Source organism: Neofelis nebulosa, chromosome 17, assembly GCF_028018385.1.
Source record: "Neofelis nebulosa isolate mNeoNeb1 chromosome 17, mNeoNeb1.pri, whole genome shotgun sequence".
Lineage (NCBI taxonomy): Eukaryota > Metazoa > Chordata > Mammalia > Carnivora > Felidae > Neofelis > Neofelis nebulosa.
Window position 1 is genome coordinate 30,506,764 of NC_080798.1, and position 288,358 is coordinate 30,795,121.

The window sequence follows — 288,358 nt, forward strand, 5'->3', positions numbered from 1 at the left end:
CTCCCCAACTTCCCCAACAAAAGACAGATTAACAAGAGAATTCATGTGCTTTCATAAGGAAATGAGACCTGAATAGTTAAACTTCAGTGTTTTTATGTTAGTTTTGATGAAGAGTAGAGACTTGTAGGATAAAAGTTAGAAGACAAAAAAAAAAAAAAAAAAAGGATATAAACTTAGAGTAGTAAGCTCAGGAAAATTTAGCAAGGTCTGTTCCTTCAGATTCCTCTCGGTGTCCCTCTGCCTCCAGAGATAAGGATGCTCTTTCCTCCAGGTCTAGGGGGAGTACCTCTCACATGAGGATCTTTTGACCTGCTTCAGGGGAAGGTCAGGCAGTCATTTCTCAACACCCGTGAGCTTCAAATATTCATGTGTCTCTGTGCCATATCTTGGGGTAGCATGCCAACCCATTCCTCCTTCACTTTATTTTTTTTTTACTGTGTATTTATTTTTGAGAGAGAGAGTGCGTGAACGTGGGCGCATGCACGAGCAGGGGAGGGGCAGAGAAAGAAAGGGAGACAGAGAATCCCAAGCAGGCTCCAAGCGGTCGGTGTAGAACCCGACTTGGGGCTCGAACTCAGGAACCCTGAGATCATGACTTGGGTCGAAATCAAGAGTCAGACGCTTAACCGACAGAGCTACCCAGGTGCCTCCCCCTCCTTCACTCTATGTATATAACCTCCAGGGACCCCCTAGGGGAAAGGGCCAAAAAGAAGGTATCTTCAGGAAGACCTGAATTTGCAGGATGTGTAAGAAGGCTGCAGGAGGAGGGGGGAGGTTGGGGTTTTCACCACCTCCGCTTTTCACAACCGGGGCCTCCTCTGATCCAAGCCCATGCCTTGTGGCTCAGAACTTGTTCACAGCTGAGATCTACCAACGCAGGCAACTGTGTCAGCTTCCCCCAGTCCCTCTGAGCCTGCGAGGGGGACTGGAGCCCTCTGACTTCTTTCTGAAGCCCGAGCCTTTGACAGCAGGCCAGCCGGCAAGCCTCAGTTCTGCAAAGTTTGCCCTGAGCCCGGCAGTCCTCCTGTTTTATTAATACCGCACATAACGAGAAGAACCAGCCTGAGTGGCAGCTACAAAGACACTCGTCTCCTAAAATGTGATATTTGATCACAGAAGGATTTTGTGGTGGGATAGCTTATAATCCTAAATTTAAATCCTTCCTGACTTTCCGAGGTTCCAGTATCAAAATCCTTTTAGGATTTTTCAAAGTGTGTAATCTGTTTAGAATAAAAAAAAAAAAAAAAAAAAAAAAAAAAACCCTCTCTAGCCCATTCTTTCTCCAAAAATAGGCTTGCTACATTTTTAACTTCCTTTAAAAGAAAGAAGGAAAGAAATGCCTTTAAAAAAAAAAAAATTATTTTTGTTATTTATTTGACTTAAGGGGCAACCGTTTCTAAGACATCCAGTGAAATATTCCTACTAAAACAAAGTGAAACTTCGTTCACTGACTGCAAATAAACGCAGAAGAAACATTTATTTTAAAAGGGATTAAGGAGAGAGAGAAAAACCAGGAGCTGTGTTAGGGAGAAGAAGCTAAAAGCATACAAGAAAGAAAGTGCCAAACTCTCTTCCTCTTTCCTGGACACCTCAGGCTAGCAGAGGAGGGAGCAGGCTGGGTTGCCTTATTATAATTTAAATTAGAGGGTGGAGAACAAGTGTCCCCTGAATGGAAGGGAGGGCAGGGAGGTGTGGGGAGAGCTAAGAACCGGCTGAAGGGAGGGGCAACTGAATGGAGACCAGAAGGGCCAGTCCCTGCTCAGCTGCCTGGGCAAACCTCACACTCTTGGGGGGGGGGGGGGGGGGGTGACCCTGGGACCTCTTCAAGGGTTGAATAAAGGTTGGAATCAGAAAAGTTGTCCCCAAAGACAGTCCACAGGTAGAGATTTCCTCAGAATGGCTGAACCTCATGGACAAATTTTTCCATGTGATTTTCATTCCATTTTCCTCATCTGTTATAACATAAAATTTCATCAACTGTAAATGTCAGTTCTTCCCTTTATTACTTGCTAATGTCATAAAAATCTGAATTGTTTGCTTTGTTAAAGGGCTTGCTGGGCATTGACTTTTCCTTATTTGTACTTTACTACCCCAAATGTGTGGGGCTTATTTATTTATTTTTTTTTAAATAACATCCCTTTTGAAATGGGATTTAAATAACAGAGCAAGGTTTGCCATTATCATAAATGTATAAAGTGCTTTGTGAGTAATAAAATGGATCATGGATTCAGGATAATTCAAACTGAAATGTTATGTTCAGTATCAAGATTAGATTACGTTAATGCAGTTCATTTTAAATGGTTTAAAGGCCATCAGATGCATGTGAAAAGAATCTGTATCATAACTTAGAATAAATAGACTGAGACATTTGTTTATAATGTCAGTGCTAAACAAATCTATTACTACATTTCTGCATGTAGCGTTATATTACCACTGCTATTAAATAAACAGAGCATGAAGATAAATTATAGCTTTAATTATAAACATTACCTTTGCGTACTTATTAATTTAAAATGGAACAATGTTCAATAACCTTAGGTTATTTATATCAGCTAACATTTTAATTAACTTTGTTGTATTTATGCGTCTTGGTAATTGTTGCTACCAGGCACATGGAGCTCCTTGAATAATGGAAGCAATCTAACCTATCCCTGCGCATATTACCCATTAATGGGATGGTAACGTTGTAACTCCTGCCAGAGAATCAGACTGTGCTGCGCAGGCTCCCTGGGTGAAGAGCCTAAGACTCTAAAATTTGCCTTTCTCCTTGGAAACCACCAATGGGAGCACCTGAAATTTCTGGATAAACTATGAGGCAAGGTGACAGTGGGACCAGGAATTACTCTGTGAATTAAAAAAAAAAAATAGGCATTAGTCAAAAAGGTTGGGCTAGAGAACCATCATAGTGGTAAAGCATGTGGCCAGAGGCTGTGGCTCTTCCTCAATAGCGCTCCAATCAAACACACTGATCACAGGCTTGAAGCTGTCATAAGACTCAGGCAATAACTATCACAAATCTTTATTTTTCCTTATTCAACTTAATTTTTCCTTTAAGCCTCCAATGCAAGAGGTTCATGGGCAATCCTTTCTCTGTCTTTGTTGGAGTTGTAGAACAAAAGACGGGGAAGACTTCTAGACCCCAGCCCACCATGTTTTCTACTGGCAATCTCTTGGCTTTTCCATTGGTCTCTTGGAGTCTTGTTGCTACTCATTTCCATGCCATGAGAAGTCTGTGACAGAGGCACAGTGCCTGAGAGCCCTTCCCTCCTTCCTCAGACTATGGGAGTCTACCCTATGAAGCCTGGCCATCTCTTTAGAGAGTTGGCCCAAGCTTCCCTTGGGTCAAGCTTCTCAGTATATCCATAGGTCTCTCTTCCTGTCCAAAGCCAAGGGAATGGCCACTACTATCCTCCCACGTCCCCATAGCTTTCCACCTTTTTGCTAAAACACCCCTTCTTTTTGTCCCTTTCATGAGAGACTTTGTTAGTCCATTAAGCCTAAAGATCAAAATATTCAAAACACAAACATAGATTCCACTATTTCTTGGGGATGGAGAGGGCGTAATTTTCATATGCTACCTCAAATTTCAAGAAATTAGAAGGAAAAAGAAAGTATGGCTACATTGGGTTGGGGGAAAGAATCTGGAAGACAAGGATCTCTCCAAACCTTGTCCCCATGTCTGTGTCCCCATCACATCCTTTACTCTCCAAAGCCAGGCAGCCAACAGTCTATCTGATGGGCTTCTCTTTTTATTTTGGGGAGGAACTCTTTCGTCTTCACTAGAGTATCTCTAGAATTCACACACAGCCAGGCCTATAGAAAACACACAATATGCATCTGTTGAAAAAAACCAAACAGATAAAAAGTAATGCTCTCCACAACAGGTATCAGCCAACCTTGACAGTATAACATGATCTGCAGCCAGGCACTATCTCCACCTTCAAAAAACAAGAAAGTCAGTCTTGAAGGTCAGCATATCCTATTGACCTGTATGGGCTATCACTATAGACCCAGTACTGCAGTAATATCAGGGCTGAATTCCCACGACAAGATCATGAGGGGATCAAAACGGGAACGGTTTTAAGAGATGTACACAAAACAACTTTCAATAAGTATTCTTCTTTACGTACTTATTTTTAAAGACTATTTCCCTCATTCTTATAAAAAATGTAGCCAACTCTAAGTATTCTTCTTTACGTACTTATTTTTAAAGACTATTTCCCTCATTCTTATAAAAAATGTAGCCAACTCATGGGAATATGTGTGCATGCACACGCACACACACACAAACACACACACTCAGTTTTCATATCCACCCTCCCACACTCCCTATAGACCAACTTTACCATCATTTCCATCTAGAAAAGGTCTGGATTCCATTTTCATCTACCACTGATCACTTAGTAAGCCTTGAACATCTCCAGATCTCTGACCCTGCTTATCCATCTGTGGAATAAATTCAATAATTTCATCCTTACCCACCTTACCAGAACGATCAGTGTATCCAGTGACATGACAAATATGAAGACATCTGGGTGGAAATAATATCTCATCTGAATGAAAAGAATTATTTTACTAAAACATTACTTGGGAATCCTCCTACGCAGAGCATATTTAGCAACAGGGTCGTGTATGGGTTCAAAAGTGCTTCATCACATTGTTCGTGGTACTAAGGAGCTGGATGGCCTCTGAATATCCATAGTTTGGTAGGGAGATGGATAAAGTATGGGACTGGATGATGGACTACAACACAGTGGTCTGAAATAACAAACACTCTAGTGACACGGACAGACTTCAGAATCCTTGTGTTGAGTAAACCAGGTTAGAAGTAGAATAAGGTTCATCAGATAATATGATGAGGCAAATTTAAGACAAACACACAGAAGACAACACCACTGTATTTCAAGGATGCACTCTGCCTATGCATAAACGAATGAGAGGTGAATTGGAAGTATGTGTATTTAAGACATTAGCACAGGGGCGCCTGGGTGGCTCAGTCGGTTAGGTGGCCGACTTCGGCTCAGGTCATGATCTCGCGGTCCGTGAGTTCAAGCCCCGCATCGGGCTCTGTGCTGACAGCTCAGAGCCTGGAGCCTGTTTCAAATTCTGTGTCTCCCTCTCTCTCTGACCCTCCCCCATTCATGCTGTCTCTCCCTGTCTCAAAAATAAATAAACGTTAAAAAAAAAAATTATTAAGACATTAGCACAGACATCTATAGAGAAAAGGGGCATGAGACAGGAAATGCAAGAGGATGCAGAAAATAATAAAAAGTACAGTAAAAATAAAACTATTTTTCCAACAGTACAGGTGATAGTATGCCACAAACTGAGGAGTAAGCGTGAATCTGTCCTTGATGTACAAACACTAGTTTTTTCAGGAAGGAAAGAAAACTACTTGTATTAGTTGGCCAGGACCGCCATAACAAAAGGCCACAAGCTGAGTGGTTGAAACAACAGAAATTTATTGTCTCACAGTTCTGGAGGGTAGCAGTCTGAAGTCAAAATGAAGGCAGGGTTGGTTCCTTCTGAGGGCCATGAGGGAAGGATCTGATCTATTCCAGGTCTCTCTCCTTGGCCTGAAGGTAGTCATCTTAGAAAGTTCACATGCTTTCTTCTGGTATGCCCATCTGTCTCCAAATTTCTGCTTTTTATAAGAACATCAGTCATATTGGATTAGGGCCCACCCTAATGACCTAATTTTAATTTGATGACCTCTATAAAGACCCCATCTCCAAATAAGGTCCCATTCTGAGGTAGCTGGGGGGTAAGGATTTCAACATATGAATTTGGGCAGCAAACACAGTTTGGCCACTAATGGTGCTCTATCTGAAACAACATAGAAGCAAGGATGATGGTCTAAAAATTATTTGAGACACCTCAGACTATGGTTATACAGATGATAAAACATGGACGTGAAGATTGAGTGAAGAGTTAGAATACACATATCTTGAAAGATGAGTACAAAACACAATATTTCTAAGTAGTATTATTTTATGAATTCATGATTTTAAATATGCATGTCTAGCTAGACTAATAAAATGAATATAACAAAGCATTTGGCTATTTTCTTTTTGCATTTGGCTATTTCTAAATAATTCTAAAAATTTGTAAATCTCAGTTTGTGAGATCGAGCCCTGCATTAGGCTCAGCGCTGGCAGGGCCTGCTTGGAATTCTCTCTCCCTTTCTTTCTTCTTCTCATTTTCTCTTTCTCCGTGTCAAAATAAATAAATAAAAACATTTTAAAAAATAAAAATATTAAAAGAACAAGAACCAAAAACTTTTTTAATCTCCTCACCAGGAAACTGAAGAATTATCCCATTGTTGGCTTGCTTTGTATTCAAATATGCATGTATGGTCCTAAGCGAGAAATATGCATATTTACCCTCTTTCAGTTTGATTAATCGGGTATCTTCTCTCTGAAGGGCCTCTCACTCACTAGCCTACTAAGAATTAATTACTCTCAGGGTACCTGGTGGCTCAGTCCATTGAGCATTGGACTCTCGATTTGGGCTCAGGTCATGATCCCAGGGCCATGGGATGGAGCCCCGTGCGAGGCCTGCTTGGTATTCTCTCTCTCCCTCTGTGCCTCTCCCCTGCTCGCATATCATCTCTCTCTCTAAAAATAATAAAAATAAAAAATAATAATAATAATAATAATAATAAAAGTAAATTAATCACTCTTTCTTCCGGATAATACTTTCTTCGTTTATTCTATTGTTGTCTGCTACAATTGTTAAAATGAAACAAAATAAAAAACATGTTTGCCTTCAGCATTAGAATGTGACTTCCTTAAGGGCAGGATTTGTGTTTCATTCACCCCTGCAGCACACCTGGCCCATTTTCTCTAGACAATTAATAAATACCGTGGAGCACCACTCAGCTATGATTGCCTTTGTTTCAAGTTTTTATCTTCCTTTCTTTAATTAAATAGGTAATACATGTTTCTTATAGAAAATGTAAGCAATGTAGATTTATTTTAGGTTGTCTGGAGGAATGCTTTCTAACAAAATGTTGACCATATAATGCAATGTTTGTTCTTCTCAATGATATATCTTGTAAAATAAATATTTTTCTTCATTATCATGTTTAATGGCTATACCATGTCCCATTGAGTGGATACCATAATTTACGTAACCTAAATGCCCAACTCTAAGGAAGAGCTTACTTTCACATTTTCCTTGCTAGAGATGCAAGCAGAAATAGGTAGAAACCAATAATAAAAGACTTTAACAGATCAATCCCAGTGGTCAAGCAGACATAGAATAAGTTACAATCGAAGAGATTTGAACAGCATGAGCATAAGGAAGATCAGATCTTGAAGGTAAACATTGAGATGTACACCCCAATAAGAGAGACTTTTTCTTTCCTTTCAAGCACACAATGAATCATTCATGACAACTGAAGATACACTATTTCACAGAAGAAACCACAATAGAGTCTATAAAATAAAAAGATACAAATAAGATTCTCAGATCTTTTTGCAATAAACAAGAAATTCACAATAAAGCAAAAATAAGTCCTTCTCTCTGAAATTTAAAAACACCCCTCTTAACATTCCCAGGTAAAAGGTGAAAGGTAAACGAAAATTTCCTCCTAAAAGAAAATTACAGAAAATACCTCATGTCAGAATCTCTAGGTGCACAGCGACAGTGGCGATCAGAGGAAAATTCAGAGCCTTGGATATTTGTAAACACACGGTGATGCCATGAAAACAAAGTCCCAGCTCAAAAAAGTAGGGACACATCTAAATGAAAAGAAACAGAAGAATAGAAATGATAATTGGAACAAAACGGTCCAGCAGATGGGGGAATGAGGAGGATGCAAAGATGTAAATACATAAAATAAGAAATGACAAGTGGGAGATAATGAGTTAGTCTCTCTAATGGGACCTTGAAATATTTGGGCAGATCCAGATGGACGCATCCAGTAAATGGTGGACAAGTGGGTCTAAAGCTCGGTAAGAGAGGTCCAGGCTGGAAAAGGGGAGTCACCTGCCTACAGAAGTGAATAAGAGTCCCCGCCCCCCCAGGTGGGGACACTACTGGTGGGGACTTCCCGTTCAGTCTCAGGTCCAGTCTCCGTGCCTCCTTGCTAGTTATACCGTATTTCCCAGGTGTCATTGGCCACTGGCTCTCGCCCGGCTTCACCTAGTGGAAGACCCTGAAGGAGACAGGAGGGCAGAGAAAGGAAAGCCAGGGTATTTGCCGCTTCTGCTTGTTTTAATGACTTCTCCAGCACTGGTTGCATGTCCAGCTGTGGCCCCCACTTCCATGAGTGGTCTTGGCTTTGGGGGCTTAGGAACCACCACATGCTCCCATGATTACTCCCACCCTAGGAGTGGTGCAAGTTTTCTACTGTTGCTGCTCTCTGCGCTGCCTCAACTTCCTCTCTTTGGCTCCCAACCCTCTTGTAACCGGTTGCCCTTACGAGCATCCTCTGTTGGACTATGTGGCATTGCTTTTATTTTCTGAGTGGAGCTCGAGTGTCCACTTCTCGCTGCTGAACAAGAAAGGGGGAGTTAATGCAAACTGGGGAGCCCCTACGTTCAAGATTTAGACAGAAGAGTTTTTGAAGGAAATGGAAAAGGAGCCATCAACGAGGCAGGAAGAAAGAGAGCAAACTCCATGCACTCGTTCCTGTGATTCTTCCTCCGTCCCCCGTAACAAATGTATATTTTAATTGGTGTCTCCAGGAAACATCATGCTGAGAGCCAACGTAGCAAATGGCAGGGAGAAATTTCGGGGGAATGCCTCTCAAACTCCAGAAACGCTCATGTCTGCCAGCACCCAAGGCACTAGCTAACTGTCTCTTGGAAAAGGGACCCTCAGCCAAGACATACTTTATTCAGTGGCTGGGCTGGGCCCTGTTTATAATCTTAATAACACCCCAGCTTAATCAAGTCAGCCCTCCTACCTTAGCTATCATTTAATTGCCTGTGGTTTATATCTTGCATATTCAGTGGTTATGTGATTGAAAAGGTAACGACTGAGCCACTTAAAGAAGAAAAATAAAAGACAAATATTAACACACATTGCATGAGAAACTCAGATTAAATGGAGTAATTTTACATTTCATCAGACTTCCTTTTTCCAAACTACTGAGTAAAGCTTGGGCATACACACTGGGGGAGAATTCTTTCCAAGGAGAGCTTAACTGTGCTTTTCTTTCTTCCCATCAATAGATCTGCATAGCAGTGCTTATGAAATCATCTAACTAAATGTGCCTCATTAACCTATATTTATCTATATTGAGTACCTGGTGATCCCTGATGTTTCTGGAATTGATTATCTCCCTCCAGGTGAGTCTCAAAGAACCCTGAGCTGAGGAGACTTTAATGGATCTGTTGACATTTTCAAAAGATTTTAAATTTCAATCCCTCTTCCCTGACCCCCCTGGTCCTTGACCATTTCGCTTGTTCCTATGAGTTTCAAATCCTTTTATCTTTGCCCTCAAGCAGAAACTCTGACCTAACGCGACCTGTGACCTCCTCAGAGCTGCCCCAGACCCTCTGCAGCCCATCAAAGCAGTACGGTGGTCTCAGTAACAGATGACACTTACTGCAGTCAGGAAGTGAGTAAAACTTAATTGTGCTTTCCACAAGTGTGCAGTCTGGTCACTGAAGGATGAGGAGCCGGCCCATTAAAGGGAGAGCCCACGGGACACTCAGTGGCTCTGTTCGCAGCTGCCAAAGCTTCCTGGGCAGTGCACGCAGCTGACTTAGCAGGTGGGTGCCCCGCAAAGGCAAGGAGAAGCACTCTGCTCCTGTGCTTCCAGACCCCGGTCCGTAGTACGTGCTCAAAAATTATTTATTAAGTAACCCAATTAATGAATGTTGAGCAGCACAAATTTAACATAGTTAGAATGGCAAACACAGATACAACCTTCCAAATCTGAGGAGACTTGGAAATCCTCTGGGCACCTGCCTTTGCCCGTTGGGGGCAAATGCAGCGTCAAAGCCAGGTTCTGGTATCAGATAGGCGCTCCACACGTAAAAAGTATGACTCTGAGTGAGAGAGTAAAGTCCAGTCCGCTCAGACTCAGTTTCTCATCTGTGAAGTGGGAATGATAATGGTAGGTACAGGTGACTGGGGGTGGGGGGGGGGTGGGCAGATGGGTGAAATAGGTGAAGGGGATTAAGAGGGCACTTATCATGATGAGTGCTGAGTAATGCATAGAACTGCTGAATCTTGTACACCTGTAACTAATATAATACTGAATGTTAATTATACTTGAATTAAAAAAATAATAGTAGGGACTTTATAGGGTTATTGTAAGAGTTAGATGATATAATACCTGGAAGAGTAGCCATCCCTCAGTATATGTTAACTATTATTACTTAGGTCAGGGAATTTGGCTTTGCTTCGATATTTTGTTTATTTATTTATTTATTTATTTAGGGAGTAAGAGAGCGAGCTGGGGAGGGGCAGAGAGGGAGAGAGAGAGAGAGAGAATGAGAGAGACTCTTAAACAGGCTCCACGCTGTCAGCACAGAGCCCAATGCGGGGCTCAAACCCATGAACTATGAGATCATGACCTGAGCCAAAATCAAGAGTCGAATGTTTAACTGACTGAGCACCCAGGCGCCCCTCGATTAAAACAAAAACAAAAACATGCAACTTTTTTTTCCCCCAGACAAAATCTTGATAGTGGCCTCATGAATATAAAGCAGATTGAAGCAGAATTACCTTGGTAGACACTGGTGGGGGTGGGGAGCCCTGGAACTCTAGTCTGTCTCCTTCTGTCCCATGATGTGGGAAAACCCAAAACCTCCACAGAAAACTAAGTTTCTGGAGAAAACTCTGATACTGCATTTACCTGGATCACTCCTTTCATTCCATGCACAATGACACTGATGCTCAGAGAGGGGACGTGACCAATAAGGATCACACAGCAAGTTCCTGACCCAAGTGTCCTGCTTTCTCATTGCCTCCAAGATCTCAGACTGGCAGGGCCCTTGAGAGTGAAGTGACCTAGTCCTTTCCCTCTGTAGTATCTCTTGGTGGTGTTGGACTGGCTGACTTAGATGTCTCCATTAGCATTAGGAATTGTAATGCTGGAAAATTCTGGGCAAAATTTGCCTGCCTGCAACGTCCACTTACATTTGGTTATTATTATGAGTGTAGTATATCAGATAAGCTGAGAGCATAAAGACAAGTTAATACCACTCACTGGCATTGAGGATCCATCCAGGTCCTCCAGATCGTGATGTGTGCCCCCACAGAGGTGGAGCTAGAGAGGAAAATGGATCCCTCGCCCATCTTCATGAAAGAGCTCCAGGCCCCAAATGTCCCCGCCATCATTCACCACTACCTGCCAGACAAGACTGGGGACTAGCCAAGTTCGGCATCACTGACTGAGCTGGAATCATCTTCCCGATGGTGCCTCATCCCCAGTTTCTCTTCTCATGTTCTTCATACATGTCAATAATCAACTCTTCAACTTTCAGCCTGTCTTTGTAGTTATGAAAATAAACTAGAATGTGAGGGTTGCCACTCTCCTCCCCTCCCCCACCCCGTGTCCCCTTCCCGATCCCCACGACTGTACTGCACAATAAGGAAAAAATGCCACAACAAATCACCTCATCTTCTCTCTGTGACAGTGATGGCAGGTTGGATGAGATGGCTAATGAGCCCCATATTCTGGCCACTGTGCCTTGCACCACGTCAGGAGCCCATGAGAAATGGCGAGCGGAAGGAGCCCAATCCACTACTAAATTATCAGAAGGAGTGTGCCAGGGCCACAAATTCTCCCAAAGAAAGCAGTGGTGCTTCTCCATTCTCCCTCAGTACATAATGTTTGTTGTCATTCCTGGACACATGATTCTGCAGGGGCCAGAACGGCATCAACGGGTTGCCCATTTCTCAGTGGTTACCATGCTGTGGCCACTTCTCCAGGAAGACCACCAGGACCCAACCCCCATTGAGCTTCTCTAGAAGAACATAGTATAAGTAGGCCACCTCCCTTCCCTCTGAGTCTAAAGTACTGTTCAAAGAGCTTTTAGAATCTAACCTCTTCCAAGAAGCCTTTCTGGATTCATCAAAGATAAGAGAAGGCAATCTAATGGCCATTTAAATTGCTCCTTAGCCCAAGGTGCAGTAACATTTCATTTAAGTTGAATAAAAAAAAGTTGTGCTGTATCCAGGGATAAAACATGAATAAGACAAAATTTCTGCCCTTATGGAGGCAAGTTAGAAGGAGAAGCGGTAAATAACTGATTTCCAGATAAGAAATTTTAAACTAAACAAGGATGCTAGGAGAACCAAGGAAGTAGAAAATGGTTACACTGCCTTTGAAGAGAGATTAATGATGGGACATCCCAATCCTATCATATTGGCTCAGTGGTGATCACAGAGTGGGACTTTAGTCAATACTTGTCTATTATTTATTCTGCTTTTTTTTTAAATGCTTATTTATTTTGAGAAAGAGAGAACATGAACAGGGGAGGGACCGAGAGAGAAGGAAAGAGAGAACCCTAAGCAGGCTCAGTGCTGTCAGCACACAGCCCAATGCGGGGTTCAGTTCCTTGAACTGCGAGATCACGGCTTGAGCTGAAATCAAGGGTGGGATGCTTAACTGAATGAGCCACCCAGGCACCCCTCTGCTATATTTTAAGTAATTCTGGTATCTGCTAGATTTTGTCCTCCTCTTAATTAGGCTTCCTTTTCAAACATTTAAAGGGCTGCTTTTGCATGTTTACTCTTCCCAATAATGTGTAACATCAACCTGAATTTCCCCTCCCGCAGAAGATACCCACAAAAACAATAAATTGCATATATTAAAAAAAAGAGAGAGAAGATACCCACAAAAAGATCTTATTGGCATTTTCATTGAAATTGTAGTCACTGTATGGATTGATGTGGAGGAAATTGAACTACATCAATTCTTCTCATTATGGAGTTAGTTATGATATTCCGTTCATTCATGTTATTTCTAAACTATAAAGTTGCTATGCTATGAAATTGTACAGTTTTCCTAGACAGAGCTTGCATTTTTTGGACAGTGGTTTAAAAAATTCTTTACTGAAATGTGTAAAAAATTGGTGTTCAAGAATAATTTTCTCAGCTTGAATTGTTTTGCTTTTCCATCTACAAACAATACAAAATTATTGGCACCCACACACGTATACACTTAAAACTATAGTAACATTCTTTTCACAGAACCACATTAGATGGAGTTTAAATTGCTGAAAACTCAAGATGATTTCAAAAAGTGTTGCAGGGATGATTTTTTTATTTTCTAAAAAGCTGACTGACAGTAAAACAATTCAGATAAAATTATTTTCTGTGGTTGTCAAAAGTTTCATGAAGGTCACATTTCAACCAAAATCACTATTATATTTACTTTTGGTGTTTATATTCTTGTTAATGGGGATTATTGTTGTTTTAAATGATTACTTCTGGAATTTAAAAAGCACAATTTTGTACTAGTCTGATATTCTTATTGAACTCAATTACGGTCTTGGTAGTTTTTCATTTGATTTATTTCTGACACTTTATATGTAGACAATCAAATCATATAAAAATGATGACTATATTCTTTCCAATTTTATGTCTCATTTTTTAGTTCACATCTTATTTTACTGGTTAAGACCTCAAAATATTAAATAATAGTAGTGATTGCCAACGTCTTTATCTTACTCACAATTTTACTGGTATTATCTAGTATTTTATTGTTTAATCTGTTGTCTAGTATTTGTTTCTAATAAATATACTTACATTATCAGGTTAAAATGGTGGATTTAAAAGTTTTCTATCCACTTGAATATATATATATATGTGTGTGTGTGTGTGTATATATATATATATATATATATATATATATAACTCAACTGTTTAAAAAAATGATGTATAGAATATAGACAACCCTATACAACCCCAGGTTCTCTACAGGGAACATAAGTTAGGGTGTTTCCTTGGACTTGTTAAAATGAATGAAGTAACATATACTCTTCAGCAAACTTTTCAACAACAAAGGTTAAAATGCAAAAGGATTTTTTTTCAAATGAGCCTTACCTAATTCAGAAATTAAAAGTATACAGAATTAGCCAATTGCTAATACTGCCAAAGAGGGAAGAAAATTGTGTCCGTAAGCAAATGATCTGAACCATAATATGTTCACAATTGAAAATTAGGACGATTACCATCTCCCATGACTGTTTTAAGACGAAATGAGACATAAGACATCTGATATAATTCCTGGCACATGCCAAGCGCTCAGTATGTCTTAGTTGTTTTCACTTCCTTTAGCCAAATGCCAAATACGTAATAATCACTCTATGAACAAGTAGAGAACAAAATAGAATTTACCATTCAATACATTTCAATACATTTACCCCTTATCTGGATAGCGTCTAACTACCCACCATCCTTTTTTTTTCTTCTCTACAAGAGACTCCGCTTCCAGCACTTGCTTTGTGAGCAGCTGTTACACTCCAAGCACCGTGCTACACAATTTTACATGTGTTCTTCTGCCAAACTACAATGGTAGATTTTAGATTATACAATTAGAAAGGTCTACATGGTCTTTTTTGTACCTTTTTCAGCACTGCCCCATTTGCAGTTAAGAACTCAAACTCAAGAATGTACTTTGGATGATAATGATGATGTGGAGGGCTCAGAGAATCTCAGCATGGGAAGGGATCAAGAAAAAACTGGGGGGGGGGGGGAGGGGGAGGGGAGTTGCCATCCCTATTTATCATGATCCATGTGAATGTTAGTAAAAGTGCGCTTTTTCATTCAAGTAACATTTATTAATGGGGCGCGTCAGCTCAGTCAGTTCAGCATCTGACTCTTGATTTTGGCTCAGGTCATGATCTCATGGCTTGTGAGATTGAGATCCACGTCAAGCTCTGCACTGACAGCATGGAACCTGCTTGGGGTTCTCTCTGCCCCTCCCCTGCTCATGCTCTCTCTCACTCTTTCTTTAAATAAATAAATAAATAAATAAATAAATACTTAAAAACTTATGAAACACTTGGCAATGTCTGGGTGCTGGGCATGTGGAACTAATCAAGAATGACAAGGTTCTACTTTTTGCACCTACTGTTCCTGACACTTGAAAATCCCTTCTCTCAGACCCCTGCATGGCTCCCTCTTTTGCCTCCTTAGGTCTCTACCTACATGCCATGGTGTCAAAGAGATTTTCCCCATTAGCTTACCTAGTGGCCCGTATCTTTTGGTCTGGTCCTAGTCATGGGTGTAAATTTCTCTAACACACTATTGGTACACATTAAACTTATGGTCAACCAGTGTCATTTTTCATAGGAAGGACTTACCTAGTCAGTTAACAGTCCTCCACTCTTGAGGTGGAGGGCTGAAAATAAAGTGAATGCACATCCCTGTCATCTTGAGTCAGGCCTGCCTATTACCATTTTTTACATCTTCATTCTTTCATCCAGAATACTGTGCTTTTCCCCAAGCAGACTACTGACCACAAATGTGATCAGAACGAGTCCTCTTCTCTCTCCCGGTTATTAAATGCACATGTGGATAGAATGTGGGTAGAACAGTGGCAGAATCCCGGGTTAATCCATACCCTTCAGAGACAGATTTGCCAATGGACGATGAAATCACCAACTTTAAATACCATCTATTTGCCAAAGAGTCCCAAATCTACATCAAATCTTGGCCTCCCCTGGAGATTCCAGATTTGTTTATCAAGCTGTTTTATATCTCCACTTGGACATTCAAGAGGCATTTCACACTTAACATGTTCATGAACCTCCCAGTCTTCTCCATCTGGTACTCCTGTCATTTTCTCAGGCAGGAAAACTAGAAGTCACCCTTGATTCTTCTCTTTGCCTAATCTAATCCCTTAGTAAATCCTGGGAGGTTTGGCTCCCAACGTGTATCACAAATTCAACTGCTCTAGCATCTTTTTTTTTTTTGCTTGGAGTAGTAACCTCCTGGTATCTCTTCTGTTTGGCCCACTCCAATCCATTCTCAACAGAGCTACCAGTGCGATTAAAACAAAACATGACAAAGAAACAAAAATCAGATGATCATGTCACTTCTTTGCCTAAAAACCTTCAATGGCTTTCCATTTGCAATTAGATTAAAATGCAAATCCTTGGGGCGCCTGGGTGGCGCAGTCGGTTAAGCGTCCGACTTCAGCCAGGTCACGATCTCGCGGTCCGTGAGTTCGAGCCCCGCGTCAGGCTCTGGGCTGATGACTCGGAGCCTGGAGCCTGTTTCCCATTCTGTGTCTCCCTCTCTCTCTGCCCCTCCCCGTTCATGCTCTGTCTCTCTCTGTCCCAAAAATAAATTTAAAAATGTTGAAAAAAAAAATTTAAAAAAAAAAAATGCAAATCCTTACCTTGACTTCACAGCCTAACCTAACCTAAAACCTGCCTCCTTCCCTGCCTTCCTTTTTTCCAGTCCACACTTTGTTCCTTACCCCACACTTTCCTTGATTTACATGCTGTTCCTCAAGCCCACTCTGCTCATTACCTACTTAATGGCCTTTGCACCACCCAGGCCCGCAACATAGATTTTTTTTCCCCCTGGTTTCCACCTGGATGATTCTTCTTAGCTTTCAGATCTCAGCCTAAGAGTCATTCTTTTCTTTTCAGACTTTTGTTGACCACCCAGTAGCCAATGCGTTGCTCTCCATGTCATTCTCTACTTTAATCTCTTCAGAGGAGATACTGTATTGATGCGTAATTGTTCATTTATATAGTAACTGTCCCTCTGATTAGAATGGAAGATCGTTGGGGACAGAGATCTTGTCTCACTTGTTTAGTGCTATAGCCCAGATCCTAGAAGAGTGCCTGCTATATTAACAGGTTCTCAGCAAACACTGATGGATGACCAAACAGTCCTCAGCCTTCAGGTCTTGAACTTGTCCAAAAGGGCATCACAAGAAGCCAGGTTAAGGGATGTTAAGATACATTAGGCTATTGCATTCCCTTAAACTATGAGTCTAATAATCATATTTTTTAAAAAGACGAAGGAAGAAATGAAATTAGTTCTGCATAGCTTGTTAGCTCCTGGATCATTGCTTTCTTTACTCAATGTTCACAAACTAGCTGTTTAAGAATATGTTTTTTCCTTTATTGGTTTTCTTCAATTACAAAAGCAGTGCATGCTCATTGAGAGAAATTCTAATAACATAGGAGTGTATAAAGAATAAGAAACACCATCTCTCCTCTATTCCCTTTCTCCCTTTCCAGTGGTTACTAGTTTGATCAATACCCTTCTTTTTTCCATGCACATACACATAGGGAGATATACATATGTAGCTTTAATGCAAACATAGGATATGTGTGTATGTATATGTATTTCTTTTTACTTACCATATGGTAGACATTTTCCTATATCCATACAGATTGATCTACTATATATTTAATTGTTGCACAGAATTCCATTGCATTCATTACTTTACTTAATCAAAATACACTTATTTTATGAGCAAAGAAATAAAAATGTGGGATTATAGATAAATAAGAATGGCAAGATGTTGACAATTGTACAGCCGGGTGATGGCACATGAAGCTTATAATACTATTCTTTGACGTAGATTTGAAAGCTTCCATAATGGTTAAATTTAAAACATTTTTTTAAATGTTTATTTATCTTTAAGAGAGAGACACATAGTGAGAGCAGGGGAGGGGCAGAAAGAGAGGGAGACACAGAATCCGAAGCAGGTTCCACACTCTGAGCTGTCAGCACAGAGCTCAACTCTGGGCTTGAACACATGAACTGTGAGATCATGACCTAAGCCAAAATCAGACGCTTAACCGACTGAGCCACCCAGGTGTCCCTTTAATCATTAAATGTAAAAAGAAATACTGGGCACCTGGATGGCTCAGTCGGTTAAGTGTCTGATTCTTGATTTTCGCTCAGGTCAAGATCTCATGGCTTGTGAGTTTGAGCCCTGGGTAGAGCTTTGAGCTGACAGCACGGAGCCTGCTTGGCATTCTCTCTTCTGTCTCTCTGCTCCTCTCCCCCTGCTCACGCTCTGTCTCTCTCAACGTAAATAAGTAAATAAGAATTTAAAAATAAATAAAAAGAGATACTTAAGAGACCTCATTCTTATGGTGAATTACCAAATACTTTCCTCTGAGATTGTAAACAAAATAGGATGCCCTATACTACTTCTACTGATCATTGTAATGAGGGTCTTGGGCACCATAATAAGTCAAGAAAATAAAAGGGATAAGAAATAAAAAAATAAGAAATAAAGGAGCCATTATTCATAGATGACATAATTTCACATAAAGAAAATCCAAAAGAATCTACAAAGTATTAGAATTAATTAGTGAATTTGGCAAGGTCTTCGTTTACAAGGTTGATACACAACTCAATTGTATTACTATTTACCATCAACAAAGAAAAAGATAAATTTTTAAAAATCTACTGAAAACATCAAGTACTTCAGAATAAATTTACTGAGAGATATGTAAGCCTTCTTTGTCGACAACGACATGACATTGAGGAAAATTAAAGATAATCGAAAACAACTACCTAACGAATACTTTTATATTCTATGCCATACGCTCTGGCAGGCTGAGGATAGAGCATTAAGTAAAAATAAGACACAGTCCCTGTGTTCTCGAACTTGCAGTCTGGTGGGGTGACCAATACCCGTTGGCGAGCCATGCAAATTAAATGTAATATTGCAAATGTGGGAAGGGTTACAGGGAAAGGTTCATAGCATCGTGAGAGCTTTAGAGATAAGATTTGACCTGATCATAAAACCAGGGAAGGGGTCTTCAACTGCATTGCGAACAAAACAAACAATATATTCAAAGACTTTATGTAAACAACAGATATGAACCCTAATTGAGTCAACCATTCTTGGTATGGACGGCTAGTTAGGTCATGTGGTAGACTTTCTGCTGAAGAGGCTGCAAAGTCTCCCTTCCCTTGGGTAGTTCCCTACTGTATGGACTCTGGGGTAGGCCATGTGGCTTACTTTGGTCAATGCAATTATAGCAAATGTTGATTCAAGTGGACACTTAAAAATACTGTACCCTGGGGCCTTCTCTCTCTTGCTGCACTTAGAACCCTGGGAACACCATGTGAACGAGTTCAGGCTAACCTGCCAGGGGAAAAAGAGACACGCGGAGCAGAGACCAGCAGTCCCAGCTGACCGTTCAGCCTGCTGACAACCAGACATGTGAGGGGACCATTCTAGACCATCAGCTGCAGGCTGAACATTGGCACACGTCAGAGAGCCAAACAGAGATCAGCCAAGTCAGCTGAGACCGGAAAAGCGATCTGGCCAACTCAGAATCATGAGCTAAACAGAATGGTTATTGTTTTATGCCACCACGTTTTGGAGTAGGTGTTAGGCAGCAAAAGCTAATGGATACAGGTTAACTGCAGTTTTCTGGTCTTATGAATGGTGCTTTAGGAAATGCCTTTGCATTTACATCTTGGTGCACCTGGCACATAGCAAGGTCCTCGTAATTGGTACTTTTACTATTATCAAGATGATTTAGGGGGCTCCTGGTGATTCAGTTGGTTAAGCATCTGACTCTTGATTTCAGCTCAGGTCATGATCTCATGGTTTGTGAGATCGAGCCCCAAGTCAGGTTCTGTGATGACAGTATGGTGCCTGCTTGGGATTCTCTCTCTCTCTCTCTCTCTGCCCCTTCTGTCACCTGTTCTCTCATCCTCTCTCTCTCTGTCTGCTCCCCCCTCTCTCTCTCAAAATAAATAATTAAACATAAAAATAAAGGTGAATTTGGGGCATCTGTGTAGCTCAGTTAGTTATGCGTCTGACTCTTGATTTCAGCTAAGGTCTTGATCTCACACTTCATGAGTTCAAGTCCCATGTTGGACGCGCACTGACAGTGCACAGCATGCTTGGGATTCTCTGTCTCCCTCTCTCTGCCCCTCCCTCACTTGTGCACTCTTTCTCTCTCTTAAAAATAAATAAACATAAAAAAAAATGTAAAAAAAAAAAAAAAAAAGGTGAATTAGGAAGTTGCCCAGATGAGGAAACCGAAATACCAAACTTTTGTATGGGGAAGGAGATATTTGGGATTAGTAGCCAGGCCTTCAAATCCCAACTCAACACTCATTCAAATCCATCACTGTCTTATCTTGCTAGTGAAGAAAAGCAGCACATATTTCAGTCAAAAATCAAAGAAGTTCAAATTCAGTTTGTGGGGTGACAACCAGTCTACACTTTTAAAATACCTGTACCTTTTAATTCTGGCAAGCTCAGATTGGTTGAGCTTGTCAGGTTTTAAGGAAGAGTGTTCCAACAAGAAAGACCACTGGGAGGGCTGATTCCGCTTTGAACAGAAAAATACTGCTGACCCCTGGGAAGGAAATATAGCAGACAAACATTTTCCCTGACCTGATTGGTCTGAGAGTAGCCACAAATCACGAAGGGTTAAACAAAGATTGTAAACTTTTGTCAGCGGGGAGTGGTAAAGTTTATTTTTTTTAATCCAGTCTGGAGAATTACAAAAATATTATTTTCCTGGAACTTGGAAGAAGAGTTCAGCAGACAATATGAATTTCAGGAAAATATTTTCTCCATTAATTATGTCATAAGCAAAAGAGTAAAATAAACTGTTTATTATCACATATAAAATGCTTTTGATCAGTCAACTGAAAAACTAATTTCATTTTCTCATTACCCTGCCTCAGGCATTCTTTAACATCAATTTTTATTATAGCAAAGGCAAGGAAATTAAAATGATCAGTTATGGTGCAGAGAGAAACATTTGCTTCACAATTTTTAAAAGTAAAAATAATAGAGCACTGAACCTCTTTATCATTCGTAATAATCACAACTCATCTGGTAAGGGAAGAATTCTACTTCAGGGGTATCATCACCACCACAACCCTCACCTCGAGTCCTGAGAACCGTTAGGGTTGATCAGCACTGGGAGAGATGCTGGAACCCGATTCACGTATCTAGTAGAGACTGGGTTGAATTTCCAGCCCAAATGGCTCAAAGTTCCACAGATGGAATAGGCAAGAGGGGGCTCTGTTTCCACCCAGAGAAGCTAAAAAAGAAAGTTATGAGGAGGATTAAGGAAGTATGAGCTCCATCTTTTGGTCCAAAAGTTGGTATTATGGAAACAGAAATGATCTTATAAAACCACACAGTTAAGGGGTGCCTGGGTGGCTCCAGTTGGTTAAACGTCCAAGTTCAGTTCAGGTCACGATCTCACAGTTCATGAGTTAGAGCCCTGCGTCGGGCTCTGTGCTGACAACTCTGAGCCTGGAGCATCCTGTGTCTCCTTCTCTCTGTCCCTCCCCCTCTCACATTCTGTCTTTCTCTCTCAAAAATAAATAAACATTAAAAAAAAATTTTTAAACACAAATAGGAGACATGTTTTCTGGGTTTTTTTCTAAGTTTATTTATTTATTTTTGAGAGAAAGAGAGAGAGAGTATGTGTGTATGAGTGGGGGAGGGGCAGATGGAGAAGGAGCCAGAGAATCCCAAGCAGGTTCCATTTTCCCAAGCACAGTGCCAAGTGGAGCTCAATCCCAAGAACCATGAAATCATGACCTGAGCTGAAATCAAGAGTCAGATGCTCAACGAACTGATCCACCCAGGTGCCACAGGGAGACATCTTTCCTAAACTTGGTCCTGTCCCTCATAAACTGAGCACAGCATTATAAAGCATTGAAAAGGCTATGCATGTGAGGAGGAGCCACGATGGTGGAAGAGCATGGAAGTTTTTTTGCGCCTCGCATCCATGAAATACAGCCAGACCAACACTAAACCATCCTGCACACCTAGAAAACTGACGTGAGGATTAACAGAAAAATCTGCACAACCTGAACCACAGGACTCAGCAGGTACACGGCGCAGAGGTAAACTGGGGGAAGAGAGAAGGCACAGAGGGCAGGGAGCTGTTTTTGCGCCCAGAGAGAGGATGGACGGAGATGGGGTGGGGGGAGAATATGGGAAAAGCGCCCCCCCAAAAGCAGCTGGAGAGAAAGTGGAAAAGTGGAAACAGCTGCCGGGACTGAACTAAAAAGGGAGAAAAGAGAGGGGTTAAATTCCATTAAGACTATAAACAGGGGGAGCACAGAGGCTGAAACTCTGCAGCTCAATACCTGGTGATGCTCTGGTGGGAAGGGCGAATCCCCAGGAGCAGAGTGGAGTCCAGGGTTCTTCAGGTCACATGGGGAGAGGCAGTTCACCTGCTGGGAGGACACCTGGTAGAGGCTGTGTGGGTCTCCCAAAGGCAAGGCCCCAATGGACCCAGGAGAACGACCACATTCGCTGGTGCTGGAACAAGGTCATTAAGGGTGATGCCTGGAGTCAGATGTGTGTTGTGATTTTCCATAATCCTTGAAAAGCTGCTGCTACACTACCTCGCGAACTTTTTCTGGAGCAGGCTGGCACCCTGTCACAGTCTCTGGGCTTCAGCAGCAGCAGGGACCCGCAAACGTTCCTGGGTGCGGCCAGCACCTGGCCATTGCTTGGCAAGACCCTCGGCAGAGGGGTAGGACGGGTCAAAGCCGATGTCCTTCAGAAGTAAGAGGTCGGGAAAAACAGCCGTATCGGAGACAAAACTCAGGAGGGAGGTGCTACCTGAGACTTGGTCACGGACTGTGTAAAAGCAGGAAGTGGGTGGAAGCCGAAGACAAAGGACGGGTGCACGACCGCTGATCGGGGAGAACAGAGTTCCGGATACTAGAGACCCAGTAGATGGGTGACGCCATCTTAACTGATCCCGCGCATGCGCAGACGCACCTACAAGTGCGGCGACAATCCACCCCAGTAGGCTAGCAGCGCCATCTAGTGGAGAGCAGAGCCGCTACACTAAGCCCCGCCGAACGAGGCCAACCTCGCTCTTCAGGAACACAAGTCTCTCCACCTGCTTAGTTTATGGACTATAAAGCGCTTCATAGTTTGACTTCTAGGGGAAAACAAAGTAATTTCAGTCATATTTCAGTCTATTCGCCAGTCCATCTATTCCATTTTCTTTCTTTCTTTCTTTTACTTTTTTCTTTCATCTCTTTTTCATTTCTTTTCTTTTTCTTGAATACAGAAAGAGAAAAAATTCATTTTTATTTTTAATTTTTATTAAAAATTTTTTTCTACTATGTTTTTTACTTTTGTATAAATTTTTTCAAATTCTATTTTACTTCCATCATTTCATTTGAGTCTACTTCAGTGTATTCATTTTTTCAAATTTTCAAGTGATTTCCTTTTTCTTTTTTTTTCTTTCCCCTTTTTTCTTTACTCTATCAAGCCCCTTCCAACACCCAGACCAAAACACACCTAGGATCTAGCATCACTTATTCAATTTTTTTGTGTGTGTTTGTTTTTAATTTTTTAATTTTAATATTTTTTAGTTTTAATATTTTTTAATTTTAATTTTTTTAACCTCATTAATTCCTTTTCTCCCTTCAAAATGACAAAATGAAAGAATCACCCCAAAAGAAAGAGCAGGAAGAAACAACAGCCAGGGACTTAACCAACACAGATACAAGCAAGATGTCTGAACCAGTATGTAGAATCATGATAATAAGAATACTAGGTGGAGTCAAAAATAGATTAGAATCCCTTTCTGCAGAGATAAAAGAAGTAAAAGCTAGTCAGGATGAAATAAAAAATGCTATAACTGAGCTGCAATCTCAAAGGGATGCCACGCTGGCAAGGATGGATGAGGCAGAACAGAGAATAAGCAATATAGAGGACAAACTTATGGAGACTAATGAAGCAGAAAAGAAAGGAGAGATTAAGGTAAAAGAGCACGATTTAAGATTTGGAGAAATCAGTGACTCATTAAAAAGGAACAATATCAGAATCATAGGGTCCCAGAAGAGGAAGAGAGAGAAATAAGGGTAGAAGGGTTATGTGAGCAAATCATAGCAGAAAACTTTCCTAACCTGGGGAAAGATATAGACATCAAAATTCAGGAAGCACAGAAGACTCCCAATAGATTCAACAAAAACCAACCATCAACAAGGCATATCATAGTCAAATTCACAAAATACTCAAGCAAGGAAGGAATCCTGAAAGCAGCAAGGGAAAAAAAGTCCTTAACCTACAATGGAAGACAGATCAGGTTTGCAGCAGACCTATCCACAGAAACTTGGCAGGCCAGGAGTGGTGGGATATATTCAATGTGCTGAATCAGAAAAATGTGCAGCCAAGAATTCTTTATCCAGCAAGGCTGTCATTCAAAATAGAAGGAGAGATAAAAAGTTTTCCAGAAAAACAAAAATTAGAGGAGTATGTGACCACTAAACCAGCCCTGCAAGAAATTTTAAGGGGGACTCTCTTAGGGGAGAAAAGATATAAATAAATAGATAAATAAATACCCAAAGTGACAAAGACTAGAACAGACCAGAGAACACCACCAGAAACTCCAACTCTACAAGTAACATAATGGCAATAAATTCATATCTTTCAGTACTCAATCTAAATGTCAATGGACTAAATGCTCCAATCAAAAGACACAGGGTAACAGAATGGATAAGAAAACAAGATCCATCTATATGCTGTTTACAAGAGACCTACTTAAAAAAATTTTTTAGTGTTTATTTATTTTTGACAGAGAGAGAGAGAGACAGAGCATGAGTGGGGGAGGGGCAGAGAGAGAGGGAGACACAGAATCTGAAACAGGCTCCAGGCTCAAACTGTCAGCACAGAGCCCAATGCGGAGCTCGAACTCACAGACGGCGAGATCATGACCTGAGCCGAAGTCAGATGCTCAACCGACTGAGCCACCCAGGCGCACCACAAGAGACCCACTTTAGACCTAAAGACACCTTCAGATTGAAAGCAAGGGGATGGAGAACCATCTATCATGCTAATGGTCACCAAATGAAAGCCAGAGTAGCCATACATATATCAGACAATCTAGACTTTAAAATAAAGACTGTATCAAGAGATGAAGAAAGGCATTATATCATAATTAAGGGGTCTATACACCAAGAAGACCTAACAATTATAAACATTTATGTACCAAATGTGGAAGAACCCAAATATATAAATCAATTAACCACAAACATAAAGAAACTCATTAGTAGTAATACCATAATAGTGGGGGACTTCAATATCCCAGTCACAGCAATGGACAGATAATCTAATCAAAAAATAAACAAGGAAACAATGGCTTTGAATGACACAATGGACAAAATGGACTTAACAGATATATTCAGAACATTTCATCCTCAAGCAGTGGAATATACATTCTTCTCCAGGGCACATGGAACGTTCTCCAGAATAGATCACATACTGGGATGCAAATCAGCCCTCAACAAGTACAAAAAAATCAAGATCATACCGTGCATATTTTCAGATCACAACGCTATGAAATTCAAAATCAACCACAAGAACTAATTTGGAAGGTTAACAAATAGTTGGAGACTAAAGAACATCCTACTGAAGAATGAATGGGCTAACCAAGAAGTTAAAGAGGAAATTAAAAAGTTCGTGAAAGCCAATGAAAATGATAACAACACAACCCAAAACCTCTGGGACGCAGGGAAGGCAGTGATAAGAGGAAAGTATATAGCAATTCAGGCCTTCCTAAAGAAGGAAGAAAGATCTCAGATACACAACCTAACCTTATGCCTTAAAGAGCTGGAAAAAGAACAGCAAATAAAACCCCAAACCAGCAGAAGATAAGAAATAATAAAGCTTAGAGCAGAAATTAATGCTATCGAAACCAAAAAAAGAAAAAGAAAAAAACAGTAGAACAGATCAATGAAACCACAAGCTGGTTCTTTGAAAGAATTAACAAAATTGACAAACCACTAGCCAGTTTGATCAAAAAGAAAAAGGAAAAGACCGAAATAAATAAAATCAAGAATGAAAGAGGAGAGATCACAACCAACACAGCAGAAATAAAAGCAATAATAAGAGAATATTATGAGCAATTATACACCAATAAAATGAGCAATCTGGAAGAAATGGACAAATTCCTAGAAACATATACATTACTGAAACTGAAACAGAAAGAAATAGAAAATTTGAACAGACCCATAAACAGTAAAGAAATCGAATTAGTAATCAAAAATCTCCCAAGAAACGAGAGTCCAGGGCCAGATGGCTTTCCAGGGGAATCCTACCAAACATTTAAGGAAGAGTTAACACCTATTCTCTTGAAGCTCTTCCAAAAAATAGAAATGGAAGGAAACCTTCAAAACTCTTTCTATGAAGCCAGCATTACCTTGATTCCAAAACCAGACAGAGACCCCACTAAAAAGAAGTACTACAGGCCAATTTCCCTGATGAACATGAATGCAAAAATCCTCAACAAGATATTAACCAACGGGATCCAAGAATACATTAAAAAAATTATTCACCACGACCAAGTGGGATTTATACCTGGGATGCAGGGCTGGTTCAATATACACAAAACAATCAATGTGATTCATCACATCAATAAAAGAAAGGATAAGAAACATATGATCCTCTCAATAGATGCCGAGAAAGCATTTGACAAAATACAGCATCCTTTCTTGATAAAAAAAAACCCTCAAGAAAGTAGGGATAGAAGGATCATACCTCAAGATCATTAAAGCCATATACAAAAGACCCAACGCTAATATCACCCTCAATGGGGAAAAACTGAGAGCTTTCTCCCTAAGGTCAGGAACAAGACAGGGATGTCCGCTCTCACCACTGTTATTCAACATAGTATTGGAAGTCTTCACCTCTGCAATCAAACACAAAGAAATAAAAGGCATCCAAATAGGCCAGGAGGAGGTCAAACTTTCACTCTTCGCAGATGACATGATACTCTATATGGAAAACCCAAAAGATTCCACCAAAAAACTGTTAGAACTGATTCATGAATTCTGCAAAGTTGCAGGATATAAAATCAATGCACAGGAATCGGTTGCATTCCTATACACCAACAATGAAGCAACAGAAAGAGAAATCAAGGAATCGATCCCATTTACAATTGCACCAAAAAACATAAAATCCCTAGGAATAAATCTAAGCAAAGAGGTGAAAAATCTATACACTGAAAACTATAGAAAGCTTATGAAAGAAATTGAAGAAGACACAAAAAATGGAAATAGATTCCATGTTCTTGGATAGGAAGAACAAATATTGTTAAACTGTCGTTACTACCCAAAGCAATCTACATATTCAATGCAATCCCTATCAAAATAACACTAGCATTCTTCACAGAGTTAGAACAAATAATCCTAAAATTTGTGTGGAACCAGAAAAGACCCCGAATAGCCAAAGCAATCTTGAAAAAGTAAACCAAAGCAGGAGGCATCACAGTCCCAGACTTCAAGCTGTATTACAAAGCTGGAATCATCAAGACAGTATGGTACTGGCATAAAAACAGACACTCAGAGCAATGGAACAGAATAGAGAACCCAGAAATGGACCCACAAAGTTATGGCCAACTAATCTTTGACAAAGCAGGAAAGAATATCCAATGGAATAAAGACAGTCTCTTCAGCAAGTGGTGCTGGGAAAACTGGACTGTGACATGCAGAAGAATGAACCTGGACCACTCTCTTACACCAGACACAAAAATAAACTCAAAATGGATGAAAGACTTAAATGTAAGACAGGAAGCCATCAAAATTCTCGAGGAGAAAGCAGGCAAAAATGTCTTTGACCTTGGCCGCAGCAACTTCTTACTCAATACGTCTCCAGAGGCAAGGGAAACAAAAGCAAAAATGAACTACTGGGACCTCATCAAAATAAAAAATCTTCTCTACAGTGAAGGAAACAATCAGCAAAACTAAAAAGCAACCAGTGGAGTGGGAGAAGATATTTGCAAACAACATATCAGATAAAGGGTTAGTATCCAAAATCTATAAAGAACTTATCAAACTCAACACCCAAAAAACAAATAATCCCATGAAGAAATGGGCAAAAGACATGAAAAGACACTTCTCCAAAGAAGACATCCAGATGGCCAACAGACACATGAAAACATGCTCAACATCACTCATCATCAGGGAAATACAAATCAAAACCACAATGAGATACCACCCTACACCTGTCAGAATGGCCAGCATTAACAACTCGGGCAACAAAAGATGTTGGCAAGGATGCAGAGAAAGAGGATCTCTTTTGCATTGCTGGTGGGAATGCAAACTGGTGCAGCCTCTCTGGAAAACAGTATGGAGGTTCCTCAAAAAATTAAAAATAGCACTACCCTACGAGCCAGCAATTGCACTACTAGGTATTTATCCAAGGGATACCGGTATGCTGTTTCGAAGGACATATGCACCCCAATGTTTATAGCGGCACTATCAACAATAGCCGAAGTATGGAAAGAGCCCAAGTGTCCATCGATGGATGAATGGATGAAGATGTAGTATATATATACAACGGAGTATTGCTCGGCAATCAAAAAGAATGAAATCTTGTCATTTGCAACTACATGGATGGAGCTGGAGGGTATTATGCTAAGTGAAATTAGCCAGTCAGAGAAAGACAAATATCATATGACTCCACTCATATGAGGACTTTAAGACATAGAACAGATGAACATAAGGGAAGGGAAGCAAAAATAATATAAAAACAGGGAGGGGGACAAAACAGAAGAGACTTTTAAGTATGGAGAACAAACAGAGGGTTACTGGAGGGGTTGTGGGAGGGGGAATGGGCTAAATGGGTAAGGGTATTAAGGAATCTACTCCTGAAATCATTGTTGCACTATATGCTAACTAATTTGGATGTAAATTAAAAAAATAAAATTAAAAAAAATAGTGAGTGTATCTAAAGTGTTGAATGAGTTGGCAGCTGGCATCCATAGGAAACATTATTTGTTCGTTTTGGATTGCTGGCTTGAGCGACTGTCTAGAAATTAGAAACTTTCTCTACTCATTTATTTATTTACTAATAAATATTAATTGTGTACAGTCAAGTACATACCCATCTTCCAGATGTGATAGTGGTTTAACATTTTATCATGTTTACTGCAGAGTAATTTTTTTAAGAACCAAAATCTTAAAATTATAAAGCTCCCTTTGTATTCAGCCTAATTACATTTCTCTCTCCCTCTCTCTCTCTCTCTCTCTCAAAAAAAATTGTATACTTTTTCTATGTACACATTAAGTCATAAACATTTAGATTGCATTGCTTTGTGTGTTTTTAAAACTTAAATAAATAGTGGGGCGCCTGGGTGGCGCAGTCGGTTAAGCGTCCGACTTCAGCCAGGTCACGATCTCGCGGTCTGTGAGTTCGAGCCCCGCGTCAGGCTCTGGGCTGTTGGCTCGGAGCCTGGAGCCTGTTTCCGATTCTGTGTCTCCCTCTCTCTCTGCCCCTCCCCCGTTCATGCTCTGTCTCTCTCTGTCCCAAAAATAAATAAAAAACGTTGAAAAAAAAAATTAAAAAAAAAAACTTAAATAAATAGTATCTATTGTATATATTTTTAAAAAGGCTATGCATGTGAAAGCACTTTGTAAAATAATAATCAATGTCCATTTTACAATGGCTGTTAAACTAACAATGTCCTAGCCAGGGGGAACCTAGCACTTGGTTGCTTCATCTGGAGGATCACTGGCTATGAACAGACCTCTTGTTTTTTGGCCATAGGAAGAGGAAGTGATTCAAGGGTGTTGATAGGAAGAGGAGAAATAAGGCTTGATGATAGAGTGATGTCAGAACCTCTGACCTCTTGTCAGCCTGAATGATCTGACCGAAGTTCCCGTGGAAAAAGAAAGGGGGGAGAAACTGAAAGATCATGACTCCACCACTCTTGGGTGAATGTCCTGGTCCAGAGCCTAGAGCCCAAGGTTGTCAAAGAGCCCTGTCCTCTCTGACCCACGTCTCCACACACCCAGTGTAGCACTGGCAGTCTAACGAGGCTACATTTTATGACACAGAGGTGTTGATGTAACCCTTGACAAGATGGAAAAGGCGGAAGGAAGTAGACCTGCTCTTCGGGACACATACCCTTCCCTGCTCCCCACCTTCAAGCCAGGAATGCCCTAAGAAGCTTAGGCAGAGTTCCCTCAAAGACAGAAGAGTCTTTGCTGTAGCCAAACGACCTGTCCACTCTGGCTCACACACGGGCCCCACGGGGAAGTCACTATCCTCTGAGAGTTGAATACACATCCCCATGCCTCTGGTTGTCCCAACAGAGATAAATCTTGAGCCTGTATTCTTTTTATTTTTTTTTTAACATTTATATATTATTGAGAGACAGAGAGACACAGAGCATGAGCAGGGGAGGGGCTGAGAGATGGAGAGACACAGTATCTGAAGCAGGCTCCAGGCTCCGAGCTGTCAGCACAGAGCCCGACGTGGGGCTCGAACTCACAAACTGCGAGATCATGACCTGAGCCAAAGTCAGACGCTTAACCGACTGAGCCACCCAGGCACCCCGAGCCTGTATTCTTTTTAAAACAATTTTTTAATGTTTATTTTATTTATTTTGAGAGAGAAAGAGAGAGAGAGATAAAGCATAAGCAGGGGAGGGGCAGAGAGAGAGAGACAGAGAATCCCAAGTCGGCTCTGTGCCATCGGCATAGAGCCCAGGGCAGGGCTCGAACCCATGAACGGTGATATCATGACCTGAGCTGAAATCAAGAGTCAGACACTTGACTGACTGAGCCTCCCAGGTGCCCTTTGAGCCTGTACTCTTTAGGCGCTCTGTATGCCATGTCGGGGACAAAACAAATCCCCCAGAGACCGTGCCCTCTAGGATAAGTCAATCCACTAGAGAGTCAAAACTCAGACATGAAATGACGTCAAGAGCAAACAGCAAACAGCCTATGAAAACCTCCAGTTGGGAGGGATGGGCAATGTGGAGTGGGGGAGGTGGTCTTCTCAGAGGAGGATAGCACATCCCAGTAGATGAGGCTTGTTATTGATGACAATCTCCTCTATTTCAGTTTTCTCACTTGCCTCAAAAATGGGTGTTGGCTGTGTTCTTGCTGTGAACAAGGAGGGACCTGCCGATGGGTGGCTACATCCAGATGTCAAACAATAAAGTCGATTAGGTGTCCTTACCTCTTGGCTTCACTTCCTCAGCACCAGCCCTGTGGTCAGGCATATTCTCCCACGTGCCTGCTACCAGGAGCTCCAATGTTGCATCCCTCTGGCATCAACAGCAAGAGGGCTTCTCTCTTCTGATAGTGCAGACACAAGTTCTGGAATGGAGTCTCTTTGATCCCGGATAGCCTGCCTTGAGTGAAGTGCCCCTAAGAGGCAGAACAATACAATAATTCCGACTGGCCGCGCTTGGGTCACATGACCTTTCCTGGAGCTGCGAGAGGGTGGTTCTTCAAGGAAAAAGGTAGCACAGAAGGAAAATTCAGCAGAATGCTCTGTAAGCACCAAGACCAGGCTCACCTTTTCCAAGCTTTCACTAGGGCTTGGTTGGGAGCAGAAGGATGATTTGAGGGCAGATTCTAGATCCCCCCATGCCTGTGGCGATCGACAGGCACACGCAGGTACGGGGCAAGTACAGGGCAACCCTGTTTTTCTCCAGCCAAGATCACCCAGCCTGATGAAAAGGGCAATTAATCTAGCTGCCTCTTAGTAATCCACCGGCCCATTTGGTAACCATCTGTACTCATTCCACAAGGCAGCCCAAATTAAAGAGGCCTGTATTTGTTTTTTTGGAAAATGTTATGATTTTTCAAGTAAACAATAGAAACTTTACAAAGCCAGGAGATTTGTTGAAACTGCCAAGCTGTCTGGACTGGATCAAACTGGTTTGTGCTGGTTTAAATGTGTGCTCCATTCTCTCCATTTTATTATCACAAACAACAATTTCTATTTATTTGTACAGGACCAGAACTTCTCTGTACATTTCTCACATATTATTTCATTGGATCCCCCCCAAATCCATGCATGGAATGAGGGTAAGTGCTATTCTCGGGTCTGTTTTATGGAGGGGGCCCTGGCAACCTAAGCGATTAAGGGTTTCCAGAACTCAACTTGGTGCAGACTCGTGAGGTTTGGAGTCCCACTCTTTGGACTAAAAATCATGTTTGTTCTGATGTAGCTTATTGTACCTTGACTCAGCTTACAACTGTAACGTCACTCACACACCCTCTGACCTCATTCTGTGCTAGCCCGACTATTAAAAAGAAGAAAAAATAAACAGAAGAAGCCTGATTATCCATACTTGAGATGTGTGCTATTTCTGACCTAGACAGCCAAGGCCATTATATTCCATTATATTTGATCAGCAGACTTATTGCTTCTATGGAAAAAAGCACTGTCCTAAACACCCTGGTAAGAGATGCAGGTAAGAGGAATATTACTCATCCTTAAAAAGCTTGCTGCCTAGTTGTGGATTCAGGACAAACTGGAGAAAAAAATAATATGTGTTTTTGCAAATTTTATAAAAATTATAATTCTATAATACTTTTTTTAAAGTTTGTTTGTCTGCTTGTTTATGTATGTATGTATATATGTATTCTCTCCACCCAATGTGGGGCTCAAACTCATGACCCTGGGATCAAGAGTCACATGCCCTCCCAACTGAGCCAGCCAGGCACCCCAATTAGAAATTGTATAAAAATTTAGATAGAATGATAGATAGATATACAGATAAAAGAACTGAGACAAAATAAATGAGAAGATGACTGTCATAATCTGTGGTAAAGTACCACACAAGTTGCACAAAGGACAAAAGGGTTCAAAGAAAAGATGGCATCTTTAAAAACCCTCCTTGCCAAATTACGCCTGTTGAATGACAGCAAATCACTTGAAGTTCAGGGGTTTTCTAAGACCAGGTCAAGATTTGGATCCTACCAAAAGCATCACACTAACTCTACTCTTTAAGCTGTTTGTGAACAATTGGACTTTTGTGTTGTTTTTTTTTTTTTGGTAGCAATTAGTTAATGATGTAGTGGAATTGTTCTCAAATTTGGAAGTGCATGGGCTTGTCCTGTCTTTATTAGTTAATCGTACGCCTCCGGAGGACATAGAATTTGTTTTCTACCTTTTCTTCCCCTCGTCACTCCTCTTGCCTAGCAAGAGTTTGTATCCAGAGCAAAAGCTAGGTCCTATAAAACCAGTATCAAAATAAATCTAATTTAGCTAATGAGCTCTAAGTCGCCAGCTGCTTTAACCATGCAGTGTTGAGGAAAAACATTCCCTGAGAGGCTGGCATAACTTAGAAGTAGATGGGGCCCTTAGAGTAACTGGGGACACAAGACCCCATAAATCCAGGCTACCACAAATAGCAGACGTTCATGTGTTCTCACTTGGGTTTTCCACCCAGCACAACATGAATCACCTCAAAAGACTGGGAGAGGTGAGTAACTTGTTGACCAGTTAAGGTTGGGGATACCTCTCAGTGGACTCCCCCCCCCCCCCGCGGCCAGTGACCTTTCCTTCATGGTCATTTGAACCAAGAAGGGACCTAGTTTCCATGGACAGGCAATTCAAGACAGAACCGAACACCAAAGAATATGGAAAGATGTGCCTGAGTGGAAATTAGCACACGGGATAAAGGAAATCTTTGGAATCATTTTATTAAATCCATGCTTTAAACCTTTAGTTTTCTCTCCTCCTCTACCCTGTTAAAATGCTTCCACTGGTGCTTGTATGATCTGTACCGAAACTGCCTTAATAAATTATTTCTCTTCCGAGCAATGAGTGGATCCAGCCTTGTTTGGTACATCTGTTATAACACATCACAGCCTCCCATAATTGCTCTTTTATTCAATTCTACACATTCTGATTAGCTGTGTCTGTTCCAGAGCACGAGGAATATGCTGAGTGTCCTTCATTCAAAAAGAGTTCTTCAGAACAGTATGAAGTGAAATTAAAGTAATTATTAAGTCATAGAAACTAAACACAGTTCCATAATCAGCAGAAGCGTTGGCAAATAGCTAGCACGCCGCAGTAAGGGTTCAAAGCTTCTTGCTGAAAATAATTCCTAGGATCTGGTTCTTGGTAATGGCACGCCCTGAGCAAAGTGGGAGGGAGCAGAGCTGGGGCCTGCTTTCAGATGTGGAAGGACGCCCCCCCTCCCAAACACTAGGAAGAAGGAAATGGAGACTCCCTTTAATGACCTTAAATTCCATCCGCGAGCATCTGGCACCACAGAACATTCTTTGGAGGAATACATTTTGGGGTGGTACTACATGGGCCAGCTGAATGAATAATGTCTTTCTTTTTTTTTTTTTTAATTTTTTTTTTTCAACGTTTTTTATTTATTTTTGGGACAGAGAGAGACAGAGCATGAACGGGGAAGGGGCAGAGAGAGAGGGAGACACACAGAATTGGAAACAGGCTCCAGGCTCCGAGCCATCAGCCCAGAGCCTGACGCGGGGCTCGAACTCACAGACCGCGAGATCGTGACCTGGCTGAAGTCGGACGCTTAACCGACTGCGCCACCCAGGCGCCCCTGAATAATGTCTTTCGATAAGCATTTTTTCAATAAACTTTTTTATTTTAAGGTAATTGTAGATTAACAAGCAATTGTAAGAAATACCAGAGGGATCATGTGTATCTTTTTTTTAAATGTTTATTTGTTTTTCAGAGGGAGAGAGGACAGAGTGTGAGAGGGGGAGGGGCAAAGAGAGAGAGGGAGCCACAGAATCTGAAGCAGGCTCCTGGCTCTGAGCTGTCAGCACAGAGTTTGTGGTGGGGGCTCAAACCCACAAATCCCGAGATCATGACCTGAGCTGAAGTCGGAGGCTTAATTGATTGAGCCACCCAGGCACCCCTGGAAAGCATGTATACCTTTTATCCAGTGTTTTTCAATGATAATATCTTATAAAACTGTAGCATACTTTCGCAACTAGGATGTCATGGATGGAATAGATCAGATTTTTTTTATGCTGAAATCTACTTGGACAAGGAAAATGTTCCTCCTAACATCAATAAAGTTTTGTAGATCAAAACAACAACAACAACAACAACAAAAACAAAGAACCAAAAACAACCACGAGGAACTAGGAAAGAAGCAATCTCAGAGAAGGGCTGCCTGTGATCCTGTGGCTGGAGAGGCTTGCCCTCTTTAGCTCATCTATTTAGCCCTCATGAATATTCCGTGAGCCGAGAAGCTTTTAGTGGAGAAAAGACAATTAAATTCAAGCTTTTCCACCATTGTATCTCTTGCACCAGAGTGAGTAATAGGGCATAGGGCAATAGACTGAAATTAGATTGTAGCAGAACATGCGTACTGACCTTTTCTCAGAGCAGATCTATTTACTTTATGTTGCAGTTCAGCTTGTAGGAACTGATGTACTCCTCGCTGGAGGAAAGGTTAAAAAATACGTGCATCTTAATTCATCTGGATTTCTACCCTGCTCGAGTCTTCTGCTTACTATCCACACCGGCATGCATTGGCTTCAAGAACACTGGGGAGGTAAACTCGTGAGAAGTTAGTCATACATTGGCTCTTCCATCATTGAGCGCACTGGTCCGCCAAGTGTGGTCTTGGGCTGCAGTGTTAGTGTGACCTGGGATCTTGTTTGAGAAATGCACGTTGTGGGGCTGTCTGCCAAACCTCGTGAGTCAGAAGCTGGGTAGTCCAACAAGCCCTACGAGTGAACCTGAGGCACACGAATGTTTGAGAACCGTGTGCGTGCACCCGCGCCCGCGAACCCACCTCCGGCTGCTTTTAATATGCAGCCGCTGATGTAGTTCATTGTTTCCTAAAACGTGGAATGCAACAGATAGCACGGGTGACGCACAGATATTAAAGTGGTAGATGACTCACTTTGGGTGGTCTGGGGAATGTGATTTTAAATGGCACTGGAATGCGATTTTAAATCATCCTGAATCTGTTTAGGGAGGATGTTAATCCTTTTCAACCCTTCTCACTACTCAAGAAGGTTCAGGTTAGTACTAATAGACTTCTACCATCCCTCTACCACGTGATAATCTCCTTTTTAAATAAAGACCGATCAGGAGCCAAGCTTAGAACCTTTAGCATTCAACAGCAGCAAGATCGAACATGATTAGTATCATTACATTTTATCTGGGTTTTCCTTATAGGTTGCTTTGTATTTATCTGAAGTGATACCAGTTTTCATCCTATGACGTGCTATAAATTTTCTTTTTAATTATTTTTTTCTGAAAAGAAAGTAAACCAATTTAAAAAGAAATATGAAGTAAATCATTCAAATAATCAAGTACATGATGGGCTGGGAGGAGGGCACTTGGGATGAGCACTGGGTGCTGTATGGAAACCAATTTGACAATAGATTATATTTTAAACACAAAAAAACAAATAATAGAGTACAAATGAGTCCCAGGAACTCACTTACAGGCCGGGGTGGGAAGGCAATTTCCAGGGCAGTACTCAGTCAGTATAGATTAAGCTTAATTTCCAACACCACCAGCTCACTCTGTATCTGCAAGCCTTGGCCTTCAGGAAAATGACCCGAAGCCTGAAACATCTGCCATCAGTAAAGAAAAATTCCATTCTGGTTACTACACAAAGTAGAAAAGTGACTCATACATTTCAGAATGATTTCTAATCACAACATTTGAAATCAAAAGTGATCTGAATTACTCAAAAATTAAAATATCAAAAATAGTCCCTTACTCAAAATTCAGATTAATTGAATTTGGGTTGGTTGTGGGGGAAAAAAACCTTACATTTCCTAATTTTTATAAAAGTAACAAGTTTTCTATTATAACATTTGAGGGAAAAAAAAAAAAACAGAAAGAAAAAAAATTCACACCATCCATACTTGTGTCCCTAAAAGGGACTTATTAAGACTTTGGTTAATTTCCTTCTAATCTTTTTTCTCCATGAGATTGTGGTACCAATATATATACAATCCTGTGTGTTATAGTGAAGCTTTTTCTTTTGTATCTTAAGGAGGATTTTATTGTGTGGATAATAGAGGAATAAATAAATGACTTATAATTAGGGTTTCTATGTCTATATTTTCAGTATAAAAGTGGATCTTAGGTTGCTGCTTGCTGCAAATAACAGAAAACCCAACTCGAATTGGCCAAGATAATAAAGATATTTATCATGCCGCACAACAGAAAGCCCAAAGTAGAGTATACTGCAGAATTTTGGCCAGCATGACAATTACATCAAACATCTAGGTTCTTCCATCATCCTGGAATGGGCTTCATCCTCTTCCTTTCCAGGAAAAAAGAACATTTTCTGCATAAATTCCTCCAACAGATGTTTCACCTCTCAGGAGATGAGTTGGATCCCATGCCCACCTCTGACCCAGTCCCTGGACAAGGAAAAGGGCTTACCCTTGCTGGCTTACACCAAGATTCTCGAGAAGAAGGTGTGTTGGTGAGCCAACTGCCTTTCTCTCCAAAAAAAGAAAACAGGTAGGGAGGTCTTTTTAGTAGGCTGACTTAGCAAGAGGTGTGTGCAATGTTTATAGAAGACATTTAACATCTCTCAATGGCTAGTTGCTTTCATGTACTGTATGAAATCTAGCTCTAGATAACTTCTAGTCCCTCTATGTTGTGGTCCACTCTGCTGCTCTAGCTTTATTTACAGACCATTGCCAAGATAATGTTACATTCTAATCAGTCTGTATTCTCCCTTCTTCCATGAACACGGTATTTTCCCATCTGATTATGTCCTTGTTTTTTTTTCTTTTTAGCTTATTTATTTATTTATGAGAGAGAGGGAGAGGGAGGGAGGGAGGGAGGGGCAGAGAGAGGCAAAGAGAGGATCCCAAGCAGGCTCTGCTCTGTCAGAAACAGAGCCTGATATGGGGCTTGATCTCTCTAACTGTGAAAACATGACCTGAGCCAAAATCAAGAGTTGACTCAACCGACTGAGCCACCCAGGGGCCCCTGATGATGTCCTATTAACCAGGGTTTACCTCAACTCCCACTCCATAACCAACCTCTATATTTTTTCATAATTATAGAACATTCTTTGAACAGCATTTCCTCCCTGTACCTGTTGGTTTACCTCTTAACAGCCATGTCTTACATTTGTCTATCTAGCACCTATTCCTCCAGACATCTTGCTTATGGCACCCCAAATTTCAATGAAGAAATACCCCTCCCACTTGCCATCCACATTCCCCTAAGTTCTGGTTAACAAGACCAGACAGCCACAATGACTATTTCAGGGATGGACATATGACCCAATCACAGTCCATTGGGCTCAATTCTAGAACTTCCTGCCAAACAGGAAGAATTTGGTTTTTGTTGGATTGCTGATGAGATTTAAATCTGAAAATCCTGGCAGACATCTTGCTACCAAAGACACAGCCTTCCTGGGAATGAAGCCAACATAACGTAAAGCAGAGACAAACCAAGAGACAGAGCAGGTAAGACCAAACTCAGAGAATACCACTAGACCACCTAGACCACCACTGGAAATCCGGCTATGCCTAAACACAGTGCCACCTCTGCCCCTTTGCGGTGTGAACAAAGGCATTCCCTTTTTCATTTACACCAGTTCGAATTTGATTTGGTCACTTGCAACCAAGAGAATCATGGCTAATACGGCTCCTTTATTATTCTAATTCTGTTTCTTCTTAAAGGCTCAGTGTCATCTCTTCCAAGAAGTCTTCTCCATCCGCCATAGTCTTCACTTTTTTGTCTCTTTTTAGAAGAGACAAGTAGCATTCAGGGGCACCTGGCTGGCTCAGTCAGTTGAGTGACAGATGCTTGACTTTGGCTCAGGTTGTGATCTCACGGTTCATGGGATTGAGCCCCATGTCAGCACAGAGCCTGCTTGGGATTCTCTCTCCCTCTCTCTCTCTCTCTCTCTTCCCCCCTCCCCCATTCATTCTCTCTCTCTCTCTCTTAAAATAAATAAACTTAAAAAAAAACTGAACACAGAGTATTTAAACCATAGCAATTTCATCTGCTTGTGGCCTACTGTGCCTTTTTGAAAAATGAGTTTTATAAAGTAAATGACTGTACAAAGTACAATATTGTAGGAAAAGGCTACATTTCATGGATCTTTTGTATTCACATCAAGACCTAAAACAGAGCTTAGCACATAGTAGGGACTCCTTAATTTATTGTATGACATTTCTCAAAAAAAAACAAAAAACAAAAGGAGAGAGGTTTATTATGCAGAGGGTACCTAAGTAGGTCCCAAGATGCTATTGCGCTTTTTCAAAGATACTGTGAGTTTCTGTCCTTTTCCTGCTGTGACCCAAAAGGACACGCCTATATCAGTCTCTGAGGGAGGTCCTTGAAAATAGAGCCCCCCCAACCACTGCTGGCTTCTATGTAATTTGAAGAAACAGAGAAAAAAGATAATGGTCACAACCTAGTTACTAAATTAATAGGAACCAAGGTGGAAGGTGAGCCATTAGCCACATACATTTACTAATACATCAAAAAGAGTGAATTATCTAGTCTTGTCAGCACTAGACCAGAGAGGTTTCCACCAGAGTGAAAGCAGAGAGATCATGCTCCTTGTGGACGGCTATTTACAAATATGTCATCCTAACTCCCCGAGGAAAGGATGAAGAGAAGAAAACCAGAGTGCCACATGCTTCCACCCTGAAGGAAACATCAAGCGCAAGGAAGAAGCATTCCCATCCCTCAAATGTGCCCGTAGGCACTTACCTTGGTCAGACCTTAGGAGCATGTGACTGGTGGCTGCCATCAGTCTCCTCTGATACTCTTAATGATGGGAAAGAGTTCCCAAAGAGATTTTGTGGAAATGGCCTGAGAGACTGGGTGATACCGTTGAGAAGTGGACACAATGTCACTTCACATGCAAAATTTTTCTTTCTTCTTTTTATTATCTCAGCCCTTGCTTTTTCTCCTTCAAAGTTTGCTTCCTAAATCTTTCTTTCCAATGTTTTTGGGACTATGCTGAAGTGGAATTTTATGCTTCAAGAAGAGAGTTGATGAATCATGGAAAGTGTAATTGACAAAGAATTGGCATGTTTTTCGTTCTTCTTTTTTTTCTGCATCAACTGAATAAGATTAGTGTCTTACATGGATTATTTTTTCAATAATAGAGAAGGCTATGTTGGCAACAAAAATTGCAAAACAGCAACATCATAAGCTTGCCTAACCATCCAGTGGAAGAGAATTTTCAACTTGAAAAATACTCTTGGTCCAGCAAACCAAGGACCTGAGTGACAATTACAACTGAAATCATTAAACATTCACTTTTCCTCCTACTGAGAAATTGGATCTTCTAGGATTCTTAGAGGGAGAAGGCAGAAACATTAGGGGAAGACCTTACATAATAACCTTTCTGTAAAGCTTGGATGGCACAAATGATTTTGTGAGACATTCAAGTCACATGTCATTAATCAGAAATGACAGTCTTTATTCACATATATTTGACTGAAGCTGCATAATTTTAGACTCCAATAGGTCTAGATAAATGACCCTAAGTATTGTACTTTTTCAAATTGACAATGATTGATGATGGAGGGAAAGAAATGAATGCTGAAAAGGGACCCCGAAGTAAACACTGAAAATCAGTTGCACTACTTTGGGGGAAGAAAAGAGTTTGGGGATATTTTTTCTTCAAGACTTTCCTCTTTCTGAGCGTCCCTAGCTCTTTAATTTTCATTTTAATCATCAGGGCATTGCGAAACTCTGTGTTACGCTCAAATCTCAATGAAAAATGGAGACTGATTGAGTTATGCTTGTTCAAATAGTCAGAAAGGGAAGATAATGACTAATTACAATTCATCCACTCCATAAATATTTCCTGGGCCTATTATGTGCCAGGTGCCATTCTACATACTTGGGCTTCAGCAGAAACTAAAATGAATATAGTTTAAGTTTTTTGGGGAGCCCACATTTTAGTGGACAGAGACAGGCAATATCCAAGTGAACAAGTAAATAAATGGGATCATTTCAGAGAGTGCTAAGTTGCATGAAGAAAATAAAATAGAGTGATTTAATAGAAAGTGATGTGGGATGGGGATTTCATTTGATAGGTCAAAGAAGGCCTCTCTAAGGAGATGACATTTTAGCTGAACACGAGCCAGTTTTTCAAAGAGCACAACGCACAGACAGTAGTAAGTGCAAAGGCCCTGAGGCAGGGATAAGCTTAGCATGCGGGAAGAATAAAAAGTAGGCCAACATGGCCCCTTTAGTGAGTAAGAAGAAAGTGGCGGTAAATCAGAACAGAGAGGTAGTCAGTGGCCAGATTATATACAGCCTTTTAGGTCATTGTAAGGAATTGGGAGTGTTAGGCTATACAAGGTTTTAACAAAGCTGAAGGAACACTCAATCTCATTAAAATAATGAGACCAAGACCCATGGGACCCTTATGAGCAAAGCCTTGTGCCTGATACACTGCATTTCCATTATTGTCCAATCTCCTCGCAGAGAAAAGATTATCATTGTCTTTTAAAGATAAGGACATAACACGCTCTGAGCAAGATCACAGACCTAGTAAATAACGAAGGCAAGGTTTAGATTCTAACTTCAGTGTATTTCGTTCCAGAGTCAGAAACTGCCCGCTACCCTATACCGAGTCCTATCATCTGCATTTTCTTATTTTCCCAGAAATATTAAAGGGACTAATATGAACATATACCATATTGCTGCCTTCAATGAATACATAACAATGCTTATCAGTGGTGGATATAGTGGATAGTGGGGCAATTCATAAAGTCTATGTCAAATGTTTGTGTGCAATTTTATCTTTTTTTTTTTGCTTAATAATTGCTTGAAGCTACTTCTTACTACTCCTCCCTGGGAACAGCTTTCCTAGATGATCTGAGTGAGAACCTCTGATGAGCAGGTATTATCAAACAGGTATTTACTTTAAAAGATTTTTTTTAACGTTTATTTATTTTTGAGAGACAGAGAGACAGGGTGCAAGCAGGGAAGGGGCAGAGAGAGAGGGAGACACAGAATCCGAAGCAGGCTCCAGGCTCTGAGCTGTCAGCACAGAGCCTGACGTGGGGCTCAAACTCACAAACTGTGAGATCATGACCTGAGCTGAAGTCAGATGCTTAACTGACTGAGCCACCCAGGCACCCCAGGTATTTACTTTTTTATCCAAAGATTTATTGAGTGGTCACTATGGTAGTTGATACTAGGGAAACGATGGTGGGTAGAACGCCAAAAATTGCTCCTTATATGAAGCAATTCTATAATTCTCCTTACATTCTAATGGGGTCATTATCTATCTGTGTGTCATAATATAACCCAAATGACTTCTCCCCAAAGCTTTCCATGGTGCTTATGACCCTCCTTTGTTACCATTGTTATGAAAAAGTAAATATATCTGCTAAATATCGCAGGCAAGAAATAATAATAGGAACACCTGGGTGTCTCAGTTGGTTACGGGTCTGACTCTTGATTTTGGCTCAGGTAGGGACCTCACGGTTTCTGGGATCAAGCCCCGCATTGGGCTCCATGCTGTCAGCACAGAACCTGCTTGGGATTCTCTCTCCCTCTCTCTCTCTGCCCCTCCCCTGCTCATGCACTCTCTCTCTCTCAAAATAAATAAATAAACTTTAAAGAAGAAGAAGAATACAACTTTTAAAGAACACAAGTAAATTAAAGTGAAACACAGTACCAAAAATCCTTACCCGGTAGAGGCAGAATATTCGTAATACATAGCCAGACTAATTTATAAATTTTCCAACACGGACCCGGTGACTATTTGTGAAAAGTAATAATGTGAATAATACCTGGGTAGTAAATGGAGAATAAGGAGTTTTGTGGAATGCTTCAAATAGTGAGAACATTAAGAGCCTCACACGCATAAAAATGAAGAGATTGGTGTAACACGTAAATGAGAGAAGACAGTAAAACTTCTTTTACCAGATCATTTTTCCCATTGTTGCCTCTAACTCTATTACTCATACCAGCTAAATATTACTAGCGTAATGTTTCCATGACAGAAAAATAAGAAACAAGCAAAGAAAACAATTTCCTAAGGAATAAGAAACCGGCGAGTAGGACCTACAGTTTGCTTATCCAGCACATCTTGCTTAGAGTGGAAATACTGTAAATAACAGAAATGTAGAAATGCACAACTTCCAGTAATTCCACTGCTGGGTATTTACCCAAAGAAAATGAAAACACTAATTTGAAAATATGTATGCACCCTTATGTCCATTGCAGCATTATCTTATTTTATTTTTTTTAATGTTTATTTGTGTTTGAGAAAGGGAGAGAGAGAGACAGAGTATGGGTGGGGGAGGGGCAGACGGAGAGGGAGACACAGAATCCCAAGCAGACTCCAGGCTCTGAGCTGACAGCACAGAGCCTGACGCGGGCTCGAACTCACGAACCGTGAGATCATGACCTGAGCTGAAGTAGGACACTTAACCAACTGAGCCACCCAGGCACCCCATTGCAGCATTCTTTACAAGAACTAAGACATGGAAGCAAACTAAGTGTCCATCGATAGAGGAATGGATACAGTGTGCGTGTGTGTGTGTGTGTGTGTGTGTGTGTGTGTGTGATGGCATATTAGCCACAAAAAAGAATGAAAACTTGCCATTCACGACTATATGAATGGTTCTAAAGTGTATCACGCTAGGTGAAATAAGTCAGGCAGAGAAAGACAGATACCACATGATTTCACTTATATGTGGAATTTAAGAAAACAAAATGAAAAAAGAAAACAAACAAACAAAAACAGACTCATAACTACAGAGAACAAACTGGCAATTGCCAGGGAAGGGGAACAGGTGAAATAGGCAATGGGAACTAAGAGGTACAAACTTCCACTTATAAAATAAATAAGTTATGGCGATGAAAAGTACAGTATAGGGAATATAGTCAATAATATTGTAATAACTTTGTATGGGGACAGATGGTAACTACACATATCATGACAAGCACTGTGTAACATATAGAATTGTCAAATCACTATTCTGTACACCTGAAACTAATACAACATTGTAGGTCAACTATACTTTAATGGAAAAGAAGTGCACACTAAAAACATTCGTTCATTCACTCAGTGAATGTTTAATGAGCCTCCACTCTAGTGGACACCATAGGTTGCCTTTTAACAGGTGTTGCCTTCCCTCCTTTCCCCCACAACCCCACTTCCCAGGACAGAACCACAAATGCCCAGTCCCTATTTTCCCAGGTTCCCCAGCAGTTGGGCATGATCATGTGATCCAGATCTGATATGAGAGACATTAATTTTCCCTCCTTTCCTTATTTGGATATTCTCATGTGAAGACTTGAACCTTAGGTTATAATAGTCATCTTGTGAATTTCAGGTGACAAGTCTGAGTGTGAAAACCAAGTGGGGGTGGGGGCACTTGGGTGGCTCAGTGGGTTAAGTGCCTGACTCTTGTTATCAGCTCAGGCCATGATCCCATGGTCATGGGATTGAGCCCTGCAGAGCCTGCTTGGGATTCTCTCTCTCTCTCTCTCTCTCTCTCTGCCCCACCTCCAAATAGATAAATAAATAAATAAATAAATAAATAAATATTAAAAAAAGAAAACGAAGAGGCTGTGGATGATGGAATAGATTCTATACGTTTTACATGCATTGTTAAATAGCTAAGCTAACATGGAACTATGGATCTCTAGACTTCTATTACATGAGAGAAGTAAATATCTTCATTTTTAAATCCGGTGTGATGGAATTTTCACCCAGTTTCAGCTGTGATCGTTCAGACACTGTCAAGACCACCAAGATGTCAAGTCAGTCAGCTATGCCCACGACTGCCCTTGAACAGGGGGCTAAGGAACGTATACGAATAACAATGCCATTTAAATAAAGATTTTTAAAAGTTAATCATAGATAATAAGAAATGAAATGTCCAGCTGGGTAAGTCTTGGAAGTCTTAGTAGAATAAATAGCATTTAAGCTAGAATTCTTGTTGACGCTCTGACATAATTCATGCAAGGTAAACTGTAGTAAGAGCCTTAAAGAAATGTAGCTAACTCAGTGTCAAGTTGGAAAAGAAGACAAGATATATAAGGCACTCTTCAAGGCACCGTGAGACCCAGAGAGAAAAACAATAAGACACGTTCACTGCCTTCAGGCAACTTAAAATATTTAGTGGTAGTTGTCAATGCACATCTGAAATAAGGATTAAAACATGTCAGTTTTCAAAGTAAGATTGTAAAGGGTTCTTTCCCTCGGACAGAAGATCTGAGGTGCAAGTTCAAGACTACCTGCTGGGCACCTTCCAGGAAAGGTTTGTTGGCATCTCAGTGGGTGGTTTCCTGCTTGCAGCCTTGGGCTGTGGAGCCTCAGTGAACTCTCTTTCATCCAGTGGGCTGAGCTGTACCCCGCACAGTGAGGTATGAATCTCGGTCCTGGGGGAGCCCTCTCCCAAATTTACTCCTTCCTGTATTCTTTAGAATAGCCAGTCCTCTGGTTCCAGTTAATAATTGTTTCACATTAAACCTTGCTGGGTTGAATGACTATACGAGTTCTGTCTCCTGACTAGACCCTGACTGGCACTTTTATTTTATATCCACATCCCCCATATCCTGCCTGGAGTGTCCTCTTGTTCTTGAGTGTGATAAAGGCTCCAGGAAGCACCAACTGTCAATTTTGTTCAACTAACTTTCCCAGGTTTATTTGACCATGAGACCTGTTTATAGACGAGCACCTGTTACTCAGGTATCTTAAAGTACACCAGTATTCCATAGATCAGTTTGGGAAATGCTGTTTTGGGGACTCATCACTAATCTAGTGAATGTTTCCTAAGAAGGTAAAAGTGCTCACATCCTCCAAAGGAACGAGTTTCAAGTCCATCCTTCACTGAATAAAGTGTTCGGGACACAGTATCACCAGACAGCTTCTAATAAGTGGAGACGTCTATGTGAATTGTGAACATGCAAAATCCCATAGGGAATTTTAGGTGGAAAGAAAAGAGACAAGGGAGCGATTCATTTTGACTAGGGTGAGTATCAGGAAATCAGTTTCGGAAGCAGGGACCTATGAATTCAATCTGAGAGGACGAAGGGATTTTGGCAGAGTTGCATCTAATGGAGTGGGAACAGGAAGGCAAAGCAGATGTATGAAATAGGATTAAAAGAGGTAAGAGTGTTGGTCGGGACTCATGCTACTCGGTGGCTTACGTAGAAATGGGATTTTATTGGCGTGAATAATTGTTGCAGGAACAAGTGGGTCCAGAAACCTAAACCATCTCACCAGACTCAGGTTTATTCTTTTTCTTTCTTTCTTTCTTTCTTTCTTTCTTTCTTTCGAGAGAGACAGTATGATTGAGGGAGGGGCAGAGAGAGGGAGACAGAGAATTCCAAGCAGACTCTATACTGTCAGTGCAGAGCCTGATGCAGGGCTTGAACTCACGAAACCATGAGATGGTGACCTGAGCAGAAACCAAGAGTCGGATCCTCAACCAACTGAGCCCCCCAGGCACCCTGACTCAGGTTTATTCTTGCATCTCTTGACTTTACCTTCCTCTGTCGGATGCCATTTTCACCGACGGGAGGGTCTCTCGTAGTTACTTGTGATAACGTTATGTTTGGTTCTGAGCAGGCTACGGAACAAATGGAGATTTTTCCCTTCCCTGGAGATCTAGGCTGTGACTGGGTCCCACGCTTGTCTTGAAATCTATTCCCATGGCTCATGAGATGTGATGCTCTAACCGGCCAGGCCTGGTCCACATGTCCAACTTTGGGCCAAGAATGGAACTGGCCAGTACCCATGCCTCACAGACAAGGGAGAACCAGGATTCAGGTGCCAAAAGAAGAGGCACAGATACCAGGCAAGCAAACAACTCTACAGATTGTACCTCACTCTGAATGTGGGGAGAGTAGAAGATGGACCCCGAAATTCAGGCAAGCCCGGTCCACAGGTGAAATCATTACTTAACACATGAGACATAGGTAAGTCTTAATGAACTCTAAGGCACACGTCAACCTTGTCAAACCAGCAGCCAAACCGGGGGAAGCCTCAAGCATGGATCGAAAAGGCGATCTCACTATGCGTCGAGAAGTTTTGAAGCTTTTCAGAATTCCTGGTGTTAATTCCACTCTGGTATTTTGTGAGCAACTTCCCTGATGACACTTTTATGGGGAGTCGGGTAGGGACTCAAAATAAGATAGCACTTCTCCCTGACAGTGGGGTCCTACAGCTGATCCTAGATACCCGAAGCGCAATGCCAAAATGCGAACGCCAAACATGGCTCCCCTAGAATGTTCTTCCTCAATTCCTCATTACCCGGGAGACAATATTAGACGAGCAAACGGAGGCTGCCACAATGCTGATGGACGCCGGTGGGGAACCGCGAACAAGATGGGAACACGCTTAATAAAACGACCAACTCTTGCTGATATATAGCCAACTAATTACCTGCCAAATATCCAGGCTGTGTTCTCCCGGCTGGAATTGATAGCAGGCTGTCAGTGTGAGAGGGGACAAAAAGCCAGTTCAGGATTGAGAAATAAGAAGAAAGGTTTGATATACAATAGTGGACACTGTCACTCTGTATCAAATTATCTTGGGCTGCCCAGAGTACACTGTCAGACGGCCCAAACCGGCACTTTTGGGGAAATCTAGAGTGACTTAGAATCCCATCCACATACCAGATATTGGGGAATGGGTGGTGAAAGCGATTTGTAAGGCTTGGCTCTCAGCAACAGAGAAAAGAGAGAGTAGGCTAGTATGGTAGAACTCAAGAAATAGATGTCTTTTTTGCACTTATCTCTTGCTCTGGGGCCCTAACATACACATATGTACCTCCCTCATAAAGAGAGAGAGAGAGCACGCACGTGGGGAAGGGGGTGGGGCAGAGACGATCTGAAGCAGGCTCCATGCTGACCGCAGAGGGCCAGATGCGGGGCTCAAACTCACGAACCGTGAGATCACGACCTGAGCCGAAGTCAGACGCTTAACTGACTAAGCCACCCAGGCGTCCCAAAAGAGATTCCTTCTTATGAAGAACATCCCTTTTGGAAACCCTCTGTTTGTTGCATTGGTGTTAATTCGGAGAGCATGGGGTTGTAAATCTCCTTGTGCTTAAGACTAAAGTTGAGCTAGAGATCTCTAAGTAAAAAACTGGTGAGGGGCGCCTGGGTGGCTCAGTCGGTTAAGCGTCCGACTTCAGCCAGGTCACGATCTCGCGGTCCGTGAGTTCAAGCCCCGCGTCGGGCTCTGGGCTGACGGCTCGGAGCCTGGAGCCTGTTTCCGATTCTGTGTCTCCCTCTCTCTCTGCCCCTCCCCCGTTCATGCTCTGTCTCTCTCTGTCCCAAAAATAAATTAGAAACGTTGAAAAAAAAAAAAAAACTGGTGAAGTAACATGACCCCTAGAGTTTGATCCTTTGGCCAGAACATCCAGGTGCATTTGATAGACTCATCTCGCTTAAGCAGGAAGAAGCTGCCGACCAGTGCCTGGGAATTAAGAGACTTTGAATGAAACTAGAACTCACTAACTACATGCTCAAGGAAAAAGCCTTTGGCCTACTGGTAGGCTGGTCCAATTTTTGTCACAGCTGTCAAGCGGGGGATCATGGTGCTGTCCCAATGTAGCCACAGGTTTATCTCATATGTCAATGTTACATCCAAAGATGAACACTTAATTCTCACACAAAAGGGGGTATTGACCAAGAGAGCCCGGGGTGTTGGCACTTTCTGAACATAAAATGAGAGAGAGAGCAAAATAAGGCATCAGACCTGTACTAAGAGATCGCATAGTCTCTGAAAGCAAGAGCTACAATTCGTTCATTTGCTCAAAGGGTCGGAGTCCCTCATTTACTATGCTTTTTTTCTCTTTCCCAGGACAACTGAATGTAGGGCATACCATAGTATGGAATCTTCTTCAAAGCTAGCGGATTTGTTTCATTCGCTCATCTACTTCTCCCACATTCATCTGTAGCTCCTTCCCTTTTCTGCCTTCAACACGCGATGCCCTTTGGCCGGTCTCTCAAGACATGGGATATTTCCAAATTAGTAATCTTTCACTGCAAGCAATAGAAACTAAGTCTGGTCAATTTGAGACAAAAGAGAATGTGTTATTTGTAGAATCAAGGGTTGCACACTCGTAAGAACTTGGAAAGGAAGAACCAACCTACCATGGAGAACTCAGAGTGGAAATTCCTAGACTTCCAAGTATTTTCCAAATCAACTTGATGAGAGGAAATCACCTAGGAGTGCTTGCGAAGACTGATTCCTGATTCAAGTCCAAATTTACCGAATCAAAATTTTTCAGGGAGTAACCCAGAATCTGCACACTTACCAGAAAAAACTGAGAAACACTGCAAAGGGCTAACATTAATTCCACTCCATTGGCCCTCAGGCTCTGCTCCAATTGGCAAGTTCCAGGAAAGGATAATCTGATTGGCTCACCCAAGGACAGGTGTCCCTGGTCCATCAGCTATGGCCAAAAGGGCTGTGTCAGAGGACCATATCCAATGAATCAGAGGAGGAGAAATCACCAAGAGCAGGGAACCACCACAAAGTGGTGCCTATTACCAACACAATAAGCCAAAGCTGTGTAGAATTCATGATCAGATCTTTACAATTCATTTAGAGTTCTGAAATATTATATCAGCAGTTATTAAAATTATGAAACATAGCTGTACTGGAAAATTAGAGGGAATATCCCCCTGGCAAATCCAATCTGGATCAGGAGTTTGCACGAAGTGGCAAGAAGTCAAGACACAGAGCCTTACAGAGACAAGTGCGACATCTGGGACATCGCTTAGGCTGCAGAAGGCCAGTGCCTCTTCCCAACTCCTGGGCCCACACCTTGAAATGTCCTCAACCTGGAGCCCATCCCAGCTGTGCTCTATGGAAAGCATCAAGACAGTGTACGAGTTTGGGAAATCCCCAACACCCCATTCTTGGCTGGTGTTGGGGTGTCACCTACCACGTCTTCTGCTCTTCTTCCCCCAGCAGGCCCCGCAGGGAGTGATTTTGCCAAATGATGGCAGCTTCACAGTCTTCTTTGTCCACAAGGTCTTAGTCACAGTGAACATTCAATAGATGGTTTTGCTGCAGGCGTACTTTCAAATGCCAGAAAAAGCATCTGACAGTGTTGGATGTTTGCAGGGCTATTGTTGGGAAGATAAGCGCCGTCCCATGTTCAATCATTTATTCAACAGTCACCCAGGGAAACTAAAGAGAGGAGGCAAGTGGGCTTGGATGTTTTGGTGGGTTTTGCAGAGAAGAATTTCTCTCTTTATTTTATATACGTCAAACCACAGACAGGGAATCTGAACAATAGCCAGGTCACATGGCCTCACTTTAAGGGATGAACTATAAGAGTTTACTCTAGGCAATGTCCTCACTTAAAAGGCAGGCTGAGAGCAACAGAGAACAAAGCCACAAAAATAATTATGTTGGCACACACCAAAGGCAAGTTTACCCTTTTCCCAGACTCCATTAGATGCTTTGTAACGCTCTGAGAGGACTTTCCTAGGCAGAAAGTATGTTACATGCACTGTTGATGCCCCCTAGAATCCATGCACTCTTCTTCTGGTAACAATTCTCTAATTTTCCATAGGCGAACAACCTGTTCCTGGTCTTACTCCGTGTACTTCTAGTGGAACTTAATCCATCCTCTCCGGAGATGAACAGGTGACTTGAGCTCAGCCAATCAGAGTAGTACATTATCATAGTCCACCGTGATTGGTTATGCTTGAACACAAGACCCAATCAGAACCAACTGAACGCAATGAGATTTTCTGCGTTGGTGGGAGAGTACATTCTCTTTTCTGCTGGGAAGGCCAGCAGAAAGGGTATTGTAAACCAGTACTTCCAGGATTCTATGAGTGGAACCAGAAGATAAAGATAACACTGTAGACAGAAGAGAAAATGAGCCTAATGACTTGTCTGTGCTCTTGGCACCAGCTGTGCCTGAAGCCAGTTCTGTCCCTGGACTTTTCAGTTATATGAGCAAATAAATTCCCTTATTTCCCCTAAGCCAATTTGATTCGGGTTTTTAATCTCCCACAATTGAGAGTCCTAATTAAAACAGGAATGAACACAATAATGCATTTCGTTAGTTCTATTTCTTTAAAAACTATCTATTGAGCACCTGCTGTGGGGCTTCTAAAGAAGTAGAAGGCATTGTTCTTCCACCAAAAGTTGCTTAGTTGCTCAAGGAAGAGGCAATGTTCATACATGCATAAGATACAGAATCACTTCTACTTAAAACAGTAAGAAGATTTAAGCCTTGTGTATCAAATGATATAGGAGAGGGTTGAGGTGATACAAAGAGAAAGATCAACGTAGTAGAAGGCAGAAGTTGGGTTTTCTCGGAGGTGAGATCAGCTGGCTCAATGTCAAGTTTGGCATTTCTTCCCTCTTAGACAGACGTGCCTGGGCCAAAGGATTTAAGCTTGAGACAACACTAAGAGTCATGGTCAACTCTGCGATCTTCTTAGGTGCCGCCGGGAAATCTAACCAATTCAACTTCCCCATCTCATGTGCTCTTTGTTAAGCTGGATTTGGGGAACTATCCCAGTGCTCCAGAAGCTGGGTCAGATCAGCCCAAGTCATCTTCCCATCCCCCTGCAATAACTGTTAGGAATGGCACAATTCTTAAACTAAAGAATTATTAATAAAGTCAATATTGATTAAAAGTTAAGGACCCTTTTATTTAAAATCAATAACGTCTATTGATTTCACATGAAAATTAAAAATCAGTCAACCAACATCTTTTACCATCCATTGTGGATTCAGTACTTTCCTTGGTGGTGGGGGGCTATGAATGCTTATATGTAAGACCTTGTATTCCATGAGCTACTGTATTTCCAGTAGCAAAGTACACAACAAAGGAGATCATCACTAAGTACTTATTTGTGTATTAACTAAGTGCAATGGTTGGTTCAAGAAGAGGGGGTCAGAGGAGCACCTGGGTGGCTAGGTGGGTTAAGCGTCCAACTTCAGCTCAGGTCATGATCTTGCAGTCTGTGAGTTCGAGCCCCGCGTCAGGCTCTGTGCTGACAGCTCAGAGCCTGGAGCCTGTTTTGGATTCTGTGTCTCCTTCTCTCTCTGCCCTTCCCCCACTCATTTTCTGTCTCTCAAAAATGAATAAATATTTTAAAAAATTTAAAAAAAAAGAAGAGGGGGTCAGAATGTATGACAATTATAAAGGCAAGGTTTACATATCAAGCAATTTTTTCCCCACTAAGTCCAATACCAGGCCTTACAGAAGGCACACTCAATATGTAGTTATGGATTAAACAAGGTTTGCTGAAAATGTCTCAGAGTAATATCTGGAAGATACAGGTCAGGGTGTGGTGGGGAATGCCCCGCCTCTACTTTAAGATTCCATCATATGGGAAAACATGCCAGAACTGTCACTGAAAGACTGATTTGATCGGTTCGGCTGGACTTCCAAAGCCTTCTGTATGTTCACAGTGAATGAAAGATGGTTTAGGAGATGCCGAGTTCCTGTGTGTTGGGCCCTGAAATTTTCTTTCTAACCTTCCCAACCGTGCCCCACCCATTAAAAACCAATCGGGGCAGGGATTGGACACATAACTGTTTACTTCCGGTGAAGGAAGTCAAAAGTCTTAAAGGGCAAGTGATTTTGCCTAGCTGTGTGTATTTCCCTGGGTCATCTTACTCTCTCCCTCACTATATTCCATCCAAGACCTGAAATACCATTATCCTCTCAGCACAGCATCCTAGCATATTTTGGAAAGTCCTTTGCCCAGGAATGGCTTGGATGGAGTGACAATATGTATGTTCAGTCTACTTTTTCATGTGCCCAACATTCCGTCACAGCCCTCACCACACTATTTGGTACATTTGTCCATAATTGCCTGGATCTCCTTGCTTCTGCCCGTGCCGCCCTATAGTTTGTTCTCAACCCAGCAGTCAGAATGATCTGCTTCGGTAGAAGTCAGATTGTGTCATTCTCCTGCTCAAAATTCTCGCTCTCTTTCTCACTTAGAGTAAAAGCCTATGTCCTAATAATGGTCTCACACCCATGGTTCTCACATGAACAGGAAATTAACAAAACCTGGGGAGGCTTAAAACAAAACAAAACAATGTGGATGCTGTACCCCAAACCAATTACACCGATTACTGGAGCTGTTACTTACTTTTTTTTTTTTTTCCAACGTTTTTAATTTATTTTTGGGACAGAGAGAGACAGAGCATGAACGGGGGAGGGGCAGAGAGAGAGGGAGACACAGAATCGGAAACAGGCTCCAGGCTCCGAGCCATCAGCCCAGAGCCCGACGCGGGGCTCGAACTCACGGACCGCGAGATCGTGACCTGGCTGAAGTCGGACGCTTAACCGACTGCGGCACCCAGGCGCCCCTGTTACTTACTTTTAAAGGCTCCCCATGCGATTCTTTTTTCTATTAGGATTATGATGAATTTTGAACATACATAGAAGTAGACAAAATGATACACTGACCTCCATGTACCCAACACCCAGACCCCACATCTCTCAACCCATGGCCAAGGCTGCTCCCTCCACATCCCCATATACTTTCTCCATCTTGCACTATTACAGAACAAACCCAAGACATCATTTCATCTGATCCATAAATATTTCAGTATGTGGCTCAGAAAATTAAGGACTCTTTTTTTTTTCAACATAACCACAATATTATGATCACACCTAAACAAAGAAAATAATAGCTAATATGATCCACTGTGACGATTATGAACCACCGCCCTCCATGGCCTGTCTCTCTGCCTCCCAGTTGGATTTCATCCGCTTTCTCCCACGCTCATTCACCTCCAGCCACACTGGGTGCCTTGAGTCTGTGCATGGGCCATTCTGCTATTCTCTCTGCCTGGATGCTTTTTCCCTAGATGGACACACAGCCCCTTCCCCTGCCCACTGTCACTCTCTCATAAGGCTTTCTTTGATTATTCAAACTTGTAGTACATCCTCTACTGACCCCTCCATACTCTCCCATCCCCGTTCCCTCTGCTTATTTTTCTCCAATGCACTTTAGTAAGTACCCAATTACTTAATGAATTAATAAAACTGTATTCCCCATTAGAATAGAACCCCATGAAAGGAGGCACCATGTAAATATTTGCTGAACAAATGCATGAATGAATAACAATAATAGTATTATTAATATTATGCCTGCACAATAAGCCAATAAGATGATGGGATAAAGCATAAGAAGTCAAATCAATAGATACTCTATTTCATAAAGCTCAGAGAAAAATCATAAAATTTGTAAATATGAGAAGATGAGAATAATTGATAGGTAGTACGCTCACAATGAGCTATTAATGGACGCTAAGATGTTGGAAATCAAATCCTGAACTCTGAGGCTAATGTCAGAAAGGACAATTGTCCGCTTTTATTAAAAGTCCCCTTGGGCTGCTTGTACCATAGAATTAAGCCGGGTTGGCAAAAAAGGGATTCCATACAGTCAAATAAAAGAAACAGTTGTGATATACTGGTTAAGCTTAGCAGTACATAAATACATATGCATGTTTATATGATCTATATTAAAAAAAAAAAAAAAAGAAACAGGGTGTACCAGTGTAGGTCCAAGTAGGCAAAATCCCAAGCATCCTCACTCGCTAAGCGTTCATATTCTCTTTTGCAGGAGAACCTGATCCTGGGGTTCACTGTACATGTTGCTGCTCTCACCGAGTCAGGAGCGTTCTTGGCCACCTTCCAGGTACAGGAAACAGCAGCATAGTCGAGAATCTCCAAAAGGCTGGGGCCGCACACTCAGGCATAATACAGCAGGGTACCAAAGCCATTCTTCACGGACTCCCTCCTCAGGCCCAAGGAGGACAACGGGAAGCAGTCCTTCTGGAAACCATACCTCACACAGTCCACGCTAGGAACATTCGGTATTGGCCTCCGACATAACAAGGGAGCTAACCCTCACTCTTCCTGACTGCTAAGGCAGAAGATGTCATGCTTGTTGTCGCCTGGCAGATAAATACCCAAGGGCACCATGCTTGTAGCAACAGGGGGTGAGCTGATATGAGTAAGAGTCTCCAGCCTGGCCCTCACTCCTCTGCATCAGGAATCGTGGAAATTAGAGAGGCGTCCAGATGGTACAGATGCCTCTCACTTCTTGACGGTAACGCAGGAACATTGGAAACCCCTGATACTACTGAAGACTCCAGTCATCGAAGTGCATTAATCACCCTCAAGAATCAGGCAAAAGTTCAGCGATGGATGCCACCCATGAGTAGGAATGAGGGGGGCACCTGGAGAGCCGCACGGATTTCAATGTCCATTACACATGCATCGGAAAACAAGACTACCATTGAAGTCATTTGTTCTGAAATTTACTTCCCATGCTCTACTGTTCCCGGCAAGAGCTGCTGTGCTCATGGACACAGACCTGCTTTGTAAACGCAATTAAAAGGAAATGAAGTTTCGCTTAAAACGCTAATGAATTTTCTCCGTGCCTGTTTTGTAGCTTGGGGGTGAGAGGGACATAGGCTCATCTTTTCTTCCTATTAGAAGACGTAAGCGTTTATGTGTATAATGATCTGATGTCTGTAGATTCACTAATTCCATCCAGAAACATTAGAATAAGCATTATGTGATGCACCAGTTGTGACAATGTGGCATAACAGAACTTTGCTTGGAAAAAAAAAAAAACTGAAGAACTTGGTAATTTCCGCAGAACAGACCCATTTTTTTTTCTCTTTTTTTAACTGCTGAAATATTGTTAGCCACAACTATCCATTCGTTTGAGTGGCCTAGAGCAGTTGGCCCCCTAAGTCCCCGGGTGGCTTGCTATCAGAAGTGACAAGGGCCACTGGTCCTCCTGAGAACGCAAGAGAGAGAACCTGGCCTTTTTATATTTGCAACTTTGCCAAACCTTGTAGAAGTTTGTAAACACCATAAAATATGTTACGATGTTTACAGCATATGTCTCTTATTGTTAAGAACTATTATGAAAGTATGAGCAGAGTCTACTTCTTAAAATATTTTTTATATAATAGTTACGGCATCCAATTATACAATAGTAATTGTGAATAATTATACCAAGCCCCAGTCTGTTTTATGACTACTTCTCACGCTGAGCTCGTATACTCCATATAAACACCATCTGTATCAAACATAAAACTCTTAGTTGCTTGAAGAATACAGGCTTACAAAATGCAGCTTATTAGTTCTGGGGCCAAGCAGTTTCATGGCTGTTGCCCGGGCCCCCCCTGCCAAACCACAGGAATTCAACGATCACCTCCTTCCTGGGCTGAGTTCTGTTGCGTTGACACACAGGCTACTTACCTGTGAGCTCAGGTTCTTTGCAGGACTTGTGGCCCCTGTGTGCAGACCGCTGACACTTGTCAGAGTATTGGTGGAGCACTGAGTACACTTAATATGCTCTGCAGAGTTCTGTTCATTTCTCGTACGTGTGGCAGTGATGTAAACACTTGAAATTGGCCAACTGGTGCTTCCTGAATTTCCCTTGGTGAAGTGCTATGAGGTCGTGGGGTACCAGTTTCTCCTCCAGAAATCCCCAAATGAAGGTTTTCTCCCAAAGAGGCCCCTCACCCCGTAAAAATATTTAGCAATTCCAGAAAACAACTTTAAGAAACGTGACTCTGATCTTAGAACAGTGTTTGGTTCAAAGGATAGAAACCTCTGTAGAGGGTTACCTAACCTTCTCAAGAGTCTGACCTTCCTATTTTGTTCCAAATATAAACAAAGCACATATTTTTGTCCATGACAATGTTCTTCAGCAATAAACAAACTTCAGGCACAACCTAGAAGTAAACAAACAAATTTCTTCACAGAAAGTAAGCCCAATCCAAAAAGGATTATTTGCACCCATTCTGAAGAGTCATCTGCTTTGACTGGTTGCTTTTGTCCCATAGTTGATTGAGGCCAAGCACCCCATTTTGGGGACCTTGATAGTCTAGAAGCAAATATCATTGCCACCTTTTCTTTGCACATTTAAATCCTGAAAAATTTTCCTGATAATAGTCCCAATCTCCTTGCTAACTAAGATTTTAGGATTTAAACTGTGAGAAAACTTTTTTTTTTTTTTTTGGTAAGAAATTTCTACCTCCAAATAGCATAAGCAACAGTGATTTTATTTTCTGCACATAAAAGGATACGCGTTTCCCCCATGGAATTATGTTCTGCTTTGAAAAGGACTATATAGCTGTACTGACATTCGTTGGCCACAATATTCTGAACATCATTAGAAAAATCCCATGCTAGGTATGCCAGCATTTGGACACAATTTATAAAAGTGTTATTATGGAGAAAATGGTGCCAGTCCTTCCAGGTAACTGTCCAAACATCCGAAGATGGATACCTTAATTTGGCATCCAAAAAAGCACACACGAGGTCGGACTACATGTAGGTAATTTCCTCAGATGCTATTATTTGTCCCCTGGGATCCTACATACTCAATAGCAATTACAGAGGAGAGGATTAAGAATGAGCAGAGAGAGGGCGAGGGTAGAACAGCAGGCCTGAATGATTTGGACTAAGATCTTGTATCAAATTTGCAAATTACCAATTAAGGCAGGTTTAGAACATGGCATCGTGTTCACTCATTGTGACAAAGTGAAAATTAAGACTCCCTCTCCGTGTCAGAGGGGTGACAGGTAACAAGGAATGTTATCAAAAAGAATCTTTTTGTTATCAAAAAGTACCTATCGGTAACAACAGACCCTTGGATGCAAGCAAACTGACCAGAAAGAAAAAAGTAGGCCAAAAATCTGAAAATAAACCTAAGATGTGGCTCTCAAAATAACCGTGACTCTGTTGACTCCGTGTAAGTCACTCAAACACCTTGCAAATGAAAGTCCCCAAATATTTATTCACCAGAGTGCTCATGCCTGGTCTTCTGGGTGAGTAAGTTGGAATTGTCATTCATTTCTATTCAATCTTACCAAGTGACTGTTTGCAAAGATAGCTTTAGAGCTCTGTTCGTTTAAAGTTAAGGCAATAATAAATTCTCGCAGATAAGGGACAAAGGATGAGAGAGGTCCTCATCCCTGTTATTTCCTTTAACAAGTGGTGGACTGTGGCAGAACACACCCCACCTAGCCCAGGGGGCGGGGGGGGGGGGCGGGGGGCTGTAGTCTTGGAAATGGAGTGGTAACTCACAAAGCAGTAGGCAGGGTCAGCACTGCATAATCCCCAAGGAGATGCACTCCCTATATAGTCATTGATTTCCCATGCTCAATATGGATTCACTGGATGCCTTAAATAATGCATAACAACCCACATCTACCTGATGTTCATCCATCTCCATCTTCCTTAAAACCCGATTTTTTTCCCCCTCTTTTTACACGCGCAGTGGGATAGTATGTGTTGGCACTTCTGTGGTGCCTCCAGCCCTAACGCTCGAACACCACAGGTCAAAGCTGTTTGCCTGAATACAAAATAATTACAGAGAGACCTTGGTAGAGAAAACAATCAGACTGGAAAGTATTCACACTGAAAAAACTGCCATGTGGCGTTATGCTCCGTGGAGAACACAGACTAGGTGGCATTAACCCTGGTTTACAGACTGTCCAACCATGAGGAAAACATGGGTTACTTATTCTTTTTTGTATTGATGGATTTCTGTCATCTATCATCTATCTATGTAGCCATCTATGTATCTATCATCTATCATCATCCATCGTCCATTATCTAGCTATATCTACTATCCACACACTTATCTACATAGTCTATAGACAGATATGTAACAGATATAAATATAGGTCTTCGACATAGCATTCATATACAAATATCAGAAGATGACAAAATAAACAAATAAACGTTAAAAAAGGGGGTGCCTGGGTGGCTCAGTTGGTTAAGCTCCAGACTCTTTTGATTTCAGCTCAGGTCACGATCTCAAGGTTTGTGGGATAGAGCCCCGTGTCGGGCTCTGCATTGAGAGTGTGGAGCCAGCTTGGGATTCTGTCTCCCTCTCTTTCTGCCCCTCCCCCACCTACACGTGAATGCATGCGCACCCTCCCTCTCTCCCCCCTCTCAAAATAAATAAATATTAAAAAGATGAAAAAGCAGATCTACAATGAGAATATTTCCATTCCAGTTCTGACCGTGCCTCTTATAAGCAGAGATATTAGAACATGTGACAAGTCCCTCTGTGCCTCAGTTTCCTAATTTGTTACATGGGGTTAACCCCTGCCCTATCTAGCGAGGGAACGGCTTTGAAAAGTGCAGAGCACTATACAAATGCTCAGGATAATGAGATGTTTTACAAAAGAGCATTATTCCTCTGCTAAGAAGTCTACAGCCACATTCACATTTTCTATCTGTGAAGGTTCTTCTTTGAAATGAAATTGAGACCATAAGCAACATCCCTCCCAGTGCTGCCTGCCTGAGGTTTTACTCGGCCACAAAGCAAGGGCTTCTTTTCATCATGCATCACATTGGAGTTCAAGCACCGAGAGGTACTTTTTACCAGTGGTGAAAATAGCTTTCTTTTCACAGCAGAAACACAGAAAAATGATATCCCTCTTGATGCTAATGTAGGGACAAGGCTTATTCTACAGTTGTCGCCAAAAATGCCTTCCTTTGGCTCTGTCATTGGTGTATTCTTGCACCAGGGAGACAGGGGTGGGGTGAGGTGAGAGAGCATGAAGTGATAGCTTTATTTAGGTATGTGAATAATTAAAATTTTGAGATATATGTTCAAGTGGGAATCCTGTTCCATTTTCATTCTGCTTTAAAGCCAACTGGATACCACGTTCTCAAAAGTCAGTTGATACAATCCTGCGTGCATTTAATCAATCTTGATCATACCTTCCTCATTTGGACAACTTCAGTGCTTTTTAAGTCCCTCACCAGGCTTGCAAGACCTTCTACAAATCCAACTTCTAACTTCCTTTCTAGAACTTTCTCCTGCTCACCTCCCCAGAAGCACTGTGTAGCCAGTCTGCTATACTGTCTACTGCTGCTTTGATGGTGCTTGTGATTTCAACATGAATGGCTTTTCTCCTGCTTCCTGTTGTCCGGAGTCATCTCCTTCTACCAGGATAGGACTTCCATCCCGGCCCACTGAAATCCACCCAACCTTCAAGGCACATCTTAAACACCGATGATTCCATGCAGCCTTCCCTAACACCCCTAACCAATTACAATCTCTTCCCTTTCTAAATAAATTTTCAGTTTCTTAGAGTACCAAAAAAAAAAAAAAAAACCCAAAAAACAAAACAAAACAAAAACAAAAATACAATCACCCAGAACAATTTGCTTAGTTTGTTTTGTCTCTTATTGTCATGTTCATATTCTGTCTGCTGGGTACATTTCTCCACCACAATAAAAAATAAAAAATAAAAAATAAAAAAAAAAGCTACTGATGTTGAAGATGGCTTATTATCTGTTTATTTTTTTAAACCTTTACTATGGAAGATTTCAAACATATACAAAGTAAACAGAAGGCCTTGTTTATTTTCCCATCTCCTTTGGGACCTATCACAGTGTTTTGCATGTAGCAGAAGTAAATTTAAGTAATTAGGGCCGTAGGCAAATGGAGTTGCCTGTCTGCATATCTAACTCCACGTTTCGTGGGTGGTTAAGCTTTTCCTCCAACACGCTGGCACACACAAACCCGTCACACCTGTAGGATCCTAAGCAACATGGGTTAAGCCGTTCACTGACTTTAAAATTCGGGGATAGTGTTTATCCCTAAATTTACTTCGGATGGTCAGCAAAACTAACTATATTTGAGGGGGGTGAGGAGAAAATTCTATCTAGGAATATTTTCTAAGAGGATTCTAATCTGGTTGTGAATCTGTGCGGTTTTCCTACCAAGGCACATTTCTTCTAAATGTGCACTACTTGATGGGTAACTGACAAATAGGAGGGCTCTGTAAACATACTAGAATCATGGCTCTTCTTTACCTTGCGTTATTAGCTGACACAAATCCTGAGAGGTCTTCTCCTTCCAAAACCTCAACCTTAGACTTGTGAGTCTATAATTTTAGACAGACTTTTTTTTTTTAAACCTGTGTCTACTTAGCCCATTAATTTCTGCTCTGTGTGTATGTGTGTGTGTCTGCGTGAGCAATGAAATCCTTACAGTGAACCAGAATTCTAGAGTGATAGATTACGCGCCCATGCTGTGTCATATCCAATTAACTCAAATTGACAGTACACTGCATTATTCTGTTAGTGCATGGAAGATCAATAAATATGGGGAAAATCCACCCCGGCGCCCCACTTTCCCATCCGATTCTAGTAGATCGGCGGCGGATCCTGCCACTGTGATGTGTGTGCCACAGCCCAGGCAGGCAGGTGGTGAACCGACACCATTCAAACTTGGCCTATTCAATCTCAACGCCTCTAACTCGCCATTCATGCATAGCAAAACACCATCTGGTCCTATTTTGCCTCCAGCAATCACAGCTGACCAAAAACGATAATAACAGCTGTTGCAAAACAAAAGCCAAACAAAGGGGGGGGGGGGGGGTGGAAGGAAAGGTTAGATTGAAGTCCAGTGCTGAAAAATGCTCCATGAAGTGAGTTACGGGAAAGAAACCATTCAGATGTCTGAAACCCGCTGAATGGACACAGCAGAGGAGTTCTACTTAAGCTCGAGATATTAATCCATCTGTCTAGAACGCCTTCAAACCTCCGTCAGGTGGTAATAAATTGCAAAAATTATGCTGCACGAAGGCATTTAAGCTTTTGTTCTTTGAGTTGGGAACTAATGACCCCGTGTCAGCTAAAAATGAAAACTCCTTATGTTCCTCCATCATACAGCAGTACAGGTTAATGCAAAAAAAGGGAATGTATTCAGCTAGAGTAACAAAACAACGCACACCGGGCAGGGGGAGTGAAAAGGTGTGCGCAGTAGAGGCGGGGGCGGGGGTGCGGAGGGGCCTCCTTCACGTCCCAAGACCGCTTAGGAGGGAAGGCAGTTAGACCATTTAGAAATCCCACTAATCAGATACCACATTTCTCATGTCTATTTTTCATTACCCTGATTTATTTCTGACCTGTAACAACAACAACAACAACAAAAAGTACAGCCAGTACTTACTGACTTCTCAGGAATAGGAACCAGTCACATGTATACATTGAAATACAAGTTGATTCATAATATGCCTTAGTGAATTCTGAGAAAAATAATCTGGTGACAAGGTTGGAGAATTCTTTTCATGATTCAAGCCTTTTGACATTTTAAACATACAGTTTTGCCTGATGATTAATTTTCTTAAACTGTCGTAATTAAGCTATTTTTTTTTTTTGCCTTGAAATTGACCGTCAGTGGCTTAGCAGCATTTAATCAAATGTGATAAAACCCAAGATTTACAAAATCATTTAATAGATGTTACAACACCTGCTTCTAACTGCAAACAGTTGAAAACAGACTTCGCTTGCAATTAAGTCTTATCACTAGTGACATTTTTTTCCCAAGCAATACTTCATGGGTTTTCAAAATGACAATGACAGAACTAATACACAATTACTGTCACATGTAGTTTAGCAATTAATTTTGAAGACGTTTGTCTAAAGGTTTCACAACAGAATATAAAATGGTTCTTATTGTTATGTAATGTTAGTTTCAATTCACAGAAAATCTCTTACCATCAGCTCTCCTTCTGATGGGTCCGAGGCAAGCAGATCATTTCTTTGTGGAACACAATTGCCTCCTTGTAGATGTGATTAGGCATCATTCTAAGACTGTTTGAACACTGATACCTGTCAACTAATACATCTTATGAAAAGCTTCAATTTAGACATAAATTTTTCTACAGCAAGAGATCTATAAATTTATAATTAGAATCTCTTGCTGTTCAATATTTGTACATAATACAGAGTACGAGAGGACTATGAAATATTGAAAGCTGAATTCATTATTCATAGCCCACAACATACAGTAAATATTCTTTGAAAATACAACAACAACTTTGAGGAATCCATATTCCATTATGTCTGAATGTCTTGTGCACGGGAGCTACGGACACCCTACTCACACCCTCATGTTTCCTAGATTAGGATTCTGGTCAGGGCTGACACTTGCTGTTTTTAATTTTCATTTTATCATAAACAGTTTAAGACTGTTGCCAGTGGTAATTTGCAATTTTTATCAAGACCTCTTCATTATAGCTTCTGACAGGACAGATGCTGTAATTAATCATGCAAGACAACTGGGGATAGTGGTCACACTGTTCTCAAAGAGGAGCCACTACAGAGCAAGAAAAGGGGGGAAGAAATGAGCACTGAAATAATTATTTTGGCTTAAGAATCAGCATTCGCCACTCCTTTTACCAGCAGTACCAACACACTGCCGGCAAGTTCTGGCCCCAAAGAGAAGACAATTGCCTTTTCCCCTATACTTACCTGTCACTTGCATCTTAACAAAAGGATCGTTAAAAAAAATATTTTCCATTTTTTAAGAGGTCCTGGGTGTGGGCCACGCAACCCGAATTCTTTGCAATGAGTATCCGATTTCCGATTGAAAACAGAGTATGATGCGTTGGCTCAAGAAAAGTTGGTATGTGGCCTGTTTTCCCATCGTATACGTATTCAAGGAACCGAAAGTGAAATTTGACATATCATTTTATTTGAAAAGTGAACATTTTCCTGGTTGTTGCATCAAAATACAGTCCACAGTTTTTACTGAAATGTGTTTATTCTATAGCAAGATAAAAGCATTTTTTGTTTTAGTTAAGCAAAATACAAACAACTTAATCGCTGCTATCATAACTCATAAAAAAGTATAAAACAGCATAAAAACACAATAAGCAACGTAGCAATGAATGGTTTATGTCACCAGTGTTTACGTTAAAGCCTCATGTATGAAAACTTTACAACACATGATATGAAAACTTACAACTCTGAAAGAAAATATTTACATTGATTATTCAGATGTGGTGCGCCTTTTAAATATTCTACCGGTATTACATCATAATAAAAACTCTTGCATTTTTTTTTAAATCTTAACTTTTGTAATAACTGTTTTCATTTAAGTGCATTTCCCTTTTAAAAATACAGTGTTTTTATTTTCGAAACTTGTCACTCAAAACACAGAATATAATATTCACATTCTTTTCTTCTAATTGGGATGAACATAATGGGCTAACAGTGGCCATAGATATCGTTACAACATATACTGTGGTTTGATTTGGAGAAGTCATGGGTTAAAAAAGTGGAAATAAGTCAATAATTGAATCTAATCACTTGTTTTTTTTTTTTTTTTTCTGGAGAGATTTAGGAAAAAAAAATAAGAGCTTTGGCAAAAGTCTGTGATTTACATTATCTTTTTTTTCATGACAAAAAAATGCCATCAACTATTCACGTCATACAAATGTTTGTATGAAACTGGATCTTCCTATGTCAGGTAATTACCACTGTGCTTTTTATTTTTAGGGCTCCGGAAGTTCAAATAGCCTGGAAGTGCGGTTTATTCACTTCTGGAGAAATAAGGCCGTTTTCTATGACTCAGAGAGGCCAGTTTAGAGTCCTCAGTACGTCCCAGGATTCATTAAACGGTTTGATTCACATATTGTAGGTATGGCCTGAATAAATAAAAAAGGCATCACATAAAAGAGCACAGCTTTTCTTGTTTAAAAACAAAGTGATTTCCAGTCAGCTAGAAGGTGATACTCGGCTACACTGTGTTCTTATTGCCTATCTAATAGACACTTGAGAGGACCATGTGATCTGTGACACGTTTCTGCATAACCGACCGCCACTTACAAGCTTCGGCCGCGTTCGGGTTACCCTCCTCCGCCACGCGCCTCCGCGCGTGCGCGCGCGCGCGCGCGCGCGCCTGCCGCGGGCGCCTTCAGAAAATACTGACCTGGGGCAACACCGGAGTCTGTGGCTGAGACTGTATCTGTGACTGGGGCTGCTGAGAGGCGGGCTGCGGGCTCCCGACGGCGGGGATGGGGGACGTCATCTGGGAGGTGACCGGGGAGGGCTGCCGAGGAGAGGGCTGAGGCGGGTGCTGCAGGTGCTGCTGCAGCTGGAGCTGCTGCTGGAGCTGCCGCTGCAGCTGCTGCTGGCTGAGCTGCTGCTGCAGGTGCTGCTGCAGGTGGTGCTGGAAATGCTGCTGCCGCATCTGCTGCTGGAGCTGCTGCTGCATTTGGTGCTGCTGGAGCTGCTGCTGCTGCCTCTGCAGGTGCTGCTGCTGGGTGTGCGCGGAAGGGCTCCCCTGGGCGGAGGACGCCGAGCCCACCAGGGCCGTCCCCATGGGGCTTACCAGCGGGGCCCCAATGTTCGAGGGCACGTTGGCGGCGATGGTGACCGACGTGACGATCTGGTTCATGGGGAGTCTCATGGTTAGGGGCTTGGGGGCGATGGACCTGGGGAGCGACTGCTGGAGAGTCTGAGGTGAGGCGGGTACGGCCCCGTGCTGCGACAGCGGAGGGTTGAGAAGGAGCGAGGCTGTCAGATTGGTGGACGCCAGGGTCTGCTGAACGGAGCGAATGGTCTGGGCTTCTGCGGATTCGGCCGCAGCCTGCATTCGGGGGGAGAAAATCCCCAGATATTGAAATACCCAAGAATTTAAAACAGTCAACTGGTTTTTTTTAAGTACTGCAAATTGGTTAAAAAAAAAAAAAAAAAAAAAAAAAAGTGACCACCATTTTTCTTCCCTGGACTCCATTTTCCTGTCCTTTGACTTTTCAGCTCCCCCTGCCGCCCCCCCCCCCCGCCCCCAAAAGGTAGAGTCAAATTCCTTACCCCTTGAATCGGGCTGGCCTTGTACCCTCTCTAGGCATCTGCCATCACCATGTGCATGACAAGGGGCACAGGGCCCAGTCACCACTCAAAAGCCAGCCAGCCAGCCAACTGCCTTGTCCGTGAACGAGCCCCAGCCAGGTCCAACCCCCCTGCCGACTGCAGACCAATGAGCAGGACTGGTGGATCCTGCCCAGTCAGGCCTGGATTGAAGAACCAGCCAGTTCACTGGCGCCCCCTGAGACACATGCTTGTCTTTTCGAGTCACTGGGCTTTGTGGCTGGGTGTTACGCAGCACAAGGTAGCAAAAGATAACTGATACACATGTTCAAGAAACGACATACCTCCAGCAGTGAAGCCTGAGCTAACCCTCATCACTAGGACTCATACTGAAAAGACAATAGACTGCCGGGGAGTTCAAATTGTGCCCCACTACTTGGCAGCTTCGTGACTCTGGGCAAGTTAATTCACCCACCTGTTCCTCAGTTTCCTTACCTATAAAACGGGGTGTTATGGTATTTACCTTATGTAGAGGTTGTGAGAATTAAATTAATTCCTATGTTGTCAAGCATTTAGAATAGCGCGTGGCACAGGGGACGCCTTTAGTAAATGTTAGCTATTTTTTATTAATTAACAAATATTACCAGGAAACTACTACTAGAAAATGTCAAAGCCCTACACTTCCAGGCGGTGTATGACAATGCTCACTTGAATATAGGAGGAATGTCACTGAATTCCTTAGAGATACTAAATGCAAGTATTTTATGGCTTAAGAGATGTTTTAGTTTACCCAATATCTTCAAAGATTTCCAGAATTTATCACAGGAGTCCTAGGTCAGGGGAGAACGTTCAACACTCGGGTGTCTGAATAACCTGTCATAAGATAAACAACTGATCTGATCTGAGGCTCAACAAGGAGAGAGGCTATTACATTTTGCACTAAAAATACGTAATCACCTCCACAAAGATAAATTCTTTTACTAATGTAACCGTGATTGAAGTGATTGCTCTTACTACTTTCTTCTCTTGTTCTTCACAAAATTAGGTGTTTTTGGAAGGGGAGAGTGGGAGCACCTTGGAGGCATCAAGCTGGCATCCACTCTTCAATGATACTGCATGTTTACTTCCAGCTTTTTATTACTCCCATTTATAAACTCTACTAGCAGAAGGATCTTATGAATGGTGATCTTATGTTGACAGTCACTCAATGGAGGAGAGGCCATTGTTGATGGATTATGTTTGAACACATCATCATGGCGACACACCAGCTATCAGTGGACAGCTCTCCGATTTTTTACGGAAGCCTGGTGGGTCACATGCCTACTGGAGGTTCACGTTCTAAAGTCCTCAGGTAAGAAGAAGCCTGCAAAGACTCATTAATCATCTTTAAAAAACTATTAAATCACCCATAAGGTAGAATACACACAGTGTTCCACATATAAACAGGAAAACAATTCTTATATATTCTAATATTTAAAAATCACCCAGCTAGTCTTAAGGATGAAACTGCAAGGGAAGTCTGTATTTAGACACCTGGCCAATCACACCAGTGTGCCTTTAAGACACCACCGTACTGGTGAAGAGAAATGGTGGGCGAGTGGAAAGAGTTCTTGCTTGCCTGCCAGGTTTACTCCCTGTGTTTTAATATTAAGCTTCTATTAACTTTTGTTGGTTGGTTACCATGCCCCTTTAAATTGTGGATTCCAAAATGGAACCGATACTTCAGATGTGGTCTGATCACCATGCTGTACAATTAGATACTATTTCCTGTGAGATCATATCATTAGAAGCTATTTTACACTTTTGGTTCGGACTGAAATTATTCTGAACTTCTACTTCACGGACTATTTTAGATACCTGCCAGAACTCTGAATATAAATTAAGGATGCTCTCAAACTGCACTAACTTAGTGAAAAAAAAAACAAAAACAAAAACAAAAACCCAAATACCCCAAACAAACACTGCTTTATATTTATTCTTTTTAAATTCCATCCTGTTGGTTTGGGGGACTCACTAAGCTTTATTCTGACATACTTCTGAATCGTGACTGTAGTCCCCGATGTATAACTTTTATGGTATCCCTTCCACATCAGTCACAGACTCGATGAGCCCAATCATGGTTGCTATTTTCTGGATGTCTTTTGAGATACTGCCTCTTGGCTGAAATCCACGTGTGGTCAATTATTCATGCTCTAATACACAAAGATCACCTATGCCTGCTTCTGGGTAAATGAATGAATAAATGATCCACTTAGGAAGTACATGTGCACTGCTCCTCTAGCCGGGTCACTCTATCTAATTAGCCAACTATACCTCCATTCTTAACATCAGTAGCCTACACATTCGGCTGTGTTCTGCCAGTAGGCAAATCTGAGTCCAGAACTGGTACATCTTTTAATGTGTGTCTTCCAGTGTCTCAGAAAAAGGTCTCACTATTGACCTCATGAATGTTTGTATTCTCTTTCTAATGACGTGGAAGTTGTCCCAACAGCGGACAGCTAAACAAGGGGGACCCCTCTTGATCTGATTTGAGTTGCTGCTGCTAGTGGATCTTAATATAAAGAAGAAACAACTCAGGGGAAGAAGAGAAAAAAGGAATGAAGCCCTTTTCACATTTTTTTTTAAAGTTTGTTTATTTTGAGAGAGAGAGAGAAAGCGAGCCAGCAGGGGAGGGGCAGAGAGAGACGAGGAGAGAGAATCCCAGGCAGGCTCTGCAGCCTGACACGGGGCTCGAACTCACGAACCTCAAGATCACCTGAGTAAAACCCAAGAGTTGGACACTTAACCGACTGAGCCACCCAGGTGCCCCGGAAGTAGCCCCTTTTGAAATGGCTTTGCCAGCAACACCCACCATGCCCTGCAGCCTCGTGTGGTACTTCTGGCAACAAGCATGACAATGGAAATGAAGCCCTGATTGCCAGACGAAATATATCAAGAGCAAAAACATTAGTTCAAATTATTCTCCCCAAAGCCTCTCAAAATTCTTGAGAGGCTAAAGACAAAGTTAATTAAATGTTAAAATATAACGTAATAGCTCACACTCCTTTTGGATCAAGGTAATAATAATCCAGAGTGACATTTGCTTTGGGATACTGGTGCATTTTATAATACATCAGGGCCCATTTGCTCCTCTATGTAAAATACATATACACGTCCTTTTTTTTTTTTAAGTATTTGGAGCCTAATTTTATTTTAAAAAGTCGTGAGGTTTATTTATGTATATGATGTGGGACAGTTTGGTCAAATTGCAACATCCCCTAGGACAATAATAGAAGCACTCGAGAATTTATGATGGGATGTCCCAAACCGCCTGACCAAAATACCGCCCAGTTTAAATGGAGGACACGGACACCGATCCCAGTCCCTGACAAAAAGCAAAAACGAGAGGCTATTCGAGATCGGTCTTTAATTTTTGTGTTTTGTTAAACAGTCTCAACACACATAAAGTGAAGCTTCTGGAAACAATTGAGATGCAGCGGTTTAACTGAACTCCTATTTTTCATGCCATCACTGAGGTAATCTCCAATGGGAACAAATAAGCTAATGAATTGTTCAAGACGCCTTTTTTTTTTTTTTTTTTTTTTTACCAACTGTTAAGGGGAGCTGCCTGTATGTGTTCAGTGCACTGGGCTGTTTTCAACACTGTAACTCAGAGACTGGCCGTTCCTGCACGGGTTTACCTTAGAAACGAGGCTGGCCCTGTACGCAGCCAAGGCCTTCAGGTATTCTTTTTTGGCAGCTTCCGTTTTCCTTTTATAAACCTATTAAAAGACACAATTAGCATCACCGTTAGCCTACAAATTCTCAGCCATAAAAGAACGGCCGCACAAATTGGGTCACAACATAACTCACAGAGAAAGCTGGTTTCAGTGGCTTTGGTTTTTAAACGTGAAAACACACACACACACACACACACACACACACACACACACGAAAACAAAACCCTGCCATCCTCACAGGAGCACAATTTGGATGTTTACGATGATAAATGAGAAAAAAAGATTTCAGGTTGTGGCCTAGATGCCTTGAGAGAGCCAGCTGAGGGCCTCGCATTAAGGCAGCGGATGGGGTATAGCAAAAAGAGCAAAATTTGCTACCAATCGTTCAAATCACAGGAAATCACGAGTTTCTCCATCAGTGTCTTCTTTCGCCCTGACACACGTCTAACCTGCACCAAGTAAGAAGATTAAAATACCACCAACAACAGGTACGGTGTGCGAAGACGTAAGAGAAAAAGATGGAACTAGCGGTTTTCTTCTGAAGGAAAAAAAACAAAAAGCAACGCAGAAATAGTTAAAAGGTGGTAAATTTCCATTAGTGAGGCCAACGAGTTACATAAACAGATCCCATGATTTGCTCTTCCTTTTCTTAACGGTATCTGATGGTAGTGTGTTAGACCCAAGTGCAACTGCCTTTTTCTCCAGAGGTAAAAGACGCAGCAGCTTTGGCAGTCCCTGAGGATTACGTTTCCGGGACAGAAAATCAGTGCGCCACCTACAACAATAAGCTCACCGCAAATGGGCAAATTCTATAGCTGCACCATCCCAGAGTCACCAGCGAGTAGGAATGAGGTCATGATTCGTAAAAGAAAACGCGAGGCCTTGGCACTCCTCGTGCCCGAAATGGCTATTCCATTTTATTCCTAAGGGAGGTCTGGTCATCTGAGCACACATAACGTGAAATCCCATTAATGGTCACTGGAGTTTCATGCGAGGTGCGGGGAAGCCATTCTTACTTCCCTTTGTGTGGAGGAGCCTCAAGGGAAGCATAGGAGGTGAGGCCCCAAAGGAAGTATCTCCCACCGGCTTGGTAATCTCTCAATACATCTCATACAGCCAAGCTTTCAAATGAACTTGGAATAAAATTTTGAATGCCCGGGGACAGTACTGAGACTCGCAGAGGCGGCCTCAAAGTTTGGAAACCCACCGGGACAGCACAAAGGTTGGGGAAGATATCAGAGAAAAGGCAAGCGGGATGGTCCTGATGGGTTTGTAGTGCCCTTTCTGAACCAAGGGGGCAAATACCACATTATCTAACGTGAAACGATGATCATCAAAAGTTTATGCTTGCAGGATACTGCGTGAATTTCCCCCATTTCTCCACTGAATGGGTTCCCAACACGAACCCTTAAGGGGGACCAAGAAATCCATATACCTGGGGAGCGGCTTAGATTTACACAACTGCGTCTCTAAATTCCACAGCTTAGAAAGGCCTTCATAGGAAACAGTCGTATTAAGCGAACATTCACTCAGAGAAGATGTAAGAAATACTCTGGTAACTTCTTGATTTTATGGTCATGATGGATCTCTGCCTCACCTGCTTTTGTTCTTCTCCAAGGCTGTCCCACATAGATGCAACGATTTTCGAGACCTCTCCGAAGGTTGCATTGGGGTTTTGACCTTTAATTGCGGCCTGTGTGTCTCTGAAAAACAGGGCATATGCTGACACTGGCTTCTGGGGCTCATTGGGATCTTTCTTTTTCTTTTTCTTTGGAGTCTTGGGCTTCTTGCCAGAATCTGGAGCAGCTCTTTTCTCTCCAATGGCCTGCAAAGCAGGAAGAAAATTCACTGCCTAGAATGTACTCGCAGAGAAGGCAGCAAGACCTAACCAGAGCCACAATTGTTCTTTTAAGGTTTTGTTAAGCAGATTCATCAACGGATGAATCACCGGCAAAAGCAGGGGAGGGGTAAGTTTTCTTAGAGTTAACTGGACAGCAGAGATTAGCATTTAGAACATTGATTAATGAGACCCAGAAGTATCTTCAATACATTCACAACATATGCTCTAAATAGCAATTATGAGTAATGAAAAACAGAACATTATACCAGGCAATGAAGTGTGTGCATATGTGTGTGTGTATGTGTGTGTGCATTACATGTGTACGCATAAAATATTTTACATTTTCAGAGGTATTAGAAGTAAATCTAAATAATAATTCAGGATGTGGATCATATTCAGATATTTGAAATGAGGTCCCTTGCCATAGTCACCTGCCATATATATGATCAGTCTGAATCGATTTTTTGAAGCTTCAAGTTTTATCTTACCAGAATGTTACTTGGCTAATGGGTCTCCAGAAACGCCAGTGGAAAGTAGCTACAATCCCTAAGCTTGCACAATAAAAGAAAGGTCGTCTTTATTTCTTTAAGCAATTAAAACTTTCTGAAGAATAGGATAATAAGAAACATAAAAAATGTCAAAACTCCTTTAACTGGAGATAGAAAGGAAATTGGTATTCTTCACTGAACTAAAAACCAGTATGAGAGCACTAAATGATACTTAAAATCACCCAGGCTACAAAGAAGACTGATAAGAGTTATGATATATGGTGACTAACTCTGCCCAGAAGAATCCTGCCATAGAGACAGTAAATACTTTACACATACTTATCATACAAACTCTCTGAGAGCAAAACCACAGACATGACATGGGTATAGCTCCCTACATTGATATACCAATGAGCTCCAGAGTCACCTGCTGCTACCATTATCTAACGTCAGTGATCGTAAAGTATCCTTATCAGAGAAGCAGGAGAAAAGATACATCAGCCTTGTTTTATCCCCCTAGATTATAATAGGACTATACTGAAGATCATTTTGCCGTTAACTTCATCAAGAATGCTGAAATGTTTGACAAGACCAGTTTTAAAAGCCAGTCGTGGGGAAGATCAACAGAGATAGACTCAAGTTGCTGACAGATTGGTTCTTAATGGCCTTGAGTCTTGAATCCTAAATTCAAATTTTCCGAGAGTATCATTACTTTCTGCATGACAGTCATTTGGAACGCCATCCAATTACTGAAATTCTCAGGGAGGAAACTGATTAGTGCCTTGTTTCTGAGCGCTCTGGACCCTCAATGTGTTGGGGTATCCCAAGTCCGCTTCTCGGCGGGGCTATTACACACGCTACTTGAGTGGGAACAACATCCGTACTTCATACAAGTAGTTTACCCACTTCAGAGGCCACATCTCACCTCTTCTCCAAAATGCCATCTTTCATAACTCAGATATTGAATGCAATGATTCTCAATAATCTTTTTTCTTTTTTAAATTCTCAGAATCAATGCGACTTGTTTAATTCTAGTTAATGAATCTGAACTTATTGTAAGGCTGTCAGATGCCTTTCGGTTAGAGCTTCAGTGGGAGCCAAGTTTTCCTTCAGTGAAAAAATACTGCTTTGGCCCCAAGGAAAAAAATATATACATATACCACAGATTTTTCTAATTGAGTCCAACAACTATATTCGTTTCTTGGAAGAAAACTTGGCACTGTTTGCAGCAATAATGCCCTGACCAGTGGCAAGGTGAAAGCGATTTCCAGGGCAACCTTTCCCAAAGAGCTCAATCTCCCTTCCTGTAAAGTAGCATTCAAATGTTGACAACCTTTGATATCTTCCTTGGATAACCATGACGTGCCCTAAACATCATTACCTTTTAAGAATAAACCTGAAATGCAGAATCTTGCAGTTTAAATAAAATCTTAGAATTAATTCTCCTACAGGAACCTGCATGTGATTGACTGAAGAGTGTTGGGAAAGGTGGGAAAATAGTTTTCCCCAAAAGAGACACAATCAATGATAATTTTAATCTTTCTTTCTCGGCTCAGTTGCTTAAAGGAGAACAAATTGGATTCCTTGCCTTTACACAAAACCTAGACTCTTGCTTAAAATGGAGTAAGCTAGGAGTCACAGATAAGGTTCTCCTTAGCCATGACAATTTCAGCGTGGTACAAAAGTGAGTATCAAATCAGTGGAAATGTGAGTGAAATGAAAGGAATCCATCTGAATTGTGTCATGGCCAGTTGTAACCTAGCTGTGCCTTATTCACATCCCTGTTTCTCACTTTACCTTACGAAAGTTCTTTTGAGTGTGAGCAGAGACTGGTCATCCATTCACCCAATCTGTGTCCAGTAGGGTGCTAACATATCCAGTGGGGTGCTAAGATGTCAGGACAGATCAAACCCTCCTTTAAATCCCTGCAATAGATTCTAACCTTGCTTCCCTCTTACTTCATCACTCTCTACCTTCTCTAGCTCTTCTTTTTCCATTTGCTACTTAAAAATAAAAACAAATGATGCTCAGGGCTCCTTATGCACTCTGAGAAATCCTGATTACTTCCACGTCTTCCTATCTACGTGTGATGGTCCCCAAATCGGTTGTTCTCCCTCCAATGAACTGAGTTCTAGCTCAAATGTGGGTGCATCAAATTCGACCCATACCATGCCAAACTCTCATCTTTTCCATGGGAGAAAAAGTAACATTCTTCTTTCTCTAGGCTGATTCTCTCATTTGCTGATACCCATGCTAACTCTCGTATTAAAACCCCATTTATCTTTCATTCCTTCAAACCCCGGCGGATCACCAAAACTTTATGATTCTCCCTCTTATATGTCTCACGGATCTGGTACCTCCTGTCCATTCCTTCCTTTGCTAAAAGGAAACACTTCATGACAAAAAGATCTTCTGATTAGTTTCCTTTCCTCCCGTCCCTCCCTTTGTAACGCATTCTGTATACAGCCAAAGCCATCTTTCTAAAGTTGCTTCTGCTATTCCTCTATGCAAATCATTAATCAGCTCTCAACGACCTGCAGGAGAAAGGCTTCCACATTTCAGCTACTGCTTTCTTCAATTCCTATGTCTTTCCTCCCCATATCAAACTGTTCATGACACTCATAAATTGACATGTACTTCCATTGCTCCTTCGACCAGAATGCTGGCCTCTCTCTTCTGCCTCACAAACTTTTATGTATCCTCTTAGACCTAATTCAAATATCACCTTCTCAATAAAGTCTTCCTCAAATCACTCTCCCAAGCAGAATCGATTACAATCTTAGCACACCAGATACATCAATTATACCACTAATCACATCTGGAGCTAGTTTTAAGCATTGCTTTTCGTCCCCAGTGGGGAGCCCCAGAGGTAGTAATTCTCTTATAAATCTTTATGTCACCAGAACCAAGTACAAGGCAAAGCACAGAGTAGGTATACAACACATAATGAATAAAGAATGAGTAATCGTGTATCTTGGACAAGTGACTTTAATGAAACAGAATACCTTTCTAGGCATTCATAAAAGTCCCACCTGCAACTAAGTTTTTATTTCAACCCATGCATATGTGAGCATCACTCTCCATGACAAAAGCAGAGATGTGCAACAATTAGAACTTACTAAGTGATAAACATCATCCAAGGTGCAAGGTTCCCCAATTTGACAGCGGCTCAGCCAACTAACTGGATGAAACTTATCCACATGGACATTAACTTAGAACCAGAGCACTTTAGTATAGAATTCCTGGGGAATCTAGTATAAGCCTTCCCTTCTGCAGACCGGGAAAATCATGCCTACATGAGTTAAGTGACATGTTCGATGCCTTACAATCAGTTGGAGAAGCCAGATCTCCCAATTTCCAGCCGAATACACTTTTCACAAAAAAAAAAAAAAAAAAAAAAAAAAAGAGTAAGTAAAAGAGGGGGGAAAAAAATCAAACCATCATAAAGTTACATGCTAGCCAAATCCACAAAGAGAAGGCAGGAACTACCATGAATGAAATTCAAAGACAGAGCATGAGGTGATTTGAAATTCTTGGGTACATGACACACTAAGGCAGTCAACTTACTCTGTTGGATTCATCAGCATCCTCTTCATTGATGGAGCTGGAAGGGGAGGGTGTCGCTGATTTGCTCGCTGGAGGTGAAGGAGACGTGTGAGGCATATTGGCGCCTCCCAAATTTAACCCCAACTGGGCGCTGAGCTGAGACTGGTTGATGGTGGTGAGCTGAGTGGGAGGCATGATCCCAGAGCAAGCAGCATCAGTCATGTGGACAATGGACCTCATGATCAAGGAGTGATCCTGACGGTACTGGGGCACTTGCGTGTGGCTCTGGTCCTAAAAAGGCAACAGACAACGAGGAGGTGAGCTCTCCGTTTTCCCAAATGTCAACAAGCTGAAAATGTTAGCAGTTCCTTAGACAGGTCTGACCTATTCCAGGATGATGGTCCCTATTCATTCATTAACTAGAAGGACTCTTGCCTCAAAGTTGAAGGGTCAAAAGCACTAAGACCAAATCATCCAGCCTAGTCTATTTCACTCTAGAACTGTCACTAAATGGCTTTAAAAAATAATAATAAAAGCCTATTGGCAAAGAAGGATAAACGTCCAACTCAGGCTTCTTATTGAGGAAACAGGCAAGAAGGAAAGGGTTGAAGCAGGGGTTTCACTCCTTCCCAGCTTACCAGGTGGGTCTTCCAACATTCTCACACATACTTCTGGTACCATTCCCGTAGACCCAGCTCTACAAGGGCGGGAGAATCTGGTCTTCACTTGACCCTTCCAGGAATGCATTTGACAAGCAGAGAGGAGGGGCTTAGGGAAGCACAGAGCCAACATCTGTTTGCTTCAGGGCACCCTTTCTATAAAACCCTCTGTGGTTAACCAGAGGGCCATTCCCAGTCTGAATTCCATTGTCAATGGCATCTGGAAGTCATTCAACATCTCTAGGACTGGATATCACTTTCTTCTTCTGAAACCTTTCGTTCAACCCGCCATGATTTAAGATACTAATGGATTTTTAAAAATACATATGAGGAGGAAGCAGAGATCATCAGAAGTAGCTTCTCTGAAAGTTACTGCAGTGACTTCAAGAGCAGCCCTTCTGTTGTGGGCAGTCATTTAAAAGGCTTTAGGGTTGTTGCTGCTGTTTCTTTTTTTAATTGTGAAGAATCAAAAAATGAAGACCTGCTTTTAAACAACTTACTTGAAGACTTGTCATTTAGTGTGAGTCTGTGATTTTTACCAAAACCAAATTTCTCTCGACTCACAGTGACCCGGAATCTAATTTTATACAGAAGCCTATGAATTCTTAACTGTTCCTCTTTTGAGTCTCTCTGAGAAGACTTACTTTTGCTCTTTGAAGAAACAGATGAGTTGTAAATACCCAAATAGGAGCGTTTCGTTTCTAAATATCAAATATATAATCATCACTAAATAAGAAGCCGCAAATATCAATAGAAAACTAGTTGAATGAACGATGATCCAGCATCCCATAAGTATTACGAAGCTTTGTAAAATAATGAATTAGATTTATGTGTATTGACTTAGAATGGGGTTTCCAATCTCGGCTCTATTGACATCTTGGAGCAGATAATTCTTTGTTATGAGGCTGTCCTTTGCACTGTAGGATGTTTATAGCACCCCTGGCCTCTTCTAGATACCAGAAGCAACTTCTCCTTCTCCTGACCAGTCATGACCATCAAAAATACCTCCAGACATTATCTCTCGAGGGGCAAAATTCTCCCATCTGAGAACCACTGACCTAGAGGGATATCCAAGATACAGAAATTGAAAAAGATGGGGTGCCTGGGTGGCTCAGTCAGTTAAGCATCCGACTTCCGACTTTGGCTCAGGTCATGATCTCGCAGCCAGTGAGTTAGGGTCCCGCATCGGGCTCTGTGCTGACAGCTCAGAGCCTGGAGCCTACTTCAGATTCTGTGTCTCCCTCTCTCTCTGCTCCTCCTCCACCCACTCTCTCTCTCTCTCTTTCTCTCTGTCTCTCAAAGATGAATAAATGTTAACAAAAAAAAATTAAAAAAAAAGAAGTTGAAAAAGCAAGTTGTAAAATAATTATAGTGTATAGTCCCCTCTTTTTTTTTTTTTTTAAGAAGTATCTAAACTTTTAACAATGGTCACATTATAAGAGAAGGAACTGGAAGGGTGAAGAGAAGAGCATTTTAAACGTTTCCATTTATAAATACACAAAACAAAATGAATGAAAAAAACACACTAGTGAGGACAAGCTAAAAAGATCTACGAGTAGTTTAAACAGTAGAGCTAAGTGCTAGGGTTTCATCTTAAATGTAAAAGCTTCCCATTTCTTAATACTTTCTGAGTTCCTAAACTGCTGGGGAATCCTGGAGAAACGTGTCACATGTACCAGAACAATCCCACTCCTCCTGGTCTCACTGACAATACCGACACCCTCTTCCGCTGTCCCTGAAATATTACATTCCACTTACTGGCAGGTGTCCCTCTGCAGACGTGTATCACAAAAGTGGATTTTACAGTGTCGGTGTGTCCTAATTTTTTTTTTTTTTTTTGATTGGCATCCTACCACTCATTTAGCCATATTCCTCCTAAAAAATTTGAGCTGTCTACCTGCTCTCCCATGCTCTTCTCAATTTCCACCATTGCTTGCTTCTACCCTCCAACTAGTGACAACTGAGTGATCTTACTCTTTTCATTTAAAAAATTTTTATTTATTGATTTATAACTTTTTTTAAAGTTTATTACTTATTTTGAAAGACAGAACACACATGAGTAGGGGAGGGGCAGAGAGGGGGGCGAGAGAGAGAGAGAGAGAGAGAGAGAGAATCTCAAGCAGGCTTCGCACTATCAGCGTGGAGCCCCACGTGGGGCTCGAACCCACAAACCACGAGGTCATGACCTGAGCCAAAACCAAGAGTCAGACACTTAACCGACCGAGCCACCCAGATGCCCCATCTTATTCTTTTTTTTCAAGTTTATTATTTTATTTTGAGAGACAGCGTGAGCAGGGTAGGGGCAGAGAGAGGGAGAGACAGAATCCCAAGCAGGCTCTGTACAGTCAGTCCAGAGCCCAACATAGAACTCATTCCCACAAACTGTGAGATCATGACCTGAGCTGAAATCAAGAATCGGACACTTAACCAACTGAGCTACCCTGGCACCCAAGCGATCTTATTTTTAATTCTACTCTCCAGATAGGTCTTTCAGAATGCACTTTAATAGTCCTTTCAGACTTATTTAAATCTAGATGTTTTAAGCATTTACAAGGAACTTCCAGATTACATTTAAATTGCGTATCTCAATTCTGACTGTAAAATAATAAATCAGCTAACTGGCGTGACCATGAAATACGATGATCTGATTTACACAACTTTCTCACTAACAGAGAACTTGCTTTGCTCCAATGCCTATGAAATTCAGCACATACAGGTATTTGACTGACTTATCCCACACCTCCTGCCTTTCAAATGGAGCTCCTGGTCAAACAGAAGGCCAAGAAGTAAGTTTTCTTGGCTTCATCAGCTCTTTCTAAATTCTACCTGCAGTGTCACTGAGCTAGCTTGATGGGAAAACAGGGCTCTCGGGAGCCATGGCCCAACAGTGGCGACATGTGTTGACAGAAAGAAATGAATGGGGCCCCAGGCTCTCTACTGCCATCACCCCCCTTTTAATGAAAGCAGTCTATATTCATTTATTTTATAAATTGAGAGTGCTCGTAACATTTCACTTAAGAAAGAGAGAGGGAGAGAGAGAAATAACAAGAAATTTCTACCTTGGGGACAGAGAGAAAACTACTCCTGAAACATACTGGTGGTGGGGCCCAGGCCTTGCCAAAACTTCGAGCCATCCACATAGCCTTCAGACCCCCAAACATGCTGGCGCCATTTTTCTTATCTCCCATAGGACAACGCACCAAGGTCCTCTAACATACTTTCAAGTAACCCCTGAACCACATAACTGATGCATCAAAATGTGCTAGCATTTGCCATGGTCCACAATTATGCCATAATAACTTTCTATGCATGACTATTACAGAACAAGAAGATTAGTAGTGAAAGTGTCTCTTTAGAAATTCAAGTTCCTTTAGGGCCACCAATTATTAACAACTGCCTTGGGGAACTTGTTGATTCTTAACAGCTCCAATCATTTTCCATAAAAAAAAAAAAAGGTACCCTTTGAAAGATACTTCCTTTGATCTTAGGACTCCCACTTAAAAAAAGAAAGATGTCAGTTCAGTTTAAAGGTATTTTTTAAGCACCTGCTATGTGCCAGGCCAGAGAAACCAATATACCAATGCTCAAATCCTTGAAAACTAGAAAGCTAGCATGTGATTCTTTTAAGCATTACCCAAATTAAACATGATTTAGAATGGACTAATAAATATACTCTGACAAAGTGTAGGCAAGAATAATTCATATATACTCCTCAAAAATAGCTCGCAATTTCTCCCAGTAGTCACGACACAATAAAGAAATGTATAACCACAGATACAGCCCTAAGAAATTAATGCATTTTTGAAAATCATTACCTCTCACTTACTAAAAATTAAGTCTTTACAAGATTTTTTTTTTTTTAATTTATTTTGAGAGCGAGAGGAAGCAAGTAGGGGAGAGGCAGAGGGAGGTAGAGAGAATCCCAGCCAGGCTCCACACTGTCTGCACAGAGCCCCAGGTGGGGCTTGAACTCGTGGACCGTGAGATCATGACCTGAGCTGAAATCAAGAGTCAGACGCTTAACCGACTGAGCTACCCAGGTGCCCCTAAAATTAAGTCCTAAAGCCTTACCAACGATCACTGAAAGGCAAAGCAACTAGCGGGTTATAAGAGATTGCCACGATTATATCCCACATAAGAACTGAAGGCTGGTAGCTTTCACAATTGCAGGGTTCACGTGTATCATTTCTTAAAACAGTTCATCCTTTGGGAAAAACTCATTCTCTCTTCTTCGTCTCACTCTGATCTCTGATGTTATTAGGTAAGAGTTTCCCAACCTCAGCAGGACTGACACTGTGGTCTGGATGATTCTTTGTTGGGGGAGGGGTCTCCCGTGCATTGTAGACGACTTAGAAGCATCTCTGGCTTCTGCACACTAGGTGTCAGGAGCCTCCACTCCCCAATCTGATTGTGACAGCCAAAATGTCTCTAGACATTGGCGAATGTCCCCTGGTGGGCAAAATCCCGCTCATTTGAGAACTGCTTCATTAGACAAATATAATGGAAAACATCATCTTGGGTGTGGAGGGAGTGTCCGCAGCCTATGTTTTGCTGGTAAGAATAGAAAACATTTGCATAAACAAGACACAAACTGCGATAAATACTGTGAGGAAAATAAGTAGGTTAAAGAAAAAAAGTTGGCACAAGAATAGGGTTTACGTTTGATGGGTCAGTACGAAAGGCTTCTTGGTGAGGACATGTGAGCAGATACCTGGAGCATGAGGAGCTAGCCAGGAAAGAAGGGTACAGGAATCATGTTCCAGGCAGAGGGAACAGCATGTGCAAAGTCTGAGGTGGGAGAGAGCTTCGCTTGCTTGAGAAATGGAAAGGATGCCAGTACAGATGGGAGCAGGGTAGGCAGGGTGAAGAGTGACATTCAGTGGACTGGGGAGGTGGCAATGAGCCAGATGGTGCAAAGGGTGGGGGTAATCAGGGAAGGCTTCCTGAGGAGGTGACCCACTAGGGCTGAGGTATAAAGGGAGAATAGAAGCTAGTAAGCTAGAAAAGAGGGAAGAGCATCCAAGGCAGAGCAGAATATGTGCAAAGGCCTGGTGCATGAGGAAGGAAAGGAGGGGACAGTGTTACTGGGCCAGGAAAAGCAAGACTGGCATTGAAGCTGTAGAGGCAAGGAATGGCCATAACGTGACAAGTCTTGTAGTCGATCCTAGGAAGTCTGGATTTTATTCATAGTGTAGAAGGATGTCGTGATAAATTTAAAGGCTTTGTATCTACCTAGGGGGATTATTTATTCCAATAGATAGTAACTGATTGCACTTCATGGGCAACCCCCTGAAATCAGTGGGGGACAATTTGGTTACAATATAAATAACATAAATATAAATATATATCCTAACACTTTAACCTACATTTCCTACATTTTGAAGAGTACCCAATTCTTTCTGAATGGACAGGCCATGGGCTTCACAAAATAATAGGACGTGCAGGGTCTTCTATTTGCCTAGAAGTACAGTTCAAACGAAGCCTTCATGGCCTGTGTAGGTCTTGGTGTGGGGAGTGCTCAGCTGAGACTGGCTCCTCTCTCCACCTGATAAAAGAGCCTCTTTGTCTTGCCTTTTTTTTTTTTTTTTTTTTTTAACAGGAAACCAAGGAATGGAGATTTCTGGTGGTGGTCCCTCATTTTCTTAAATTGCCTGAAATCTAGTCTATTACTGAACATTAACCATTTGAGTGAACTGTTAAAATCTGAATAGTTTTAGGTTAAATAAAAAGGAAACTTTGGATCACTAGCATAAATTAAAAACCGGGGACACCCGCATCAATGGACTGCCAAATAAATACCAAGGAAAGGAAACAACACCTTTACGGTCAAGGTATGGGGCCTGCCTAAGGCTGTGAGCCTTGCTTTCTCTTATTTAGAAAGATAAAAGAGGGGTGAAAGACTTATTAGTCCCAAACCGAGACTTTCTCCTAGACTTAATCAAGATTGAAGGAGGCTGGCAAGGTGAAAAATGTCCTCCCTGTATGAATCACAACGGGATATTACCGCCCGCCCCAACCCCCCGCCATACTTCATATAAAGATAGGTGGGGATTCTGGGTGGGGGTGTGGGGGCGGGAAATGAGCAGTTTGTTCAGACTTTCTCAGCCAACAAAACTCTCCCTCCTCTACATATTAAAATCTGTCTTCACGCATTCTATCAGGTCTGGAGCAAGGGTCTGGGCCTCTATGACATCTTGGTGCTTGAACAGGGACTCTTTTCCCTCTCACCCCTGGTATTTATTATACTATCTCTGTGCTGCCCGCTCAGTACTATGTAACTACACATCCTCTAGCGTTGGGTTTTGGTTTCTTGTGCAAATGGAAGATAGAGGCTTTCAAACTGATTCCTTATTTTTAAAACCACACATTATTACTCTGTTTTATTTCCTTTTACTCACGACAGTGGTGCTCACTTCTGTCTGGGTTGATTTTTATCATAAAGGACTTTGAAACATCTGATACGCACCTTCCATGCAAATAAATATTCTCTGTAACGATCCAATGTTAGGTTTTCATAAGAGAGGATAGCATCTAATTAAGAAGCAAATAACCCAAATATATTAGCGAGTGTGACTAAATAACATTTTTCACTGTGGTGTTTTTTTTTCAATCAATATTTCTTGAGAAACGGAGCAATTAAACAATTATCAGTAATAAAAATTGCTTCATATTAATAAAGATCAGAGAAGTACAAATATGAAATTCAGGCCCGGTAATTTTATGCTCCATTAACTTAAGTTCTGTCTATTGCAACGTTAAAACTTTGTTTCCAAGTGAACAGCAAGCAGCTGCCGTGCAAAGCTAGTAGATTCCGAACCCCGGTGAACCCTGAAACAAACACAGGTGTGACAAATGCATACCAATGATAATTACAGACCTTCGATACCACAAACTTGAACTTCACCAAAATAGATAATTTTTACTTAATAGCTACTCTCAGGGTTGTAATCAAACATACCTACACATGAGTGTTTTGTGAAACACAGTCTTCCCAAGAGCTAATTAATAGTTTCTTAGCAAAACAAAATTTCCAAGAGTTTACCATAAAACACTTAATGGTATTTCAGCGATATACCCTGTAACTCCTTTGTTTTACCAAGGAGTCAGCTCTCTGCTTATTTTATTCGGGTCTAAATGGAAAGTTTAAAGGGGGATTCCGTGTTCACAGCTGTTTGTAACTTTAAGCCCTCCTCCTCCACTTCTTTATTTAGTGGTCAAGGTATTCTCTTCACAGCAAATACGCATTCCTTCGTCGTTCTCTCATTCGTGCATGTATCCGACGAATAAAATATTTATTGAGAGCCTGGAATTGTATTCCAGCCCAGACCCTGTTCTGCCCACTTCCCACAGGCAAGAGGAGGGGACAGGATGTGAACAAGCAACGGAAACCGTGTCAAAGGGCGACAGGTGCCATGCATAAAAGGATGGGGCAGTGGCATGAAAGTAACACCCACCCCTCTGAAAAAACACTGGAGTCCTCAAGCCAGTTTTATTCGGGAATCTGAGGGATGGGAAATGGTGTCTCTACTGTCCCTGACCCACTGGGAGTTACTGGCAATACCACAGTATAGTTGGTAGCTATAGATTAGACATGCTAAAACCAAGATAGGGAGAAATAAATCACAGTGTAACTTTCTAACGATGCTTTTTCTTGCATGTTATAAATCAAACACGTGACCATGTGTCATACTGCACGCAAGCTAAGCAGGTTTAGCGGAAAAGTTTGGAACACGCTCCTCTTTTAATAGATGAGCCTAACGTTAACTTGACCTTAAAGACAGCACGCGTATGTTCAGGGTCAGTGAGTATTTACAGGCCAAGAAGAACAAAGAATATTTATTTTAAGCGGTGTATGGTACAAGGCTATTTGCTCGACAAAGAAAGGCAGCCCATAAAAAATGTCTGCGGCCTGTGCATTTTTGGCAGACAATTGCCAAGGTGTAGTAACAGCTAAATTAAAAGTGACTGTGGGGGCACCTGCCTGGGTGGCCTATTCGGTTAAGCACTGACTTCGGCTCAGCTCATGATCTCACGGTTTGTGGGTTCAAGCCCTGCGTCGGGCTCTGTGCTGACAGCTCAGAGCCTGGAGCCTGCTTCAGAGTCTGTGTCTCCCTCTCTCTCTGCTCCTCCCCTGCTTGTGTTCGGTCTCTCTCTCTCTCTCTCTCTCTCTCTCAAAAATAAATAAAAACATTTAAAAAATTTTTTTAGAAAGTGACTTTGGACAATAAACATCTGTAAAATAGTCATCAGACTCTGTGGTTTTTGTATTACATGGAACAGACACTGGTAGCCAAGAAAACAACTTTATAAATAGTGTAGTCTCTAACGGTTAAGAACAACATATGGCACTTAGTAGGTCTCAGCAAATATCTGTTAAAGGTTCACACCGTTTCAATTCTACAATCTGGACTTGAATTAGTTCCACTCAAAGGGAGTGTTTTGCTTAGGTAAGCTGTGCCTTTTCCAGTGTTAACTTAGAATAAGAATGCTTTTTGACCATCACTTGACCAAAAATAAATCTAAACGAAGTCATCATTCAATTTGTATGAGAGACTGTTGGTCCCTCCAGTGGCTACAAGGCAATCCTGTGGAATGCAGCTCTGCAGACCCTATTGACAATGGCAATGAACATGTTCATAACAATAATAAGGGCCTGTTTTAATAGAACGTTCCACGCATTAAACACATTAATGACCCATGAAATAACTGTTTTATCTGTAACACATTAGGCAACATTGCTAAAACAATGTATTAATTGAAAGTCTATTTCTCTAAATGTAAGATTTTTTTAAAGTACAAAAACGGCATGGAAGTCATTTCGTAAAAACAAAAATAATTCAACTTCGAAACTGGAGCCACAACAAATGATGGCGTGAAAAAGTAAAACTTGGAAAACAAGCCTGGTAATTTTAGATGTGTTATTTTGCTATATTCCCATTTCTCTGGTCAAAAATGGCATCTGTCTATAGAGTGTGACCTCAGAGTCTCATGAATATTTTAAAAGCTTTTAATTTTCTTCTGGGCATGCGTTTCTTCCATAGGACGTTTATCTCTCTTTTTCTTTTTCCTTACTAGGTACAGAGACTCCCGTACTCAAATACACCTCCCTTACTTCCATCCTCTTCTGTTCCCTCACACTACGTTTGATATTACCAGAGCGACCAGAGTAGCGTTTTCTATAAACATGTGGTATCACAATGAAATCCAAAGCAATATCAAACTGAAAATGTCAGTCCTCTAAACATGAAATATAATGTATGAAGAAAAAGTATGTGAATTATCAGTGTGTTTTATAAATTCTCTTTTGGGGGGCATACAAAATATCAGACCAGAGACAATTATTTTACTGTCTGTTTCTTGGATATCAAAGAGAATTCTGAAATTCATCAAAGCTAACCTTCTGTTATGTACAACAGGCTAAGCTGAAAAGAATGTTAACAAGTTCAATTTTCATTCAATCAGCACTACTGCTCTCTGAAATGTTTCATTGCAGGAAAGAAATAAAAATAATCTATATGGTAATTATGAGGATGAATCCCCCAGTAACTTTCAGCTACATGAAAGGTCAGTTCTATTCAAGATATTTTATCAGTCCCCTGCACATACTCCTGTCCTGTCATTTTAAATCTGAACAGCATTTTATTTTCCCATTTACAGCTACCTGCAGAATTAAGTACTTAAGCCAAATAAGAAAAAAAAAAAAAAAAAAAAAGAAATGTTGAACGCTGGCAAAGGCTATAATAGCACAGAGATAAATCGTTCAGCTGCTCTCTCTCAAGCCTCTAGGGCTGCAGATTTTTCTTCTCCTGGTGCACTGTGGGTATTCAAAACTTGTTCAACATGATTTCATTTCATTTCAGGCACTGCCTGAGAAAACTAAATTACAGAATCAATCATACAGAAGGTCAGAGTGAGACTTCATTACAAGTATTGCATGCTTGCATGAATATCTTTCATTTATGACTGACCCAATATGTCACAATAGCTGTCTAGTAAAAATAATCCACTTTCTGAAATTGATGTACTACTGATGTCAATGCTACTCAGCAGGCTGGGCAGATTATAGAGAGGTGTTAAAAAAAAAAAAAAAACCAGCCAACCCTTTGGAGCGCTCGTTGTAGATTTTTAGAATTGCAATCTTTTGTAGATTAAAATAATTTCCAGATGATCATCTGAACTGACAATAATGCTTAGAGGTAAAGATTTTTCTAACCAAAATATACTGCTGGCTTTGACTTGCCGACCACATCCTGTTTGAAAATATACACATCCGCCACAAGCAAATCAAGGTTGTTCTTTGAACTCACAAACGCATCGACATTCAATTTTTCAACAATTTGCTTCTGACTACGAGGGCATTATTTGCATATTTTGAAATGTGAATGCTTATCATTGGGCTCTTTTTAATCCCTCCTTTTTGTTCCTGCTTTCTGTTTTTAAATATGATGGCATAAATATAAGGAAGATAAACACGTCGTGCTTGTTGCCAACAAAAATGCAGCTAATCAGTAATGTGACAAAACTGTCAGTCTTTCTAAAGGAAAACCAATGAAGCTCTGAAGAAAAGCTGGTTCGATACAACACAAACAAGCTGGCTTTTCTTCTTCTATGAGAGTCTTAATTCACCACAGCAAACCTTAACAGACAGCCATATTCATTTGGATAATAAAACTTCTTACTTGCATAAGGTATGAAATATCCACTGCACACTGGGAAGCCGAATGCATGATGTATAAAGTATTATTTATTATTTTTCTGGTGACCTTCCGAAGGGAAATCTCTGAGGAGCTGCTGTGGAGTATTATGATGTAGCCAGCCAACTCGGTACCCGGAGGGAGATATAGAAGAACCTTGACATAGCCTATTTTTAACCATGCCTCTGGCGATTCTGAATTCAAGTTTATAGGTGAACATGTCAGGTAGTACATAGAACAAAGCCAACGACACATTGTATTCATCATAATTCTGTCCAAGTACATTTTATTTTTTCCAACATTTGTGATTTAAAATCCCATGACATTTCTTCAAGGTGAAATTCTACTAGAATTTTCAACAAGATTAGTTTGTTTCAAGCCAAAATAAATATCACTCAGGTTCAGCGAAACTTCAGAAAGGCACCAATAAATGTGATGAGGTCCATGTAAATACCATGACAACAGCATGCACTTAGCTAAAGTACTTATACCCTTAAAAATCAATGAAATAATTCAACTGCTTTAGTGATTAGCAATACATTACAAAAGAAGCATTAAAAATTGAGTCCTCTCTCCCAAGGCCAGTCCGTGAAAGCATTGTTCTTTAAGTGTATGTGAATATCATAATTATTTTATGATTCCATCTTTAGTTCTTTCCAATATAGTAAATTCAATTGACCATGAAATGAAATTTCATAGTCAAAATGCCTCCTTTACACTTTTTTATAGCAGCAATAACAGTTTTATAGCTTTAAGGCAAGGTAATTCATCAGATGTTTAATTCAAAGGCAGATTCTTATATTATTAATAAATATTTACCAATTTAATAAAATACACATTTTAGCACGCATGATATGGTCTTTTAACCATTTCTGCAACTTCAATTGGCCTTGCTGAGCATCTATGAATAATGGTGAGCCCTGGTAAACTCCCTTGGTGACCAAACACCCTTTTTTATTTTTATGACTTTCCAGGCACCGCACTGCAAGCCTGACTGTAGAGGAACAGAGGACAAGAACCCTCCATTCCAGTGTCAAAGGGACAAGAACGTAAGGAAGTCCACAGGAAACAATTATTTGTGAGGGTGAGGAACATTTATGAATACTTAATGACCACTTTCCCGACTGCTTGCTGCTTCTTTTCTGACAAAAAAGGAAAACTAAAAACCCGATGTTCAGCTCAAACACAAGAGATCACAAGCAAAAGAAAATTATGTTGTGTCAATCCTATTTGGGAAAGCAATCTCACATTTCAGAGAGCACGGTGAATCTTTACACCGCTAATCTACTACATACTTTGCAATCATCTGTTGTTATCTGGGGAATTAACAATGAAACCAATAAACATCATTGGCGTGGTCCTAATGTGCAGAGAAATATGTAAACAAGCAATAGGATTTGTTTTTTGTTATACCAACACATCTGTTTCATTTTATCAGGGTTAAAAAAAAAAAAAAGCCCTATAAACTATTAATCTTGTTTTAAAATGTCTGCTTAGTACCTCACCTAGATCGACACAAATGTATTATACGCTATGAGGGGAAAAAAAAAAAAAAATCCCAGCAGAAGAGTTTAAAATACTTAAGCAGATTTACTCTGGTGATTGCTGACTATAATTGCACACTAAGAAAAATGGAACCAAAATTATTGCATTAGTAATCTTGGCTCTCTGGAGTGCCTTATTCCATGTTTATGACAATAAATAACACAATTAGGTATATTTCACACAATAACTCACTCTATATTTTCCTCTGCTGGTTATAAGAAATTATTCTTCTTCCCTTTCTCCGTATCACAGTTTGAGATTTCATTTGAGGTAGGAACAGAACATGTACCATAATAAACATCATGTCACAATCCAACAAATGCAAAAGACCTCGGCACCAGATAAGGGCCTCCATTTCTCAAATCTCTCCTGGGCAAACTTCTAACTCGAGGACATCTCTGTGGTAAACCAAAGCCAAGGGAAGATTGGCTAATTCCAAGCCAACGAATCAGACTTGTTGAAAATCATTTCAAATCGGAAGGATCTTGCTGGGTCATCCTCCTTTAGGTGATCATGAACCAACCCGTAACCCTCTTGTCCCTGCACTGAAATGGCACTAGGAAGAACAATCCTCACGTCCATCAGGAGATAGGCGGAGCACGTTTCAGAACATAGACTCCTGGTCTTTACCATGAGAAGTGCAATGATTTAAAAAAAAAAACACTTTCAAGCAATAAATGTAGTGCCTACCATATGCAACCCACTGCTATGAAGCACGCCATCTTGTTCCACGAGATTTCTTGAGATTGTTATGGAAGGAAGATCCAGGCTTTGAGGGGGAAACTGGGGTGTGAATTCACTTCCCTGGGAAGGCAACGGATCGCTGAGGCCTTGAAAGGGTAGAAGAACATCGGGCATGCCCAGGGCAGGGTCTGATTCTGGAGGAGGCGTGATAGGGGGGATTTCAAACTCCTCATCCCCGAGGCTTGGCGTATGGAATGTCTGCTAAAAGGAAACAAAACACAGACATCTTCATATTCTATTCCTATATCTTATTTCTCCTTGGAGGGAAGAAGAAAGATTTTGCATGAAAACACGGCATAGCTAGGCCAAATATTTATTTCTCAAATGAAAACATCTTAAACACAGATTTCCATATATAAAGTTTTGCTGATCATTCTGATTAAAGATTTAAGTCTCATTATCATATGGTTTTAATGGAGTATCAGTATTAACAGTTTTTTAATGCGTACTTAATTAGCAACATCTGTCTTTGTTGTTAGTTGGAGCATCAGAGACATTAGATTTGGCTATATAACAAATTGCCACTTTATTGATATGTTAGCGAAACAGCTCAAACCGCTTACATTATCCACATGCTTCATAAAATGCTGACGATTTTGTGGTGCACACACACAACATTAATCCAGGAGTGAACACTACACATGTTTACTTTCTGCCACAACATATAAAACAAGTAATATGAAATTGGTGGTTTGCTTTTTAAAGTTCCTTATGGGTATATTCCCAAGTGCCGAGAACGCTTCTATGGAAATTGTTACAGTTCAGAATACAAAATTTTACATAAGGATTATCAGAGCATATATTAAAAGGTCCCAGTGCTTTTATTTTAAATAAAATAAAAAGGAGAGTTAAAATAATAAGGGGGAGTTATTCGCTTTTATGATGATTTTAATGTGTATCTATCAGAACATTTTTAGGAGTCTTCAAGTCTGGAAGACTATCTATAGAATGAGCACAGAGATACACTGATATACGTGTACTAACTGTACTGGCTCATTTACTTAAGCAAGTGTTATCTCTCAAGACCTAAGTAAATAAGGACCTTAGATCCTTAAAGACAGTGTTTTAAAACGGGGCCTTTTGATGTAAATGAGGGCTTCCATGTTCTATTACACCAACCACCTTTCTTAAAATAGAACTTAGATTGGTGGGGGGGGTGGGGGGCAGTAGTCAAGGTCTAGGATATTCTTTTGGGTAGGGTGAAGGGGTCAGATATTCTTTCTAGCTCAGAGGATCAAAGTTATAGTTCATTATTAGTACCATTTTTTGAAGAATTAACCGGTGCAAGTTAATTAGGATCTGCTGTAATCGGTTAAGAGAACTAATTAAGAATGGAAAACCATCATTCTTCGAACTATCAATGATGATACATAATAACCACTTGAGAGAAAATAGAAACAAACTGAAGGAAAAAAAAAAAAAACCATTCTGTGCATATAGAACCTGTCCACTGTTAATTGTATCTCACCAGAAATAAAGAGGTCACAAGCTATGGGAGTCTATGGTGGGACAGGTGAACATCTTGAGGTTCTCAGCAGATTCGATATATGCAAAAACATTATAGCACAAAAACATGTCTGAAAGCTAGAATGAAGTATTAGATTCTCTGACATATTTATTCTAATACTGACCCCCCCAAAGGATGTCAATGTCTTACTGTGGTACCCCGAGTTCCCAAACACAAAGGGATGGATTGGCCACAAACGTGGTTGGCTAATGAACGTAACCCTATGGCTGCATTTGCCGTTATTTTGGCACTAATGTGGTCTAGTAACAGATGCAACTGTAATTTGTGACTCATTTGCTACCCCATTACTGCTTAATGAAATCTAACATATCACATTAACAATACGGATAAACACTCATTCTTGATATGTGGCATTTGGCTGTTTTCATTACCACTGTAATTAACACTTGAAATATTATTTCAATAAATATTTAAAGTACTTTAAAAATGGTCAGGGTAATCATGACACAGACAGAAAACATAAAGCAAATGTGTGAATTTCCAACTCAGAGTATCCCAGTCCCTGTGGCGTTATCTACAGGGCAATATCTATGTGAAGGGAATTGGTTTCAGGCACAATTTCGACTTCACAGCATTCAAACCTAAAGTCTTCCTGAATTAGTTTGCACTCATTAAAATGTTAAAAAACCAAATAAATTTACTTTTAACGCAATGATCGGGAAATTAGGCACATGCTGTAATGTGGCGCATTAACATTTACTTGGGCTTTATTTTTTTGTTCAAGATGTACAGTGAAATCATGGCGTAAGATTAGCTCTTAAAAACTCTAACATAAAGCACGTCTTATGCTAGGCGGTCAAAATTAAGGAGGCTTTCACTTTTATTTTCGTTAAGGAACAGAGAGGTGTCTTACGAATAATGTGTCCCTATGGTATAATTTTTTTCAAAAACAAATTAATTTTAAGTTAGAATTGAGTATATTGCTGTAGCATAACCTAATAAAGTGACATTATAATAAATCACCAAGAAAATGCTAAAATGTTAAACCACTTTTAAAAGAGAGGTAAAGTTAAGCATTCCTTAGAGAAAAGAGTGACCCCAAACACCGGATAAATCTGCGATTATAAAAATAACCACGTATGGCACCAGTACCAACAAAAAAGACACTGACTTTTGTGACTCAGCCATCTGACCGCTATCAGGTTAGTCGTTCCGAGTCTATAGTGATTACTTTTTACGGATACTGACTTTTCAGTGTTTACCTTGAACATGTTAAAATAGTATGTACATGGTTAAATACCATCTGTACTGAAATGTTCAAAACATTTGTTCCTTTTGATAAAAATGCAAATCTGGAGAACTGTTGTATCAACATATAACAGCCAATGTCTGACACGGTGAATTATCACAGCTGGAATTAAATTGTCTCTGAACAGCTGCTGGCAGTAGAGCTTTCATCAATGTTTGATTCAAATGTAGGGAAAAAATCCTACAGAATGAAACATCATGTTGTCCTTACAGATGGGGTTTGTGTTCATTATCACAAACAACACAGCAGCCAGTGCCAGACAATATCCCTTATGTAGGCGGTCTTCTTGGTTAGACAGATGATGGCCACTGCAGAAATGATTAATCTAGGAATACCCTTAATCCTCGCTTCCCCCTTTTCTCTAATAATTTTGCAAACTTCATTTCTTTCATACCACTTGCTTCCCTGTACCAAGATCATTTACAAAGCCATTATGATTTCCATCCTCTGGGGTCAAGCTAGTTCGGTTTCCTATATGTGAACGTACTTGGAAAATGAAGACTTTTTATTACGGGGACCACAAGAGGGAATGTTCCATTTGGACCAATTTCACCTGCTTGTTCTTGTTCTAGCATCTTAGATCTCACCGTTTGCCACTTGTGAGGAAACCGTTTTCTTGATCTAATCAAGATGGAGGTTTTTCTGGAAGGGCAGGCCAATGAGCTCAGACAGCAGCCCTAGGTCAGTAAGTAGGGAATGCAGTAAAAACAGCAACAAGAAGATGTCTTTTTTTTTTTTTTTTTTTTTTTTCCATTTGTACCAGTAAAGCTGTAGACAAACCCAGAGCCATCATCCAGTCTTCCCTGCTATGACCAAGTCCTGGAGCATGCCCTTTCACTCCTTCCATCTCTCTGTATTGATTGAACACCTACTATGTGCCAGGTACTGTAATGGTCTATGGGGATCTAACAAGAAAACGAAACACTCCCTTCACATCACTCCCACTGAAGACCCCAGAAACTATAATACTATATTCCCCCACACCATTTCCCAAACCATGGCAACTTAATGAAATTATCCCCAGAGCTTTGTGGAATTGAAATACTTTCTATTAAAAGTCTCTTCCACCCCCTAGTTTTCAAAATAACCACTTATTTGCTTAGATGCCAATTTGGAGAGACAGATTTTATGTGCTGTCTTACATATTTACTTTTGTTGGCATGTACATTTCTTTTCATCAAGAGATGTGTGTGAATTGCTAACGTTCCTAACAGCCTCCGGATAAGTGACAGTCTTGTCAGGTCATTTTCTTTTCCAAAAGGTTTTTCTCCTCCAAAGTCGTTACCTTGCACCACATAAGAGAGATAAATTTGATACTCTGCTTTTCCCTTCCAGCCTTTTAAATGATCCAAATAACACACGAAACGTGAACGGACGCATGAAGACAGACACCTACCTCACTGGCTGCAAAGAAAGCACTGTTTGCCTCAGCCATGTTCATGTAGTTATTGTTGTTTCCAAACTGAAAGAAAACAGATTGTTTTACGTTAATATGCAGACAGATCAAGAATCCCGGTGGTGTGCTTAAAACTCAGATGGGATTTGTAAAGAATGCTAGTGTCATGAATTAAAAGAGTAGTTTCACTCGGACCAAATGCGAACTGTGACAGGTTTTGTGCTACATGTAGTCCGGCTGCTTCCCTCAGAAAATAAAGCACAGAGTCAAGCTAACTCGAGAATTCTGGAAAACGGGGTTGTTTCTCATCAAGACTAACAGCGAAGGGAGACAATGACGAACCTTTGGCCGCCCGGTCACTAGTGGGTGTTGTTTACTGAACTGGCACTTGTGAGAGAGGAGAAGGAAAAGTTTCCAAGAAAATCACCTTGACACATTTTTACAGCATGTTGAGATTTCATAGCTCACTTTTCAAGAACAGATGTCACAAGTGTGAGTAGGTTAAAATGTGAATTAAGGGGAATAGAATCCAATTCCCAGGACTCAAATTCTATTTTCTGGCGAATGGGGTGTGGCATGAATATAAAGAAATAATAAGACGAAAGAATATTTTTCAAATCTCCAAACAGAGTTGAAAACGATATCTGTATCCATCAGAGCTGTTGAAAACAGTGATATTTAATCTCTCGATGTAACATTAAGTGCAAAGAGGTTTAAAATATAAACGGAATCCTATGAACACAGCAATTTTTATTTAATTCCCTAACACAATAGCCCATTCATACCATCACAAATAAGACTGTATCAGCATTTCAGACGTAAGCTCTTTACTGCTAGAGACCTGTTATCAAAATGTAAAACTTGGATTTTGCCAGAAATGTATTTTCAGGTTCAGATGGTATAAGGAGGCGCGTTTTGTTGCTTTAAACATTCTGTTATCAGTCTGGCAATATGGAAAGGCTCTGTGAGCATAATTATCTGGGGCTATATTATTTTCACGATTTTATGAAGTGGTAAAAGAATGCCCTTCTTTTTGTAACGTGTACTGTTTCTTTCCTTCAGTGCATCAAGTAACATAAAGGTTTGGTCTGCAAAGGGTGAAATGTATACATCTATTCTCTCATGTAAATAGAGCTAGTCAATTATTTAAACTAAGAGGCGGGGAGCCTGGGTGGCTCAATCAGTTAAGTGTCTGACTCCTGATCTCAGCTCAGAGCATGATCTCACAGTTTGTGAGTTCGAGCCCCGCGTGGGGCTCTACGTTGACAGTGCAGAGCCTGCTTGGGATTCTGGCTTTCCTTCTCTCTGCTCCTTCCCTGCTCTTTCTCTCAAAATAAATAGACCTTACAAAAAATTTAAAAATTAAGTAAAAGGCATAACTTCCCCAAGGAGAGAGGGAGAGAGAGAAAGAAATACAGATACACAGATAGATAAATGTAGAGAATAAATATAGACACATAGATATGGAAGATCCACATAATTCTCCTCGTAGTAAACCCACCAACATTTATTTCTAGGGGGCTCTCGGCCCCTGACTCTGAACCTGTAGGATTCGTGCACAGAAGCCCAACTGACATGCTACACTTTATCATGTCAGGGATCCAAGCACTAAGCAGGATTTACACAGAAGGCTCTAATGGTTCCAGAGTGCTGTTGTGGTCTCCGGAAGCAAAATCCCACCCTGTAAAACGACTCCTAAATACATACTCACACAATGAGCTTCAGATTCATTTGGATAAACATCTTTATAAGGATTTCTGAAAGATGTATTTGTTAGCACTTAAGAGAGACCTTTACCTAGTTTCTCTGAAGGCACGGGATATCCAAAACGTGTGGGGATGGTTTCACCAACAGATACTCACGTCCAAACCCATCAAGGTGTATATACATTAAATAGGTACCGCTTGTGGTATGCCCATCATATCTCAATAAAACGGTTTTAAAATAATTTTAAAATGAAAAAAGGTACCTACGTGGGCGGGTGCGCACGCACCTGCACCTCCCGCCCACATACACAGACACATTTCCCCCCATTTTCCGACGATATTAAATGCATGCAAGCAAAAGCACAGGTTTCCGTCTGGGAATTTTTGATGAATTAATGATCCTAGAATTAAATCTCGGGGCCTCCGTTCGGACTATTCTTTTTGGATGTTTATGAGGACTTCGGTCACCATGTGCCTTCCAGGCACTCATTCTATGCCTCCCGCAAGCGGCCCAAAGCCTGCCACCCAGCTTTAACGTTATTTAAATGTACGTGTTGTTGGGGAATTAGAAATCCATTTAAGGAAAGCAGCTCATTATCAGAGAGTATTTTTTTAAGATTAAACTCACTTATTACCTAATAGCACCTAAAACAACAAAGAAAAATAAAATGGCTATTAAACTAAGGGCCTAAACAATTCAAAAAACAAATTAAGCTTAGAGTAAAATAAGAACTGGGTTAGAAATCCTCTTCTGAACAGTTAGTATGCGAATGTAATTACTGAAGAAACTACAGCTAATCAGCTGTGAATTGTATCCATTAATTAGTATTTGCCCTGGAGAAATGAGAAAAATCAGTAACGACGCTGGCACCGCGGTGTGCTGACGAGCCACACGACGGCCGCGCTGCGTTTAGTCAAGCAGGTGGCTCCAGTGGTCCACGTAATTTGAAAAGCTCTCACCTGAAGTACTGAGCTGGAATTACAAAGCACTCCTTGCATATCTTTTGTATCTATAGCAGGCCTTAATTAATGGCTTTTAATTTGGAAACACTTGGCCATGGGGCGGGAACAGTTATAAATCATTTCAAATAGAAGCAAGGGTTGCTGTTCCACTGGGGGTAACATATCTCCCCTACAAATACGGCCTCAAATACTGACTTGTGCAGGGAAGGGTCTTTCTCTTGCACAGGTGGCTGGGTCCCTGCTTGAGCGTGGTAGGGTGGCTGGGTAAAATACAGGCTGTCCAGTTAAATTTGGCTTTCAAATATACGACTTTCAAAGTGTAAGTATGTCCCATGCACAATTTGGGATATACTTATACTAAAAAAAAGTATTCTCTATCTGTGATTCAACTACACCCCCTATTGTGTATTTTTACTTGCTAAATTTGGCCACCCTACAGCATCGTTAAATTGATCAGGATGACAGGAATGCCACTTTCCATTTGATTTACCTTATCTGGTAACACTAGCTTAATTTAATTTGCTTTATTTTAAAATGTGACCTATGAATCCTGCTTTACTCATTTGGTGTAAGAACAGATCTGATTCTGAGAGAAAAAGTGATCCTTTGGGGGCAGATCTCTAATATAATGACCTCAGAACAATTAGCTTTAACTGAATTGTGTACAATTAAATTTACTTTACGTTCTAAGAGACAGTGACATCGGTAAACAGAATATATTACAAAAAAATCCCTAGGTCCACGAGGCAAAGGGCCTTCACTGTGTTCACTGCTGTCTCCCCACAAACTGGCACCAGTGCCAGGCATATTAGAAGCACTCCAACACTTGCTGAAGAGAGAGGGAGGGGGAGAAAGGTTGACCACATTCTAATTACCCTGAGAGGCCTTCTACATACACTATTTCATTTAACTCTCCCAAGCAGGACTAAATGGAATTTATTTTCCCAAGAACAAGTTAGAAAAAAGGAAGTTATCCCTATTTTATAGATAAATAGACTGAGGCTTCAAGGGGTCCATGCCCCAAATCATAGAGGTAAATACTGGAGTCTGGTACCCCTCTTAACATTTCAATAGGCACAGAACCTTGAATATTTCACTCAGTGATGAATTCAAGGTTAGAACTTGGTTTTTATCCTCTCACTCAAGGCTACAGTCTCCCAGGAGGTGTTTCCAGGTACCTAAGTCTAGCAGAATGCTCCTTAAGAAAAGAGTTGCAGGGGCGCCTGGGTGGCTCAGTCGGTTAAGCCTCTGACTCCAGCTCAGGTCATGATCTCACAGTTTGTGGCTTCGAGCCCTGTGTCAGGCTCTGTGCTGACAGCTTGGAGCCTGGAACCTGCTTTGGATTCTGTGTCTCCCTCTCTCTCTGCCCCTCCCCTGCTTGTGTTCTGTCTCTCAAAAATAAATAAACATTAAAAAAAATTTTTTTTAAAGAAAAGAGTTGCAGAGTTGCAAAGCCCATAAGTTTGAGAAAGGCTGCAGACTACCGCCCCTCTTTTATGAGTCCCTGTGCCCACTACACCAGGCAAACGTTCCGAGAAGTCCTGCAGCTCATTCATTCACAGCAAACACTTATTTATGTGCCTACTGTGTGCAAGGCACTGCGTTAGGCTCTGGCAACAAAACGGTGAGAAAGATGACAAAGTTCCTACCTGGACGCAGCTCACAGTTTTCTTTGAGTGGGAGATACCAAACCTCCCCTTTCCCCCCATATTTGCCATGGGACACCTCTTTTGGTTTTCCCCACAACAGTCTGCGGGAACACTTTGGGAAACCTTGTTCCAAACCCCTTATTGACAATATTCTTTTACTTTTCCCAAGTACTTCTTACAAAAAGCTAACATCCTCATTTTGCACCATGGTAAAGTTTACGCCTTTTATGAATCACCTAAATAAGAATTTCTAAATTACTCATTCTGGGCCTTCGTAATTTGGCCGACTTCCAAGTTTTCTAGGTGGTAGCTCTCCACTGATGTTCCTTTGAAGATCCCCCAGTTCAGCCACATTAAGATTATTTACCGTGATTTCAGGAGTCAAAGCAAAGTATTTCAAATCAACTGAAGGAACGTCAGGTGAAACAGAGTTACCTATGACAGAGAGCACGTAAAAACATTCCTTAATGCTCCTTTCTTAAGAAACAGGCCAATTCCAAGTGTTTCAAAGAGCTTACACGTTGGGGGAATGGTCACTGCGAGGCAGGGGCATTTATGAAGTACACTGGTGATGATCGGTCCTTTCCACTTTGATAGGCTCTAATAGATGTGATCCCCAAAGGTATCATCCCCAAAGATATAATTATAAAGCAGGACGGAATTACTCTGCACGTCGAACTTCTGTATCTTCATAATTTCACAAAAGCACATCTTCCTTGTACCTGGAGGTAGATTTGCTTTTGCGCCTTGATGAATAATTATAGCTTCGGCAAATACAATTTGTGAAGGACACCAATTAAAAAGGAGCACTGCAGGATTTCTAAAAAAATTTATTAAAGACCATCGTGTTCATGGCCTGTCTACCCGTGTGAAGTGCCAAAGTAAATTAATGGAGATTGTTAATTCTCGCTTGTCCAGCAAAAGGCTTGGAAGAGAAAGTACAGCAGCCCAGACAAAACCCATCTGTAATCACAAGACGGATACTTCGGCTTGATCAGTCCACACAACATGATTTTCACTAAAATTATTTTGACACCCATGTGAAGAACTGTGTAGGCTTCTAATAAAGCTGCATTAACTACAGGGTATCAAACAGCTAAATGGCACCAATTTAATCCTTAAAAAAAAAGATAATCCTTCGAATTCTCTTTTCTTTGTTCCCATTAGATTTGTTAGCAGACACCATCCAATTTGATGCCTCAGTAAGGACATCTGTCAAGTTGCTTACACAGATGAACTGCGCCATCACGGACCAAGTGCGCCAAAGTACGGTCACATGATGAGAAGGCAGTGCCTCAAAGTTCGCACACTCTCAAAGGCTCTGTTCGCTACCCCGTGGAAAAGAACTTACCAAAGACAATCAAGGTTTAACCATCTCCGGCAGTGGGAATCTGTTTCGAGATATAGAGCCCCAAAGAGTGAACACAAGCCAGATATGGCAAGTGACAATAAATACTGGAGATTATCAGGGGTGGATCTGGCACACCACATCGTGAACGAACAGCAACGTAGTGAATACAGACAGTCCATACCAAAGGCTACGGGTTCAACAGCAGTCTGGAAACAGAAACTGCAAACAATGGACTAAGATGTATAATTAGCAGGAGAGTATACACACACAAACACACACACACACACACACACACACACACAAGTCCGCTAATTATGTATACACAAAGAGAGGATTATGTTCACATATATGTATAATTATACACACACATATATAAATTCACATATATATATTAATAGGTTCAAATATAAAGCAAAATTTTTGCAAGAAAATAAACTTTCAAAAATATTATTTGCCTTTCCATATGCTAAAAACTCCTAGATAATTACCTCCTGAGCACCAGACTCACATACCCAACTGCCTACATTTGCATGTGGATGTCAATAGGCATCCCAATCACATGCACAAAACTGAATTCCTCATCTTCTCCCCAAACCTGCTCCACCCACAGCCTTCCCCATCTCCTTTGATGGGGAGATGACTCAGTTCCAGTGACTCAGGCCAAAAATCATCTTTGAATCCACTCTTTCTCCTTCCGCCATCAAATCATCAGAGATTCTGTTGGCTCCTCTTTCCAGTTACACACACAACTGACTGCTGGTCAGTCCCTCCACTGGATTCACCCAGGCTCAAGCCACCCATCCCCTCCTGGGGTCAATGCTCCCCCTCCTGGCAAGTCTCGCTGGTCCTACCACAATGTCCACCAGTCTATTCTCAGCACAGAACCAAAGAGAGACCTTGAAAACCTAAGTTAGGTCATACCCCTCCTCTGCGTAGAACTTTCCAATGGCTTCCCGTTCCCTCGGAGAAGAAGCCAAGACCTCAAAATGGCCCCCCATTTCTTCTCTGACCCTTGGCCAATGTTCTCCCCCTTGCTTCTCCTCCTCTAACCCTGCTGGCTTCCCTGTTGTTGCTCCAATACCCCAGACACATTCCTACCCCAGGGCCTTTGTACTGGCTCTTTCCTTGCAATGTCCTCAAGGCTCTTGCTCACTTCCTTCTCTCTCTCTCTTTAAAATGTTTATTTATTTTGAGAGAGAGAGAGCGCGCGCGCGAGCGCACACACGAGCTCCCTAGCATGTGAGCAGGGGAGGGGCAGAGAGAGACAGAGGGCGAGAGAGGATCCCAAGCAGGCTCCTTGCTGCCCACGCAGAGCCCAAGGCAGAGCCCAACACGGGGCTCAAAATTTCGAACCTTGAGATCATGACCTGAGCCAAAATCAAGTCAGACTCTCAACTGACTGAACCACTGAGCCTCACTTCCCTCTTGAGTCTTTTCTCAAAGGTCATCTTCTGACTACCCTCTAAGATTTCTTTGCAGCCCTCTTTCTCCTCCAGCACTTTCTAGTCCCCTTCCCTGCCTTGATTGTTCTCATAATGCTTTTCAGCGTAACATATTTACTGTCTTCTCCCCACCCCCCCGACCTAGAATGTAAATTTAATGAGGATAAGTACGTGTTGTCTACTGTTTACGCTGATGTCCCAGTGCCAAGGAGAGTTTGATAAATAGTAAGTGTTCAACAAATCTGTGTTGAATGCATGAGCAAATAAATTAATTTCTAGATGTGAAATGCTGGTACGCAGAACTGTTCTCCAAGCCAAGCAGGGCACCAGATAAGCACTTGAAATTCAAGCAAAAAAGGAGAAACCAAGCATCCATCACCAAATGTTCCTGCACAAACCACACCTATTGGAAAGAAGGGGTGAAGGGAAGAATTATGTATTCTAACAAAATTAATATTTCAAATGTTAGAGATACTTAGATTGAAAAAAAAAAAAGCTTCGTTCTAGAAAATGCACTAGTCCTTTTATCAAAAAGACACAGAGGTCTGGGTGGGTGAGGTTGGAGTGTTAAAGGTGGGTGACTTGGTGTTTGAAAATGCACTGCAGTGGACAAGGCTGATTCTGGCCTGCAGGCAAAAAGCCCGGAGAAGGGAAAGCCAATAATCTAACATCAAGGGACCAAGAATCTGAGTATTAAATCTGACAGTTGATTTTTTTTTTCTAATTTAAAATATTCTGTTTTTAAGAAATTTTTGCTTCAAAGGTTAGGTCAGAGTTTCTCAAAGTGTGGTGCTAGGGACTACCAATTAACCAGATGCCTGTTTAAAAAAAAATGCAGATTACCTAATTCCCCAGAGTTTACTGTATCAGAATCTCTAGCCGGTGGGGCCCTAAAATTCTGCGTTTTTTTTTTAACCAGCTTCTCGGGAATTCTAGAATGCGCTAATATTTGAAAACTACTAGCCTAGTTCATCTTGGACTAATGTAGAAAAAAAAATTTTTTTAAATAAAGCTTTCCATACATCTGAAGATGATCTTATTGAAATGCTGATGTAGCACAAGCTGTTTTGTTTAAAGCAATAAATGCTTGGCTCAATTATTTCCAATCTCTTCTTACCTTCCTCACTTACTGGAAAATGTAAACACCCATGAGGGGACCATCAGCCCCCCTCCTACCCTCATGAGCAGAAGGAAAGACAGAAACGTCCTAAGTTGGACCAAGGAGGGAATAAAGGTTCTAGACTTCTAGAATACAGGTTTTAGATTTCTCAACAAGTTCCAGGGACCCACACAAGGAAAAAACAATGCCGCAACATATGGACTCTACTCAAACATGGAGGCCTTTGGATTTTCATGATCTGGATGCATCTGAGTCTGTAAATTGCATAACCATCTGGACTAGTTAGAGGTGGCAAGGAAAAAAAAAAAACACAACACCCTCTCAAACCCAACTGCACTTGTTTAATATCAGAAAAACAAATAGAAGCAGAGGAGAAGACACTAAGCTTCCCAAATCAAGTTTTCTTTTTCACAAAAATGGAGCAATCTTCGAGACTAGCCCAGCAAGCAAGCATCACCAATAGTGAGAGGATGGGAAAAGAAAGACCCAACAGGTCTTAAGCACACAACCAACGAAAAGAAGCCAGTGGTAATGCACCTACTGTTAAGTGGCCACATGTTTTGTGTAAGTCTCTCTGCTCTCCCCTTTCTCCCAAAAGCCTTACTGACACTGAACCCAGCATCTACTGGATACCAACTAGTAGGATGTGTTTGGGGAATATATCTAACTTTCCAAAGATGTCAAGAAGTAGGAGATCCGAGTGTTGCTTTTTTTTTTTTTTTTAAATTTTTTTTCAACGTTTTTTATTTATTTTTGGACAGAGAGAGACAGAGCATGAACGGGGGAGGGGCAGAGAGAGAGGGAGACACAGAATCGGAAACAGGCTCCAGGCTCCGAGCCATCAGCCCAGAGCCCGACGCGGGGCTCGAACTCACGGACCGCGAGATCGTGACCTGGCTGAAGTCGGACGCTTAACCGACTGTGCCACCCAGGCGCCCCCCGAGTGTTGCTTTTAAGGGATGATATCCCAGGGGCGCCTGGGTGGCGCAGTTGGTTAGGCGTCCGACTTCAGCCAGGTCACGATCTCGCGGTCCGTGGGTTCGAGGCCCGCGTCGGGCTCTGGGCTGATGGCTCGGAGCCCGGAGCCTGTTTCCGATTCTGTGTCTCCCTCTCTCTCTGCCCCTCCCCCGTTCATGCTATGTCTCTCTCTGTCCCAAAAATAAATAAAAAACGTTGAAAAAAAAAATTTTAAAAAAGGGATGATATCCCAGTTAGGGTGATGGGGCAAAAACATCTCTCAGCCTAAGGGCTAAGTCCGGGAGTGACGCTGACCAATGATATGTACTTTCAGAAGAGGAACAAAAGGGAATGGCCACCCTGAGGAACAAGCCTGGAACCACAGAGGGGGGCAGGAGGAGGGGACGTCCCGTGCAGAGAGAAGGGAGTGCGCGAGGCTGCAAAGTGTGCATAGGCTGCATTCAAAGAAGCAGAGCAGAGACCAGTCTGGTTGCAGGGAGGCACCAGGCATTGAGAGAAGGGGAGGTAAGCTAGGGGAGATGGTCGGCAGCCAGGCTCTGCAGAGCCCTGAGGGCCAGTCTAAGCATTTTGAAATGTACTACATCGGAAGGTCTGTGAAGGATTTTGTTGGAGGGAAGAAGCAGAGAGAGATGCAAAACCCACACCTGAGCACATGGAGAGTCCGAGGTGGACAGGTCAGTTCTGGGAAAAACTGGAAGCAAGACCAGTTAAGAACACATCAAGGTTGGCATGGGGTTGCAGGCGTCCAGACTGGGCAGAGGGAGGAGCGGATACAGAGAACGCTTCATCTCGAGTCAAACTAACCGGCTCTGAACTCCAATCCTGCCACACTAGCTGCGGGATGGTAGACAAGTTGCCTAACTTTGTCTTAAGGGCCCGTTCAAACCCCAGCTGATCCCCTTGCTGGCCATGTTAACTGTGCCCAAGCTACTGAGCCTCTGTGCGCTTAAGTCCCTCCCCCTCCCCCCGCCCCAATCTACGATATGGGAATAAGAACAGCATTTTGCCTCATCCTGGGGGTTTTGAGGACTAAATAGCGTTGTACCTAAGAAGCCACCTTTTCTATCTGTACTAATGGCTAGGTAACATTTCAATGAGTCTTTCAGAAACCAAAGCAGACCACGCGTTATCTGTTTTACAGACTGTTGTAGCTTATATTGGCAGAGGGAGAGAGTTTTACTACTCAAAGAACTCCAGTGACTTCTCAATGTTATTTCGAGTAAAATCCAAGTTCCCACATGATCTGGCTGCTCATTGCTTTTCCAAACTCCCTCCTCAGAGGGCCGCTCCTGCCCACTAAGCCCCAAGCACACTGCCCTGACTACTCCTCACTCTCTGGGCCTCTGCCCCTGCCATCCTCCTGACCCCGACTGCTCTCCCCTCTCTCCTTACTCTATGCAGGTTTCTGCTTAATGTCTGGCTCCATGCCGTTTCCTCTGACCCTGGGACAGTCGGTGGCCTGCGATATGTAGGTGCTCGGTAAATATTTGTTGAATGGGGGAGGGAAGGAATGAGCCAGAGCGATCCAAGTGCAAATCCCAGCTCTATCACACTTGCGAGCTGCTTCGCGTTACCACTCTGAGTTTCTGTTCTTCATTTCTAAGGATGAAAGAATAGAGCTCTGTCGGGGCTGGGCTGTGTGAGGAGGGAGAGCAAACGATCTTGCATGGAAGAGGCACTTGGTAAATGTCAGGAATTGAGAGTGAGGAGCCTCACTCTCAAAAGGTAGGAATTTTGACAGGTGCTACAGTATGGATATATGCAAAGCACTCCCCATGAAACGTCTGCGGAAGATTTCAAAGAAAAGGAGCCATTCAAGTGGGGTCTTGAGGGGTGTGTAGGAGAGGAGCTTGCCTGTGAGACAAGAGCATTCTGGCAGAGAAAACTACTTGGGCAAAGCCCTGTCATAAAAGTGGGCCTGGCTGACCAGGACACTGGGCTACAAGCCTTCTTGGCAGAGGACAGAGGGAGGGTTGAAACAGGAGCCAGGGCCAGCAAGTACAGACTATACTTTGGAGAGGTTTACATACGACACTCTGGAGAAGTTTAGCTCCAACATGCTGTATGGATAAAAGGAGACGCACGACATGTTTGTGGGTGGAGGAGAGAGAAAACACAAAAGTGAAGGAAGATCAGCCAACAATAAGCAGAAGAGAAGATTCAGAGCATAATTTCCAGAAAGTACGAATAACGTCTATTCTGTGTGGTTTCTGCTGTTTTCGGCAAACTGTGGGCATCTTTTATACAGTGACAGCAACTTGTAAAACAGATGTACTTGGTCTGCTTTGGTGTCTTGAAAATCACTGAAATGATAGCTAATAGTTATTGGTCTGGATGGAAAAAGGCGGCTATGTTCTTTGATGTCAGTGTTAGAACCGGAAAGAACCCTTCCCCGTCCCCAAAAGTTCTGACGTTCGTGTGCAGATTTCCATCACCAGTGGTACATCCCTTGGGTGTAGAAAGGGTTGTGTCTCCTGATAAATTCTAATATTCCTGGGAGGAAGAACAACTTAGCTCTCATCTGTTAGGGGCACTTCAGTGGGAATTTGTTTATAGTAGGTAGATCCATGGAGACGCACAGTAGGTATCATCTGCAAGGGTGGTCAGAAAATAACACCTTGGAAAAGTGCTCCTCGGCGCCACCTTGCCCACCTCCGGCTGCACGGGGTTCGCCTCCAAGCTCCAAGGCAGTCTGTGTGTCACGCAGCATGGCGCTAAAGTGATCTACTTCCCAGTCCATCTCCCTCAAGGGCAGAGGCTATAAAAGCCTCACTGGCCACCGCGGCACCATATCCTGGCACACAGTAGGTACTCAACTGCTAAGACAGTGCCCCAGGATCAGGCTCAGGGGTACTTCCAACTGGCAGCTTCAGCGTGGTTTGAAAAACGTGTAACTGAGCTATTTCTTTTTCTGTGCACGTGATTCAGTCCACATTGCATTCGGGCGAACCCCGAATGGTTATGGACCCCCAAAGTACTGCACAGCCCAAAACAAAACAGAAATGGGAAGTCATACAAGATAAAATCGGGGAGTTATTTTCCTCATACTTCCAGATTCTGTAGCTCATGCTGCAACCAAATGACTAAGGACCTCAGAGACTTTCCACTGAAAACAAACTTTAAGGTCTCTAATGATGTGACCTATTTATACCGAATACCCTTAGTAAGTCTCCTGGGCTTCCCTTCTTACACAACTATATGAAATTTCAAATGTAAAGGTGGCCAAATATCCTGCAGGATTTTTAAGTGAAAATGTTTTAAACAATCACAGCATTTCCTGAGTTCAATAACTAAATTCTCCTAACCAGGGGTAAAACTCACGATGCTCTGTAATTTCAATCAGTCCCTCCAATTATGATTTGTTATGAATTCCTTCAAATCATCGACGGCTTCCCATTATCGGTCTTCCATTCCTTGGTCTGTAAAGTATAAAATGTAGTGCTCTTCAACTATATTATGTCCAGGTGCCTAAGACAAATAGCTAATACAGAGAGGCCGATAAAGCTATAGATGTAGATGTGTAGGTAAAGCATCGAGATATACAGACCACGGATTCTCAGCCATGGGCAATTTTGCCCCCCCAGGGACATTTGATGATGTCTGGAGAGACTTTTTTTATTTTTATTATTTTTTTATTTTTTTATTTTTTTGGGACAGAGAGAGACAGAGCATGAACGGGGGAGGGGCAGAGAGAGAGGGAGACACAGAATCGGAAACAGGCTCCAGGCTCCGAGCCATCAGCCCAGAGCCCGACGCGGGGCTCGAACTCACGGACCGCGAGATGGTGACCTGGCTGAAGTCGGACGCTTAACCGACTGCGCCACCCAGGCGCCCCTGGAGAGACTTTTTAATGTCCCGACTAGGGGATGCTTCTGGCATCTAGTGGGTAAAAGCCAGAGATGTTGCTAAACATCCAACAGTACACAGAGCAACGCCCCCAATAAAGAATTATCCTGTCCAAAATGTCAATAGTACCAAGACTGAGAAACCCTGATATAGATCAATCCATACATTAAGCATAAACAAAAGATATTTGAAGTGTTTTAAAAATAAATACTACAGGATTACTGCTTCTGCGCTATCCAAACACAATCAGTGTTCTTTCTTCAAGTGGGCATTATGCTGACTTTGGATAGACCTACTTATAAGATTATTGACTGCAACCAAGGATTATCTTAAATGTGTTTCAAATATGTATCAAATAGTTGGTTGTCAGCTAGGAAGCTTTCCATTTACATAAATGCTCAGTTGCTTTTTTTTTCTTTTTCCTGCCGCAAATAAATGGAGAAATAGAAATAGTGTCACACGTTATTCTAAGGCTAACATTTAAAAAAAGAGCAACAAACCTCTAATAAATTCTTCCTGAAGAATTGTGACTTAATGTGTTTATTTTCCAGTCTCGATCATACTTGATAGACCGAATACTTCAAGGACGTCACTCAAAAACCATCAGTGATAAGACGATCCCAAACATATATAAAATGCAATCATTTAAATCCAACAGGATTAATGTCTACGAATTCACATCCGTCACTTCCAAAAGTTTAAGAGCAAGCCTCAGATACTCGATAAGGATGATAACATAAGAAACCACCAGCACTGTTCTGGCGATTGAAACATGTCAGGCCTAGTGTTTTACAGCACAGTGGCAGGGAACTTTTGCTCACGCTGCAAGAATATCTTGATTACGTACATCTTTCTGTGCTTTTATGATTGCCTGAATTCTGTAGGGACAACTTTTTACCAGATGGGTGATCATACGGCTTTCATTAGTTGTCTCTATCTTACCAGTTATGTTTGTTTTTTAATCTAAAATCTTGTACTGGGAAGGGGCTCACACAAGACCCTAAATCCCACTTCTGATAAGGTCTGGGGCAAGAGAAAGCAAAATTACATTCCTCCCCACCAGCTCTTCCAAAATCTGTAATTTCAGATTTCGTAACATGTTTACTTTAAAAAAGAGAGGTTCCCCCCACCCCAGACTTGTATTTTAATTACTTTTGGTTAGGAGGCTAATGATTTCTTAAACATAACCATAAAATAAAATCCCTTCAAAGGAGGGGCCATTGGCTTTCATCTTGAAGACAAAAAATGGAATTCAGTCAAGATGTCAATGTTAATCTGGTGTACAGCTCAAAGTTATTTTAGCATTTTACATAAAATACCCATGAATTCAAGTATTCCTATATAAAAGAGGCATTTTATTCTTGGAATCCCAAAAAGTCGTTGTATACTAATACATTCAAGATTACCTTAACATTTCCTTGCATGAATTTAAAAAGATGTGATTATACAGCAATGTGTAAGCAGCTCTTCTCAAATCATATATCAAATTTTACCCACTTCAGCAGAAGTCCAATCCTGTTCCAGAGGAGTAACTCAACTATATGAAGGAAAACTGTATCGAGTTGTAAAGGCAAACGTGACCAAAAAGGAGATAAAGCAGATGCAAAAATCTTAAAACAATCGTAAAAGGATATTAGTGGGGCTGCGTTTTAAGCTAAAGACAGTACATGAATACTATCTAAATACTGACCAACCCTCTCAATATGCCACAGTTACAAATGCAACCTATCTGGGGAGGACATTTTTGCTTAGGGACTTTTTTTTTTACAAAAGGACAAAGTGCTTAGCTTTCAAATAAAATGTTAGCACCATTTTACAAGGACTTCTACAAAGTGGACACATGACCAACCAATCCTGACTCCATTTATTCCTAGAAAGGGATGTGTTTTGTTGTTTTTTTTTTTCCCATTGCTACTAGTGGAAGAATATATATGGCACAAAGGAAAAATTGCTCCACATTTCACGGCGCTGGTTAATAACTGAGGGAAAAAGTACAAACCATCTATAAAGCCTATCTATAAATTTCTTTGGCCATCATAAAAATAAGTTAGAGGTATGATCTTTTTTTTAAAAGAGCTGCAGCTGCTTTCATATCAAGATTAATACTGAAAACAAACCCCGTCTAATAGGGCCCCCTGGGATAAGTAACAGATTCCATGAGGGATGTCCATCTGGTACTGGCCATAAGTGGCTCCCTTCCCCAACGGGCTGTGCAAACACTCCATACCAAAAATAAGTGCTCACAGGAAAGACCATGCTTACTGCCCAAACTGTTTAACTCTTATGTTTTAATAACATTCTCCAGGTGATAAAGATAATAGCCTAAAGAACAACTGGTAAAAAAAAAAAAAAAAAAAAAAAAAAAAAGTACACGTAGAAGAGAACTCGACGTAAAAGATCAGATTTCCCCAATGGGAAAATACACCCTCCAGAGATAACAGGAAATAGGTTATATTAAGTCAAAGCTCTTGGCATTGACCATAAGAGCCCGAGAAAATACCAAGTGCTCATCTCGTTCCAGCATCGAACAATTACAAACTCCCCTCACATGCCTTTCGAAAATGAGCGAAAAATAAAAAGAAACCAACCCTCACAGGTTTATGGATGTACACTGGCCAAAAGTTTTTTTAAAGTTGGTCCTGACAGTTTTTAATACAAGAAAAGTAACTTTACCGAAGAGATGAGATTTAATTTCTAGCGGCAGAACCTGATGTTGATGCTTTATGCGGCCCAGTCTGGAACTAGATACAGTATTGCTTTCTGACAAAGAGTGACCAAGGAATTATCATCCTGCTCTCGAGGGACGTTCATGATGGAAGGTCTGGATAAGATATGGAGTTTTACCAAGTAGCAGGAGTAATGAAGTAGAAAAGGTATCTTTGACACTGAACACAATGTAATATATTTTATTTTATTTTATTTTATTTTATGTTATTTTATTTTATTTTATTTTATTTTATTTTATTTTATTTTATTTACTTAATATAGTTTCTTGTCAAGTTGGCTAATATACAGTATACAGTGTGCTCTTGGTTTTGGGGATAGATTCTTGTGATTCATCACTCACATGCAACACCCAGTGCTCATCCCAAGTGCCTAATGTTCATCAAACCTTATGGACTCCAGTAGTGGAGAGAAACTTCATTCACTGGGCAAGGTCTTCCTAGGAGTATAACTGCGTCAGATGTAAACATTCTAGAAAGGTGGTATGTCTCAAATTTATTGATTTTATTTGAAACAGTTGTGAAGTGGTTTTAATGACATAGGAAAATGGCCATGGTGTAAACACCACGATTCAAAACTATATACATTGTTATGGAATTTTTCTTCTTTTATTTTTGCGTGCGTTCTAAAATTAGTACCTACTAATTCTGTAATCAGAAAAAAAAAAAAAAATACATTTACAGTGGAACTGCCCTGAAAGGAGTTCCCTAGTCTCTATCAGCATAAAGCACGTAAGTGTATAAAAATCCTGAAAAAAATAGCAATAATCAATTTTTACTGTTCATTCATTTACTCCTTCTAACAACAAATATATTCTGATAACATCTATGTTGCCAAGCAGTTTGCTGAAGTAGTCAAAATAGCACATAGCCAAAAAAGTCCCTGCCTTCATGGAGCACACAACCCTGAGCAGAGAAATAAGAAAACAACCTAACGATTATACAAATATAGAGTGAAGGGGCGCCTGGGTGGCTCAGTCGGTTGAGCGTCTGACTTCGGCTCAGATCATGATCTCACGGTTCGTGAGTTTGAGCCCCGCATCGGGCTCTGTGCTGACAGCTCAGAGCCTGGAGCCTGCTTCGGATTCCTTGTCTCCCTCTCTCTCTCTCTCTCTCTGCCCCTCCCCTGCTTGCCCTCTCTCTCTTGCTCTCTCTCTCAAAAATAAATAAATATTTTTAAAAATTAAAAAAAAAAGTATCGAGTGAAATGTCACCTGTGAAGTATGCCACTGAGAAAGACACAGGGTGTGGGATGGATTACAATGCTTGCTGGCTGACCAGCCAGGAAAATACTGCAACAGAGCAGGTGAGATATGATGGTAGTATGAACTAAGGAGGTAATGAGGAAAGTGAAGAAGTGGATGGAGTCCCAGAATTTTGACCCTGGAGGACTTGATGAGTTGAGAGGCGAGAGCGAGAAGGGGCTATCAGGGAAGACAGCTAGGTTTGGAGCTTCCATAACTGGATACGAGTCAGCAGGAAAGAATCAGTCTTGAGGGAAGGAGGGCTGAATCATGGGCGCATTCTCAATGTGCTGGGATTGAGGCGCCAAGAGATGTCTGTAGTTTATGGGAACAGTGTGGAATAGAGATTTTGTACGTGCAGATGTTTAACGAAGCCATGAACATGAATGAGACCGGGGAGAGAGACTATCTGGAGTGGGGCAAGAGGAGGTCTAGGGCAGAACCCTGAGGAACTTGAGTATTTAATGACCCAGATATAGATCCAGCAAAGGAGCCTGTGAAAGTGACAAGGGTTGTAGAAGCAGCTTAGAGAGGGTGGTCTTCCTGACATTAGGAGAAGACTTCAGGAAGAAGAGAGGGATGAGTAATGTTAAATACTGAAAAACGAAGTCTGATCTGTTTGTTTTAGTGACACCAAGACACTTTGCCATTCACAAAAAGCACAGAGCGGAAATGCAGGGAGGGACAGGCCCCAAGGATCTCCAGGACTTGCGAAGACAAGACAGACCTCTATGCAATATCACGGAACCATATCCAAAAGAAACTCAAATACTCACTCCAGTTTTGGTGGGAGGAGACAAAATGGAGGGGCCAAGAGGTCATGCTGTGGCTAAGGGTGAGTCACACATACAGGTGATGCCTGAATGATGTGGGGGTTAGGGGCACCGACTGCTGTGCAGTTGAAAAGCCCCATATAATTTTGATTCCCCAAAACTTAACTCATGACAGCCTACAGTTGACCAGAAGGCTTACCGACAGTCAATTAATACATATTTTGTATGTTATATGTATTATATACTGTATTCTTAACATACATGGCAAGCTAGAGAAAAGAAAATGTTATTAAGAAAATCATAAGGGGGGGGCGCCTGGGTGGCTCAGTCGGTTAAGCGAACGACTTCGGCTCAGGTCACGATCTCGCGGTCTGTGAGTTCGAGCCGCGCGTCGGGCTCTGTGCTGACAGCTCAGAGCCTGGAGCCTGTTTCAGATTCTGTGTCTCCCTCTCTCTGACCCTCCCCCGTTCATGCTCTCTCTCTGTCTCAAAAATAAATAAAAGTTAAAAAAAGAAAACCATAAGGAAGCCCGGGCATCTGGATGGCTCAGCCGGTTAAGCCTCCGACTCTTGTTCAGCTCAGGTCATGATCTCATGGCTCGTGACATCAAGCCCCGTGTGGGGCTCTGTGCTGACATCAAGAAGCCTGCTTGGGATTCTCCCTCTCCCTCTCTTTCTCCCCCTCCCCCACTCACGTTCGCTTGCTCTCTCTCTCTCTCTCTCTAATAAATAAAAAACAAAGTAGTTTAGAAAGAGAAAATCATAAGGAAAAGACATTTATAATTCTGTACTGTATTTACGCCCCAAATTCACATAAAACTGGACCCACACAGTTCAAACTCACATTGTTCAAAGATCAACTTTATAAATAAAATGTGAATACCCATCATATGATCCTGATTTATTATGGGAGAAGAGATAGTAAGCATTATGCCCTTAAGCACATAAGTTATCCTCAATAGATAGACAAGAGTCTAAAAAAATGTCTGTAAAGGAAAATTCCTTGGAACAAATGGGCAAAAGAGATTTTCTTACAATAAAGCAGAGATCTACCTTTTGGGATTAGTGGAATGGCCTTGCTTGTCTATGATGTGTAAGCACCGTACGTTCTGGAAACTGGTTGGCTTCCAGTGGTGGTAAGCACAGGGCCACTCTGTGCTCACACCACTACCTCACATCCCTCCCCATTGCCTGGATTATCAGGGGTCACTGGAGCAGGTGAGTCATAGATGACAAAAAAGGAAAAAATCAAATGCCATCCCCTTCATCATGAGTGGTGCAAAAGGGACAAAGACGAGCTTTCCCAATACTCTTTCACTGCTAGGGAAGGGTCTTATGTTAAAAGGTATTACAGGTTGACTCCTACCTCGAGACTTAATACTAACCAATTCAAAATTAAACATCCATGTATTATTAAGCAAGAAATACCTCTCATCTCCATTTTTATTGACTTTAAGTTTGAGGAACTTCCGCAACGTGTTCAGAAGAAACTGACATCCACTAGAAGAAACAGGATTAAAAGCACCATCTCAGTCTGGGACACCCGTTTGTAAGCCGGAAACTGCCACTGCCACGTGTCTCCTCAATAGCCATTGTAAAATACAAGAGAGTCAGACTAGATTTTGCAGTTCAAGTTAATGCAGGAAATAGTAAATGTGAACATTTGAGGACATTTCTAATAAAATCTGAAACCATTCATTCCTCACAAAACAATTTGTTTTGGTGATTGTTGATGTTGGGGTACTTTTTAAACCCTCTGCGAAGCCAGGTGAATTCCTACAAGTCTACGGTTTTTAAGAACCAAAAACTTAACGATGAAGAAAATAAGGAAATAAAGTCTAAAGGCAAAAAAAAAAAAAAAAAAAAAAAGTAATAATGATTAATAGTGAAAAGTGAATTCTACCCGCCCCCTCCATTCTGATGTGTCTAAAGATTCATCCACACTGACTCTTTCCCCTTTCAACTGCTGTCCTGTCAGCTCTATTAAATAAGAAGAGAAACTTCCACGTCCCCAAATTTGAGTAACTAACGGACTATACTTTCTATTTAGGTGGCCTCCTGCTATGTATTTTCCATCTTGAACATACCCCACGTTGTCCAGACTTCAAGCTCCCTCAAGCTCCAGTCCCCATCTGAAATGCTTCTTCCCACCCCCAGTGCAACACACCCTTGCCTGCAGCTAGGGGCCTCCAGCTGAAATTCCATGCATTCATCAAGATGCAATGCAAACACCTCCTCCTGCAGAAACCCTCCTCAGCTTGGGCCACCAGAGTTGCTGTCTCCTTTAGAATCTTCAAAGCCCTTCCTTTCCACCTCTTTTATGGCACTCAGCATGTGCTGATAATAAGGGATTCTTCCTATGCTTGCACCAGCACCCCCCCCCCCCCCGCCCCCACATCTCCCACACACTGGAAGCTTCTTAAGGGGCAAGAACCATCTTGTCCCCAAGGACACTTGCAGGACTAACTACATACAATGCTTTATCAGCAGAAGGGACCCAGGTAAGTGTTTGGATGTATCTCTGCATTCTCCATGAACTTTTTTTTTTTTTTTTTAGCGGAAGAGGAAATACCAACTGAAGACAAAGAAAACAAAGGTCATAGAAGTAAAACATAACAAGGAAAAAGGATTCAAGTCTTAACATTATATTACTTGGGTTCCAGGAAATAGACTCTCTCCCCGCCCCAAATGGTCTGCAAATCTACGGTTGACTCATTTATTCAACAAAGGTACACTGAGCCTTCATTATGGAATATATAAATAGACACACACACACACACACACACACACACAAACACACACACAGACATATGTATACAAGGATTAAAATAAGCCTTGGAGACAAGAGCACCAATAATATGTATGTCCCAACAGGCATGATCTATCTCTTTATTATTAGGTTTCTGATCTCAGCAGAGCCCCTGTGAGCACTCAGCAATCCCTTGTAACTCTTCCTATTCATTTCCTAGAGCAGCTCTACCAAATTCTCTCCTCCCTCCTTCTTTCCCCTCCCCCACCCTCTTCTCCTCCCCCCTCCCTTCCCCCACCTCCAGCATTCTGTCCCATCCTCCTCTAAAGAACTCTGTCCCTCACGGAGAAATACAGAGGCTATCAGTTGAATTCTTCAACTGTCACCCCCACACCAGCACCTTAAATCATCCTTTTCCTTCTTTTGTGTTCTTCCACAGCTACTCTAAATGCCACCCCCATCTAGACATGGCTCCATGAAGTCACCTCTCATTGGGTTCGTCAGCTTTTCCCACCCTGCTGCTTCCTCCCTCAGTTTACAAAAATGTTCCAACCCTGTTCATCCCCAGGGGTGCGGGGAAAACCACTGAGTCCCTCTCAAATTAGCATCACTTCCTTCCCCCATCGCCCCTAACCCAGCTCCACACCTTGATCTTTCATTCACCCCTAACCCTCCTGCAATCCGTCTTCCTCCATTTAATGAACTGCTTGTCATTAAGTACACCGTGGACTCCTAATTACCCAATCCCATGGACACTTCCCCACAATCTCCCAGTCTCAAATGATCGCTTTTCCTCCTCTGACATTTTCAACCATTCCTTTTATGAAAGAGTGTTTTCATTTGGAACTAGTTACTCTCAGACAGTTTTCTTAGCCCCCTGAAGATTTCTCAGTTTCTTCTTAACACATGCTCTGATAATTCATCACGTCCGATGTGTCAACCACCACCAGCCCTCCAGTCTAAATATCAGTCGTTGTACTGAGCTGTAATTTTCCAACTCCTTCTGAATCTCACCATGGGTGTCTTACCAACAACTCAAATTCAACAAACCCAATGCAGGGATCTTCTTTACAAATGGCAGACGTGTTTGCCTCAAGTAACCTACCACTATCTAAACTTCCCATCGCCCTTGATCCCCTCTGTCATCTGCCACAAAAGGTCATTCAGCCATCAAGTGGGCAGTGACACAGACATCTTTCGCGTTGTTCTTCTAATGGCAATGCCAATGCCAGTGCCACCCAGCCCTCAGATTCCAGTCCAGATTTGATTCCTTCTAATCCATGTCTGGAGTTACCGTTCTTTCAATTCATCTCCCAAACAACATTTTTACTACAGTGTAAAACAGAGGATAATACTGAAGAGTAGGACTATCAGAAAAGGCATTTCCCACCCCTGCGCAATATGACCGACCGTTCAATATGTTCACATAATGACTTCCTATCTTGTCTTTCCTCTCCACAATGCATAGTGTAATCTTGAAAGTAAAATTGCGGGGAGCCTGGATGGCGCCGTCGGTTAAGCGTCCGACTTCAGCCAGGTCACGATCTCGCGGTCCGTGAGTTCGAGCCCCGCGTCAGGCTCTGGGCTGATGGCTCGGAGCCTGGAGCCTGTTTCCGATTCTGTGTCTCCCTCTCTCTCTGCCCCTCCCCCGTTCATGCTCTGTCTCTCTCTGTCCCAAAAATAAATTTAAAATGTTGAAAAAAAAAATTAAAAAGAAAGTAAAATTGGGGCCAAAGTGTCTAATACTTTTTAGGCTTAAAGGTGTTCCCCAACCAGTTTCCTTACTGTTACCCTCTAAGATGTGATTTTTTTTTTTAAGTTTATTTATTTTGAGAGAGACAGAGTGCAAACCGGGGAGGGGCGGGGGGGGGGGGGTGCGGCACAGGGGATCTGATGCGGGTTCTGTGCTGGCAGCACAGAGCCTGATGCGGGGCTCAAACCCACGCACTGTGAGATCACGACCAGAGCCGAAGTCGGATGCTTAACCAACTGAGCCACCCAGGTGCTCCTAAGATGTGATTTTTAATAGTTACAGGGTATGTCAAGGCATGGGCATAGCATAATTCACATAATTAGTTCTCAGTAAGGTTAGTCTTCCAAAATGGAAATCTGATCATGCGTATCCTTGTGGGGCTTAAAATCCTTCAAAGGCTGCCCGCAGCTTACTGATTTCAAGCTCTTTTCCTCAGTAGGGGGAGAAAAGCCATTCACAAATGGCCATCACCTTATCTGTACAGCCTCATTCCCTTCCCCTCCCCCGCTGTCAACCTTACCCCCTCGACTCCCATGATCCTTCACTTCTTGGTTCTGCCAGTCCCTCTCCCACCAGCGCCCTTACCTCTTACTACCCAGTGGTGACAGGTCTTGCCGCTGAGATGCCCGGGGCTGTTTTTCACACTATGTCTGTTTGTCCATTCCCCCCATTAGTGTGTGGGTCCCCCTATGAGACCCATCATCTCCTTGCACAGCTAAAGCCTCACATTTGTGTCAAATAAGTGGGGACCGTGGTTTTTTGTTTGGGTGTGTCACCACTGTGGGACTTAACGACGTAACACTTACAATAACAAGGGCTCAAATGTCCTGAATGTTAAGTACGTGCCCCGTCAGATGTCGTTCGAGCCTCACAGTTGCGATTTTACACGTATTTGGACGAGTATTTGCCTGACATACCTGCCCCCCCCCCCCTTGGCTGTAAATGTCACAATGAACTGCTTCCCCTTTTGCTCACTGCTCTGTTCCGAATCCTGGGCACACCGGGTGGAACGTGGTAGGTGCCACATAAATATTTCCCGCATAAATGAACAAATGCCCCCGTGAGGTCATTAACGGTATAATCTTCATCCTTAAAGAGCGGAAACTCAAGCGCAAGCACTTCGGTTGGGGTTTCACGGCAAAAAGCCGATGACGCGCCAGTATGTTTCGACGTCCCCTAACAACTTCTGTGACTGCTTCTCGTCTCTCGTGAAAGGAGACGCCCACGGCCATATGCCAAGCTGCGCTCGGGGCTGTGTGCCACGTCGCCGGGAGCAAGAGAAAGTTCAGCTTTTGAGAGACTCCCATCGGAGCGGCTCTGATAGGCCCCCTGGACACGGTAACGGCTGCCCTCGAAATATTACTCTCTCAGTTGTTCCTGGCTGTATACATAAGAGCCATTTTCCGAAATGGATCTGGCCCACGAATTTGGGTTATCAAATTATTCTGGCGATATTCCGAAACTTTTTTAAGGGAGCTGTTAACGCCAGTCACCTTCAAAGCTACCGAAACCCAAAATGCCTTCCTTCTCCTTTTATGTAGAACACTCCTGAGGAGCTGAATTTTCATATCCTGTATCTGGGACCGAAGACAGATGGCCAATCAAAATTAAGTCGCTCTTCCCCTTCCCAACTGAGTGGAGGCTCCAAACGTGACCAGGTGTTACCGGGTATGACAAGAAAAATAAAAGGCCGTATCCTCGAGTCTGATTTGCAGAATGATGAAAAGCATCTTCATTTTTTTCTTTTTCCTCAAGAGTGGAGTCTTTCAACTCTCAATTTTGTTTTCATGAGAGGCGCAAGGTAGATCAGACAACCCAACTGGAAAAAAAAGTTCACCCCAGCTTTCGTTCTGAGAACAGTCAGATCAAAAGAATTTTTCTGAAGGCAAAACAGGTGGGTTTTTCCCCTTTATACTTACAAGTGAAACAAATATGTACTTTGTACTTTCATTGAACACAGAACGAGTGGACAGACCGAGCTTCTCTGTGCTTCGTCAAATACTCACACCTGCACAGGACGGACTCCTGTCTTGCAAAGGAAAAGGGGACGGAAACCAGTGACTTGTCACCGAGGCAAAGGGGACAGGAACTGAGCAGCCGTAATCCCAACAACTCACGCAGAATAAAGTGCAGGGGAGAAATACATGTTAAGGAAATGTTAAGAAATATTAAAAAAAATTTTTTTTTACATTTATTTATTTTTGAGAGACAGAGTGAGACAGAGCACGAGTGGAGGAGGGGCAGAGAGAGGAGGAGACACAGAATCTAAAGCAGGCTCCAGGCTCTGAGCAAGCGGTCAGCACAGAGCCCAAAGCGGGGCTCGAACCCACGAACCGTGAGATCATGACCTGAGCCGAAGTCGGACGCTTAACCCACTGAGCCACCCAGGCTCCCCTCAGGAGTTTTTATTTTTTTACTTTTATTTTTTTTAATGTTAAGAAGTATTTAACCCTGGACACACCCTGCCTCTCACATACGAGCCCACATGCACGTCGACCCGCTTCCTCTCAGAAACCGGCTCTTTGGAATAGTGAGCGCTACAATCTTTACAGGTTCAGCGTATCCATAAATTGGACCATAAAATAAAGGTAGTAATGGCGAGTTCCCAGGAGGCGTCAAAAAATAAACGTATAAATAAACCACAGGGTGATGAAAAGCAATAAGCAACATTTTATACTAAATATCATCTTAAGAGAATTACTTCCTGGCAGGAATAAAGAGAAACAGTTGGTTACAAATGTTTGACAACCCCAAATACTCTCTTTGTCCTTCTCAACCCCTCTTTTCCTCCCAAGGAAACATCCTCAATTGTTTTATTTTCATCCCGGTCCGTCTCAGAGAATCTTCTTCACAACTGTGCCTTGTTTGCACAGCATGCCTTCTCCTCCAAACACTCAGCACCTTTGCTTCCTCCTCTAAAAACCCCACCTTTCTTACAAAGTCCTTCCCTTAATTTGGAAGAAAGGCAGTAACTATCTCCCAAACTCCCATCCATTTAAACACATAATTATCTAGACATCTCTTCGGTCACTGCCACACTTCCTCTATTCAATGTCAATACTTCAGATGCTTTTCCAGTGTTTCTGCCTCTCCCTTGCAGGCACGTGCTCTTTAAACATTTATCTCCACCAATACTGAAAGGCTTGAATTTTCTATCTTAGGAGTGCAGACAGCTTCTGACTGATAATCCAAAACTCCCCTATAACCTTTCCATCCACAGGTTTGGGAAGAATTTTACAATCTCTTCTTCCAACTCCCCAAAGAATCCTCTAATACTGGCAAACAAATCTGCTTGTCATTTGTGGCGGCTGCAGCTAATTATTTTCTGAAAGTCGGGCTCCTCGCTCCATCAGGTAGAGTAACTGGCGAGCCCCTCACATTTTGGTGAGGCCGTGGGACCAGCTCCCTTGCACGCTGCTGCCGTCGCAGTGCGAGCAGAAAGGATGTGCGTCACTTCTGGGCCAAAGCAGTTGAGAAGCAAGGGTGGCTTCCCCACTTTCTCTCCCAGCTGGTTGTTGGCACTTAAAGGAAGACGGCAGGGCCTCCATCAGCCTGGGTTTACCGCCAACCAGACCAACCTTGAACTGTACAGGTGAACGAGAAATACGCCTCTATTATGTGTACTCATTATCCATTTGGGGCCTATACGTTATAGCCACTGGGCTATTCTCACTGGGCGGCCGTCTCCTGTTTACTCCCACTTCTCATATCTTCTGGGGCCATCCCAATGCTTCTACATTACTTAGATGATCCTGTGTCCTTCATGTCATTCAAGTTTTTGGCCAAATTCATCTCTCTAATAAAAACTTCTGGCAAAAATCATCCTCTGGACACATATATTGTTTACATTGCCATTCACTTGTATCGGGTTAGATCAGTCTTTCAAGCCCTCCCTTGGCAAATATTTATTCAGTACTTAACCTCAGATGCAAAGTTTCTGCCAGCCTGATCACAGGATAACTGGAGGGGAGAAGAGGTTATTTTTAGTTGGCTTGATTCCCTGGGACGAACCATCCACCTGGGTCACACGCCAGTGGGTACGAGAGTTTATGTCAACTGGCCAACAGGGTCTAATTAGCTTATTTATGACCACACGGTCCTTAGTACCTTACAAGGAGGGGTGGTTACTAAATCCTCCATGAAGACTTCCTAGAAATAGGAATGGTGCCTAGTGCTGTGGTTGAAAAGGACACAGGTTTGCATCCTGGGAGACATCAGTTCAAACCCCACCCACCAGCTAGGTAGACCAGCTCTTCCCAAGTTCCTTAAATCCTCTGAGCTCCTACTTCCTCGTCTACGGAATGGAGATAACACTGAAGTTGGCCTTACAGGACTGTTGTCCATCAGGCGGTACGAGACGTGAAGAAAGCCCCCTGTACCTTGAGGATGTCAATCATATGGGCTTCCAACGAGTCAAGACTTGAGAAAGTGCTTCTGGAAAAGGGGGAGAGGTCTTCCTAGTCCTCAAAATGCAATTCCCTGAGGCCTTACTTCTCTTCAAAATGCACCGGAGACGAATTTGAAGAGAAGATTCGTTGGAGACGTGAAGAATGGCCATGTGACTTTTCGCTAATAATTATCAAATAATTTGGCAGTGGTAGGAAGGTTTAGCACTCTGAATCAGCGTTTCCAGACCTTGCTAGCTCTAAAACATCTAAGGGCGAGTCCGTACGGACAGTGACATTTATTGGCAAGTTTCAGGACACCGCCTTGACCACAGCCCTGTGGGGAAAGTATCACTACCTCTCCCAGCTACAGATGCAGCGGATTCTCAGAGAAGTTTAGTGGCTTGTTCAAAAGTCACACGGTACACGCACATGTGTTGCACACAGGATCTGAAGGCAGCCTGTCTGTTGCCAGATGGCGTGTTTTCACAATCACCACAGTGTTTATACACACCCCTGTCCTTCCAGAGCCCAGCTGGCACATCTACGATCTCTAGATTCTTCCAGCAAGGCACTGGATCCTAAAATTTCTCCCAAAATTCATCTAGAAACTCTCTAAATCATCATGGGGGACGGGAAGAGGGCAGAAGATTATCCATCAGTCTCCATTTCGATATAGTGAAACTTGAGCATTACATTCTCTTCCATTTATTCTCACTAGAATTTTGCCCTGAGAAACTTTGACAACGACCCCCACCCCATCATCAACAACGGGCAGATATCACCATCGTGAGCCACGGGCTGGTGAAAAGAGGCGCTCTATCCAGTTTCACTAAACGCTGCTCACAAACGAGTACAGTATTCTACCTCTGAGGTTTTTTTCTCATTCTTTTTTAACTGAAGACTTAAAAGCCTACATAAAATAGTAACTGGGAGCTTAAAAAAACATGTAAAATACCATATAATCAAGATTGTTTAAATGTATAAAACTGTCAAGTAGATTATCCTTTATGCAATTCAAATGAGCCTTTGGGAAACAGAATTAACTGAGGGCAAACAAGAGCTTAACTTTAAAAGACAAAGAGTTGGCTTATATCAAGTTGACACTTCCAGATAAGATACCGCATTATACCAGGTTACACTCGCAATAATAATTTTTGATTGGCATATCATTTGCCACTAACTACTGCCTGGCTGCCACCAAGCACATGCAACATACTATAAACTGTTTTGAGAGATGTCTTTGTATTGTTCAATATTTATAGGGTGTGTTATTTTATAAATGCTCGAGCTGGCATACGTTAAAAAAAAAAAAGACATTAAAACATCTCGGATCAAAACGATCTCCTTTGCCTTACAAAAGAAGTGCTCTCTACAGACAGGTGACGATTCCGTTCAGACATCTTCACACCAAGGCTGAGTAAATGTTCAGCGGTAAAAACAGAATTGCTTTGTTCAGCTGCACAAACAGATTTCGACATCGCCTCTATTTGCGTATTCCTGAATATCCTCTTTCAGATCCCACTTTTATGGGGGAGCAAAATCAATTTTCTTTGGGACAAAAAAGTGAGATCTGGTCTAATGATTTTAATCTTTTAAATAAACATGAACTGAACTTGGAGCACAAGCTTTTCCCTTAAGAAAAGATCTTTGTTGTTCAGAAAGATCTCTTTCAACCTATGAACATTAACGCCAGCCACAATCTAACCTGGCGGGGGGGGGGGGAGGGAATGGAAAATCTGTATTTCTACCAATGTTCTTTTTTAAAAGAAATGGCGAATACTAAACACACACACACACACACACAGGCACAAACACACAAACCCTTGCCACCAAATTATCCTGCCTCACACAGACTGATGTTAAGTTTAATTTTTGAAGCAAATTAGGTTCCCCAATTCAATTTTAAACAAATAGAAAATGAGAAACAGAAAACTGTAACATAAAACTTTTATTGCTACTTTGCTAAAAAAGCACACTCATGTTTATGAAATAGAGTCTCCCTTAGCCTCCAAAGGGGAATTATTCTGAAATTCGGCAATACGTCAGCATCCTCGCAAACACCAGCCCCGTGCAGCATTTCCAGGCCTGTCTCAGCCCTGCTAATAGTTATTGTTTGTACAACTGTAACCAAGTACATTACCAACCAGTTGTTCAATCTATATAAATTTAAGAAACACACATTGCCAAGGAGTGACTCATATATCAGTCTATTATATGCTACAGGGCTGACTGTATTAACAAATCACTCTGCCTACAGCTGAAGTATAGAAGCTATATACAGAGCAGAGGTTATTGTCTAATTTAAATCTTGGCTCGCTTCCCAGTGCTGTACAAGATTCCAATTTGTGGAAATGTTGCTCTTTGCTACTGCCAGAAAGGCTGCAGAAAATGGTATTGGGAGCCTTCCAGAAATATGTCTGCAAAATGCCAATCAACAAGTCACTAAAGATTAACAGTAGGACTGTACCAAATTAATTTAAATTATAGAAACATACGGCTAGGATGTTTGCTTTGCACTTAAGACAACACCTTCCTCACAAAGAGCTGGGTTTGCTCCACGGTAGAAAATAATATCCCAACGTTCGGATTCCTGCAAACTGTGAACATCAGCTAATGAATTCGGAGGTAGATGTCCTTGCAGAGCCAATTCTTTGGAGTGTTCAGGGTCTTATCTTTAATATATTCAAAACATATGGGGAAATACTTTTTATACCAAGGGTGGTTTTCTCCTACAAAGATATAAAGAAAAAATCAACATAATTCAGTGACCGAAAACAATTTGCTCTGTAATGTGAAGAAAATTCTGGCCTTATTGAGATTCGCCGTAGAACCCGGAGGATGATGCGATCTATTGCACGTTATTCCCAATCCTAAAAGACGATAGTGGGCTAAGAATTTAATATATAGCCAAGAGAAATTCACCAATTATATGGCCAAATCGTGAAAATCAAAAGACAACACAATTTATACCCCGCCAGCTGCTCTCAATATATATTACATTCATGCTGCCTCCCCATTATTTTCATGGGAATCTTTAATATATACCATCATGTCATCAACCAAAAGGGGGGAAATCAATGGCACTTCAAGCCGTAGCTACACATTAGTGTATGCTGTATTTCAACTGAATAGGAAGGGAACTGTTTTATGTTTCTCTCCACTGCTTTTCTATTATTGCCTAGCTAATGGAAATACATCAAACAAATGTTCTACAAGAGCAATAAATATTAAAGTTGACCTATCCATCTGGGAGAAATGAGAACAATACTGCTCACTTTTAGCCCAAATATGACACTGATAAATGGAGCGATGAGATTCCATCACACTTTCAACAACCTGGGCTGGAGCCCCCGCGTGATCCTGGTACCAGCAATTTTCTTCATTCATCTTCATTAGGCAGTCACTTGACCTGCCTCCCAACATCCCTGTCAAATCAGAACCTTTGGGGGGCTTGTTGTACTTTCTAACAATGTAGCCTAAACGTGCTCTTCAGTTTTTTTTTTTAAACCCAGAAGAAGGCCCTCAATGAGCATGAAAGAGGGTGCGAACAATTCCTCTGGATGCAAAGAGACATCAAACGTTACTTATGATTAAAAGGGAAACCACGGTGCAAGACAGGTCCGTGCAGCCCCCTGCTCGCCAGCGCACCGCCAGGGTGGCAGGGGAGGCCTCCGAGGGGGCTGACGAGCACCCCCTGAGCCGGGGGTGGGGGGGGTGGGGGGAAGACAATTAGGTATTCAAATGAAGGATATATGCGGGCCTTATCACAGATGTAGAAATGCTTCCCATTTCCTTCCTCAATCACAGTTTCAAGTGAGCTGGAACAAGAAAGGAGGGCATTCTTACCCTAACACAATGAGCGGGTTTCATCACATTAGCAGTTTTACATTACAGCCCCATTATTTTCTATTTCAACGGCATAATAAGAGAGGTGCTGATTTGATTATTCCGTAATAGTGAAAATGAATACCGATGCAATAGAAAATTGCTATTATAACACAAAGCTACTAATATGATTCACAAGACCCCCTGGAAATTAGGTTTTATAACTCTGATCACAGGGGAAAAATTAGAAAGCCAGTAGGCAAGAAGGGAATTAGGTGCTCCCTCACCAGTCTTAGCAATGCGGGCACCTGCTCGTACGAAGCCAGGCGGCATTTACATCGAACGACATCCAAAGCCCAGTCCTTGTGAATTATCTGAGAGGTATTCCTTTCGTTTTCCTTTACAGCATGTGCTCCAAAGACTCACAGCGTTAGCTAAGCCATGTTCGAGGGTAGTATTAATGCACCGCTTTCTGATTCAAAGACAGCCATAAATGACAGAATGCTACGGTAAGTATGAAGGATCCATCACTCCTGGAACCAGATCGTTGGGACCAGGCGGATTCCAAAAATCCACAATAAACAGAATGATGAAACAAAACTGCCTGAAGGATTCTGGTCAAAGGCCCCTCTTCTCTCCCTGCCCTCGACCCTAAATAAAAAGGACATACACCTCGTGATGATTTCTAAACCAATCTCCTCCCTCACAGTCTTGGAAGGATCCAAGACCCATGTCAGGATATGCACACCTGCACCTGAGGTCTTACCAAGCTGAAATTACACTTTCCCTAGCGCTTCAAATGCAGACCTGCCTGGGCAGGTAGAGGTCATGAGCAGAGAAGCTGCTGGACGACATCCCAGCATCCCCCCAGGTACGAGGTAAAGATGGAAGGCCCTTCACAAAAGCTCTTCCCAAGTCAGTTCTTTCTCAGTTTCTGAGGGTGTATGAGATGTCTAAGACAAGTGGAAACCATGGCAGGCATCAATCTTTGACTTAAACACAAGAGTCACACTGGCTCCAAAGTGACAACTGTGAATTGTGGCTTCTGGCTTAAGAAAGGATACGTTCATGTAGGCCAGAAGTATTCCACCTCTGCAAAGACAGGGCTTTCTAGAACTGCAGAAGGGTTTGCACGACATGGTTTCCTTCTCCCAATACAAGAGATTCTGCTCCATTTAAGAGACCTAAGAGAAACAACTTGCTAACGTTCAGCTGGCGAGGGAAGCCACGTCACATCAAATTTTATCCTGTATCTCCATACTCCCTTTGCCTGTTTAAACATCTGTTATTGGAGGAGACGGCACTACAACAAGAACAAAAACTGAGGATTATGTAAATAAAACAGGTACATCCCATGCACATCACCCACTCAGCACAGGCCACGAAGTCCTGACGCAGCCCTGTCATCAACGAACTGCCAGCTAACTGACCGGTATTGGTCCTGCCTCAGCAGCACTGATCAGCACGAACCAATGGTACCACGCTGGAATGCTTCACAAAGAGTTCAGGAACATTTAAATGCTGCCAACTTTCTCAAGCAGGGCACCACAGAAGCATTTCCAAGAGTTGTGATGGCTGACAGTTACGCTCCTACTAGATATCAAGGGCTGATCTCCAAAACCCTCCACTCACTGCCACTGCGTTTTGCTTTCACGCTTCCCTTTTAGAATAATCCACGTGCCAATGTGTCTCAATAACAGTATTTGCCGAGCCCCTTCTGTACACTAGGCATTGTGCTAATCACCTCCCATTACCTAATTTACCCTTTACCACTATCTTAGGAGGTAGAACTATCGTATTTCACAAAATCTAAGACACCGTTGTTATAAGAAAAAAACCCAACTGAAGACATGTTACAATGTGAAAAAAAATGTGTGCCTTAGTCAATGAAATATGGTATTATTATTATGATTATTATCATCATTATCATCATTGCTATTCTCATTTGTAGCTAAGGCTCAGAGCTCAAAGCTCAGAGAGGTTAAGTAACCTGTCTACAATCACACACAAAGAAAATCTGCGCTCAAACTAAGCAACTAAGGTTGGATTCTGACATCTTAAATTCTAAATGAGTAGTCTCCAGTTATTTTTATCACATGCCTCTACTAAAGACACTCATATAAATAATAATAATAGCTATTTATTATTACCTGCCATTGTGCCAAACACAGTCCAAAGCCCTATCCATGTGGTGACTCATTAATTTGTCACAACCACCTAGGAGACAGGTACTGTCTTTATAACCATTCTACAGAAGAACAAATTGAGTGCCTTACATGGTGATGCAGACACGTGGGCTCCACAGTGCACACTCTTGTGAGCCACGGTATGGTCTCTCTAAAAAATGGGCATCCACCCCCAACATATGCCGATCTGTTTATAAATTCTATACACAATTGCTATCATCTGACAAATTATGCATATTTCAAAATATCAAGTACTGTAATATTTGAAAATACAGAATTACTAATATTTTCTCCAGTCATAAAGGTCACTCCCTGCACTCTGGGTACCATATTGGGGAAACCACTGCCCCAAGCCACTAATCTAAACAGAGTCCTTTTGACAACCTCACCTATTTGGAATAATCTGTAAGAAACAATCATGCCACCAGCTAAGGCTCCCTCAGCTTTCCTTCCTGGGGTAGAATGGACTCTTCTCAACTGAAATCCTACAATTACTTGCGGAAGGAAGCAACAGAAAATGGAAGGAGAATATTGCACTTGACTGTCATTTCAATACCCACCAAATAAAATTTGGGCCATATCAATAAGGGAGAGGAGGAAACCATCTCCCAGGTGGTTTGTCAATACGTGGTATCCTGAGACACTGCAACTCCATTTCTTCCTGAAAGTTCTTTCCAACCCTCCAACAGGACAAAAAATTAAGCATCTCTTGAGTGCCCGCTGTTTGCCAGCCCATGTGCAGTACCAGGAGCACAAAAACAAAAGCGACAATCATTCAGGAACAAGATTTCACAGTAAAAACTAGGAGGAAAAAAAAATCTAACATTGGTGGAAAAAGCCCCACTCTTCCATGCTTCAAGCTTAATTCTTATTTCTAAAATATTGTCCCTTATACATTAGTCAGAAAGCCGGTTTCCAGTAAGATAAGCAGCAATAAATACGATGCAAGTCAAACCTACAAGAACAGATCTTCAAGAAAAGGAAACAATTCTCAGATCCATGCTGCCATATTTAATGAAAAGCAGTGAGGTTTCTAAGAAAATCTTTAGTATTGAAGTTTGACCAAATAAATTAATTGCACTGTAGTCAAAATGAAGAACTTTCCAAAGAGCTCTCAAATGTGGCTTTTTAACAAAACTAAGAGCGGAGGAAGTATTTTACAATCATTGCAAAAAACATTTTTTTGAGAAACTGAAGAGTTCCATGATACCCTACTGAAGACTAATCTTAGTAACTCAGTTTCTGGGAATTTGAAAACACTGTCAAACAATATTGTTTCTTACATTAAGTAAAACATTGGCTTGCTGGTAAAATACTAATACTACTAATAAAAATAACAATGCATTTTTTCATATTACTTTAAATAGGACTGGCAAACCTTTTCTTAAAGGACCAGGTCGTCAATATTAACATTTTAGGCTCTGTGAGCCATCCGTTCTGCCTGATGTAGCATGAAAGCAACCACAGAAGACATGGATGAATGAGCATGCTGCATTCCAATAAAACTTTGTTGACAAAAACAGGCAAACTAGCCCATGAGCCCTAGTTGGCTGACCCATGGTTTAAACCATTATTTGTAGCTACTTAGTTTCTTTTAAAGATTAATGTTTACCAGGCTCTTTACATCATAAAAATTATGTTTGTTCATTAAAAAAATTCGGAAAGTAGGAAAATGCAGGATGAAAAAAGAACTCTGGACTATGACGTCAAAGGGCAAGGTTCCACATGAGCTATGTGAATCCAGGCTAGTGACCAACCATCTCAAAGTGCCAGTGTCCTCACTTAGGAAATCGAGACGATGACCATCCTGACTTTGTGTCATTCACAGTGAGGACCAGACAAGCGAAGGTGTGCAAAGCATAACCCCACCACTTGCCCTATCACAACTACTGCCATCAGTTTTCTTCTAACGTATCTCTGATTACATTAAAAAACACCCAGCCTAGGGGCGCCTGGGTGGCGCAGTCGGTTAAGCGTCCGACTTCAGCCAGGTCACGATCTCACGGTCCGTGAGTTCGAGCCCCGCGTCAGGCTCTGGGCCGATGGCTCGGAGCCTGGAGCCTGTTTCCAATTCTGTGTCTCCCTCTCTCTCTGCCCCTCCCCCGTTCATGCTCTGTCTCTCTCTGTCCCAAAAATAAATAAAAAACGTTGAAAAAAAAAAATTAAAAAAAAAAAAACACCCAGCCTAATGCCAACATAACTAAGCAGGGATGTACTCAGATGCAAAGAACAAGCAAATGAAAACAGTAAAAGCATAGAGGGAGGGGGCTAATTCTGGCCTTAGTTTCCAAATTAAAATAAAAGTTGAAACTCGTAATGTTTTACAGAAGAGAGAGGCAACAGAAAATAATAGTTAATGTGTAAACTGCATCGATAGGTTTTCTAGAGAAAATTCCATACAATTCGTTTTTCCCGCACTCCCAAAGAAAACATAAAAAGTAAATGAAAAGAGCTGCTGTTGTACAACAGGACTTGAACCAAAGGTTGTGTTCGGTGGAACAGCCCAAAACGATACTCTAAGAACAAACGTGCCCAACAATTACCCATCGCTCCAAAGTCAGCTTTGTTGTTTTTCAAATCAAGTGATCATAGGCTGGTATTTGTTCCCCAACAGAATCACCACTTTCCTATTCACTACAGCATGAGATGAGATAGTTAACAAATAACAGGTCTGGAAAATACAGGGTAAGTAGTTTCTTCTAGCAAAATTGAACATGAGGGCAGCGTAGGCCAACCGAGTTGTGCAATAATTTTTATTGTTGGGAAACAATGAAAAAGTACCTTCCCTTAAGAAGCTCACGTTCTAAAATGGGGTGCATGAGGAAAGGTCTATGTGCCCATGGGCCCCGTAGACACACGTGAGCTGGAGGGCCCAGTTAGCTCTACACTCTCTCTTGCTCACATGCCAATACTTCAAAGCCCAGGGGAGATCTGCAGAAGGGAAGAGATGTGGTTTGCTTCAGCGAGGGAATAAAGGAGAATAAAGGGAATAAACGTCTCCTGAGATGGCCGAGCGGGGAATCAGGCATGAAAGACAGAAAGGCAAGGCGAGGGCCTCGATCTAGGGAAATGGGAAGAGGAGATGAGAGCAGTCCAAGAGAACAGCAGTCCCTGGTGATGTACTAAAAGATGTGAAACCTTTGAAGAAACAGGACAGTGAAGATCAGGTAAGGAGGGCAATATATGGGAAAGAAAAGGCCCGGATAGGAATCTCTGCATCTTACCGCTAAAATGACAGTAGCCATTTTAGTCAATGCAGGTAAGGTATAATGATTAATAGATGCCACCAAAAGTTCTGATTTTATTAATCTCTCAAACAATAGTCATCTGGCTAATCTATTGCTTCAGAGGGATTACTTATTTGCTTGTTTTCTTAGCTACAATAAGTTCTGAATGCCAGGGTCTCCAAACTAAGCATTAAACAAATTGATAATTTGGAAGCATGGGAATCATTACAGATTATGCTAGACAATACAACAAGATTGGGTTTTCATGAAGCTGATGACTGGATTTTGCCACAAAAAATCACTAACTGCTTTGGCGTCCAAAGAATGGCTTCATGGATAAGCCCCAAGTTCCTTCTGGAGAAGGCAAAACAGTCAAAAACATATTCAACGAGCTAATAACTTTATATCACAATAAAAATTCAGAATCTCCAGGAAGGTCTCAGTTTTTATCTAACCCTCTCTGAAACCTCAATGATAAATTTTACTAACTTAGCCCTGCATTGATACTTCTAGTCAAAATTACAAATACCATAGGAGAAGGGGCTTAGTAGTAAACTCTTCGCGTATTTTATTTACATCCAAGAACTTTGGGAGCGGTGTACTTCAAACTTCTCATGCTAAAAACAACGCATAAAGTACTTCTTGCGTGCTCAAGCTCTAATACCTATGCACCCAAAGGTCTAGCTGCCAAAAGACAAGAACAAACAGAACAGATAAAGAGGAACGTTTTCCCCAAGTCCAAGGTGAAGAAAGAGGCTAGAACAAGAAAGTGAACAACCTCTCCCAGATAAGAATTCAAAACACAGAGCCATCAGTGCCTTCATCTCAACCCAACCCACACAAGTAATGTATCAACCTGGACGGTAGGCAGATTAGAGGCTTTATAAAGTGGCTGCTGTATACAGCTCGAGGGCTTCATGAATTCGTAGCTCTTCCTTTGAAGGAGGGTTTCTGGACAGTGGTATAACCACAGGCTCGTGGTGTGGCCAGCCACCTACCATAAGATGCTCATTACCATAAGCGTATTGGTCAGGTTCATAAAGTAACGAGGACCCTTTAGAAGCTAAGGACGAGGTACCAGAAAGAAGACTCTTATTGGGACGGGGGAGAGGGGTGGCTGGAGAGGCCGTCAATAATGAGATGCTATTTACAATCATTGCAAAGATTCAAAAACATGACTAAATCACATCTTAACACTCTCCTCCTTAGAACTCTGCCTTTCTTTAGAATGTCCTTCTAAATCTACTTCATCTGTGAAGTGTTACCATTTATAATGTAGTATTGTTTGTGTCAAAGGTTATCATGGAGACTAAGTAGCTGGGAGTCCTAGTTAAGAGTCACCCAGAGAGATGTGAATTCTGCTCAGTGTTCAAAGCGTCCAAAGAAAAGTGGTCGCTCAGGGTGCCTGGGTGGCTCAGTCGGTTGGGCGGCCAACTTCGGCTCAGGTCATGATCTCACAGTTTGTGAGTTCGAGTCCCGCGTCAGGCTCTGTGCTGACAGCTCATAGCCTGGAGCCTGCTTTGGATTCTGTGTCTCCCGCTCTCTCTGATCCTCTCCTGCTCACACTCTGTGTCTCTATCTCAAAAATAAATAAACATTAAAAAAATGTTTTAAAAAAAAAGTGGTCACTGACCCTCAAGGTGATGAGTCCCATACACTCATCTTTATTGTTAAAATGTGTGGTGTGAGGCATCCCACTACCATGGCACACAGACACCTGGGATGCATACGAAACATTTTCAGAGTTGCGGACTGAAGGTGATAGTTTCCCAAAGAATCCATTTTACTCCAAGAGTGGGGAGATGGGGCGCCTGGGTGGCTCTATCGGTTGAGTGTCTGACTTCGGCTCAGGTCATGATCTCGCAACTCGTGGGTTCGAGCCCCGGGTCGGGCTCTGTGCTGACAGCTCGGAGCCTGGAGCCTGCTTTGGATTCTGTGTCTCCCTCTCTCTCTGCCCCTCCCCTGATCACACTCTGTGTCTCTCTCTCAAAAATACATAAACATTAAAAAAATTTTTTAAAAATACAGAGTGTGGAAAGAAAGGGAAGCATGACTTGTGTATTATAGCAAACACAGAGACGCTACATACAAGAGTGCAAAATCTGCATTAAAAAAATAAAACAAAGAACTTTGAAGAGTTGCTGCAAGAAGCTGAGTGACTTTGAAGAATATGAGTTCTCTACCTTCTTCACCATCAGGGGAGCTTCTGTGATAAAAGTCAGGAAAGTGAATCTTTCAGAAGTCACTGACGTCTTCATTTCAACATTTATGCTCAATTGTTTGCACATACTGTAGTAAGCAAAAGAAACCACAAACAAGGAAAAGAAATAGTGACGATAGTATGATGCCAAAGACCATTTTTAAGGAAAATGATATACACTCAGTGTGTCCATGTTAATGGAGCAAAGGAATGCCACCGATAGCCCAAGAGATGAGTTTGTCCAGAACCGGTACTGAAGTCTAGAAGTCATACCCTAAGAAATGAAATACATCAGACTTTTCACAGTTTATCTATGATCTTAATTACACTTTACGAGGGCTAACACTATCTTCACTTTCCCTCTTTTCTTTTGGTATCTAGGTTATATTATTTGAAAATAATGACTTCTAATCATGCTGCATGGCAGAAGAAAAGCCCAGGAAAGAGTGAAAGTCAATCCGATGATTCAACTATGTCCCAACCAAGCTATGGCGTTTGCGTACCTACAGCAACATTGTAAGTTTCAGGTTGGTTACAGAACATGTTAAATATTTGATCAAAAATATTGAGCGCTTTTGACGAAGCACTGTGAGCAAAGAAATATGCCATGAAAGCAGAACTCCTCTAGGTTTCCATTATATAAGAAGTTTCCCTTTGATTTAATTAGGGAAATAAGCAAGCCCACAAATATCTGGAAACATTATTATGGCGACTGATTTGGACAAGATGTCTAGCACCGATGGGTTCTGGGTGGGAGTGCAGACTAGCATAGCCACTCTGGAAAACAGTTCACCATGACCTACTCAAGCCAGTGACCCTACCTGAAAGCCCAGAAGTTCTACCCCTCGGTAAACAGATGAAAGGGACTCCTGCATGTTGCACTGGGGCGCGGACACTCGCATGTTTGCAGGGACGTTTGTTCCTAATGGCAGGATGTTCAGAACAAACCAAGTGTCCACTCACAGTAGTGGTATCTTCATACAAGGGAATCCTACAGAGCAGTGAAAGCCAAAGAAGTGCAGCCAGGTGCATCAAATAAGAGTGTGACAATAATAATAATGAGGGGCGCATGGCAAGTCACAGAAGAAGAGGCACGTTACAACTGTACTGCTACAGAGATGAGAAGTAGGCAAACCCAGACAGTATATAGTTGAGGGATCACTAGGCATCTGGTAAAACCATCAGGAAAAACAAGGGAATGAGAAATGTAAAATTCAGGAGGGTGACCACCTCTCGGGGTGGGGATGGGGGAAGCTGCAACAGAAAAGGACCCCTTAGGGGGCTTCAAAATCCCTGACAACTTCCAATTCAGTTGGGTGTTGGGTAAACAGGTGATCATTTTATTATTCTTTAAATGTTCTCATTAAGTGTACTTTTATGTATAAAATGCATTTCATTATTTAAGTCCACATGGGTAGTTCTATATACATGTATATATCACATACGTAACAATTCAGAGGCTTAAAATGCAACCCAAGAGTGGACAAGCCCAAATCTGTGGCATCCTAACAATAAAAGATGATTGTTACTGATGAGAGAATTCAAAAAAGAAGCGTTAGGGTACGGCCAAAAATCCTGGTTGCTGTGATGTTCCTTCAACCCAGGACAACCAAGTTCAGGAAAGTTCCACTTTGTGTATCTTTCTTCTGAGCTGCAAGTATGAATAAATGTTTACTTAGAATTATCTCTATAACTATGCTTGAAGCCAACGTTGCAAGGGAAGCTATTTATATAGCCTCATCATTGGTTTGAATGCTTATCATTGCAGTTTTATTACAAAGAACATCTAAAAGATTTCTTTCCAAGCTAAGAAAAAAAAAAAAAACCCAGCACTATAATAAGGTATCTTACATTAGTGGGTAAAAATACTCCGTTTAGAGAACATAATATAATTAGTTTCTATTCCTAGTCTGTCAGTGTGCACTGGTAACCTCTGACAACTATACATGAACCTTTTAATTAGTGTGTTATCTTTGGTGCAATTAATAACTTGTACTTCATGTTATAGGCAAATTAAAGTTTTCCCACTAAAGCCAAATTCTTCACTTAGTCCTGAAAGTGTTTTGCCAGCTAAATGCAATTTTAACATTCAGATCTCTTGCTCCCAAAACACAGAAGCCATTTTTTCCCAAAGCTCGACAGCTTTATGCTATCAACGTTCTTTCAAATATTTTACCTAAGACAGAGAATCTCATATTAAATTCAATTTCACACTTGCCAATCACACACACCCACGCACAGTTCCTCCAGATGATGCGGTGTGGCCGAATGTGCACGTGTGTGTGTGTGTATACGTGGGCACACACAGCACACATAATGCTTAGATACACAGAAACAGTAACTGCTGGGTACTCGTCAAACAGACAGATTTTTAGCATATACCACATCGTTACACACTGAACATGATGATTGATAGCAGCAGTTCTATTAATTAACCTTTAAATGTGAATTGACAAGTCCAAAGTCTAAGGTCCACAGATGGTTCCCAAGCTCGTGCCATAACGGTGAGTCAGGGTATTTCCAAGGACCCCTCCGTTCTCCCCTCCCAGAAACCAGAGATACTTGCAATTAGTTACAGTGAGGAAGGAGCTTCTAAGTACAAAATCCGCTATATTCCTCCAGTCCCTGGAAACCCACCTCCTCCTCCTCTGTGCCTCAAAAAACATACTTGCATTTCCAAGAGAAAGAACAAAGATACAAGCCTTGGTTTAAAAAAAAAAAAAAAAAAAAAGATGCCACTTACAAGATAAAATGCAAGGTTCTTTTTTACCTGTCTTTCCCCTTTCTGTTATGACAACCTTAGATAATCTTAAAATGTTTGTGTCCATAAAGTGATGCATGGGACAGAAAGATGAAAACAGAGAAAGGAATAAAAGTCTTTAGCATGAGGGCCTTAAAGATCTAACGTAGGTATGCTAAGCAGAAATATATATAAAAACATTTATATTAGAAGAAAATAAAAATGGCTTTAGTAATGCTGGCTTTAAATTGAAAACAGCTATTTGAACTCGTGACCTTAACAAAAAATTATCTTTTCAGCTCTCTCCTTAAAATGACCTAATGGAGAAGTCATTTCTTCCTTCCAGAAGCACTTGAGTGGAACAGTAGCCAAACTCTGGACTCTAATACTATTCTCTACTAAAAAGAATCAGAGCTCCTTGGAGAATAGCGGATTCCAAGTGTTGGAACAGAAGAAAATCAAGATTGACTGGAACTTCTTGTGGTTCTCAGAAAACAAAAATGCTTTCAGGAATGCCTGGGGGTGATGCAGACAGGGCCAAGGAGGAAGCCCCACAGGTCTCCCTGTGACCATTTGAGAAGGAGTGTAAGAATATGGAGTATAATTAAACAGAGCAAGTGCGTCTTCTAAAAGCTCTGAGTTCAGGGTACTAAAATAGAAAACTTAATGTAAAGTATACCAAAAAGGTTATTTGCAATACAAAAGAAGAGTGAGGAAAAGAAAGTATTTTAAAATAAATTTCAATTGGCGGTGAAGGAGCGAGAGATTTGGAATGTTGTTTCTTCTATAAAGCATTTGTTTCTTTACAAAGTATAGACCTGCATTTTTCATTATGTTGTGTTTATACAAAAGAACGAATACGAGAACTCTGAGTAACCCAAATACTTCCAGAAAAGTAAGATATATTCTGAGAAAACATGAAGGATCCCACCAACAGTTGAAAGACTGATCTTTAAAAAGTCAGGAAGTTTGAGAACTCTTAACCCATACTCTCATGACTTAAAAATTTAGTGTACTTGGGGCGCCTGGGTGGCTCAGTTGGTTGAGCGTCTGACGTTTGGTTTCGGCTCGGGTCATGAGATCGAGCCCCGCTTCGGGCTCCGTGCTGACAGTGTGGAGCCTGCTTAGGATTCTCTCTCTCTGCCCCTCTCCTGCTCACACACATTCTCTCTCAATAAATAAATAAGCATCAAAGAAACAATTTAGTGTACTTAAAAATAAATTCTTCAGTATAAAATCCCATTTGACTTTATCATTTCAAAGAATCCTTAAAAGCAAGCAACACAGTAACTAACTGGATAAACATAGAACTCCTGAGGGAGGCAGCAGAGCACAGAGGAGAAACAAACGTGGAATCAGATATTCCAGGTTCAAACACCACTTTGCCTATTTCCCAGTTTACAAAACCGTTAATGCCTGCCCTGCCTCCCTCTCAGAGAAAACGAGAGGATCAAATGTGAAATAATGTGTTTAAAGTGACACTCCCTGTGGCGTCTATCTGTTTGACTGTATTTGTTGGTTCATCTTTAAGACAGTTTGACCATGAAAAGAATAAGATATTTTTCTATTACCACATTTCAGAAATCAGGACTCATTCTGGAAAACATAAATATTAGCTCCAATTGATTCTCTTCTGACTGAATCAAAGAGCTAAAAATTTGCCTCAGAAACAGTTGCTAAAGTGCCAGGAAGGTTCTAGAAGGAAACACTACACAGCTGACAGACTGTGGTCAACCTCCTCAAAGTGATTCCAATTCCAAATGTTTTATGATCCAGAACTTTACTCCAGGGATATTCCAACCAACATGAACCTCTGTTTTCTATTTACCCAGAGCATATTTACTGCTCAGTATGCCCATTTATACAACATATGCCAGGTGCTATCATGTGCTGAAGATGTGGATAGCAACAAAAGAGAACAAGGTCCCTGAGCCTGACAAGTGGTGACAGGCAGAGGCAGAGGACAATCGGTAAGAACTGCAGAGGAAGGAAATACAGCAAGATTATATTACTTAAACTGAGTTGGTAGAAGGATGCTTTTGAAAGGGGAATAGGAAAGGCTCCTGGAGGAGGTGACACTTTGAGCTGAGACATATACAACAAGGAGACAGCCTTAACCAAGAGCTGGGGAAAGAATTCCTTGCAGAAGAAAGAAACAGTATAAAAGCCCTGAGTTAAGAATGAATGTGCCTGAGAGAGGGAAGGGAAGCAAAGAGGAAGGGAAGGGAAAGGAGGGGAGAGGGCAGGGGGAGGGGAAGGGAAGGGAAGAGAGAAAAAAGCAAGCAAGTAAAGCAGGGAAACTAAGATGGCTTCAGCAAAGTGAATGCCAGTGAATATTATGACTTGAGCTCAGAAGGACAGGAAGGAAGGCACCAAAGAACATAATATATCGGGGCGCCTGGGTGGCGCAGTCGGTTAAGCGTCCGACTTCAGCCAGGTCACGATCTCGCGGTCCGTGAGTTCGAGCCCCGCGTCAGGCTCTGGGCCGATGGCTCGGAGCCTGGAGCCTGTTTCCGATTCTGTGTCTCCCTCTCTCTCTGCCCCTCCCCCGTTCATGCTCTGTCTCTCTCTGTCCCAAAAATAAATAAAAAAATGTTGAAAAAAAAAAAAAAAAAAAAAAGAACATAATATAAGCAAGGTAAGCAAAAAGAATAAATAATACAACTCTTAACATCCAAAAGTTGATCAATTTTCTCTTTGCAATTCTAAACACTATGTAGGTACATAATATCATGTTGGGTACAACAGCAGTGGATCAAAAGGAAAGAATGGCTATAATACATATAGACAGCAACTGATTCTTCTAGGAGCTTAAGAAAATAGAGGTGGAGACACCAATACAAAAGGTTGAATAAATCACAGCCTTACTCAATAAACACTGGTAGGGACATAAGCTGTAGAAAAAGCAACTGGTTCTCCATTTTCACTCACGCCCACTGACAGCCATCATTACCAGTAACCTTCCAAGCAATCAGATGTATGTATGTATGTATATACACACACACACACACACACACACACGCACACAATGTTACCTGTGTCCTACAAACATTCTGTGTTATGATAACTGGAGATTTATAGTATATTTGCTACAGGATGATAAATAACCATCTCCTCTTTGTATGCTCAATGTACAGAAATATCTAGGACCACGCACATATTTCCCAAATATGCACATAACTGGAGCTGTTGCAGAGTAAAGGCATGAGTGAAAATCACAGAAGCCTAGATGAGACAGAAATTGAAAATACACTGAAAACAATTTCTCTTGTAGTTAAAATAGGATAATATATGCAAAGCTCCTAGCAGAGTACCTAGGATCCTATAAGGGTTCAGTAAATGTTAGTTCCTTCCCAAAATGAAAGGGACACAGTTTTCTTCTGCATTGCTTCTGCCCTAGTTCTAAAGCTAACTCTACTTAGTAAAAGGAGAGTACCCTAGAACTGCAATGGAAAGGCCAATCTAAAATTGAAAAACCTAAAATGCAGAACTTTCAAAATAAGCTCGCTACTTATTTGATTCACTAAAACTAGTTAGAAGAAGGGCAGGGAATTTACATATATTTTTCTAGATACTTTACATACATTAAACCTTGCAATGGAACTGAGGTGGATATTACAATCTCCTTCTGAAGAAATCATGGTTCGAAGATATTAAGTAATGTTAATGAAGGCACAAAGCCAATAAGTGGAAACTGTGGGAGTCAAACAGAAGGTTTTTAGGCTCCAAATTTAGGTGTTTTTCTGCCATATCAGATTGCCTCTCAGATATACAAATTTAACAAATTCCAAATGATTGGGACCTAAATAAATATATATATTTTAATGAAACACTTTATGTCTTCTTTTGTGTTTCTGGGTATCATTGCAACCATAAATCAAAGAGCCAGTGCTTTCTAGTTTAACTCCGCATGACTGGTCTTCAGCAAGATCCCCGACTGATACTTAACCCCTAAACTATTCATAGCATGTGTCACTCATGTTTGGAGCAGTCATTTAAAAGAAGGGGAAACAGGTACCATTTTCACAGTATGGTTGTAAAGGCTGAGGTTAAGAACTGTTCTAGCAAGCTCAACAGAGCAGGAAACAGAAGACTCTAGAAGCCGATTAAGAGGATACGTATGCTGGAAGAAGACAAGTAGATTGAGAATCTAAGAACAGGTATTAATATGGGAGATACGAATTACGTGGAAGAGCCAAGCCCCAGAAAAAGAGAACGAGCATATACAATCTTAGAAAAGAACAAACTTTCATAAAGGGACACAAGATAATGCAATCCCATGAAGGCAGAGTTTTGTCTTGTTTGGTCACACAGTAGATACTCACTAGATATTGCTGGATAAATAAATGAAGCAAATAGATAACTTAAAAGCATAGCTTTGAAGTTTATTAAAAAAAAAAAAAAACTTTTAAGTGGGGAGAGGCGTGCCTGTGTCCCTGTCCTTGGTCCTGAATAATGGTGTTTGGTTAGATAGGATTGTTTCCTAATTCCAATTCACTGGTGTCCAGATTCTACTAGATTTTTCAGTTTGATTTTCCATCTTTATGACATAAAGAAAAGAATCTGATTTTTTGAGCTGCAGAACAAATCATCCCCTGACTTCTGCTCTTAGTTTGCATTGCTGGCTGCACATACTTTCAACACTTCTATCATGCTGTACTTATAAATATTTCCCCTACTCCCCTCGGGAAGTTGGGCGTTATGTGTTTCTCATCCTCCCCTGATGTTATACTTCAGTTTAAAAATAACAGTCATTATCACTCAATTATTCAGTGATCAAGTGTAACACCAGGTGCAAACAAAAGTTCTGACAACATTAAAACATGCCCTTGTTACTGCAAAGGATTTAAGAGCTTGGCATTCATGAAGCTAGTGATCATGTTACATTCAATTTGAAGGAGGTAAAACAAGACTAGCTTAAGCGTTTTGCCCTTGTAACTTCCTTCTTTTTGGTAGTAAGAATATCTATAGCAAACGATAGTAGTTAGCTTTCCATTTTCTTCATTTTCTCATTGACACAGTCAACATCTAGAATGGTTTTAAACTATTTTGGTTATTTTTATAATCCATCTTCTAAACCAGTAACTCTAAAATACCAACAGTACAATGCTTTGGGTTTTTCTCTTTTCTTTCTCATTTATTATCCACGTATGTGCACGGGGAGCGGGGGGTCTGTACATACACACCTCTATACGCACAAACACAAATCCAGCACACACATATACGTGGGGGGAAAACCCTCAAAGAATTTCAGGACTGAAAGCGGCACCTGAGTTCATCTGGTCCAAACTCAGTATTGCAGATGATCTCAAATGTAAAATAACTTTCAAATTTCACACAGCTATGTAACATGGTCATGGATATAACAGTTACAAAAATCAGCCAATCAATTAACACTAACACATTTAGATTAAAATAACATCTCATTTAACATTTTTATCAGTTTTCAAATTTCAGGAACTAGATCCACATAGCCCTGTACAACACACTATACAAGAAAAATTATAATATTTTCCCATATAAAAATATAAAAATGAAAATTTATAATCGCAAGAGAAAGGGAACTGAAGGCATCACTTACACGCTTTTAGAAAAATCTATCTCATTCATCAGCAACAATGAAAAAGAAAGGCTGGCAATGGAGACAATTATACTTATTTTCCAAGAGACAAACAATTTGGGACATTTAAAGATCTTTTTGCTATAATTGATATAAACTTTTCACTAAAATTTTGGACATTCCTTCTTTCTGATAATGTCAACATTACCAAAAGTAGCAAGAGACTGAAGAAACAAAACATATGCTAAACCATATAGGTTCACCAATATAGATATATTTAAACATTTATATACTTATTGGCTTAACTCAGTTGGTTTACACATAAGTGTTTATCACAAACACCATGTAGACAGAGAGCAGATGAGTGGTTGGGGGTAAGTTGTACAAAGGGACACAGGAAACTTTTTCAGGTGACAGAAATGTTCTATGATTACGGTGGTGGTTGTTCACAACTCTATCAGAACTTATCAAACTACACACTTAAAATTGGCAAATTTTATCATGCGTAAATTATATCTCAATATATCTGAATTCCACTCCCCCCTGCAAAATCCCATACCCTGATGCCTCCTAAGAATAATTTCTATGGTGTACCTATCTAGAACACCATGTACACACAAATACTATGACCCAACGTAGGCTACAAAGCATGTATAAAGTAAATAGTGTTCTCCTAGAAAACCACACACACACACACACACACACACACACACACACACACACACTGTATGTTAAGGGATAATAAGTACAAAAATTAAGTTAGACACCATAATACAGAGCAGAAAACAGACTTCCCACCCCCTGTCCTAACTATCCCTTAATAATATTTACTGTAATTTAGGGCAGAATTGGGGGGATTTCCAGATCTTAACTCACTTTCTCTAGATACCCACCCCTCAAAGATTCTCTTGGTTTCCAGACACTTCGGTCTAGTCTCGATGCTCATAATTATTCTGACCAGGAAAGAGAAAGGCTCACCGTAATACACCTGTGCCTCTGCCCCTACACTAGTAAGAGCCAGGCAGAGAAATAAATTCAAATACTGGAAGGAGAAAGATGTAGTGGTAAGCCAGGTTTGTTATGGCAAAATCTCTTCTTGCCCCCACTGACAACTCCCTTCTCCTTGGAGGTGCCCTGCCCCGGCCCCCAAGAGTGTCTATAAATAGAGAAGAGAAGAGAAAAGCACTAATAATGACTAATGTATCATAATTAAATAATTTATAAAGGATAAAATATTAGAGCCATGGAGAGCTCTGGAAGAACAGAGAGGTTACATGTGTCTTATGCACAAGTTCAGTATTTGAAAACCTAACTGTTCTCTACAGTGCCATCACACCACAAAAACTAACAAACTGGGGAATACCGTGATCTCTTCAATCAGAGTGAACACACCAAGTCCACTTTGAAAGTATGCAGGAAAACCCAAAAGTAACAAACATATCATTATATTTGAAGAATATAAACTAAGAGTCTGAAAACACTTGTACTTCATCCATCTGTGATCCCTCTTTCAAACCCCCAAGTAAAGGAGACACAGATTTCTGCTTCCAAAAAAATAGTTTTTTACAAACTGTATAATACATGTGCTTTCAATTTTATTTAATAAAAAGTAGGGCAAAGTAAAAAGCAGGTGCCTCTACAGATGGAGTATGCTAAACACGTGTAACCCCTCTGATAATTCTGAGTCCCCACCCCACCCCCTGCTTTTGGAATTTACAACAGCCCTAAAAGCCTGCATTTCAAATATTGCTAAATATTTAGAGTCTAAAAGGATGAGGTTCATTATTTTGCACAGTAACACATCTTCAAATAATATTTCAGGCTAGTTTTGAAGATCTGCAATTGATATCTTTTCCATATATACTTAACCTCCTACAGATTTATTTGATTCTCAATAATTACTATTCTCTGGTAAAAGGCATATGTTATTACAGTACACTGCACTCCCACAAGCTGTCCATTCAGTGTATTTTAATAAATCTCTGCCAGAGCTGTATAAATTTGATCCTGTTTAAATTTAATAAGGATCAGAATATATCAAAGCACAAATACCCATGGGAGAAATAGATATTTTGCATAGTTATTGAATGGCCTATTCAGGGATACAATATGTAAGACCCAGACCATCAACCTTGAATTAAAAAGAGAGATTAATGTGTTCAAAGCCGGCTACTTGTTAAATAACATATGAAATTAGTATTTAATAAAACATCTTCTCTATATTGCTGCTAATGGTATCAGTCCTAATACAGCTTTAATATCAATATTCCCACACAGAATTCTAATATTTACAAGAATTGTCAGCAACATATTTCTTAAATATCCACATTTACTCTGGTAAAAGGCAACCGTGGCAATACTATATGGCACAGAGATGAAGAGTACCTTATAGGAATTTAGGATGCTTAGTGTTTGCCTGAATAATATAAATTAAAGGAACAGCTACTTTACTTGATATATTTCTCAGAGATTTCAAGCATAATGAGCAATGAACTGCTTTTCCAAACATCCTCTTCCATGGTAGGATGTTTCTGATTTGAATCATATTTCTATGGTCATTAATATTCTGTGGTTGAGTAAATCATTTCATCTTTTTTCTACCAAACTTTACACTTGAGTGTAAACACAAAGGACAATGACTGATGAGCCTGGATTTAGGAGCAGGAAGAAGGTACAGAAGGGCAGAATGTCAGTTATCAGGAAATCCTTCCTAGCAGTGAGGACAACCACAGCCAAGAAGATCAAAGGGAAACAGTACCACTCAAGGCATGTAAAACCAACCTCCTCTAGCACCGAATGTCCTTCCTCGGCAGATGGATGGGCTAAGCTGTCTTGAGTTATCTACAAATATTTTGGAGGCTACAAACTGCTTAAAGCTCACGAAATTGACATTAGCTCCCACATGTTTTATTGAAATTTATACCTTGTTACTCCCGATCACTTTCATCTTCTTGAAACTAGAAATGCAAGGGCTAGTTCATTCATCACACAAACTGATAAAACACACTGCCACTTGGCCCACCAGGATCCATTAGCCAACCCTACCAGAAGATTAGGTCTTAATATCAGATAGGTGGTTATCAGGTAACCAAAGTTCATGTCAACATGCTCTGCTCCCTGAGCCAGGCAATCACCCCTCCCTATATCTTCTGGGAGCTTCTGAGTCTTTCCTCTTCTGCCTCTTCTGTGCCTCTGCTCGATTGCCTTAGGTGAAAGAGGTGAATCCTCACTGAGCAAAAGAAGAAAGGAAGAGATGGCTGGGCAATCAGTCATTTTTCTTCTCTGGTGAGAAGATGGGCTTAAACACCCAACAGCACTTCTTACCAAGTAAGAAGTAGTAAAATGGCCAATGGAAACTGAAATATGGATGTAGATACCACATGTCAGATATACCCAATTGTATAACGTATTGGTATATAAAATCCAAACATAAAAAGTAGGTCCGTAGGAGTAATCAGTGTATTAAAAAAAAATCTTGAGATAGTACCTCTAAATCTACTTAAAAACTGCCTCTTGGTTGAATGTCTTCAGTTTTCCAATGAAAGTAGGGTAATTTTTTATACTATAATTTCCCCTGCAAAGCTTTTATTTTAAGATCAGCTTTAGCAGCAGGACTAGCACCTTACCTTACTCAGAAGACGGTTATCTTCTAACAGAGATGCAAACACTACCAATTGTTTATAGCAAGCAACAGCTGAGTACTCTATCAGATGTCATGTTTGTTCCATTCATGTTAATATATTCACCGCAAATTATAGCTCTTCACCTTAGATCAGTGTCTGCCAAATATCAGTATTCATACATTACTTTTATGTATTTGTCATTTAAAGCAGGGGTGCCTGGGGGGGGTTCAGCTGGTTGAGCATGTGATTTTGGCTCAGGTCATGATCTCAAGGTTCATGGGTTCATGCCCCATGTCAGGCTCTGTGCTGACAGCTCAGAGCCTAGAGCCTGCTTCAGATTCTGTGTTTCCTTCTCTCTCTGCCCTTCCCCTGCTCATGCTCTCTCTCTCTCTCAAAAATAAATAAACTATTTTTTTTTAAATAAATAAACTATTAAAAAAAATTAAAGCAGGGGCACCTGGGTGGCTCAGCTGGTTGGGTGTCCAACTTTGGCTCAGGTCATGACCTTGCAGTCTGTGAGTTCAAGCCCCACGTAGGGCTCTGTGCTGACAGCTCAGAGCCTGAAGCCTGCTTTGGATTCTGTCTCTATCTCTCTGCACCTCCTCTGCTCACTCTCTTTTTCTGTCTCTCTCTCTCAAATATAAAATAAAGCATAAAACAAAATTTAAAAAAATTTAAAGCAGATCCACATTCTTCTTTATCCAAAACCTTGGGGCCAGAATGTGTTTTACACTTGAGAGTTTTTAAGATTTAGAAAAGTGATGTGGGGCATATTCTATGTATTATACAATACCTCGCGTGGTCTGAGGCAGCACCCCATAACCCACAAATATTTCTGCAGCAAAATGTCTCAGTATTCACACAAAGGGATATAAATACAGAACAAAAACAGTCTCATGTGAGTTCAGCTGCAGTTTTGCTGCAAATATGTTGCCATAAACTTAATTTTTTACAAACTTTGTTTCCCAGAACTTTTAGAATTTTGGAATTTATTATTTCTCAAGTCAGCCATTTGAATAAAAAACAATTGTGTTTTTTATTAACAGAAAGAAACTTGACATCCTAAGTGGAAAAAAAAACAGTATTCTTTGCCATAAATAGAACATAATCACCAAAAGACATACAATAAAAGTAAAATAATCTATTTCATTCTACCAAACTACTGGCAACAGAAGGGTTTTCTAACTAAGTCCTGTGTTCTCTTCCTCCCTTTTTTTTTTTTGTCTCTCTCTCCCTTCATCCTCCCTCCTTCTCTCCCTTTCATCTCTCTGTCTCTCAATCTCTCTGTTGAAAAAAAGAGATTAGCAAGTGTTAGGTGTTAAAGACATACTGGCACCAAACGGAGATTTTTCTCATTGATGTAATAAGAGAGACTAGAAGGGAAATGGAAAGAATACACTTTCTATGTAATTCAATATGGTTAAATGACATGTAGTGTAGCTAAAAATCAAATCACATACCACCAATGGTAGTAACTCATACCACCTAGCTTCCTCTTCCCCTACACCAACGCATCCCAATGGTTGCTCATGACCCTGGCCAGCCTGACCTTTTTTTTTAGACGTTTGGAAACACACACAGAGGCCTCCAGTATTCAGTATACCCGTGCGTCAGACCACGCGGGTCCAGGAAGTGCTTCATTTCACATAAAACCCATCTGGTGTCTGGTAAATATGTTCTGCCTTTGTCTATGGCTGCCCGTGCAGAAGACACTGTTAAGCACCAAAGTATGCACCAAAGTATGAGAAAAACTGTGTGTGCACAGCTCCAGTGGACGCCAGTATATTCTGTCCAACGGTCCCCGGTCTCTTCAGAGGCCTCTGCATGGTTCAGAGCAGCAGTACTCAAATTGAGATCCCAGGAAAACAGCATCAGCATCATCTGGGAACCTGTTAGAAATGCAAATTCTTGCTCCCCACCCCAGACCAACTGAATCAAAAACTTTTGAGTGTGGGACCCAGCACTCCGGAGTTTAACAAGCCCTCCAGGGGATTCAGATGCTCATTATAATTTGAGACGCAAGGAGGGTAGGGGGGAAGCACAGGCCCTGGAACCGTTGGGTTTAAATCCCAGATCTAGCACCTCCTACCTAGCCTATGACCTTGAACGAGTTATTTAATTTAGCCAAGCCTCTATTTCCTTATCTGTAGATTGAGACTTAATAGAACTTGCCTCAGAGTTGCGGAGGATTGAATTTACTAACACACATAACAGTGCTCAGAACAGATCCTGGAAATATTCTACAAATAGTATTATTCTTGCATGGAAGCTACATAAAACCTTTATCTACAGCTAACAATGACATTTATTTTCTCCAAACAATACAGATATTTAATAACTATGTTCATTTACCACTTAAGATTTTTTTTAAGTTTATTTTTGAGAGAGAGTGAGCGAGCAGTGTAGGGGCACAGAGCGAGGGAAGAGGGAATCCCAAGCAGGCTCCACACTGTCAGCACAGAGCCCAATGCGGGCCTCGATCTCAGGAACTGTGACACCAGGACCTTGGCCCAAACCAAGAGGTGGACGTTTAACTGACTGAACCACCCAGGCGCCCCAACCACTTGGACCTGGGCCCAAACCAAGAGGTGGACGCTTAACCGACTGAACCACCCAGGCGCCCCAACCACTTAACAGTTAAGATTCACAGGCCCTCTCGCCTAATGAAACGAAGTCTGGGTCTACCTCAGCAGAGGTGGCCAACTGACAGCCCCCGGGCCATATGTAATCCTTAGCCGGTTCCAGATTGGTTGCCAACATTTACAAATTAAAAACTATCACAGAATCAAAATATCTTCCCCTTAAGAAGTCAGGAGCACAGGAAATGCTGGCCTCCAATTCCCCAGAGCTACTGTTGGCCAGAGTCTCAACCACTGCCCTCAGAGGGGCCTGTGTCCTCCCGTTCGCTACATACACAAGCAGATGAGAAGCACTCATGTATCATCTTCCCGGTGTCTACAACCCTGTCCTCCTGCAAACTCTAACATTTTACGGGATATTCTCTGTGCATATGGTGACCAACTATGCCAGCCTGCCCAAGACCGAAAGGGTTCCCAGGGTATGGGTCTTTCATGCTAAAACTGGGAAAGTCCCAAGAAACCCAGAACACAGCAGTCACCTTCTCCATGCATATGGTTACCAGATCTATATTCCAGGTGTCCTGGCATGCCGGTCCCCATTCCCAACTCTCATGGGGAACATTTCCCTTGCAAATCCCACTTTTGCCCCCCAAAACACTTTCCTTCATTCATCTGTGCATTCCACAAACAGTGCCTCAACGCTTCTTCAATGGCAGGCACAATTCTGGGCAAGAGGGATAAAGCAACAAAGAAAAGAGACAAAGATCTCTGTCCTCACAAAGTTATGTCCAACATGGAAGAGATAAAATCAATGCAGAGTATGTTTTAAGACCAAGTACTTGGAGAAAAATGAAGGAGAGAAGTGGGGTGGAGAATATCAGGGGGGAGGAAAGAGGGTTCAATTTTGGACAGGGTGGTCATAAAAGGCGTCCCAGAGAAAAGACCCTGAGAAGATGAGGAAGGGAGACATGGAAATATCTGAAGAAGAAGGTTTGGGGCAGAGAGAGGTAAACTAAAGACCCTGAGGTAGGGGATGTGCCTAGAGTTTCAAGTGGTAACAAGGAGGCTAATGTGTGGCAAGAGCAAGACTGAGCCTTGCCTGGAAGAAATGTCATCGTCAAGGATATCATGGCGGTCACCAAGTTAGGGCTGTGCAAGCCTCCATGTGGACCTTGACTTGGTGAATGAAACCAAACCACTGGAGAGCTCTGACCAGAGGAGTAATAGGAGTGACAGTAGCTAGCTTACTTTTCTAGAATATTCCTCAACATACAGTTGTCTTTTCTTCATATCCAAATCAGTTCAAGGAAGGTAGATTCTACCCCTTCTAGAATTTCAGCATTCTTCCCATCAAAAACAGGAACCACATTTAACGTCATAGGGTCTTTAAGCAACAAAGATTGACACAGAATGAGGTAGTTGAAATGAAAGACTGACCTCAGCTCCTCCCCCGGGATTTAGGTACCACAGGCTACTCTGCAATTTCACTGGAATATTTGTGTTTATGAAGACATTCTGATGAACGGTACTTTTTTTTTTCCGTTCATGAAATTTTCAACATAAAAGAACCCTGAATTCCTATTTTGAAATCCATTGTGCCATTTTTATTCTGCCTGTATTTTAATATAGCATCAATATTTAACTACTCATTAAATGAAGTGTGACTTTTATAGTGAAAATGTCAGTCTTTGCAGTTCATTAAATTCATTTAAAGTATAGCTGCTTGATATTTTTTTTTCCTAGAAGAAGAAAAGGACTATGAATTGAAGGCATAAACTTTAAATTTAAGTATGTGTTTTCTTCAAAATTAACATTCAAGATCTGTAACATTATTCATAAGATTGAGGGACTGTTTGCCTCTTTCTGCATTTTGCTTAGTGACTGTCGACTTTATGGAGTATAGAGCTGTTTATCACAGTTGGATATGACCAGTGGAATGTCACTGTGGACATTAAGATGTCATAAGCTATTATGAATCTCTGGAATTCTGCATGTAGTATTAAAAAAACATTATCTTGAACTATGGCATCAGAAAAAAATAAACCCAGGAAGATGTGAAATTTAATAACTCGCTGAATGCAAAAGGGCCTAAAAGTGGTCTATTTCATTTTTTTTTTAAATCTGGTAGGACATTAGATTGCCTGAAAGAAAAGGGTATATTAAAGATGGAATTTGTGAAATGAATTCAAATGAATTTTTTAGATGTTTGCAATTTTTTTTTCTTCCTAAAATTACTATGATTTACATGTATGGAGCAGTAAATGCAAATGATTTCAAATCACCACGGGTACGTGTGCATGATCACAAAGTCTCCTAATGAGATTTCAGAAGACGTCGGCATTCGCTGCACAAGACATAAAAGGAACGGAGGCTTCCAGGCCCTTCCTCCTTCCATAGAGGGCTGAAGGGGGCTTGGCTCCTGGGACAAGAACACGGCCACTCCGTCCTCTCCTCCTCTTCCCCCTGGGCTCCTCACCCCACTTCCTGTCTTCCAAAACAGAAATCTAAGCATGTCCCTTGATGCCCATTGCGCTAAAAAGTACCTGAAAGATAAAACCCAAACTCTGAAGCATGGCAGCCCAAGACCGTCCAAAATCTGGGCTCAACGCTCCTTCCTGGATCTCCTCTCTGAGAACCGCCCCCCCCCCCTTTCTGCCTTTTCCTGACCCCATGCCCTGCATGATGCTGCTGGCACACCCACCCCGATGTTCTTTCTTCCGCTGAGGTAAAATTCCCTAAAACAGTTTCTTTAGAGGGGGTGATAATTATAAAAGAAAAATTCTACTTTGTCCTGTAGAATATCTGAGGGGGAGGGGGAGAGAGAGGTTGTTGGGGTTTTTTTGTTTATTTCTTGGGTTGGTTTTTTAAAAAATAAAACCGCAGGACCTGACTGGGAGTAGTTCTGTGGATCCCACTGCACATACGGTAAATACAGTAGATGCAGCAGATAAAGTGACTGGAGAATCTTTCCGATGAATGCAGTGGTTGATGGCTGGGGAGGGGCTATCCATAGGGTATGATGTAATACACTTGAATACATTCCTGGGGTTGTTTCTCCCTTCTCTTTTTCTTTTGTTCTTTTCCCTGAAGCCTTCCTACTGCAAAAAAAAAAAAAAAAAAGGGAAAGAAAACTTATCTGGAGCCCAGAGTGCCTACCTAAATTACTAAGACAGTAGAGCACATACAAAATAAAATAAGAAATCAAGTTCTACTTCAGGCATCCTGACCACTTGCTAAGAAGCATGCATCCTGCCATCAGTAACTTTATCAGCTACACCTAGAGGGGCAAACACTAATTTGAAATCAGCGGCTACTGTCAAGCATTTATGAATTTATCTCATTGCTTCTTTGCTGTCAGAGATAGTGGGAGCATGAATTACAAAGGCAGCAACCAAAAGAAGGATCTCTTTCAGCCTTTGCTCTTCTCCCCGCTGCTGGGAAGTCCACGTGAATCCCAGGAGTGCAGGTGCTTGAGCAAGTGTGTGTGCACGCACGTATGCACACACACGCACACACACATGCGCGCGCACACACACACACACACACACACACACATCCTAACAACGTTTTCCACTATTTTTATATTTTACCCACTCTCTTCTTCTCTGTTAGGGATAAGGCAGTAATACTGCGATATGTACCTACCAGGTAAACCCAAAAGGAAGAGAAACTTTAAAAATGTGTAATATGGGGTGCCTGGGTGGTTCAGTCAATTAAGTGTCCAACTCTTGATTTCGACTCAGGTCATGATCTCATGGTTTGTGAGTTTGAGCCTTGCCTCTGGCTCCACACTGACAGTGTGGAGCCTGTTTGGGAGTCTCTCTCTCCCTCTCTCTCTCTCTCTGCCCCTGCCCCACTCGTGCTCTCCCTCTCTCTCAAAATAAACAAACGTAAAAACTAAATAAATAAAAATGTGTAATATATCCCACTGAAAGATACCCATGAAATTATGTGAAATATTTGTGTCTACCTTTCAATAGCAAAAATATTGGTCTGTGATAAAGGAATATATGCTGATTTGTTTACATTTAGATCCAGACGTGGCTCTACAGAAACTGTTCATGAGGCCCCACATAGCTACTTTTTATAAAATTTTCCCACTACCTCTAAAACATTCTCCAACATTCCCATTGGCTGAAGCATTCTCTCATACTTTTTGCCTACATTTGTAGTTCCCCAAATTTAATTACCCCAGAACAATTCAGTCATCGACAACCATCTACAAGAGTATGGAATTTTTTCCCCCCATAAATCTATTCATTGAGACTCTACCGAGCCTGGAATGTCCAGGGAAAGATTCAATAATCAGGGGAGAAATGAGTTGCAGAAACTCAAAGAGAACAGAATAGCCAAGGCAGGAGATTACGAAGCCAGGAGATGAGGGCTCACTGAATTAAACATTCTTAAGCAGACTTACATACATAATGAATTGGTCAATTCTGTCCAATGTTTCTGAAAGAGATTACCCTTCCAACAAGCCAAATGAGTGTTCAAGCATGGTAGCTCGGATGGATTCCCGAACAAAATAAGTGTTAATCACTTTATCTCCTCCAATCTTTTTTGTGAAGAAGAGCAACTTTTCATTTCCATAAAGCCTTGAAATCGTCGGGGGGGGGGGGGGTGTACGGGGGATGGGGGGATGGGAGCTGGCTGGCCAGAGGATGCGGACAATGAAGTCCCTGAAAAGGGGGATTTCCTGACAATAAAACTCTGATCACAGCCAGAGAGGGGACATTGTTGTCTGCGGGTGCTCCCCCTTTCCTTTAGGAATACCAGGCATGGTAGAAAGGGAAGGGGTCATGGTGACAACTGCTTTGGGAAAGATCAACCAGGTAGGCTTTGCGGTTTACTGCCTGGGAAATGCTGGACCACGACTAATACATGTTCTTTGGGATCTGTCTTTTCAAACGTATCGCTACAGTTTCCTTAAGACATCCTGCCAGTGGTTCAAAAAATTTGTAAAGTAGGTCAGCCTAGGAACCCATTAGGCAAGGGACACTGAATATTAGCATAAAAATCTTACTATTAGTTACATGTTGAAAATTTCCTACACGCCAGGCACAGTGCGAGGCACTGAAGACAGTGCAAACAGATATGGTCATTCTTCTCTGGAAGCCAGCTTAAAGGCCAAAGCTCTCTCTTAAACTTCTATGCATGCCACACCACACACAGTAGCCATGCCATAAATATTTGAGGAAGAAATGAAGAAAAGACTTGCTTAGGGTTCATGTGACTCAAGACTTAAAAAAAAATAAAAACTTAGTAGCATATAAACCGGGATTGGCCAAAACATATGGAATAATCAACCAGAGTGTGCCCCCAAATTAAAAGAAATAGGATGAGAAGCTGAAATTCTTGACATCCAAGTCCTATCTGTTATTCTAAGACAATCATCGCACAGAACTAGTCACCAGCTGGTCATGGGTGTTTTTGTAATTCATCCCAAACAGTTTTGTGGCTGACTTAGTTAAGCACCTAGAGACACAAGTGAGCCCTAAATGAGCCCATTCCCCAGTTTATGGTCCATTATTCCCTCTAATACACACCGACTTTCTCCTCTTAATGCTGTATATCACACAGCTTTAAAGATTCAAGACACTGTTAATAAGCCAGAGAGATTCCCACACAGAAAGCGAGAGAAGGAAAACGCAAGAAACCAGTTGGCAGGTGTGCCAGGACAGGTGTCGATTTGCATACTGGGTCCTGGAGCCTCCTTCCCTGGACGCTGGCCTTCTTAGCTGTTCTGAGAAACACACAGCGATGGCGGCTCCTTTTAGCTTCACTGGGCCCTAGAGAAATAACTGACCTATATTTAGACAGATGCCCTTTGTAACAAAGGAGTAACTCATCCCAGTTAGCACTCTCTAAATGACAAAACCAGAAAGTTTTCCCCGATATTCCTCAAGCTCAGTAGTTCTCAAGCAGGGGCGATTTTGGCCCCCAGAGACCACTGGCAGTGTCTAGAGACATGTTTGGTTGTTATTGCTGTGGGTGTTATTGGCATCTGGTGGGCGGAGGCCAGGGGTGCTACTGAACATACCCCAATCCCAGGAAAGCCCCCAGGGAAAGTGCTGAAGCTGAGAAATCTTGCTCAAGTTACACATTAAGCAAGGAACAGAGGGTCTGCCTATCAATGCTCAAAGTGAAAAGTCCTCCAAAGAGTTCTGAGGCAAGACTCTTCTTCCAATAGTCTATTCAGCAATCTATCCATATGTTAAGAAATTTACCAGATCTTAGGATAATAATAGTATCTTACAATAATAATGGTGACTATGGCTAACATTAATGAAGTACTTCATATAGAGACTTACAGTCGGTATTTACAATTCTATATTGTAAATACTGTTACGATTCTCCGCATGGTAAGTGTATTTATTACATACATAGGGGAATACACCCTATTACATAGGGGTAATATCCCTATTACATAATACACCCTATTACATAGGGATAATATGCCCTATCTGGGTTTGTAACTCCCCAGAATCTACATGTGATGGGGTGGGACTTTCTCTGTTTCATTCACACTGTTTATCTGGCACCCAAAAGAGTAAAATGCCCATTTAAGAGATGAAGACACTGAGAGGCTCAGAACATGCTGGAGATCACAGAGCCAGTAAGTAAGTGGTGGAAACTGGGTCAAACTAGGCTTCTGTGCTCCCCCTCTGCCAGCCTGCCAACCGGTAGATATGTGAAGTCATCGAAATCCAAAGGCCCTCTTGGGCCTAACCTCAGGTAAACAAAACCAACAACAACCTAAGCAGGAATGAATCAGGCTGCTTTCCAAAGCTACCAAATAAAATTTTCCACTTTTCAGGAAGCTGATTAAACAAAACAGTGACCCAAGGACAATGGTGAAGCATATTTGCATTGCCATGAGTCACCTGAAAGCAATCTAAGAGGGTGGCCGGTTTTACAAGACGTTAACTGCTTCTCTTAATTTGAGCAGGGCTCACAAAGCACTAGGCAGGCTTCCCCAGGCCAAGTCAGCGGTGCTTTCTCAAAGGACAAATGCCTTGGGTGAGAGTGCAGAAACTTCTTTCCAACCACTGGGAAGTCAACTCATGGATCATGGGATGCGTGTGTGGACCAGTCAACACTTGATGACTGCTCCGATGGACCCCCAATGACAGGGTAATCTTAGCTGGGTCTCAGCATCTTACTCTGCACCTTAATTAAGACAGATGTTGATTATGGTGCGATGCGGACTTTCAGGAATTAGTACTTTTTATTTTAATTTTTTTAATGTTTATTTATTATTAAGAGACAGAGCGTGAACGGGGAGGAGCAGAGAGAGAGGGAGACACAGAATCCAGGCTCTGAGCTGTCAGCACAGAGCCCGATGCGGGGCTTGAACTCACAAACCGCAAGATCATGACCGGAGCAGAAGTCGGACGCTCAACCGACTGAGCCACCCAGGCGCCCCAGGAATTAATACTTTTTAAATAATAAGAGAGCTCACACATTAATTTAAAGGCTCAGGGGGTGTAGCAATTTCTCTAGTTTCATCATTTTAGCAGACTATGTGATGCCAGGGGAAATATCCTATAAGAAACAAATTCAAGGAAGTGCTATAAATTGAGAATTACATTCATCCTTAAAGACCAAAAGAGGAAGTGTTAAGTTTTTTAGCTTTATAATATTGGCACAAGTAGACTTCAATTTTTTTAAGTGGAAATTTCTCTTGTAGAAAGATAAGCAAAGTATCCTTGACACTATACAAACATATTCATCGCACTTGTAAGTACTTTAAGTATTTATTCACAACCTGCTTTTCTCCATAAAAGAATCGGGGGTGACTTTTTGAAAGTATATTTGATTCGGTAACACTTATAAGAACACAAAGGAAAAATAAAATTAAGAAAGCTATAAAGCCAAGATGGTCAGAGCACAGGAATGCACGTATTACTGTGGTTAGCTACATGTTGGTTTCACGGACCCTAATGCCAAGAAAGAAATGAGAAGGACAAGATTAATAATACCCATAAGATAAAACGGATTTTTTATTTTTTTGCAGCTCTTCCTGACATAGTAACCTAAGATGACTTTCTGGTAAACTGTCATAAAAATGGACACTCTGCTATGTAAGAGGCTGTATCTAAACAGAACCCGAAGAAAGGATGTACACAAAACTATTACTCATAATTCCCCTCAATGCAAAGTGAATGCGCCAATCCCATAGATGTGAGAGACCCAGTGAAGGCAAGTGCGAAGGGGTGTTCGCAACAGTGCGCCACCCCGAGCGTTCGGCTCTGAGTCTGGCAGAAGCTTCCCATCAGATCAGGTCGTCTGGATGAATGGAAGCACTGAATCTTCTTCAGGCCATTCTCCATAAATATATTATTTCTTACGACAAAGCCTTTAATAAGGACGGAGCAGCAGACGTCAAGACTATAATTTCTGCTATGAGAAACCAAAGGACAAAAATTCTGTGTCAGCCGTTAAGTATGATGGCAATATTTATCATCAGAAAAAAATTTCCCAGAGAGCTGAATTCTAACCTATATGGGTTATGTCACATTCAGAAATTTTAGTTAAGCAACCATAATCAAGCAATGAGGTGCGGTCTGTCATCTAAAGTGCCTGCTCGCCTTAGGTTGAATTGGCCTCATTTCCTAAAAATATACCATCTCTTTTTCCTCTCCACAACTGATACTGTTTTGTCTCTCACCCTTACGTAAGAATCTTCTAGATCGTTCTCATCCATTGCCACTCTTCTTGTCTTCTGTTGTCACTATTTGTACTTTTCTTATTAGTCTATCAGAATTTCCTTTAACTGAACTCGGACTTCCCTTGGTTTCTGCCTTGAACCTTCCACAAGTGTCTCCCATGTAGACAAGAAATGTGGAGGGAGGGGAATGGTAACTGTAACCCACCATTATACACCTGCTTAAGTGCCAGTATTTTCAAAGTGCCTAATTACAAAGAGAAATCCAGATTATCAAAGCAGTATATATCATAAGTACAGTGTTTTCTAGGAATCTAAAGTTGAGATAAGCTATACAAAAAGGGAATATGTGGTATACGATTTTAGCCCACTGGTAGTTAGAAACCTGTTAAGCCAAAGCCAAGATTGAAGAGGACATTTGATAAATTAATGAAGACAGAGCAAGGCTATTATGCCACAAAGAAAGTTATTTATTTTGAACAATTGGGCTTTGAGGGGCAGGGAAAATAACTACTTCAAATTAATATTTTCAAAACAACTAATATGTTTAGCACTATGCAAAAATTAAGGCAGGCAATCCTACTTTGTGGTGCTGATCTATAACCATTACAATGACCTTCAGCAGAACTCTAAAATTTAAGAAAATTCACTAGCTTTTTTTTTTAAATTTTTTTCTTAACGTTTATTTATTTTTGAGACAGAGAGAGACAGAGCATGAACAGGGGAGGGGCAGAGAGAGAGGGAGACACAGAATCCGAAACAGGCTCCAGGCCCTGAGCTGTCAGCACAGAGCCCGACGCGGGGCTTGAACTCACGGACTGTGAGATCATGACCTGAGCCGAAGTCAGACACTCAACCGACCAAGCCACCCAGGCGCCCCTCACTAGCTTTTTTCTAAAGAATTTCATTTTTCCTTAATGCGGTAACTTTAGTGTTAGATATGAAGGGTCCTCAATGTCAAATTGGAGACACTGCAACTTATCCTGTAGGCCAATTCTCTCAATATTATGCATGCTGGGCTAATTTAATTCATATATAACTAAATTTATAAAATCTTAATAGTTATGCATTTATTATATGGGTAATTTTCATATATTGTGAGCCATACAAGGTTGCCTTAGGCAACAGTGGTATAAATTTCTTTTTTTTTTTTTTTTAAATTTTATTTATTTATTTATTTTTTAATATATGAAATTTACTGTCAAATTGGTTTCCATAAATTTCAAAATGAGTAATGTAAAAAAATTGAAATAAAGAGTAATATCGATGGTGAATAGATATGGCCTAAATGAAGGTGGTAAAGTCTGGGAAAGCACTGCCATGAACAAAGACAAGCAACTGGGGGTGTTTTTGGAAGGGGAATGATAGCTTAGACTGACATCCTCCTAAGGATTAAAGCAGAATTGGGGCATAGATTCAAGTGGAGATACAAGAAATCCAGAGTACAGAGAGTCAGTGAGGACCCCGTGGTTCTAGCAGAAGCTTAAACCGGGATCCATGGAAGAAGGGAGACAGACACAAAAGAGATCATTAGAAGGCAAAATAAAACCAATAAAAAGACTCACTGCACTAAGGGAATGAAAGGGGACAAGTAATCGAAATTAATTTTTTTTAATGTTTATTCATTTTTCAAAGACAGAGCTTTGTCAGCACAGAGCCTGACGCGGGGCTTGAACTCACGAATCGTGAGATCACGACCTGAGCCGAAGTCGGATGCTTAACCAACAGAGCCACCCAAGCACCCCTAAAAATTAATTTTTTGTACCTGGAAATCACGGGGGCACTGAGAGAAATGGCAAGAACCTGAAGACGAGCTTTGGATGTAGAAGGAAAGCAGGTTGCCATAGGGCTCATTTTGGACTTGAACTGACAGCAGACCATGAAGGGGTTAGCCTCCTGCACAGAGCTGCCCGCCATCTAGAAAGTGAGAGGTGCAGATCAAGGTAGGGGTGAGGACTTGGGGCCTTGGGGGAAACTGCAAAAAGGCAGGCGATTCTTCCCACCTTCTTGTATCTGTGCCCCTTTGTAGTGTGATTGTTGAAGCTCCTCTCTGGAAGAAATGGAATATATTCTTTCCTTTCCCCTTGAATCTGGGCTGGCCTTGAGACTTGCTTGGGGCAGTAGATGTGGTAGAAGAAACAGTGTGACAGGTCTGCACCTGGGCTCAAGGGCCCTAGTGTACCCCCTCGGAATGCTGCCACCAGGACAGCTCTTGCCTATGCCTCAGCGTGGTGGAAGAGAGAGTCTGTGCAGGAGAAATGAGGGGTCCCTGATAGAGCTAGCCAACGTCCAGAAGCTAAGTCAAACCTGCAGGTGACTGCAAACGCAGACGGGAACCCAACCTATGTTGTGGACTTGCAGAACCAGGGAAATGTGGTTTCTGTTTGTTTGCTTTAAGCCTCAAAGCTTCGTTTGTTACACAGCAATAGATAACTGATACAAACAGTACCAGAGAGGGAACAGCTGAAGGCAGAAAACAAGATCCACACACAAAGTGAAAAGAATACAGAGGCAAAGGAGTAAGAAACCAAGCTTTGGGAGGATAGCCCCAGTGCCGGGAAGAGGCGGGAGAGTGGACAAGATGACAGAGCAAAAGCAATCAGAAGCAGGGATGATATTAGATATCTTAGAGAACCAGGGACACTGGAGGTTAGAGAAACAGGGATAGGGTAAAAATAGGTGAGTTCAAGGAGTCATCAGCAAAGCGTAACCCCAGGGCTTAGGGCAGTATCTGGCCTAAGCAGACACTCCATATTCTTGCATGACAATGAATGGAGTCCAATCTGGCAAGGCGGAGCTCCCTGGGGAAAAGTGGAAAGATAGTTTTGGTAATATAACAAAGGAGGGAAATAACTTGCAGAGTGCTGAGGACAGCCTGGGTGGGAAAGACATGGAACCCCAGGTCAAGATTTCTTGTTTGAGGAACCGTTCAGAGAGGTGTTATAACAGGGGTCCGCAGAGTCAGGCAAACATGTGAACATAGGCAGTCCTTTCTCTCAGACTCTACAATTCTGAGTGTGGTCAGCAGCCAGCGGCCAGCAGCGTGCCCTGGGAACATGTGAGCAATGCCAATTCTCAGGCTCACCCCAGCCCTGCGGATCTGTATTGTATCCAGATGCCCAATGGACTTGCACCCACATAGGAGAAGATACCAGGACGACAAACCCAAAGAGCCTTTCATTACATCTTGAGAAAGTCCTCCTGTTTTGAATTCCCTTTCAAGCCCTCCTCCCACCCCAAATAAAATCAAAGACAAAGTCTCAGTTTGGTGCTAAGGGGTCTTCAACACCTTCCTCACACTTGCAAATGTCCCTTTCAACAAACACAGGGCAAAGCCTTAGGTAAGCAAGGTCTCCAGTGCGCTTTTGGTAATGGTGTTTACTCCCCTTGTGTTTATTTTCAGGATTTTCTTCTATGTAAGGGAAGTGATAGGATTTTTCATTTGTGGTGGTCTGCATTTCACATTTATCTAAGGGGAAAAAACAGAGTTAGACAAAAAATATGAACCATATCCTAATGTGGATGGAATGAGGTCTTAGCAAAAGCTGTCACAAGGGAGGTGGCACTTGACAAGCTAAAGACTGGAAAATCCGTGGTGGGGGTCAGAAGATACATGGGCACATAGGAAAGTAGAAAGGAACAAATCAGGAAGGTGTCTGTAAAACCAAGAATACAAAGCAGTCAGAAAGGGACAAGCACCTTTGGAAGGATTTGTCCCAAAGAACTGCTCTCAGGGGAGAGAACTGGAAAAATGAGAGAACTGGTTTCCAGACAAGGGAGGACAGCAAATTATCAACGTTCCCCATAAACTGAAAGATCAGAGTTACCTTCCAAGAATGAGGGTAGGGTTGGCTGAACTACTGCTGGACAAGTCCTGGACTGTCCATTGTGAAGAAGGTCCAAGAGAATCAACAGATAAACAAAAAGATGACACAGCAAAGGCCCAAGTATTCTCCGACAGCATTCATAGGGTTCAGTTACCCTCAAGTTGAGAAATGCCATATCCTGAAGTCTGATACAACACGCACAGCACAAGGGAAGGGGGCTGAGGGGGTTGGTGGTGCCCAGGACAGCAGACATGTCCTTGTAGCCAAGGCTGTAGAACAGTCAAGGGCTAACAAGATGGGCCAGTGGAGGAAATGAGGAGGAAAGAGCATAAAGAACTTCATGTTTCTAGGGAAGGAGGTCCAGTGGATGCAGGGATGTGAGGAGTCAGAGGTAAGCTGGGTTTGATCAAGAAAGAAAAATATCAGTTAAAAAAAAAATCTAGTTTAAAAACGTTGACTGAAGATTGACCTGTACTCAAAACTTTTGTTACCAACAGTCAGGACTTGAGAAATGGCAGTATAAAAATTCAAGAGGTATTTCAAAAAAAGAAGAGAAATTTGGGCCTGAAATATAGGTAATCAATTAAAGTCAGGACATACGGGTTTGCAAGTGCCTGCAAAGATGAACATAAATCACTGGGGATTTTTAAGCATGCCCCAAATAAAACCCTCCAAATGAAGAAAGGATTGAAAAGTTATCTGATCACAGTGCATCAGCAAAAAGGGACCTTCCAAAGAGCAATGAAAACTAAAATACTGAATACAGTTTACCAAAATGGAGTGCTGTAATCGGTATGCAAAAACCTCAAACGTGAAAATATCCCAGAAGGGTTTCTTGGACCTCGCCCATCATTCACTCCCATGCACCTGCTAAAACACATATATTGTTCCTGCCTGTCCACTCATCCTCTTCTTCCACAGCAATGGAGTACGTAGCTGGGCACACTGCAAACCACAATATAGATTGCACTTCCTGGACACCTTAAAGTCATAGATGTGGCCATGCGTCTCAGTCCTGGCCAGTGAGAAATAAGCAAGTGTCACATGGCAGGTCCTGAAAACCTCCCTTTTCCCTTGACCACCTTCCTCCTGGTTGGACCAGGGATGACGACTGGAGTTCTAGCCTGAAGGGCCAACAGCTACAAGAAAGTTGGAGGTAGCTTGGCTCCCAGTTGTCTGCAAAGCCCCAGTAACAGCTCTAGACTACTTACCTCTAGAGTTCATTAGAGAAAAGAGAGACGAACATCTACCTCATTTACGCCACTGCTACTCAAATTATTTTTTCCTGCTGGCCAACGCTAAGTAACATACTCTTCTTTGCCTTTTATCGGAGTCTCCCTGTCCTTGACCATTTGACCTTCCTTGACCAGCCTGGATACTTGGATTGAAAACAGTCATTTCAAATTCCCCTTCTCTCCACCCCTCTTCTCTTATTCCTGCCTGAACAAGATTCACTACCTCATCCCTACCACCCATCGCTCCGTTCCCTGCCGGCAGTGCATGAAATACATGAAATCCAAAAACTTAAAATAAAATTTAAACTTAAAAACATCTAACAGGGATCATCATCACAACCACAGGCCAGCTCCTTAAGAACTGGACAACTGACTCGTCACCATTGCATTCGCATTGCCTCCAAGTATCTGGCACACAACAGGTCCAACATGGGTTTATTCAGATTAAACTAGAACCAGATCTACTCAACAATATTCTTACTCATCTCTAGTTCACTCTTTATTGCATTTTCTCTTATGCGCTTAAGCACTGTTCTAGAAGCCAGGCGTAGTGGTCATCAAATGTCCCTACCTTCACGGAGTTTTGGATACTCGTGGAAAGAAGTAAACTGAAAATACATAAATAAATGAATAAACAAAAAATTCAAATAGGGGGGTGCCTGGATGGCTCAGTTGGTTAAGCAGCTGACTCTCGATTTCAGCTCAGGTCATGATCTCACAGTTTGCAGAATCGAAACCCACATGGGGCTCCCCACTGAGCCTGCTTGGGGGCACAGAGCCTGCTTGGGTTTCTCTCTCTCTCTTCCTCTCTCTGTCCTTCCCCCGCTCATGCTCTCTCTCTCAAAATCAATAAATAAACTTTTAAAAATTTTCAAACAGGGATACAGGCTATGAATAAAGTAATGAGACAGTGACTGGAGGAATGGGGGGGGGCGGGTAGAGATTTGACATATTCAGATATTTTTAAGTGGTCAGGCCACACTCCAGTCGGTAAGACAGAGGAGGGGGGGTAATGGCAAGAAGCGAGGTAGAAACAAGCAGTGATGGACCGTGGGCCTATCAGTCCACTCCCCCACCCCTTCCTCCTCCACATTCTCATCCCCTTTTTCCCTGCTTCCTTCCCTCCTTCTTGCTCTGTCTCTGTCTCTCTCCCTCCCTCCCACACCATTTCACTAAAATGTGTATCTGAATCTTCAGCCCTCTCTTCTTTCTGCCCCATTAACTCAGAGAAAGGGTTACCCAACTTTCAAGGCTAATCCCCCTCTATCTCCAGCCTTTATCCCAACGCCAACTGACCACTCATCCCGCCCATCATTACATCACTCTCTGTGCCCCTTTAATCTCTCCTTCAAACATTCTCAGGTGGAGTCTGCAAAACATCTTCTCATTACCCTCCTCTCCTCCATTCAGTCTCCCCTACGCACACACACACACATCCACAAACTGGTGTGCACGCGCACACACACAGAAACACGTCCATAAATGCACACGCAAATGTATATACCCACGCACACACCCATGCACACAAACTTTACTAGTATCTGCTGGGTAAAACCTCAGATCTTTCACTGGACGCCCTAGGGCCTCCACACCCGTATCCCCCACCAGAAGAAAATTCCCACACAGATGCGAACTCGTCCCCCTACATTGTCAATGGGACCATCCTGCACAGGCCTCCAGGGGAACCTTTCCTGGGGTGCCACGTTCATGCAGAAGCGCTGCCTGGAACTCCTTCTCCTGCCCTCGCCTGTCTAACATCCCATTTTTCCTACTTGTCCATTCCAAGCCTGACAGCCTCTGGGAGCTCTTGTACTTGACCACACACTGCCTCAGAAACCATTGCTCTCGTCCAGTCTGCTCCTGGAGCACTTTTGCCTCCTAGAGTATCTCCCTTAGGTATACAAATAGTCTCCCTCCCTCTCTCTCTCTCTCTCTCTCTCACATGCACACACACACACATTTCATGAATGCTCATGTGTACACAGCTGCTCCCCTACCGAACTAGAGGTTTCTTGAAGGTGGGCCACATCTGACATCAGCCCCTAACAAGTAGTACTTAATAAACGATAGTTATTAGCTCTCATATATAACTATTGTATCTCCTGTCTCCTCAATAAGCACAGGCTATTTCTGGTTTCCACAAAGAATAATAATAAGCACGGACAACTCAAGTCCTCAGAAATCTACAAAATTGGCAGGCTTCATTTCCTTTAGCGTTTAAGCGGACTTTTTCTCCTACCCACCGTCACTTCCCCCACCCGGTGAGATCGGCACTGTGCTCTCCCTCTGGGGAAGCACCGCTCCAGCCCACCAGCCCACCAGTCCACCTGGTTTCCATGGCAACAGCAGTACCCACCCCTGCTCCTGAGATGGGTATGTGGCTTTGGGCCTGCACAGAGGACCCACGTCTGTCCAACAACCCAGAGAAGTTTCTGAAACAAGGAGGAAAGAGACTCTGTCCCTCTTGGGGAGGCTGAGCCGCGCGGATGTGCCCTGCAGCTCCTGCCGGACACCTTCCCACCACCTGAGTGGAGACAGACAGGAAAGCCACGCCGATGAGAGCAGGGCAAATAAATGTAAGGAAGTGTTGATAACATCCCTTGAAACTCCGGGCCCAACTATGCCGGAGACAAAACTCACTATCCCTTTTCCACTTAATTCAGTTTAAGGACTTTTGCCCATTTGCAATCAAAAGCATTTTCGCTAATACAGCAGTTTTAACTGCTTTTCCATTAAACCTTTTTTATTGGAATTTATATAAAAGCCAAATAATAAGGGTTGAGTTTCTCATTAAAGACACACAGGCATAAAGGAGAAGCAAGACAGATCCACAGAGTATGCTTAAGTGTCCAATATTTCTAGTAAAGTTTAACCCACCTTTTTTTTTTTCTTTTTTAAGAAAATCAACTTACAACCAATCGTACACACTCCAGAAAAGTTTTCTAGGTGGTCAACATAAGGGACTTCTACTTCCTGTACCAAGATGATTTTTAAAAGAAAATGGAAAACTTGCTATTATTCTACAGTATGTCAAATCCCTTGCTCATTACAAATTGGATGGAATATTGCTGCAAATTTTCACAATACGGTACAGTCACTGACATCCCATCAATTTGAAATATTAAAAAACTCACCTCCATCACATTTAATATAATTCTTCTGTATAACCAAATCAGTTAATGTAGAAAAGGCCACATTCACCTTCCAACATTTGGAATAGAAAGGCCCAGGTCAAAATGTATCTTCTCCAAAAGAAGGAATCCATATCATTCAAATGTGTATTTAGAGTGAAATCCAAATACTTCTTGGTATCGGCCAGTTTGTTTAACTTCTGGATTATCAAGACATTCAAATTATTCTTTTATAAACGAAGTAAAATCAAATTAAGATTAAAGACAGAACGTTAGTCATACAAGAAGGGCCATTTTCCAGTGGCTGATGTGCTTTACACAAGCATAGAACATATTTAAGAGAACATGGCCTCCCTAAGGAAGGGATTAAGGATACAAAGCCAGGAAACAAAGAAAATAAAATAAGGTGCTACAAGGAGTGAAGATATAACCAATCAGAAGCTCATGCAGACCTTGAGTACCAGCCTCTACTTCCATTTTAAACAGGGTTTTGTGGGTTATTTTATTTTATTTTTTTTCAAGAGCTCAACCCACCTTCAAATACATTTTATTTGTAAGAATACTCAGCAAAAATCCTGTCCTTCCTTATTAAGCACAATCTAAACAGATTCTCCAAGATACTTACAACTTCACTCACACGTCATAAAATCCAACTTGAAATTGCACCTCTTACATAAAGAAAAAAACGTGAAACGTTTTTATTCATATGGCTCGTACGGTTTTAAATTACGTTACTATAAATTTTACGTCATCCTTCTCCCCCCCCCCCTTAATAAGCAACCATTTAAAAATGTTTCTTTCCAAACAACTCCTAAGACCGAAAGGATAAACCATCATGCATGCATGTGTGCCTGCGCACGTAAGCACGAGCATACGTGCACGCGCACACAGATGCACGCACGCGCACATGCACATGAGCGCACGTACTCCTTTACACCACGATCATGGCACAGCGGATTTCCAAGTTTTCTGCCTTCCACATGTTACTTCCTGAAACACTGCCTGGCTGCCTGGGGAGGTGAGTCTGCAAACACCACACCAACGGAACCTCAAACCAAGGATGTATCCTAGCAAGTCCTGTCTCCCCACTCTGGGAGCAGGCAGTTTCATTTCTACGGCTCCATTGCACACGGGAAGACCCCCCAGTTGGGTCCCTTGGCCCTCTTGAGCTCTCTCTTGAATTCCAGGGCATTGGTGCCAAGTGCCTACTTGATATCTCTGTGGGGCTATTCCGCCAAAATATCCAGTATCAGCTCTACCTTTCCTTCAAAACCAGCTTCTCCTCTGACCTCTTTGCCTCTGCTCAAGGCCCTACCATTTGTCCGAGGCCCAAGTTCGAACACTCTGAGTCACCTCTGCCTCCTCTCCCTCCCTTTTAAGTGAGAGATGCTCTGTTCAGTGCCCTCCTCTCTTTCCCATCCACGTTCACATCACCTTAGTTCGAATCCTAACACACCTTTGTCTCGATTGGGCAGTGGCATCCTCCCTGGTCCCCCTACCTCTTGTCAGGCCCTACAGTGATCTAGTCAAAAGGTCAGATACTTCTTCACAACTTACAACTCCAACCACACCACTGGCCCGCTCCAAAGTCCTCACAATATGCTCAGCAGTAAAGCCGACGGTCTTTCCAATGGCCTTCTTCCTTGCTAATAGAGTATAAAAGATCATCTGTGCTCATGTGACAATGTGCCTGGCCCCCACCAGATGACATGGGATTGATCTAAGCCGATCACTCCTTCTTTTTTGTTAATCTCCTTCTTTTTTGTTAATGACTGGCTTAGGGTGGGCATGCGATCCATTTCTGATCAATAAACAAGAGTGCAGTGGAACTACTGGAAAAGTTCTTATCCCTTCTTATTAAGAGAGGTACAGAAAACTTTTGCTATCACTCCCATCCCCACACTACCTTGCTTCCCATTTTACACGTGATCATGCGAAGATGTGATGTCTGGAGCTACAGCAGCCAACTTGTGACCTTGAGGAGACTGCTAAAACTTCAGGAATGGCAGAATAAAAAGAAAAGAGGGTTCTTAAAGACATGATTGCCTTCATCCAAAATAGCCTGAGACCACCTAACTAATGACTTCTTTGTAAGTAAACGAACGTCCTTATGCTTTATGCCACTGTTTGTTGGGTGTTCTGTTACCTGTAGCCCAGTGCATTGTGACCAACAAACTCTTAAAAAGAACAAACTTCTTACCTTACCACTGGAAGGCCCTCTGTGCTGTGCTACTCACAGTACATCAGCATCATGTGGGAGCCCTAGCCTAGACCCCAGGATTCAGAATCTCTAGGGCTAAGCCCAAGAGTCTGTATTACAAAAAGCTCTTGAGGTTGATTCTTGTGCATGCTGAAGCTTGAGAAACACTGCTTATAATAATATGATCACAGATTACCTGTCTCCATTCACCTACTACCCTACATACCATTAGGATATTTTTCCAGTGACAGCAACCTCACTTCACTAGGGTTTGAGCATCACATTGGTCGCTTGTTTAACTTCATCTCTTCTTGAAGTTTTCAAACTCAAAGCCTCCTGGGACTTGAGAGGAATACCAAGGCCAGAATATGAGGAAGTTAGAGTGGGAAGAGGAACATGTTGCCTTGCAAGGGAACAGGTCCAAGATTGCCAAATTTATTGTTTCTTAAAAGAAAGAAGGAAAAGAAGGAAGGAAGGGAGGAAGGGCTGAAAATCCAGATTTATATTGCAAAGATTTTTAGATACAGACAGCTACTGAATTTTTTAAAATACTGGTTCAAATGAGATAAAGCAAGTCCTCAAGTGGACAAGTGGATTCAGCATCCCCCTGACAGCTTGTGACCCAAAACAGATAGTTCTTACAACAGCTACACATACTTTGAATGTCGTGGCCACATACCTCCATTGACTTCATCTAAAACAACTAAAATTAATTTTCTTTGGCTTACTGTGTATCAGTCTTTACGGAGCACCGGGTTTTCATCAACATTCCACTGTGTGGGGTGTCAAAATGGTAAGTTGACGGACTTTAGTGTTAGCTGGACTATTTTATCCATTAGTCACCAACGACTGGTTACCTAGAAGTATAAGCTTCTCAAGGGCACACAAAAATGTTTAAAAGGTGAGGAAAAAAATTAATTGGCCACACAACACACACACACACACACTACAAAATTAAAACTAACGGATGCTGACAAAATGCAAACATAAGTCAACTCATCAGCAGCAACTCAGCCATGATATATTAATACATCATAGAACATAAAATGCAGGACATGGATGCAGCATTTTCACGTCTGATATGATGTGGAGGGGAGCCGGGTCAGCAGTGCTTAGGACCCACCAGGGATCTGAAAAGGCCCTGAGTGTCAACCTAGAGCCAATCATCTGTCGTAAGTCTTACGTACTTTATAGCAATCACAAACTTCTTTACCCATTTCTACTACTGCCCCTCCAGGTTACTTACTCCAAAGGAGGATCCCTAGCCTAAAACAAAGTTTTCAGCCACGGCTGCACACTGGAATCATCTAGGGAGCTTTAAAAACACTGCTACCTCGTTCCCATCCCCAAAGATTCTTATTGAACTGGCCTGAGGTAAGGGTGAACTGGAGTATCTTTCACAAGCTTCCTCCCACCAGCTATGACTAGAGTATAGCTAAGGCTAAACTCCCACTGGTTTAGAAACATTCTGCGAAACATTCTCTGAAATGGTAATCTCTCCAGTTATACCATCTTGTTAACTACGTCTTCCTTCTACTGCCAAGTCTTGGGACAAAGGAAGACCCTGGTACCATCAAGTGCTCTGATTATCTAGAACAGGGGTCAGCAAACTGTTTCCGTAAAGGGACCATACTACACGTTACAACTACTCAACCTGGACACGGACGCACTCAAGCAGCCATAGACAATATGTCAACAAGTGAGTTGGGCTGCCAGTTCTGCAACTTTATTTATGGACACAAATGTGAATGTCATGGAAGTTTCAGTCATGAAATATTTCTTTTGATTTTTCTGCCATTTAAAAACATAAAAACCATTCTTAACTCACAAACCAAACAAGAACAGGCAGATGTGACATGTGGGCCACCGTCTGCCAGCCCCTGATCTAGAACTGTTCCGTTGCCTTGAGACCTAAAATGAATGAGTGATAGAATTCAAACTATTCAATTAGAAGTACACTGAAAGTGGTTAGATTCTACTTCTTGTACTCACTCGGCTGAATTGTCCGCATGATCGAACAGGAGAGTGGAACTGTCCAACCTGTTTGCATAGTTGACCATAAACCATAAATGACTTATTAAAAATTGATTTTTGAACCTCATCTGCATATGAGTTTATCTAAGACAAAAACTGCAGAGAAGCGGGACACAAGCCACAGGCATGTTTTAAGGGTCCCACATAAGGATTTCAGTAATATGTGAATTTGCTGCCAACATTTAGAATTCAAGATATCTTACATAAAAACTCAGATTATCATTCTCTTGGAAAAATAACTGCAAAACGTGGAGACACTGGGCCCAGATGTTGGCATGGCAACAATCCACAAATGCTGAACAAGGAACAAGGCTACCCCTTTACATGGGGCGTGCTCTCCATGTGACCACAAACCCTATCTTCTGTAGGTTAAACTGGCTGTCCCGAGGAGCATTTTGAGTTTATGACCCCTTGTCCAAGGTTCTTAGAAAAACTTTACATGTCTTTCACAATGTGACTTCAATATCTTTTTTTAAAATTTTTTAACGTTTATTATATTTGTGAGAGAGAGAGAGAGAGAGAGAGAGAGAACACGCGCGAGTGTGTGAGTGAGTGGGGGAGGGGCAGAGAGGAGACACAGAATCTGAAGCAGGCTGCAGGCTCTGAGCTGTCAGCACAGAGCCTGATGTGGGGTTCGAACCCACAGACTGCAAGATCGTGACCTGAGCCAAAGTCAGACACCCAACCAAACCACCCAGGCGCCCCATTATCTTGCTTGAAGACCTCACATGGAAATCCCTCAACTTGGAGGAGGGGGAGAGGAGAAAATGGGTGATGGGCATTGAGGGGAACATCTGTTGGGATGAGCACTGGGTGTTGTATGTAAGTGAGGAATCATAGGAGTCTACCCCCCAAACCAAGAGCATACTATATACACTATATATTAGCCAACTTGACAATAAATAATATGTTTAAAGAAAAAAATCTCTCAACCTGCTCTCAAAATTCAACACCCCCATACAGCAGGCCCTAAAATGAAATCATTAGTTCTCACGCCAGTGCAAAGTATCAATTTAAGGAGAGCTGCAATCAAATCCTCCTCTCAATGTATTCTCAATTTGAACCATGGTCTCGAAGAAGATAGACAAATGACAAACTACCCTTCAGGTCTTCTAACTCTTCATGCTAGCCAAGGTAGAGGCCAATCCAAGGAGGTGTAGTGAAAACACTCACATCAGAATGTCTTAATTAAGCAGAATGATCAATAACACATATAGTAATTAGAAAGCAAGGTTTGGGACTGATGGAGTAAAAACAACAAAAGACTATTCTGCATAGGATAAGAAGTCAATAGCCAGATTTTGAAAGGACTGGGGGCTGGTAAAAAACAAAAAAACAAAAAACAAAAAAACCCACCTAAGAATATGCAGAAAAAGCTATGAAATATTGAGTTTGGTCCAAGTTCATTATTAACCCACTGTGTGATTTCACCTTGTGCACGCCCACCTTAAATATAATAGTTTATTTCGGGGTAGCAGACTTCTAATGACATGCCAACTGATATGTTGCATATTACCTTCTTGCTGGTGAAAAGACAAACTGAACCCAGGAAAAGAAAAATTCTAGATACACAGACAATGGGTCGCTAATTCGCTTGAGCAACATAAGGCCCCTCCCCCTTTTAAAAATGTAGGTGTTAGTTTCATTTGTTGGCCACATCAGAAAAAGAAATGTTCAAACAGTAGATTTTCCACTTGAAATTAAAATGGAAATTAGCCCTTAGAAAACAGAGATGACTGTAAGTTTATACATCAGTGGCTGGTTCATGAATTATTAACTGATTTTAATGATCCTGGCTATATTTTATTTGAAGTTATTCTCTTACTTGCAAGGACTTTTGAACCCTCAAAACTCTTTCATCCATTCTCCGTAGACAGTACACTTTCTGAGCGCTGACATTTAAAAAGGATCCATATACTCACAGAATGTAAAGATAATACACACACATATAATTTATACAAAGGACTCTCTGGTCATTTGTTAAAGACAGAAATGAATGAACCCCTATTATTCACGGTTTGTAAATAAATTTAAAGATAAGCGCTAACTTTTCACTTGTTAAGCCTGGAGCAAAGGGTTCTGTATTTCTTCTAAAGTTTCCCAGATGGTCGTTAAAACAAGAAAGGGCAGAAACATGCCTTCTTTGAAACTCATCATTTCCCATCCAGAATGATAATACACGGCAGCAAAAGTTAAGTCTTAAGTGATTAATAAATGCAGGTATTTCCAAGTAAAAGAAATGTAGGTCTTTGTATGCTAGTTTTTACATGTTCAATATAGACCTATATTGAATAGCACCACTCAGACACACAAGTTAGCTGTGAAACAAAATGCTATAAACCCTTAATTAGCACTTGCTGTTTTATACCCATAAAGGTAATACATCGTCTTCTACTACATTCTCCCTATAAAGAAAAATTACAGGGAATAAAACTGGGTTTTTCACTGCTGAAATTAAGAGTAGGAAAATAAAGTATTGGGGCTCAAATTAAAGATTATTGTATTTTTATCTGCAAGGAATTAAGTGCAAACATCCCTTAAAATAAGTACAATTTGATTTCTACCAATATGGAGCGCTGTGTCTAACTTTCGCAAATCGGGTACACACAGCACTTATGACCACCAGATTGCTGATTTACTAAGAAACCAGGTTATTTCAGGCAAAAAACTGCATTAAGAACATATGATAGCAAACCAACTTGCATCCTCCTCCCGAAGTTGAACAAGCATCTCAATAAATAATGTCGATTTTCAAGCTTTCTATGCTCTCCCTGAAGTAACTACTCAGTTTAAATGGACTCAAAATAGCTTTTCTCAAAAAAAAAAAAAAAAAAAAAGACACACACACACACAAACACCCACAATTTCCTCTGGTCCCTTGAAGTACCCTTGGGATCTCAGTGAACAGAGAGATTTGCCACGCATTGCAGTGACTGGATTAGTACAAAAGGTTTCTATTTTGGTGTCATTCGAGTGTTGCTGATCTTAAATCAGAGAAAGAAGTCACATTAAGCAAGGTAATGGCTTCCAAAAATAAGAGCATGCCCAGTTATCCAAGGCTTGCATACACAGGCTAAGTTGTAAGGAGATAAATAATACCCCGCCGGAACAATTAGGTGGATTCTGAGAAACACGACATACTTAATTAGGCTGCCTAAGTCCCTCACTGAGCATACAAGGGGGACTTTTTAAAGCATTTAATAACCTGAGTAAGTCCAAAACCGAGGACAGAAAGTAAAACCTTAACCCTGCTACCGCGATAGGCCTTTTCTTGCTTCCCTTTCAACGCCCAACGTACCACTCTTGGAATTTGGAGACCATGAACGACCCCCCCCCCCTCAACACCACCAAAGGGTTAAAGCACACTGAATAATGTCCCTTCGTTCTATACTCGTGGGGAGGCCCGCGGTGCCAGGCGCGGGGCTGGACGACGAGGACACAAGGGTGAGGCAGAGAGACCCCAATGGTCTTTCACAAACTTCAGCACTGGAGTTGGGAACGGAGTATAAACAAATAGAAAGGAACAGGAGCCTCCATCAGCCACGGGGCACAGCAAACTGCTCCTCACTCTTGATACAATTCCTTCTCTTCCTGTTATTTATTCATTAGTTTTGTATAGCACCTTTCTTTCAGCGGCTCCTTATTTCCTCCTCTGTTATCCAAGCAATCATAAACAAACTACGATTTGAAAGAAAGGGGGAGGGGGGAGGAGGGAGGAGCAGGGGGAAGGAGAAAGAAAAACCACATTCAAAAGGCACAGGCCATCCAGAGCATTGCTCGGTCTCCGAACATCGCCCTCGGGGTGATATTTCCTCCAAAGCTTGGCCCTGGGGGCTTCAGGAAACACCGAGAAGGGGAGACCGCGCCACCCAGGCCCAAGGGCTGTGACTCCCGCACCGACTCGCCGGTCCGAGCTGCGCCAGCTGCCCTTCTGAGACCCACCTTCGCCCACCTGAAACGCTCCGTCCTCGAAGTTGGCGCGGGGGACCGGGGGGGGGGGGGCGGGGGGAGCGGGGGGGCGGGAGGTAGGGTGACCCACGGCGTGGTGTGGAGGTCTCCAACCCTGATCTCCCCGAAATGCAAAACTTACCCCTCCCAAAAAAATGAAAGATGAGAAGCCACTTGCGATAACCAGGGAGGGGCCCGGCATCTCCGTTCCGCGGTCAAAGCGCCCCAGCGAGAGGGCAGCAAAGGCCACCTGCGGGGGTCCCAACACTTCGCGGCCCCCCCACCTCCGTTCAATCCAGGGCACGCTCAAAAGTTTGTTCCTTTCCTTCCCCGAGCTGCCCTGGGTCCAGCTCTCTAGTGCGCGGGGAAGGTAAGAGGGGCTGGGGGGGTGGGGGGTGAGGGCGGCGAGGTCGTCGGACCACGAGATCACTTGACTCCGGCGTTGCCCCCCCCCCCCAACTCCGGGGCGCTGCTACCGTGTTTACTAATAACAACAAAGAATCACAAGCGTGTTCCCCCCCCCCCCCTTTCAGTCCTTGGGCCGCTCTTGGTTTCTTTGGGAAGGCAAAGGAGAGTCGGCGGGGTTGGAGGGGGGTGGGGGGAGAGAGAGTGGAGCGCCGGCAGAGGGACAAAAAGGAGGGTGGGAAGGGGGCAGAAAGAGTAGAGAGAGAGAGTTGGACAGAGACGAGGGCGCAAAGGGAAAGGAGTGGAGAGGGGAGAGAAAAGTGCAGCGCGAGGGGAGCTGGAGCGCGGGGCGCGCCCGGGATGGGGAGGTGGCCCCCGCCCCGCCGCCCCCCGGCCCCGGCCCGGTCACCTTGCTGTAGCCGTAGTACCCCAGACACTGCGCGAAGTCCAGGCCGGCGGGGTCCCCGGCCGCCGCGGGGTAGAATCTCACATCCATGCCGGAGCCGGGCCCGGGGCCAGGGGCCGGGGCTAGGGCTCGCCGGGGCCGGTGCCCGCCTCCTCGAAGCCGCTAGATCCACCGTCGGGGGCGCCCGGCCGGGGTTGCCCGGGGGCGGCGCGCGGGGCTCGGGGCCGGAGGGGCGCCGCGACCGGAGCCCGAGGAGCCCGGGAGCCGCGGCCGCCGCACACAAAGGCGCGGCCACGCGAGCCGCGGGAGAGCGGGAGGCGGCCCGGGGGACGCGCCCCGCCGGGGCACCGAGGCAGCGCTGCGCGCGGGCCGGGCGCCCGGGGCGCGGCGCGGGGGCCCGGGCGGCGCGGCGAGTTCAGGTGCGCGGGGCGAGGCTGGGACGGCGGCGGCGGCGGCGCTGGCCCCGCTCCTCCTCCTCCTCCCCGGGCGGACTGAGGAGAGGAGCCGCGGAGACAAGGGGCCCGGCCCCTCCCCTCCTTCTCCCCCTCCTGCCTTCGCCGCCGGTCCCCTCCCCGCGCCGCCGCCGCTCCGCCCCTCCCACCGCGGGCAGCTGGCGCGCCGCCCGCCCCGCCGGTGCGCTCCTCGGCCCGGACCGCCCCCGGGCGCGCCGACCCCGCCCCGCCGCGGCCCCTGCCCCGCGCGGCCCCTCGCGGCTCGCCCCGCGCCTCGCGCAGCTCCGGCGGTGCCCGTCGCGCGCGCCGCGGCCTCCCCCTCCCCGGGGCCCCTCTTCTCCCCACCTCGCCCCCCTTCCCTCTCCGGTCCTCTTTGTCCCCGATGCCTCGGAGCGCTCCTCGCTCCCCTCCTCTCCTCCGCCGCTTCGGCCGGCCCGCCGCCAGCCCGCGGGGCGCGGTGTGGCCCTCCCAACCCCCTCTCCGAGCCCCGCTTCCCTCGGCCCCCGGCTCCTGCCACCGGCATCCCCAAGCCGTCCGCTCCCTTGCCACCCCTCGTTCCATGGGCTTCCTTCCCTCGCCCCCCCCCCCCCCCATTAGTCCCTCGTGGTGCGTGCGGGTCCTCCGTCCCGTCTACCCTACTCTTCTTCCCGCACGAATGTCCTCTGCTTGGAGGCACCTATCCTGGCAGCTAACCTGCAGGAGGGCCTCCTGGGAGCCGGGAGCCGGGACCCCATCCATGTACACCTGTGGTATTTTCCAGAAGGGGTGTTGGGGCCTGACCTTTCACAGGTAGGCAGACTTGAAGCTTCCCGGGTTTAAGCCTCGTGTCGGTTCTCTTCGTATTTCCTTTGCTCTTGTTTGTATTCGAAAGGCATTTGAATAACTGGATCTAGGCGGATCATTCACTGCTCTCGGAGAGAAAATGTCCCCATTTCCCTAAAAGGTTCTGGGTGATTAACTTCCTCAGACTGCACTCACCCACCTCCTCTTTCTTTCTTTCTCTTTCTTTAAGCTGTCTCTCTCTCCCTCTCCCTCCCTCCTTCCTATCCCCCCACCCCCCTTTACTGCTTTGGGTTAATTTGAGAGTTTGGCCCTCAGCCTTGGCGAAGGGAAGTGACTTTATTGCTACATGAGAACGTTAGGGAGAGGCGGTGAGATGTGCCACCCCCCCCCCCCATTTGGTTATCTAGTTGCTGCTGCAACCGGAAGGGAGAAATTTTCAAATATTTTAGCGGACACTCGCTAACACTTTCCTCCCCTGAGCACACTTGGCCGGACCAGGGCCTGAACTTTTTTTCAGACAAACATCAGATGGGTTGCTTTTCATTTCTTCTGTTCTCCAAAGCAGGCACTCCGGCCTGGTGACACCTGTATATGTACCTTCACCCAATATTATCTTTCTGGAACCAAGCAGGAAAAATAAACGTCAATTAGGTGAAAGTTTGTGTATTTGCTCTTAGCTGAAACGTGTGTTTGGATACTGCCCGTGAGAGCGGTGTGTATTCAGGAGAGGAACAACCGCTCACATTGTCCCTGGGTTGACTCCAATTCCCCCCCCCCCCCCCCTCGAAAAAGCTTAGGTCCTCTCTCCCGGGTCTCCATTTAAAGTTGACAACCCAGCGGCGCTCCCTAATGGCCCAGCGGGTTGCACAAATTGGCAGCGAGCGGAGATATTATCAGGACAACACCCCATTGAGCAGGTTCTTGAAACGCAGAAGTGGAGGCCCTTTCTCTGGGCCACTGGGCGCCTGTGGCCTTTCCACCAATCAGAGCGGGAGGTTGCAGTAGCCACCTGTTGTCTCGCAAGAGAACATCTTTTAAGTTTCACTATTAGTATTTAACAATGGCGGATAGTGCAGCATCTGGCCGCAGGAGAGGAGCAGCTTGCTGATCTGAGGTACCAAAAAAGAAATTATTTTCTCCCAGGTAGTTGTTAACAAGAGCCCCAAAGGCTAGGAAGCCGAGTGTTTCTTTGCACGCTCCCATTTCTCACCTTGTGCCCGTTCTGTTGTGCCTCTGGAGCAATCTGAGCTTGATTACACAGGATGAAGGAAAGTATAATCAAAGTTACACAGAGACTAAACCTGAAGTTGTAATCAGACCTTGAGCATCAAGAATACAAATATTCACGGTGGAAACCCCACTAGCTGCCAGAATGGGAATTGCATGTGGGCTGATGAATTGCATGGAGCCCTGAGCTGTACACACTACAAAGTGAAGCGAGAACCTTCTCCCAGGAGGCTCCCAGGAGTTAGGAATGCTGGGTCATATCCAATACCACCTCTTGGCCCTTGGCTTGCCTCATAAAATCCCCCTCCCTGTTAAGATGCAAATGCCTTAGAGAAGGAAACAATATTCATCAGTCACTATTTTATTATGATGATGATTTAGGTAGCTGATTTCCGAGTGTAGATCTCTATTAAAGAGTGGCGGGGGGGGGGGGGGGGGCGGAGAAACTGAGGAGTCTGAAAATATGTATGTTGAGGCATTTAGAATGAAAAATATCGCTAGCACAGAAACAGGTCATTCGGGACGGCTGCTGACCTCAAGGTTTTGCCCACAGTCTCCAGACACTCAGCAGCTATATTTTGCCTGCCTACTCTGTGCCGGGCACTGTTTTAGGCACTTGTGAATGAGAGAGAGGATCCCCGGATGACGCACGTGGAAATCAAAGGAGGCTATGATTTGGACCCATCACACTCCACACGCACACGCACATTTCCATATGCACACATGTACACACGCCCTGTCCCATCCACTCACCTGGCCTGGAGATCCTGTCCTGTCACAACGACCACTGCTATGGAGAGAAGCAATCTGATAAATTCACATACAGTGGGAGGGATGCCAGGCTCTGCACCTTCTTGGTTATTTGTAAAAGAAAGCTCAAGGGTGGGTGTAGGACATGCCTCTGCGGAGCCGGAGCTGGATCACTGCTGTATCCCCAGCCCCTTGGACCTTGCTTGGTGCTTAGGTGGTTTGCAATAAATTAATATCCATTTAAGCAAGGAAAGTGAGAAGGAGAAGGGAAAGGAGGGAGAGAGGGAGAAAGGGAAAGGGGGGGAAGATGTTTGAATAGTGGAAAAGCATTCCCAGGGAACCAGGTTAAGGGAAGATTCGGGAAGAGGGAACCCAAGACCTATCACGTGAATAAGAACACACTACCTGAGGGTGCGGGAGGGAGGGAGGTCTTCTGCGCCCTGCTGTTTTGGACCTCTTGTACGCAACACAACTAGAATTATACGTTGTTTCACTTAAAGCCCATCTGAGTGAACTCTCCATTGCATTCAGAATACCATCTAATTTTAAGGGTTCCAGTGGATTTGAAACACATCCATTAAAAACGTTAGAATGAGGCTTTTAAAAACGTTAATGCCATTGTGACTGCCATGCTATTTGTCATTCTTAAGGGTGTCACCTTTTTCAGGCTGTCAGCATTTGTTTCTGAAATGCCACAAAGGTTTCCTTTGTACTAGGTTAGCCTTGAGTTTGAAGAAACTTCTCCAAGAACGTATCTTAAACATGCTTTGAATTTATGCTGAACAGTGCTAACAGTTACTGATTTGGGAGGGCAGGACAAGCATCAGTTATACAGCCAAAATTCAACTTCTGGGCATAAGAAAATCCCTGTCGGGTTTCTGTATGATTTGGGTCAAAACTGTCAGTCTTATTAGCTTGATGTTTCCAATTGAACAGTAGGTATCGTCCAAGAATCTCTTTTAAAAAATGGGGGTGGGGTGAGGAGGATAAACAAGCTTATCTTGAAGAATTCGGTGGAAATAGATTGTTTTTATGAAAGCAGAGAGAGCATGATGAGAAAACTATCTTACATCTTGACAGAACTCAAAAACTTTATTTCTCTACTTTATCTGTCTCCACATTAAGAAAGTTCCCATGAGGACTGCATTAAACCTGCTGAACTTTATACCCAAAGATCTTTACTTACTGAGACGCCAGCTTTTCGGAATCTGTGAACAGTAATTTAACCTCTCTGTGAATTGCTTGCCCAGATGAGGTGAGGATACCACTAAACATTATATACAGTGTAATTTTCTTGAGTTTTGGTCATGAAAAGCCCTATCCAAATATTATGATCCTTGTTTGCAATATGTAATGTAGCCAAATTAACAGCAGCTCCAAATGGAAATTAACAAGGCCAGAACTACTCGAGTTTCTTCTCATCCTATTCCCATAGTAACAGCTAATGTATCATATTGGTAAAACATTTTATATTTGGTTTTATGTCTGAATCTGGCTTCATGTCATAAAGCATAGCATTTCTATCCAGCATGGATTCTTAGTATCTGTATAACTCATCTCCATGAAATTTGGAGTTTCATGTCAGAGAATCAACACTTACATTCATATTTTAAATCACCTGCAGATAAAATCAAGTCAAGACCTACCAAGGCTTTCATAACAGAGAATGTGCATATGGTATAGAGGAAGCATTGGACCCTCAATACGCATCTCCAGGGCAGGCTCTAAAACTAATTACCAGGAGAGAGTTACACACAGGAACTATAGTGGGGCGGGTGGAATCCCCGTGCATTGTCATTGTTAGCTTCAGTTTTCAGTGAATCCAAACTTTTCAGGTCTGGAAATAAGAACTATTTTGATATTTTTACTTAGGTCAAAAAATACAGAAATGAGCAAATTGAGAAACTCTCTCTCTCTCTCTCTCTCTCTCTATATATATATATATATATATATGCATGCATGAGGTTGCTACTCACATTACTACAACCAAGTTTGGCCATATTGGTCTCTGTACTACCAGGCATAAGAACCACTTTAGAAAAACCAATCATTTTCTCAGTTGACTATTACTTTTACTAAGAATAGATACACCCATAGGTTTTGACAGATACATAGTAATTATGGAATGCTCACCACCACCCCCAAACCCCTGGTAGCAAAAAAGTACTGAGCTGAGAATTCATTCCCAGAAACGTGAAATGCAGCAAGTATTTGCTTGTGACCTAAGTAGCTCTTCAATAAAGCTATTTTAAAAACCCAATACACTCTACACAATCAGGAGGTGTGTAATTTTCAGTGTGTTTACACCCTGCCTTAAAAAAAAATATCCTGTATTCACAGAAATCCTAAACTGTTGTCCTGCCTGTTTTCTGAAATATGTTCTATTTCTTTTGAAGCGAAAGAATGACCTCTTTTGCAGGAACAATTTTCAGAGACAGCGTGTTTATCAAATGGTTTCTCTGCTTTCATAAAAACAATTTATTTTCACTGAACTCTTCAAGATAAGCATCAAAGCCAGGAAGAATGTACAATGAAGTTTATAATTACACTCCAGAAACAAATACGGGGTAGTTTTTATTTTGCTCAAGTGAAAACCCTTTTTTTTTTTCCCCAAAGAGACAAAGGTAGTGATGGGGGAGGAGGTTTTTACAGGAGTGAAAAATCAGGAAGCTCAGAGTTTTCCCAGCAGGAGGGGCCCTGCAGTGTTGCCCACAAAAACCACTGCCAAACAATGAAAGCTGAGGGTCAGGACTCTCTTAGGGATGGGTGGGGGGTGGGGGTGTCCATTTTTTATTCTTCACCAAGGGGCAGCTAAAGAAGCATTAAGGAGAGAAAATTATTAAGCAGATATTAATTAAACCTTTTCATGACAGGTCTGTATACCGTCACTCATACGTATTGCTCGTAGTTGGAGCCTCTGATGACATCCTTTCTTTGACAGGCACCCCTTGTTTCTAGGCCTAATTCATAGGGCATGTTATTATTAATAACCTCAGAAAAGAATGAAATGGTCAAAATAACTGGGGGGAGAACGGAGTCTAATAGAGACTCTGTTTCTTAAGAAATGAGAAACAATTGCATTTGATCACAAAACAGCCAAGGACTAGCAGCAAAATAATCTCCCCTAATTTACATAGATCTGTGCGTGCCAAACAGATGAGTGTTTGCTTTTCGAGTAATAGCACAGGTGCATATCCTGCAGTGACGAAATCTCTAACTCATCAAACTGTTTCGCCAGAGTGGGACATGCCCTCTTTTCTGGAACAGTTTCGAGCTTTCTCCCCAGCATTCCCACCACCTGTTTATGGAGTTCATCCTTGGGAGTACATGCATGCAATTAGAAACAAGAAAATGAAAATAAATGACCTTGTTTGTTATTTATAACAAAGAAACTCAGCGAAATTAATGCTGTGGAGCTTGACCTCTTGACCCAGGAGAAAGAGCCACCTCATGGCTTTGTGAAGGATGAATAATACTCCAGCAGCTCCCCATTGTCCAGCCGGCCTGACTTTTAGATGGTCATTAAAGCCGCATATCCAAAATATTAAATGTTTTACAAGTTAGGTCAGAGGATTTGCATTTTTTTTTAAAAAGCATGTTTAAAGAAGTAAGGCTAGTTAGCAAAAGAGCTTGTCTTTTTAAAGCCAGCTGTAAAATCATTTAGTTTTATCTACTCAGTGTGTCCTGTGTCAACAACTTGTTGAAGAAAAGGAAAATATTTAAAATTTTGAACTAGAGCTTTGGGAATTGAAAAATGCCTTTTTTTTTTTTACATTTATTTATTTTTGAGAGGGTGAGATGAAGTGAGAGTGGGGGAGGGGCAGAGAGAGAGGGAGACACCGAATCCGAAGCAGGCTCCAGGCTCCGAGCTGTCAGCACAGAGCCCGACGCGGGGCTGGAACTCATGAAATGTGAGATCATGACCTGGGCCGAAGTCGGACGTTCAACTGACTGAGCCACCCAGGTGCCCCCCAAAAATGCCTTTTTAAAAAATTAATTTATGTATTCAAGAGAGAGACAGAGAGCGGGGGAGAGGGGCAGAGGGAGAAAGAGAAAGAAATCTCAAGCAGGCTCTACTCTCGGCAAGGAGCCCGATGCAGGGCTCGATGCGCAGCTCCACGCGCGGCTCAATTCCATGCCCCTGGGATCATGACCTGAGTTGTGCACTGAAAGTCGGACTCTCATTCCCCCTCCGGTCCCCCAGCTCACCTCAGCCCACACAGTCCAGAAACCCAGGGCGGGCAGGACATGAAAACCATGATGGTGGCGGACTGAAACATCTTCAGGTAGAATTACTAGTAACGGGGTACACCCTCATAACTTGCGTGGCTGGTCCTAAGGCTGGCCTCTGCTACCACCTACTGCCTTCCTTTTCCCCTTTGGGATTCCTCCTTCCTTCATCCACAACGCATTCCATGAGTGTCCTGGATCCTTCTCGTCCTGAAATTAAAATCTACAGGTAACTGGCTTTTTTCTCCTCAGGTTGTTCATTTGTTGTCCCACCTGTCCAGTGCCACCATGTCTTCAACTCTTTTCTTTTTCCCCAGGAATACGTGACTGGTTGCTCAAGAAGGACTCTCTACTGTTCTTCGAAAAATACCTTTTGCGCTGGAAAATGAAGCCAGTGTCACGAGGTATGCAGACTGCCATGCAAACACTACCCTGACCAGGATTGGCCAGCTCTCCTCACCTTTTCTTTTCCTTCTGATCCCCTGGGGTCTTTCATCATGTGTCCCTCCCCACCTTTCACTGGGGATGCTGCAGCCAGAAATCTGGAGGGATTACTACAAAGTCTTGTTGGTCATTCACATAGCCACACAACAACAAAATTATGACCATTAAAGGTCCAACCTTCTGGTTAACATCTCTGGGAATGGCCAATTCTCAGGCCCAGAGAAAGCAGTTTTTGCATTTAATTGGTCTAAAGAAACCCATTCTGCAGTCCGAAGCCACTTGTCAGCTATTGTTGCCCTGAAAGATTAAGCTCTCGTAATCTGGAAACATCACCAAACGAGTTTCCACTGTTGTGCTTGAAGTCCCAAGTATTATAGCTGCTTTCAGCCTGTGATCCCTCCATCCTACCCAAAACTGAAACTCCTGTCAGTTATTGTTCAACAGATTCCTCCTCTACGTTTGTAAGTATGTGGCGCTAGGGTTCCAGAAATGTAAAAAGAAAAAGCGTGATCAATGTCTACCCTGAAGATTTTAAGACACGGGGAAAGTATTATAATAATGAAATTTTCTCCTCATGTCATGGGAGAAGCATTCCTTCCTTGATGGAGTCAGCAAACATTTATTTACAGGTATCCCAGATAACATGTTAGGATGTTGCGTAGAGAAAGGAGAGATCATTTACGATCGGGATGATCAGGGGAAGCTTCCTAGTGAAGACATTTCAAAGTAAAAAGCATTTAGGGGAGGCAAGGGGGATGAAAAAGTGCCCTAGGGGAAGAGAGGTTTCCAACACAGTTAACGAAAGAGAAGAGGTCATATGGGTGGTGGGGATATGAGGTCATATTGGCCACTTCTTGGACTGATTATGCTACTGTGACAAACACCCCCTAATACCTTAGTGGGCTACCAGCACAAAGGGCTGTTGGTCACCCACATTTCTGCCTACCAAGAGCCAGCTGCCGCCCTGCTCCACACTTTCATCTCAGGAACGAGGCTGTCTTGTGGCAGAGGCAAAAGAGATCGTGAAAGCATGCTGTGGTGTTCCCAAGCGTCTGCTCGCATCGCTCCCACCCTCGACACTGGTCAAAGCCAGTGAGATGGCCAAGCCTGATGCCAATGGGACAGAAAGGATGATCCCCCTGGCAGGGAATGGCCTGTATTTTCCAATAAGGCGGTCAGTGACACGGGAAGAGGTTTTCTTGTCATTGTGTTGGGTATTTTTGAGAGACTTAGCGAAAGTCTGAAAACTAGTAAAATTGTTCAGCGGGAGCAGCGAGTGAGTGTGGAAGAGAATGGGTTGGTGAGATGAGATGCCGGGAAGTTGCCCAGGGAACAGATGGCAGGAGACCGGAAGCACCATGGAGTCTTGAGGGCCAGGCAGCTGAGTTAGATTTGAGGGAGAATGACATGCAAAACATGGCTGCGTGCTCTGATCTCAAGTTTGCTTTAACTCATCTACAGCAGATTCATTCACATTTTACGAGTTTATACCCTGTGCCCGTTGAGGCACAATGTAGACATTTGCATTTGCATATGTATATTTTTTAAATTTTAATCCTCATGACATCTCTCTGAGGGAGATTGTAATTCCCCTTCTTTTTTAGTTGAAGAAGTGGGCAAACAGGGGTTAAATGACTTGCTTAAGGACACAAAAGAGGCACATAGGAGCGGAGATGCAAATTGAGGTCTCTTCTTTCCACTGCATCACTGCAGGGCAAAGAAATAAAAGTGTCACCTTGCTTTACTACTGACCTGTTACTCCCTGTCTCTTCCTAATACCCACTGTCTGAGAGCGAGGTTAATATGAATCTTTTTCTCCTCAAGCAGAAGTTGTCATTAAAATGATGTTTCTATAACCACCCCTTGTTTAGTACAACTTCATAAGCGGATGAAGAAGAAACAAGTCTTTACCTGAGGTATTTATTATAAAATCCTGTGGCAGAGACAGTTGCTGTGTACTAAATGTCCACGTGCTGCTCCCCAGCCTCCGCCATGGATTCCCCAACCTGTCCTGCCAGTAGGTGAGCGGTCACATGGCCAGTTCTGGGCAGTGGCCCCCCAGCAGACGTGTGTGTCTCTTCAAGGCCGAGACAACTAAAAGCTGGTACTCTTTCTGCATCTTCTCCATGCACCTCTCTTGCCCCTACTGTGGTGTGCTTGGTGGCCAGGCAGTCCAGATGCCACAGGTAGAAGACAGAGGAGGGCCATTCAAGCCTCAGAATGTACATGAGCAAAGATATATCTCCATGGTGTTGAGCCATGAGATAGCAGCGTTTCCCAGTTACTACAGCCTAGCCCACCCTGGTCAATTCAGTTCCCCCTCACTTGAAATGGCACACAAGGAAAGGCACCATATCTGTCTTGCTCATTCCCTGATTTCTGTGGCTGAGTATAGGGCCTGCCACATGGCATAGGCTCAGTAGACATTGGTGGAAGGAAAGTGAATGAATCCAAAATGGAGTCTGGTCTCTGTATGCTGTTTAGTTAATCTACCTGTGAATTGTTTTCTGAAATCAGTGGTGGATCAGTCTTCCTGAAATATCTTTGCCTCCTATTAGATTAAGATTTTACTATATATTTTTCAATTTCATATTCTTCCCTCCCCCTAACATTCAAGGTCCCCATAATCTGACCTGGATGTCTATGATTTTACTGCCTTATATCTCTAACTTAAGCCATGTGACATGAGACCTTTAGTCATTTGAGCGACATTAAAAAAAGGATCTCTCTTTCAGCCACACATCTGTCAAAATTTTCCGTGATAATCTTGTGCATATAATTGCTGTCTAGGAAATCTTGGTAAAAGAAACCTGGAAGACATTGTTGGTTACCTACTCCAAATTCATTCTCCCTTCTCCTTGTGCAACCCTACCTCCATTTTATGTAGGTCCCACCATCCTCCATGGGGCCATGTTCATTCAGGATGGATGCTATCATGACAGACCCATTTTCATTGGTTGTTATGCTTTTGGGGCCCATGAGACATAAACAAGAGTGTAGCAGGGCTTCTGAGAAAGGTTTCCTTGCTGTTAAAAACAAACATTCAAAAAGACATAATAATTTTTTCTTCTAGGCAATATCATGTCTGGCAATGTTGCATCTATCTTGTCAACATGAGGGATCCAGCCTCAGGTCAGAGCTGACATACCGACGTGAGAATGGTGAAGCGGAAACATGCAAAGAACATAGATCCTTGACAATGTCATGAATCTCTGAAGTAACCAACCCCGGGGCTCTTTTCCTCCTGGTTTCTAGTGATGGGAAATAATACATATTCTTATCCTTGGATCCAATTAAGTCTAAGTCTTCTGTTCATACAATTAAAAGCCCTGAAACTCACTTGAACTTGCTGTAGTAGTTCCCCAGGACTTCCATGCAATAAGTATATCACAGGCAGGGTGCTTAAACACCAGAAATGTATTTTCTCACAGTTCTGGAAGGTAGAAGCCCCAGATCAGGGTGCTGGCAGGTTTTGTTTCCCCAAGACCTCCTTCTTTGGCTTGCAGATGACCACTCTCTGGTGGCCTCATTCATCCTTGGTCTCTCTCTCCAGCCTAATGTCTTTTCTGAAGGACATCAGTCAGATTGGGTTAGGACCCACCCCCAATGCCTCATTTTAAACTTCAATGCCTGTTAAAAGGCCCTGTCTCCAAACACAGTCACATTGTGAGGTACTGAGGGTTAGGGCTTCGGCATATGACTTTTGGAGGGAACAAAGTTGCAACACTCACTCAAGCCAAAAAAGGAGTTAATTTTAAAACTACAGAAAAACTCACAGAATCAAAGTACAGGTTATAAAGTTAGACACCTCATGGGAACTGGGAAGCCAACAGACAGCTACTCTCTTCATCTTTTTCCTTCTTTCTGGTTTCAAATTTCTGTTTCTCTCAGCATGTATGTTTTGGTTCTTTCTTTCTCCCTACAGATCAGCCCCTACTCTTCTGTTTATACATGGCCCATCATGGTAACCCTGTGATGGTGGCCCCAGCCCCTAAATCACATGACCCTCCTGTTTAGCTCCCTACAGCCAGCAGACTCAGACTTCAGGTCTTATTTCTGTCTTCATTTTCTCCCAGTTTTATTTAGATGTAATTGGCATACAACATTGTATAAGTTGTGGAAGGCGTACAATATAATCACTTGATCTATGTGTATATTGCAGAATGGTTACCACAATAGGTTTACTTGCCATCCATCCCCTCATGTAGTTAATGTTTTTTTGCATGATGAGAACTTTTAAGATCTACACCCTTATCAAGTCTTTACCAAGCTCTTGAGATAGAAAATTTGTTTGGCTCAGTTCACCCTTAGTCCAATCTAATGTGGCCAGGTACATAAGGGCTGGCTCTTAGGGGCTGTGACTAAGTTAGTTCACCAAGGAGAGGATTCGAATGGGAATGAAATAATTGGCAGTCCTAGTGGAATGAAGGAAATATGGATAACTTTATACTGTATCAGGTGGATTTGAAGTAGATGGAACAATCATGCCCAAGGGGTGTTGATTTATTATCGACAACCTGCAGAGAAGCCTTTAGTAAACTCTTACTTTATTCCACCCTTGATTCCGATTTTTTTTCCCAAAATTTTAATAAATAACTTAGATTAGGACATGGAGGCCTGCCTACTGAACTTTCAACTGATAAAATGATGGAAGTGTCGTTTCATATAGTTGGAGACAAAATTCAGACTCAAAATGATCATGAAAGACTGGAAATGTGGGTAGAATGAATAGGACGAAAATTAGCTCAGCTTAGTATTAACTCCCAAATTTGGAGTCCAGTGTTTGCTGGCAAAACAATGGGATGGAGTTTTCAAATTGAGTCCTTTTATAAATTGTAGCACTCTGTAAGTGTGTATCTTCTCTTCCCAAGAAGAAATTCCTTTTTAATTAGTTATGTGCTAAAGTTAGTTTGGTTAAGTAAATGTTTTCCTAAAGTTGGAGGGCTTCTATAATTTTGGTCTCCCTTTTATTTGCAGATCAAATGGATAACAAGGCCCAGTAAGTAATGTCAGGTTCCCACAGGTAACTCATCAACCTGGAAAATCCCTTAACTAAAAAGCCCCTCCATAATGAAGCTTACCAAGGGGAAAGTTGGTAAAATACAGCATAAGTCTAACCATGCTCTCTCTATATATAGGTGGATATTCTGTAAGCCCAGCTTTCCTAAATTAGGAAACAAACATAAAGACAAGCTCACTTTCCAGCTATTTTGTCTATTATGCCATTTCTATTTCTTTAATTTTTTGAAAAGACCTTATTATTTTCCTCTTATATATGAATATATCCCACTGAAAACTGAAGTCCAATCATTATAAATATATGTAGTATAGAAAATGAAATACTGCATGATATGTAACCAACGTAAATAGGTGACTACTCCTTTTTCAGATGATATTCCTATGCATTCTGTTCTAACAACTTATCAATATTTTTATTTTAATGAATATAGGATCACCTACATATTCTTCTTTTTTTTTTAATGTTTATTTATGTTGAGAGTGAGAGAGACAGCATGAGCAAAGGAAGGGCAGAGAGAGAAGAAGAGAGAGAATCCCAAGTGGACTCCACACTGTCAGCATGGAGCCTGATGCAGGGCTTGATCCCATGAACTGTGAGATCATGACCTGAACTGAAATCAAGAGTTGGATGCTTATCTGACTGAGCCACCTAGGCACTCCACATATGTATTCTTCTTAAATTTATTTTCCTATGTAACCACATATCTTAGGGCTTGTAATGGTAGACCTGTTTGCTGTATACCAATTCATCAGCCAAGGACAACTAGAAAAGCCAGACAAAATATTTGATTAGGTTTGAAGGTATGAAAGGGCTACCAACACTATGAGGACTTAAGGGGCTAAGATTCTTGAGAAAAGGCAAATACCAAACAGTGAGCTCAACATTCATCCTATTTCCCCCAAAGACTATTATCTGGTTCACAAGCAGTGGCTGAGGACAGAAGCTGAGCAATACTTCTGGCAGTCTTACCAGACTAAGGGGGAAAATGGGAATTTAGAGCCCAGTAAAGAAATGGCAGTGAATCAGAATAAACCAACCCTCACAAAGAATGAAGTCCAGTTTTGTTTTGTTTTGTTTGAAGAGGTAAAATTTTCTTTGAAGTCCAGTTTTGAATAAACTCAATCTCTGATAGGATTAGGTGATTTGTCTCTACCCTGATTACTAGAGGTAAAAGCAAATCTTCTTTGTAAGAGAATAAAGTTACCCAGAGTCTCAAGTGATCTTAATTTTATATATACACAGTTGACCCTTGAACAACAAAGGTTTGAACTATATGGATCCACTTATCTGTGGATTTTTTTTCAATAAATACAGTACAATGTAAATGTATTTTCTTAATAACATTTTCTTTTCTGTAGCTTACTTTATTGTAAGAATATAGTATAGAGTATATATAACATAAAAATATGCATTGATTGACTTTATGTTATTGGTAATGCCCCTGGTCAGTAGTAGGCTGTTTAGTAGTTACATTTGGGAGAGTCAAAGTTATACATGGAGTTTTGACTGCATGGGGTTGGCACCCCGACCCCTCCATTGTTCAAAGGTCAACTTATGATATCTGGCATCTAATTCTAAACTAGCAGCCATCTTAGGAGACAAAACTACATGATTAAAAAAATAATTGAAAGAGGAACACTTAAGGGGTGTCCAGATACTGAACTTATGAGACTTGGGTTTTAAAATATCCATGATCAATACCTTAAAAAATAGACTCGCTGGGGCTCCTAGGTGGCTCAGTTGGTTAAGCGTCCAACTTCGGCTCAGGTCATGATCTCAAGATCCATGAATTCAAGCCCCATGTCAGGCTCTGTGCTGACAGCTCAGAGCCTGGAGCCTGCTTTGGATTCTGTGTCTCACTCTATCTCTGCTCCTCCCGCATTCATTCTCTTCCCCCCCATAAATAAATATTAAAAAAATTTTTTTAAGTTTTCAGAATATAATGTAGGACATGTCTTGTGTCTTGGGGGTAGGCTTTCTTAACATGACATAAATAAACACATAAAAGAAAACATTGATACTTTAGACTTCATTAAAATGAAGAAATTGATCTTCATTAGAAGACATCCTTACGAGAGTGGGAAAGCAAATCACAGAGTGAAAAATGAACTAGAAATGCTAAAAAAGTCATATCCAGAATATATATAAATCCCTACAAATAGATAAGAAAAATAATAGAAAATGGGCTAACAATTTAAACAGGAACTTCACAAAGTGGGTACCCAAATGGCCAATAAACACATAGAAAAGTGTTTAAGTTTATTAGTCACTGGGGAAATGCACAGTAAAGCTACAAGTATCTACCACTGTATTTTAGCAGAATAGCTGAAAGAAAGAATAGGAAAGACTGTTAATGCCAAGTGAGGTGAGGATATGGAGCAAGCACAACTCTCACACTGCTGGTAGAATTGTCAACTGGTAAAAAAAACACTTTAAAAACTCATTGGCAGTGCATAGAGAATTGGATATGCCCATGCCCTATGATCCAGGAATACCACTCAGAGACATATTCCCACCAGAAATGAACACATACGTACACCAAAGATTATATCCAAGAATGTCCATAGCAGCATTATTTATAATTGCCAGCATTTGGAAACAATGGAATAGACAAAGTATTGTATATTTGTAAATTGAAATACTATACAAAAATGAAAATATAAAGTACTTCTACGTGTAACATCACAGACAAATTTCACAAACATGATGTGGAATGGAAAAATCCAGACCCAAAGAAGTTTATACTGCATGATTCCATTTATATTAAGCTCAAAAAATAAAGAAAACTGACCTATGATGTTAGACGTGAGAACAGTGGTTAACTTCGGGGATAAAGCAAGGGCAACAACTGGAAGGGAAAACAAGTGGAGCATCTGAGTTGATGGTAGCATTCTACCTCGTCATCTGGCTGGTGGTTGGGTATTGACTTTGTGTTAATTCGTCAAGCTTTAAATTTATATTCCCGCATTTTTCTGCAAGCATGCTATACTTCAAGAATTTTTTATTTTTAAGTTGTTTCTATACCCAATATGAGGCTCAAACGTGTAACCCTGAGATCAAGAGTCACATGCTTTACCAACTGAGCCAGCCAGGCACCTTTTTCAATAATTTTTAAAATTCACTCTAAAGCTAGAGGAGTTACCAGAACAAAATATCCTAGTGCTCTTCTTACTTCATAGACTTCCGCTTCTAACACTTCATCTTATCAGGTTCTAAAGGTGATTCTGATGGGTGCATCTCCAACCACATACACACATCTATCAGTGAGAAGCGCTGACCTATAGGAGAAATTCCAAGTTCCTTGCCACAGCATCTCTTGCTGTGATCTCTCTTTGTGCTCTGGTACTTGTAGATTCCCAAATACTACACCAGGTAGTATTTATTTACGCTCTTCCCTCTGCCTGGGATATTCATTATCCACACCCTAACCTCTACACCACCCATCTCCAACCAGGCTCAGTGATTCTCAAGATATGGTGAGCACAAAAGTTATCTTAGGAGCATCTTAAAATGGCCATGCCATTGTAATCAGAGAATCTGATTAGATAAGCCCAGTATCTATATATTGACAGGCTACCAATGCACAGGCAACTTTGCAAGTCACTGACTTAGGTAGCACATTGGCTTCCAAATTTGTCTAATGATAAGAATCACCCGGGGTACTTTTTTTTTTTTTTTTTTTTTTTTTTTTTTTAAGATTTCCGGGTCCTTCTACTGGAGATTCTGGTCTAGCTGGTCTGAAATAGAGTCCAGGAATCTTTATTTTAACAAGTCCCAGGGAGAGTTCTCATGACCAGGCAATTTTGAATAATAGACAGAGGGCCTATCCTTTAGGATTTGGCTCAAAGTTTAGGAATCTTTTCTCAGCCCCGCTATCCAACACTGGACATTCTCATCAATCTTATGGCATCTTGGGATTCACCTACCATGGGAGAAATTAAATTTTATCATATATATATATATATATATATATATATATATATATATCATGATTACATAGCCATTTTTCGCCAATTACTCAGAAGCTCTTTAGTACGTGAACTTATTGCACAGCTTTGTCAATAATAGTCATAGTCATACAACAAATATTTAGTGATATGAACTGATAAATTAATCCAAAATAATGGGTTTGGAATTTAACCCTAAATAATTTGTGTGCGATTAAATTTAAACCTAAATAATTTTGTGCAATTTAATTGATATTTCTGAAGACCCTACCTTCACCCAAGGAAACTAAGATGACTTAATGTGGCACCCAGACACCAAATTACACCTAAAAAGCCCTTTCCCTTTCTGTCTTCTTTTAGTCGTTCTTACGTCATGGAGGGTCTCAGCTCAGTGCTAACATGCCTTTCACACTATCCTACCATGACTGGATTTTCCTTTTTAGAAAAGGAAAGACCTCAAACTTGGACCATTGGCAGACTGCACCTTGGTATGTCTTCTCCATGGCTCTTAAGGAAGAGGACATAAACTCCTTACAAGGTTTGATGAAGCCTATGGACCCTGTGTCAAAATAAGGTTGGTAAATGCATACAATACAATGCCTAGTTTTACAAAGGATGAAACACGTTGAAATAGTGTTCCATTCGCCATCCCCTTGGCACTAAGGTTTATGACCACTGTCCTCATATTTATGATTACTTTCTCCTTATGGGAAAGTGATATTGGTTTCCATTTATAGTCATGGCATACAATGTAGAGTTTAGATACATTTATTTAAATTACAGAGGAGACCTCAATTAGAGAAATACACTAAGAACAAGTAGGAGGTAAGACAGACACTATGAGAATGACTGCCATGATTGACTCAAGGATGCTGACGTACCCAACGAGGTGACGTTAATGGTGGTAATTCCAGGCTGGTGATGTCACCAGACCAGGCTTGGGGCACAGCTCACCTGTCCATCAGTCAGTCAACATCCACTTATTGAGAAGGCCCACCATGTCCAAGACACCCCTCCAGCTATGGAGATAGGGCAGTGAACAAGACAAATGACCTACTCTTAAGGTGTTTCTATTCCAGTGAGAGGATACAGACAGCAAGCAGAAAACAACGTCCAATAATAAGATAACTTTGGGTGCTGATATTTACCCCTGACAGTTACTGGGAAGGGAGTGACTTGTAGTACAAGTGGGAATAACGAGGGAGGGAGTCTTGCTTGGCCCCAAGCCTGGTCAGAAAACAACAGGCCCCCACTCCAGCACTGCCAGGTTGGGGTTTCTGGATCATTACCACGAGGAAAGGAATAAATGTGTGTTCTCTCTCTGTCCCTCCTCTTGACACCTGGGTAAATGGCTGTTTGCACAAGCACATCACCCAGCCGCTCCCTCAAAGGTAAACAGCTGCTTCCTGCCTCCCCTGCTAGCACAGATTGGGGCCCCCAAACCTTGTGTACCCAGGGGAGAGAGGAGGTATCCTCCATTCATGTTTTCATTAATGCATTCAAGCAAGATTTATTGAAAGCCTCCTAAGTACCGGGCACTTTGGTAGATGTCTGTCCACTCCACTTAGAATCCAGAGTTTGCCCAAGCTAGAAATGCTTCAGGGCCCCCAACGCCACCCCCTCATGGTACAGATGGGAACATCAAAATCTGGAGAGAGAAAGTGACTTGCCAAAGATGCTAAGCCAGGTCATTGTAGATTTCAAGCTAGTCAGCTCTGAGAAGTCCTTTGTCAACTGCTGACATTGTGTGCCACTTCTGAGGTTGTCCATCTTGGACAGTATTTGAATTGACTCTTCTAGTGTGTTCTCCATTACCAAACTGTCATGCCTTGGAGAGAAAGCAGAGGTTCCTTCAGTAAGTACATCGAAATGCCATCCCATTCGACATTCTGAAATCACCGCACGAACTACTTGGACTAGCTGAATTTGTCTTATGTTTATTTACCTTATTCTCCAGGGGACACTCCCCAGTTCCAGCTTCTGTGTTGAAATTAGTACAGCCTATAGTTAGGGCCAGCATACGTTACATTTAACCAGACCTTTACTTTTCAACACTCACTGTATTTTCAATGGTTTCATTATTTTGTCAAATTGGCAAGTGTTTACTGAATACCCACTGTGTGCCAGGCCCTGTGGGAAGGGCTGGGATTTAACAGTCGGCCAAAGACAAACATATCTCTGAACTAACCCCTGCTTTCACAGTTGAGTCTGGGAGGTAAGCAAGCATCAAGTAATTGCACTTATAAACCTAAATTTATCCCCATAATAGATGCTTACACTAGTTTAGGTCCCTCAAGAAGCAGCCAGTAGGACAGGACTAAACATGCAGGAGATTTATTTGTGAGTGAGAATAGGGAGGAGGCTGGAGAAGACTGGGGGGGGCCAGTCTTCAGATGGTGAAGCAGGTCTGGGTGGAGAGAGACAGTGGTCTTGCTCTGTGGGGTGGTTCCCAGGGAATCCAGGCCACGCCAAAGTTACCCATCAGAAGAGTCTCATGTTCTGAAGAACAGACCTGCCTGAGAGTTCTTGCCATGCTCAGTGATGGGCTAGGGGCAGCCCTTGGGAAGTATGGTCCCAGCAGAGGGGTGGTGGTCAGGGCAGAGCAGCTGGGGTTACCAGTCAATTAGACTCCCCTCCACAAAAAGATCTAAGAAGTGCATTCTTGTGGCCATCACAATGGTACAAAAGATCAAACTCTGGTCATAATGGTAGATAAATTATAGGGACTTGAGCTTGTCTAGAAGAACAGAGATTCCTTGAGGAAATAGTCTTTCTGTTGAAGTGAAAGTGCAGTGTTCCAGGAGGAGGAGACAGCAGGTACAAAGGCCCTGTGGTAGAAGGCAGCATGGGCTCTTCAAACATCTAAAAGAAGGCCAGTGTAGCTGAGTAGAGAGTGAAACGTGAACCTGAAGAAATGGTTATTACTTGGCAGCCACACAGACCTGTAAGCAAAGGATCTTGTTTTAAACACAGGGGAGAGGGCGGAGTGCCCTCCATATGCCTGGATTTCCAGGTGGTTTAACTGCAGCGACACCAGTGGGCATGGAGGGGTGGAGAGCCTAGGGCCTTGATGTCACACACTTTTGTGAGGATTAGAATAGAGGTTGCAGGGTCACTTGGGTGGTTCATTTGGTTGAGCAACTGACTCTTGATTTCGACACAGGTCATGATCTCTGGGTTGTGGGATCAAGCCCTACGTTGGGCTCCATACTGAGTGTGAAGCCTGCTTAAGATTCTCTCTCTCCCTCTGCCCCTCTCACCCACTCGTGTGCTCTCTCTCTCTCTCTCACTCTAAAATAAAATAATTAATAATAATAATAATAATAATAATAATAAAAGAATAGAAGTTATAGGCTAGTGGCCCTCCTAACAAATAATAACCTAAAGACATGCTTAATTTGGCCCAGACACAATTTGTAAATTTTTGCAATTTGTTGCTTACATTCAAAATTTGGGCAATGCTATGTATAAATCTGGATTACCAAGTTCTGTTACTAAAACAAATCTAGCAACACCAGGCCCACTTTCCTGCCTGCAGACAATTATCTGGTAAAGAGCAGAGGTCACCTTCTTGATGCAGGGCCTATAACTTGGTAGTTGATCAATTAATATTTACTGATTGGGTGAATCAGTGAATGACAAGACAGAGACCTGTAGGTCAGCATGGACTGTGGTAAAGAAACCCCTCTTAGCCTAAAAGAGAATGTGGTTTAAGACTAAATCCAGGGTGTGCTGGTAAATGTTTAACAAGCAACTCTTTGGGGAGAAAAAAAAGTCCTGAATTGTAGTGTTTCTCAAGTTTTGTGCTACACATATTCCCAGCACGGCCAATTTCAAGCTACCAACATGACATCACCAAACGCGGAGTTGAAGATGCGCACAGGCAGGTCTCATGTGATGGTTCGAGCCAGCTCCAGCACACCACTTACGTTGGGCTAGAATTACTACATCTCTGAAATAATGACCTTCTGGAACAGTGCCCAGAACATAGCAGGTACTCAATACATGTTTGTTAAACCAGGAACTGAATGGGCAGAAGCCTACAGAGGGGAACTTCATGGAGGGCATGAAAGATAAGGAGGGGGATAAAGAATTGGGGCTGGCTCAGGGACCACGAGTCAGGGAAATGCTGTCATTCTTTTGACTGTTAGTTAACCTTTCAGATTTTCAGATCTTTCATTGGCCAAATGAAGGAGAAGTTTCGGGTGATCTCTCTAAATCTTACAATTCCATGATGTGAATTACGGATGTGCTGCCATTGTTAAAAATTATAATCACATTTTCAAACAAAATGTCACAAATCCCATCAAAAGGATGTACATCTGTTGGGATCCCTGATCCCCTAACTAGTTAGTTTCCCCTGAAGTCCCTTGTACTTTCAGATTTGTGACCCCCAATGAACCACATTTCCCTATGTCTGCACCCTTGTGAAGTCCCTTGTCCTTGAATCATGGCTGGGTCCATGATGTGGTCCAACCAATAGAATGCAGCAGAGGGGAAGACAGGCCAGTTTCTGGCCTAAGCATTAAGAAGGCTGACAGCTTCCAGAGCTCTGAAGAGCCACATAAAAAGCCCAGTCTCCCTCCCCTGCTGGAGTGACCATGTAGAGAGGCCATGAGAGCTCTTGAGGAAAGAGAGAGACCCTGAAATGGCATGGAATGACAGCAAGGGACCCAGCCATCCCAGCCCCAAATCCACCTGCCAAGCTGGACGCATCCACAGGGACAACCACAGGCAAGACCAGAAGTATTACCCAGGTGGGCCCAGTTTAGATTGTAGAATTGTGAGCAAATAAAAGAGTTATTTCAAGGTTTTAGATCATGTTAGGGTCTAGGTGATGTTAAAGGAGTAAGATTACTTAAAAGGCATTGAAACTGATGCATACACTGGAAAACTAGCCCCACTATTAAAGGAATAGGGCAAGTGTGGGTTTACTGACACGAGATGACCACCAAGATTTACTCTCACATGAGAAAGCAACATTCAGAAGAATCCATAGAGTACAGTACAGGATTCCACCTGTCCTATAGGAAGTTAGGCATGTGTACCTGTGTGTGAGCGTGTGTGCATGAACGTGAGCGTGTGTGCACGAACATGAGTGCGTGTGACTGTTAATGCATAGAACGTTTCTGGAAAGATGCATAAGAAACTAGTAACAGATGAGTAGACTTAAGATGGGGGAGAGAGACTTGCTTTCACTATCCATCCTTCTGCACATATTTTTTTTTACCATGTTCCCATTTATTACCTATTCAAATCATTGAAATAACATTTTGACAGAAATGAAATGGGAAAGTGAGATCTACTAATATAATGTTGCAGATAACAAGCTGCAACACTCTGGTAACACACTATTCTGTTAACATTGATGATTTACGTCTTTAAATTTTACTTAGAAATAGCGTACACTGGGGCGCCTGGGTGGCTCGGTCGGTTAAGTGCCGACTTTGGCTCAGGTCATGATCTCACAGTCCGTGAGTTCAAGCCCCGCATCGGGCTCTGTGCTGACCGCTCAGAGCCTGGAGCCTGTTTCGGATTCTGTGTCTCCCTCTCTCTCTGCCCCTCCCCTGTTCATGCTCTGTCTCTCTCTGTCTCAAAAATAAATAAACGTTAAAAAAAAAATAGTGTACAAGAATATAGGAAAAAAAATAAAGACCTATCTGGCTAGTGCACACCCTTGTCACTCTTCCATCAGAATGGGAGACCTTGATAGGGAAGGGGTTCTTATCATGGGAGAAAGTCTCGGGTACCCTAGTGCCTCAGGTTGGGTCTCCCAAGAAACAGATCCAGAGTCAAGGATTTCAGTGGAAGTCATTTATTTGGGAGGTGATTCCCAGAAGCACCAGAACAGGAGTGAGGAAATGAGACAAGGAGGGAAAGGGAATCAATAAGACACGGGTCAGTGGTTAGCACTGCAGGCATCTGGGGCTCAGTCCCACTGGGGACCTCTGAGACACAGGGTAGAATGTGTTTCAGAGTTGTCCCACCCAAAGAGGGAGGAATCAGAAGGGTTTATCCTCTGCCCTCTGGGGCATCGGTTCTCCAGTGCATCCAGCCTTCCCTACGTGTAGGCTGAGATGCAGGAGAAAGTGCTGGTGGTAGGAAGTCGTCAGCAGATAGAGGAAGTGAGTGCTAAGGGGACACAGGCAGGGGGCTGAGAGCTTTGGCTAACCTAGAAAGCAAAGCTTGTGGCAAAAACTTAGGAGGCAGCGAAGGAGAGAAGTCATACAGGGAAGTGCATTACTTCCTGTCAAGATGATTGCTTTGTCTTACTGGATGTCTTCTTGGAGTCCATGGGAAGCTGCCTTGTCTCCACACCATCCCTCTGCAAGGAGGAAAGAAAGTGCCTAGTGGGGGTCATGGTGGTCATGGTGGTCATGGTGGTCTTGCACTTTAATGACAATAGGAAAGTCCTGGGGCGGGAGATGGGATGTGCATAATGTGGGGGGTGGGGAGAGGAAATGCCTGATAGTCCTGAATCTGGAGCTACTGCCCAAGGAGTAGCTCAGCATGTGTAACACAGCACAAGCTGTAGGAGCCTGACTTCATATAGGAGCAGTACATGTCTAGGCTGGGGCTATCCAACTGCTGGCAAGGCCAGGTTGGATTTGGTGTGGTGCACAATGCCTCTGGTCCACAAGACAGTGAGAAAGACGGGGTCAAGTCCAGGGGAAGTGTCCTGATAAGACACATCATCATAGATTACATTGTACCAAATTACACTACTCATCAATGATAAATTTCATAAAAATTTTTAAAGATACATTCGCCAGACTGGAGATATTATTCCAATGTTGCTTCCTGACAGTTAGATGGTACAAATTATTAAACAATGTTGATAAGCACACAGAAAAGAAAGAACTAATTACTAAGACCCTTTATCAGTTCTCCAAGAGCAGATCCTGCTGTTCCAACCAATTTCCATTTTTGATAAAGTTACTTCACTGATATATACTGTTATAAGCAAGGTCATGTCACTCATAATATTCTTGGACATAGCAAGCATACTTACCAAATTTATGGATGGCCTAAGTAGGAAAGGAACAGTTGATATGTTTGATGACAGAATAAGGATTCAAATTGTATTGACAGGCCAGGTTGTTAGGTCAGGAACAGCCATATACAATTTAAGAGTAATAGAATCTGTATATTGAATACATCCAAAAAAACGTCAACTGTGTAAGTATAGGTTCAGAGAGCCAGACTGACAGTGATTGACTCAGAAAAGGTCAGAGGGTTAATCAACCCAAAGCTCCATATGATCCAACAACAGAAGTTTTGGTTTTTTTTTTTATTTAAAGCAATTTTACATGTGGTAATAAAGTATTATTTTCAGTTGAAGGGCACTGATAATCCTAATAGGTTCTGCAAGGAGCACATTACATCTGGAGCACCGTGTGCTCAGTTCTGGGTGAAAGAGTGAGCAATTACATTCAGGAAGGTTTGGAACGCACGCCACACAAGAAATGGTTATCGGCACTGGGATATATGAGAACAAAATGATAATATTTGGGGGGGAATAATAGTGACCTCCATCTATTTGAAGAGCATTCTGGTGTGAAGGGAGCAAACCTGTTCTTTGTCGCTGTATGTCTTAGTCAGCCGTTGCCACATGAGTGCTTATTAACCACATCTGTTTACTTCTTGCAGTTCCACAGGTGAGCTGGACTTTGTCTGATCCGATGAGGTCTCTACTGTGCTTGGATCAAGGTCATGGTTTGGGTCAGTTTCGTCCCATGTGTTTCTTTTTCTTTGGAAATCAGTAGGTGCCCCTGGGAATATTTTCCTCATCGTGATTGAAGAGTACAAAAGTGCTTTCCCAAATGGACACACACATTAAGAGCCTCTGCTGGCATTACATCCACCAACATCCCAATTGCTCGAATCAAGCCATCTCAAAGTCAAGGGTCAGGAAAATATACTTTATTCACTATGAGACTGTGGGAAGGGGCTGAATGCATTAACATTACAGAGTAGTAGAACCAATAATTCAACTCATCTCACCCTAGACTAGTAGAGTAAAATGAGGGTCAGTGGGCTAAAGCTTTAAAAAGATTGATTCTGGTATGATGTAATAAAAAACTGGATGATCATTGAAACTGTCTAATAATAGATTCCAACCAGTGAAGTCTTTGTGCCAGAAGAGGTTAGATAGAGTCTAAGGGCTCACTTCCCAGGAGTGGCATAGACAGCATTCCAGTATCATTTAGAAAGTGAGACACTGTGCCCATAGGTATCCATCCACCCCTGGCATCCTACAGCTTCGCAATCCTGTTCTACCCCACACCATTCTCTCCTGACTCTGACATCCTAAGGCTATTTCTCTCTGTGCTGGCACCTGGGGAGCTTAATTATATATGGCACATTTGTTTTCCCGAGAGTTTCATGAGTAACCCTTGACATCCCCACTACCCTGGAAACATTTCAGGAACCAGGCTGGGTCTTAAACTTCTCTTTCATCATCTCTAGCAACTAGCTCAGTCTTGGGCACCAAGTCCTTAGCATGGCATTAAACCACCACCCAATACCCAGTCCAGCCCCAAACCATCTCTCCAGCCTCATCGCCTACTTTTCATGCCTTGTGATGCAGCCAAGGTGAGCTACTTGAGCATCCCCATATACAGCCTGTGATCCTCAGGGCTTTGCTCCCTCGAGTACCATTTTCTTTTATCCTCATAGGCTCAGATCCTACCCATCCCACCCAGGTCAGACCAAATGCTACCTTCTCCCAAATGTTTTCACTGCTAATCCGCCCAGAAAGAAGTCTTTTCCTCTTCTGAATAGCTGGAACACGTCTCACGATGCTTAAGCTTTTCAGGGGATAGAAAAGTGGTTCTGAACCCTAACCTTATTAGGGTGATTTGGGAATATTTAAAACACACATAACCTGGTCCCATTCCAAGGTAGTCTCATTTTATTGGTCTGGTAATAGAAATGCCAACTAGCGATGGGAAGGTAACAAAAACCTTTAGTTTACTGACAGAGCAAGGTATATGGAAACAAGTGGTTCCAGGATTGGCACAGCAGTTTAATGATGTCACTGAGAACTTAGGCTCATTCTTTCTTCCTGATCTGCCATTCTCAATGTATCAGCAATGTCTCCCCTCATGGCTTCAGGACAGCTGCTGTGGCTCCAGGTATCACATCTTCATACCCAGCATACCAAGCAGGAACCAAGAAGGGTTCTTCTCACATACCCCCTCTTGCCAGAGCAAGAGAGCCTAGGAGTTTCCTGCAGACATTTGCTTGCATCTCCTGGCTAAAACTGGGACACACACCCATCCATGGCCTATCACTGGCAAAGGAGAATGGGTTGTCCAGATTGCTTGAGGCCAAACACAATCCACTGTTAGAGCTAGACTGTCCTCAACAAAACCTAGGCTCTGAGCTGGGAAGCAAAAAAGAAGGAGGAAGAGAGGTCCCAGAAGGACGGTAAGCTTGCCGAAGGAGGCAACATGGCCGTGTGCACAGAAGCTTTATCAGTCTTCAGAGATGCTCTGTAGTCACTTGCCAAATAACTGACCCCTCTCTCTCCAAACCATCGTCTCAAATGCTATTTTTATCCATTTGTAACGCATGCAGTCTCCATTACTCTACTTATTTTGGCTTCTGGGGACGTCCATTTCCCAGGATCCCCAAATATAAGTCAGGTTTTCACTGAGGCCTGCAGAGGCCTCAGAGCTGTAGAAACCATATAAGTATGTGCTAATGAGTTAGGTTCCTAGAAAATGTGTTATCTATGAAGGAAGCGTGGATTAAGCATAGATGAAGCAAGGATTTTGTCTTCCTTTTTATCAGTTGCCATGGGACGGGATGGGGAGGGAGTATGTCAGACAAACCAGGGGTCAAGTACAAGTTCCACTATTTACTGCCTGTGCAACCTTGGGCAAATTATCTAACCTCTCTGAGCCGTGATTTCCTCACGTGTAAAACATGGCCCTTCTCCCCGGCGCGCTACGTGAATGACACCGATAATAACGGCAACAATGCCCACCACTTTGTGGGGGCCCATTCCATGGTGGGCACTATTCTAGGTGTGTCATACACATTGTTATTTCTTATGTTCACAAAAACACAATGAAGTCGGGGCTTACATTGTTCCTGAGGCTCAGAGAAGTTGAGGGACTTGCCCAAAGTTCCACAGCAAATGAGTGAGGGTTGAGGCGTTTGACTTCAAAGCCAGTTCTGAAGCATATCAATTGCTCAGTATCTCTTGGTTTCCTTTCTCCTTTTCTCGAGCTATTTGATGCTATTCCAAAGTCATTGGAATGGTTGCTGTAGGCACTTTTTTTAAAAAAATGTTTATTTATTTATTTTGAGATAGAAAGAACAAGTGAAGGAGGGGGGAGAAGGGGAGAGAGAGAATCCCAAGTGGGTTCTGCACTGTCAGACTGGAACCCAACTCGGGGCCTGATCCCACGAACCGCGAGATCACGACCTGAGCTAAAGTCAAGACTCAGACACTCAACCAACTGAGCCACCCAGGCGCCCCATTGTAGGCATTTCTTACCCTAATTCCAGAACTCATTATTCTCCTGTCTGTTCTCTGTTTGGTTCCCGGGTAAATGCTTAGTATTTTTTTAAGTGCCCTCATTAATAAATACCTCTTTTGGACCATCCTGCCTTAACCTAGGTTCAGAGGACGCAGAAGATAGGCAGGGAAACAGACCAATGAACTCCCAATATCCTTTTTAGCTTTTATTCTGTCTTCACTTCCAGATGCCATGTCCCTCTGCGAATTCCCACCTCTCTGTGTCTCGTTTCCTGGAGAGTGCCAGTCTGTTTTCACTTCCCCTTTAAAATATCCGTGGATCTTTGTGCCCCCCGGTCACTTGGGCTGTACTGCACCGGGCCTCACTAATAGCACAGTATCCTTTTCATAATAGGGCATCCAAAATGGCACAGTAGACTTTTGTGCCCGGCCAGAATCGCTGCATTGATTGCAGATTCCAAGCACTGTTCTATCGGATACCCTCATTTTCTCTTTTCAGGAAGGAGTGGCGTCAGTTTTCATCCTGCCTCTGATGAACTAGGGGCTTATTTTCTCTATGTCTTCTGGCTGCTCTTTTCCAGTCCCTGCCGGTTTCCATTTCTGCGTGATATCAATTGACCGGGGTGCCCCCACCCAGGACTGGGGCATGGGTGGATAGACAGTTGGCATTCTCCCCAAAGTTCCATTCTGCATATATTTCCCGAAACCTGTTGGCTTCCTACCCACCTGCTCTCTTCCACAGGTTGAGTCCAATGGACATATCACTCTCTTTCTTCTGTGCTTACAGTCTCACCTGCTTTTCATAGAGGAGCCACTCTTATTGCTATGGCGAATATTCACACTGTGGGCAATTTAGCTCGAATCCGTAGTGACCACAGAACATGCTCCAGAAATGTAAAAAGAATAGTATAATAACAATAAAAAAAAAAAAAAACCTCCGATGTGACCTTTTTCTTGAAATATGAGCGGAGAGTGACGAAATTTGAGAGGAGAGAGTCCTCTCAAAATAGGTTAATTGCAGTTTGATTGTATATAATAACAGCTATCATTGATTGAGCCCATAATAATAATGCCAGGCACTCTCCCAAACATGCTCTATACATTATAACATTTAATCTATATAACAAGACTCAGAGGAACGTATTATTATCACCCCAGATTTACAGAGAAAATTAAGGCTAAAACCAGTTAAGTAATTTGCCTAATACCAGGCAGCTAGGAAGTATCAAAGGAGGGATTTGAACCCAGACTTTGGCTGATTTCCAAGTCCATGAGCTTAGCTACTGTTACCCGACTTTGCTTGCTTTTTGCTCCATGCACCACCTCTCTGATGTTTCCGTATTTGCTTTCTGGTTAATGTTTACTCCCTCCTCCCTAGTACACCATGTCAAGGGTGTGGCATGGGTGTTTGCTTCCTGAATGTTCGTTACTTAGTTTAAACTGGCTTTATCCCTTCCAAAAGGACATTAAAAGTGACAGCCTAAGATGAGTGGAGAACTGAGAGCTGACTCCAATACACTATTGGCTACTATTTAGGATTTTGATTATATTGTTGAAGTTTATTTGATGGCAAAGTAGCCCAAACATGATCTATCCTTCAGACAACCCCAAAGGATTTGTAGGAACCCCCCAAACACACAGAAAGAGTCACTGGGGATAAATGGATTAAGGAAAGGCCCTGACCCACAGGAATATTGGTGGAGGGGGTGCATTTTTTTTTTTTTTCTATTGCAAACTCAGTGTGGTAGAGGGAATGTGGGTTTTAAAGTCAGACCCAGGCTTGTGGGATGACCTTGGGCAGCATTCTGGACATTTTTGGCCCACCTCCGATTCCTCAGTAGGGAAATGCAGATAACAAATGCCCTCCTAGGAATATTTTGTGGATTTAAAGGTTTTGTCTATAAAGTACCCAGGAGACACCTGGCACATTGTAGATGTTCCCCAAACCAGAACAACAATTCTGAGAGACTTAGCTTGGTTCGCTCTGAAATCCCAAGTGATCTGGGGTTCCCTCTGACCGTCGTTTCTAAGCCAGTGTGTGAAACTGTGCTTGTTAGTTCCATGACTGATTCAGTATCCTAACTTGGGAAGTACAACTCAGCATCCCACGCTGCCTTTTATGTATTTGGGTAAGAACCACTGAGAAATCCATGCAGTGTCTTGAAAAGCTCAAATGCCATTAGATAATTCTTTGTTTTCATAGTAAAAGGAAAAGAAGGAAGGGAGGGAAGAAAAAGAGAAAAGAATCCAGGACTGCTGTTTCCAAATTTGCAAAGTGAGTACGATTGGTGTTTGGTACTTTTTAATCTTTCCTTTTCCCTGCCCCTTTTTCTTCTCTCTTAAGAAGAAAAAGAGGAGGCGGGGGGAGTGTAATAGGGTCCCCCTTTCCCCCACCCAGAGAGAGAGAGGGGGAGAGAGGGGAGGGGGAGGGGAGAGAGTGAGACTCACCCCTCCCATTCTCCCTCCAGTTATGCCAGGGAAAATTTCTTGCTTTGCTTTTATGCCAACAGGCCACACCACCACAGTTTCCTCATCTGTTGAAATGGGTTTAGTAGCAGCTGCCCAGCACACCTGCCAAGCTGTTAGAGGAACCAATGGACAATGTAGTGGGGAAACAGCTAGTATTCAAATTGAGACGGAGAGACTTCCTGGTAGAGGGGAAGGAGCACCGGGCAGGAGGGAGCAAACCCGAGTTTGATTCAGCCCTTGACAATGGCAGCATTGTGACTGTGGCCGCGTCACCTCCCCTCCCTGCAGCTCAGGTTCCTCATCTTGCAATGTGCTGAGCGGGAACCTGGCACCTGTGCCTCCCCGGGTGGGAGAATCCCGGAGCTCCCATGTGTGAAGCCACCTTGAAAATGGTGTGTGCAGGACATGGCGTTTCTGCCACTGGCTGCACTCAGTGTCAGGTTAGGCTGGCTTTTTGTTTCGCCTTGTTTTCAGGCTTTCTCACACAGAGAAGGCAAGGCTTAGAAATCCTCTATCCAGGGGCTCCTGAGTGGCTCAGTCGGTTAAGCATCTGGCTTCGGCTCGGGTCACGATCTCACGGTTCGGTTCGTGAGTTCGAGCCCCGCGTCTGGCTCTGGGCTGACAGCTCGGAGCCTGGAGCCCGCTTCAGAGTCTGTGTCTCCCTCTGTCTGTCCCTCCACTGCTTGCACTCTGTCTCTCTCATTGTCTCAAAAATAAACATTAAAATAAAAAAAAAAAAGATCCTCTATCCATATGCATTTTTAGGAGCTTCTGAGGTGCCTGTGGGTTCTGTCTTTTCCCCAGCCTCTAACAAACCCAGGAGCAGGGTAGGGGTAAGACCAAGTGACTGTGAGCTCTGGGTGGTGAATGCATGCTCCATCTAGAGGAGGCAAAGGAACTCAGTGCCAACAGACAACTAGCATGAAGACTGTAGGTCCTGTGTGACCAGGTCTATTTTTTTCAAGGAAGGCCAATAGTCTTGAAATTTTTTTTTTTAATGTAAAATCTACTATCTGCAAAATATAGGCTCAAAAATACAGTAAAACCTTGGATTGCGGGTGACTTGTTCTGCGAGCATTCCTCAAGACGAGCAAACATTTCCAATCAATTTTAACCTGATAAACCAGCAGTGTCTTGCAATACGAGTAGTAGGTGGCACCGAACGTCACAGGATCACAACTGAGCCAACGGTTCTTGAAATTCGCTTTGATAGGCAAGTGCTTTGGATCTCAAGCAAGTCTCCAGAACGAATTATGCTGACAAACCAAGGTTTTACTGTAATTGTAAACAGTTGTAAATAAATTTTATCTTTTCAAAAAGCCTGAAGCCCTGATCTAATGTATCTGTCCTGTGGTTACAATTTGGGGGCTGAAATCTAGAGAGAAGAAGGCGGCTATTTGGCTGGTCAGCGACAGAAACCCAGGGCTGGGACTGCCGCCCTTGAACAAGGCATCTTTCATTTTTTGCTGATATACAGCCAGGTCTCTGGATTTCCTGGATAGTGCTTGTTCTCCCACACGGGGCTTCCTTTTCCAGAAAGGAAATAAAAGAAGCAAGAGACAAAGGGAGAAGAAAAGGGGAGAAGGTGCTAGGGAAGGCAAGGTAAGAGATAAGGAAGCTCCTCCATAAGCACCACCCTGAGTGCCCAGCATGTCTTTTGGTGGAACCCGGGCTAGCCCTCCTTCTCCTACTTGTTCCAGCACCCCCACACGCCCTGGGCAGGGTATGGCTGTTGTCCTCGTGCACATGCACGCAACCCCCAAAGTCCAGCTTGTGGGACACCGTGGGGCTGTGTTGTTAATCTCGGGGGGCTGATGGAAGGGTTTTCAAAAAAGTATTGGAGGGGTGGCTTCTGACAGCCTGGCTGGCTCCGCTGCATCCAGGTAGTCCGGCCAGTGTGCCAGGTGAAAGGGAAGTAGACTGTAAAGCACTTTGGATATTATCAAAGTTGGTTAGGAAATAGCAACCACCTCGCCTCATTATGTCACATCCGTGATAGGGAGGTGGGGTGGGGGGAGGGTCCGTGATTTCCTTAATGACCTTCCTTTCTTGCCTGGCCCTTGACCCCTCTGCCTGCTCTGAGGCAAGTCAGGGGGTGCTACTCTCTTGGATGTCCTTCCTTCCTTGCTTGCTCCCTGCTGCGGTGGCGCCGGGTGAAAAACGCATCTTGGAGCCTTGGCTTGGGGGGTCTGGTGTGCACGTGCCTCTGTCTGAACCCTGACTCTTCACCCACCAGCTGTGCAAGTTCACTTTGCTGAACCTCACTCTCCTGAGCTCTAGGATGGGGCGAACAACGCATACCACTCAGCCCCAGCGAGGAAGTCGACACAGTGGAACGAAAGTAAGACCGTGAACTGGAGGATGGGACGCAGGTGATGGAGTCAATAAATGGCGGTGATAGTTGGGGGAGCCGTGGTCTCCAGAGCTTCCAGATTCGAACTGGAAAGTTGTGAGGGGCAGTCCAGCGCAGCACCCCAAGGGTAGGTCTCTGGTGCCAGGCTGTAAGTTTGAATACCCTGATGCTACCATTTCAGCGAGTTGCTCAACACCCCAGTGCCTTCCCTTCCTCGTGTGTGAGGTGTAGATAACGGTACCTACCCGTGGCGTTGTCGTAAAGACTGAGGGGGCTGACCTCGTGGTGTGCTTAGCATTACATCCACCGAGAGGGCTGAATGGATGATAAATATTCGTGTCCAGGCGGGCACTACGGAACACAGATGTGCGAGCTCGGCACACATCTTTGTCGTTGTAGGCACAGGAGTCCCCCCTTACATGTGGGGGGTACGTTCCAGGCCCCTCAATGGGTGCCTGAAACCAAAGATAGTACCAGACTGCAAATATCCTGTGTTTTCTTCCTGTACGTATATATCTGTGACAGAGTGTGATTCACAAATTAGGCACAGTAAGGGATTCACAACAATAACTAATTAATTATAAGGTAGGATAATTCTAACAATTTACTGTCATAAAAGTGATGGGAATGTGGTCTCTCTCTCTCAAAATATCCTCTTTCACCGCACTCACCTTTCTGCGTCTTGCCGTGATGTGAGACAATGAAACGCCTAGGTGACAAGATGCAGTGAGGCGAATGACCTGGGCACGTGACCCAATGCAGCATCACCACCGACCTTCTGAATCTGCGTCAAAAGGAGCACCGTCTGCTTCTGAACCGCAGTTGGCCACGGGTAGTTCCGAAAGCGAGTGCGGAGAGGTGGGGGGGACTGCCGTACGATCTAGGCAGAGGCTAGCAGGCAAAGCTCCAGCAGAGGCTGCCAGGACGCACCTTGCCATCCTCTCGAGCTTTAGCCTCGTGTCTCGTGTGCATTGCAATGGCCCACCTGCCAATTGCCGTCGTCTGCATCTCACCTGAGATCCTTCTCGGGCACCCAGAGCCTGTCCCGCCCCCGTGTGCAGCTAGGCACACATCCCAGAGAATCAATGCCTCCCCGCCCCCCACCAGCCCACCACCACCCAAGGAATAACCCTCAGCCAGTGATTGACAAGAGCATCTGTATAAATAGCCACCTGCTTCCTCTTCCTCGGTGGCATAACTCCGTGGTGCTCGTTCTGCAGTGGCTTCTGGAGTTCCCCAACTGCCCGCTGGCTTGATGACACATCGTTCATTGATCGTCCTTCTGCCTCGTCTCAATTCCTCATTCCCCTCCTGGTGTGCACCGGGATCATCTCCAAAGAAGTCACTTGCACTTGAATCCTAGTCCTAGAAACCAAATTATGATAGATACAAATCGAGAAGCCAAGCCGAATATCCTAAAGTGTGATGATGTCTGTATAGGCTGCAGATGCCAGGAATCCGTGGCCAGGACCTGGAGAGAGAGCCTCTCTGCCCTGGTTTCTCATAGCGGGAAACTGCCCGACACCCCAAGACCGATACCTGCGCTCCATGAATCCGCCTGCGGGTCCTTGTTTGGGAGCAGGCTTCCTTAGTAATGTCCCTGGAGGCTGGGGACCGTGGAGGGGGGGCTGATGCAAGAAGCCAGGATTGTGTCTGTAGGCTGGGACCACATCCCAGCTGTGGGCATCTCAACGTAAACACGGCATCTGAACAAGAGGAAGCACACTCCATACAGGCAGATTGGAGTTTTCTCTTTGTTCTTTTTCCTTCTTCTTCCTTTTAATGGGATGGAATGTCAAAACACCAGTATTTGGCCCCTTTTCTGTAAAACAATAAGCATTAAAAAATAATAGTAATAATTAGAACAGTAAACCCAGCCGAGAGAAGTCCATCTGAGGCAAATGAGAAGCTATATATAAGATGCCCTCCCGGACCAGATACGGAGCCCGTGAGTGGAAAATCAAATTTAGAAGTGCTGCTTCTGAACTGGGTAATTGGTGTGTGAATAAATCAAATTCTAGTGCAAGTTTCTATGCAAAATAAAAACACAGAAAGAGAAGAGAGGGGGGGAAAACCCACGCAAGACACTCAGAGTCAGTGCTGACACTCAAGCGTTCCCCGGAGTCAGTGACTGCATTCCAGAGATACATCTGCCTTCTCTGCAAAGTTGCCCACACCAAAGGAACACGCTCTTGGTGGCATTTTGCCTCCACACTGACCGGGAGTTTGAAAATATAATAGGAGACCAGAGTGTGGCTGCACAGGCCCTAGAAAGAGCAAGGAGATTTAAGAGCAGGCTTTCCTTCAAAAAAATTTGGTTTTTGTAACAAATCAGGGCCCGGACAGTTTGGAGGAGGACAAAGAACTCTCAGAATCCCCTCCCGAGGCTCTTCCAAAACCAACACGGTCGTTCCCAACCACTCACAGGTGTTTTTCCTCCCAGAACAAACACAGAAACAAATATTTACAGAGTCATGAAAATTCAACAGAAGTCACCTGGACACAGGGCTTCCCCACCTGTGCTCAAGCTCTCTGGCCCGGGATTATTAAACAAAATGTCACACCTAGTTTCCATTGTGGGACAGGAAACCCTTGGGCCGGAGAGAGGAGTTCCCAGAATGTATGCCGAAGAGTAAATGCTGCATCTTTTCAAGAAAGTGTTTGCAGCTCCGAGAGAAGAATGGATTTGAGACAAAGGAAATGTCAGCGGCTTTTCCCCCACATCTGCCAAAATTTGCAGCAATGCCCTCAAAGAGTGCACGACCACCGTGTGAATCAATCCATTACATGTATCAACAGCACAGAGTATACAGCTGGCTGTCGGGCCGACCACCTTGAATAATTTCTCATTCGGTTGTTTCTGGGAAAGGCTTTTCCCAAATGCCCCAGATGTGGGCGGGTGTCAAAATTAGGAAATGCAGCTGGGGAGTGGTTGCTCTCGGCCTTTGGCACTCCCTGTGTCATCCTTCGGCCTTCTTCGGTGGATCCAGAGAAGCTAGTAAGCAAAGAAAGTGGATGTGGTTATGGGAGGAGGGACAGAAGGAAACGAAAGGAAGGGAAGAGGAAATCGAAAAAGTGTGGGATCAAGAAGGATGAAAAGGAGGGAGGAAGGAGCAGGAAGGAAGAGAATGGAAAGGAGAAAGAAAGGAGGGAGAGAGGCAGGGAGAGAGAAAAAGAGAAAGACAGAGACAGAGACAGACGAAGATGTGCTGCTGTCAGACCCTCACTGGTTTTTACCGAGGAGCCAGATAGCCGCTCAGTGAAAAGCTGAGATTAAGCTCACAACATAATTTCCATTATGTTAATGTTGCTTTAAAATATATTGCACAGAGTGCTGCAACAATCAAATTATCAATTATAATGTCTACTCAGAGTAGGAAAGTGTTGCAAACAGAGGGCTGATTACTGCTTCAGTACATCCAATCTGCATACTCATTGTTCAGTACAGGGAAAACAAATTATCTTGTGTTGGCCCCGGTTCAAATTTAATTAAATGAGTGCAAAGCAATTATAATAAAGTACAATAGTGTAGTAATGAAAGGAAAATAACTCATTAACCTATTAATCTTTATTTATGTTCCTCTCAAATAACTATGTAATTTCTTTATCACCGCATCCCGTAAGAAGAAGTGGGGTCTCACTGCTTGTGGCCTGGTTTAACAGGTTCTATTTGGTTAAGATGCCTTCACGCCAACCATTTATACCAACTTTCCTTAGCTTTGGAGCCACCCCCAACCCTCCCATCAAGCTCCCTGCCCACACATATGTGTACCTGGGCTAGAGTCAGTGCTTCTCTTCTGGTTGAGAAAGAGAGAGCCTGGTGCTTTCAGTCGGAAGAGCTACTCATAACTCCTATTTCGCAGGGCTTTCCGGTTAACAAAGTTTTTCACGTATGTGATCTCATTTAAGTCTTGCAACAACATCATGGGGGTGGTATGATTATTGTTGCTGCTTTATAGATGAGGAAATGGAGTTTTGGAAAAGATAAGCATTTTGCCCAAGCTTTGCAATTCCCCCGGTAGTAGATCCCAGATTGTTACTGAAGTTCATGGCCCCTGTATCCTCATTTCCACCCAGCCCACCCACCCCGGAATCTCACTACTCAAAGCATGGTCCAAAGACAGGCAGCTTTGTTATCACCTGAAAGCTTTTCAGAAGTATAGAATCTTGGGCCCCCCTTTAGAACTAAAGAATCACAATCTGCAGTTCACAAGATCCCTTGGTGATACAGATGCAGGTAGAAGTTCGAGAAGAATCAGCATTGCTGGATACCACAGAGCCTTTCCTGAAGAGACTTAGACAAGTCCCCCAGAGAGATGCTTTTCAGGAGTTCTCATGGCAACTACTTGAGACGGCTTTGAGATGACCTTGAGTGATCAGCATTCACTCCGGCTTCTACTGGCCTATCACCTGATGTGGCTGGGGATAGAGGATATAGGACAGGCAGAAATAGTTTCTTCAGCCCCACACCTGACCCTAAAACCCTCATCCCTTCCTTCAGGGAGAGTTTAGAAAAATGGAGAGGGGAGAGGGGCCCCTGAGTGGCTCAGTCGGTTAAGCGTCCGACTTCAGCTCAGGTCACGATCTCGAGGTCCGTGAGTTCGAGCCCCGCGTCGGGCTCTGGGCTGATGGCTCAGAGCCTGGAGCCTGCTTCCGATTCTGCGTCTCCCTCTCTCTCTGCCCCTCCCCCGTTCATGCTCTGTCTCTCTCTGTCTCAAAAATAAATAAACGTTAAAAAAAATTTTTTTTAAAAATGGAGAGGGAAGAGAAAGGAGAAACTGAGGAACTAAGGCAGGAAATAGACATTTCTCAAGTTTCCTTGTTCCTAAAGATTCTCCATGTATCATTTCTTTTTTTTCTAATTTATTTATTTTGAGAGAGAGAGAGAGAGAGAGAGAGTGTGTGTGTGTGTGTGTGTGCGCACGTGCGAGTGGGGGAGGGGCAGAGAGGGAGAGAGAGAGAGAATTGTAAGCAGGCTTGGCACTCTTAGTGTGGAGCCTGACATGCGGCTCAAAAAAAAAAAAGTTACATATTTAAGCAATGTGCTTTTTTAATCATTCCAAATTTCAGCTTTACCTGTTTGTCCCAATTGCTTCTGATAAGAGGATCAACACATTACTGCTTTTCATGTTTCCCTTTGCCCATATACCCTTCATCCCGTAGACATACTATCATCTTTAGGTGCAAAGTATTTCACGTATTCTGTCTTCAGTGAACTTATTCAACACACATTTGTTGAACTACTGCTCTATAGTAGGCACTGGACTGGGTGTGGGAATAGATTGTTGAATGGTAGAGCCCACAGTGGGAAAACAGACTTTAAGTGCACAATCACAGAATGGCCACTTCATGATACATGTGATGTGTGGATGGGGAAGGAAAGGTTCACCCTGTCTTTATATAACGCAGAACTGGGATGGGTTTCCTGTTTTGGAAGAGTAAAATAAGTGTTTGAATAAATTAGCCAGCAAACGTCCCTTCCAATTTTTAATGCAGTGTCTTTTTTTTTCTTCTTGCTTTACTGAGATATACTTTACAAATCAAAATTTTGTATATTGTATATTTCAAAACAATTGTATATATCGAAACAACTTGATGTGTTGCTAATGCAGTTTCTTTGGGCTGAACGATTGCTGGGGGCCCTTAGGATTTGAAGCAAGTTCTCCCACCTACCTCTCTTCTTGCCTGTCCTCAGGTCTGCCCCAGAGGATGCTCTGCACCTTTCTTCAAACTACCCTGTTCCCCAGAAAGCTGATCTTTATGGACCCGATCAACTGGCTCCCTGGCCCTGCGCCTTCCAAGTGAATGAGGCCATTTGAGGATTTGGAGGCAGGCTGTATGGTTTGTACACCATCTCCTCATCTGTACACTTGCCATGTATTGGTTACATCTGTCTCTAGAAAGCCACAGCTCCTGCCAGGCAGCTCTCTCTATATAACTACTCTCTGCACCCAAGATCAGCAAATCAGGCTGAGACTAAGGCAAGTTAGGGTGGCTAGTTGCAAAAGTTAAGGCAGTTGTGATGCTTGGGTCCATGCGTTGTCCCAGCCCTGATGTAACATTTTTCTGTAAGGGGCCAAAGTAAATATTTTAGGTGTTAGAGGCCAAACAGTCTCTGATGCAATATTCACTTGATCTTAGCCAAAAGGCAGAGAAGCGATCTGATGCAATATTCAACTCTGCCTCTGAACTGCAAAAGCAGTTGCAGACAATAGGCATGTTTCAATAAAGCTTTATTCTCATTAACAGGTCGTGGGCCAGATTTGGCCCATGGCTGTAGTTTGCCAACCCCTGCTCTAAGTGAGACAATTCCCCACACTGCTAACTCTGGGGTACAGCACTGTCCCTTGTGGTTTCCTTTAACCCTGCTCCCATCTTTGAAAATAATTCCTTTACTAAGCTCCCCTAGAATTATCCAAATTGAGTGTACCATCTGTTTCCTGCTAGGACCCTAATTGATGCACTTGGCTTTGCATTTCTCCAACACAAGCTCTAATTGCAAAGGAACACAACAACAAAAACAAAACCAACAACAAAAAGTGGGGACTATGACCAATTATGTGGCAGGGATGTGGTGCTTTACATGTATTCATTCATCCCAAATATGATAGACTATTTCACAAAGTTACAATATGCTTTTAAAGTTGGCTGGAGCTGAAATAAATACCCCCCCCCCTTTTTTTTCCATTGGGGCCTGGAGTCTCAATCCTGCTGCCCTACTTGTCCTCTTCTAATGGAATAGAGGTCTGTTCTAATTAAACAAGAAAACACATCTTTTCACAAGGGGAGAACGGAGGCCATTGTACTCTGTGCTCAAAGAAAGAATGCTTTAATAAGAATCCTTTTATAATCCCTGCTTTTATTTGTTGCTTCCCAAAGCTTTTGCTGGTAATAAAAGGATTGTAAAGTTGACAAATATAAGCAGGGACAAAGAAGTTTGGGGAGATAATGCCTTGGTGAATGGGCAAGTGTTTGAAAGTGTATTGATCCCACAACATGTAGAAGATGATCGCGAAAAGCCAAAGCTGCCATCAGGATGATGTTTCTATTACAAAGTAAAAGCCCCTCCAGGCAGGACCATCTAACCCTCGTATCAGGTAGAATTATGCCCTGTGTTGAGGAGAAAAATAATTCAAGCCAAAATGTAGGGTTTGGTATCTGAAGATCTGGATTCAGATGTGGATGCATTGAACTTCTAGCCTACTGCATTATCCTACATAACCAGCAAATGGAGCCTCAGCAAATGTGTCGTGTTCCGTGATGGGCGTGTTATGGATGTCCGTTCTCATTTCACCCTCATGACTATCACCTGCAGTACCCGTTATTCCTTCGAGCAAGAGCCACCAATTTTCAAGGCTTTATTACATGTTCCATGGCGCTCCATTCCCAGCACAAGGATGGAACATGTGACCAGGCCTGGGTCAATCAATGCAGTGCAATGCACTGGCCACACAGATTGGTTTAGTTATATGCGCAGTTAACCAATAAGACTGAGATGTGGTAAGTGATCAAATGGGCTGTTCTTTTCCACTAGAGTTGAATGTGGGAGCCTAGAACTGCTGCAGCTACGGTGGCTGAAGTCAACAGAGTAGAATGATGACATTGCTCAAGCCCCCAGGACAACCTTACCTAAAGCCAGCCTTAATGAGATGGATTGGGGGAAAATATAAACAAGATTCTACACTTCTCTGCATCCAAACCTTTTGTGGTTTTACACATTCTCTTACTAAGAGCGTTAAGAGGTGGAGATTTTTTCCTACTCCTTCATTCCAGCTGGTCTCGTGACTTGCTTCAGCCAATGTGATGCAGCAGAAGTGACGGTGTGTGTTATCACTCTATCTCAGAATCCTGCCACCATGCAGCTAAGCCTGGGCTAGTCTGTTAGGAGGTGAGAGATGTTGTGGAGGACAGCCAAGCATCCCAGCCAACTGTCAGAAGCCCATCCACAACTAACAGCCCAGTGGAGACTGAAATGAATGAGGGAGCCCAGGAGACTGGAATAACCATCCAACTGAACCCAGCTTTGATTGCCAATCCACAGATTTTGAGCTAAATAAGTAGTTGTGCTAAGCTACTATATGTTGAGATGAGTTATCATTCATTAACAACTAACTAATAACACACAACCCTAACCCTGGGTTTTTCACTCATACATATCAGTAATTTTTTATTATTATTATTATTATTATTATTATTATTTTTGTTTTAGTTAGGATTAGGGTCATCATTTGAGATGAAAGGAATCCTAATACAACAAAGATGTGCCTCCATTCCTCAACTAGATACTACTGTTAGAGATCCTGTCTGTCTGGTATGGATCCAATGGTGAGTGGGTGATCAATAAATTCTTAATGATTGCATAATATTTGTCTGGTTCTCAAATCACGTTTTGAAGAGCAAAGGATATATTCGTTCTTGACTCTCTGAAGTCATCTGTATGGGGATCTTGCTTAACTTGGCCTAATTCCTCAGCAGGAATATAAGAAGCTTCTCCAACCATCACAATAGGTGAACAAGTAAGCTTGAGTATCTAAGGTATCCTCAGAAACCACCCTGAGCCGTCTTCCTCAAGAGAATCTGGAAAAATCTGAGGCTCATATTATCCTCCTTGCTATAGAAACCTGAAATTAAGTGTCAACTCTTTCTTTCTAAGATAAAAGGCATGTACGTTTTCTAGGCAAGAAGCCCAGATCCACCTTCCTTCTTGTCCTCTAAGACTCCAATCATTCGTTGCTGTAACTTGCTGCATTATTCCTATAATTTATTTTATTTAAAAAAGAAAGAAAGAAAAGATGAAAAACTAAAGTAAGAACCCCAGAGGAGTCACATTCCACTCCAGTAAAAAGATAGAATCTACCTGACCTATAGCGGAGTGGAATCCAGCATTCAATTCTTACCAGCTGTTGACAAATTGTGTGTGTGTGTGTGTGTGTGTGTGTGTGTGTGTGTGTGTGTGTGTGTGTGTAGGGAAAGAAAGGACACCATTATTTTTATTCTTTAATCAGAAGATAACCAGATTTTCTCTACCCTAAGTGAGTTTACATTTTAAGTTCCTAAATGGTTGTTTTTTTCTCAAATCCACAGACAAAGTCAGAAAGAAGAAGATCCTGTTGAGGACGGAAAGAGAAATATACTCAGTGGCTGGAGATAACTTCTCTCAGCCCAGAGGTCAGGCGAGGGCATATCTGGTTGACATTTACTCTTCTCTCTAAACTCTCCCAGGCCTCAAGAGCTCCTAATCTTTCCATTCTTCCTTCTTGCTCCTCCTCACTCATAGGCTCATCTCTTTCCCTGAAAGGCTCAAGGGAAAGTCCAAGGTAATGAATGACATTCATGAGAAAAGGAAGACATGGGTTCAATTGGTCGATCTCCTCCAACTAGACAACTGGTGTGGCATTTGACAATTGCCAATTGTCAGAATGAGGTCCAGAACCATTCAAACCTTCCTTCCTCATTAGATTGCAAGTCTGCAGAGTAGAGAAAACACCATATTGGGAAATTGGATGCCAAAGAGAAGACATTCAGAAGGTAAATAAATGAACAGGGTCAAAGGGGGAGGGGCAGGTACGCTCTGAAGAAACAGAGAAACCTGTGTATGAGGGAGAACATTTGGTTGAAGCTACTGGACATGAAAGTGACAGAGCAAAGGAGGCAGTAATGCAAACTAGGGTGATAAGGGGGAAAGTAGTGAAGAGCTTCAATTTATTTCCTGTCACTTGCCCCCTTTCTTGCATTATAAAATGCAAACTCCATAACATCGTCTTATGACCCTGTGTGATTGACATCCCTTCAGCTTCTTCCCTAGAAAGCCCCCCCCCCCCTTATTCCTAGCTGCACATTCTTTAATGTCCTCCACCATGCCAGGCTTGTTTCTGCCTCTGGGTCTTGCCATTTGCTGTTTTTTTTCTGTCATGGCAGGGTCCTCCCCATCTGTCAAGTCTCAGTTCAAACAGCAGCTCCTCTGTGAGGTCATCCTTGATTACCTTACCCAATATAGGCCTACTCCTGCCCAACACTTCCTACCTCACTACTCTACAATGTTCCCCTCCATTGTACTTCATGGTAGCCAAAATCTTCCTTCCTTGTGCTAATTTGGGACTTAGTTCACTCTTCTTTTTCTAGCTCCTTGAGGTGTAAAGTTACATTTTTATTCGATAACTTTCTTCTTTATTTATTTCTTCTGCTTATTTTTTTAATTTTTAGAGAGTGAGAGAGCACATGGAGAGGAGCAGAGGGAGAGGGAGAGAGAAAATCTTAAGCAGGCTCCATGCTCAGTGTGGAGCCCGACACGGGGCTCAATCCCACAACCCTGGGATCATGACCTGAGCCAAAATCAAGAGTCCGACACTCAATCAACTGAGCCACCCAGGTGCCCCTCTTCTTTTTTAATGTAAGCATTGATTGCAATAAACATCCCTCTTACTATTGCTTTTACTGCACCCCACAAGTTTTTTATTTTTATTGTTGAATTTGAAGGGGTCTTTGTTACAGTAGCTAGTACTCCCCACCCTAGCTAATACACGAAGGAAGTCTTGCAGATGGTGTGTAAGGACCAACCAGAAGACACAAATAATCATAGCTTCTCTGAAATTCCCCTTTCTCCTAATTCACTTCTCCTGGACCTTGGACCATGAATTCCAGCTGTTCCATCAACCAATGCCTAGAACCATTTTCTCTGTTGAGCACAAAGTCTTCATTCATTAGGGTGCTCTCCAAACACATCCATTCCCTGGTGCTCATTTCCTGGCCTGGAAGTGTGTGAGGATCACAGCACTCTCTGGATTTATATGCTCTGTTACCTGTATTAGTGAGAATGCTAGGCTGCAGCCATTCATCACCCACCAGCCCACCAGACAAAAATGATTCACTCTAGACTTAAAGGTTGAAGTCGACTGAGTATCGTTTTAACTGGAGGGAAAGGCACTTCCATAAAATGGCAAGAGCTTTACGGCAGAAAGTTGTATTAATGACCCCACTTCGGTGCTTATCAGGAGGAGGTCATATAATCCCTTCCCAGAATTACATGCTGGCCAGTTCAGATAAATAACACAGATCTCCACCATTCATAATCCAAAATGTTAACAATTAATTTCCGAAATCAATCCTGAAGGGGGCTGGAAGCCCAAATCGCAGGGCCCAGACAGGCCTTGCCTGGTGGATTTCTCGTGAGTCAAAATTTAAACCTCCAACTTGTAACGAACTGTTGTCAAGACACAGCTGACTTAGGCAATCAAGATAACATTATTCAGCAATAACGTGGGTGAAACATACTCTAAGTGTGAATTAATAAGTCGGCTGACACCAGGCCCCAGATGTTTCCCACTCTGGCAATATGCCCAAAGTGATGATAAGCAGATTTACATACTTAACTAATATGTTTATTTAAAGGAAATTTCCAAATCCAAAATAACATCCAGATTTCTTATTTGGCTGCAGATCAAAAGACATCCTATCAATAAAGACAGAATCCAGGATAAACCTTTTCAACATCTGCTTAAAACCAAACAACAGATTTGAGGGTTTTGGTAAAACTTAATTGCAGACAAATTTTACTGCCTCTTACATAAATATATCTTTTCATGTCCCTGGGGTGGTTCTGACCTCATCAATTCTCATGTTCACAATACACGACATTGTTCTTTTCCCGGCACCAAGAGCTCTGCCTTTATGGAGACTTCCAGTCTCAAGGTTTTCTTTCAGACTGAAGGATGAACAGACTTTCCCCCTCATCAGGAAAGTGTAGCAAAAGTCAGGGGCGTGAGCAAGAGCTTGGAATGTTGTAGAAAAGAAAAATCTGTTCCTCTCCCAACCAGTTAGTGCTTTGTTTTTTTGTAAGTGCTAAAAAAGCATTTACTTGGCCTCAGTCTTCCTTCATTTTAGACTGATGCTCCTTGACTAGCGATGTTTTTCTTTTTGTTGTTGTTGTTGCTGTTGATTCCCTAAGGGAGAGCTCAGTAACTGGACAAAAGTGTTAATAGATCTCTATGCTTCAGAAGGAGATGATGATGGAATGGGTGCTGGCCATACTAGCTCATATCCCTTCGGTGTGAATGAGTTCATTTCCCTAGGTGTTAACTGCCTGAAGTTGGACCAGGATTTTTGGGCACTGAGGCATTTTTCCTACCCACTGGCCAGGGCTGTAATTGAACTAAGGATGTGCTTCAGAAACTCCCCTTGCCTGGGGATCTGTTTAGTGTCAGAGCCAGTATTAGCCGGTTGACCCTGGGGCAGGCAGATTTGGAGAGTCAGAAGTCATCCATCTTTGCTCCTGCTCCATCCTTTGAACTTAGTCATGTTAAAATTTTGAGTCCAATCTCTTCCTAGCCAAGACCAGAAGGATAGGTTGGTGGAAGCCTTCAAAGAAATGCCAGCTAGAGCAGCAGAGGGCTACCATTTTCCTCTTCTCAATTGGCAAACATGTTTCTAAACACTTCTTTTAATTATGCTTTTTATACTTCCTATAAATTTTTCCAGTAATAAGTGATACCATAGATAACAATTTTCTATGTATTACATAGAGATAGCAAATGCCTTAAAATCTAACCTTTGACCCAGAAATTCTACCTCTAGAATGCATAAGAAAATAATTATAGGTTTGTGCACAGATTTAACTATAAAAATGCATGGCTTTGCTTATGATAAGAAGAGAAATATCAAATGACCTAAATATCAAACAACTGAGACCAGCCAATTAAATGATGGCCCACAATTTGTGAAATTATTCAAAATGAAGTAATAAGATAAAACTTAACGACAATAAATAGTGTTGATCTTGGCAAGTCAGAAAAAACAGGTTGCAAAAACGTGTTATATTTTGCCACTAGAAGATATGTATGTACAAATATGTAATATGTATATGTCTTAATGACATATAACAAAATTATGGCAAGGGTAGCATTATAGGTAATTACAGTTTGTTTTTCACTTATTTTATAATTTAAATGTTCTACAATGAACAATTATTATTTTTAGGATTCAAAATTCTAAAAATATTGTGAAGGTTTTCATTTTAAATGAATTGTCGAGGTATAATTTACATATAATTAAATGCATTCATCTTAAGTATTCACTTCAATGAGTTTTGACAAATGTATGTACCCCATGTCGTTGACAAACTAAGATAGAGACAGTTAAAATATAGAATTACTACATAATTTCTACCCTAAAGTGTTCCCTCATGTCCCTTTCTAGTCAAACTCCTCTGGCTCCAAGGCAACTTTCTGTCATTGTTACAGGCTGAATTGTGTCTCTCCCAAAATTTATAGGTTGAAGTCCCAAACCCCCAGTACCTCAGAATGTGACATATCGGGAGATAGGGCCTTTCAAGAGGTAGATTAGGTAAGATGAGGTCATATGGATGGGCCCTGTCCATACGACTGTTATTATAAAAAGAAGAGATGGGGCACCTGGGTGGCTCAGTCTGTTAAGCGTCCAGCTTCAGCTCAGGTCATGATCTCACGGCTCGTGGGTTTCAAGACCTGCATCGAGCTCTGTGCTGACAGCTCAGAGCCTGGAGCCTGCTTCAGATTCTGTGTCTCCCTCTTTCTCTGCCCCTCCCCTGCTTGCACTCTCTCTCTCTGTCTCAAAAATAAACATTAAAACAATTTAAGAAATGAAATAAAATAAAGGAAGAAGAGATTGGAACACTGACATGCACAGAAGGGAGACCGAAGACGGTCATCGATAAACCAAGGAGAGAGGCCTCAGAAGGTTCTAAATCTGCCCCTACCTTGCTCTCAGACTTCTAAGTCTCCAAAATAGTGAGAAAATAAATTTCTGGTTGTTTAAGCCACCCAGTCTGTGGTATTCGTATGGCAGCCTTAGCAAACCAATACAGAATTATAGTATTTTTTTTAAGTTTATTTGTTTATTTTGAGAGAGAGAGAGAGGGAGAGAGAGAGAGAGAGAGAGAGAGAGATGTGGGAGGGGCAGAGAGAGGGAAAGAATACCAAGCAGGCTCTGCACTGTGAGCACAGAGCCTGATGTTGGGCTTGACCTCACAAACTGTGAAATGATCTGAGCCAAAACCAAGAGTCGCATGCTTAACTGACTGAGCCCCCCAGGTGCCCTTATAGTATTTTTTAAAAAAGAGTTTCATATAATGGAATCGTACAGTATGTGTTTGGCTTCTTTTGCGCAGATTCAGCCCTGATGTTTTTGAGATTCATCCTTGTTGTTGTGTGAATCTGTAGATTAGTCAGTGATTTACTCTAATCTGTTGGCGATTCCTTTTTCTTGCTGGATGGTATTTCATTGTGTGGCAATACCACATTTTGTTTATCCATCCACCAGATAATAGACGGACACTTAGATTGTTTCCAGTTTTGTACTATTATGAATAGAGCTCTTATAAAATTCCTGTACAAGGGGCGCCTGAGTGGCTCAGTTGATTGAGTGTCTGACTTGGTTTCAGCTCAAGTCATGATCTCATGGTTCGTGAGTTCGAGCCCCACATCGGGTTCTACACTAACAGTGTGGAGCCTGCTTGGGATTCTCTTCTCTCTCTCTTTCTGTGCCTCCCTAACTCAGGCTGTCTTTCTCTCACTCTCTTAAAAAATAAATAAACTTAAAAGCAATATTTAAAATTCTTGTACAAGTTTTTTTTTTGAGACATATGTTTTCGTTTGCCATGGGTAAATATCCCTAAATAGAATTGCAGGCTCATGACAGAAGTAAATATTTAGCTTTATAAGAAACTGCCAAACTGGTTTCCAAAGTGGTTATACCACTTTACAATCCTGTCAGCAATGGATGGCAATTCTAGTTCCTCCGGATCCATCCCAACACTTAGTTTTTCAGTCTTTTAAATTGTAGCCATTCGAGTGGATATGTAGTGGTATGTCATTGTAGGTTTAAATTTACATTTCCCTAATGGCTAAGGATGTGAGCATCTTTTAACGTGCTTATTGGCCATTTGCATATTTTATTTTGTGAACTGCCTGTTCAAGTCTATTGTTCACTTTTTATTGGATAATTGGTCTTTTATTATTATCACTTTTTAATTTTTATTTATTTTGAGAGAGTGTGAGAGTAGGGGAGGGGCAGAGAGAGAGAGAGAGAGAGAGAGAATCCCAAGCAGGCTCCATACAGCCAGTGCAGAGCTTAATGCAGGCCTCAAACTCACAAACCATGAGATCATGACCAGAACCCAAATCAAAAGTCTGCCCAAATCTGCTTTTGCCACAGCAAAAGCAGAAACAAAGCCCAACCAACCCTGGCACATATTCTGACCTCTAGGAAGGGAAGCACGATGCCTGCTGAAGCACCTTCTAGGATTTTCTGTCTTTAGACGGACAATGGTTTCTTTCATTCACAACTAACAAAAGTCCTTTTCAGGTATGATTTGGTAAGTGCTGTTCATGCTTCTTTGCCATAAGCAAAGCAGAAAAATAGAGATCCTTCAAAATTCTATTAGAAAACAGACCTTCTGGGAAATGCAGAATTGGGCTTTCTGAGCTATAAGGCTAAACCATTCCTTCACTCCCCTAGAACTGACTGCTTTCTGTTGTGTGCCCCCCAAATGACCCTTTGCACACACATATCATCACAGCTCAGGTTTTTTGGTGCATATTTCTTTACATGTCTGTTTTTTAGAATCATGCCAGAAGCCCCTTTAGGACATGGCCATGCTTTGTCTTTCTTTGTATGTAGAGAGCCTAACATAGAACTGGCACAGGATAAGAAATCAATGGATACTACATGAATGAATGAATGAACGAATGAATTGTTCAAACCCAAAACTCTGAGCTACCTTTTCTGGTTCTATTCTCTACTTGGTGAAATCTTTCACTCTGGAGTTAGACCCAGGATCATGTCTCAGCTCCACCTCTTGCCCTTGTGTTAGTCAAAGTTCTCAGCCTTTGAACTCCAGTCTCTTCAACTTATTAAAGGAGTATTGATGGTTACGATTATGATAATTGCCTCATCTGTTTGTGTGGATTAAATGAATGAACACAAGGTGTGTAACCAGTGTCTGGCCCATGGTAAGTGCTCTGTAAATGTTAGCTATGATTATGTATATGCTGCATTTTATGTGACTCATTTCTTAGAAAATTACTCTTAATGGGTAGAAGATGATGGTAATGGTGATGATGCTGATCAAGTAACTATCAGACTAGGTGTCTTATGTGCATTATATTTCCTAATCTTTACAACAACCTTGAATTACAGGGATTTTATCCCTCTTTTATGGTTGCAACTCAAGTGACTGCATGAATCACCAAGCTATTAAGTGAAAGAGCTGGGATTCAGACTCAAGTTTATCAGATTCTAAGCTTTTTCATCATGGTCACTCTGTCCCTTCACTCAAGAAGGCGCTCTTCAGAGGAGTGGATGCCTGTCGCCAGGGAGGACAGCATAGGTCACAGACATGGGGTTGGCAGATTGTTCTGTCTGGAAGAATGGGATTCAGCCAACTTTGAGGACCACCAGTTCTGTCCTTCCGTCCTTTTTCATTCTTATTATATTTTTTAATATTTATTTTTGAGAGAGAGGCAGATAGAGTGTGAGCAGGGGAGGGGAGGAGAGAGGAAGACACAGAATCCCAAGCAGGCTTCCGGCTCTGAGCTGTTAGCACAGAGCCGGACACGGGGCTCCAACTCACAAACCGTGAGATCATGACCTGAGCCGAAGTTAGACACTTAACTGACTGAGCCACCCAGGTGCCCCAGTCCTTCCCTCCTTTAGATAGTACGTCATTTAGGATTAACTTCTGTAGTATATTACAGACAACACAAACAACAGTGGCTGAAGTGAGGTTTTTTCTTTTGCATAAGGAGAGTCGAGGTGTTTAGTCCAATGCTGGTATGGTGGGTTCCAAGCTGCAAAACAAGGTTTCTTCTATCTTTTTGTCCCTAAAAATAAGCAGCCAGGAGAAATGTTCTTCTTCCTCATACAGGGCCTGACCCGACTTCCTGACCCGACTAAGAGATATCCAGCCCCAACAAGTGGGCCAGCCCAGGAACCCTCTGTGTCTGGGGACTTAGGATTCTCCCCTCCACCAAATGCCACCTTTTTGCTGGCCTCGGCAAAGTCCTCTTCACCCTCAGGTAGCTCCATGGAGACCAGTGGGAGCCCCAGCAGCACCAGATGTAACAAGCAGATCAAAATAATTCCACAAAGGGGGCGCCTGTGTGGCTCCGTTGGTTAAGTGCCCAACTTCGGCTCAGGTCATGATCTCACAGTTCGTGGGTTTGAGCCCCGCATTGGGCTCTGTGCTGACAGCTCAGAGCCTGGAGCCTGCTTAGGATTCTGTCTGCCCCTCCCTCCCTCGCATTCTGTCTGTCTGTCTCTTTCAAATATAAATAAACATTAAAAAAAATAAAGTGATCAAAATAATTCCACAAAGGCTCTGAAAATTAAATTGTTATTGGACATGTTCATCCTGCAATCATATCTCAACTATGCCTCTTGCCAGCCCACAAAAGCATGCCAAGACCTGTGTGGTGAACCTAAACAGCCTGCTAAAATCAAAGATTTATATAGGACCCAGAGTCTCCTAACAATAACAGCTAAAATATCCATTATATAATAGAAAACCATCATCCCAAGAACCAAGAAAACCACAACATGAATAAGAAAAGACAACTGACACCAGCACTGAGATGAATCAGATGCTGGAATTATATTGACAAGGATTTTTTAAAAATATTTATATATTTATTTTGAGAGAGAGAGAGAGAGAGAGAGCAGGGGAGGGGCAGAGAGAAAGAATCCCAAGCAGGCTCCGAGCTGTCAGTACAGAGCCCGATGTGGGCTCAAACCCATGAACCATGAGATCATGACCTGAGCCAAAATGAAGAGTTGGACGCTTAACCAACTGAGCCACCCAGGCTGACAAGGATTTTAAAGCAGCTATCATTGGAGTGTCTGGGTGGCTCAGTCAGTTAAGTGTTCAACTTCGGCTCAGATCATGATCTCACGGTGCATGAGTTCAAGCCCCATGTTGGGCCCTATGCTGACAGCTCAGACCCTGGAACCTGCTTTGGATTCTGTGTCTCCCTCTCTCTCTGACCCTCCCTGCTTGTACTTTCTCTCTCTCTTGAAAATAAATAAACATTAAAAAATTGTTTATAAAAAAAAATAAATAAAGCAGCCATCATTAAAGTGTTTTAACAATCAACCACAAATTTTCTTGAGAAAATGAAAAAACATAGAAAATCTCAGCAGAGAAAGTTTTTAAAAAATGGAAATTACAGACTGAAAAATGTAATAGAAATAGAAAGGCTTATCTCCTAGCTAGGTCAGCGCCCTCCAAGAACTGCAGAATTCAGTGATTTCCAAATTTAATTTTACTGGATATATTCTAGCTACTGGGTATTTTTTAGGGAGACTGGGAAATGTAGTCCTCATGCTGAGCCACCAGGGATAGATTGGAGTTTTGTTTATTGTTATTATTATTGTAAAAGGCAAGAATAAGTATTGAATTGTTATCTACTCATGTCTACCATTGAAACAAATGGCCCATACAGTGAGAATGAAGGTTCTAGGAGTTGGTATTGGAATATGGACTTACTATGAATAAGACTAGAGAAATGGTGTGGCCATTAAGGAAGATGAGGAACTTTTGGTTCAGTCTGGCATAATCTACGGTTACCATTTTTCGTTAAGAGCTGGCATAAAGACAATTTGATGTGACCTAATGTCACTAACACCTCAACAGGCTCACCTTCTCAGGAAAGGCCACTTAATTACCTGATTAATTTGCTCATCTTAATTAACTTGTCCCTATTGTTGATAACCTTGTATTGATTGCTCTGCTGGTAGTAATTAGAAAAGTGGTAGAGAAGTAAATGGAGAAGCCACAAGGAAGAAAAATAAAAGCATGCACTCCTGTCTCTCAGGAATCTACCCTCTAGACTTTGAGCTCAACACTTTTGTTTCTCCTTCTGGGTAAACATGTTAGAAATGAAGAAAGAAAGAAAGGGAGAGAGAAAAAGAAAGAGAGAAAGAAATGCAAGTCATTTTCTCTGGTAATCATTTCTACTACTCCTCATTCCTTAGAGATTTGCCCCTTTTTTTTCCCCTCAAAGACTCTGCTCCCATACCCCCACATGGTCCTCCTCCCTTGATTACAGCTGACTGGGCAATGGATAAACACAAAGCAGAAATCTATTTTTTCAGATTTTTGAATTGGAGCATAAAAAACAGTATCAGTTAACTTCAGGTGCTGAAACTATAGGATTCCATAGACATGAAGTGTGGCCAGGGCAGCCATTTTGTGACAGCCATCTTGGACCTTGTACTCCATCAGCAACAAAAGAGAGCTGTCCAGTCATGCTTACCAGACTCCTAATGGTTTTACAATTCCTGGTATCAGTCTCTTGTCCCCTAGCCATACTTCTTACTCTGGGTTTTACAGGATACTTTTGCTTCTTTTACAAAAGCTTTTTGTACATAAACTCACTCATTTTGGTTGCCATTTTTTTGCAGCTCAGTGGATCCCTAATATAGCAAAGCACTCTCATCATTGGTTTCTCTCCATTTTAGCTTTGAACACCTCTAATGAAAACGTGCATGCAAGGGACCTATGAAAAATAAGTAAATGGGAGTTGCTATCAAAAATGTGTAAACTGAGAACAGATTGTTGGTTGGCAGAGACCAAAGGTGAGGAGTGGAAGAAATGGATGAAGGTGGTCAAGAGGCACAAACTTCCAGTTATAAGATAAATAAGTCCTGGGCATGTAACATGCAATGTGGTGACTATATAGGTAATGATATTGTAGTGTATATTTGAACCTACCTAGGAGAGTAAATCTGAAAAGTTTGAATCATAAGAAAAATACTTGTAACTATGTGAGGTGATGGATGTTAACTAAACTTATTGTGGTGATCATTTTACAGTATACAAATATCAAATCATTATATTGTGTGCCTTAAACTAATATAACACTTAATTTTAATTATATCTCAATAAAACTGGGAAAAACTGTATAAAGTGATGAACTGTTCTAGTTTCCATCAGGCCCAGTGCTGTGCCTAACCCTTTCAGGCTTTGTCTACCATTAACATGTCACTATATTCCCACTGACTTCAGTCCTTTGGGACCCCCTAATTCCCATACCCCACCCAGATTCCCAGAACTCTGTTGCCTCCCAGAAGTAATCATAGTCAACACTTAATGCCAGCTATTTTGGCTTGGGGCCATGGCCTTGCAAAGCTGGTATTGAAGTAATGCTCTCCTGCCTAATTTGATTGAATTGAGTGTTCCAGTAAGACTGGTGATGTTTTCCTTGCTACAGGGTCCATCCTAATAAGCAAATGCTGCCTCTCTTTCATAGAAGGCTGCAAATGTGGGCTTGTAAAGAAAATCTTTACAAACACTTCTTGGTGTCTCAGAGATCACCCAACATAATTACATGTGGGGATATGCTGAGAAATACTAAAATAAACCTGACTTAGCATGCACGTAAGCCTTTCGTTTAGTATTGTGGCATCAAAGTTTTAAAAAAATGTGTTTCCATAAATTTTGACTATTTATTAATTGAGAATATACTAGAAGTGAAAGAGCCAACAAAAATTTAAAGCAGCCTAATCAGTGAGACAGCATTATGACAATCTGGAGTCTCATATTCCCAACACCTTTGTCTAGAGTCTTAAGCACTACCCGAGTGTGTACAAGTCACATAAACAAGAACCACTCCAAACTTTGTTGAGAAGAATGAGGGCATCTTTACAAAGAAAGACCAACGAGGAGGAAAGCCATGTACTACTTACAGCTCTTTGGTAGCTATGCAGTGCCAAGGATTTTTACCAGTCCTCGTACAGAAGAAATCTGGAAGCTCAATTCTAGAAGACTGAAGAGCCTCATGGTAGCCCAGAACTTTCATATAAGAAAGGAACTAACTCGGGGCGCCTGGGTGGCGCAGTCGGTTAAGCGTCCGACTTCAGCCAGGTCACGATCTCACGGTCCGTGAGTTCGAGCCCCGCGTCAGGCTCTGGGCTGATGGCTCGGAGCCTGGAGCCTGTTTCCGATTCTGTGTCTCCCTCTCTCTCTGCCCCTCCCCCGTTCATGCTCTGTCTCTCTCTGTCCCCAAAATAAATAAAAAACGTTGAAAAAAAAAATTAAAAAAAAAAAAAAAAGAAAGGAACTAACTCCTCTTTTGTGAAAACATTTTTTTGGTCTCTGTTACTAGAATTTACCCTAATCTTCATGAATGCACAAGCTTCTATGTTGACAAATACGTTGTCTACCACATTATATAAATGGCAGCATGGCATTCCAGGATAGGGAAAGACCACCACTTCCTCATCCACCCCACTATTGTAGGATGTTTAAGCTATTTCTGACATTTTTCTAGGTTAAACAAGGCATGGTGAACACGCATCCATACACATCCTCAGGTATATCCTTAGGATAAACTGCTAAACTAGTTTATGTACACTCATTGGTCTCGGCCCACCTAAACTATTGCATATGTTTAAAAAAATTTTTGAAACTTACTCCCAACATTCTTCTCCAGAGAAATAGTACAAAATCGTGCTTCTACAAAACTTGCAGGAAGTGGTTTACTGATACTCTCAACACACTGGTCGTGACTTTTCTTTTTTGAAATCTTTTGACAATTTGATTTATGCTGGACTTTTGCAACCTACACCCTGGTATTGTGTTATCTTTCAGTTTAGTGATCAGTATGCTCTCCCCATCACCACCACCAACACTCCCAATTTCTCTGCACTAGGGTTAGTAGTCCCACTTACACTCCTCAACATTCACTTTATTGTTGCAACCATTAATTGTTCATTCATCTATTTGTGAGTACCTACTTCGTACCAGTATCGTGAGAGCTGTTGATGATATGGGGATGGATAAGACTGACAAGATCCCTATGTTCACAGAGCAGATCGCTCCACAATATTCACATAGTTGACTGTCTGGGCTCAGGATTTGCCTCCATCCCAGTACATTGTGGAAACAGATCTGCTTCTCTCTCACATTGGCATTCATTCATCAGCCATGGAGATCTTCACAGACATTGTCTTTTTTCATCTTGCCTACAATAATGAGAGAGATCACCATGGAAACACTATAATGGGCTACTAGTGAGTAATTTGGGTGTTAGACATATCACAGTGGTCCAAATATGCTAGAGAGGAGACTCACTCTTCACATCGTGGGAGATGAAGTTTTCCTGAATGCAGCCTCTCAGTTGTAGATGGTCTTCTCTCTCTGACACCTAAATGACTTCAACCATGTGGACAGGGGTCCACTCTTCAACTCCTAACCATCTAACCAGCCTAAGAAGGTCAGAGCTCTGGAATGTTCTGGGAATCACAGAATCTCTAAGGCAGATGAGATCATAGAGGAAATGGAGTAAACCCCTCTCCTGTCTAGGAATCTCTCCAATGTCCATCTTTCACATACCCTGATTCTATAGTAGCCATCCTCCAACTCTGTAACTTTCTAGAGCAGACACATAGTGGAACATGACCCAGAAACCATGATCCTTTCCCAGACCCAGGTTTTGGGACTGAAAAGTAATGACCATATGTTCTGATTTGAAGTAGTGACCTGACAATGGCTTCAAGCAAACTGAGACCTCTGGATTCTTGACCAGATTCCCAGTCAGGCCACATGGGTTTGAATCTTGTGTTTTTTATAGAAATAATAATGTATGATTCAAGAGCATTCCGAGTTCAAAATATCGTGTGTGTGTGTGTGTGTGTGCGTGACTGTGTACATTTATACGCATGAGTATGTGTTTATGGAGGGGGAGTTTCTTTGGAAACCACCTAGCAAATATAGGTGGATGGCCCTTACCATACAGGTGCATGCAAGTCTCCTTCATTTTGCTGCTTTCCCTCAGAGCAGAAGGCAAGTTATTGAGCTCTGCATGTTTCATTGTGCATTTGTTTGTTTTTTGTCTGTCCCCTGATGGAAGATAAGCTCCACGAGAGCAGAGACCTTGTCTGTCTTGCCTCATACTACCCCCACATAGCCTAGAATGGTGCCTGGCATTTAGTAGGTGCTCAAAAATTAATGTAAATATACTCATCACATTTCATTCGCACGCTACTCTGTGAAGAGACCTCCATTATTCATTCAACAGCTTTCTCTGAGTGTCTACTATGTGCCTGATATTATGTCAGCCACAGACCATAGTTAATCATCTTCCTCCTCCCTGCCAGGTGCCTTTTGGGGCCTAAATGTATCATGGGAGATGGGAATGTGCCCTTGTTAGCAGGTTTTACAGATACTTGGCATTTTATCTGTCCCTTCAAACCCATTTTGGAACAAGGGAATGGAATAAAGACATTTGATTTATTACTGATGCTGTGGATAAATTTAGTCTTCCCCCAACACACAAACACACACACATACACACACTCACACTCACATAAATGACATTCAATGGAAAGGATGTAGTTCCAATTACTCTACATCTTTGTCCCCTCTGCACCCAGGGCAGGCAGGCAGGATCCCACCTAACTCATGCCCATGACTCAATTTCACCACCTATTCCCTTCTTCACAGAGTCTCAGGGTTAGACTGGGTCTCGCCATCCAGGGGACAAACCTTTTTCATCCTGAGCAGGGGTCTCCAAAGGGGGCTGTGCCTCCAGCTAGGACCCAGGTGAGAAAGTCAGAAGTATTCTGGAGGCTCAGTATTCTCAAGGGGAGGTGAGGAGAAAGGGTCCCCAGAGGGTGAAGTCTCCTGCAGCCAGCTCACTGGTCGTTGGCACTTAGGTTTAATAGAGTTGGCTTTGGGGCCTGGGATCAGGCTCATTGCCATCTCAACAGATGGGCACGTGGGTAGATAGCCAACAGATAATGTATGAGCAACAAATGTGTTTGTTGAGGGCAGTTTTCCCAGGCAGGAGCATGAAAACGGGCTCATCCTGAGACTCCACACCTGTGCTCCTCTTCTGCCTAAATATCTGCTGGAGGCTGAGGTCCCCAAACACTGGGAAGGGGCCTGCAAAATGGCTATCAAATTCCTGCAAGAGAGAGAAAAGGATGGCTCCAGGAAGCATAGGGAGAAGGACTCCCCCAGGGGGCAAAAAAGATGCCAACACCTATTTTCAATGAAGGCAACAGGAGGGAGTGAGGTCAGACACGAAGAAGATCCCATGGGTTTATCTATATTAATTCCTCTTACAGCTGAGAAGTTGTGAACCTCCCATTTTGTGACACTCACATAGCCATGAGGAGCTTTGAGGAGAAAATGGGGAATGTGCAAAACATTGACAACTGCCCTGGAATAGTCTTTCTGGGAATGAGAAATTCTGTCTTCACGAGGTATAAATTATGAATATCATGACTAGTGTCCAGAGGTAAGAAACGCAGAGCCCATGTGCAGACACTGCTTTATCCTGTGTACCTGGGAGACCCCACTAATTGATTACAATGTATTCAGCATTTTCTCATGAGTCCAAGGCAGGGCTTCAGGTCTTTTTAAAAAACCTGTTATCTAATACATTCACTGGTTGCAAAATACTAAAGTATATACTTGAGAAATCTCCCTCCCACCCCTCACATCTAGTTCCCTTCCCCAGACTGGGACCTAGCTCCCCAGACAACATGCTAGTTTTGAGAGGAGCAGGAGACGAACCTAATTTCGGTTTCAGAATCTAGTCTTTCAGTTTCATAGAAGTGGCCCAGCAACATGTTTCTAGCTCCAGTCTTGGTCACCCAAATGGTCAGCTAGGACAGAGCAGACTCAGCTCTGTGGAAATGATATAGGTCCTCAACACAAATTTTCGATTAGATGGGCAACTTCAGAAGGGTGCCTGGGTGGCTCAGTCAGTTAAGTGTCTGACTCTTGGTTTCAGCTCAGGTCATGGTCTCATGGTTCATGGGTTCGAGCCCCACATCAGGCTCCACATTGATAGTGTGAAGCCTGCTTGGAATTCTCTCTCTCTCTCTCTCTCTCTCTCTCTCTCTCTCTCTCTCTCTCTTTGACTCTCCCCTGCTCATGTTCTCTCTCTCTCAAAATAAATAAATAAATTAAAAAAAAAAAAAAAAAGATGGGCAACTCTGTGTCCACAATGCTCTGGATGTTCCTGAGTAATGTGTGGGCTTCTCAGAGTCTGATATCCCCTGAGCAGGGTCGGCACCACTGGATAGGACTTTGCCAACCAGACTTCTCATGGCCTTCTCGAGGCCTGCTCTTGGAGATGAGGGTCAGATATCAACTGGAAAATCTCACTTGGCTGTGAATGTTGACAAAGCCTTGAGAAAACAAAGAGCAGATGAGAAAGCACTGGACTATGAATCAGAAGATTCTGGGTCCCTCCCCCTGTTCTGGTATCTCCTAGTTGTGTGACCTTGAGAACATCACTTCCCATTTCTGGTGTAAAAATGAGGGGGTTGCACCACAGAAGAGAAGTAGGAGGAGTGGTTACATCCATGAGCTTTAGAACTAGACCTTCTGGATGTGAATCTTGTCTCTGGCATTCACCAGGCTTATGAGCCCATGTGAGACACATAAGCTCTCCTAACCTTTGTGTCCTAAGTAAAGTGAGGATAATAGTTCCTGCCTCACGGAGTTAGTGTAAGAAATGAATGGGTTCGCCATACATTTAAACTTGGTGGCATAATGCCTAAAACATGGTAAGCAGTCAGCGTTAGCTGTTATTATTTTATGATGACTTTCAAGAGTGGCGGGAGATAGTAGAGGGAATATACTGAGGAATTAAGCACCTATTTTTATGCCAATACTAATGATGACAACTGGCTCCTGTGTCATTTAAAACTTCTCTATTTGTTATTGCTGCCACCCCCATACTCCCAAAGGTAGTAACATTAATTTTGCCACCAACGTTACACGTAAATTAGATTTAGAGATGTTGTGGTAACCTGTTTCCACCAATAAAGCTTAGACCTTGACTTCAAAATCACAACAAAGAAATAAGAAGGTATCCATAGGTGGGGCACCTGAGTGTCTCAGTCAGTTGAGCATCCAGCTTTGGCTCAGGTCATGATTTTAGGGGTTCGAGCCCCGTGTCAGACTCTGTGCTGACAGCTCAGAAGCTGGAGCCTGCTTTGGATTCTGTGACTCCCTCTCTCCCTGTCCCTCCCCCACTCATGCTGTCTCTTTCCCTCTCTCAATAAATAAATAAATAAATAAATAAATAAATAAATAAATATTAAAAATTAAAAAAAAGAGAAGCTATCCATAGGTGAGCCAGGCATTTGAGTTTTTCACACTGAAGATGGGGTCATGCTTTTTGTCCTTAGTAGGCAAAATGTAGATCTGTTTGGTGTAGGAAGGCTTGATCTCTATGTTATCAAAGTAGCATCAGCCTCTATGAAGACGTTTTCTTAAGATGCATCATCAATTTCTCTGTTATGAGTTGCAGTGTATCCCCCAGGAAGATATATTTAAGTACTAACCCCTAGAACTTGTAACTATGACCTCCTATTTGGAAATAGGGTCTTTGCAGATGTAATCAAGTTAGGATTACAGAATTAGGCTCATACAGAAGCTCATACAGAATTAGGGTGGGCCCTAATCCAATGTGACTGGCATCCCTATAAGGAAAAAAAAAAAAAGACACACACCGGGAGAGTGCCATGGGATCAGAGGGGGCAGAGATTAGAGTGTGGTGTCTACAAATCAGGGAATGCCAAGGATGGCTGGAAAACCCAGAAGGACATGGAACAAGGAAAGGCATGGAACATACTTTCACCTAGATCCTCCAGAAAGAGAATGGCCCTGCCAACACTGTGTTTTCAGACTTGTAGTCTATAGAACTGCAGAGAGAATAAATTTCTCTTCTTTTAAGCCATCCAAGTGTGTGGGGTTTTGTTACAGCAGCTAATATAGTCCTTAAGGAAGGTAAAAAAAAAAAAATCAAGGTTTAAAAAAAATCAAGGACAGAGAGACAAGGTCTTTGAGAACATATATGACTGTTTTTTAAGTTAGAGAGAGATGGAGGGGAGAGTGGCAGAGGGAGAGAGAGAGAGAGAGAGAGAGAGGGAGGGGGGAGAGAGAGAGAGAGAATCTCAAGATTTCAAGCAGGCTCCACACTGACGTGGGGCTTGACCTGGATCCTGACCTGATGCTCAACCGACTGAGTCACCCAGGTGCCCCTGGTGTGACTTCTATTTGCACATATTTAGATCATTCTACCTGGGAGATCTATGCCAACAACGTCCCACTAACCTTATTCTCGTTTCAAGGTCCATCTGGCTATTTCCTCACAATGGAAGGCCCTCGTCCCAGATCTTATCAGGGAACCTCCTTTCCGGCACTCAGCTTCATCTTCTCAGAGAGACCTTCATGGACCATCTCCACTAGAGTAGCCCAAGCCCCTAGGCATTCTTCATCACTTTTCCCTGTTGAGTTGTTCCAAAACACTACAGTAGATGAAATTCTCCTGTCCAGCTGACAGCTGTTTGACTTGCCCTGCTCCACTGTGGCAGGACGTCAACACCCTGAGAGAACATGCTGCCTTGGGCCCCAGAAGAGATCCTTGCTCCTAACAGCACCTGGTTCCATATGCCATCACATTTAGGATGATCCCAATTGTAAGATGCATCATTACTGTGTACCACTAAGAAAGAAAAAGACACTAATTAAACTCTGACCTGGCAGTGATGGAGAGACATCCCAACCCAGAGATGTTAAACTGTGAGAAAAAAGCATGTCTTAGATGCAATGAAATATGGCAAATGTTTCAATAATAATACCCTCATGCAGGGGCGCCTGGGTGGCTCAGGCAGTTAAGCATCTGACTTCAGCTCAGGTCACGATCTCACGGTTCATGGGTTCGAGCCCTGCATCGGGCTCTGTGCTGATAATGCAGAGCCTGGAGCCTGCTTCAGATTCTTTGTCGCCCTCTCTCTCTCTGCCCCTCCCCCGCTCACACTGCTTCTCTTTCTTTCTCAAAAAGTAAATAAACATAAAAAAATAAATAAAGCCCTCATGCAGAGTTTGGTTCTTGGAGAAATCTGACTCCTGTGAAAACCAACACAGAAGTTATAGCACTTGCCCTGAGCATGGTTCCACATCTATGAAGGTCCCACAGGTACAGAGTGGAGGGGGAGAACAGGGTAGGTGGCAGGAACTATGGGTAGAAAAGGAAACGTTCTAGCCATTTCTTTTCTTTATTATTATTTTTTTAATGTTTATTTATTTTTGAGAGAGAGAGAGACAGACTGTGAGTGGGGGAGACAGAGAGAAAGGGAGACACAGAATCCAAAGCAGGCTTCAGGCTCTGAGCTGTCAGCACAGAGCCCGACGCAGTGCTTGAACTCACAGACTGTGAGATCATGACCTGAGCCAAAGTTGGACGTACAACCGACTGAGCCACCCAGGCACCCCTAGCCATTTCTGAAGTCCATGATGGTACCACTAAACCTCAGAACCCCTGAATAAGGTTGTGTGGCCTATTACATTTTACAGCTAATGTGTGGAAGCCCTTCCCACCTACAACACAGGGATTATCACATTTCCTTTCACCTCAGCACAATGTTTTAAGCCAGGCAGATGACGGAAGCTAAATGCTTCTAGGTTTAGGTGAGTTACCCAACTTGCCCAAAGTCACAATTAATTAGTGTCATAGCCAGGACCTGAACAAGTTCTCCTAATGCTGTGTCCAGACCTCTTGCTACCCACCCAACTGACGAGTGCCTAACCCAAGCTAATCACAGACCTTGCTAATTACAGATTCTGTTGTTACATAGGATCGAGTTGAAATGAATTCAGGCTCAACATTCTGGAAGATTCCAGAAAAGTCTGAACAAAACTTTGTATGGCCTTGAGAGGATTGTCTACCCTCTTAGTTCCTGACTCACCCATGAGAGGCCCCCGGCCATCTTGTCCCCCACTTTGATTCCAAAACCTTTTCATGTAAATGAGCTATTGAGCCAGTGGGAGAAAAAGTCTGAGCTCCTTTGGGGGTGCATTTTGGAGCACTTTACTGTTTTCTTAAGGCTTGGGGAAGAGTAAGCGGTAATCAATAGTGAAATCTGCCTGAATCTCGGAGGCTCAATGAAGGTGCTTTTGAAGCACATCACAGAGCTTGATTTTCTGTTATTTAGTGCCAAAAGTTATTACCTCAGCAGCAGTGCAATGTCTAATTTATACCAAATTGTTAGCTGAAATCTATTAAAGTTTATTAGCACCATCTCAGAATACAGTAACATCTCACTGGTTCTGCTTGTGTTTAAATTGACCAGCTGGTTTAACTCTATTAGCTTTGAGGCTGAGATAAACTCGAGTCTGCAGAAGCCATCCACGGCACTAGGGGAGATTGAATACAGATGAAGCTCGGGATATTTGGGGTGCTAGCCGCTACCAAACTGCCACAGGCTTTGTCTCTCTTGATGCAGTCGTGACCCCGTTAGTCCATTGCCAATGGAATGGGGAGCTGCCCTCAGAATTCAGAAAGCAGTTGTCAGTGTGATGGAGTTTCCAGCAGAGAGGGAGGCATTCCTGGAAGTCTGAGGCTGAGAGCCCGCAACAGTGAGCTCGAGGAACCCGGATTGTCTTAAAGGAGAAACTGATTTGTCAAGACATTTCCCTATTGCCTGCAAACTTGTGACTTCCAGAAGAATACTTCCAGTTGTATTGAGGGAAGACAAAAGATCTAACGTTACTCGTAGAGAGAAGTATTGACCTTGGTCCCATCCTACCTATCCTCAGGGTCAGGACCTCAACGAAACCAGACCACAGCCATATGGAAGTGTTTAAGTAGAGAGGTTGAATGACCCTTTACAATGGTGTCCAGTGTTTGGTTGCTTTAGACTGCCTGGAGCGGTAAGAATGCCAGCCTTAATAGTCACCCCAATCTGGTTTGAGAACTGATCTCACTGCTCACTATCTGCACAGTCTTGAAAAAGTGACCTAAATATTCTTGGTCCTAGTTTCCTCTTCATAAAATGTTTTTCCTTTTTTTTCTTTCTTTCTTTTATTTTGGGGGGGGGGGCGGGGGGGAAGGTGCCCGATGTTGTACGTAAGTGCCCGGCACAGCCTCACTAACACAATGAATATGTAATCCACATTAGTTTCTTTCTCTTTACTTCTGCTTAGCATTTTATAGCCATTTGGTTGTAAAGTGGATAATTCGGTTAATTATATTTTCCTTTTGTTCTGTACTTCATCTAAGCTCCTTTATATTCATTATCTTTTTCAAGACCGGAAGGAACTCAAAATATCAGGTAGAGCCGGAATTTATAACCTGTTTGACACAATAGGAAGTCCTTGACTTAGCAAGGTGAAGAGACCTGCCCAATGTCATACTGTTAGTGTAGAATGATGTAAGAAGGTAGGGTTCCTAAGTCCTGGTCCAGCATCCTTTGCACCTCGTCACATGGTCATTACATGACAGAATTCTGCAAGCGAGATATGCTTCAGAAAAGCAACCAGCACACTAAACCCCAAGCTTGGGTTAGGGTCAGAGGCAGCAGAAACAAAATTCTCAATCACTCACGAGCACCAAGAACAGCGCCCGGCACACAGTAGGTGCTCGTTGCGTGTTCGCCGAAGGAATGAACTGATGAACCAGACTACATTCACTCCATCGAGATCCCCAGAATCAACATGGGGAGAAGATATACAGGAAGCTAGGTTACATAAGAGGCAAAGTGGGAAGGTAGTAGACAAGAGTTTCCCAGGTACGTGCCCATGATCATTCAGTAAGCACATTTAAAGTACTCTGTTCTGAATCAAAGGCAGCCCCATCAGCAGTGAGGGAGGCAAGGCACCTGGGGTGCTGGGCTGTTAGTGCCCAAGAGTACTCTCCAGGGAGTACTCAGCCCTGACTCCACACATCCTCTACCCAGCTCTTGACACCAAACCTCCAACACTTGACCTCCTTAAGACCCCTTGAACTTTTTCAAGATACTCCGTGTCCCTGGTACCTAGCACATGGTCTGACTGCAAAACACAGCTTTTCCGTGTTAAGTGAATGATGTCAAATAAAGTAGATATGCTTAGCTCCACTTCACAGCTAAAAAAAATAAAAAGAAAAGAAAAAAAAAGAAGCCCAAAGAAATGATCCCAATGGATGGCTTTCATTCCTTCAGGAACATTAATTAAATAATTTAGTATCTACTCTATGCCAGTGCTGCCCTGGGTGTGGAGAATGCCAGGATAACAGGGCACACAGTTCCTCTTGCCCTCCTAGTGGAGGAAGACAGACCCAAAGATGAAAATACACACCCATATTACACAACTAAATTGTGGTGTGACGAGGTTTAACCCAAGATGGAGACAGAGAATGTGGGATTTTAATCCAGGGAGTCCTATCAGAAAAGATCTACCCAAAAAAGCAGGGATTTAAGATGAGGTCTAAAGGATAATAAGAAGCCAGAGAGAGAGAGAAGGAGACCGGTGGAAGCAACAAGAATGTTCCATGTAGAGAAAAACCCATTAAAAAAAAAAAAGACAGAAAAACCCATTTAAAGGCTTGATGTAGAGAAGAGTTGGGGCAGTTTGAAGAACTACAAGGAAACCCTGGGGCTGGGTCATGATGGGGCACAAGGGAAGTGAGATGTGGATAGAATCTGAGAGGGAGAATGGGATCACATACAGCTTGATAGATTGTGGGTTTTATTTTAAGTAAATTTGGAGCCCTGATGGAAGGGTATTAAGCAAGGAAGTGAGATGATCAATATATAACTTAAGGAAATCACCCTCTGCTGCCAGAGAAGGAACAGGCAGGAGAGGGGCCAAGGACGGAAGCAGGGTGACAAGTTGGGAAGCCATTCCAGCTGGGGCAGAACATGGCGGTAGCTTCTCTTGGACTGGTAGAGATGGAGGGACCTGAGAAGAGACATGGCCAGAATCTAAGCTAGTTAGGGCTACAGCTAGAGCCCCAGTGTCCTGATTGTCCAACTGGGTTTTTTAAATTGAACACACTCCAATGGTGCATGGGACAAAGGGAGATGGCTGGCAGGGAGAGAGAATTCTAGATGAATATTCATCTAGAACACTGTGCTCAAACTAGAGCCCACAGCCCCTGAGGGTCCACACACATTATTCTCTCTGAAAGAAATTTTTACTGTCACCTGCAGTTTCAATGACAAGCAAAAAGAAATCAATAGAAGCATATTGTGGGTCCACCCCGCATCATTAGATGACCACCTTCTGATCAGGTTCAGCCACACCATTTCAGAAAAGACTTTTGCACTTTTTATTGACCGCCATGCACGTGCCAAGCACAACTATCTTTGTTCTCTACAGAAAACAACAGAGAAGGATCCAATGCATGAATTCACATGAGATGATAAATTCATGCCAAGTGACGAGAAAGAGAAAGATTGGAGTACTGCAGGTCACCGAGGTCTCCTACCTCGGGAGAACCAGCGCCAAAGCCCAAAGTATGAGAGAACGACAAAGAGAGGATTCATTTCAGACAAAGAACACGATTCATCATATTTAATAGTTGTAATTTGAATTTTATTGGATCTGCAGTGATGTCCGTATTTAATTTCTAATTTGTTTTCGTTTCATAATTGGCTTAAACAATAAGCACAAAATTTTATATCTGATTTTATGTTTATGTATATTAACATTTTAATAAAAATAATTTATATTCTCATTGGGGTCCATGATGATTATTTTCCTCTAAACAGAGTCTATGTCTTACTCAAGTTTGGGAAATCCTGGTCTGAACCAAAGGGAAATCAAGCAATGGGCCATCTTGTCTAGACTACAGGGATTTCCTTTCAAGGTGGGGTGATGGAGAAGGAGCCCCAGGAAGAGGAATCATTTGCCCTTTCTGGTACATCTCCTGAAAGGTGCAACTCCCAAACTGTTGAAAGTTAGGTTTAAAAGAATCAGGTGAAATGGTGTTAACTTGTTACTGTTATTTCCCCCATCACCTCGGGGTACAGGTTCAACCTCTTCAGATAAAAAGCAAGTTATTGCCCTCGCAATCCCTTAAGAAGAAGTCAAGGGCCATGTTCTATAAAAACTGTGTCTCTGTAAAGCTAGACCTTGCATTCAGTAGAGAGAGCTGCGCACGTATTGGAGAGGCCAGCAGGAGCTGAGACCGTCTGGCTCTCATTCTCCCTCTCATGGGAGGTGGATGTGTGGGTGAGCTCACCAGCCCTCATTACGTTTGTCTTTTTCTCCTTTTTGTTGCCTCCTTCCCAGTTGAATTCTCCTCAGATAAGTGCATCTATAATGTGGATAAGCAGGCACACAGGGTTAGGACTCTAAGGGTATGGTCCAGGGAAATGTTAGGTTTTGATGAAGGAGAGAAGGTCAACAACACTAGGTGCTGCTTTCTATGTGGCACCCAAGGCATTCAAGATAAGTGCGAGGATCCTGGAGCTCACACTTACCTGGAGCTCACACTTACAAATTATTGCGGATAATTTTTAAAAGAGACATATAATTTTTACCCAAGACTTACAGTAATAGAAAATACCATCCCTCAGCTATCTGCTGAGGCATATGGAAACCCAAAAAGTTGAAGGCGGCTCATTGGAGGAACCACACCAGGAAGGTGAAGTTGGGAAAGAGAGCGGAGGACAGGTGATATCTTGACGGTGGCTCTTTTTAACCAGCTCCAGGATGGGCTGGTCCGACCCAATTCACGAGAGGGGATAAAAGCCACGTGTGTTAGCCCAGGGAGGGGCAGGGGATGGCTACTCAAATAGATTTCCTTTGCTCTGCTTCATGCATTATCACTGACCTCTATCATTGCCCATTTGCAAGGCACACAGAGCATCTCCCTGCCCCATTGCTTTTTAGGTAAACATTAAACAGCGCTGCACATGGAGAACAGCCAAAGCGTTTGATAATTCATCAGCAGTGGCAAACCTGAGTGTTTCCATGCGATGCAAATTGCTTTGGCTTCCACGCCGCTCCTGTCGCTTCAAGTGCCGATGGTAAATAGCCTTCCTTGGGATTACTATCAAGTATTCATTTTAACAACATTAATTTACAACGTGTTATCCCACTTTACATTGTGCTACATGACTTATTCACAGAGCCGGCCCTTTGGTGACTGATATTTATTCATTTGATTCACCGCACTTGCCTGAGATTTTTAGGTTAATGGGACCTGGACTGGAAAAAGATTGTGTGCCGGGTTGTTTGGGCAGGACTCATTCATGGCGAGGGCAGCAATGCTTCCTGAAAAGTCTGTGTCTTCCTGGCTGGATGGTGGAGAAGGAGAAGACTGCTAGAAGGAGCTGAGTCAAATCAATTTCCTCACCTAAGGACTTCCTGAGGCCAGAACACTGAGGAAGCAGCAGCAACAATGCGAATACTCCTTATGGCCATGTGCATTGTTCAAGTCCTTTCTATGATTCTTCCAATAACCCTGGAGGGTAAATATAACAGAAAGTTTAAGAATATGGGATCTGGGGACTGACAGCTGGGGTTGAAACTTGGCTTTCCCACTTAATAGCCAAGTTTCATTTCTGTGACTCAATTCCCTCATCTTTAAAATGGGCACAGCAATCAGTTACTATACCAGGTTATTAGCAAGTAGGTTGTTACAGTAAAACACTTAAACAGAGTTGGCACATGGATTATGGTAGTCGATCCATGATCCCATTCTTCTCTCTGTGCACCTGGCCGGACTGCCTTTGCTGGAGCTCAGGTGTGACCACGTGACTTGCTTTGGCCAATGAAGCCAAAGAGGAAGAATATGCACCAGTGCTGAATGGAAGCCTGTGGCTACTAGCGGAAGACACGTAGTGCCCTTTCCCCCAGCTTCAGGGACTGTGGACACCCACGCCATGATGGAGCCCCCACAGCCAAAGTCCTAGAGTAAGGAGGTGCAAAGTGGAGCTCCCAGCCAATTTATGATGTAGCATGAGCAAGAAATAACGCTCTGTGATTATAAGCTTTTTTTTAAAACTGAAATATTAGCCAACTTATCTAATGACACAGAAAGTGGGCTACCAACGTTCAGTATCATTATTGTCATTATTTTTATTTTACAGAAGAAGAATCTAAAGCTCAGAGTTTTGGTCCCAGCATCACGCAGCGACTATGGGACAGAAGCCCAATGAAGCCCCAGGTCTTAAAGTGGATACTAAGGGGAAGACAACAGAAATAGAGATTTCCTAACTCAAGGAAACTCAAGGGGTACCTACTATACAAGTGCAAAGAACAGACCTCACAACTTCAGGCTGTGCTTCAGTTTCCTCATCAGTAAAATGGGAATAATAAAAGAGTACCTAGTAGAGGGGCTTAAGGGAGGATTAAATGAGATAATACATGTGAAGTGCTCATGGGAGTATCTGGAACATTACTAGATGACAGGAATGTTTGTTGTTACTATTATTATTATTACTATTATTGAGGACTAACTATTCTGTAATTTTAATATCACTCGGTCTCATCAGTCTGAGTACGAGAACTTATATTTATATAGATATATAAGTAAACAATAAAGCAAAACCTGAGTCTCCTCATGGCTACCAGGCTAGCTGCATCCTTATCCTGAAATTTAAGTCTGTTCCTTGCTTTTGTTTGGCCAAATCTACTATTAAATATCTTCTCTACCTAGAAGCCCTCCCTGTTGACACCCACCCAAGGCTGTTATGTGCCCCCACTGACCTAGCACTTTCATGCATACATCTGCTTCTTCTTACCATTGTCCAAGGTCTGGATTCCCTGCTGGACTGGAGACTCCATGAAGGAATCTATCTGTTGTGTTCACAACACCAGGGGTTCAACATTACATCATGAGAAGAAATAAACAAGCAATAGACATGAGCAGCCATTCACGAAAGGGAAGCGTTCAGCCAGCCAGCATGTGCAAGGGTGCTCAGCCTTGCCACATATTAAAGAATAAAAGCAACAGTGAGATATTATTTTTTCCTTAAAGGTGGGGAAAGAAAACCCAACACTGCTAACATTAAGTGCAGGACAGGGTAGGGAGAATAGAGCAGATTCAAACTCTATTCAAACACTGGTACAATATTTTGGATGGCAAATTAGCAGTACCTGTTTAATGCTGAAAGGGAGCTACTAATTCTATTTAGGGGCAGGCTTCTACTCCACAGAAATATTAGCATGAGTATGTAAAGATAGATATTCAAGAATGCTCATTACACTATTTTTTTTTTTGTAAAAGCAAATACAATTGAAACAATCTAGAATGTCTGTCTATGGGTCATTGGTTAAGTGAAATGTGGTACTTCCAAGCAATGGAATATTACATCATAAGGTCAATTTTTATTGCATGACTCATTAGAGCAGGAACTTGGTCACATTTACCACTATGTCCCCAAGCCTAAGACAGCACCTAGAACACAGCAGGTGATCAGTAAATATTTGATGAATAAATGATGCTGAATATTTGTTGAATACGTGCTCAGTGAAAATTTTCATAATATGGAATTAAGAGAAAAAGATTTCAGCCATATGGAATGGCACCCATTTTTTGTTTCTAACTGTGTATTCACACAAAACGATCAAAACTATATATGTGAATAGATAGATAGATAGATAGATAGATGATAGATAGAGATACAAAGACAGAGGGATCTGTACAGGAAGAAACTCTTAACAATGCTCTTCTTGGGGAGGTGAGTCTGGCAATGATAGAGCCTGGGGACTTGTGGAGGGTGGGAGTTCTTTCCCTCTTGCTTTGAAGAATTCATTTCATTCCTAATATTATAGGTTCTTTCCCTTTATTTTTGCTTTGTTTTCTAAACGTTTCACATAAATACTTTTTTTCATATAATAAATGAGGATTGCTTGATTGAACAATCCTAAGAGAGAAAATTCGGAACTGAGACCTCTCCAATGCCTCACCCACCCATTTCCATAGTCCTCAGAGAAAGTTTCCCCCTCAATCCCTACCTAATAAAATAAGTAAAGAAGCAGGCAGGAACATCAATGGAGGCTAACTGATGGAAAGGGGAAGGTTGCATATACTAGTACTTTTTGGGCTGAGGTTCGCCAGGCAACTACGTCCGCCAATACTGACATAGCCCATGAGACTGGATGAGATGGAGGGAACTATGAAGATGTTCCTCTAAAAGATCACCACTTTGTGGACACTTTGTCAATGTCTCGTGTAAATTATGATGGCCTAGGATTCACTGCAAATTAAGTGGACCTTGATTTGAACCTCAGTTCTAACACAAATCGTGTAACTAAGGAAAGTTATTTCATTTTTCTGAACTCGGTTCCCTTATCTGGAAAAGGGGAATAATATATTAGGGTAATTAGCTTTTGCTGCTGTCATAAACAAACCCATTCTCAATAGCTTCAGACAATCACAATTTATTTCTCGCTCACGCAAAATTCAACATTGATGTTCCCGGTTAGGTGGCTCTCCAGGAAAGCTCTTGGTCCAGTGGAGTAACTTAAACAGGGTCCCACAGAAAGCAGAGCCTGAGCAAAAGGCTGATGTGCAAGTGCTTTATTGGGTACCATGTTAGCGGGCAGCAGGAGTGAGAACAAGCAGAATGAAGCGGGTTAGAAGGAAAAGTCAGTACAAGGAAACCTTACTAAGCCGACAGCTCGGGAAGGCCACTGAGGTCAACAGGCTGTGTGACCCCACACTCCGGGAAAGGACATAAAATGCACCTCATTAGTATGTATCTGACAGAAAAATAATGAAGCATTTATCCATTGGCTCCCATCCCCATGGATCAAAAGTTAGCCCCAAGGACCTGAACAGACATTTTTCCAAAGAAGATACACGAAAGGCCAACAGGTACATAAAAAGATGCTCAACATTACCAGTCCTTTTGGAAATGCAAATTAAAACCACAGTGAGGTATCACCTCACACTGGTCAGAATGGCCATCATCGAAAATACAAGAAAGCTAATAAATGCTGGTGTGGATGTGGAGAAAAGGGAACCCTGGTACACTGTTGGTGGGCATGTAAATTGGTGCAGTCATTATGCGAAACAGTATGGAGGTTCCTCAAAAAATGCAAAATAGAACCACCATATGATCCAGCAATTCCATTTCTGGGAACACATCCAAAGGAAACAAAAACACTAACCCGAAAAGATATTCTTACCCCTATGTTCAGAGTAGCATTATTTACACCAGCCAGGACATAGAAACAGCCTAAGTACAACCTAAGTGTCCACTGATGGATGATAGATAAAGAAGTTGTGAGACACACACACACACACACACACACACACACACACACACACACACTGTATGTGGAAAATCCTACCATTTGTGACAACATGGATGGACCTCGAAGACGTTATGCTAAGTGAAATTAAGTCAGATAGAGAAAGACAAATACTGTGTGGTCTCATTTATATGTGGAATTTTTTAAAAAGCTCATAGAAAAAGAGATCAGACATGTGGTTACCAGAGGCAGCGGGCCGGGGAGGGGGAATTGCAGGAAGGAGGTCAAAAGGCACATATTTCCAATTATAAGATAGATCAGTACTGGGGATGTAATGTACAACATGATGACTCTAGCTAACACTGCTGTATGATATGTGGGAAAGTTGTTAAGGGAGTAGATCCTAAGTGTTCTTATCACAAGGAGATTTTTTTCTCATCTTTCTTTTCCTTATATTGTATCTATATGAGATGGTGGGTGTGGGTTGAACCTATTGTGATAATCATTTCACAATATAGGTAAATCAAATTATCATGCTGTCCACCTTAAACTTGCATGGTGATGTATGACAATTATTTCTCAATAAAACTGGGAAAAAAACAAAGAAACAAACAAAATTTGCCCCAATGAGGCTTTCCCACCCCACACCTCTGAGTTGTCTTATGTCAACCACCAACAAAGAGGCGATGGGGTATGCTTCCAGTATAGGATTCTTCCATATTATAGCTTGACCATCTTCACACATGCTAACCACACCATAGAAGGGGAAGATACATAAAAAGAAGGAGCCAAGCCCAGAGGCAGCATAGGTCATTTCTGCCCGTATTTTACCAACTGGATCTGGTTGCATGCCCTGCCCCACCCCCATCAAAGAGAAAATAAAAAGGTAGCCTTTCTGTGAGCTCAAGAGGAAAAAGGAAATAATTTGGTGAACACGGAACATTGTTGCTTCCCCTGGTCCCACCGGCAACCTCTCATAGTAGTTGAGCTCTTGGGCTGATCACGTCATATTCAAGGGACTCGGTGTTCCCATCACTTGGTAAGCAGTTGACAAATGATATCTCTACTTACCATTCAGCAAAATGAAAACTCTAAGTGGCTGCAAAAGATACTCCTTGATGAGAAAGTTCTAACAGTGGCCTTGGCCAGCAGGGATCTCAGTTGGTGCTGTGTTCAAATAATGGACTCATGGTTATATTCCCTCTTGTCTGGGGCTTACAAAATGGAAGTGCCAAGCATGACTTAGAGGGTGGCACAAAGGAGACCAGCCCTCTTGTGACTGAGTCAGGCCATTGCTGTTGACATGTACATGGGTTCATTGTATCCCATGCTCCCTGGGTGTCTCTGTCACCAACTGGGCAGTTAGTTACTGATCGGACAATACAACTTTACCCAGGGGTCAGGAAAAGAGTGCTCACCTTTATACTCATTGCCTGGAATTCTCTTATCTTATAGTTTACACAAGATAAGGTGACCTTTGCTTGCCTTGGCTTAGAGCTGGAGAAACAGGCCAAGAGCTTGGTGTCCTGAGTTCTGTCCCTGACTCTGCTGGGCATCCATTCAAAAAATACTGAGCAGCTACAATGTGCCCGAGTCTCTGCTAAGTGCTGGGGCCGTAGAAGAAACAGGTTAGAAGGTCTCAGTTTTGGCTTTGTTAGACATTAAATAATAATCACACAAATCAAATCATATTATAAATTGGAGAAGTACTCTTAAGGAAAACTGTTCTATAGCAGTTGTCTTTCCATATCTATTCTCTCCTCCTTGCACATCACTGGAATGTTCTATTTTCTAGCTACACATAAAGCCTTCAAGAAAAAAGGTTGGTTTTCCCAAACTCCCTTGCAGCTAGGTGTAGACATCTGACTTAAACCTGGCCTAAGGAATATGAGCAAAAGAGGTGGGTTGTTCTGCTCTCTCTGCCTCCTTTTGGCTGACTTCTGGAAGTCTGATGTGATGGCAGGAGCTGCAGCAATATTTTGGGATTCTAAGATGGAGCCATTTTGAAGAAGGAGCTTAGTCCTTCACGATTACGGAGCTGCCTACCAGCCTTTGATGTCTACACACACTTTTGCATGCGAAGGAAAGAAAGACTGTTCTTTGGGTATCTCTTTGTGGGAGAAGCAGGACCTATCGTTTGCTAAGGTCATCTGAGAGATGAAAAGGAGCCACGTGCATGAGGAGTGCAGGAGAAGAGTGTTGCAGGGAAAGGGAATCTCATAGGCAAGAACCATGAAGTGAACCCACAAGAAAATCAGGGGCTGCTTGAGGGCAATGATCAAGAAGAGGGTGGTGTGAAGTGAAGTAGGCAGGGGTTGGCAGAGCATGAGTGGCTTTGCCATGAAATAGGCGCTCATCCTTGGCTCGTTTAACCTCTCAGGTCCTCAGTTTGTGTCTCTATTAAACGGGAATAGCAGGTACGCTTCTGTTCTCATGGGATTTCTGTAAGGAGCAAATGCTACGTTGAGAGGGCAGAGCCAGCACGGCATACTGATGCACAGCAAGGGCATTCCGACCAAGGTCAACCAAATTCAAATCCCACCTCTGCCATTGGCCGGTTGTATGACTGGGAGTTAGTTCTTAAACTAACGGTATGTGCCTCAGTTTCCCCATCTCTAAACGGAAGCAGCAATCATATTTCGTTCATAAGGTGGCTGAGAGAATTAAATGAGTTACTATTTGTCAAGCACTTGGCCTAGGACCCCTGCCGCATACCGATTGCCGCAGGCGTGTTTCGTAAACCAATAAACGTAAGAAAAGTGTTTTATGACTTCAGAGAATCACACTAACCGCACATAGCTGGTTCCCACCTTCAACTGAAACTCTCCAGGGTCAGTAACTTTCCCTGCTGCTCCTCTCTAATTCTCTAGCACCTACAGAAGTGCCTCTTTTTAAAAGAAATCTCATCACAAGTGACTTTTAAAGACAGAAGCCATTCGAAGTGCAGGTACAATGACTTCTCTGCATCTCCATTCCCTCTGCACGTATAGCTTTAAGGGTAACTGTAGGCCCTACTCCGGAAGGCCACGGTAAGCATGAGACTGATGTACAAAAACAGGGGTCCACAAACTTCCAGAGAGGGCCAGAGAGTCAATGGCCCTCTTTGGGTCTTCCAGGGCCAGAGAGTAAATATTTTAGATTTGTGGGTCATACAATTTCTTTCTTTTTAATTTTTTAATGTTTATCTTTATTTTTGAGACACAGAGAGTCAGAGCACGATCAGGGGAGGTGCAGAGAGAGGGAGACACAGAATCAGAAGCAGGCTCCAGGCTCTGAGCTGCCAGCACAGAGCCTGATACGGGGCTCCAACTCGTCAACTGTGAGATCATGCCCTGAGCCGAAGTTGGACACTCAACCAACTGAGCCACCCAGGCGTCCCTTGTGGGTCCTACAATTTCTGCTGCAACTGCTTAAACCAGCCATGGTAGCCCCAAACCAGCCATAGATAACACATAAAATGAATTGACATGGCCCTGAGCCAATAAAACTTTATTTATAGACACTGTAGTTGGATTTTCATATAATCATCATGAGTCATGAAAGAGCTTTTGATATGTTTAACCATTAAAATAATGTCAAGACCATTCTGAGCTCACAGGCTGTACAAAAAGAAGTGGATTAGAAATAGCCCATGCACTGTAGTTTGCTGACCCCGGTCCATAAATATTTGGCACGAAGTCTGGCGCAGAGTAAGTGCTCAAGAGCTGTTGTTAAAGTGTTTGTTATTAAGATTAGCAAGAGAGGGGTGCCTGGGTGGCTCATTCAGCTAAGCATTGATTTCTGCTCAGGTCGTGATCTCACAGTTGGTGAGTTTGAGCCCCACGTCGTGCTCTGTGCTGACAGCTCAGAGCCTGGAGCCTGCTTTGGATTCTGTGTCTCCCTCACTCTCTGCCCCTTCCCTGCTCACGCTCTGTCTCTCTCTCTCAAAAATAAATACTAAAAAAAAAAAAAAAAAGATTAGCAAGAGAGCATCAGGCAGTGGCTTCCTAGTCCACAAATACCTGAAAACCAGGCCTCCTCTGAGACTTTACTTTTCCTTCTTGTCCCTCAAGCAGCTGGACTTGACCTACGTGGGGGCTGGAATTTGGGGTGGGGGTGGGGCAGGAGGGTTGCATGAAGTCAATGCCTTGGTTCAACAGCTTCCTAAGCATCGTGACTGCTTGGACCAAAACCTGACAGCTTGAAAGGGGCTTTATAAATGAAGAGCCTGTAAAGCAATTCAGAATCTGATTTTGCTGCAAAAGCATGATTTTAACAGATCTGTAGCTGTTCCCAACCTTTTAACACTGTCTCCTGTGAGTCAAGAGATTTTGATCTTGTAACTAAATTGACTCTGCTGAAGGTTGGCCATCCTCCTGGGTAAATTCTCTGACATGCACGGCTTCAGCCCCAACCCCCTCTCAAAAGAAGACAAAAAAAAAAAAAAAGGAAAGAAAAAAAACACCCAACTCTCTTCTGTACCCAGTTATCCCCTAACTCATTTTCTCCAAATTGAAATATTAAAAAAAAAATGATGAGTGTCAGAATTGACTCCCTTTGGCCCTAAATCTAGTGTTCTTTTTTTTTTTTTTTTTTTTTTTTTGGCAGGAGACATTTCTGTTTAATACCAGTGCTAATATTTAGAAAAGTGGCAGCAGATTTAAAACAGTTACTCGAGTCATTCCAGAGATCTATCATGTTCCAGGGCCAGGCAATCAGTGCATGGCAATCAGGCCATTTCTTTTTGTGGCTTTTTATTTTCTTTTATTTGAGACAGATTGTCGCAGAATCCAACAAGAAATGGTTTCAAAATAAAGAGCTCAAAGAGTAGCTTGGCCGCGGCAGGGAAGCACAGGCTTTTCTGGACGGAGCAACATTGTCTGCATTCTACAGCGCGATGCAAGAGGCCGCTGGGCTGTATGCAGGTGCCAGAATCCCTCCGGGCATGTGCCTGCCCACAAAAGCAGCACTCACGCGTGAGGAGCACAGTCCTGGGGCTAGTTTTGTGGAGCTGGAAATGTGTCTCATCTCCTAAAGTCAAGGACAGAATGTGACCAGGAACGAACCTGCTCCTCCGGTAACGGGGGAGAGAGAGGTGGGAGGAGGGAAAGAGGGGAGAAAGGAGAGGAGAAAAGAGACAAGAGAGACGGAAGAAGAAAAGGGACGGGCGAGCAAGTGCATGGGAGGCTGGGAGAAAGCATTGGAAAGTGGGGACCAATATATATGCAGAGGCGCCGAGTCGTGTGCCTTTGCGACTTTCCCCAAGGGCACAAGAGAGCAGCCTCCAATAAGATTTGGGAAGAAGGGCTGTCACCAGCAGACTGAGAAAAATATGCATATTTTCTTCCAAATCCAAAAATCCAAGAGCTCACAAACAGAGAGGGTGTATATGCGCATGCGTGCCCACATGAGAAAGCAGGAGAGAGAATTTTCCTTTGCTTTCTTCCCCTCTAATCTCTGCTTTCTCTTGCACAATAAAAGGTTATTCCCCCTGGAGTTCTGGCTGAGAAACTCAGAGTTCTAGAACTTTACAGAAGCTCCTCTATTGTCCTGAGAGGAACACACTTCTGGGATGAATCGGCCAGAGGCTTTTGGCTGGCAAGCAGGGAGAAGGATGGATGGCAGAGCTCTGGAAGGACATTTTATCCCAATAACCTGGTGGTCATTGAAGAGAATCCCTAAGTGTGAAATCAAAGCCCAGCCTGTCCTTCCAATTCTTTGCCATCTAGGAAAAGGGAAATGGAATCAAAGTCAAAAAGCGTACATTAGGGGCACCTGGGTGGCTCAGTGGGTTAAGTTTCTGACTCTTAAACCTCAGGTTCATCTTGGGTCATGATCTCAGGTGAGATGAACTTGAGCATCTGGCTCTGTGCTGACAGCATGAAGCCTGCTTGGGATTCTCTCCCTCTCTCTTCACCCCTCCACAGCTCATGCACTCACTCTCTCTCTCTCTCTCTCAAAGTAAATAAACATTTTAAAAAATGGTTTATCATTGCTGTTAGTGAAGATCCCCAATGTACATAAGATGTTTTATTGCTGTGGAAATAGAGTGGCTTAAGTCACAAAACAAAACAGTAATTCTGTTGAGAAGATTTTTATATGATAATATCCAACATTTGTTGAAGGCTTATGATGTCACACATATTATCTCTTTAAAATCACCACATTATAACCCTTACTGTTAAGTCTTATGATTATTCCCCATTTTATAGGTGTGGAAACTGAGACAGAGAGTAGAGGAACTTGCCTAGGGTTACAGCTAAGAATTGGAAGAAGCTAAGAGATGAACTGAGGCAGGTCTATCTGACAGCAGATTTCTTGTGAATAATCTGTTAGAGATCATTATTACACTATATTCTCTTAATCTCCAAACTGTACTTGGAGATTAAATTATACTGTATTTTCCTGTGCAAAAATATATGTTTTCAGGAAAATGAATATGAGGATAAATAAAATGGAACCATTTTATGGGAGCTTAGTCATGTCTAGCATATGTGAATAGTTCATAGATGAAAACAGAAGGGTTGGAGGTGAGGCCACACATCCAGTCTTGGAGGGCCATTTTGTGTTGAGTTAGGCCAATTCATCACCCCATTCTAGTGGTGTGAGTGTGAGTGTGTGTGTGTGTGTGTGTGTGTGTGTAAGTCTCAAGCAGAGCTTCTGGAGAGGGTATCTATGAGCCAGTTTAAACAGGTGAATAGGAGTTTGTGAAATGGACAGGTAAGGGGAAAGAGTCTCCAGAAAGAAGGAACAGGATGTTCAGAAGCACAGAGTCACAAGCACCATGCATTGTTTCAGGAATCATAAGGATTTTTAAATGTCCAAAACATACACTGCAAGATCAGGAGTGCTGACAGTTGAGACAGGCCAAACAACAGGAGACAGAGTTTACAGGGTTGTGTTTAATACCAAAGAGTTTGGACTTCCCAGGGCCTTCATGAACCTGCCTTGTTTGGAAGCTCCATATACACATCTGGAGTGCAGAATAATATGCCTGGTAAAGAACAAAGTTATTGAGACCAAGCAAAATAGACTTGGAATCACTGTAGGAACATTCAGAAACACAACCTTCACATGGTCAAAGCTTGAGGTCATGAAGAAGTTTGGGTTCGTGTCACTGTTTTCTGAAGGGTGGCATCTAAAATCAGCAATGCTCTTTTTTCTTCTTCCTTTTTCCTGTACATGAGCTTTCCCTAAACTGCCTATTTGTGATTCTCCTGCAGCACAGGCACTTAGGAAGGCATAGATAGTATTTTTTTCCCCAAAGGTGGGGGATGGGGAAGCGATCTGTCCAGTCTTCAAGGAATCCTCCATTTAAAAAAACAATTTTTTTTAATGTGTATTTATTTATTTTTGAGATAGAGAGAGTGGGGAAGGGGAAGAGAGAGAGAGAGGAAGAGAGAGAATCTCAAGCACTGTCAGCACAGAGCCCAGTGGGGGGCTTGAACTCACAAACCGTGAGATCATAACTGAGCTGAAATCAAGAATCCAATGCTCAACTGAGCCACCCAGGTGCCCCTCCTCCTTTATTATTATTATTATTATTATTATTATTACTACTACTACTACTATTATTATTATTTTAATTTGAAAGAGAGAGTGCCAGCCAGGGAGAGAGGTAGAGGGAGAATATAGACTCTTAAGCAAGCTCCACGTGGAGCGTGGCATGGGGCTTGATCCCACAACCCTGGGATCATGACCTGAACTGAAATCAAGACTCAGACACTCAACTAACTGAGTCACCCAGGAACCCCAAGAATACTCCTCTATAAGTGTCTTCTTTCTACCACAGGGATGTGACTTTCACAGCTGTGTTTCTACTCTTTGACCAATCCTATAGACAAAGTTGATTGGTATAATGTTGAGATTTATAAAAAGAAATATATAGTAGGTCTTGTTTCTGGCACAGAGCTCTTAAGACTCTCGGAATTTCCTGTGATAAGAGCAATAAAGGTGCCTCTTGTTATGTTAATGGAGTTACATTTGGAAAGCACCAAGGGTTGGGGGCTAGTCAATTGCCCAGAGAAGCAACCCACCTATTAGAGGGTTGGAATCAGTCCCATCCTCAACCTCAGAGAAGGGAGAGGGGCTGGAGATTGAATTCAATTACTAATGGCCAATGATTTAATCAATCACACCAATGTAATGAAACCCACATAAAAACCCAAAATAATGGGGTTTTGAGAGCTTCTGGGTTACTGAACATATGGAGATTCTGGGAGATTTGTGTGCTTGCAGAGGGCATAGAGGATCCAGGTCCCTTCCCCATGCCTGGCCTTATGTGTCTCTTCCATCTGGCTGTTCTTGAGTTATATCCTTTTATATTAAACTGGTAACCGAGTAAGTAAAATGTTTCTCTGAATTCTGTGAAGTACTCTGGCCAATTAATTAAACCTAAGGAGGGGATCGTGGGAACCTTTAATTTATAGCCAGTCTGTCAGAAGTACAGGTAACAACCTGGCCTTGCAGCTGGTGTCTGAGATGGTGTGTGGTCTTGTAGGACTGAGCCTTTAACCTGTGAATCTGATGCTCCACTTCCAGGTATATAGTGTCAGGATTGAGTTGAACCGTAGGATACTCAGCTGGTGTTAGAGAATTCCATGGATGTGTGGGGAACACCCGCCCCCCTTTGGAATTGGGTGTTAGAAGCTTAACTGGACCAAAGAAAGACGCATGGCTTAAGTTACTTTAGACAGATTCTCACCAGGAATGTGAAATAGGAATTCAGACCACCAGTGTATGTGAATGATGGAATAAGAACACATTAAAAACTTGGACATCTGAGACAGCCATTTTTTCTATGGATGAAGAAGCACAGGAACAGGTATATAAAGAGAATGGAAAAGATGCTCAGAGAGACGCAGAAATGAAAGAGAGGGAGTACTGCCTGGATCCCTAGCTACTATTCATGGTTCTGACAGCAATTCTGTTCTGTGGCCCAACTATATTCCTCCCCTCAATTCCATGGGACATAGTTTTTTAGTAAATCCTTTTGGGTTTTGTTTTTGTTTTTGTTTTGCTTGAACTCTTTTGAATTGGCTTATGTTACTCGAAACTCAAATGCTTTCGACAGTACCTAAATCCCCACCTGCTAGTGGCCACCAAGAATCATAAAGACCAAGTGGATATACAGGAGGATATGAGAAAAATCTCAAGGGCAAATATTGCCCAATCAATATCTAAAAGGCTGAAATACATTCAATTTCTAGGACCTTTTCTACAACATGGCGTGTCCACTCCACAAATGCCTCTTTGATCAATCTGGTGCCGAAGCCATGGCTAATGTGTACTTGGTTCAGCCGTGGCTGAAGATACTGGTTTGATCCCCATGGATAGCCCTTGTTAGATATTCCTTTCTTTACTTCCTCAGCCCACATAAATTTCTTCTGCCTCTTTCAGGGAACGTTTGTACCAGTATTACAGTACTTACCACAGTCAGTATGGTGCCATCATTGCTTCTGTACAGCTCAGCCTCACCCAGCAAATCATGTGTCATTGAGAAGACCGTGTCTTCTCTCGATTTTGCCCACAGTTATCTTCACAAAATCTTGAACCTACAAGCCCTTCAGTTACTGCCTTTAGAATGTTTTTAAAGGGAAAATTTCACCAATGAACAAGGTCCATGTTGGTATATGATTTTCTCACTCCTTCCTAGAAACCATTTGAAGGGGAATGGAGTGATATCTGTGGGGGGACCTCAGTTTGGAGCCTGCAGCTTCCCCCACATCAAGTTGAGGTTTAGAGATGTGTCCATGCTTTAGAATAAGGGAAGAGAAAAGGGGTTGTTTCCATCCAGGGTGCAGAGCCCAGGATCTCTCATGAGAGCTGTCAAACTTGCTGCCATTTCCCCTATTTGGAGCAGACCACACTTTGTCTCTTTTCCATCACAGTGAGATAAGAGGTTCTAGAACTCTGAGAAAAAGAGATTGACTCAAAGGATTGACCTTTTCTTGCTATCTTAATAGCCAAACTATATCCACAAACAACACACATTTCTTCAAGTATCTGAGTGGCTCTGACCCTTAGGGTCAGAAATAACACCCTACTGCCCTCACCAGGCCACTAATGTAGCAAAGGAAATCCATTGCCTATCTTCAGAATTCAAGGGAAAGTTTATTTGTGGAGAAATACTGAGAAACAAGCCAACCAAATTCTTTATCAAAGGGGCTGTCACCAAGACTTTAGATTTTTCTCATTTTTTCTTAGTATAGACAAAAAACTACCTTATAAGAACTCATTGTGACCTCTGACCTATCAAATGGTCCTAACTTTAGTATTTTCTGTTCTTGAAAGAGGGAAGAAAATTCATCTCATGGTTCGTGCTAAACTTTCAGATTTCTACTTTCCAGCAACTTTCCAAAGAGTCGTCTACAACAAGACTCTCAACCCAGCTTCTAGAAAATTGTAGAGGAAAATCTAAACTCAGCTTTGTAAATCCTTGTGAAAAGAACAGACAGGGCCCTCAACTCTTTTTCATCCTGATTAGGATTTGCTCTGCGCTTTGTTGTAGACCTTCCAGAAGCTAGGACTTGTAAGGACACCTTGAAGGCAAGAAGAACAGATAAACATTTTATTTAATAAAGGTTTGTTGGTTTCCTACTGTGTGTTCAACAGTTTTCTGACCACTGTGGAAAAATGGAAGCAAATATAAGACCAGAAGCTCAATACTTTTGATATGTTATAAATGTTCCAGGATTTTCCATGTAAGAAGTGTTTTCACTTACTTCACTTAATATTAGTGACATTTTTCTTGAGACAGCAATGTGATAGATGAGGAAATTGAGGCTCAAAATGGTTAAGGCACTTGCCCAAAGGTTACATGATGATGTAAGTTTTCATATATGATTGTATAATGAAACTAGAATGCCTAGTTTTCTTACCCTTGGTGCACTAGGCTTTCCATTCTCCCATGTCTCTGCTTAACATACATGGGGAAATAAGATAGATGTCATTCTTCAGTCTCGGCCAAACCAGGGGGCAGATAAGAGGCAGAAGAGAAGCTTGAAATTCAGCAAAGTAAATGAGGAGCAGTGGAAAGAAAGGGTCTGCTCTGCACTGAGAACAGCAAGGCCCTCCTGCAAGCATTCTCCAGAGCTGCAGTCTCTAAGAAGAGAGACCATCAGAATGCAGAGCTTGACAACTGTTCCAGAACTCCATTCTCCAAGACACAAGTGATATGCAACTGCTCCCAGCTCTACCTTGAGTTCCATGCAACCTTTACTGCATGGTGATATCAAAAGGATGGGAGGTGATGGCAGAGAAATTAGGTGATCTTTGGCACCAGAGAGAGAATTCTGGTGTGGTTCTTATCCTCCTCCCTGGAATTTCCATACTGGCCTCTTTCCTTTGTTTAACTCTGTCAGCAACAACACTAACATCTCGGGGCCAAGGTAAACTTGGAGAGCCCAGGGCCTCTCATTTGGTTGGTGGCAGAATCATTCTGCAGGTCTTTTCTCTGCTCTGTATCTTCTAGAGCTGATGACCATGGAACCAAGGGAGCAGTTGAGTTGACCCTGAAGCAGAAGGATCTGGACCACCTAAGTCTGAGGTGTGTGGCTGGAGGAACCCATTTGTGCATTCCACGTGGCAAAGAAAAGTCAAGGTCAGTGAGGCAGGCAATCATGGGGCATGCTTTTCCCTGCCTCCCCCACCTGACCCACTTCTCATGATCCACCTGCTTCAGCCACCTCAGGCCCCGTCCTAGCTGCCAGATGCTAACTGAGGCTGTTCCTCAAATTGCCAGGAGATTGCTATCCAAACTGTCACCCCCTGATCAGAAAAGAAGGAGTTATGGAAAGTAACTGACAGCACCTGAGCGATCTCTCATTTGGATTAAATCAAGATCTTTAAATATTTATAAAGTTCTGGTATCTAAAATAGCCAGCCTTTGCCTTGCACACAGGCGGTTGAAATATGGGCCTAGTGCATTCTAAACTGAATACTTGTCTGAGCAGTCATATATTTTGTTTGTGTGTGAGAGTATAACAGTGTGTGTGATTGTGTGTGTGTGTATGTGTGTGTATGTTGAAAAACCTATTGCATTATGTTAAATATCCCAAGGGCTCCGTATAGAACATGACTGGAATGAATATAGGACAAGAATAACTTTTTTCTATCTCATTAGATGGTCTGAGTTTTGAAATCTGCTCTAAAAGTGTGGTAAAGTGTTCAGTGTTGTAGATTAATGCACTGAATACATTTCTACAGTTCTTGATGTGTTTCATAAAAGGTCCATTTCAAAAGTGTGCTGTATTATAGGTGAACACTCGCAGTAAATAATCTTGTTACAGAAACCTAAGCAATTTTTACGAGGCGTATTTCTGGCTGACTGAACAATTTATTCTCCAGATGTCACATTGTATTTTTCCAATATAAAATGAAACAGCTTTTTTTTTTCTTTTAAGGCTGACTGTGCTGCTTTGTCTGAGTCTAGAACAAAGGATCTCTCCTTAAGGAGGCTGATGTGGTGTTAAAGCCCATCACTTTAAAATTAACACTACACCTGGGAAGGGCAGGCAGTACCATCGTTGGCTTGCTTTTTCAGGAATGATACTTGACAATCAGGCAGGACACTCCCCTGAGTCATCCAGCTGGAGAAAACTCTCTGGCTTCTTGAAAAGTCAAGGAGAGTGAGAGAAAAAGGGTGAGGAGAGTGAATAGGAGGGGCAGGATAGGAGGGGACAATAGGGTATAGAAGGGAATAGGAGAGGAGAGAAGAAAGAAGGGAAGGAGGGGAGGAGAGCAGAGAAATAGGGGAGGTAGAATGATAGGAAATGGAAAAGCAGGTGGCAAAGGAGGAGAGAAGTCATATAATGGCAAAGAAAAAGCAAGAAGGATGCATGGCTGGACGAGATGGGAAATACAAGAGAAATACACAAAGTCTGCAGCCACCGGAGGCAGCGTTTGCCGAGAGTTTTTGCAGAACACTAAGACCATGAAATACTCTATGAAAAAAAAAAGAATTCCATGATCAAACAGTTTTGGAAAACAATGAATTCTATATATATACTCTCTTCCCTTAGAGACTCACAATGCACCTTAGCATATTAAAAGGTTTGAGAAGTCTTGTCAGAATGAAACCTGTTTAACTTCATTTAACACGTTGTTTGCAAACTTATTTGAAGTCAAAATTTCTCTCTCCCTCTCTTCTTTTGATCCCCATAGCATCTGTGATCATGTGGTTTAGATACATTGTACTGAAGGTATCTGGCACATCGATCATATGTTGCGTCTAGAAGGTTGGATGGTCTCACACCCTCCATTCCCTTAATATCAACAGGGTATGTAGACTGAAACACTCCTTAGGGAGCTCTATAGCTACATAATACTCACCCAGAATGGGTCTCTGGGAAAGTTATTTCTTAACATGGTATCTAATGCTGGCCAAGTGTATTAGTCAGTTTTGGCTAGGTATGGTCACAGTAACGAACAATCCCCAATATTTTGGTGGCTTACAAAGGTTTCTTTTTCACTGGCCCCATATGTCCCTGAAGCAAAGCTGAGGCTCTACACTTCTGTTCCCCATATATTCCACAGCCCAAGAGCCGGTTCTCATGACAGAAGGAAAAGAGCACTGTGAATGCAATGTCTTTTAAAGCTTCTTCCCAGAGTTATCACACATCCCATTCCATTGGTCAAAGCAAGTCATATGACTAAGCCTAATGTCAAGAAGACAGGTAGTACATTTCTCCCACAGGGAAGAGCCACAAGTCACATGGCGATGTGTGAGGAAAGTAAAAACTTCCAGGGAGGAGAGTGAATGAAAGAGAACACTAACACAAGTTACTGCATAGAAGTTAGAGGAAAAAGCTATGACCTATTGGCATGTCTTTTGGGGACTCCTTATTTTAGGTTCGACCACCTCATAGTTTCAGAAAATGAAAGAAAAATTAGACAAAGGCTAGAAATGGAGTTGGTGCCAAGATAGATATATTAGGATATTAATGAATACGGTGGGTCTTCCTTTAAGAAAATTCAGTATATGAAAAGTAGGGTGTATTTTAGGGTGTAAGTGTTCACAGAGGACAAGAAATCTTGGCTTCACCAAAGAATTCCCAGCAAAAGTTCACTGAACAGAATTGCATTTAATTTAATGTATTAGATGAAATCACATGAAATTGCCATTTTTGAGGATATTTTTAAAGTTACCTATTCGTGAGGCACCTATGTGGCTCATTTGGTTAAGTGTCAGACTCCTGATTTCGGCTCAGGTCATGATCTCACAGTTCATGAGTTGAGCCCATGTCGGGCTCTGCGCTGACAGCACAGAACCTGCTTGGAGTTCCCTCTCTCCCTCTCTCTGGCTCTGTTTCTGTCTCTGTCTCTCTTTCAAAATACATAAATAAACATTTTAAAAAGTTACCTTTTAGCAATTTCACTGACATAATCAAAAATTCAATTGGTGTGCGTACTGTCAGAAACCATCATCAAGGATGACTGAAAGGTTTCACCGTGGGTGCCGATCATGACCAACTGGGAGTGTTGGGAAGGATTCCCAAGTGGCATGTAGTCTCAGTAAAAAAAAGCACCGTGGTCCACAAGTGCTTTCTGCCATGGGAGCAGGGCACTTGGGCTGTGTATTTGCCATCCCTGGTCTGCAGTGGAGAGGGGTACACCCCTCTTTTCATGCCATCAACATACCAGTACCAGACCCTAAAACTAGGGTACCTGCCATCTGCCTCCCAAAATTCAAAGGATTTCTGCTTCAGTGCAAACTGTATCTGATTCAAGGGGGCATTGTGGACCAACTCAAAATTCCCTCTCCTGGGAGGAAAAGAAAAATCCCTTTATTTCTGGGGATTTGAGAAAACCCTAAAAAAATCTTTTACTGTGCAGTAAGCAAGCCCTGAGGCAGAAAGAAGTACTCAGGTGACAGCCATCTCCCTGGAGTCTCCCACTTTCAGAACAAACAAACAGGTTTGATCTTGCAAATAGAGCAGGGCCTTTGCACTGACTCCTCCCTCTTTCTAGAATATCCTCCCCCACCCCAGAAATCCACATCTCTTGCCCCCTTTCGTTCTTTAGGATTCTGTTTAAATGTTGACTCCACAGAAAGGCTTTCACCAGCCATGCCATAGCAATAGCTACCCCTGCGACCCTCAGTTCCCCTTATCTTGTTTTTTCTTCAGAGAACTTGTGACCATCTGACATGACAGATGGTATGTGTGTATAACAGACACTCAATAAATGACTCTTGAGTGAGTCAATGAATGAATGAATGAATGAATGAAATCAAAAGAGTAACACTGTAGCCCAGCACAACAGGGACACCTTAGAGAAACAGCCTTTCTCATGTAGATTTACTGCTGAAATTTGAAAAACAAAATGTTAAAAGAATTCCAAGCAGTGATTTCAAAAATATTTAATATAAGATTGCATCTGTGAAGGTAGACTAAACAGTCACAAAGGAATAACCTAAAAGCAGGAACCAGGGAGCCTGGCTGTCTGGGGAATCTTGTCCTCTGTGATCAAGCACACAACTCTTGATCTCAGGGTTGTGAGTTCAAGTCCCACACTGGGTGGAGAGGTTACTTAAAAATAAAATCTTAAACAAATAAATAAATAATAGCAAGAACCATTTCAGAAGAGTGAGTAGCAGAATACGTATTGAAGAAAAATACGGAGTGGGTGGGGTGAGAATAAACCTGACAAATGGAGCCTCACCTCCAAGGAGAATTGAGTTTAGAAATGAGAGGAGAGAAGAGAGATGGGGGGATGGGGGTGGTCATGTTCGGGAGATCTAGTCCACAAGTCAAAAAGAATATTAAAAAAAAAAAAAAAGCAAATAGGGGCACCTGAGTGGCTCAGTCGGTTAATAGGGGCACCTGACTTTGGTGCCCAAATACTACCCAAATAACTAGGAGGAACAGAAGCAAAAATCTGAGAAAATGATAGCCGAAAACTTGTTTGAGCTAAGGATTGAAAACTGAATTTTCTAAACACCAGGCAAGAGCCACCTGGGTGGCTCAGTCAGCTAAGGGTCCAGCTTCAGCTCAGGTCATGATCTCACGGTTTGTGAATTCGAGCCCTGCATCGGGCTGTCTGCTGTCAGCACAGAGCCCACTTCGGATCCTCTGTCCCCCTCTCTCCCTGCCCCTCCCTGACTCATTCTTTCTCTCAAAATAAAGAAACTTTAAAATAAATAAATAAATAAGTAAATACCAGGCAAATTAGTGAAAAATGAGTCTTTTAAAAAACGAGTTAATTTGAGGACTCACTTGAGTGTGTACTATGTCGCCCCATTTAATCCCCACAGCCACAGGCAGGGTAGTATTAGGAGATGAGGTGAGCAGTCCAAGGTCACACTGAGAGCCAACAGTCAGGAACCAAGCCCTTCTGGCTCCCAGGCCTCCACACTCTGGCTTCCCTGCCCGCCCTGCCTCTCGAAGCGCTCAGTACAGACTGCGGGTAGCATCCACAAGCCCCAGTAAAGTATGCCCCCTCCCCTCAGACAGCTCATGGCTTTGCGTTGATTTTCCAAACATGGGGACATCTTTCACTGAACCATCCTCTCTCATTCTCTTTTTCTCTCTTAGTGTCTCCCGTGCTCATCACCATCCTTGACAGGCAAAGTCAGGAGGGTAGAATCTGTTCCTGACACAAAGCACGGGATTTAAGCTCAGCCTCCAGAGCCAAGACAGCCTGGGTTTGAATCCTGATTCTGCCAATGCCTCGCTGTGTGACTTTTTGCAAGTTAAGGAACTTCTCTGTGCCTCTGTTCTTATCAGAAAAAAAAATTAATAGCCACCTCATAGGGTTTGTAGGAGGATGAATTAAGTTGAGACACACAAAATCCTTAGCATACAGGTACACAGGAGATTTCATTAGCTCTCTGGCCTTGATTGAGCTCTGGCCCCAGTATCTTCCACCCTCCCCTCCACCTCCCAGATCCCTGCCATGAGGCACTGCTGGCATACAGATGCTGCTCCATGGATGAGATTCTACCCCGGTTTAACTGGTTTCCAGCCAAGCCCGTTTGCCATCCTCCGTAGTGGACCACAGCAAACCCTATGCAGCCTGGCTCTCCCTCCTTGGGCCTTCTGCATGGTCTCTCCCCCTTCACACCATTTAGTCAATGCCATTAATCAAAATCCTATAGCAGAAAACGCATGCATAAGTCCGACACATTTATTGCTATGGCAACAATTCAGGCACTTGTCCCAGTGTCAAGCTATATCAGTGGAGATAAATTCTATTGTTTTCACAGTGACAGTTTTCTCTGTGTTGGACTTAATCCATGGAAAAATATAGCCTTTCTCCTTATTTAAGAGAGTGAGAGAGAGCTCGAAAGAAAGAGAAAGTGACCTCTGGGTTTCTTACCCCATGCATTCAGAACTGAAACCAAATTTTTTCCTTTCTTGTAAATGAAGGAAGACATTTGGTGATTTGCAACAGAGCCATATTGATCAATCCATCAGTGGTATCCCGACAACTGAGTCTCCTCTTTGGAAACTGGACTTCAGGGAGGGCCCAAATGCATCCAGAAAATTTGCAAAATCCAGCTCTACTACGGCCATCACTGTCTTAGCCTGCACCAGGGCCTGGCTCTTTAGATACTGGGTGAATTCAGCCTGATGCCTCGGCAAACAGTGTCAGTAAATAGAAACGAGTTTCCTCATGATGAACATTTCCCCTTGATGGATAGCATCTCTCACTGACAGAAACAGCCTCTTCTGTGTCTTGGAGATGAGGTAAGAGTCCTCTTTCCCATTTTCCCCAGCATCTTTGTCTGGAGCCTCATGGCACAGTGGCATTAAAACATGGCTTCTGTATTATGTACGTTGAGAGGTAGCCTGCCCTTTGGGAGGAACTCAGATTGTGCTTTAAAACCCCTCTGGCTCCTCTTCAATGCAGCATCTCTTTTCCATCCCTCCTGCTAGCATCAATCCCCAAAGGTGAAATTCAGTTTGATTCTAGAAGCCTTTTTGAGTTGGAGTGTGCCCAGCACTCTCCCAGGTGGTGAGTGAAATGTACAAGAAACACTGCCCTCACATTGATGATAGTTTAGCTGGAAACACTAATCCTTTCTTCCTTCCTTCCTTCCTTCCTTCCTTCCTTCCTTCCTTCCTTCCTTCCTTCCTTCTCTGCTATCAAATTGGTATTAAAGCAACCAATGTGTGCCAGGGGTCTTACCCACAATAGCTGTATTAGCTTCCTCTTGCTGCTGTAGCAAATTACCACACATTTAGTGACTCAAAGCAATGCAAATTTATTCTCTTACAGTTCTGGAGATGAGAAATCTGAAATGGGTCTCACTGGCCTAAAAGCAAAGTATCAATAAGGCTGAATTCCTCCTGGATGCTCTAGGGAAGACTCCATTTCCTTGCCTTTTCCAGTCTCAAGTGGCCACCCTCATTCCTGGCTTTTGGAGTCTTCCTCCATCTCCAAAGCCAGTGGTGGCTGAGCATTTCTTGTAGCACCATCTCTCTGGTTCACTCCTGCCTCCTTCTCCCATTATTAAAGACACTAGTGATGACATTGGGCCCACATAGATAATCCAGGATGATTACCAGCATCCTTAACTCCACCTGCATAACATATTCACAGGTTCCAGGGATTATGATGTGGATATCTTTGAGGGGGAGGCATTATCCTGTCCATCACAACCTATAAATGTTAAGACTTTTTTGTAAGGTAGGTGTTATTACCCTCCTTTTGCACATGGCAAAGAATTGAAGAGACTTGCCCGAGCCTCACAGATAAAGTAATGGCGCAGCTGGAGATGGAATGTGGGATTCCAAAGACTCCTTCATTCTTTCTTACCTGGACCGTAGTACTTCCCTGGTCTGTTCACTCAACAGATAGTAACTGCTGGGGTGCCTGGGTGGCTCAGTCAATTATGTGTCATGATCTCATGGTTCATGAGTTCAAGCCCCACATTGGGCTCTGTGCTGACAGCTCAGAGCCTGGAGCCTGCTTCAGATTCTGTGTCTCTCTCTCTCTCTCTCTGCCCCAGCTCACACTTGTGTGCTCTCTCTCTCTCTCTCTCTGTCAAAAATAAATAAAAACCTAAAAAAATAGTAATTGTTGACCACCTACTATGTGTATCTCTGTGAGACACCATTTTGGGGGAGGGTTGGAAAACAAGGGAAGAAAAGTAGGATGTCTTAATAGAAAGACAGGATGGTGAATAATTAGGTTAGGAATTGCACTGTCCCTGAGAAGAGGAGACTTGGTAATTCTGGAAGACTTCCAGAAGGTGGTGGGGCTGGGGCTGCCTCAAAAGGAGGTACAGGAAAATTGCTCCATTCCTTCCAGAATCTTCTGTGTATAAGTGGAGGGACTGCACACAATTTGTGCCCTCAGTGCCTTGGGAAGCCCATCCCAGGGCAGAAGTCTCGCTGCTTTCCAAACCTGGCATTCAAGGTGACTGGCCCTCCCAGGGTGACTGGAGGCCTCACCAAATGTCTACCAAGGTCTTTTCCCCTTGAGTTTAGAGCATGATGCGATGTTGTGTCCCCTTTATCCCAGATGCTAGCAGCCATGGTGAGAGAGGCAGCTCTATTAGCAAAACCTAAGACCTGCATTTCACAGATGGAGACAGAAAGGAAGCCTCCTTTCCTTTTTCTTTTCTTTCTTCCCCTCTCTCCATCCCCCCCTTTCTCCCTCCTCCCTTTCCTTTCTTTTCCTTCCCTCCTCTCTTTCCCTTTTCTTTTCTCTCTGGCTTATTTCTTTCAAAAGGGAGGCTGGAAGAAGGAGCTCAGTATGGGTGCTCTATGTCCTTAGGACTCTCCTGGGAGCCTCCTCCATCTGAATGAAAACTGTGGTTCTCAGCCTGGCTTTCCTGTTGTGATCACAACTTCTGCAGGGGGTCCTGGCTTGACCCCAGGTCTCGTGAGGCCTACAGCACAGGAGCAGGAGAGACTTCACTGTCCCCTTACTGCTGTCCCCTTTGCTGGTTCTGGCACGAAGGGAATTCCTGGAGGGTAAAAGTGTCCCAGAAGTGAACACCACATCACAGGAGGAAGTGCACCTCTGGTCCAATGTGTGGGTGCCAGGAGAAGACAGTGACAGGTTATAGGAAGGGGACTTGGTGTCTTTCCTAAACCTTGGGGAACCTCCCTCTGTGGATTATGGGAGAAAGGTGACATTTAATCATTGTGTTTTCAGGGGCACCTGGGTGGCTCAGTCAGTTAAGTAAGTGTCTGACTTCAGCTCAGGTCATGATCTGGGGGTTTGTGAGTTCAAGCGCCACGTCGGGCTCTGTGCTGACAGCTCAGAGCCTGGACCCTGCTTCCGATTCTGTGTCTCCCTCTCTCTCTGCCCCTCTCACATTCACCCTCTGTCTCTCTCAAAAAATAAATAAACATTAAAAAAAATTAATCATTGTGTTTTCAGCACAGTGAGTAAGGTCAAAAGAAGGCCTAGAGAACTTTCGAGAAGAAACCCAGGAGATCTGGAATGAGAGACAGAGGGAAGAGAAAGAAAGAAGAAATGGCAGGCAGTGAGGGCAGAGTAGGCCAACAAAGCCACAAAGAAAGAGGGAAGGGCCCTCAGGAATGACAAAATTTTCAGCTAGGAGGAGGGGTCTAGAAGAAGAAAGCTGGCAGGCAGGAGGACTTGAAGATGCTCTTCTAGAAGTATTTACAGAAGGCTATGTTGTCATCAATTGCCATCTCAAACAGTGTGGGGCAGTGGAGATTATGGGGGCATAATGGCATCCCTCGGTGTCAACACTGGGTGTACTGACCTGGAAAGAAAGCCAAGAAGTGAATCACAGAAGATCTTGCAGTTGGAGCTAATAGATGGTAAGGCTGGGGCCACACAGCAACCAGAACAGTTTTAGAGAAACCACTGCGGGTGGGGGCTACTGGGATGGGGCTCATGTTTAGCTCTGGGGTCTATTTATCATTGAGCCTTCTTGCTGGTTAGTTCAGGGCCTGCAGTCACAGCAGAAAGGCAGAATCTCAGTGATTGTTGCCCTGAATAAAACACAGTTGCCAAAATCTGCTTGCAGAGTTAGGAGGCCCTATACCCTGGGAGGAAGGTCTCTGGGAAAGGGAAAAAGAGGATTTTTCAATTGATAGAATTTTGTTTCCCCCATGGTACGAAGCAGAAGCCTTCGCCATAAGGTGGTTTCCCAGATTTCAGCTGATTGTGTTTTCATGGTTTTGGACCAAATCCTTGCACTATGTACAAAGGGCATGTTTCTTCACTATCCTCAATCATCTCCCTGTTTCACTGGCTTATTTATTTTTAACTGGCTTTTTAAAGCTCATTTTATTTAAAAGGGAAATGTTATGTCAGTAGGGTTACTGCAAAATGAGTATCACTGACCACAGAGAAAAGCGGAAATAGAGACTAAATACACTGGATATGAAACAATGTGATTCCATGATAGGTACTTAGAATTTTTGCTGAAAGTTCTGTGGCTGAGCTCTGGTCTCTGCCAAGAGGGAACTTATGAGTTGTGGAGAGTTATTTAAGACAAAGCTGCTCCAAATAGAATCCCCCCTCCCCGCCCTCCCCACCCCACCCCTCCCCACCCCCGTGGGTTAATTAACAAGATAAAAAGCAAAGTGATACAAAAGCAACTTTCTCACCCCATAGGATTCACTGTTGTGTCTGTGTGGGCCACCCAAAGTAACATCTCCAATGCAAGTGGTGAGTATCCGGTATTGTGGGAAATGTTGCCAAGAGATGTCTTAGCACAGTTCCTTGGAGAACAGCCTGAGGCAAAGCTTACATGCCAGGGTTTTCTTAGAGAGTACAATACCAAGGCATCAAGAGTGAGGGAAAAGAGATCCCGAGCAAGGATGGGGGAAAAGCCAATACAAGCGGTGTATCATTGAGTTTGCCACGGACTCACAACAAACACAGTCAATCTCTTGGTCATGAAGGACATCGCTGGAAAATCTATGGAATCATTATAGTTGGGAACTGTCTTTTGGAAGAACAAAGAGTAAATAATTTATGTGCAGACTCCTTGCTGCCTTTTTTCTCTCACTGGATGGAGTTTGCATCACGAAGCGTTCACTCATCAACACATCTGATTTGGGTTGCACCTTTGGACTCTGTGCGTCCAATCTGGTTAGACCTGAGCATGGAGCACAATTAAGTAAGAGATTAGGTGATGGTAGCGGTGGCTGAGACAGCTCTATTTCCTTTTCTCTACGGTGACGGAGTGAGGCAAATAACGCAAGAGGCCTCATCCCATGCTGAATTTCTGTGGATCTGAGCAGATCTTTGACATCTGTTTCCCCTTTTGTGGAATGAGAAACCATCACATGTAATTCTGGGGCTTCTATCTCATGACAAGGTTCCATGGATCAGATTGGCAGGAAGGGCCAGGCAAATCGAATGAGGTCCATCAACCTGTTCCTGCTCTGGTGTTGATGAAGATCTACTTGCTATCATTGAGTTGTATGAAAACTCGTGGCAGGAGGAAATGAGTAGAGATATAATTAGGTTTATGTGGCAAATTATGATTTGAGAGAAAGAGAATATACTTGCTTTTCCGAAGCTTATTATAACTGGAAGAGTCTGCCAAAATCATCTCCTTTAATCCCTTCATTTTATGGGAGGAGAAGGGTGACATTAGCAAGATGACAGAATAAGAAGTCCTTGACCCTCCTACCCCCTACAAATACAGCAAGTCAATGACAATTTGTGGACAAATTCCTTTTGTGAGAAATCCAGAAATCAATTGAGAGGCTCCAGCACTGTGGCTGAGCACAAAACTATCCACATTGAAAATTCAAGACACCTTCATGAATTTCCATAATTCCTCCTCCAGCACAGTGCCATAGGATTGAGAGGAAACCCTCCAGCTCCCAGCTTCTCCTTGGAGGAAGAAAAGAGTTGCAAATTCTGATGAACTGGCCTTAGTCTTACTTGTCTCAGAGGGCTGACAGGACCTAGTATACTCCAGATCCCCAGGGGGGAAGCTAAAACAAAAAAGGCAGGTTAGACTAGCACAAAATTAGAGACACCTCCAAAATCCATGGCCAGGCTGATTGCTCTGGGTGTTCTGTATGAGGCCAGTCCATGAAGACTGGGTAACGTGGCTGGGTCTAACACAGTGATACTAACACAGAGAGTCATGGAAAGTGAGGAACAGGGAAATGGGTTCCACGCACAAGAACAAATCCTCAGACATGAACCCTAATGAAATTAATTTTATCTGATGGACAATTCAAAATAGCCATCATAAAGATGCTCAGGAAGGTCAGGAGAACACTTTGCATGAGCAAAGTGAAAATTTCGAAAAAGAGATAGAAAACACTGGAAGTACCAAAAATTAATCAGAGAGCTGAAAAATACAGTAACTAACCTGCAGTATTCACTAGATGGGTTCCACAACACATGTGAAGATCTGTGCCCACAGCTCTTCCAACACTGAGCCCAGTGCACGAAGCCCTCTAATACACTGTCACTACAGGATGAATGACCTTCTCTACTTCACCATGAAATGACATAGCATTAATCAGAATTACATCTCCAGCTTATTACTGTGCTTAATAGTGTATTCAGTGTGGATTTAATGCTAAAAGAACCATGATATAGAAGTAAGAAATTAAGGTTGCAAACCTGTGTTTATTCTGTTCTGAGCTTACTATTCTAAACAATACATTGCATTGGTTTAAATTATATATCATATCATATCATATCACATTATATTACATTACATTATATTCACACACACACACACACACACACACACACACACACACAAACACACACACTTTTTCAATTGTCAAACTGTTCCTGGTCATGGGGAACCTGGGTGTCTCAGTCAGTGAAGCGTCCAACTCTTGGTTTCAACTCAGGTCATGGTTCGTGGGATAGAGCCCTGCATTGGACTCTGCACTGACAGTATAGCACACGCTTGGGATTCACCCTCTCTCTCTCTCTCTCTCTCTCCGCCCTTCCCCCACTTGTTTTTTCTTTATATATATCAAAAATAGGTAAATAAACATTTTTTTTAAGTTCCTGGTTATAATCCAGTCTCTTTCACTTACTTCAACGACACTGGAAAATCACTCTTTAGGCAGCTTGGTGTAATATCATATAACAAAAAATCATCTCAATAAAGGCAGAAAAAGTATTTGGCAAAATTCAGCATCCATTCAAAATAAATATTCTCAACAAATTAGGTATAGAAGGAATGTACTTCAATATAATAAAAGATATATATGACAGTCACACAGCTGACATCATACTCAATGGTGAAAAGCTGAAATCTTTCCTCCAAGATCAGGAGCACAACAAGATACCCACTCTCACTACTCCTTTCAAAATAGTACTGCAAATCCTCATCGGAGCAGCAATTAGGCAAGAAGAGGAAATAAAAGGTATCCAAATCAGAATGGAAAAAGTAAAACTGTCTCTGCAGATGACATAATCCTATATATATAAAACCCTAAAAATTCCACACAAAAATTGTTAGAGTAAACAAATTCAGTAAAGTTGCAGGATATAAAATCCACATACAAAAATCAGCTGCATCTCTATATATTAACAATGAACTATCCAAAAAAGAAATTAAGAAAATGATGTCATTTACAATAGCACAAAAAAAGAACAAAATATTTAGTCATAAATTTAACCAAGAAGGCAAAAGACCTACACTGAAATCTATAAAACACTAAAGACTGAATTGAAGAAGACACAAATAAATGGAAAGATATTTCATATTTATGTATTATAAGAATTAATATGGTTAAAATGTCCATTATGCCCAAAGTAATCTGCAGATTCAATGTACTTTCTATCAAAATTTCAATGGCATTTTTCACAGAAATAGAAAAAAAAAAATCTTAAAATTCATCTAGATCCATAAGAGGCCCCAAAGAGCCATAGCTATCTTAAGAAAGGTGAACAAAGCTGGAGGCATTACACCTTCTGATTTCAAATTAATTATATGATGAAGCTTTAGAAATCAAAATGGTGTGGTACTGGCATAAAAACAGAAATAGAGACCAATGGAGGGAATAGAGCACCCAGAAATAAACCCATGTGTATACAGTCAATTAATCTTTGACAAGGACACCAATAAGACAAAATGGGGAAAGGATAGTCTATTTAATAAATTGTGTTGGGAAAACTGGGTATCAACATGACTGGATATCAACATACAAAACCATGAAATTGGACCCTAACACTATACACAAAAATCAATTCAAAATGGATTAAACTCTTAAATGGAAGACCTCAAGCTATAACCTCCTAGGAGAAAGCACTGGGGGAAAGCTCCTTAATATTGGTCTTGGCAATGACTTTTTTTTTTTTTTGATATGATACCAAAAGCACAGGAACAAAAGAAAAAATAAACCAGTGGGTTTGCATCAAACTAAACAATTTCTGCACAAAGAAACAATCAACAAAATGAAAAGGCAACCTACAGAAAGGGAGAAAATATTTTCAAACCATACATTGATAAGGGGTGAATAGCTATAATATACCAGGGATTCACACAACTCAATAACAAAAAAAAATTCTAAAAAGCTGATTTAAAAATAGGCAAAGGACTTGAATACGCATTCTAACAAAGACATACAAATGACCAACAGGTAGATGAAAAAGTGCTCCACATCACTAATTATGAGAGAAATACTAATTAAAACCGCAGTGAGGTGTCTCCTCACACCTGTTAGGGTGGCTGGTATTTAAAGAAAAAAAAGGATAGTAAGTGTTGGTGAGGATATGGAGAAAAGGGAATCAAAATACACTATTGGTGGGTATGTGAATTGGCACAGACTTTTTGGAATGCAGTATGAAAGTTCCTTAAAGGTTTAAAAATACACCTAACATTTGATCCAGCAACCCCACTCCTGGGTATTTATCCAAAGGAATTGAAATCAAGTTCTCAAAGAGATACCTGCACTCCCCTGTTCACTGAAGCATTATTCACAATAAAAGAGTTGGAAAGAATCTAAATGTCTATCACAACAGATGAATGGATAAAGGAAATGTGGTATATACATACAATGAAAGGTTATTCAGCCTTACAAAGAAAATGCTGTCATTTACAACAACACACATGGAACTGGAGGATATTATGCTAAGTGAAATAAGCCAGACACAAAATGAAAAATACTTCAAAATCTCAGTTACTTGTGGAATCTGAAAAAGTTGAACTCAAAAGCAGAGAGTTGCCAGGAGCTGGAGAAGAACAAAACAGAGAGCTGACAGTCAAAGGCACAAGGTGCCAGTTATACAGGTGAATTCTGGAGATCTACCGTATAGCATGGTGACTATACAGAATACTGTGCTGTATACTTGGAAGTTGCTAAGAGGGAAGATCTTATGTTATGTTCTTACCATAAATAATAATAATAATAAAAATAATAATAATAAAGGTGGGAGGAAACTTTGGGAGGTGACGGATATGTTTATGATGCTGATGACAGTGATGTTTCCACGGGTGTATACATGTGCTCAAACTCACTTAGCTGTATACATTACATATGCACAACTTTTTCAGTGTCAATCATACCTCAATAGAGTAACTTAAAATAGAAAAAACCTAGGGCGCCTGGGTGGCTCAGTCGGTTAAGCATCTTATTTCAGCCCAGGTCATGATCTCGCGGTCCGTGGGTTTGAGCCCCGCGTCAGCACAGAGCCTGGAGCCTGCTTGGGATTCTGTGTCTTCCTCTCTGTCTGTACCCACCCCCCCCCACCTCCCCGCCCCACCCCTTGCCCCCCACTCACACTCTGTCTCTCTCTCTCTCAAAAATAAATAAACATTTAAAAAATAGAAAAAAAATAGTTGGGAACAACCAAAATGGACCATTACATAAGGGAGAAATAAACGTTTATTGTGTTAAGCCAATAAACAGAATTAGGGATATTATCTGTTGTAGTAGTTGGCTTTACCTAAATTAATATCACTTTTGAGCAGCTCAGTGATTTCTTTTTTGGGAAATTGCTTCTGCCATTGTGTGTCACCTGGATGGCATGGTGCTTATTTCTCATTGGGGAAGCAAAAGAGTCTACCTTTCCTCCTCCCTCCTCAGTACACCCAGAGACCAAAGACATGACTTAAGCTCAGCTAATCAGATGCTTTGTCCTGGGATAGAGTGAAATTAAAGGAAAGTATTTGCATGTTTGGAGGTAATGGCAGCATTCCGGCCACACTTCTACAAGAGACTTCCTGTAAGTCCCATTTTCCAGCCCTCCAGACTTGTCCTGGTTCCGTCCATGCTTGTTCAAGCTCAAGGCTCTCAACAATTCTGGGTATCCTCCCAGTACATGTCCTCTTCTTGAGTCCGTTGGAGTCAGTTTCTGTTTCCTACAAACAATCAAGGAACACTAATACTATCCCCTCAAAAGAACAAACATTGAAAATAAAATTTAAAAGAACCCAAGTTCTGGGCTGCCTGGGTGGTTCAGTCAGTTAAGCGTCCAACTCTTGGTTTCAGCTCAGGTTATGATCTCAGGGTCATGAGATTGAGCCCTGAGTCCTGCTGAGAGAGGAGTCTGCTTGGGATTCTCTCTCTCTCTCTCTCTCTGCCCCTCCTCTCAGTCATTCTCTCTCTCCCTCCCTCTCTCTCTCTTTCTCTCTCCTTCCCAAAATAAATAAACTTTAAGTAAGTAAGTAGGTAAGTAAGTAAGTAAATAAATAAATAAATAAGCCCAAGTTCCAATAGGTACTTTGAAGATTGGTTGGGGTAAGCAATACTAAAAGCAAATATAGATCTCTTAAAATATAAATATGCTTTACCTAGATGTCTCTGAGTTTTGCAGGAGAATGGGGGCAGGGAGTACGAAAGAATTAACAGTGCGGTTTTCCATAAGCTGCAATAAAAACAAAAACACTGTAGTCAAGACAGAGGGACTGTGATTGATTTATTACATTATGGTTCCTTAAAAGTGTTCCATTGCCTTTTTAAAAACCATCCAGTCATTAAAAAAATCTTTGTGGATACAGTTTCCAACGTTGTTATAAGGGACTCTTGACAGGCCTTCATTTTTAATGGCACTGTTATAAACAGGACCCATAATGATTCTGTTTAGGAGGACGGTTTAGAGGCTGGTGACTAAACAGAGTCCAGGCTTACGTGGTGGCCTCGTGCAGAGACTGAGACTGAACTTAATTTGTATAGAGTAATTGAGGAATTTTGCTTTTGCAGTGTGATGCTGACAATACTTTTTAAAGGGGGACAGAATACCAAACAGGGCTCAAAACTGTGTTTTCCCTTTTAAATATGAAAGACAAGGAAAAACAACTGAAGTGTCAGATTGTCCTTAAACATCCAACAGGAAGAAATTGTACTTATATGCAATTCAAATTGGAAGGGAAAGATTGCGCCTCAGGCCAACTGAAGGGAAAATGCTGGTTTTCTAATTTGTAGCAAATGGAGATGAGCTCTCAGCTGGGTTGGCCAGGGTCCCCAAGAGACCCGGCAGCAGGAAAAAGATTTGGGGTGTGACGAGGGCTGCATTTCGGCCAGTGCTGCTCCTTTCTGCCCACCACCCACCGTAGAGAACGTGTAAGAAATCCAGGCTCCCTCCTCCACCAGAGCATGGAAAATCCCCATTGTGTTCTAGAAATAAATGTAAAATGCAAGTGCTTACACCTCAGTTCAATTCCACATTTACTGAGAGCTTACTTGGTCCCTGGTACCGTGCCAGACATTGTTGGAATACAGAGGTGAATAAGGCATAATATTTCCTGATGAGTCAGGACCACAGGGAAATAGGAACAAGGCAGATAACAGAAGTGCTAAAAAGGGTAGGGGAGACATCTGTTGTTTGTACCTGCCCAGCATCCCCTCTTCTGGGAACAAGTACCTTAGTTTTCTTTAGGTGAATGGCTCTTCCATTTAGAAGAAGCTGATTCCTGCCTTACTCCATCTCATGTCTGGCCTCCAGGGAAGGGCACAGAAGCAGGATCTGAACAATCAGAGCATTCCCCTCCCTGGCCCTAGTGGTCAGTACAGGCATGGATGCTTGACCCAAGCCAGGCCAACAAAATTCAACTCTGGAACGCTGGTGGCTGAGGCATTAAGGAAAAGGTGCTGAGTTTTCACTGGGGCTGCTGAGCCAATGGATTCAAGCCTAGAGCTGTTGGTAATCACGTTGACCCTACATGAAAAGTGACCATGTGGGAACAGCGACAGAGAAGCACAGAGTTCAGAGATGGACAGAGACAGTTACCTGATGAACCAGCTGAACACTTGCACCCATCTGTGCCTGAAGCCTTCTCACTCCAGACATTTAAAAAATGAGCCACCTTGGTTGTTCCTAGTTCAAGTAGCATCCTGTGCAAAGGAGGAAGTCAGAGCTACAAGAATCAAGCATGGCTATATAGCAGATGGCATGTGAACTGGTTGAAGGCCTCTCTATCAAAGGTCATGTGCCTTTCATGTCCTTGAGTCTACTCTGGGTCAACTGGCCACAGGGGGTCCTGAGAAGTGCTTTGCCTTGGTTTGTGTTGCATGACCCTGTGTGCTGGTCACTTGCCCCAGTTCTCTTAGATCACTTACCTGCCTTGCCCCACCCTCTTCATCTTCCATAATTTGACTCCTGCGAATTGCGCTATCCAGGCTTCCTCAACAACAGGCTTCTGGTAAGAGTCTTGCGGGAAGCCCCAATGGGAGACTGATGAGTAAAAGAGGAGAAGCTAAAGTGTTTATACTTTATATAAAGTATTTATACTCCTCTCTCCTTTGGACTTCATCTTTGGCAGGGGCTAAGGATCCAGCTCCCACCAGATGTCCCCACCGTGGCTCCAGTCCCTGCCAGGTGGCCCTGGCTCTGGGGCACTAGTAACACCTGGTCCTCCCTTTGTCTCTCCAACTCTATGATCAGAGCGACTTCCTGCCATTGTTAACTCTGGGTGGCTTCACCAACCCCTAAGTCTTGGGTGTTAAAGACAAGCACCAAACAGAGACAGTCAGAAAGGCTGAAGGGGGATTTCTTCTCCTGATGGAAGTTGGTGGTGATGTTTGAAAAGGCGGTACCTGTGTGCCACATCAAATCACTTCTGCCACCTAAATATCCAGTTGTGCACCCCGGAGGTACACATCTCGGCTTTTGTGGGGACAGTTTGGGTCAGAACAGGGTTGCTTGCAGAGAACAGAGGCTTAATTAAACTAGCTGAAATTGAAAGGATTTTATTTCAGAAAGCAGAACTGACCCCCTCACCCCCTTTCTCTCCAGAAGGGCATCTCTGCTCTGCCTGGAACAGAATCCCTACTACCCTGAACTCCTATCCCTCGCATCCAGATGGCCGACTAGGTCCAATGACACCTACTAGGGACCCAGTAACTCAGTCCTGAACTTGGGGAAAGAAAATCCTATTGGCCTAGCTTGGTGAGGAATCCAGCTCTGACTCAGCTAGCTGAATAGCTCCGGAGTGGTGTGACCTCTCCGGGTAGGCACCCTGAAACTACTGAGCCTTGGAGGGATGCTCCAGTGGCTGGGAAGCCACTGTGGAAATTAGGAAATAAGCTCTGTCCAGGGTACTCTGGGAAGTCACTAGCAATCTGGGGAGAGCCTGAGGTCTTCGGTCGCTGTGGATCTCAGAAACAGGATGACTAAAGCTTCAAGTCCCTGCCTAAGGTCACTTGTTTCCCCTAATCAGTTGTTGATGGAGTTAGGGTTTCACATATGGTTGCTCACTTCTGAGTAGGTATGCTCACATACCAATAGGAATGCAAATAGTCTCATCTGCAACTTCTGAAAACTTATTTTTAAGCACATTTTTTGGGTTTTTGTTTGTTTTATTTCCCTTTACATTGGGTTGTTCTTATATTCTCACTTTCTTAAATTCCCAGGAACAAAAGGTAACAATGAGTGACTTACACTGTGTCCTGTTTTGACTTGTCAGACCGTTCCATTCTAGGCTCAGCTTGGGATGCTTGGGGGGAAGTAATTAGAGTGATTTCAGCTAACCTTCCCACTCTCTGTTATTAATAATAGCTAAGATGTTTCAACAGCTAAAATGACAGCCCCTTTCTCCTTACTTCCCTAAGTTCCTGTTTATGTTTGCCTAAAAGTGACACGACTTTGTCCTTTTCAAAGTGGTGGCAACGTATCATTATATCTTGATCCCTCTCCGGTGATTAGTTGGGAAATTGATCCCCAGCCTGCAACCCTAACACCAACCATTCAAGAACCTGGATCAGAGACCACTCATGGGTTTCATTTTACATACCAACTCTGATCAGTGGTGGGGGCCACACAGAGAGTCATGCTGAAAAAGATGCTAAGGTCACAGCCAGGTTGAGGAAGAATGCTAGAATCAACTGGTGATGTCTGACACTGGCAGAGAAAGAGGGCATGACATCACTCGTGAATTTTTGCCATCTCAAACCAAGGCACATCAGCATAGGTCCAGACACTACTCTTTGGAATATGTGGACAACATGTAATTTAAAAGACCCCATCAGGAGTACCACGTGGCAATGAGAAAGAATGAAATATGGCCTTTTGTAGCAACGTGGATGGAACTGGAGAGTGTTATGCTAAGTGAAATAAGTCATACAGAAAAAGACAGATACCATATGTTTTCACTTTTATGTGGATCCTGAGAAACTTAACAGAAGACCATGGGGGAGGGGAAGAAAAAAAAAGAGGTTAGAGTGGGAGAGAGAGCCAAAGCATAAGAGACTCTTAAAAACTGAAAACAAACTGAGGGGAGGGGAGGTGATGGGCATTGAAGAGGGCATCTTTTGGGATGAGCACTAGGTGTTGTATGGAAACTAATTTGACAATAAATTTCATATAATAATAAAAAAAGACCCCATTAGGTCTTCACAACACCTAAATGAAGTAGGGAGGGCTGAAATTATTACTATGATCCTTTGAGAGATGGGGGAGACTGGGACACTGAGGATCCCCTAAAAAAAGCCATGGAAGCAGAATTCCTGTGCATGTGACTCCTCCTGGGAAAGAAGACCACAGAGGTAGGGGACCAAGCCCAACGCGTAACATCCCATAATATCTTCTCATTCTTTTCTGTACTATAGTGCTCTCATAAATTAATTAATCATTTAAATAATTGAATTAGGCAACAATAATTATGGAAGGCATGCCCATTGCCCTGCCTCCTCTTCCACACATGGTCTCTGCTGCATCCTGCCTCACGCTCCTGCTCGCAATGTAGCTGGGAAATAGTCTCCGGGCCACTTATATCCTCATGTAAGTTGGAAGCATGGATCACACTGTCAATCCTTTTTACTCCACAGTAACCTGCCCGGAGCTGCGTATGTAGTGGTGTTTAATAAGTGCTTATTGCAAGCACCATCACCTCTGGGGCATTCAAAGCAAAATGATGAAATAGGACAGTCCCTGGAGGCCCCATATTCATCCCCAGGATCTTCTTACCAAAGGGGATAGCATGCAATCAACCCCTTCCTGTTTACCTTAGTATTTGTTTATTGCTTTCTGAGCCATCCCTCCCAGGGGTGCTGATGATGTGAGATCATGACAAAGAGAGATGAGCTTACATGGGTGTTCTCACCCCATTTTAGATCACACAAATCTGATGAAGACTGTGGATTCTCTCCTTTCAAAATTTGTTTCTGCTGTGGATGACAGGTACCCAGTAGATTTAACATACCAAACAAAGGCCATTTGTTGACTGCGATATCCAGATTTAGAAGGGGCATGAGTGAAGCTGGCCCAAGAGATAGCCAAATCAGTGAGTGCTGTTGGCATTGTTTTGGGGTCCCTCTCTCTGGCTGTCACCTTCACTTCTGACTGATAGCTTTTTCCCCCCTATTGCTGATGGACTTTTGCTATATGATGGAGACGGTGGCTGAATCCTCTTACCATCACCCAGAGAAGAAGTGAGCTCTTTTTCTCCAGATCAGTTAGGAAAACTCCAGAGGAAGGACTCTGATCAGCCCAGCTGGAGTGAGATGCCCACCTGTTAAGTGTGACCAGGATGGCAATGACTGATTTAATTATGTCCCACCCTTTTTGTGGGCTCTGTCATCAAAAGAGGAGGTGACCTCTCTAAGCTTTGTAGTAAGCCCAGTAGTCACTCCCAAATCTACCTGTAACAGATCCTTTCCTCCAAAAATGCCCATGTTCATATATATATATATATATATGCAATTTTTCACATATATGCAAAATTTCAAGGAGTTGATAGACCCTTCAAGTCCATTCCAGGACCCTAAGTTAACCTTGTTTACACACACACACACACACACACACACACACACACACACACACAATTTGAATTGCTAATGGAAGAATTCCAAATGGCTGACAATCTGCTAGGGCAGAAGCCCCCCAAGTAGCTCCTCAAGTCCCATCTGCCTTCATTCCCCCAATCTACCCCCTGTTCAGCCTGCCCTGGATTTTCCTGCCACTTCCTCTCTTCCTTTTCTCCTTCCTGTCACTCTCTGCCCCAACCCCTGCCAGGACAATGGGAAGCCATTTCTGCGCAGGGACACCTGGAAAGAATGACGTGGTATCCATCAAAACTTTGAGCATCACCAGGGAGTTAAAGCAATGGCACTGAATTGCAAATTATAGTGGTAGGTAGAGTGTTGTTCTCAGAAAAGAGGGTTGTGGGTTCTTTAAAAAAAAAAAAAAAGGAGAGGAATGTTTCTCAACATTTCATAAATAGTCATTTGAAAACTGCCCTAGAGCAAATTGGAAGTCAGTACAATGCCCAGACGTTCACTTGTTAGACTCGGAAGAATGTGCACACACACTGTATTCTTTACACATACATATTTACACACGTTCTACATAAAGAATGACCTTCTCCCACTCTGCCCTTCCACTGCCTGCAATGGTAACATTTACTGGAGATTTTATTACAAAAGCCACAAAATGAAATTCTAATCAATAATAGTTTGCAGGATGGTGAGGGGAAAAAAAAAGGAATTGAATACATTCATAGGTAAAAGATGTTATTATCTCAGCTCAGTAACTATGAAAGAGAAATAGATGAAAAAATCTGGGTTTTATATTAAAAACCGGCACAGCTGTAGAGTTACATAATAAAGTATTGCCTGTATCCATGGAAATGGAGAGTAATTGATGCAACACAAGTTATTTTTATAAACCCAAACAAAAAAATTCAATCAGAAATGTCTTTCCCCGTTTGGGGGGCATTGTATATTTTGTATCTGTACATAATGCACACATTTAGAGTGTGAATGCACTCATTATTGATCAGCCGTGTTGAATAGGAAATGCTGCTTTCCCTGAATATTCAAGATTAGAATCCTGCGGCCCAGCTCTCACTCCTTCTTGAAAGACTTCCTCTGAATAAATTGTGCAGTGCTTTAAAATGCAGGCGGTTCCAACTCAGAATAAAGGAGCTCCTCTCCTGGTTTTGGAGGTGTCGGTAGGGCCAAATTTTGAAGATGGGAACTCTGCGTGATGCTTATACTTGACTTCCCGCACAATACTTGCTGTCTCCCTCTCAGACACCCCAACACATACACAGTGCTAACCACAAGGTAGGTCTCCAAGAAAGCCAGGACACGGAGCACAGTGCAATTTTCCCTAATTTGCTTGCTAAAGCACCTGTCAAAATACAGATTCCAGGGTACCACCCCCAACCCATTGTACTGGATTCTCCAGAGCAGAGATCTAGAAATCTACAAAATCTATGTACCTCTCCGAGGTAATTCTTGTCATTAGACAAATTGGATCCACTCACCACAGCTGGGTCTTGGGCTTGGGTAGGACAGGGTGATGTGACAGTGACAGTGGGGGTGGGGGTGGGGGAATCCTACAAAAGGCTTTCCATCATATGTCTTAAATCTGTCCATTTCTTTTCATCTCCACAGTCCCCCCTTCCTCTATGCCACCATCATCTCTCACCAGGGCTATTCCATTAGACTGGGTCTCTGCTACCATTTTGTAAAAATTTAAAAACAGTTTTACTTATATGTGATTCACATACCATGAAAGTCACCATCGGAAGTTATAAATCAGTAGTTCTTAGCATATTCATGGAGTTGTGCAACCATCACCCTATCTATTCCAGAATATTTTCATCACCCCAAAAAGAAACGCCATACCCATAGGCAGTCACTCCCCATACCAACCTCCCTCTGACCCCTGGAAACTTCTAATCCACTTTTTGTCTGTATGGATTTGTCTATCCTGGACATCTCATACAAATGGAATCATACAATGTATGGCCTTTTGTGTCTGGTTTCTTTCACTTGCATAATGCTTTCAAGGGTCATTCAGCTGTAGAATGTATCAGTACTTCATTCTTGTTTTATAGCAAATAACATTTCACTTTGTGCATATACCACATTTTGTTTATCCATTCATCAGGTGATAAACCTTTGGGTTGTTTATACTCTGGGGCCATTTTGAATAAGGCTGCTATGAATACTTATGTTCAAGTTTCTGTGTGGATGTATATTTTCATTTCTTTTGGTTAAATACCTAGGAACATAATTATGACAACTCTATTCTTAACTTCTTGAAGAACTGCCAAACTGTTTTGCATTGCAGCTGTATCATTGTACAACTCCTCGAGCAATGTATGAACGTTCCAATTTCTCTACATCCTTACCAATACTTGTTATTGTCTGACTCTTAAATTTTAGCCACCCTAGTGTGTGTGATACCATACCTTATGGTATTGATTTGCACTTCCCTAATGACTTGTGATGTTGAGCATCTTTTCATGAGCTTAATGGCCATTTCTATACCTTCTCTGGGGAAAATATACATTCAAAACCTTTGATCATTTTTTGAAATTGGACAAAGACTATTCTTTGTTTGAAGAACTATTTGCTAAAAGCTATTCTTTCCCCGTTGAATGATTTTGATACCCTCATCAAAAATCAATTGGCCAGGGGTGCCTGGGTGGCTCAGTCAGTTAAACATCCGACTTTAGCTCAGGTCATGATCTAATGGTTCATGAGTTCAAGCCCCGCATCAGGCTCTGTGCTGACAGCTCAGAGTCTGGAGCCTGCTTTGGATTCTGTGTCTCCCTCTCACTCTGCCCCTCTCCCACTCACGCTCTGTCTCTCTCTGTTCCTCAAAAATAAATAAATGCTAAAAACAAATTTTTTAAAAAATCAATTGGCCAAAATATAAGGATTTATTTTTGGACTCTCAATTTTATTCCATTGATCTGTGTTCATCCATATCCTAGTACTATCTTGATTACTGTATCTTTGTAGTAAGTTTTGAAATCAGCAAGTGTGAATCCTCTTACTTTCTTTTATTCAAAATTGTTTTGGCTACCCTGTTTAGCATTTCCATATAAATTTTAGGGTCGGTATGTCGATTTCTGCAAAAAAAGCAGCTACAATATTGATAGGGATTACATTGGATCTGTAGATCTCTTTGGAGAGTATTGCTATCTTAATCATATTAAATCTTCTAATCCATGAACATGGTATATCTTTCCATTTATTTAGATCTTTCAACACTGTTTTATAGTTTCAATGTAAAACTCTTATATTTCTCTTGTTTAATTTATTCTTAAGTATTTCATTATTTTGGTGCTATTACAAGTTGTTTTATTTATTACATTTTTACATTCTTCATTGCTAGTGTAAAGTAATACAACTGATTTGTATATCTTGATCCTGCATCCTGAAAATTTCCTGAACTTGCTTATTAGTTCTAATGATGTTTGTGTGAATTCTTTAGGTTTTTCATATATAAGATCATGTCATATTCAAATAAAGATAGCTTTACTCCTTTCTTTCCAATAGGGATACTTTTTATTTATTTATTTTTCTTGCCTAACTGTCTGCCTAAAGTCAGTACAATATTGAATAGAAGTGGTAAAACAGACATCTTTGTCTTGTTTCCTATTTTAGGTCAAAAGCATTCAATCTTACATGAAGTGTGATGTTTGATGTGGGTTTTTAGTAGATGTCCTTATCAGATTGAGGAAATCCCCTTCTATTTCTAGTTGGTTGAGCGTTTTTCTAATGAAAGAGCTGCTGCCCTTTTTGCCCAAACTCCACTCCCCATTCTCCATTTGCCCATTCTCCAGAATGTATTCAGAAGAATTTTCCAACTATAAGCCTTGCCATGTTACTCCTCTGTTGAAAAATGCTCAGAAACCCCCAAGATTCATTAGGATAAAGTCTAAATTCCTGTAAGACTGCATGACTCAAGACCTCTATTGTCTTATCCTCTCTCTCTCCCCTACCTTGTGTTCTGGCCACCTTTACTTTCTCATTTCACTGCCTTTGTGCCTGCTTTTCTCTCTTCCTACCCACTGGCCTTTTTGCTTGGTAAATTCCTACTCATCTCTCCGTTGCAGTTAGTTATCTGTGCAGGCTTCCCAGGCCCTGACACTCAGCCAGATATCACATCTACATGTACTCAGGACTCCTTTTCCTTTATAGCCCTTATCACACCAGTTATTCATGTAATTACTTGATTGATGTCAATCTTCTCACAGAACATATTTTGCATGAGGGCCGGAACTGTGTTTGCCCTATTAACTGCATTATCCCCAGTTGCTGTAGTAGCACCTGGCATAAAGAAAGAATGCTTTCAGGAAATATTTAATAAATGAGCTCAACCAAATCAACCAATCTACCTGGAAGTAAAATGGGGGTGGCAACCTCCAGACACAACTATTAGCTATGAAGATCCTTAATGCTTCATTCTTTGTGTGTTTTTCCTCCATGCCCAGTCTAGAATGCTTCAGATGAAAATACCTATTTTATATGTTAAAGTGGCAGAGAAAAGTCTCTCTTTGGAGATAATTTTTAAGCTGAGTTGATGCTATAAATCCCCTCCCATTCTCCACGAAGCCTCCCTGATGGCCAGTCACAGATAATATCTTCCTTCTTCTCATAATATCTACATTTCTTTATCTATATCCCTTTTAAGAACATTCATGATTTTCATTGTGTCATCATTACACATACATTAGTCCTCTTCCCCTACCATTTGAAGGTAAAAAACCATAAATGGTTTGATCTTGGTATCCTCCCATCTCCTAACTTAGTCCTTAGCAAAGTGCTAAGTGTCCAAAAGAATGACAATCACCACGAAGTACACAATTTTTAAAGACTGAGGGAAAAAATACAGTTTTCTTTAATCCAGTTTTATTCTCTCATATGTGTTTTTGTGTTCCTTTAACGTTAAAAATGTGATTGCACCTTAGTTCTTAATAAAAATCAGAGTTTTGGTGAGCCTATTGACCGAAACTACTAACTATCCAAGTACGGCCATGGTAAATCTTATACTCTACTCATATGGGTGTATCCTCATCTGCCAACATCACATTAAACATTTCCCTCTTGCTAGCTCAAGTTACTTGCACCACCCAGAATGCCTGATTCTCTACCCATCTTTTGAGGACCACTGAAAATCCCATCTCATCCTTGAAGACATTTGTGATTACCTTTCCACTTACTTAACATTTGTTTCTTCTTACTTCATCATGAGCCCTTTTCCCCTGCATGTTTAATGACTCTTCAAGCCACCTGCAAGCTCCTTGACATCACAGGCTCTGCCAAAGTCTCTTTCCATGGTCTCAGCACACTCATGCCCACAGTTATCAGAAGTGGAAATACAGCAATGTCCATGCTAATAGTTTGGTTCCAGAATTATCCCATTGCTCAGACTTCATTCCAAGAATATCTAAGTCTAGCTTCCTGCCATCCCCACCAGACTTCCTCATGCATTGGCTTTCCTTGATGAGGCTTCCTCTACTTTATACCTTGTCTCATGCTTTTGTTCTAGCTCTATCTAAGTTGGTGACTCTTGGTCTGACCTATCGCTTCCTATAGCTATTAGCCCCATACATCACAGTAACAAGACAGAATGCCCATGCCCAGAATCTCTCATATATTATCCTCTCCTCTGGTCAAAAGAGGAATATCAGACAGTGTGAATTAGCTCTTAGTCATATTGAGTGCCCTCTGTCTCTGGCAAAATGCCTGGTGAACTGTAGGGTCCCAAAACGGATATCAGAGTATTAATTCTAATGTGTTAAGTGTCAGAGTATTAATTTAAAGAGAGAAGGCAGTGTGAAAGAGTATAATATCCAATAAAGTTGGAAATGTAGACATAGCCTATACGATGAGGGTCTATTTATACTTGGAAAATTAGGGTAATGTTCTACCCTGGCATTAGTTTAGTATTTTTTTTTTGTTATTGCCCCAAAATAGAAGTTCCCAAATTCTAGGTGAGCAAACATTTCATGGGCACTGGATTCTGTGCAAAAAAATCAGCACTCAAACAACAACAGCAACAACAAATAGCACTGATTTGTTGTGTCTGTCAATTTCCACGATGTAAATATTTCCACCATGGCCAATTTCAAGCTACCAGGGATGTTACAATTGGCTCGCAAATTTCCTGCAGCTTACATAAACTGTACAAGTTAGCTCCAGCACCCTATGATGCAAGTCATTATACCTGGTGCTGTGAGATACAAAGTTCCTCTCCTGACTTCAGTGAACCTATAACCTAGTGGAGATACAGACATACTCACTTTGATTGCTTTGGTATTTTCCAAAGGCAATCTGTAACAGCCATGATATTTATTGATATTTGGAGCCCACCAAGGTAAATACAATGAGTTTCCTAAATGTTTAATGATCAAGCTGACAATTTGTAATAATGTAGCTATAATATCATCTATGCTAAATGTTCTACCTTATTACATTTTCAAGAGCCACACTCTAAGCGAGTTCTTGGGTAATTTTGCTTTTCACCATTAAGGCATTTGTGGCTAGACTCAACCAGTCTTTCAAGATATTTAAAGATCATTAGGAAAAAAAAAAAAGTCTCCACCCCAACAAGAATTCTTTTGATGGAACAAGATAAAATTCCTCCACTTACTCTCAGATTTTGTATTATTTATGAAAAAATCACAAATCACAGGGGGAGGGGGCAGCAAATAGAGATGAAACCACATCAGCATGTTATATACTGCACGTACTGAAAACTCTCCCCTGCTCCTTAGTGGGACATGTGAAATGATCTTGGGGGTAATACAGTTCACTCCAAAGTGAAACTAGGAAAGAACCTGCAGAGATTTCTGTCTCTGGTAATGTGTGAAGTTTTCAAGGTTTGGATTTGTCTTGCAAACAGATTGCAGGAGAAAAGCAAGACTTAAACTAAGGATGAGAAGAGCCTTCCCTTAACAGGTTTCATTTAAGAAGGATCCATTCTTCGATGATGATGATGATGATGATGCCCTGTATGGATTCAAGGATCTAAACAAGTAAAGCGAGAGCATGATGTGCCCCGTGCGGTTCATTTTGAATTTGGCCACTGCATTTTTCTTCTTTCAAGTTGTGCTCAGCTTTCTAGCTGTGGCCACCAAATTCCCTCTATTTCTGTCTCATCCTCGGCATCTTTTCCACCGGGACTGGATTCTCTGGGGAGTCTAGAAGCCTGGGACTAGAAAAGGCCATACACTTGCTCTTACGCAGCCTTCTTACAGATGATGATTAGCAGATGTTTATCTACTTTTGTTCCCTCATACTTCTGTAACTTCAATCTGACTCCCTGAAATTTCCCAGCGCTAGTTAGTATCTGCCTGGGAAAGTAGACAAGTCCATGGGACTTTGTTACCAGGTAGATGTGCCTGGATTCAAGTCCTTTCTCCTGCCTTTTCTCTAGCTCCTGCATCCCACTAGTTAAGTAAACTAGGGCAATACCCTCAGCCTTCTGAAGGAGTTTTCCTGTCTCTAAAATGGGTGCAGAGTTATGCATAATAAATGCTGTTTTTAATTATACATGTTAGAGGAAGAACGGGCACATAAGCAATAGCTTAATATACATATTTTGTAAGAGATGATGCATAAATCAATGGGGGCCAACCGCAAGTTCTTGAAAGTTCTTGTTCACCATTGTTCGGCTGGAGTTTAAATGAACACGTTCAGTAAATGATTAGTGAGTGAATTATTCAATGAACCAACCGATCCAGTGAGATAGTGTCTCCTATTGCTCCATAGAAGGCAACTTGCAGCCTCAAAATACAGTGGGGGTAGTCTGAGTAACGTTTTTCCATGAGAACCAATGGAACAAATTCCACAAAACCAGATGAGTTTTCCCTAAATCACCGATTCCCAGCCAGGGCGATTTTGTCCCCCAGGGGACATCTCTCAATGTTTGGAGACATTTTTGGTTGTCACAACTGGGGGATTACTACTGGCATCTAGTTCAGGGAAGCTGCTAAATACGTTATGGGATGCACAGGACGGTCCTCACAACAGAGAATTATTCTCCCTCCAAGGTCAACAGTGCAGGAGTTGAGAAAACCTGCTGTAACAAATGAGCAGCTATGGGAAGATTTTTTTTATTCCATAGCAAATATGGGGGTCAAGATTATGGAGGCCTTCTATATAATGCCTGATTCGTTCACAGAATCATAGAAAGTCAGGATTGAAAGGAACACAAGAGATCAAGTACAAATTCCTGACTTTATAGTGGGGACCCTACAATCCAGAAAGGGAAGTGAATGCCTGAGGCTGCATAGTTGCCAAGGGGCCAAGGCAAGACAAGAAGTGCGGCCCCCAGTGTCCAGGCTTTTCCCTCTCTCTTTTCAATATGGCAGCAATTGAGCTGACCTAACCTCCACCTGTAGGTTCAACTCCAGCCCAGATGCCACAGCCCATCTTACCCCTGATTAGAGCACTGTGTCTACCCCCTCCACACCCAACGTCCATCATTCACATCCTACATGGACGACTTTTGCCAAGTCTATGACCTACCAGGACTATTATTTATATAATCATTTTCTTTAAATTGACATTCTTTTTTCTTTTTTTTTAATTTAAAAAAATTTTTTTTTAAATTTACATCCCAATTAGTTAGCATAAAGTGCGACAATGATTTCAGGAGTAGGTTCCTTAATGCCCTTTACCCATTCAGCCCATCCCCCCTCCCACAACCCCTCCAGTAACCCTCAGTTTGTTCCGCATATTTATGAGTCTCTTCTGTTTTGTCCCCCTCCCTGTTTTTATATGATTTTTGTTTCCCTTCCCTTATGTTCATCTGTTTTGGACATTGACTTTTTTCTTAAATAAAAGTTTGATAAAGAAATCTTTTAGCAGCAGCATGAGTGAAGGCCGGTCTGATTTGCCATAAGGAAAAGGGACCTAAAAATTGGCACAATACAAGCGAAAATGTTGTTCAGCGTTCTCTTGATACTGTTGCATCTTTAAGTCTCGAGCCGGAGCCTCTTTGTTAAAAAGGGAGATTCGCAAGTGTAGGAGGTGTTAAGGACATATTGGCACCAAACTGAGACTTTCTCCTTAATGTAATAAGAGGTATTAAAAAAGAATTGAAGAGGGAATGCATTTCTCACTGTGGGCTTCAACATTATTTATTACCGTGCCCATGCACCACTTAAAATCATCGTGTATTCCCTCGGTGGTATATTTATTTTTGGAAATCCTGGATTAGAGGAATAAAAGCGACCCCAGTCACTTCCGCCCTCTTTGATACGAGTTCCTTCTTTAACTGAAGGAATGCAGGCATCCCGAGTTCTTCTGTGTTCCCCTGCCAAATGCAATTAAGTAGGGAAATGAAAGAGAAACTAACTGAGGAATAGTTCACCGCTTTGCAAGCTTGGACAGGATACATTAAGGTGGTAGAAGGGTATAATAGAATGCTAAGATGATCCCCAACGACCCAGCACCTTTGTGTAATCCCCTCCCCTTTGGGTGTGGGTTGAATCTGTGAGTATGGTTATATCACACCTGTGATTGTTACATTGTATTACGAAAGAGAGAGTACCCTGGGTGGGCCTGGCCTAATCATGCGCGTGCATTAAAACCAGTTTCCTTCAGCTGCTTGCAGACAAGAAAGTCAGAGAGATGTACCCCAGCTGGCTTGGAAGAAAGCAAACATCCATTCTGTGAAGTGCCTGTGGAAGCCACCTGGCAAGGAACTGTGGGGCTGAGAGCAATTCCCAGCAGACAGCTAGCAGGAAAATGGGAGTTTAGTTCTACATCTGCAAGGGAGTGAATTCAGCCAACAACCAATTGGCATACAAGAAGACTCTGAGCCCAGGCTTGTAGACCTAGAAACTGTGAGATAATCACTTTGTGTTGTTTTGAGCTCCTAAGTTTGTAGGACTTTGTCACATAGCCAGAGAACCCTACTGTGAAGGGATACAGAGAGGAGTATGTTGGATTCGCTGTCATTAGGGAACTCCTATTCTAGTCCTGGAGATAAGATACACATGGAGGCAACTTACACATTAATCAGGGTATATAAGCTTATGTCCGAGAAAGACACAAGCGACGTGATGAAAGCAATGTGGCTGAGAAAAATCAGAGAGGGCTTCCCGGAGGAGGTGACATTTGCAACAGCCTTAAAGTCTAGAGAGAATGTGAGAGGTGGGCCCAGTGCAAGCACCTGCTGGATTGACCAGATTTCTGCTCGGCCTTGCACACAGAGCCATGGAGAGTACCGGCCCTGGGTTCACTGGTCTAGTCTCAGTCCTGGCTCTGCCGCTCACCCGCTATGTGACCTTGAACAAAAGAATAAAGCTCTCTGCTGCTCAAAGTCCCGACTGGGGAAGGAAGGATAACGATGAGAGCGTCTACCTACAGTGGACAGAGTCACGTAGCTGCAACATGGCAGAGCCTTCCTTCCTTGAGTGTGCTGCCTCCACAACTGGATCCACCCACGTAGACTTGAAGCTTCTGAGATTGAACACCTTCCTGGAGGCTGCCTCCAACACTTGTAGGACCCAGGGCAGGACTACAAATAGAAGCCCACGTACCATATGTCTGGATATTTACAAATTATAAACCAAGCTAAAGGCTGTTAAATAAAATAAATTCTATCCTTCTACTTTGGCAAACACACTCTCATAATGACAAAATAGAGGGAAAAAAAAGTTTGGAAAAGATTGGCTTATGCTGCCTCGCGACCATCTGGGATACCTCTGCAGGGCCGCCCCGGCTCCGGAATTGTGATGGTGGAGAGGACCAGCCTCCCTCTTTGCCTGATCCTGCCTTCCCACATCCCGGCAGGAATGTCTCCTGAGAACATTCCCTGAGGAGCCTTCTGCATGAAGGTCCATTTCCAGGGGACCTGATCTAAGACTCTCACACACCCGATCACTTGGGGACATAGGATGTTTCACCTGTAGGAGAAATTCCAATCTGTACCTTTAGCTCCTGGGCCCCTCTCCCTAGTGCCTGTTGGCCCACACCTGATGATTCAACGCCAGGAGGCACGGTTATGGAGGGGAGTGTTGTTGCCGTTACATCTTTATTAAAGCGAAGCAATGCGTCACCCTTTGGCAGTGTGCCCCTTAACACTCCCCCTCGGGAGGACCAGCTCTGTGTGCCGATCACATTCGGCATTTAAAAAAAACATTTAATTATGTGCAAAGAGAGAGTCCATGTGTCACTCGTTGGCCAGGTTTGTTTGGGACTTTATTATCATACATATCACTGTAGCCTATTATTCCTGGACGAATTGGACAAGTTTCAAGGTTAATAAAAATGTTCTGGCAAATTGTTATTTTGAAAGTGATTGAAGGAAATGTCCCACTCGGAGCGTACGTTTGACCTTTCGGGGGAGGAAAAGGAAGAAAGAGCTCATGGAAGCCTCACGCAGCTTGATTCTTTTGACAGGGCTAAATTGTTTGGCGCGTGTTGAGTTGCTCTGAGCACCACCGAGACTGGCGTTTCCTTCCCAAGTCTCTTCACTCCACTTGGATGCGTCACTTCAGGTAATAATGAGGATAATCAGAAGGTGAGAAGTTGCGTTTTTCTCGGTCAGGCCCAGCGTTATGTGCTCCATGGGTATTATCCTATTGGGTGTTCATGACCCAGGCATGTCGCGACTCTTTCCACCTCTTGTGTGCTAAAGAGGGAAATGAAGTAACTTGTCCAAGGTCACGGTGTAAGCGGTGGAACTGGGGTGAAAACCTAGGTCTGTCCATCTCCAAACAGCATACACACTGCTTGTCTGAAGGATGCCACAGGCGATGGCCGCACCCAGCCTGCCTACTGCTCTGTCCTGGGTGGCCTCCAGCTGTCGGTGCCTTGTCTCTGGGCCTGAGGGCTGGCTCTCCCGTTTTCTTGAGGTATCACTGACAAAAATTGTATGTGTTTAAGGTATGCAGTGTGATGGTTCGATATACATGTATGCTGTGAAATGACTATCACAATCAAGTAAATCGACCCATCCGTCAACTTACAAAGTAACTTGTGTGTGTGTGTGTGTGTGTGTGTGTGCACATGCTGAGAAGGCTTAGGATCTATTCCCTTAGAAACTTTAGAGTATGCAATACAGTATTCTTTTTTTTAAATGTTTATTTATTTTTGATAGCGAGAGAGCATGAGCAAAGGAGAGTCAGAGAGAGGGGGGAAGGAGGATTTGAAGTTGACAGCACTGAGCCCAGTGGGGGGCTTGAATTCACAAACTGTGAGATCATGACCTGAGCCGAAGTCAGATGCTTAAATGAATGAGCCACCCAGGCGCCCCTCAATACAGTATTCTTAACACTAGCCATCAGACTGTACCTTAGACCCACAGAACTTATTTATCTTATGACTAAAACTTTGTACCCTTTGTCCAACATCTCCCCATCTCCCTGTCCCTCTGGTAACCACCACTACTTTCTGCTTCTGTGAGTTTGACATCTTTAGATTCTACATATAATTGAGATCATGCAGTATTTGTCTCTCTGTGTCTAGAGTATTTCACTTAGCTTAATGTCCTCCCGGTCCATCCAGATCCACAGAAGGCTGCACTCCCTGTGCAGAGCAGGCCAGAAGTGCTAGGGAATTAGAATCCCAGAAGAAGCCATCAACTGACAATTCTTGAACGTTGGTGCATAAATGCCCCAGCTCCCTCGTCCCTTGCGGGGGGAGAGGCAGTTAATTCCAAGGCTATGTGTTCCTCCGGGGGCTAAGCTGATCTAATAATGCACCTTTTTTTTTTAATGTTTATTTATTTTTGAGAGAGAGAGAGAGAGAGAGAGAGAGAGAGAGATGGTGAGTGGGGGAGGGGCAGAGAGAGAGGGGAAAATGGAGAATTCCAAGCAGGCTCTGCCATGTCAGTGCAGAGCCTGACGTGGGACTGGAACTCACAAACAGTGAGATCACGACCTGAGCTGAAGCCAAGAGTCAGATGCTTAACCGACTGAGCCACCCAGGTGCCCCTAATAATGCACCGTTGATTGGCCGCGTTCCCTTCCCTGTATCACTTCTCCACTACTCCACTGGTGCCCTTGGCACTTTCCAAATAAACTATTTGCACTGATATCTTTGGCTCTTTTGGAGTCAGTTTGGAGTAATCTAAACTGAGACAGGGTAAATATACCCCTGGGACTGGAGCATCTCTATCCTGTAAATACAGAGGAGATACAGCTATTGGGTGGACCCATGCTGCTCCCCTGGTGATAACATTGGCTTTTGAAAATTCTACACCCAGTTATTTTGCCACCGACACTAGTGACCCAAGGTTAACACTCCACCACCCTTGTGCTGACAGGAAAATGCCATTTCACGTAAAACCTCCCCCAAGGAGATTTTTTTTTATTAAAAAAATTTTTTTTTAATGTTTATTTATTTTTGAGACAGAGAGAGACAGAGCATGAGTGGGGGAGGGGCAGAGAGAGAGACAGACAGACAGAGAGAGAGGCAGACCCAGAATCCGAAGCAGGCTCCAGGCTCCGCACTGTCAGCACAGAGCCCGACGCGGGGCTCGAACTCACGAACCACGAGGTCATGACCTGAGCTGAAGTCGGAGGCTCAACCGACTGAGTCACCCGGGCGCCTCGCCCTGAGGAGATTTATAACAAGAAGGTACGGAGGTAAGACTTCCAGAGATGCTAAAGGACACAGTCGGACAACTCAAGGTGGTGTGCAGGGTTGTCCCTGGTGCTCACCTCCACAGACTCTGCCCTTCATGCTCCTAAGCCTTAGATGGGCATCCCGGCTCCTGCCTGACCTTCAGCAAACATCTTACCAATCTTTCCAGGACTTAATATCCTCAGTAGTAAAAGCATGACAATAGTACTCTCTACATCATGAAGTTGTCGTGAATACAATTTAATTCATATGAAGAGTGTAGACAGTGCCAAGAACACAGTAAGTGCCAGATAAGTATTGCCTATTATTAGCACATGGGGAGAGAGATGTGAGATTAGCACCCCACAAACGTGAGGTGACATTTTTTAAAGTTTCCCTAACTCTCCTCTTACAGGATTCGCATGCCCACTTACAAAACTGCAGTGCAAATCGGCAGTTTCAAGTCGTCAAGATGCATGAGTTTCCTGATGGGTCTG

The 288,358-nt window shown here is 42.4% G+C and overlaps 1 protein-coding gene and 1 long non-coding RNA gene across 9 annotated transcripts; both read right to left on the reverse strand.

The window, feature by feature from the left end:
- Positions 1-63,090: 63,090 nt before the first annotated feature.
- On the reverse strand, positions 63,091-172,386 carry TOX3 (TOX high mobility group box family member 3). Of its 6 annotated transcripts, none has more exons than XM_058706360.1 (8): positions 172,351-172,386; positions 92,641-92,706; positions 88,414-88,665; positions 74,847-75,116; positions 70,549-70,776; positions 68,913-68,993; positions 64,352-65,011; positions 63,091-64,067 (listed from the first exon to the last, which is right to left on the reverse strand). In XM_058706360.1, the coding sequence occupies exons 2-8, from the start codon at positions 92,683-92,685 to the stop codon at positions 64,014-64,016; spliced, it is 1,590 nt and encodes a 529-aa protein (XP_058562343.1). In that variant the 5' UTR covers positions 92,686-92,706; positions 172,351-172,386; the 3' UTR covers positions 63,091-64,013. The 6 variants fall into 6 exon arrangements, with proteins under 6 accessions (XP_058562343.1, XP_058562342.1, XP_058562339.1 ...); XM_058706359.1 differs by having other exon boundaries at positions 88,414-88,668; positions 172,351-172,371; XM_058706356.1 differs by lacking the exon at positions 172,351-172,386 and adding an exon at positions 171,122-171,318.
- Positions 172,387-203,901: 31,515 nt separating this feature from the next.
- On the reverse strand, positions 203,902-230,780 carry LOC131499414 (uncharacterized). Of its 3 annotated transcripts, XR_009255860.1 has the most exons (5): positions 225,388-225,537; positions 225,058-225,278; positions 204,825-205,107; positions 204,458-204,650; positions 203,902-204,069 (listed from the first exon to the last, which is right to left on the reverse strand). It is a non-coding gene; the product is annotated as an uncharacterized LOC131499414 (long non-coding RNA). The 3 variants fall into 3 exon arrangements; XR_009255862.1 differs by lacking the exons at positions 225,058-225,278; positions 225,388-225,537 and adding an exon at positions 230,392-230,780 and having other exon boundaries at positions 203,904-204,069; XR_009255861.1 differs by lacking the exon at positions 225,058-225,278 and having other exon boundaries at positions 203,905-204,069.
- Positions 230,781-288,358: the final 57,578 nt, after the last annotated feature.

Coding starts and splice junctions, on each gene's coding strand:
- TOX3 (XM_058706355.1), bottom strand. CDS start 171,208: ATGGATGTGAGATTCTACCCCGCGGCGGCCGGGGACCCCGCCGGCCTG. Junction 88,669..92,640: donor CTTTCTTTGCAGCCAGTGAG/GTAGGTGTCTGT, acceptor GTTTCCTTTTAG/CAGACATTCCATACGCCAAG. Junction 68,994..70,548: donor TTGGAGAAGAACAAAAGCAG/GTGAGGCAGAGA, acceptor GTCTTTTAATAG/GTTTATAAAAGGAAAACGGA.